This window comes from Centropristis striata, chromosome 8, assembly GCF_030273125.1.
Source record: "Centropristis striata isolate RG_2023a ecotype Rhode Island chromosome 8, C.striata_1.0, whole genome shotgun sequence".
Classification (NCBI taxonomy): Eukaryota; Metazoa; Chordata; class Actinopteri; order Perciformes; family Serranidae; genus Centropristis; species Centropristis striata.
In genome coordinates, this window is record NC_081524.1 from 39,334,702 (window position 1) to 39,613,806 (window position 279,105).

The following is a 279,105-nucleotide window of genomic DNA, read 5'->3' on the forward strand; positions in this document are numbered from 1 at the left end:
CAAAAAAATTGCACTGAGATAAATATTATGTATATGTATAATATTTTTTTATATTATAATTAACACATACACAGCGGGAATTGCTGCTTGGGAAATATAGTTTTTTTCAGGAATTCGTACTGCCTGTCAAACATTTGCAGCATTACTTTAAACACAACACAAAAAAAGCAGAAAAAGTCTGTGTTACGAGTGTCGTGGCTCCTCTTTTCCTTGCGAAAATGTTGATGGCTTATGTAACGCATGTAAACGACAAAATATGGAGTCCAGAAAAAAACTATCATGTCAATTTTATATATTGAATGATAAGTCGATATAGTAATTATGGTGACGGGCCTTATGGCTGTTCAATCCTCATTGAAACAAATGTTAAAATAATCAGCTTTACAGCAGAAACAAACAGATTTACAGCCCAGTGAGAAAACTGTTTGGTCACTTTGGTCTTTATAGCAAATTCACCCCTTCATGAGAACCGTGAGGGGGGTAAATCTTCATACAACTCACCCCTTTAATCTATTTTGAAGCTTAAATTTATTTATAATTAAAGGCAAAAGACCACTCTGTGTGACAGGCCGCTGGATATCATCAGCTTTCGTAACAAATCGTACAAACCAGTTCATGAGAATACATCAGTAGAAGTCATTAAATAAGCACAGACACAGTATTTTATGGGTCATTCATTTTTATTACACTATTATTTAGCTTGACCAGTTTTAATTTCTCAGATTGCTTGCAAATACAGTTACACAACAGAGAACATTTGCCAAATAGGAATATCTGTCTGCTTATTTGTGGAGCATGTCTTTGGTCAAAGGTCTGAATGAAAATGAAGATCAGCTCTCTGAACGATGCATTCAACATCCCTAGAATCAATGCGGTATAATTGAAATCAGACAGACAGAATCAATGTCTAACATTTAGCAAGCTGTACATAAATCGAGTAATTTGGTTCTACTTGTGCTTAGTGCCCCTCCTCGTCAATTAGGCAGAGGCTGTCTTTCTATATTTCACATTTCCGAACGTTATAAACTTGTCTTTTGTTTTCTCATACAAGCTTCTATAATTTACATTACAGGTGAAAAGCATGACCCTTGATCCAACTGATTATTACATAGAAATAAAAAATACAGAATAATTACATCCAAAACACAGCATTGTAAAAGGCAATAATGCAGCAATTAAAATCTCAATAACATTGTTTATATTTCGTCGGGGAAGTAAGGGGACAGACCAACAAAGAAGTCTAGAATTTGACAGAGGACGTACGTACAAATGTGATTTGAGTAACTACAGTATACACCATTCTAAGTCTGCTAAATGCTGGTAGGAAACCTTCAGTGGTTTGGGAAACACAGGCAAGCTTATTCTCATCTATGGTTTCAGTAGTATCATTACAAGATCAACTGACTTAAACTGTGAACATACAACGTTTTCATTCACTAACGTAGCTGTACAAATTATACAAGGGCTATGACTTCTCTTCACCTGTCATAACACAACCGCAACCTGCAATAAACCTGCCAAACGAGACAAACTGAAGATCAATGCTAGATCATAACTCTTTTTGCTTATTCCAAAGCAAACTTTACAAAAAAACAACAACAACTTAAATGACTTTTTTCCTCTGAATGAACAAATGCAGGTTTTAAAAGAAAACTTCCACCAGTAAAATAAATAAACTGATTTTGGTATGGGTTATCTCTACTATAGCATATATAGTAAAAAAAGACTGATGAACAAAAAGCAACATCCCACAATGCGACCTTCCTTAACCAAGATGGTCTAATAGAAGTGGCTAAAGGAAATTCAACCTGACACTAAGCAATTAACAATCAGCCAGAAAAAAGGGGCAATCCCTTTTTCACTTACCTATACAGGGTACTATGTTGATCATAAATATGACAAACTATGATGAGTCATTCAGTGAAAAGCTATTTAAGAAGAGAGTAACTTAAATAAAGCATCTATAGAGTACTAACATTCAAGGTTGTTGAGACCAAATTTGTCAAACGGGGAGATTTAAAGACACACAGCATGTTTTAGTGCTTTAATGCCTTTAAATGAGTGTGGTCTGTTTTTATGACACACACTGATACTTGACATTTCTGTAGCTGTGGCCTCATTACCCTCCGCTGCTCTGTACAGTAAAACCTGCTGCGCTTTAAGTTCCTCTGCTCTGTTACACACCTGCCAAATGTGAAAATGAACAGGCTGCTACAGGAAGTGATGAGAAGGGCACCAGACATGTCGTCTGTCTATTGGATGTGTTGATTCACTACTCCTATTACGGTCTACTAGGGGGGATGATGCAAAAGAAGATGGAATCTCAACGTCTACCTTAAATACATTCAGAAAGAAGTTACTGTGTCGTTGTCTTGTGCTGGTTTTTACAACAGTCCGTTTTCAATCAGCCATGTTAGGAAAATGTTTCTCCTTCTCGCAACAGCACAATGTACTATTTTTATGTATTATTCCATTACATCAATGCAAATTAATCATAGAAATGTCTACACCTAGTAGTATGTATTTCTTACGTTATTTACAGTGTCCTTTTTGAACGGTGACATTTCCGACTTTTCAAAAAGCAATGACGAGAACAACACAAATAAATACAGCAGTATCATACACCAAGTTGTCATGCTTTCATTAAAATAACGGACTTCTGATTATTCTGTTTTGCAGTTCTTTAGGTAGCAGTACAAATAAAATAAACTCATTCACTGACTAGGTTGGCTAAATGGAATATTTGTTATGTTTTGCCAAATAATTAGTAATAATATTGAGCGCAGATCCTCAAAAACATGGCATGGTTTTTCTTTTGTACCACCAGTTCTGTATCGACTAGTGTGGTCTGTTTGGCCTTGTATGTTTTAAAATGAAAGCCTAAATGTGTCACACATTCACAGTAAACACCTCCACATCCTCACTTAGTGTTCATGTCTTAATGTCAGAGCTAGTGTCCAATGTTACAGTAGCTCAGGGAGGTAAGGATAGTTTGACAATTAGCTTTGCCCTTTTTATCACTGAGTGGCTTTTAAATTGAGAATTACACTATAATTTAACTATAGGCTGTCACTCACACTCATCTACACAGATACATTATATCTAACTGTGGTACAACTTGAACCAAAGAGACTACTACTGAAAAATAAATACTATAAAGCATTATGCACCGTTCAACTTCAGTTTCTAGTGAGGAGCAAAAGGTCAAGTCATGCCACTGGGATGGTTTTCTGTCTATGGTGAGGTGAATGTTTCAGGATTATGAACATTATGTGGCATTGCTAATGGAAATCCTCAGACTCTAACCCCGAGGAGGTTTCTATAGGTGACGTGAGTTTGTTTTCTCATTATTCACATTCTGCTAATGATGATAGGTTGTTGGTCATTTACAATGGGTTTGGGTTGTACCCCGTACTTATTCAGTTACTTTATGTTTGCAACACATCATAAATCCGTCAAAGGGAGTGTAGCTGGGACACCACTTTAAGGAAGAGTTGGGTGGGGGTGGGGGTGGGGGTGGGTGGGGCAAAACGTGTGGTCAGGCATGACTTGTTGGCAGCCCCAGTACCTCAGTTCATCTGTTCAAAGAATTTGTAGGTGGGGTTTTCATAGCCGTGGTTCTGCATTTTGTTGAGCTGTCGTTCTTCTGGTGTCAGCATGGGGTCGACCTGCTGCGGGAAACACAAAAGCTAATTATTACACACTAGGGACACATTTAAATCAGGACTAAAACACTATAGTTTACTGCAGCGTACTCTTAAATTTAACACTTATCTGCTCTACTCTACTGCCCTTATGGCCTCCTGGAGGTCATGTGACAAATTAAAGCATTGCTATTGGTTCCCTATACTCTTCCTCTTTTTTAAGGTATTGCATCACTCAAAAATGTCTGCACTGTAGAAATTTGACAGGCCAAAAATGGGTGTGTTGCCTGAGGGCAACACCGTGACATAGAGGGTTAAGGCTGTTCAATCCTCATTGAAAACCATGTTAAAATAATCAACTTTACAGCAGAAACAAACAGATTTACAGCCCAGCGCAAAAACTTTTTGGTCACTTTGGTCTTTATAGCAAATTCACCCCTTCATGAGAACTGCGAGGAGGGTAAATTTTCATATAACTCACCCCTTTAATCTATTTTGAAGCTCAAATGTATTTATAATTAATTTATTTACTTTTTAACTACACAATGTTTGACTTTTGACTTGACTTTTTATTATTTTTTATTTCTATTTCCCTGTTTTAATTGACTGTTTTTACTGTTTTCAATTGTGTCTTGCTGTTTTTAATGTGTATGTAAAGCACTTTGAATTACCTCGTGTTGAATTGTGCTATACAAATAAACTTGCCTTGCCTTGCTGCTCTTTGTAGTCGACGACGGTCTTTGTATGCAATTAATCAGCCTTATTATTAAGCCTCTAACTAACATAGAAAGTTAGTAAATTTTCTTCAAAATGCAATTTAGATTTGTCTTGATGTCTATTCTGGTTCATGAGATGGTTGTATAATAAAGTCCAAATGGTAGTTGGGATTGTTGCCATGTGCCTTTTTTGCTGTTTTGAAGGTACAATTTTTATAATTTTCAAAAATTGACCAGATATACTACGTTTTTATGAAAAGGTTGGGAAAAACACTCCTAAATCTGAAAACTAGAGTGCTAAAACTCAATGTGTGATGTAATCAAGTATAAAGTTGCTCCAAAGACAACTTAGATCTTATAGATGGCACAAGACTTTTTATTATTTTTTATTTCTATTTCCCTGTTTTAATTGACTGTTTTTACTGTTTTCAATTGTGTCTTGCTGTTTTTAATGTGTATGTAAAGCACTTTGAATTACCTTGTGTTGAATTGTGCTATACAAATAAACTTGCCTTGCCTTGCCTTGCCGTATTTATTAATTATTTTCCTCAACCTGCGGAGCTGTTGTGTCGCCCCTCTGGCTGCGGCAGCAATTACACAAACATGTTGATGTGTCTGCAGTTTAGCTCACAAGCCTCAGGAGAGCTCAGCAAGTAACTCTGACTAGGCACGCTGTAAATGTATTCATCCCCTTTGGGTCACATGGCAGAAAAAAACAAAAGCTAATGTGTGTATCCATGCTAACACTTGTAAACAGTGCCCTCGTAACCAGATTCTTCTTGTTTGGGTCTTTTAAGGTAAAGTTATTTCTACCGGAGGCTGCTTTCTGTTTGTGCAGTAGCTGTAACTTCAGGCTACTAATGGTAGTACAATTCAGCACAAAAATGGAATAAACATGTATTAGAGCACATCAGATCAGTTTATTAAGTATGCAAATGTAGTTGCAAATGTGCAATAGCAATAAGTAAGTCACCAGAGACACCAAACACCACAACCCTGGTATAATGAATATGTAGAGGGGCTTAACCTGCACTGTGTGGACTCAAAAGAGCTTCAGTGTAGCGTATGTTTATGGAAAAGTCCAGCACTTCATCTTTAAATATGGAATAGTGGCTCAAGATGATGTGGCTGCGTGCTGGGAAGGCTTTAGGAAGGTTCTATGGCTTCTGAGCTGGGGAGAGCCCCAAAGGCCTTCCACGGTGCAGTATTTAATCACCAACTGCTTCTGAAAGGAACTGTCTTGCCTTTTGGGAAATATGCTCATTTATAGACTGGAAACATGGGGAAACAGCTACCCTGCTTCCGTCCACAGGGATCAGAATCTGCCTTCTAGCACCGCCACATCTCACTAAGAAACACGTTACATCTCGTTTGTTTCATCTGTAGAGAAATAAAGTGTAAAAACGACAATCTCCCTTTTTTTTATATAGTTTTGACAGAACCAGGCTAGTGTTTCCCCCCTATTTCAAGTATTTGTGCTAACCTATTGTAAGCTAACTGTTGGCTGTAGCTTCATTTTTACCAAGAGATTCTGAGAATATTAATAAAGATTGTTGAAATTAAATCAAACTGGTATATTTCTCAAAATGTCAAACCCGAAGGATTATACCCTGATCATACCAGTTGATTTTACATGCTGCAACACAGGGGAAGTGCTTTAATAATATATGTGAACGCTAGACTGCAGATTCATTCAAGCCCTTAATAACTACACAAAACCTTCATGGACCAAAAAAAACAGCAGTGGACGGCTCCTCTCTCTGCAGGACGGAGACATTTCAAAGATCCTTCTCTCCTTCAGCCATCAGGCTGTCTCATTCTTCAATAATCTACAGAAGAGCTAACAGACTAACTGAATTTCCCCTCTGGGATAAACAAAGTAATTTTGATTTGATTGATTATTGATTAACAAAGGAGTTCACACAATGCTGAAAAAGTTCAGAACTCCAGCCTTTTATTTTACACACTTGTCGCTACTTAGTTCACCGCAATATGAAATTAATGGAAGCCAAATGATACCTTTGTTATGCTTTAGACCAGTAGTTCTCAACCTTTTTGAGTCGCGACCCCCAATTTAATATGCATGTCGTCCGTGACACTGAACACAATCTCACACGCACAGTTCAGATCACCCAAAAAAGAACCAAAATGACTAAAAAAAGAGACAAAATGACTAAAAAAAGAGACAAAATGACCAAAAAAATGAAACAAAATGACCACAAAAGACACAAAATGACCAAAAAAGACACAAAATTACAAAAAAAAGACACAAAATTACCCAAAAAAGACATGAAATGACAAAAAAAAAATACAAAATGACCCAAAAAAAGACATTAAGTGACCAAAAAGACTAAAACACATGAACACTTTAACACAGTGGAGACAGAGCTGACTTCCTAAATGTTTTGGCGACCCCCAGAAATCATCTCGCGACCCCAATTGGGATCGGGACCCCAAGGTTGAGAATAGCTGCTTTAGTGTTATTATAGGTAGCTAAGTAATATATACACAGTTTACAGTTTAAGTCCCACACCTGTGATCCTTTGGCTCTAAAATAAGGCCTCAACCATCTGGAATCATACCTCTACGATGCCATGACTGATAGTGCCGTATGGCTTCCTGCGCACCAGCAGCAGGCTGATTACCATCACCATGGCGATCGCCACGGCCACCACCAGCAACCCCACCATGGCGCCACGGTTAAACGTCTCCAAGGCATCAGGTTGCTAAGGAAAGAAAGAAATATGCAGTGAGACAGTTTTTATCTATGAGAAATATTTATCAGGACAAAATATAATTTTAATATGAATTCACTGAATCTTTTATCATAAGAACATTGGGTAACGCTTTATAATAAGGTCCTTAATAACCATTATTTAACAAGTAATAAGGCATTGTTCTCACTTTGGATCCGGTAGTTGCAAAAAGCATAGTTAACTTATAATAGATGAGTAATAAAGTATATTTTAATATCAATTAGCAAACAAAATGAGATTAATAAAGGCATGGCAAAGACATAATGGGTGGGTCATGGGTGTTTGTAATGCCATTATTAACACTTATATAAGCTTATAAACACACAATAATGTTAATAAGCATCTTGTAAGGACTTACGAGGGCCTTATTACTTGTTAATTAATGGTTATTACAAGGACCTTAATATAAAGCGTTACCGAACATTGTGATGTTAATACTCAGCCCTTACCAGTTCATCTCTCTCGATCTCAGGAGGCTTATTGACGACCTGCTTGAGCTCCACAGAAGTGTTGATCTAAGAGGACAGGAAATGTGCCAGAATAAGGGAAATATTAGGACATAACAACATTAAAAAGATAACATACATACACATATCTCTCTGTCTAAGTACTTGAAGTGGAATGAAATATCGCAAGCCAGTTAGATCATCAGTTTACCTTTTCCTCATATTCATAAGTAGGGCCTCTCTCAGATGTGGTATAATCATATTCCTCAACTGCAGACACTAAGGGAGGAGACAAAGGTGGAAGATAACATTTAGTAAGAATAAGAACATTTCAATCATTATAAACAGGAAGAAATATGTGCATTAATGACACTAAATATCATTTCACCTTTCTTATCCGACTGCAGTTCTTTAGAGGAGGAAAAAAGGACAAAAAAAACAACATTATTACTTACAAATACAAAATCATGTATAACACACTCAAATGGCCCACACTCAATATAAGAAGACATATTCACTGGCTACAGTTTATTTTTAAATGTATACATTGCAATTATCCTGTCTATTTACAACAATTTTTGATTCCATATTCCTCAACATATCAATTACGACACTCATCTCAGTACTTCTTTTTCATTCCTACAGTGAACAAAACAATTGGTAAAAAGCATTTAAGTTCAAAGCGCCATCGGAGGAATAATCTTCCTTTAAACATACCATCATTGACGTCTCTTCATAGTTTTAAATATGCCCTGTCTTCTTATTTTGAGTTAAACTGCACATGTTTCAGATAATATTATGTCATATTTATTTATTTATTTATTTTTAAAATGCAATTTCAATTTACAATAATATTATGTTACTTCTTTCAGTTTTACTAGGCTAATGTTATGGCCAGCTTGTGGCCATTGAGAGGTTGTGATTATTCTTGTGTTCATTTTTTGTTTGTTATGTTTGTGTTGATGCCTGTTGTCTTTGCTGTTGTATGTCTGTAAATTGTTGAGTGTTTTGTTTTGTAATGTACTTTAGGACCTGCTCGCAAATGAGAGGATTCCTCTCAAGGGGTTTATCGTACTCAATAACATTTCTGATGATGATGATGATGAAATGCCTTAAAGGAACACTCCACCGTTTTTTCATATTAAAACATGTTATTCGGTCAAGTAAGACGAGTTGATACAGACCTCTTGCGTCTCAATGCGTGCACTAATCGCCCTGGCGCGCGGCGCCACTTGGCTAGCACTTAGCTAGCACTTAGCTTAGCCCAGTTCATTCATTAGGATCCAAACAGATGGACAGTTAGAAGCGACCAAACTCCTCCACGTTTTCCCTATTTAAATACAGCTACACGAGTAGTTAAACGACCAAGTATGGCGACACAAAATAAAACGTGGCGCTTTTCTAAGCGGATAAAAAAAAGGATAAAAAAAAAAAGGATAACTATAATGTATGGCGGAATAACACTTGGGAGCACTTCGACTCGGCGTAGTAATATCATCACTCCTGAGGGGAGAAGATTTTTCAGGAGTGATGATATTACTGCGCTGAGTCGAAGTGTAGCTGTATTTAAATAGGGAAAACCTGGAGGAGTTTGGTCGCTTCTAACTGTCCATCTGTTTGGATCCTAATGAATGAACTGGGCTAAGCTAAGTGCTAGCCAAGTAGCTCCGCGCGCCAGGGCGATTGAGTGCACGCATTGAGACGCAAGAGGTCTGTATCAACTCGTCTTACTTACCCGAATAACATGTTTTAATATGAAAAAACGGTGGAGTGTTCCTTTAAGGATGTTAAAACCTGTGTTTGTGTGTGAGTATTATGTAGATGTGCGTACCGATGCGGGGAGGATAAGGCCTGTTCTGGAAGGCTCTCTCCTCTTCCTCTTCATCATCCTTCTCCTCCTCGCTCTCAGCAGGCAGGAGCTCCTCAGTAGTGCGGGTCTCGGAGAAGGAGGTGGTCATGAGCTCACTGATGTCTCCTCTTTCTGCCTTGACCAGCTCCTCTACACGTGGCAGACAGAGAAAAAATACAAGTTACAAGATAAGTTATGATAGAAATACACAGAGGGATCTGCAGATGTGAAAAGTAGTGCTTACGGATATCATTGTGCAGCTCCTCAGCCAAGGTGGGATCCTTGTATAACAGTGCAAGACTCTGATTCATCCTCTCCTCAATTACATGGAGATGTGTGTACACCTGCAAAATATAAAAATCCATTTTGGCTCGGCTTTTTTCCAAGAAAAGGACCAACAGAGCTCAGACAATGAGTCTGTGTGAAAAGAGAAGCAGTGAATTGCTTCCTTAAATGAATGAAAAATGAAAACCTTGATAGATTTTCTATGGAGTCATGTGTCTAAGGCTGTGTTTGAAGTGAGCAAGGTCTGGGCTTTGATCTGGGTTTAATGAAAAGAAGATTGGTAACTGCACCTGAACTTCACCTCTGTGAGTTCACTATTTATTAACTTATCTGCAGAAACTCTTCAGCACACAATGTTCTGTACGTTTCACGGTCAGCACAAAGGAGCCTCGCATCTCAAAAAGCACAGGTGTGTGTGACAAAAACCACACACACTCTCAGACACACACCTGGAATTTCATCTGCTCAGCCTTCTGGGGGTCAACAGCCACAATATGCTGGTAATGCCTGAGTGTGTGTCTGCGGTCCTTCTGCTCCGCGGCCATGTAGCGCTTCAGAGCCTGCAGCACTCGCTCCGGCTGGAAGACGGATTGAAGGAAGGCAGAGTCAGGAAATGCCAGACAGTGATTTAAAAGGTACCACGGAGAAATAAGTTAAAGCAGATCTATCAGCTTTATAGTCTAGACGGAATTGTCCAAAAAGTGAAAGTGAGGAGCATTTATGGGTACAAGTCAGGAACCGGCCTACTTTACTTATTTCAAGGGTGCTGAATCAAAAAAAATGGTTTGACCTTCTCATTTGCATATCAATATGGCGGCCAAATTGCCCATCTTGCTCAGTTGTTGGACCATTTTCCCCTTTCCCCACCATTTTTTGTAAGTAGGCAATCAAAGATGAGGAAATTAAATTTCTGGATCTATAGTCTAGGGTCAGAGCAAGGATATAGTGGAGGCTCAGTGCCTTTTTTATGTATATTTATATATATGCAAAATACCAACTTTTAAGGTGAAATTAAGCATTATTTGTGTGTTTTTTTTAAGGCCGACATAAATATTCAATCAATATCACTTTTAAATGTTCCAGTTGGTATTTTGCATTCATATATATATATATATATATATATATATTTATATATATATAGTACAGGCCAAAAGTTTGGACACGCCTTCTCATTCAGTGTTTTTCCTTTATTTTCATGACTATTGACATTGTAAATTCATCAAAACTATGAATGAACACATGTGGAATTATGTACTTAACAAAAAAGTGTGAAATAACTGAAAACATGTCTTATATTCTAGTAAGCAAAGGGTGGTTACTTTGAGGAATCTAAAATACAAGACATGTTTTCAGTTATTTCACACTTTTTTTGTTAAGAACATAATTCCATATGTGTTCATTCATAGTTTTGATGCCTTCAGTGAGAATCTACAATGTAAATAGTCATGAAAATAAAGAAAAACGCATTGAATGAGATGGGTGTGTCCAAACTTTTGGCCTGTACTGTATATATATATATATATATATATATAAAAGACACTGAGCCTCCACTATATCCTTGCTCTGACTCTAGACTATAGATCCAGAAACTTAATTTCCTCATCTTGATTCCCTCCTTACAAAAAAACTAAGGAGAAATGGTCCAATGACTGTGCAAGATGGGCAATTTGGTGGCCATTTGATATACAAATTAGAAGGTCAAAAACTCAAAATTTCGCTTGGGAACCATTTTTTTTGGACTCAGCACCCTTGAGATATGTAAGGTAGGCCGGTTCCTGACTTGTACCCATAAATGCTCCTCACTCCTTATAGGAGGCCTTTATTCTGAAATCCCTCTAGACTATTAACTCTGTACTCTCTGCTCACCTGAGGGGGGTCAGACTGCACAGCAGTGAGGTAGTTCTCCAGAGCCAGGCGGCGGTTGTTATTGAGAATGGCCTCCACTCTGGCCAGATGAGTCTCCACCAGCCTCTGCCTCTCTCCAGCTACCTGCTCCTCCAGCGTCTGCAGCACAGACTGGAAGTGCTGGTGGAGGAAAGATTAGGGAGTCGAAGAAGAATGAGTGAAGTTGGTGCTACACTGCCACGGGAGAGTTTGAACTTGAGAATGAAGCCAATAAAGCAGGTTGAGTAATCTCTGCTTACCTCATTCAGGGCCTGTCGCTCTGACTTTGGCAGATTCTTTGACTGGTTATCTGCCTCTGCCCATTCCTTCATGATCTAGGGAATTAAAGAGACAAGATACCAGTTCATTTCTCTGAAAGTATCATATACCTTTTATATATAACGAGACTATAACGAGACATATAATATATATATATAATGAGACTTTTTTGTGATGAAAAAAAAATCAGATTTTGCACAGTTATGACAATGCAAATGTTCTCAGAAGGCTGTTTCATTGCAGAATATTTAAAATGATTATACATGATACATACAGTACAGTGTATTACAGTACATTGTCAACCGTTTCTAGAAATGATAACTGAGAAAATAAATGAATAAATAATAAATATACATTTCTAAACAGAAACCAGTACCGTAAGTTCAGTGTCAAATTTAAAAATGAATAAAAATGAAACTAAATGGCGAACACCACTTCTATAGCATCCTAATCATGCATAATATGATTATAATTGTTTTTGTTATAATTATAAAGGCTGTCCTTTTGTTGTGTTTTGAAGTACATAACATTACATAAAGGAGCAACAGTGCAGCTCTGCCTGTTAGCTGGTGAATGTGTTAACAGTCTAACCGATCTTCATTCTTCAAAGTTTTGACGCGGTTTGATTAAAAAAAAATGCAGATGTCTGGCTTAAAAGAGTATTCATTTGTCTTGCTGAGAGTAAGATGAGAATACTGATAACACTCTGTGTAACAGCTCATATCAATACGAGTCTGGCACGTAGCCTGGCTTTTATATTCAGTCTGTAGAAGAAGTTAAAAAATGACAGGTTGAGTTTTTCACTCGCTGAGTCTACAGAGAATGTTTAGATTAAAAAGAATAACCATGGTGCTGACATCACTGTCTTGCTGATCTTTTTCTATGGAACACTATCTATGAACAGTAGACACCTAACTGTGTAAAGAGGCAGAGTGCTCATCAAAACTGTTGAGTGAAAAGAAAACCTTTGTTATGCTTTAAAGCAGTAGTTCTCAACCTTTTTGAGTCGCGACCCCCAATTTAACATGCATGTTGTCCGTGACCCCCGCTCACTGAACACAATCTCACACGCACAGTTCAGATCACCCAAAAAAGAAACAAAATGACCAAAAAAAGACACAAAATGTCTAAAAAAAAGACACAAAAAGACCAAAAAAATGAAACAAAATGACCATAAAAGACACAAAATGACCAAAAAAGACACAAAATTACAAATAAAGACACAAAATGACCCAAAAATAGACACAAAATGACTAAAAAAATACAAAAAAAAGACATTAAATGACCAAAAAGACTAAAACACATGAACACTTTAACACAGTGAAGACAAAGAAAACATGGTATTTGTGGTAAAACTACAAATCAAAAGGACACATCCTGCAGTTGTAAAGCCGTCAGCTGTGTGTGTGTGTGTGTGTGTGTGTGGGAGTGTGTGTGTGTGTGTGTGTGTGGGTGTATTGTCGTCCCATATTCAGTGTGATAAAGTCTTTATGTCAATCATGTGCTATATGAAACTGCCCCCACAACCACAGCAAAGTCTGTTAATAGAATAGTATTTTGCTGCTCTGAAATCTATCTATTGAAATTAAATAGAGATTAATTATACTTTGGAATATACATTGGTCTGTCAAACTGATCCATAATATAAATGTAAGGTCATATGTGAAGTTTCTATAATTATTTTCTTTTCTGCTTCCCTGAATGCACATCTAACCCGTTCAGGCCGACGCCTCTGTCATTCTGAGAATTCAATCAGAAAATGAAACCGATGGAATAGTCTCAGTCCGTCCTGCCAGCCAACAGACTATTAGCCTGTTCTCAGCCCTGTGACAGTCACCTCATTGATGCGCTTCATCCTGCGCTCCTCCAGGTCTGTTTTGGCACGCAGGAAGTTGGCGTGCTCCGTGTCATCCACCGGCTTCTCAAAATAAACATCAACGCCATCTGTGGGCCGAGGTGTGTTCACTGGACGGGAGAGACAGGAAACAGAGGATGTTACTGTCATGCAGACGACGAGAGCCAGAGGGCAATTATCTGGTAATTAAAAGAACAGCCCTGCTCAAAATGAGACATTGACAAAGCAGCAAGAGCAAGAGAGAGGACAAGTTAGAGTTACGATCTGAAGAGGGTGGAAACATTCAACATCTACATTATGCTTTGGGAAAAATCACCTTCTACAACAGAGGTGTCAAACTCTGGCCAAGTTTGTCCCGCAGTATAATTATATTTGGCCTGCGAGGAAATACCAAATGACAACCAGAGCTGGCCCGCCGGTATTATACAGCGCAAATAATACTACAAATCCCAGAATGCTCTGCTGGTGTTTGGGCTTGAACACAGTAGATCAGTGTGGAGCAAACTGAGCAACAATTAAAGTGTCTTTATGCACTTTTTCTTGCTAGTCCAAGGCTTGAATGGCTGCACATTCATTGAAGGACATTATTATTAGTCATTTGGTTTATTATTATTTTATTCTTACATTTATTTTTAGCCTGTGGAAAAAGATTACTGTTAAATTGAAATTTAAAGAAGGCCGCGTATAAAATAAAGGGACATACGATTTTTATTTAAATTTTATTTAAGAAATGAATGCCATTGATGTGTTTGTTTTATTTGATATTCAATTTTGCATGTTTGCAATATTAAGTTATATCAAGCTTTGCTTGTTCCATTTCATTTGAACTTGTTTAGGTCCATTTTTTCAATAAATATCAATGTTGGCCCGCGACTTTGTCCAAGTTAAAAATTTTGGCCCACTGTGTATTTGAGTTTGACACCCCTGTTCTACAACATTATTAATTACTAAGATTAGACTAGATTAGATTCTCTTTGGAAGATTATCGGAAAAGTGTTGAAATCACAATATTTTATCTCTGTTTTGAAAATAAGCATGTATTCAATATAATTTAAATGCAAGTACAACAGCTCTTACTAGAAATTACTTAAATCAAAGATTCCAATATTTGAGGATTAGTTCAACATCATCAACTTGTTTTTGTGACGAAGAAACATTTGCTCTGAGACTCAGGACAAATGTGAAAGTTGCTGGACTGGACTGAGTATGTGACACAATACCAGATTTTTACTAAATGATTATCATGGCCACAATAATTCATGATAACAATATTATCCCTATATCTTAATATTAGAAAGAAAATGTTTTATTTCTTTTTTGGCAAATTAATTACAATCAAAAGATGAGCATAGGGAGGTTCAAAGACCTGTCTGTCAACCATAACTACAATACAAAGTGAGAACAAAAAATGGAAATGATTTAAGAGGTGCTGGATTACTTGCACAATAAATATTATATGTTCAAATGACATTATTTTAATATTACGTTATCGTCAATACCTGTATATCGCAACGTTCCTATATGGCTCGGTTTAAAGAAGACCTCAATAAAGTTAGTTACAGTTCATACATTTCACTTGTCTTAACTCCAATAAACATTATTTCTGGATATGTACATATAAATATGTCTTTGCAGCGGTCTTTCCTTGTTGATTACTACTTGCCATGTGTTTCTTACTTACATACATTTGACATTTCCCTCCACTTAAAATTAAAAGTTATCGTGAAAACATCAGAAAATATCAAAAAACAGAAAGCAGCACCAGTTTGCACTTGCACTGTTGGATTTAATAATACTCTGTGGCTTTTCTTTTAACTGCTTACACTGTTTCCCACTCAGACAGTGAGCACTGTCATGGTTTACCATCCTGAGTTCGTTCTGAGTCAAGTTCATGTGAATAGTGGTCAGCTGCTCCAGTTACTGTGCAGGCTGACTTTAGGCTGCTGAGGCCCGGGGTCGCTGTGGGAGACGATGTGTGACATGCACCAGATCTACAGGACATGCACGCGTGTCTGAGGTCAGGACAGACTGATGAGAGGCTGAACTGGAAATGAACAGAGCAGTAAATACAGCTACTGGTTATATTTAACACTTGTTTGCATGTCTGTAGCATGCATATGCTCTCATAGTATACCAGGACTGACACTGTGAAGTTATTTATTCCTGTGACTTTTTTGTTAACTAAGGCTACGTTTACACGAGGACGGTCTAAACAGAAGACGCAAAAGTGGCGTCCCGTCTTCACTTTTTATTCCTCGTTTAGACGAGCGTTTTCGGGAGGAAATCTGCTGCATACGGTGACGCTAAAGTGTGTGAAATGTGATTGTATGCAGCCAGGCGGCACCACTTAAAGCCATAAGAGCATCTTTGGGCATGCAGAAGTTTTCACGCCACACATTTTCATCAGCTACTCCTTCCACAAAGTTCTCCTCCATCACTAGATCTCCCAGGTCTCGTTCACAGCCGTCTGGCTCCTCCCACCAATCGCTGCATCCAGAATGTGATGGAGGTAATTCCAGATCCTTCTCTGTTCACTAATACTATCTGTACATATCCTGGACATTTGGTGGAAAGACTCCTGTAAGTTTATTAGAGCTGCCAGAGCAGCTTGAAGGTCCCACCATGGAAATAATCCCACGTTTCTTTATTTCCTGTCCTGGAGCATGTATGTGACGTAAACACATACGTGACGTGAGCAGATCAGATCAGAGTTTTGTGTCTTACGCTACGGAGGAGAGGATTTAACTTTTCCACTTTGGAAGGTGGTTTCAGATTTTTGCGTCTTTAAGCCCCAAAAACGCCGTCACCGTCTAAACGAAAGGCACTTCCGATAAAATATTTTGTTGTTTTTACCCCCAATGTCAGGCCGCCATTATAAATAAGAACTTGTTCTTAATGACCTGCCTGGTTAAATAAAGGTGAATGAAATGAAATGAGCGTCCTGGTGTAAACGGGGCCTAACTGCAGGACAAGACCTTTCACAAATAATGAAGGATTAGCAGGAGAACTTAAGGAGACTTACAGCTGTCCCCCCTCATCAGAGGAGCAGAGGTTGTTGGTTTCTGGCTTTTCTCGTTGTAGAAGGGCTCCAGGTAGTCTGGTGTCTGGTACGGATCAGAGTCAATGGGGTATTCATACTCCACTGGATCTTTCACAGCTATTGTCTCCTCTTCCTCCTCTTCTTCCGCCTCCTCCTCATCAACTTCCTCCTCCTCCTCTTCGTCCTCCTCCTCCTCCTCCACCACTTCATCATCCTCCTCTTCCATATCGGCCTCGTCCACGTCTGTGTCAGGAGAGGGGCTTGGATTGGGCGCCATCACTTTGGTGCTGTGGAGAAGTGGAACAGTTATTACACTGATGACCACTAACACTCATCTCATCCTCTGACCTTTCCGTCTGCTGACGGAAGTTCCCTCCACTTACATAGTGTTGAGTTTTCCATTGGTCTGGGCTGAGAGTGTCTGAGTACCAGCAGGGAGGTCTTTGTCCTCCGTCTCTCCTTTACCGCTGGAGCTCCCTCGGCCGGGGCAGCACACGTACTCCACCCCCCGGAAATGATCTCCACATGGCAGCAGCATCCCGTAGCTGTGGAGCTCCAGGTTGTCTGCAGTGCATTCCTGAGAAGAAAGGCAATTAACTCCTCAAAGTTAAGGACGAAATGTATAATAGGTAGAGCCGAGCAACTTATCAGCATCACACTGCCCTACAAAGCAAAAAGGCAGTACTGAGAAAAATGACTTTAAAGTTATCCTGTAATCCAGCCGTTTAGTTTCTGTACAAACGACTACCATTTTTCTCCAAAACGACACATTTGAGATAAGATGTTTTGTCACATAACAAAGGATGCCTTGAATGTCATGAAAATGATAATAACTAATTTTTGACCAAAAATGCAGTTACTGCCTTTTTGCTTTGTAGGGCAGCACAGGTATTCTGTCTCAGTGTCAATATGCACCAAGATGAAAACTTTTTTAGAGAAGAATATGCAGGAAATAAAAAGCTAATTTAGTAATGGTGTCATCTGATGCCATGTTTTGAAGTGTTATTGGAGTTCCATCCATTGAAATAATAGCTTGTAACAAAGCTGGAGCATGAATCTCATAGTTAGCTTGATAGAACAGAGAATATGTGGTTTAGTGGAGAGTACATTAGATTTTTCCCCAATGACTTCACTGATAAATTGCTGGAAGTATTATGATTATTATTATTATTATGTTAATAATGTTTCAAGGCATTGCTGCACTTTGGGCCCACTTCACCAAAGCTTGTTTATCTTTTAGATCTACACTCTTATTCCTTTATATATTTTTTTGCTACTATTATTTTAATGGTCTTTTTACTGTGTGCTTTCTTTTTCTTGGTTTTATTACTGCTACTACCTGCATCGGGACCTGAGAACCTCATTTCATTCCCTGTGACGATAAAAATATCCTTATCCTTATCATATTACGTTTTATATTAAGTTTTATAAATATATATATATATATATCACATATATCTCATATATATATATATATATACAGTACAGGCCAAAAGTTTGGACACACCTTCTCATTCAATGTGTTTCCTTTATTTTCATGACTATTTAGATTGTAAATAGTTGTTCATCAAAACTATTAATGAACACATGTGGAATTATGTACTTAACAAAAAAGTGTGAAATAACTGAAAACATGTCTTATATTCTAGTAAGCAAAGTTATTTTGTGGTTACTTAGTTAGTGGTTACTTTGAGGAATCTAAAATACAAGACATGTTTTCAGTTATTTCACACTTTTTTTGTTAAGTACATAATTCCATATGTGTTCATTCATAGTTTTGATGCATTCAGTGAGAACCTACAATGTAAATAGTCATGAAAATAAAGAAAAACGCATTGAATGAGAAGGTGTGTCCAAACTTTTGGCCTGTACTGTATATATATATATATATATATGTATATGTGAGAATATCTGCCTATTTTTTACTCACTAATTATCACTCTGTTTCTTCTCTGAGAATATAAAAGAGGAGTGAGGGAGTATACAGCTTGAACTCATTGCCACCATTCTGCTCTGTAAAAAACACCTCAGGTAGGCGTTCTGATAGAGAATGACGTAATACAGACTTGTCTGGTCTAGTCTGCTGCAGCAGTTAGGGCTGTCTACACTGGAAAAACTATTGTGTACGTGAAAATGCCACCAGTGGAAAGTCTCATAAACATGACCCTGCTGCTGCCCTGCTACCGTTTTGAATATCTTCAAATTACACATCTGCACATTATTTTTTCCCCTCACCTCCTTAGCAATGTTGTGCCAATACACGTAACTCTCGCAGGCATCCATCTGCTCCTGGTGGAGGAAACGGCATCGGTCCGGCACCAGCAGGGCTTCGCTCACATACTCGCCCTCTGCAGCAGGATTAAAGAAAGTGTGACGATGATTTCAAGTAGTGTGAGTATAATAAGTGTGCTTTATTAAGGCCAGGAAGAGATTAAATGAATGTACACAAAGAGAGAATGCATGAAACAGATATTCATACTAGTAGAATAGTTTGGGTGCATAAATTGGGAGTGACAGAAAGCATAAATGTGTAATGTATAAGCACTTTAAGCAGACAAACTGCAGCTACAGTATAAGGTTAATAAGGACATAAAGTGAAAATGTGCTTTGCTAAAAAATAAATATTAAACAGTTATTATGGAGATCATAAATGCAGATGACTACTTTGTTTTACACCATAAACCACATAGAAATGAAGAGGAAGTTTTAAAGTCTATATTTTATATGCACAATTACAACAGGCTGGGGCTCACACATAATAAAGGAGAGTGTTCACAGATAGAGCAGGTGGTACAGAAATCAAACAAGCTCCAGTCAGTTCTACAGCGCTGTTCATAAGAATCAAAGTGCTTCATGAATCCAGAGTGACTCACCGTTCATTACTCACTCATTCATCCACTCACTCACTCAGTGTTAGCCTATCTGCCCCCCTAGTGGCTTATATCAGCCTCTCTCTATCTCTGCAATATTGTTCAGCTGCACATCCTGCTTTGCATCACTTCCTATCTAGACTTCTAATAGTATTGAATTAGAAAGCTGTGGCACTGGCAGAGAGACAAAGTGAAACTGTTTGAATCAATGTCAAAGTCAGATGTGGCACTAAAATCATGCTTATTCTGTTAGCTTATACATTAGTTGCAAAATGGTAAAGTTACATTTTTTTTTCTGACTGTTTGTGCCACTCATTAATTCATTCAATATGCTAATAATTTAATGTTATTAAAAGATGGTGCTGCAGTATTTTAAAAGAGTCTCAAACATGATGTGTTGTGTTTTTGTTATGACCTGAACATAAAATAACTCAGGAAATATGCTCATTGGCTTTCTTACAAAGAGTTAGATTAAACAATGAATACAGATAAACAAACCAGGTTTAATTCTCGATTATCTGTTTAATTCCTGCATATGCATAAACTATGACTGAGTCCTTTTTGCATTCTTTGCTGCACGTCTTCCCCTCTGTCTCCCTCTTCCATTATCTCTGTCTACCAAATAAAGCATGAAAATACCAAAAAAAATAAAATTTATGAGAATACACATCCAAACTATTTATTGTTTCCTGAGAAATATAATAATACCAAAAAAATGCTTTATGTAATTTCCTTAGAGTGGCCTTGTTGTACCCTGAAAGCAAGTATATTTCCCTGGATTCCCAGAATTCTGGTCCCACAATAGAAAATGTCTAATTCTTGGGACAAAAATAATTACCTGTAAGCTGTAGAGGGTATGGTAGGTGGATTTTGTAACCTTTGGGCCGATCTCGGCTAGCTGTTTCCCCCTGTTTCCTGTCTTTATGCTAAGCTAAGCTAACCAGCTGCTGACTGTATTCATATTTAACAGACATACCTTGGAGTGCTTCTCATCTAACTCTCAACAAGAAAACAAATCTGCGTATTTTCCACAATAGTCGACTATTTCTAACGGCAGTCCTATTGGTCTAGTGCAGCTATTCTCAACCTTGGGGTCGGGACCCCAATTGGGGTCGTGAGATGATTTCTGGGGGTCGCCAAATCATTTTGGAAGTCAGCTCTGTCTCCACTGTGTTAAAGTGTTCATGTGTTCATGTGTTTTAGTCTTTTTGGTCACTAAATGTCTTTTTTTTGGGTAATTTTGTGTGTCATTTGGTCATTTTGTGTCTTTTATGTGTCTTTTTTTGATCATTTTTTGGTCCATTTGTGTCTTTTTTGGTCATTTTGTTTCCTTTTTGGTCATTTTGTTTCCTTTTTTTGGTCTTTTTGTGTTGTTTTTTTGGTCATTTTGTGTCTTTTTGGTAATTTTGTGTCTTTTTTTGGTCATTTTGAGTCTTTTTTGGCCATTTTGTGTCTTTTCTGGTCATTTTGTGTCTTTTTTGGTCATTTTGCGTGTTCAGTGAGCAGGGGTCGCGGACAACATGCATGTTAAATTGGGGGTCGCGACTCAAAAAGGTTGAGAACTACTGGTCTAGTGGTCAAAGAGGCATCATTGCAACGTCCCCGCTTTGAATCTGATTTGGGAATCTTTGCTGCATGACATGTTTTTTTATTACTTCTGTTCACTGTCTCATAAATGCCTCTTAAACTCTTAAAAAATATCTTAATTTAATGAGTCAAGTACGGCCTCAAGCACACAGTCAATATAAAGGAGGAAATCTCAACTTCTGTATTCATCTAAAGGCTGTAGATGATCTAACGGCAGTGGTATGTGTTGTTCTTACCTAGACAGCGGTAGGGCAGCACTATGAAGGGGTGTGTCTGGCAGTGGCCCCAACCTTTCTTACACCAGGCGGGGATGGTGACAGGTCTTTTAGACTCCTCTATATGGGAGATCGGAAGTGCTGGGTACACCTGGATGTACAGGTACATGTAGAGACGACGAGAAAAGACAAGATGGATGGACAGAACAGAGGGTTTAAAGACATGAGGAGAAGAGGGCGAGGGGGGAATAGGTCAGAGAAGAGGTGTGGGGAATGGTTGGGAGGGTAAAATAAAAGTAGCAGGGTCCGGGGAGAAGAGGAGGGAGAGCACAGTCAGTGGGGAGAAGACTAATACGGGAGAGAGTCATGCAACATATTCACTAACTACTCATACAGAACTGTTTGTCTGAAGCCATGTTAGACATGGCATCCGGAAGTTATCGTTTCAATTAGCATTTTTTTCTTTCTATATTTACAATTTCACATCCGACTACTTTCACTTTAAATCCAGGCCCATAATTAGAAACTCCTAACAAGATTTAATAGTGAGAGAGAAGAAGCTGGCACGGAGTCTGAATGCTCGCTAAAATGCTTTCATCACAAATGTCAAGGAAAACAGGGAGGCTTTTGTGTAAAAGCCATCACAGATGCATAATGTGTCCGCTAATCGCATTACAGTTCATTCAGGCTCATGCTGCTGCTCTCTGGAGCTGCTATGTGTACTTTGGCTTCCAGATGGCGCTTGGGTGCCTTTTACTGCTGCACCGCAAATAAATATTTCTGAAGGAGGAGTGTGTGGAGACTATGTGTACCATTAGTTACCGTACAAAGGGTGTTAAAGAGTACACATATGAAGTAACAAGAGGGGGGAAAATGGATGGTGCTACAAATGAAATATTGAAATATTCCAATAGGCCACCATCACTTTACTATATATGGTTAAATATATAGATATACAGGACAGGTGTTAGACAAACCAAATTAGAGAATAAGAATATGCAATTTTACTTCTTCTACAGTGTTATTTTACGTCTAAAACCAGCTCTTTGCCATTAAGAGTGTTTCTGGTTTTGATAATGCTGCCATTAGAAGTATTGATCCAGACTGGAGTTCATTACACTTGTTCAGGTTCATGTTATTTCCCTACCTCCTGACAGTAGGACAGGATATCTCCGGGCTCTTTGAAGCAGCCCTGGCGGCCCTGAGGGTCTGGCTCCCACTGGCCAGTCTGTAGGTTCATGTGCAGCAGCTGACGGCCGCAGTACATGGCGATCTGCGGCTCTGCCACCTGCAGGCCTGGCCCGTTCACCTCCGTCATGGCCAGAGCCTGGAAAAGATAGAGAGAGGGGAGAGAGAGAGAGAGAGAGAAGGGAGGTGAAGTGGAGTCGATACAAACACAGTGGCTGGTCATATTGTGTCTGAAGCTGATCCAGAGCGGGCAGACCACAGATAATTCCTAAATGCACTCCAGCAATATCCAACATTAGACTGAAGAGTGTAAGGTGAAAGAGTGAGTGCAAGATCGAAACAGAGAGGTGAGAATGTAGAGGAAGGAAGAGGGAAGCTAATGCACAGGAGAACTGAGTGCACACTGTGATCTTTAAGGGAGTATCGGAAAGCCTAAAAATTCAGTTAAGATCCATAGAATTCTCTGTATGACAAGAAGAGCCAATAAAAGGCCTGAGTTATCAGCTGGTGACTGCAAACACAGCTGACAAAAGAAAGAATGGGTAGTGGCATATAGCAAAAATATACAAGAGTATGTAAAAGATGCTTCCCCTCCTCCAGCGGCTTCTAGGATGTTGTTATTGATCGTGGGCTGTGTTGCCTCTGCCTGGGGAGGGCCCAGGGGAGCCCACATAGAGCAGAATACAGCAGCTAGGGCTCGGAGTCAGGTGTTAATACAAGCTCATTGACCGATGGGCCACTTCACTACATTAACACACAGCACAGAGACACAGAGAGCCCAGGGAGGAATCAAGCAGGGGAGGGGCTAGGTAGGAGTAGCAGAACAGCTCCATAAACAGCACAAACAAGGATTCATCTGCCTCGACAGACAAAACAGAATTTTTAGAAAAACGTGATAGCAGCAAGCTCTCAGGGATCATGAGAAAAGTATATCACGTTCCCTCGGATGTCTGAGTCATCTGCGGTGCAAAAAAAAGAGCTGTTTACCGAACACATGCACACAGTCTCCTGCAGGTCACTGAGCTCTAGTAAAAGGTGTGGGTTTCTCAGGTTTGACAGCAGTTTTTATGATAGAGAGCATGCGATAATGTTTACTGTCCAATGTCGAAACTCCTCAAAAACGGCCTCCCGCTGCCCCGGAGCCCATGTATAGCTCGTATCCTTTCATCTGCTCTGACAGACAGAGAGATAGACCTACTGACGACAGACGAGAAGACGAAAGATGAGCGACGCTGAGCCAATTAGAAGGAAGTTGCCCAAAGGGAAGAAACGGAGGAGATAAAATATGGGAGAGTGACGCCTGATCAAAGGGAAGCCCTGCTTTGGCCGAGTGGAGCTCAAGTGTTTGAAGTCCTAATTAAAATTCATACAGAATAAAATAAATATATAAAACCCTTTGAGTAAATGTACAATAAATATAAAAGGCCCTGAGCAGTCTACGCATTATAATTACGCTAAGAGGAGTTTGTGTTTCTGCATGTCCTAGCAGATTTCCTACAAATTACGGGTCTACTTTTCATTACTGCTGACCGTTTCCCAAAGCATGGCAGAGGGTTTTTTTTAGATTTATGAATGCTTTTCTCTACCTTATGGGCCATAGTTTCTTCAATTAATTTCAATATGTTTGAATATAAATTTCCACAGCACTACAAAGTTGCTTGAGACAGGTACTCCATCAGTTCAATATGCTACAGGACTTTGAACATAACTTTTCAAATGCTACAAAATGTACTTGTTTTTTTTATTATTGCGCATATTATCAAATTGTTTGTCTTCTGGGGTTTTTTGTTGTTGTTGGCAATATTGCTCTAAAAAATTCTGTTTTGCAGCCAGTTTTAAAATTCTGGCTGTCAGCACTTGCTGACAACTCCAGGGTGATGGATCACCCGTCTCAAGTTCCTGCAAGTAAATGATCACCTCATGGTTCAATGAATGGAAACAAAGGCTGCTTGGAAGTTATGAAAAAGAAGTAATACATTTTTTTTGTTTTTTTTGTTGGGTCGACAGGTGCATCAGACAAGACCGTAGGCTGCCAATAACAGAACAAAGAATTCTTCCACATTCTCTGCAGGACTTACAATCATAGGGAATTTATTGTGGACAATGTTTTGGTAAGGAAAGCTTCATCCAGTTATGATTTTATTACCTGACGAAGGTCTCTGTACACTGTAAAATTTTTTGTAGAAATAACAGTAAAACATTGCCAAATACATCAGAAATGGGGTGTAAAAGGAAAATTGTATATCACCGTATTAGACACTTTTAATTACCGTAAATCAAAGAACGGCACCAAACTTTTACTTTTTTCTGTCATAAACTGGAAGAAATGCCGTTTTGCTGTAAAAATACAACCTTTTCATGTAAAGTTAATAGAGAGATACCATGATGTATGAATGAATGACACAATTACCCTAAAACTAACAGGAATATTCACTCTAGATTACAGTTTTTGCTGATATTTACATCAGAAAACCCATTCACTTTATTTATTACGGTGAAGTTCTGGCAACCGGAGCTGCCGGTATTTTACCGTAAATTAAACAGATTATTTTTTACAGTGTACCAACATGTGATACCAATAAATCTACAAGAAGTGTCTCAGATCGCCAGCAGAGATAACTAAAATAACTAAAAGTGCTTTGGAAAATTGTTGATTTATGACTTGTATTAAGTTTACAGGCAGTTAATGTTTAACTTAAACTCTTATTTCTAGTTTTACCGTATGAAATGTTAAAGGGGTGACACCAAATACTCAACTATTCAGCAAATTTATCAAAGTAGGCTGAATCAACTGCCAAGACATCGCAGTGGCTGAAAATATTACGTTATGACCCAAAGTGTCATTCCTTTTTGGCATTATGGGGGAAGTGTATGTCTGATTTTACACAGAATCGCTTGGTTTCTATCAATAAATCATGGTATAGGGTATATTTTGGCATAAACATTCACACATTTAGAATTTGTGCATGAATAAAACACCATAATAGACTTCAGAAGTTGCAATATTTAAATATGCAGGAGCCTCAGAAGAGTTAAATACTAACAGGATAAGATGCCTGTTTCAGTTTCATGTATATCAACTCACAAAAAGCATCTAAAATATGATTTGACAATTTTACCACTGACTTCTTCCAGACATTTACTATGTGAAAATCAGTCTGAGCCTTTTATTAACAATAATAAATACATTTCTAAATAAAGGCATATCTTTAGGATGATGATACATATCCATATTTTGACTTTGCATCAACAATATTGAACTAATGATCACTGAGTAGATATATTGATACAGATCAATGTGTCATTAATAATAATAATAATAATAATAATAATAATACATTTTATTTGGAGGCGCCTTTCTTGGCACTCAAGGACACCGTACAAAAAAGATAGAAAAGATTCAGCAATAAAATACAATAAAATACACAGAATTAATAACAATTCAATACAAAAGATAGATTGGACAGGGTAATTGTGATCAGAGGGAATAAGCAGTTTTAAACAGATGTGCTAAATATTATTTGAATTTATGAATGTTTCTCTGTTAAAATCTGCAGGGGAGGCAAGTTGGAACAACTGATGGCTGCAACTGGCAAATGGTAGCTCTATCTCTCTCACCCAGTGAATTTCCCTTAAAAATAAAATTGATTTGACTTCAGACATCATAAATCTCTCGTCAGGGACGCCCCTAATTCTCCTAGAAAACTGAGAGACAGTGTGAGTTATTGACAGTGCTGAATTGGAGCTTTTTTGGTTAAGAGTATTATCGGATGAGCCAAGAAAACACTGCTGAAGCTGCTGAAACAGTCCGTCTAGTGTAGCTGCTGAGCTAATGTCTAAACAGATATATCTCTTTGACTCAGGGAAGGTCAGTGCCACAAAGAGAAAAAAATACTTCCGGATATTTGAGAAGATAACCTGGCAGCTCCCCCTGGTCCGGCTCTCTCATTCTGCCTGCTCTCCACTACTGCATTTGCAGAAAATCAATGCTGAGCGACTGCAACTGTATCGCCACGTTCCCCCAATCAATAGCAGTCCATCAGGAGCCTGAGGCCCTGACCTCCAGCACAGCCAGCCTCCAGCCTGATCTGGGACCAGATGAGATCTCCCTCTTGTGATAACCCCTAATAGGAAATACTGCTTTAAGATGTACACTTGTTTTAGTCTCCTATGATCACTCACAAAACATCAGTCAGAGACGTACGTCACATGGACCCACTCTGCTCTGCTGTGTAAATACCACACAGAGGCTCTGTAGGTGGTTCATTGTACTGTGTCATTGTATTCTCACAGCAATAACAGAAGCTGCTGTCAGCTTACGTCAGCTCTTTTTATTCTTCCCAAAAAATGGTGAGAAAACTTTCACAGAAGCACGGACAGAAATGTACACTGCAAAAAAAGAAAAGTTGGGTGAACTCAAAATTTCAAGGCAACAAACTTCGATAAAATTTTAAGTTGGACAATTAAACTAAATGTTTTAAGTTTTGTTTTTGAGTTTGCTCAACTCTGAATTCAGATTTTTGTCAACTCAATATAAGTTTACATTGTAATAACTTTTAATCCTTACTTCTGCTAACTTCTGCAATGTGCTGAATTGGCACGATTGTAACGCCGCTATGAAATGTCAGCTAATGTTGCGACCACAATTTTGAGTTAGCATTGATAAGCTAATGGCTACTCTTGTAGATGTAACAAGCAGCGCCGCTAGCATCAGTTAGCCGCTAGCATCAGTTAGCCGCTAGCATCAGTTAGCCGCGAGCATCAGTTAGCCACGAGCATCAGTTAGCCGCTAGCATCAGTTAGCCGCTAGCTTTCGCTTATGAATTTCACCGCTTTCCTGCGTTTCACAACAAAGAAATAAGAGTTATCAGAACTATTGTCCCTTGTTGTGAACCCCAACTTAAAGATATAAGTAACAACTCACCAACTTGTTTTTGAGCAGACAACTGGCTTAATTCCTTTGTTGTGCTAACTTACATTATTGCCCTAAATGTCATTAATTTATATTTCCATGTTTTACCAACTTAAATCACTGTTTTAGGCCAAAAAATACGAGTCTGCTTTTTTGCAGTGTATGTTGTTGACGGTTGTTGACAGCTTTCGTGCAAAAGACTGGTCAGATTGTGAAACTCTTTCTTGGGAAAAAATAAACACTGACTTGGGAAATCAGCAGTATTCTCTGGGTCTGAACCTGGGAAACATCTGGCAAGACTGAGCTTGAACCGGGGCATGACGACAGAAGCCTGATTTCATTCCAGTAAATGTTGTTGACTGTTTCAAGGACACACTCTTTTCATTTCCTTTTTTTTATTTGAACATGCTACGTCACATGGAACCTTAATTACTGCCTTTAAATGTACATAATGTCTGTTATTCTTATTCTTAAGTTCTAGTACATATATCATTGGTATCTCTGTAAAATCAACTCTGATATCTGATCTGAACCCCTGCCAGGAGAGAACTGATTTAGTAGATGGCTAATTAGATAGCTAGCTTGCTAATTGCTCCATGCTTTTCATGCTACAGTGGAAGACATGGAGCTCCAGGCTTCGTTCATCACTTGTACTGCTGGTGGTGGTCACACACCACCGGTTGAATATCAGCCACGTTTCAAGGCTTGTCTGTGTAAGCTAAATGCATATTTGACACATAGCATTGTAGCCTAGATCAGCTATTCTCAACCTTGGGGTCGGGACCCCAACTGGGGTCGCGAGATGATTTTTGGGGGTCGCCAAATCATTTTGGAAGTCAGCTCTGTCTCCACTGTGTGGCTTTTTGGTCATTTGTGGGTTTTTTTTGTCATTTTGTGTCTTTTATGGTCCTTTTGTGTCTGTTTTTGATAATTTTGTGGTCAATTTGTGTCATTTTTAGTCATTTTGTATCCTTTTTTTGGTCATTTTGTGTCTTTTTTTGATCATTTTGTGTCTTTTTTGGTCATTTTGTTTCTTTTTTTTGTCATTTTGTGTCTTTTCTGGTCATTTTGTTGTTGTTTTTTGGTCATTTTGTGTCTTTCTTTAGTCATTTTGTGTCTTTTTTGGTCATTTTATGTCTTTTCTGGTCATTTTGTTGTTGTTTTTTATCATTTTGTGGTCAATTTGTGTCTTTTTTGGTCATTTTGTTTCTTTTTTGGGTGATCTGTGCGTGTGAGATTGTGTTCAGTGAGCGGGGGTCACGGACAACATGCATGTTAAATTGGGGGTCGCGACTCAAAAAGGTTGAGAACTACTGGCCTAGACAATGTCATATATGCTACAATGACTTCCCCAGCTGATTAGCTTTATGTTTTTTTCGTTTGTTTGGTTTGTTTTTACACAGATACCATCATATCCTTCAGTGAAATGTCAGGAAGCTATGACAGTATGAAAAATTAGATATCACCATAATCTTGTTTAAGTGGAAAATTGCTCAGTCAACCAAGAGCAGGGTCTTGTTCTTTTAAATGTTCAATAAATTAGTTATTGTGTTAAAAACAAAAGTGATCTCACTATTTACAGAAATAATCGTTAATATGATTTTTTTCCCTGATCAAGCATCCCTAACAACATGTATTCAGCATTACTAAGCATTATTTGAAAATATTAAAAACAGTAGGGTATTTTTCTTACAAAATAGAGTTGAGTAAAAAGTGCTTTTCTTACAATGCCTTGAGGTGTTTAGTACACACACTGCTGTATTCACCAAATACAGATTAAATAGGCACACAACAGTCCTCTGTGGTGGAGGATTAGACTTTTATTCACAGCTAAAAATAACATTCTCGTGCCCTGATTAAGCTGTTTGGTCCATTTTTTAGACTTTACAGCTGTAATTACCTTTGGACTGAACAAACATGCAGACAAGGATTTCCAGTATTTTGGTTGTACATAAATTCAATTTTAGGTGCCAGTTTTAGACCATTTTAGAGTGTTAAGACTGTTGTGTTGTGAGCATGGCAGTTTAAGTCTCTCTGAACATTCCCAGTCTCCTCCAGGAGCTGAGGCACACTGATCCAGTTGGCTTCACAATAATGCTTCACAATCTGTCAACAATTATACGTCTTCTCCAGTAAAGGACAGGCTGCACAGCCGCTCTCCATGTCTCAGTGAGGAAACACTGTAGTGTACTGAAGCATCTCTGTTCAGCGGTACAGTCTGCAAGCGTGGAAGGGAAGGGGGGCGGTTCAGAGGTTGGTACGGCAACGCTGTTCAACCATCCTGAGTCCCACATATCATGTCCTAGTGCTGATGAGGCTGAACAGGCAGACAGCCCAGAAGCCTGACAGCTCCCCGCTGCAGAGAATGCTGCATCATTAAGAACAACCTGGTGATACAAAGCATCGATTGGCTTTCTGCTTTTTCACCAGGTTCTTGCCTCCGTTAGCTCCCTTGAAATTGTATTTTTCTCTGATCTGCTTCTCTATATCCTCTCCATACTGACTGTGCTGCTTCACTTTGTAATCACATGTACCTCCACAATCGCAGAAAGCATCACAAGGAAACTAAGTGATCCCACAGAGACGAGGACACACTGTACCAGAAGTTTTGGAAAAGCTAGTGCGGATATAATTATGGTTAATTATATTTTCCAGAAATATACCTCCCCTAAATGACACTCTAGTGTGGAACACCCAAAATAAAAGCCCCATGATCCTGCAACATGAATACTTCTGTCAGTCAGGCCTGGGTTTGGGCCAGGGCAGAACATTTACATGTTCCTCCAGCATCTTCCACCCTGTTCTAATTAAATTTTCAGCACCTGTTCCACCCTTATGTTGCAGGATGACTTCATCCTCTGTAATGATGCAATCTCCCAGTCCTGGCAGGCAAGCCAGAGCGGTAGAGGCGGAGGGGAGGAGCCCACCCAATCATTTGTCACCTTTTACAAGTTACTGCCAGACTGTACATTGGAGAGCCATGCCATAAATGCATCAGAGGTTTCAAAAAGATGCAGTCTTTTAAAATTGGTGCATGGAGCTGCATAACCACATTCACATGGGGGGCCTTTGATATCACTTGAAGCTTTTTTATTCCCTTGCATACTTGAATTGTGATTCACTGTGTTTTTGATCCTCTATCCTTTTATTTTTCTCCAATTTAATTTACCTATAATTTATTTATGGTATAATTCCTTTGTATGCACGTATTTCTTACTTCTTCTGTTAATACCAGATACATCTATGCATCTGCTTTTATGTTGGTGCAAACAAGAACTAGCTACAACATAAAAACAGACTCTGGCCAGAGATATATTGTAGAGAGCTTGCTTGACACCTGATAATTAACTAGAGACATCAGACCCCTGAGGCGCTAATCCCTACTAGCAACAGGGATCTGGGATATCCCATCTAACTGAAACACACCATGTAGTGACACTGAATCAAACAACTATACATCGTAAAGACAAAATAGCTCCCAGGGTCTTAAGATCTAGACAGCAACACTTGTACATTATGGATTTGCTCTAAATACTACAAGTGATGTAAGTACAGATCATTAACCTTAAATAAAACAAGGAGAGATAAAATAGACATTACAAGTAGATAAGACATTAAAACTTTTACACATATATCAGGACAGTCTCTCTGTATTGCAGTACCTATTGTAAAAAGAACATAGTTACAGTCTTCACAACATTTAGAGTGGGTTTTCCTTTGTTATTTTCATGGCGACTAGTGTGTTTTTAGCATTGGCATATACCATAGTGTGATCGGCATACATCAAGATTTCAATTTCATTGCATACACATAGGAGATCACTGATGTGTGAAAAGCAGCGGTCCTAAAATAAAGCCTTGTGGCACTCCCACACTGAAAAAAGAACCAACTTAATTGAATTGTTTCATTTGGTAACACCTAAATGAATTAAGATCTTTAAAATTAATTTAAAATCAATTGTGTTAATCCAATTTATTAAATTAATTTGAAAGAACTTAATTCATTTAGGTGTTACCAAATGAAACAATTCAATTAAGTTGGTTCAACTATTTTCTTTTTTCAGTGCATGGTGCAGGGTTTTTGGGGGGATCATTTAGGCTATTGGTAATCAACACGCACTGTTGTGTGTCAACCATTTAGGTATGATTTCATCAAGTTTTGTGTAGTTATGGAAATGTCCTTGTTAGCCACACTGTAAAAAATGTCTGTAGATTTTACAGTGAAAAACTGCTAAACCATGACAGTAAAAGACTGTAAAATGATAAATGGGTTCATTCAGTTTCAGTAACAATCAAACACTGTAAATGTATATATCAGCCAGAACAGTATTTTTACAAGTTTTAAATAAAATAAAAAAAAACATTACTCTATTACTGTAAAATACATTGGCACTGTGTTTGTAACAAAAAGCATCACTGTAATTTTTGCATTTATTTTTTGTAAAAATACTTTTTCTCACTGTTAAATGTACTAAACACCATATCTCTAACAGAAATATACTGTAATATTTAATGGTAAAATCTTTAATTTATGCAGCATTTATAAAGTATTTTCTTGTCAATTATATGTCAAATCTTTTGATGGAAAAACCTTTAATTCATACTGTAAAAAATGGAATAAATGCAATCTTAAACATGAAATCAACAGTGTCAATATTTTTTTACCGTAATATTAGAAAAAAGTTGCACCGTATTTATTACGGTAACGTTCTGGCAACCACAGCTGCCAGTTTTTTACCGTAAAAACAACGGGTTTTTTTTTTAGAGTGCAGTCTTTTGACTAGTAGATGGTTTACAGAGTCAAATGCCTTTTACTGGTTGATGAAGACTGATCCCATCATGCCAGCTATGAGCTTTGTTACTCCTACTGTGAAAAGCCTGGTTAGCTAGGATAGCTCCTGATTGGTATAACACTGTGAACTGGCCACTTTCCATCACTCGTGAAGAGAACACACCCACGTACAAATAGGCCTCGTCGATGCATGTATGAAACACACACACACACACACACACACACACACACACACACAGAAACAAGCCCTCCCGAGCATGTCTTTGTGCTTCTCTGCAGCACAGATGGCTGAATAGTGGGTGTCTTCCTGCTCTCCGGGCCCCTCCTTCACTCTTATATTCCCCTCTCTCCGCCTCCTCTCAAGGCTAAACTCGATCCACCCCAGCCGCCCTCTCCTTGATATCTCTCTTGTCTCCCCCTCCCTCCCTAACAGCTTTCACACAGTGCCTGACACTCTGCTGTTTGGCCTCCCTCCCTAGGCCAGTGCTAAATGGCCAGAGAGATTTGGGAGCATTCATCATTGTAATCAAGTTGGTTAATTATTCATAGACTCCATCAGGCCTCTTCCTGGTGTGGCATGTAGTTATTAGAGAGTAGCAACATTAGTCTGCCTGACTCTCATGGTGCAGAGGGGACAAAGGAGGATAGAGCAGGTTAGCTCAGCACATTGACACTCATTATTATACATCTCTAACTAATGGCTAATTGAGCCATTCATTTTCTATTCAGAAGAGACTGATGGGCAGAGGACAAAATATTGCATTTTCTTCTGTTCTGTTTTGTTCTATAGCTTCCTACACTGTAAAAAAACCTTTGTAGAAATTACAGTAAAACACTGTCAAATTGCATCAGAAATAGGTTGTCAAATTAAACATTGTACATCACCGTAGTGAATACTTTTAATTACTGTAAATCAAAGAATATCATAAAACTTTAAATTTAACTGCCATAAACTGTAGAAAACACACAGTTTTAGTGTAAAAATATAAAATTTTGATGTTAAATTAATGGAGAAATACCATGATGACACAATTATCCTAAAAGTAATAAAATTATTCAGTATAAATTACAGTTTTTGCTGATATTTACATTTACATACGCTCACTGTATTTTTTACAGTGAAGTTCTGGCAACCAAAGCTGCCGGTATTTTACCGTAAATTAAACAGATTTCTTTTTACAGTGTATTGTAAACCACATCATACGTGTAAAGTCACTTGCCTCATTTTCATACTTGATGCAACAGAGGATTTTGGTTGCAAGGATGTGCAAACATGGCATCCTTCCCTAAGTCAGCCTCCATCAGTCCAGATTACAGCGGTCCAGCCTCCAGCTGGGCACACTGGGAGCAGATGGCCCTATAATCACCAGGGTTCATCTAGGTCTGAAACAGCAGCCAAAACCAGCTCCCAATATTTGATTTAATTTCAAGTATAGCTTAAAATACAGGGCATGTAAGATGGCATCACTGCAGAAGACTCCACAGATCTGGAGGCTGGCGGTGCCAACCATTTCATGACTGTGTTATTTAGGAGTATGTTTACTCAGTGCTATGGCCTGTATGTATCCTTTCTCAAAGTTTTAGCCTATAGCAGGGGTGTCAAACTCTGGCCCGCGGGCCAAATTTGGTCCGCAGTGTAATTTTAATTGGCCCGCGAGGCAATACCAAATTATTATATTATAATTGTACTATAAAAGCTGACCCGCCGGTATTATACGGCGCATTTACCGCTAATACTACAAATCCCACAATGCCCTGCTGTTGTTTTGGCGCGTCAATCAGGACAGGACCCAGAAACGCTCCTCTGTGACAGTCGTCATAGCAACCTCAAGCTAGAGATGGCGAAAAGAAAGGCAGAATTTATTAACCTGTTGAAAAAGTTTATTTTGATATTTAAATCAGAAGGATGCAAATAGAAAAGAGGCATACGATTTTTATTTAATTTTTATTTAATAAATTAATGACATTGATGTGTTTTTTTTTTTTATTTGATTTTGCATGTCTGCACTATTTAGTTATATATTGTATGTTTATAAGCGTTGCTGGTTCCATATTTAATGTTAAAGCAAAACATGTTTGGTATATATTAAAAGGTTTATTTGTCCAATGTTGGCCCACGATTTTATTCAAGTTTTACATTTTGGCCCATTGTGTATTTGAGTTTGACACCCCTGGCCTATATCTTTCCAAACAGAACTCTACAGGCTGCTGCTGGGAAATAAGAAAGAGACTAGTTTCTCTTTTCTGTAAAGGTTGCTAACTCCTTCTGGAATCACATGACCTTAGTTTGATAGAGATTTCCCTGATGCACAACGGCACCATGGGACCCACAGGAGCACAGACTACACCTTTCCCAGCTGGGACTCACATGATTTATGATAAATATCATGTTCACACATCCTGCGTCTCTCTTCCCCCTCCTGTCTTTATAATATACTCACTATATAATACCAGCACCTGAATTGTACTCCCATTGTGCATGCAATATTGTTTCAGATTTGTTTCCTGTTTCCTGCCTTTCAGCAGCATCCGTGGTAAAACTTGTCAGAAATGTCTAATGCAATCAGCAGAACAAAACAGGAAATTCCCACTGATACAAAATTGATTTCATGTGTGGTGTTGGCAGTTCTGTGGAAAGGCTGCAATTACCAATATTTCGAATGAAATACGTGATTGTGAAACTTGTTTTTCACAGAGTAGGCTGAACTTATAAGCATGTCTTCCTCTCTATTCCACCCACATTTCAACAAATGCTTTTTGTGAGTCACACACCATAATGACGCGCCACACTATGCATGTTTTCTCTCCAGTAAGGACAAAAAACACAAAGCGTAGTTTGTCATCTTCCAGATTCTCACTATGCCACTGCCTCCTGCAGATATGTGGGAGATAAATAACTGCGTAATAATAATGTTTCATAAATAAATCTGGCCGGAAAAAGACAGAGAGTCCAGCGAGCTTCTTCCACATAGCCAAACTGAAATGATTTTGTCTTCTGGTAGCATTGTTGATAAAATTCTGCTGTTACATAACACTGCTGAACCTCCTTCACAGTTAAGCAACACAACATGGGAATGCCAACATGTTAATGCCAAACACTGTGAGCCTGCAGATATGATTTCAAGCTGAAGAGCTACCTCGGGGGATTGAAGGAATCAAAGGCTTAGTGGAGATTTGAGCACTGCAGGTCCGTCTGAAACATCCTAATGTCAACACAATTGCCACTGAATCAGGGATTTTCTGCAAGGCAGATTGAGATTGACACAATGCAAACAAGCTCTCCAAATCTGTATTATGTGGTAAATACATTCAAAAGGCTTGAGTCATATCTGGGACTTAAAGGTTCAAATTTCTATTAGAATGTGCATGTTTTTGAATCATCACAGCGAGAGTGTATCAAACACGAAGACTATTATTGTCTCCTACAAAGCCTCTCTTCTGTTAGAGCCAAACAGCGCATTTTAATCATTAAAATGCATAAATATATTAAATCATCATTATCCTGAGACCACAACAGGACAAAAGCAGCATGTACAATTTTTTTTTTGTGCTCTTTTTGACTGTTATGAAAAAGCATCCCTGATTTAAATGACTGACTGGCTTTGAGCTGGATCTCTGGAATTGCTAATCCACCCTGAAACCAAATCCTGAATTTAGCAGGTTAATGGAGATTAAGAAGTAACGCGATTTTCAATTTCGGACTGAGGACATATAAACAGATGATAACTTTATTTATAGTAGAGTAAGGTATCGGACAAGACTGCATTTTGTGCAAAGGGGAGACAAGACTGGATGTCTTAAAGTGATAAAATAATGCCCTTGAGCCTGTTTTAAGTAGATTAAGAGTATGTCAAAGTCTAAAGGAGGGCATGTTTAGGTTAAAAGACTGCTATAATTGATCCATTTAAATATAGACCGTGTTTCTACGGTCTCCCTGACAAACAGCAGGCAGCCAGCATCAATAAGATCTGATGCTTCTTGTTACTTCCTTCTTATCTCACACTCTGGGCCTCTGCTGCCTCTCAAGCCTCTCACTCTGCCTTTGACTCTGTTGTCTCTGCAACAGATCTGTACTGTGCCTTTCTTCCGGGGTATTCTCCTTTGGATCCGCGTGTCATCTCTAACCCAAGTTCTACTTTTACTTTCCTGTCACTTCAGGCACTTTTTGAGTATTGCGCATAGTTGGTACTCTCTACAGATCTGTCTAGACTGCATCTTGTGCTTGTTAAAACACGTAAAAGAATCTGCCAATAGTGTGAAAAGTTTAATGATCAGTTATAACTGTTTGGAGTGCAGTGAGGCAAATTACAACCCCTGACTCCCAAAAAGTTGGGAGGGTGTGAAAACGAGAATGCAATGATTTGCAACCTTGCAGAACACCCTTTTTTCCCGCCTATTTGGCATACCCAAACTGAGCTTTAAAAAGAAGAACTGTATGGCAAAATTGGATATACAAGGCCTCCTTTGAAAGCTAACATTTCATACTCTATGAAAATGTGCTTGGTAAGCATGTGGCTAAAAGTCAAACTAAATTACTTCGGTTCAATGTAGCTAAAAAAAAAAGTCTATAAGTCATGTTTGAATAACAATAACTTGGACATTTTTTACGACAGAACTATGCTGATGACCACACACCTCCTACATCTTATACAGCTGGTACACTTCCAGACCTCTAAGCCTTGTGGGAGTTTTTGGTTTTCATGGTGTTACTATGGAATGTGCATTAAAAAAAAGGACAATTCATATTCTTTTCAGGAAATTCTGAGTCCTTTAGGACATTAATGTATGTCATCCATATGACTAATGACCTCTTTGCACTTAAACAAAACAAATATCAAAACGAGGAACTGTTAATAGGTTTTGTTTGTGCTGTATAAGTATTAAGTAAGTATTTTTTTAATGTTTGCAATTAAAATGATTTGAAATTGAAGCATAAATAAATAAAACTGCTGCATGTATGTGTATAAAACCGAGACTTTCAGCAGAAGACAGGGTAAAAAACTGTAAAGGGGGAGAGATGGTGATGGAGGAATGGGAGAATGGAGAGGGGGGTAATACATTCATATATCTCTTTTTCCTGCTGTCTCTGATTTATGCACATATACAATTGTGAACACATTGTGCCAGCTCCCCTGGGAGCCTGTCTAGCAGATGCATCTTATGGAAATGAGGCTCTGAGGTTCTATATATATATATATATATATATATGTATATATATACTGTATGTTGTGTGAGCCTCACAAAGACAATGTGAGGGAGAGGCAGAGTGGTGTGTGGTTGTGTGTATTTATTACCATCATTATGTATTTGTTGAGGCAAGATGACCAGAAAGCTAATAGCAATGAACTTTTGAATTGTGGTCGAGACCCCAGTTCCATACCACATACATTATATGCCACATTAATTATATGTATGTATGTATGTATGTATGTACGTATGTATGTCAAATTTAACCAAGGGGGAACCTCCAAGCCTGAAAAGGGAAGCCAATGTGGAAGTGCCTTGAATCTGCATAATTTCTGGTTGCAGAAAGAAGTCAGATTATAAAGCAGTCTCTAATAAATTCACTTGATTCATTTTGTAAATGATGGTCCCATTTAGGGTAAAATAGAAAGCAGTGTATACTTTAGGGTGTGGTTACCTTATGATTGACAAGTCCAACCCTGCAATGCGTGTTAAATGCACACTTAAGTTGCCATCAACTTGTTTCTGGGAGTTAGGTTTTCATTTTAGGACTTTCACCCTTTCAAACTGTGTTTTCAGTTCATGAAAGGTATCTGTAACAGTTTTCTCACCTACAAATGTCTCATTCATTGTTCACTTGTACTAAAAGACAATCTATGTCGGCTGTTCATGTTTTCCCCATAGTACATTTTGTTTCAAGCCTGTTTCTTGCTAGCCAAAATTATCATCCCAATTAATATCACAGTTAATGTGAATTATGGATGCACCTTGCTTACCAAGCTAGAGCTAGCATTAGCTGGTGACTTAGCATTTGCTAAAACTCCCTAGCTCCACCCACTTTCCAAATATGGTCACTTCTGACCCCTAACAGCCAAGATGGCGACCCAAGGCTTAAAAACGATAGTCCACAAACCAATGGGTGAGTCATGGTGGCCATGTTCTTTCATCCAATCTATGCATTTAATTAATTTCACAACAAGCTGGCTCATGGTTACATTTCAGAGGCATGTGGTATCACCACAGCAGGAACAAACCAGTCTTTAACTTCCAGTGAGAGGTCAGAATGTACACCATGGCTGATAAAAGAGCCCAGCATGGCTAGCTTTAGCCCAACAAACTGTCTCTTTCCAGGTCTCTCAGAGAGCATCTTTGGCCTACTGTTCATGGTAATGAGGTGCTCTGTTACTGAACAGCGGGATGAACAGTTCATGCCGGGGCCCGCTGGGACCGGCTTGCCACTTGTACAAAGCAGAGCAAAAAATCAAAATCCAGATTGTCCTGCAGACAACCTTCATGAAAGAGTGCGTGGCGTGGCGTGGCGTGGCGTGGCGTGGCTGGCGTCGCTCTCCCACATTTACATTTAACGTCAGTCTCCGCTCACTCGATGTCCTCCTCATCTGTCTCGTTTGTTCCCATCAAACCCGTAAACACACATTTCTTTAGCCCTCTCCTCCACGTTCTCTCCCTCTCAGCATCACTTGGCCACTGAGGGTGGTTGCCATGGTAACACCACCCACAGGAGCCGGCTACCTTCCCTGTTACCGTAGCAACTGGTTCCCTACAGAATTTCAAGCGTGTCACTCAGTCCCTCTCTCGTTATCAGTCTGCCTCTCTCTCTCTTTCTTTCTCACATGAAGGAGTCCCCATATGTTTGGTTCGACTCTCTATACCCGGCAGGTTGCTGATCACTGGTTTAATGCTTGGTTAGCTCTTCATCCCTGTCTGTTGGTTGTTTACACACTACTTAAATTACTTATGCCATCCTGCGCTCTGCTCAGCTGGGCTTATTGGCTCTTATTGACCCTGAATATTGAAGAAATATTTCAAATATGCCAATAATATCTCTATTTATATAGCAGCAGAGGTGTAGTGGTAGAGGGGTCGGTTACTGAAGAAGAAAGTGGGTATACGCCCCGATAAATTTGGCTTTTTAGTCGATAGATGGGTAATTACCAGAAAAAGTGGTGGATATATACTGCACCACTGTATAGCTTAGTTAGCATAGTTTATAGTGTAAATGACAAATATTGGATTCATTATATTGGCAGAGATGATGAAGATGGCAGAAATTAGTTTCAGCTAATCACATGTAAGGATTTGATACTTTTTTAACTAAAGATCTTTGGGTTAGCTTTATGATTCGGGAAAACAACAAGTATTTAATCACTCCCTTAAGATTGGGGGATTGTGATTGGCATTTTTTATCTTACAGATTCTTTCACAAATTAGACAATTACCCAAATCATTGCAAAAACAATCAGCAGATTACTCTTTCTGAGAAATGATAGTTAGTCACAGTTATAAATGTAAAGTAATATAATACAATATAATATATTATACTGTAATACATGGTATTAATATGAATACAGTTAATACAATGTATTTAACAATACAGTCTTGATTACTATTACACCCGTGTCAGTGAAAGCATTGTGTTGTATTATTTTTCATGATCCCACTCTCAGTAAATCTCAATGTGGTGACTCAGTAGCTGACTTAATGATTCGTCACATGTGCCTCTGATTCTTCCTGCAGGGCCACACAGCCTGCGTGTTACAACACAACTCATTATCTTTCCATTTTTGCTTTAATCGACTTCACCAACTGTCTGTCCTTCCAAGACAAGCAGGCTTATACCCACTATTACAAATCATTCACATTTTTACATTCCAGTAGCACTAGGAAGCACAGTTTGACAAATCCACTGACAACAAATAATAACGATAACTCAGATCATGTCAGGCTGACATGTCCTGTCTTGCTTTAGCCCTCTAAGTGTTATTTTAGACCGGGCCACTCTGGTGAGATAATGCGTGCTGGCTGTGCAGTCTGCCAGTCTGTGCAGCAGAATCACTCAGTAGATTAAATATTAGTGTTATCTCATTTCCTACGGCTATAAAGTCTCCACAGAGTGTCCAACTGAAGGGGAAATGGTTTAATCATTGAGACAATCTGCACAAAAGACCCCTCACCGGGGCCTGGAACCTCCATTTGTGCTTTGTGCTTTTATTACATTTTTTTTTTTTCCAAACCACCAATAGACTCATGCGAAGTATCCAATTTGTCAGACGAGCTTGGGTGAGTATTGGCTGTTAACTGGCACAGCTTGGCCTTGGCAAGCACAATGACCCTGAGCTGAGAAAAGAATGGAGGACTATTTGTTTCTCGCCTTCACTGGCTGAATGGTATTGTTAATGATTAACAGCAGCCACAGCAGCACAGGAGTCTCTTTATCATCTAAAGCTGCTTGTACCACGAGCCTAGCTGTTTACGGTACACAAGCCGTCTGTGTACACTGGATAAAATACAGTCAGAATCTGATGTTGTGTTGTTGAATACTGAGCATTGAGTCAATAACTGTGGGAACATTGTGTCTCCGGGGAGATGGAAGGTATGTTTGAGACACTTTTGCCTCTAGAATAAATTCCATCCTTGAAAAACATTAACAATAGTTTTTTTTGCAGCCGATAGTGATAGTAGACTAATAAGTTAACCTTTCACACTTCTTTTTAAAAAAGAAGAAGTTTATAACCTGTAGTTTGTGCACACCTGAGGGTAAGACATAGCTGATTTAATATTCCATAAATCTGACCTGACTAAATCTATTAATATGTGTATTATTCTGACACCACTTCAATGTAGCACAAATGGCCTTTCTCGCATTGTTAACAAAAGTGAAAATTGATTCGTGTATCCGCTCCTAGATTCAGAACAAAATTGAATAGACTCTTCCTTGGCCCATGCTCCTACTTTCAAACAAGTTTCATGAAAATTGTGCCAGCAGTTTTTCTGTAATCCTGCTGACAGACAGACTAACAAATGGCCCAACAGACAGCACCGCAGGGAAAACACAACCTACTTAGTGGAGGTGTTTCATCTGAGTACTCATTGAATATCCTTTACTGCTTAAAGCTGAATGCAACAAGTTTGCACAACTTGTTTGGAGATTGTCAAAAGGCATTCTAGGAAATCACTAAAATATATTTTGATGGCATATATTTAAGGAAAATTAGTACAAACAGCAGAAAAAAATAACCTGAAATGTGCTGAACAAAATCCACATTGTACTGTTTTGGTTCATATTGTACAAACATCTAGTGGCAAAGCTTTCAAGTGCCTTAGTAAGGCTAGGCAACACTAGAGAACCAGCATGTGCAATTAAAGCAACGTGGTCTAACAGAAATCCGTGGAATAGCCACGGAATCACTCAAATTTCCGTGAAACTGACACGGATTTCGCTACAATGCAAGTTAATGCCAGTCATATCCCGTGGCTATTCCAACATACAAAGTGATTATGTACATTCACTGAGTGAATATTTAGAAAATAAAACATATATTTCTCGCTAGAAATGTAATCAAAATCCATTTTTATGCAGAAACTAAGTCAAAATATTGATTTTTTTCACTAAAAATGAGAATGAAATCCGTGTCAGTTTCAGAGAAATTTGCGTTATTCCGTGGCTATTCCACGGATTTTGAGTTAAGCGAATCCGTGGCTATTTCACGGATTCCTGTGAGACCAGCATGTTCAATTAAAGACAGGCAGAGTCTGAAAATACCAAGAATGAAGAAAAAATGCATGAGTAGCAAAGTGCAGAAAAAAATCAAATAAAACGAAGGATGAGTTTGGAGCATGAATTATTCAAGAACAATCAAAGTACACAGAAGGAAAGTGAAAAGATGTCACTGGCCACTGAAAGCTGCTGAGGCAGATGGAGGAGCAGTGTCTGGGAGAGCAGGAGGGGAGGGGCAAGGAGGAGTAAGGAGGAGAGCCTCTGGGAGGAGGCAGGGGAGGCTGGGGCCGAGACGGAGAGGGGGGAGGAAGAGGGGGCGAGGAGGAGACAGGCGTGGGGATTTTCTTTTGTGTCCTTTAAAGCGAGGGTGGGAGTGGACCTGGAGGGTGGGGAAGGGTGGAGGGTGTAGCAACAACAAAAACCAGGTAGCATGAAGAGAAGGATAGAGAGGCCTGGCGTCTGGGCGTTGTGAGGGTGCGTGACAAGTGCCAAAGCCCCGTCGACAAGCTAGAGCCAGACCTTTCCACGGCCTTCAATAATTGATGCAGCTTCTGCAGCGTGCCATCTTTATAAAGCAGCAAGTGTGTGATGTATGTGTGTGTCTGTGTGTGTATTTCTGCATTTTCTGTGTAAGAGAGTGACCTAATTGTCTGTTCTACCTGTCAATACCACTAAACCTTTGTAACATTTTCTTAGAAAATGAAGCTTTTAGTCCTGTGTTTTGTAGCTAATGCTGTGCAAATGATGGTGGAGCCAAAACGACCTGCCAAAAGTACATCCACTTCCCTTCATAACAGCTCCCAATGTTCCCTGTAGAATGTTAATACTGGCCTGATCAGTCTCAGCGGACCCAACCACCCCACACTCTCTCAAGGCCTGCAGCCACGGCTGTTAAGGAAATTAGATTTTTTGCAGTTCCACTTTCATGTAAGTCTGTGCTCCACTCTGGCCACAGGGTTTTTTTTTCCAGCCTCTGCCCCCCACAACTCCCCTCTCCTCATTTCAAGGCCACCTGTGAATACATGTACATGACAGAGATGGATCTCTCTGCTCTCCCGGATGCTCGGGCTAAGCAGCAACAGGGCTGGGCTGCTCCATTAGCATGCACTCCACCCTGCAACCCACATAAAATACATGCTCTACATCACTTACACTCTCTCCTCCCTCACCCTCTCTGTTTCTCAAATCATCCGCTATGCCAGGGCAACCCCCCCCCCCCTCCCTCCCCCCTTCCTCCACCAGCCCTCAATCTGTTTCACTGCGCTCTCTCTTTTTCCTCCTGAACATGGAGGACAAGTGTTATCACCACACTGCAGATGTTTTTTTTGGGGGGGGGGCTCCTCTGAAACCTCCCACTGGCTGCAGCAGGACTAAACATCTTGCTTCGCCCTGGCATTAAACTTTTCCGCGGAAATCCAACCCATTAGGCTTACTGAGGCAGTTATGCGGGATGTGAAGACCTTGGGCTGCAGTGATATCTCTGCCCTGCAAGACTCTGGAGAGGTGCCACAGCTGGATGTGATCAGGATGCTGGTATCTCCATCCCTCTAGGAGACACTGAGCAAACTCATGACATGTGTAAACACACACAGAAGACACCTGCACACATCTGAACCATCCGGGCCGCAGCTTTTACGCAACCAATCAGATTTTATCTGCAAGTACTCAAGGCCTGACATTTCCCCATAAATCTATATGCTATTGCAGACATCTCTGCATCTATCGTATCAGCATATATGTTTTCCGATATGTGCTGATATGAAAAATGATTTTGACAGAAATCAAATTATGCTTGGGGTGATTTAGAAATATTGTATAGCTTCTTTTTATTTCTTCTTTTATAGATTTGTCAGCAATTGACTGATACAGAACATACAGTACTGATGTTTAGCTATTTATTAAATTTTTTATTTATTCTTAAATGGCTGGCAATTGACTGAACATAAAGTGATGTTTTTTTTAGCAATTTATTTTCTTTTTATTTCTTCTTTTATACATTTGTCAGCAATTGACTGATACAGAACATACAGTACTGATGTTTATTTAGCTATTTATTACATTTTTTTATTTATTCTTAAATGGTTGGCAATTGACTGAACATAAAGTGATGTTTTTTTGGCAATTTATTTTCTTTTTATTTATTCTTTAATTAAATGGCAAACAGCAATCTGATACTGAACATACAGCACTGGTGTTTCTTTTAATATCTTTTCGTTTTTTTTTCTAGAAATGGGTGACAATGAAGAATGTTTGATGCATATAATATAAATAATAATAATATAAACAATATATAAATAATATAAAAATATTCCCTGTATGTGATGCCACATCAATAATAGATTACTTTTCCCCCTTAGAAATCAGTATCGGCCTCAAAAATGTCCTATTGGTCGGCCCTATATGTAAGTAGATGATGAAAGGTAAAGTAATCTTTGGGAAGTCACTGTGTGAAACCCAGAAATAGCCGTGCAGGCTGGGGAGCCAAAGAAATTAACTCATCAAATGCAGTGCATCAGGTTATGCATGACAGGTTATCGAAGTGACACGAAGTGATGAGCCTAGCAAACAAACATTATTAAAAACTGAATTGGGAATTACTCCCTTTCCGGCTGAGACACATAATTTAAAATATTTCAGAAAGGCTACAAGACAAGATTGAATCATCTAAACCAGGATTTGGCAGAGCTTCCCTAAACACATCAGGAGGATGCCGTGCAAATGTGCAATTAATGTCAATTTATTTTCTGCAGAAAAGCTGGATGAACTCCATGCCTGGAGACACAAACACAAATGTACACTTTCCTCATTCACATTCTGAACAACTAGCAGCCATAATAGAAATTAAACCCCCCAATAACCTTGTGGACCACACAGCACAAGGCACCGTGTCAATGATGTCGACTGCAAGAACAGCCAACACGGCACATTAATATCGTTCATTAGTTGTCACCTCTAGGAACAGTTCAACTGCTAGGGCACTTTCATAGAGCTGCTTTCTTCTGGTACAGTGTAGCTCTCGTTTCACAATGACTCTGCAGGATTTAATCCAGGTCCTGTGTGAGAGTGCTGCACTTCAAAAACCTTGGAAAGGAAGTCAGATAGAGAGAACAGGGGGAAACATGTGATACAACAAAATGGTGCGTTTTATGCCCACTGGCACACGGATATAGTAGAGAATAGCAAGCACACGGGAATCCATTAGTGGAACCCGATTATCTCCTGGCTCTAAAATTAATTAAGTGAGTGTAGGGCAGAGTGTGCATGTGTGTGTGTGTGTGACAGAGAGAGAGAGGGAAAGAGAGAGAGAGATCTGGTTGTCCTTATCTTTTTTTCTTGTTTTTTATTTCCCCAACAAATCCTCTTGTGTTCCTGCATGGAGAGGCAGATGGGGGTGGGAGGTGCATGGATCTGTGTGGCTGTATTCCAGCACAAGGCCTGAAATTGCTGTATGTGGGGATGTGGTGGTGTAAGAGGGAGGTGAGGGGGGCTTACACAGTGACTTTATGACTCACCATTTTTATTTTAATCTTTAGCCATACTAAACCCTGTATGCTTCCTGTCCTTCTGCTCTTTCCTTCCATTTCCTCTCCCTCCCATTCCTCCCTTTATCCTTCATGCTTTTTCAGACCTCGTGTATTTCCTGAAACCTGTAGATACCGAGGGTTTGTTTCTTCTTCTTCTTCTTCTGCAGCCTCTCTGGACTGGAGGTTCACACTGCAGTCATTTATCTTGATAAATACAGAGCTGGTTCACTAAAGCTGAGCATACCTGTAGTCCCTATAGCCGTCTTTTTTTCTTTTTTAAAATCAAATATGGCTTCACGCACAAACGCAATCTTTGTGTGATTGCTTTCATAAATCAGATTTTCCCATGTGGGGTTTTAATGCAGCAGAAGCTGAGCCCACTAGCTGCAGTCTGGCTTTATGTTTGGTTGATAAGTGAATAATGACGATGTCATCGTGATTCACTAATGTTTGTCATCTTAAAGAGTCGGCCTGTGTGCGATGATGAAATATACTGCAGGATGATAGGAATTTGGCAACAGTTTTTATCAAACCATTTCTGTAGGTGGAGCTGTTTTTTTAACAGACTGTACTGAACCTGCTGTAGCAGTGGGCCAATCACACCTGGCTATAAATCGAAGAATGCTTGCTATGATTGGCTGCCAGCAAAAACATACGACTAGTCCTTTTTCTATCAAGTTATGGGTACAATAATGATTAAATGCTTGTTTCACTAGACTGTAGAAGTTTCAATCCTACATGGTACTGGGTTATTTCAGTCAATACTTTAAGGGTATGGAGTCCTAATATCCAGCACTAGGTATATGTCATTTCAGATTACGAAAAAATGTGTTCATTAATCAATTGAACTATCAACAAAGAAATAATCAGCAACCATTTTGATGGTCAACTAGTCATTAAGTAATAAAAACATCAGCTTTTGCTGGGTTTCTTACTCTTAGGAAATTATGTTAGGCCTTTTTTACTATTTTCATAGATGTTGAAATTATTTTACCAATAAATTAAAAAAAAATAGTGGTGGTTAGATATAAATATTGACTGTAATGAAAAGTATTGCTAGTTGCAGTGCTAATCCCAAAACATACTGTGTATGCAGTTGAGAAATTTTATATGGATACAATAACTAGCCAGGACTGAAAATGAAATACATATGAATAATATGTTATGAGGTATAACAATTTATATTATAAGGTATTACAATCCCTGAAAAATGTATACCATCTCAAAGTATATATTGCCACATTACCCACCCCAATATTATATGTATGATAATGTAATTCCCTGTGATATGCTATCTATATTGTCTGCTCCTATTAAAACAGAGCACATGCAACCAATATAATGACGACTGCTGGCACACAAAACCCAACAAATGTAATTTAATTGAAACTTCCTCTGCTCCATGAATGTCAGGCTACATTAGTTTCCAGGCTGCCTGCCTATAAAAGTGTTTGTTTCTGTCGTGCTTTCATGAATGAGCTCTTGTATAACAACTGTTTAGCGTGTCAATCAGCTAAATGCTCTCGGTGCTGCGACAGGTACATTAAGTGTATGTGCTGCAGCCGAGACACCTGGGAAGCCGTTATTATTGGACTTGACATATGCGACAACCTGGCATCAACACAGGGTGATGCTGAATGTGTATTTTAGCACAATATGGTCATGGATTTACCAATACAGAACTCTATATGGATATTTAATTTGATTATATTGTGATTATCCCTGTGCAATAACACATTTAGATATTACTGTATAAAAGAGAGATCAAAACAAATTTATCCAATTTGCACATTTCAGCTGAATGAGTGTTGAGTAAATTAAGGGAAGCTGACAGTTTTATTAGGACTAATACCAGAGTGTAATCCAGCCAGCCAACCCTCTCACAGCGTAATCTTCAGTGTAAACCTTCATGGGCAGGTCTTCCTTGTATGAAGCTAAAGCCTGTTCCTCAGCATAGCAGTAATCCCACTAAGGCTCTTAGAGAAGTGAAATTATTTCAGAATGAAACGAGAGGCTTTATGACTGTTACAGACTCACGGTGGAAGATGGCTAATAAATAAACATCTCACAAATCCTCTTAAGAACTTGAGGAGACTCGACAGTCGAGATGCTCAGGAGTCTATATCAGACGCTGCTGCAGCTTCATTCACTCTTCATTTCCAGGTGGAAAAGTACGTTTGACCTGCTCCAGCTGGGACATCATGACTCATCCTCCCTCCTCCCCTCCACCTCCAGCACACTGTGCTCCTACACACTAATGCCCATGCTGCAACCTGAATTCATGCCTGAGGTCTATTACAGAGGGGTGATGACGGGTGACTGGGAGAGTTATTGAGAAATAAAGGCCGAGTCCATCAAAGTGTGTGTCTGCTGTGAGTCCTGATGAGGCCGGCGGCTGGTAGAAGCAGCTGGCGGCCCATTGATCCGTCGCTCCCTACCAGGGACTTTCACTACCTCCTCTACCTATCGAGGGAGACAGCTGCCAATAGGATGACCCCACATCTCTCATTTGGATACTCTGGTTGCACTCTATGTCCAATGATATACCAAAGTCACCCCCTCTAGGTTGGCCACATGCATTTTTATATAATCAGAAATAGAAAAGATGGTGTTTCCTCACTGTCAGATTAAAATAGGAGTTTCCTAATGTATTCACTCTCTGTCAAAAGGACCAAATGTAACACATAACAGCAATTGAATATGCATGACTCCATCCTGCTCTAGAGCTGGATGCACCACTCCTCTAAAAAGGACGGATGCAGGCTGATTTCTCCCTGTGACAGGGCCAGATGGGACGCAATGAGATCTGATCTCCATCCTTCCACTGAGCAAAAGGCCTGTGTGACATTTTTCATGTCTGATACAGAATACAGGCCCAGACTTGACGCAGCGAGCACGAACACACCGTGAAGCACATTTGTGTGAAGCCTCTTATATTTACATCCTGAATGTCAGCTTCCATTCATATGCCATTGCAGCATTTGCATATAAAATCCTCTCCCTATCACTGCGTTTTTGTGGACGTTGCGTGTCATTACTCTTGTTGACATAGGACGGAGCCCGAGGATGCATTTGCAAATGAAACCTGCCCTAGATAAGGGTGCGTGTCAGCAATATGAAGATAGAGGCAGCTGTATGCGTGGCATGTGTAATATCCACATGAAGTAAAACACAGCGTTTTGTCCAAAAGTCACATCGACATTCAGCTTTAACAGACAGCAGAATGTCAATGCGCCATCAATGGTACAAAAGGTTCAGATTGTCTTGCTCTTACCTCGACGTTTTCCCACACGCAGTAGGACAATACAGCCATCAATATTGGTATTGCGGTATGTCCCATTTTCTTGCCTTCTTTTGTCTCTTTTTTATCACGAAGTTTGTTAAATAACTGCCTCCAACAGACGCTGTCTGGTTACATGAGATGAAGTGATGGACACTGCGTTGGTCGGGCGCCTTCCTGCTGATATCTCCTGCGTCTGCGTCCTGTTCGCTCTTGCCAACGGGCTCTCCAATGGCAGCCTGGGATTTTATGTGGATGAAGGCTGACAGAACCAAGCCCTGTTTCTGCGGGTATTTATCACACGGTTTACTGGTGGAGTCCTCCGGTTGGCCTGGTGAACAGAGACCTCTGGTGGTGAGAGGCTGGGGATGCGCGGAGCGGTGGCCTGCTGACTTTCTGCGTCAGTTTAAAGGGAGAATCCGCCTGAAAGGAGGATTCTTTTTTTTTTTTTTAAATGTGTTTATTCATTTTTCCTTTTCAACACAGACAAGCAAACACAAAACTTCAACACAACAACGCTTAAGCAACAAACAGTGACTCAGTTACACACAAACAGTATTCATATTGACAAAGTACATAAATAAGAAAATAAAAGGAAATCCCATTATTATGACCTTCCAGGGAATCCCTGTAACAAAATGGAAGATACATCGTATTCCAAATAATTCAAATAAGGTTCCCAAACTTTATAAAATTGGTTTGAGTTTGAATGTAATGCACAAGTCAAGTATTCCAAAGGCATTAAATCAAACAGCACTTTATGCCATCCCCTAACATTTGGTTCCTTATTGCTAATCCACTGCAACAAAATATTCTTTCTAGCTGCAAATGTAAGAATACAGAACAGTCTTGGATTTGTTATCCTTACACCTCTAGCAGGTAAGCCTAATATAAGAGACAGTGGGTCCATCTCTGAAAGGAGGATTCTTATTACTGAGCATTTTTTTATAGTAGACAAAACAATTGGGTTGGAGATGACTATTACTGAGCATTTTTAATTGTGTTCTTCAGTAGTTTTCTCCTACTTTTTTACCCTTTTATTTGTCTTTTGTATCTCTAACTCTGTTTTGGATTGAGTTTTTATTACTATTTTATTCTATTTATTTTATTGTTTTTACTGGTTTTTTTGTATTTTATTCTTTTTATTGTTTTTGTTTATACCCAGTTGTGTATGATTTGTTCTATTTTGATAACTGTACAGCACTTTGGTCAACTGAGGTTGTTTTTAAATGTGCTCTATAAATAAACTTTGACTTGACTTGACTAAAGCTGAGCAGCAAAAAGAACCACTGTTTGATGATAAAATCGAGGTTTATTTGTTTATTTGTTTATTTGTTTATTTGTTTATTTGTTTATTGAATGGATCCCCATTAGCTGACGCCTTGGCGACTGCTAGTCTTCCTGAGGTCCATAAAAAGACATAGAAAATGACATACAAACAACATAAACAAAAACAGTACATACAAGAAAAACAATAACAAACTCAATTAATACATACATGCAATACTGTTAAAAAATTCTACATTCATATTTATCCGACAAATGTTATACTGCAAAAATCATTAATTCAGATGTCTATAGTGTCAATATCAGCTGTATACACTTATAATTTGTCATTTCATTAGAGGACATTTAAAAGGAAGAATCATCCGGCTACAGATATAGCAGAGAAAAATAAATAAAATAAGGTGAATTGTTTTTGTATATTTTTCAACAACAACAACAATAATACTAATAATTGTTATAATAATAATGATAATAATGATAATAATAATAATAATAGTAATAATAATAATAATAATAATAATAATAATAAGTATTAATAATAATACAATTAAAATAATATTATGAATAAAAATAGGATGGAAAATAAGATGTTAATAGAAATAATAAATAAATGCAAAATATAAGATGGAAAATAAATCCCACTGAATAAAAACAAAAATAAAAATAAAGTTCAAAATAATAAAATCATTAACAATATTTGTGGCATCAGCGGTGGAGATTTTTCTTACAAAAACAGGATATTAATTTTCCACAAAATGAAGAATCAAGTATCTAGGAATAAACAAACAATTATTTTATTTCGAAATTTTTACTGGTCGAATAAATAAATCTATTTTAATAAATAAAAATACATCTGAGTTGTCACCCAATGATTTCAGGGGAAAGAAAGAAAATAATATCTTACTCAAAATTACTCATTTGCCACAAACTGCCACTTATTAAAAAAGTTTTAAGATTAAACCAGACATTATGACCTACATGAAGGCAGAACATTTTGCTTTTTTTAATATTTTTATTTTTTTTTAGATATGTGCACCCAATAAATTGCTCTTCTACTGCACTGTAGCCTATATTTGTTCACTTTGACATTTCTCTTTTTTTTGTTCTTTTCTTTTATTTCTTAAAATACTTCCAATTAAACCATCTGAGATGGGAAATAAATAAATAAATAAATAAATAAATAAATAAATAAATGTATGTCCCTGTGATGAGGACTTATGTTGGTTCTCACCCATTTATAGTGTCCTTGGTTCACACAAACCATTTGCCTTGTAAGCCCCTTTGAGATTCATTTCATTACTTTGTGTTGTAGAATCTGGATGCTAATTTGTATAAATGGTGCATAAACGAATCTTGCTGTATAGTCAACATTTTGTAAGTGTCTTAATTTCCATATTTTCTAATGGCTGCTTACAATTAAAAGCAAAAACCGCAACATCTTATAACAGCATTTTCCATCCACTTTGCCTAAATGCTTTCAAGCCATATGATTTATATTTTATTTTATTTTTCATGGTCGTTGGCAGCAACACCCACAAATGGTCAGCAGGGGGAACACACGGTATGAAAATAAAGAAGAAAAAACAACAATCACTTCCTTTTACATGCCTCCCAAACGCAGGAGCAGCAGGTGTGTGAAACAAACGTCCCCCTGCAGCATTTTATTTGACGTTATTAGTACTCATGGGTAATTACATGGTGCCATAACAGCGCTGTGGTGCAGTTGATTTAAGGACAGTCTCAGCATGCAGCTGCAGCAGGTATTCTGGGCGTGGCTTGTCCCATAGGTGTGTGAGGAAGAGGACGGTTTCAGGTGTTTCAGCATTCCCTGCTCGCGACGATACAGGAAGACCCAGTGACATTTGAATTGAACTTTAACACCTTGCAAATATACTTTTCTTTACTGTAAGAACTAAAAAATTCCAGGTGCATAGTTCTTCTCTTGGGAAGAGGAACCGGATCCTGTTGGACTCCAGTTGGAGCGTTTTTGGAAGATGTATAACGCCAGATATGAATACGACGTAAGTTTGTCATAATTAACATTCTCTTTCGTTTCAGTGACAATGTAGGTTGTTTTTAACTTCACACAAAACGACACACTTTACCACATACACACGTTTGTTTGCTTTTGTCCGAGGCTACTATAGATCTGTTTGTGTGTCTGTGTGTTTACAGGTTTAGGCCTAAAGTAGCCTAAAACCATGATACATTGGCCTTTGACAGCTTTTCTGTCTGTGATCAACACTAGCCTGTGTTTCTAGGTTACTATACTATGAGTTTTCTCAATGGGATTAAACTAAAAAAAACACCTGAGTATGAGTCACCTGTTGTCATGCTGGCAAGTATCATCTGTTATTTGAAGATAGGATGAAACGTTATGAATGTGATGTTAGCATGAGTGTGGTAATTTAACTTTACAATGGACAAAATACATTTTGTTTATTTACATTATACCTTCACTAGTATCAGAAAGGACATGCACTCAATTCAGTATGAACAGTTGGAAATACTTAAATAATCCATCCTGCAGATTCTTTTCACCCTTTACAAACACTTTTTTTGATCACAAAGTCCATCATTTGTTGTCAGGTGGAGGAGAGACAAATGCTGTTTGCTGACACACATTTCTGTTTATAGAGTTATGAATGGGTGCTTAAAATCCTTTGAACAGTTGAATTTTAAAAAGTGCTTTGATTTTGAATAAAGCGCTTACATTTAAGTCACATAGGGTGCCAAGTTGACTTACAAACAGCTTCCACATTTTGAAACATGAAACGTTCTGATCAGTCAGTTTCCAGTATCTTCTATTTATATTATTTAATAATAATAATAATAATAATATTTTCTACAACCCCAATCCCAAAAAAGTTTGAACGCTGTAAAAACTTAAATGATTGCAACCACTTGCAAATCCATTCAAACCTAGATTTTATTGAAAACAGTACAATTCTGATTTTTACATTTTTTAAATTTTTGTTTATCACTGTCCACTTCTTTGGAATCTGGATTGTTTACGATAACTGTAACAGTAAAGTTTCCGTGTTGTGTGCATTACAGGTATATTATGTGGTGAAACACATTAAATATAAAGGCATGTGCTGTTAATAGACATAGATGCCATAAGCAAGTTGCCAGAATATTTTAGATCAACCAAACGGTTAAATCATGATTAAATAGAGGCTTTTGTATAGACTGGCTTTGTAATAGGATGTGAAAACTGCCAGAAGCCTATTTTGCCTAACCTATAGACCGAGTTCTTCTGGAGCATACATACATTATGTAAATATCCATACAGTTCTTGTTCCTACATAATTCAGTCTTGTTTGAGACGAATGAATTACTTGTAGAGGATGTGGGCAGAAAATAGTGTCCGACGGCTAAAGGTGAACTTCATTCTGCAAAGGGACTCATTAGTGGTTACAAGGCTTTGGTCAGTGCTGCTGAAATCCACCAGCGCTCCACCACCTTTATTTGACAGCTTCATGAAAACAGTGCCAGCCCCTGGGAAATACACACTGCAGTCTACCAGTGTGGTACTGCTGAGAACACGGGCAAACAATAACACAATTCAGGCACAAAGAAAGTGTTTTTCTTTCCTAATTTGGAGTGACATTAACAAGGAGCTCAGAAAAAGTAGCTTGTAACCAAAGCATCCTGGCTCAGGGTGGCCACACTTAAGGTAGTATGCATCACAAGAGAATTTATAAGCATGTCCTTGCATGACCCCCTACCTTCACCTTTTGAAGACTTAGCCAGTGGTGGTTCTTCACAGGGGCCTCCAGGGGCCACTGCCCCTGTGAAGAAGCCTTTGGCCCCTGCTGTGGCCCCTGTGTCAAATTAATAATAAAATGATCAATTTATAACAATAAATAATGGAACAATTCTAACCTTTTTTTTGTTCAAACAATATCTCATTGTACACAAAAGGAACCCAGAATGTTACATTGTATAATAGTTTAACTCTATGGAGTCTTAAAGGGCTATTTTGTCCATTTTTGAATAATTTTCATGTCTTTACATGTCTTTGTACGTCATTTTGTGTCTTTTTTTGGTAATTTTGTGTCTTTTTTGTGTCTTTTTTTGGTAATTTTGTGTCTGTTGTTGTGTCTTTTTTATTCATTTTGTGTCTTTTTTTGTTATTTTGTGTCTTTTTTGTCATTGGTGTCATTTATGTGTGTTTTTGTGTCTGTTTTAGTTATTTTGTGTCTTTTTTTGTCATTTTTATGTCTTCTGTGGGGTTCTTTTTGGTTATCCTGTCTTCTCATTTTGTATCTTTTTTGGTCATTTGTGTCTTTTTTGTGTCTTTTTTTGGTAATTTTGTGTCTGTTGTTGTGTCTTTTTTATTCATTTTGTGTCTTTTTATAGTCATTTTGTGTCTTTTTTTTGTCATTTTTATGTCTTCTGTGGGGTTCTTTTTGGTTATTCTGTCTTCTTATTTTGTGTCTTTTTTTTAGTAATTTTGTGTCTTTTTCAAGACATTCAAAGATTTTGAATGCTTAAATATCATCTTTGCCATTTCTTCATGTGCTAATGTGCCCCTCTGATTAAACACTGGCCCCTCCTTGGCCCCCACAGTAAAACTGGTCTAGAACCGCCACTAGACTTAGCCAAACAAAGAAACTAACAAAATAAGTTCTGCCATTTATCCTTTCAAAGACGATACAGGTTACTATTGGAAAAGTCATTTCTCGGGGAAACAATGATCTGAATATTGGCACAATTTAAGACCCAGTAAAAGTATTTTCCTGTTTTTAAAAGTTGTTGTCGGTGGCAGAATATAATTTAATAAAAGTCAACCTACAGTTGATTTTTTTATGATGTGACACTAATCTGCCTTCTTGATTGCAAAAGCTGTGAGAGATGCTTGTTTTAAACCACATAAGATGCACGAGTGAAACTGTTGGGAAATGAACATTTCTTCCTTTGTTAATATTTGATTAATCACAGACAATGAGGTCAGTCTCAGATTCTGGATCAAATGGGAATACGATGAATATTGCAGTCAGTCAGTTGTCTGTTTATGTGGTGACTCAGTGGAGTCTTTGGTAAATAATTCTTCAGGCGAGGCCATGCTGCTGTTCTCTCACATTTCAAGGGCAGGCTTGTTGAATATGAGCAACAGAAGTGAAGTGAATGTGATGTTAGTGTCACGTCTTTTATTATTGACTCCACTGACTGATACTTTCAAGAACTGGGGGAGTTTAATAAATAATTATTCATGTTTAGTTATATTCGCTCCCACACATGTTTTGTTTGCACTTTGTTCAGGCTTCCCAGCTTTGGTCACTGTCTAATATTCTGTGTGCACCTAATAGAGGCTGCTTCCTTGTTAAAGCCAGCAGTAGCATTGTATTTCATGCAGTCTTCCTCATTTCTGGAAAGATTTTGTCGATTTGCACCCAACCTTCTACACTGTGAAAAAAAATCTGTTTAATTTACGGTAAAATACCGGCAGCTGTGGTTGCCAGAACATCACCGTAAAAATCACAGTGAGCGTATGTAAATGTAAATATCAGTAAAAACTGTAATTTATACTGAATAATCCCATTACTTTGCATGAAAATTTTAGATTTTTACAGCAAAACTGTGTGTTTTCTACAGTTTATGGCGGTAGAATTTAAAGTTTTATACTATTCTTTGATTAACAGTAATTAAAAGTATCTACTACGGTGATCTACAATGTTTAATTTTACAACCTATTTCTGATGCAATTTGACAGTTTTTTTACTCTAATTTCTACAAACATCTTTTACAGTGTACTGAGCTCCACATTGAGCACAGCTAAACATGTCACATCAGTAGCCATTTTTAAAAACAGATTAAAAACCTATCTTTTCTCAGCATTTTCAGCATTTTTCTACAACATTTGGTTGAATTGTGCACATGTGTGAGTAAGTAAGTGTATATGTGGTGAATATGAACTAGCTTACCTGCACTCTTCAATTAATTTGTAATTGATTTTTGTTTGTTTTTCTGTGGTTTTTTTTGTTTTTTTAACTGTAATTATGTGTATACATTGTGAAGCACATTGAGTCTGCCTTGTGCATGAAATGCGCTCTATAAATAAAGTTGAATTGAATTGAATTGAGCAGCAAGGTGGTAGTAAGTCACAAGGCTCTACCACCACTCTCCTTACTGATGCAGCGGAGAGGCTAACTGCTAAATGTTTGCTTGGGGCTACTGTCAGTAAGAGATGTGTGTAGTTGTTTGTTCACTAAAAGTAAATATGAGGCCACTGAAGCCTAAAGTGCATTTATTGGTTGTTGTATTTGATTGTTCCGTTCTGGTTGCAGTCTCTGGGCTGGTTTCTTTGGATTCATCAGCACTGAAGCTTTTTAAAGGGAAAGTCTTGGGGCGGGGGGTACTTCTGCTAATGTGAAAAAGCCTTTTGTGACTCCAGATTGAGCTATGTGAAATATAATAAATTGCCTTAAGTGATGTCATTTGAGGCAACAATTCTCTCCCTGAGGTTCTGCTGGTCTGGGATTCTGCGAGGCAGCTGCTATTAGCTTACTCATTTGACACTTTAAACTGCATAAATTAGCCTACTGGCTTGCAGATTTTTCCTCCGCTCATAGCTTAATCACAACAGAACACCAGGGTTCAATTTCAGCGTGCATGCATGTTTTTTAAAGCCTCAAAACTACTATTTGTAGCCAGAATAACAAGTAAGCACACTGCCGGGACGCTGCAGCCGTTTCTCTCTGCTCTGTGCTAAACCCTGCCCTCTTAAAACTCAGAGATCAAAGAGAGGAGAGGAGGGTTTTCTTAGTAATTTAAAATACAGAAAAACGCCGTAAAGACTCTCACACTGAGCTGAAATGGAAATACTGTGCTGCAATACGTGTCTTTTGGTTTAATTACGGCCTACATGGTGGTGTAGTGGTTTTTACTCTTGCCTCACAGCCAGAGGGTCACTGGTTCGACTCCGGCCTGCAGCTCTCCTGTATGGAGTTTGCATGTTCTCCATGTGTCAGCGTGGGTTCTCACCGGGTTCTCAGGCTTCCTCCCACAGTCCAAAAACATGCACTTGTGTTTAATTGGTGACTCTAAATTGCCCGTAGGTGTGAATGAGAGCGTGATTGTCTGTATACAGTACAGGCCAAAAGTTTGGACACACCTTCTCATTCAATGCGTTTTCTTTATTTTCATGACTATTTACATTGTAGATTCTCACTGAAGGCATCAAAACTATGAATGAACACATATGGAATTATGTACTTAACAAAAAAGTGTGAAATAACTGAAAACATGTCTTGTATTTTAGATTCCTCAAAGTAACCACCCTTTGCTTACTAGAATATAAGACATGTTTTCAGTTATTTCACACTTTTTTGTTAAGTACATAATTCCACATGTGTTCATTAATAGTTTTGATGAATCTACAATGTAAATAGTCATGAAAATAAAGGAAACGCATTGAATGAGAAGGTGTGTCCAAACTTTTGGCCTTAAGGATAATGGATGTATGGTTTAATTATGGCATTTATTTGAAATGATTGTGTTATTCTGCAGTAGTGACAAAAAAATAATATATCTGAATCCTTAAAATTAAAAGTTACCCAACTAACACATTTTCTAACAGTCTAATATTTGGATCCAGCCCAAATAATAAGCCCGCCATTAGCTGCGTATTTCATGCAACATTCTTCCGCTATAAGAAGAAAATACAAACAAGTCCCAGTAGCGTGATGGAGGGGGCCAACACTTACACAGCCCTGTGGAGAAAGGTCAGGCTGTGCAAGACTATTCGAGCTGTGACAGGTTGTGCTGTGTGACAATATGAGCTCAAGTATGTGGACAAACCACTTGAGCAGGTGTAGCACTAGGAAACACACTGTGGGACCACAAATGCTGAGTGGAAAATAAGATGGCAGAAAAGTCGAGCTCCATGAAAACCACACAGTAAAATCAGCATACCCAAATTAACACTGTAAGAGTTGATTTTAACACTTTTAAAGTTAAATTTTAACTCCAAGAAGAGTCAAATTTACACTAACTCAGTGTAAAGGTACCAACACTCGAAAAAGTGTTAAATTAACACTCTGAGGTGTGGACCCATATAGACACTTTAAAAGTGTTAAAATCAACTCTTACAGTGTCTTACAGGGTATGCTGATTTTACTGTGCAATGTTAAAATATGTATAGTAAGCATTTTTACATCAAACTATTTGATTTGGCACATATAACATTACCAATTGTTTTGTTATATTCAAGTGTCCCAGTGAGTTGTGATGCACAACACCAGGATCCTGAAACTGAATTCATCATTCATCCGTCATTTATTTGATTATTTACACGAGTGCTTTTCATAATGTAACATGTCAATATGTGTTGTGTGCAGAAGGCCCATTAGAGGGCTCCGCCTGCACTCATTGTAACCATAATTAGAGTTTTAGTTTCACCAGCTCACTTGGACTGGGGGTAAACTGTCAACCGCTTCAGTCATGGTTAGGTTTAACAATGAGAGATGAGGCATGGTTGATTTCCTCTAAAGAAATTAGAGAGGAAACGGTTAAAACATGGAGTTAGAGGGTGCCGAGGCGGTTAAAGCAAGACCACCACCAGTCCGTGAGGAAGCTCCTGGGAGTCTATAGCCACCCGGCAACAACACAGGGAGACAGTTTGGTGAGATAATTGGGCAAAGGTAAAAATAAAGGGGGTTGGGATTCTGACTTACCCACAGAAGCAGATTTTATCCTGTGATAAAAACCAAACTCTTCCCTGTAGTTTCAGCTATGCTGCTTATTTATTGAGCAAATCTGTCTGACAGTCATTTGCCTTGTGTAGAGGATGTAAATTAGTAAAAATACTCTCATTGAGGCTCAAGGACTCTTAAACAGCACTTCGTAATATCCAATATTCCACGACTGAAGTACAGAATATAAAATATCTGTTGATGTGTTGGCCCAAATAAGATGTTTTAATCACTTTGATTTAAATTTAAATTTAATATCTTTTCCCTCCGCTCTCTGTTTATCTTTATTACTCCCAGTTTCCTTTTGTCTATTCATGTGCTCAGCTGAGAACTGAAACCAGAATAATCCACATGACTAATGTTGTTTGGGCTCCAGGCTTTCAGGTCTTTGCAGCTCTGTGCTATGTAGCATTACATATTGATGTTTGATTTATGGAGCACTGAAACTTAAGGTCAACATGGCAGATTTGGTGGCTCAATCTATTACCTGAGTTAATTTAAAACCACGATCGTAATGGTCTTGCATTTAGAATTTTACTTAAATATCCAGCAGAGTAATGTATAGTGAAGTCTCCAAAGGACACACTGAAAAATGGGCCCAATACTGATGCTTTAACCTTGTTCTTTGTAGCGTTTATTAATGAATATGATCATATAACAAATCAAGATTTATGCAGCCCGGTAAATGGAAATAATAGGTGCTAGTACCCTGAAAGTTTACAGTAGTTAAAGCAGGAGTGTCAAACTCAAATACACAATGGGCCAAAATGTAAAACTTGAATAAAATCGCGGGCCAACATTGAACAAATAAACCTTTTAATATATACCAAACATGTTTTGCTTTAACATTAAATATGGAACCAGCAACGCTTATAAACATACAATATATAACTAAATAGTGCAGACATGCAAAATCAAATTTCAAATAAAAAAACACATCAATGTCATTAATTTACAATAATAATATAATAATTTGGTATTGCCTCGCGGGCCAAATAAAATTACACTGCGGGCCAAATTTGGCCTGCGGGCCAGAGTTTGACACCCCTGAGTTAAAGGTACAGTTCACCCCAAAATCAGAAATACACATGACATACATATTGATCTCTGAGGTTTTATCAGTTAAGGTTGTTTTTGTGTGTCTAAAGGAACCAGGTGGCACTTTGCTTCTGGAGTTTTAAAGTGCCAAAAGAATAAAAAATAAAAAAAATGTGAAAATGAAAAAATGTCTCTTGCTCAAAATATTCCACAGAGCTTATTAGGAGCAGTTTCATGTAGGAACTATTTTCTTTCTACCAAACTAGACCTGCCAAATGTAACTCTGTGTAGAAGGAGAACACCATTTCTGTTTACACTGACACAAGCACAAACCCTCTTGTCAATGAGTGCATCACCCTTCCTTCTGCACGGTGATATAGTTGCTTTGTGTAGTTTGATATAAAGAAAATAGTTATCATGAGAAACCGGGTTTTTGAAAATAAAGTTTTATAATCGCATTGTATTCAAGAGAAGGGAAGAAATCTCACACCAACACAATCTACACTCAAAAAAATGATTGAAGCCCTTCTTAGATGTGACACATTAATGTATTGTTTGTCTAATGAAAATATATCAATTAAAATCAAATCAAAAGTAGTTTAAGAAGTGTAACCTAAAATGTATTAATTTACTCCCCTGTCCTTCCCTTCAACCCAAAAAGAATGACTTTCAGTTTTCCAATTCTATGTTTTTAGGTTGAACGAACACAATTTCTTTATTTTAGCTCTCCTTGACATAAATGAGTTGAGGTAACTCAATTTAAATACAACACATACATGTTTTTAATTTGAGTAATTAGACCAAATATAAAAAAGTGAGCTACATTAACTCAAATGCATTATATTGCATCAATGCACTTGTTTTGAGTTTGGGCTACATATATTTGTTGGATGGAAATTCTGCCCACAATTGAATTGAGTTCATCCAATGAGTTATTTTTTTGAGTGCAGATTGATAAGTAAGAGAGAAAAAAATACAATCAGTCTCTGTCTCTGCTGACAAGAGAGCTTGATTGCTATGAAAAGTAATTAATAAGTACCAGTGTTGACATGACATAGCCGTAACCCTGCTTGAGGTTTTTTTTTTTTTTAACCACACCTTACATCCCCACTTGTCATACTGGTTAGACTGCTAAGAAATACTGTAGCAACTGACTGACTGTTTAACCGCTTTCCTGTCAAACATTAACATTTAGTTGTTTGAATCAGCATTTTGTGGATTTTCTCCAGAAGTCAGTCAGTCACTACTTCCTGTTTAATAATGGCATAGCACACTGAGCTGGTATTTAAAAAAAAACGTTACACATAGTTCAAAAATGTGATAGTATCTCTTTCTAGGAGTGAAGAATGGCATAAGATGAAGAGCTTGTAATGGTTTTATTAGGCTGTGATCAGGGTGACTGATAGAGAGAGACCCTGGAGCACTTGCTGACCCCATCTCTAATGATTCCCCTCATTCTGGCCCATGATTGCTGTTAGAGATTCCAATTAGAAAGCATGTGTGGAAGCCTGGGCCGGGTAAGAATAGACCTTAATTGCCATGAGTTATCATCTAGACTCATGTAATTGAGCCCCCATCTTAAGGGGCAGCACATCTGACAAATTGATTTAATACCAAAGTGATTCTCCATCCCTAATGGCACTCGGGCTTCTTCACTCATGGGCTACAGGCACTGAATTCATTGTGTGTTGATTACTAACCGGCCAGAAACCTTTTCTCTCAGTCCTCCCACTTGAGAGAGCTCAACAACAGACACACACTAAGTATCGATGGACACACACACACACACACACACACACACACACAGCCTAAAGCAGAAAGCCCATAATCTCTGCAAGCTCTGCCTCAGTTATCATCTGTTTCTTAATGCACGGATGTGTACATGGAGGTGTGAGTGTGGGAGCTCGGTCACATTTTCCAAACAGGTTAGGCTGGTTTTGTTTGCCTACATATGCAGAGCTGCCTGTTTCAACTTGTCACTCTAAAAGTAGTTTAAGGCGTTTCGCATCACATTTTTTTCCAATATCTTGTCACGGTTGAGCAGTTAAAATATTGAGAAGCAAAATGACTTTGTTTTACACAATTCTGCGAATAATCTGTCCCTTTAGTACAAACTCCTCCAACCTCGATTACACTGATTGATTTCTTTGGAAGATGATAATGGCAACAGCTCAAAGATGTTTCCCTAAAAAAATATAGACATTGATCACATACTCAGCATGAGGGACAGCAATGCATAAATCATTTCTTTTATGGGGTTAGGGCCTGTACACTGCTGTTTCTCTCATTTCTCTTACAAAAAAATCCCATCAAAGATATAGATAGATAGATAGATAGATAGATAGATAGATAGATAGATAGATATACTTTATTTATCCCAAGCTGGGAAATTACAGTGTAGCAGCAGCATTACACACAGAGACAATGACAACACAATTAAATAAAAAGAACAACCTAGGCATACTTCAAGAAATAAAATATAAAAATACAATAAAATACAAGACATATGGCTGACATTAGTGTTGCACTACCTAAAACTAACCCATTCATGTGTGAGCTGTAGATGCATTCATAAATTTTAACAAATCTTTTGGTGGTTTACAACTAATGACCCAGCATTATTCATTTATCGATGAGAAAATGTGGTTTGTTTAGTCAGAAACTGCTGAAAAATACCTTATTGTGATCATTTTTTCTATATTTTTTTTATAGAAAATTATATTAAAATAATCATGGTGTGACCAGGAATTTTCTTCAACCTGTTGGAATATGTTTTGTAGGCGGTTCATCTCTGCAGCACCACGACTTAATTCAGGATGGTATTTTGCAGCGGTATGGACTTGTGTCACCTGACTTGGATTCAAGTCAAAAGTTTGATGATCTCAGACTTGATCAAATCAAAAAAGACTTGGGTAACGCTTTATATTAAGGTCCTTGTAATAACCATTAATTAACAAGTAATAAGGCCCCTGTAAGTCCTTACAAGATGCTTATTAACATTATTGTGTGTTTATAAGCTTATATAAGTGTTAATAATGGCATTACAAACACCCATGACCCACCCATTATGTCTTTGCCATGCCTTTATTAATCTTATTTTGTTTGCTTATTGATATTAAAATATACTTTATTGCTCATCTATTATAAGTTAACTATAAGCTAACTATGCTTTTTGCAACTATCGGATCTAAAGCAAGAACAATGCCTTATTACTTGTTAATTAATGGTTATTAAGGACCTTATTATAAAGCGCTACCAAGACTTGTAACTCAGTTCAGTTCAGTTCAGCTTTTATTTCGAACATGTGCGAGTAACACAACAAAGTAAACACAAAAACAAATACATCCGATGAGAATAATCAAAACAAAAAAAAATAGCAATAGTCAAAACAAACGCTGTAATGTGAACGCAACATGTCCGAAAAGGAGTAGGATGAAGCATATGCTTATTTAAACCTTCTCCACTACTCAATTAACACTTTTTTCCCCCCTAAACATACATATTTAAATAATACATATTTACAAAAAAAATTAAAAAAACTTGAAAATAAATAGATTACATAAACAAATACATGAATAATTGATCATTTATGAAAACACCCGGTTGTTAAAGCCCTTCTTCCTCCCTGTACCTTGTGAAAACCATGTGTTTGTACCGTTTTTTAAACTGGATTATGCTTGACTTGGACTCTAGCATCAATTGCTGCTAAATAGTGACTTGATAGGGACTCAAAGCTTTGGACTTGGGACTTGAGTGCAAAGAGTTGTGACTTGCAAAACAATGACCTAGTCCCTTATCTGGTCATTTGACACATTTATGCCTGTAACAACTTATTGCACCTCTTGTGATTTGGATATATACGGTCCATATTGTGATTTCAATTAAATATTCAGCCTTATTTATGACACTTATGCGCCTTCAGAACATACTTTCTGTATGCTTGCTGACTCTGGTTTCTCTTTTTCTGCATCAGGGTCACAATGGTCGTCAGGAGCGGATCGACTTCTTAAACAGCAAAGAGAAGTCTTCATCAAAGAAGAAGATCTGCATCGTGGTCGGGGTCCTCGTGGGGCTCCTCATCCTCGCTGCCGTCGCAGCGTTCCTCATCTGGCTGTTTGTTTGTGAGTAGAGTTGAAAGTTTTCCTCTTCTGTATCATCCACAGTAGATATCTGGAGTATAATTTTATGTTTCACATTAGTGGGTAAATTAACCCATAAGAACCTATGGTGACACAGGTGTAACAAACACTTTAAATCTTCTAGAATCTCCCATATTCAGCTTCATTTTTCAGCTTAACTCATTAAATCCCTAAGTGACTGGAAATAGAAATGGGAAAAAGTAGCTAATTTCAAAAAGCTTATTTTTTTGTTATAATTATAACCAATTTAACAATTCTATCCTGTTAACATGGTGCACTTTATTGCATTTAACCCATTTAACAGCACTATTAATGTCACAATTTTAATATATGTTGTGGAGATGCAGAGAAAAAGGCAAATTTGTGTCTCTGTAAGCAGAAAAGGTGTTGAGTTTATTTATATTAAAATAAAAAATATCATAAACATAAATACCATAAATGCCCAATGTGACATATATGTCACATCACAGATCTTTGACATTTAAGGGTAGTATTTTAAAAAAACATCATAAATTGGTCCACTTGTTCTGTGGTAGATTTTCCCATAATTTTCTTTTAAGGGTAAATGGGTCTGGGTTCTTATGGGTTAAAGATGATGACAATCATGAGATGTTGGACATTTTAGTAAAAAAAAAATCAAGGTTTATCTTAATAGAATTAAATGAGAAATGGTGAATATGTAAATTTCTACCATCAGTTACTCCCAAGACAAGCATAACATCATAAACAGAAAGTGGATCATTCCCACTGGCTGTGAAGGCACAGCTCTTTGATATCAGAGTGAAAGAGTGACTTGTTTGGACTTTGTAATTTCCCATTAGTGTTAGCCTGTTTGACAGCTCTGACTTTCTCCTTTTAATAATGCAAAGGAGAAAAATGTCACAGAGTCCGTGGCACAGCTTCCTTGTCATTTACACATACAGGGCCTGATAAAAAGGCCTCTGAAGTCTTGATAAACAGCCTCTTGATTCAACTGGCTGTTTTAATTGCTCCGAGAGCCGAACTGTCTGCTCGATATGAGATCACGTCGTACAACTTTGAAATGCTGCTTCAGGGTCTGTTCAAAACCACAAGTCTCCTCTTTCATCAGAGGCAGCTATCTTATAGCATTTTGTTGATCAAACACTTAACTCTCGTCTGCCTCTCTCCTCCAAGTTAAAAATGCTGAAGAAGGCAGTTTCAGTAAGCACCTCAAGCCGTCAGCGCAGGTCTTCAGCGGACATATGAAGCTGGAGGGAGTTCCCTATGACCAGAAGCTGGAGGACACCAAGAGCAAGACGTTTGACACTTTGGCAACCAAGCTGGAGGCAACTGTGAGTTTGACACAATTATAATAGTTTTGGATTTTTCTTTTTTTTTTGTAATTTACTTTTTTTTTTTTGTAATCAAATTTTTATTATTTTCTTCTCCTTTCAAACCACACACAGCCACATCCCACCCCACATCCAACTGTACAGCATATCAAAAACCACTGTGGGCAGCATGTGATAAGAACAACAAACAAGAATCTGAACTACCTGCCCACCCCCCTTCCCCCCATACCTCCCTCACCCCTCTGGCTTACTCCCTCCCCCTCCCTTTGCTGGACTCAGTCATATATAAAAAAAAATAATAATAATAATAATATTAAAAAATAAAAATAAATAAATAAATAAAAACATAATAATAATAAATAAATAATAATAATAATAATAATAATAATAATAATAGTAATATATATTTTTTTTAAATATAACGAATATAAATAAATAGTAAAAATAACAGTAATTACACAAGCAATTTAGTTAATTACTACAGATAAGAAATATGTGGGGAAAAAAATAAAAAATAAAGAAAAAATAATTTACTTTTTATTGGTTTTTGAAATGGACAAACAAACAATCAACATGAAGACCTCTAGACAAATACAGAAAATATCAAAGAAAAAAGTCAAAGTGTACAAAAGGGGATTGGAAAACACCCAAAATTAAATGAATAAATAAAATAAAATAAAAAGGGGAAAGGTACAAAGAAATGAAAGTATTCTGATCGTCCAATCTGAGATTACCTGAAATCCGGTTTTATGGTAGAGACATATGTAATCCATTTTTGCCAATTTTCAATAAATACCTCTTTTTGTGTTCTTAAATTGAAAGTAATTCTTTCCATTACAAAGATACTGTACACAATATCAATCATTCATCCCTCTTCAGCCATTTCTTTATCGATTTCTTACAGGCCACCAATAATATTCTAAGTAAATATTTATCTTTATTCCTCCACTCCAGTTCCTCTAGATCCACTAAATATAATAAATTGAAACAAAAAGTTATTTTTGTTGAAAACACAGTCTCTAGAATTTGATGTACGCTCAACCAAAATGGGGTCCCAACAGGGCAACACCAGAATATGTGATAGTGATTAGTTTTGGATTTTTCATTAGTTTTAGTTTTAATTTTGTTGTGAATTTTTGTTTTCAAATTCAGTTAGTTTTAGTTAGTTTTTAGAGTGAGTTTTCTAGTTTTAGTTTAGTTTTTAGTTTTTGAAAATGCTTAGTTTTAGTTTAGTTTTTATTAGTTTTGGTGTTAGTTTTAGTTTTTTTTGTAGCGGGCTATGTGTTGGGTGCGTGATTCAAAGAGGTCATAATAAATGTTTCCTTTGTTTCCTTTGGTTTATCATCTCAGCCCCAATAAGGTTATTAACTCTTACAGTTCTGGGTGTTTTGAATTTTGGTTCTAGTGTAAACATCCCAGTCTCAGTAAACATATTCACCATGTGTTGCATGTTCAAATAGAAACACTGAATTATGAATGAAAAAAGTTGGCAAAAACGAAAACTAAGGACATTTTCACTATGATTTTAGTTCGTTTTAGTTAGTTTTGTAACCACACAATACACTTTCAGTTAGTTATCGTTTTTAAAAAAAACCTGTTTTTTCAATTCTAGTTTCCGTTATTTCGTTAGTTTTCGTTAACTATAATAACCTTGGTTTGACACCCAAAGAATATGACTTTCCTATTTTTATTCTCTTTCTATCAACTGTATTATTACCTATTTTAGCTAAATGTTCCACCCATTCCCTTCTCTCACTGAGTATTAGTTGTTTGGCATCATGGAAACGGTTTTTAAAGGCCCCTCCCAATGCACAGAAAGTGCTGAAGGCACAGCTGCGTGGGTGGAATAAAACGCTGTACATCCTCTTTAGTAATTCCCTCAACAGCATCTCCTATTATTGGAGGCAGTGGAGATGTTTGTAGTACCACTTTAGGAGCATGTTGATAGCAAAAAAAAAACCTCGCTCAAACCCCGTTAAGCGCACACTTTATCAGTGAAAAGCTCCAGAAGTGAGGGTGTTGGGTGGGGATTAGAGTGGAGCCTGAATATTAGATGACTAGATGATTGGGGGAGATAAGCTGCATGGTGCACTAGGTTTCACTTGCATACAACAAAAAAGGACAGCCTTTGAGGAAAAGTTTAAGATCTAGGCTACTGTTTACATGACAGTTACAACTTGTGGAATATGGCTTTATTGTTGGGCTAAAGCCTTGGAGATAGACACAAATGTACCCAGCAGCTCTAGCACCACCTGTCTGTGGACTCCTTCAACAGCTGGGCTTTATCTTCTTTATTTTCTTTTTGCTCCTGTCGCATTTTACTCACTGTGACCTCGTTTTTCACTGCAAAATAAGTCCTGCACCTCCATGGAAACAGAACAACCACGGCTAGAAAATGATCTTTTGTGCAGGATAACTAAGTTTGAATGTCATAAATTATATATTTTTTAAAACCATGCTAATTAAAACTTCTGCTTTCTTTTTTCTTTTAATACAAAAAAAATCAAATCTACAAATAAAACATTTTTTCATTTTACCAATATTGAAAAAAGTGGGGCTCCACACGTATATGGGTGATTTCAGAATTGCGGGTACATTTTGCGTCTCCCAGAAAAACCTTTGATTATTTCCCCCCAAATAAGTATTTACTGGATCTGTTTTAAATGATATTCCAAATTATATTGAATTTTCACCAATAATAATGTTTGGTGTGTATTTTAGGCACAATTTATATGTAAAATATTCATTAAATGATTCCTACCCACCAATTATTGGCTGTCTTCAGCTTGTGATTCACATGTTCATATTGAATTAACATAAAATAATTCATTAAAATTAGCATTTTTTTTTTGCTAATTCTATAAATACTTATACTTACAGTTGCACAGAGTATTTATTTTCTGTAATACATTGGATTTCAACATTAAAAAAATATATTTTTTATCTGTCCCTATGATCTGGTCAACTCTGTTATCGCCGTTATAAAACCATATAAAAAACCCTACAGCATATATGCGTATATATATATATATATACATATACATATACATATACATATATATATATATATATATATATATATATATATATATATATATATATATATATATATACATACACATTATAACTTCTACATTTCTACATACAACCTTTCTTGTCCTCTCCCCTCTACTCTGTGTAAATAGTCTGCAGTTCAATGAAGTTTCATAATTTTTGAAATATCACAATGTCAAGTTAGATTTGGTGGCTTTGTTGGCACAAATCATTTGTTCAAGGACTGTTAGGAAATTGAAAATCTGATAATAATTAATAATTTCTGTTTCTACAGTTTATGACTGCTATGAAACATGTTGTAATTTTAGTGATTTAAAAAAATAAAATAAAACATGTCTTTCATACCTACTGGCAGGTTGTAGGGTTCATTGGGTTCAATGGTTTTATTGGGTTCATGTCTGATGTTGCTGACTTATAATTTAGAAATGGCCATCTTTTCCCACTTTGTCCGATGAACCCTTTTCCTCTCACCCCATTTTCTGCTTTTAACACCAACCATACAAATGAAAGTGGCTCATCTTCTGCAGCTGGTTCTTTCCCTCTTTCACAACATGCCCCTAAAGGTAAATAACACTTTACATGCATAATAAATGGTGGGGACCTGCATTTAAGACCACAAAGTAGTGACTGCAGTCTTGTCTAATACAGTTCGCAGCTCACTGCAGCTGAAGGCAAAACAGTTAATTGGAGAATCCCGTTGTTGTGTGCTTTTCATGGAAGGCGGTTTTTATGTTAACATGCTAATTTGTACTTTTGTCTTTAGGCAGACAAGCAGAACTCTTGTACATGCTCTGTTAAAATACATCCTCTCTACACAGCTAAAGGAACTCTACAAGAAAGATCCACTCCTTGAAAAATACTACACTAGATCTACGGTCACTGCATTCAGGTACTGGCAGCTCTTCAGCTCCTCTATTTTTTGTTTTATTCTGCTGAACAGATGGTGAAAACTAAATGTGAAAACAACACACTTAACACTAAATTTTGTATGAAGGAAAAGCTTTGTTGCACAGTCCTCTGTGGGTTCAAAGTTTCAAGTTTGTTGCATTTCTTAGAACAAATAAAATCAGGGTTAGATGAGGTCTGTTGACTTGTGACCACACAGTTTTTATATGTAGCTTTGCACTGCAGTGGATTGTGAAGTTCTGTACTAACAGTAGCTGTAAATCATGCAGTAGGGCAGTAGTTCTCAACCTTTTTGAGTCGCGACCCCCAATTTAACATGCATGTTGTCCGCGACCCCCTCTCACTGAACAGAATCTCACACACACAGTTCGGATCACTCAAAAAAGGAAACAAAATGACCAAAAAAGACACAAATTGACCACAAAATGATAAAAAAGACACAAAATGATAAAAAAAAGACACAAAATGGCCTAAAAAGGCACAAAATGACCAAAAAAGACACAAAATGACCAGAAAAGACAGAAAATGAACAAAAAAGGAAACAAAATGCCCAAAAAAGACACAAATTGACCACAAAATGACCAAAAAAGACACAAAATGACCAGAAAAGACAGAAAATGACCAAAAAAGGAAACAAAATTACCAAAAAAAGACAGAAAATGACAAAAAAAAGACAGAAAATGACCAAAAAAGGAAACAAAATGACCAAAAAAGACACAAATTGACCACAAAATGACCAAAAAAGACACAAAATGACCAAAAAAGACACAAAATGACCAGAAAAGACAGAAAATGACCAAAAAAGGAAACAAAATTACCAAAAAAAGACAGAAAATGACAAAAAAAAGACAGAAAATGACCAAAAAAGGAAACAAAATGACCAAAAAAGACACAAATTGACCACAAAATGACCAAAAAAGACACAAAATGACCAAAAAAGACACAAAATGACCAGAAAAGACAGAAAATGACCAAAAAAGGAAACAAAATTACCAAAAAAAGACACAAAATGACAAAAAAACAAACACAAAATGACCAAAAAAAGACATTAAGTGACCAAAAACACATTAACACATGAACACTTTAACACAGTGGAGACAGAGCTGACTTCCAAAATGATTTGGCGACCCCCAGAAATCATGTCACGACCCCAATTGGGGTCCCGACCCCAAGGTTGAGAATAGCTGCAGTAGGGCAATACATCCATTGGATCAATTTATTTAAATTCATGGTTTAGGACAATGTGTCAAATGAAAATTTGTGATGATTTTCACACAAAAAATTGATAGATTACAAGCACCTCATGTATGATTTTCTTACTTTTTTGTTACATGCATGAAAAAAAAAGCATGTTTATTTTGTGTACAAAACTGTTTTCACCCAGGGATGCAATACATTTTTTCAAGAGGCACCTTTTATTTACTTTAAAAAAGTGAAGTTGGTGAAATTGAGGTTTACACATTCCCAATAGAGAAATTGATCTGATAACACTTTACAATAACCATCATTTATAAATGGCAAATAGATGGTATATTAATGTAAGTTAATAGTTACTTTACCATTAACAAACAATTCAATTATAATTAATAATGTTTAGTAATGGACTATTTATTAACGGTTTGCACTCATAACATTTTTAACACTATATGAAGCAATTGTTTGATTTCCAAATGATTTATATAGCTTTAAGAAATTGGTTGTAAAACATCTATAAAGATTAAATATGAAGACCTATTTGTAGAATCGTAAATATTTGGTTTATAAACCATCTATAAACATAACTTAGATGGTTATTGTAAAGTGTTACCATTGATCTTTGTGTGAATCATTGTTATTGTTATAAATACAACCAGAGATATAGTGAAAAATTGAATTCTATTTTCAGGCCTTAGCATGCTGCTACTGCTAGATTAGTTTTCTGCTTCTTCTTGAATGTTGAAGCTTGTTACTTAACGGTCTCTTTTTATTCTTCCTCCCCACTCTCCATCCATGTCTCTCTCCTCTCTGCCTGCACCAGTGAGGGTGTGGTCGCCTACTTTTGGACCCAGTTTGATATTCCAGTCGACGACCTGGAGATCCTGCCCGAGTTCTCCGAGGACCGGGTGTTGGAGGCTCTGGAGTCGGGCATAAAGGCGAAGAGGAGATCTGGGAGCAGCAACGACATCAGTATTAGTGAAATCACTGCTTCACGTAGGTACCACCCGGGCCGCGTGGGGGAGGGGGGGTCATATTAAGGGGCATAAAAGATGGGAGTTTGCTCCAGCTGGCTCCAGATTATGACATTTAACAATAAGTAAAGATAAACCTCAGTGAATACAGATCTAAATGAGGTCATTGTCATCTCCTATCAGCATTGGCATTCTGTATGCTGTCTATTTGTATTAAAGGAGCTCTCTGTGAGTTGTGCTGATAAGATGATAACAGATAAGCCAGACCTCTCTGCTGCTGCTGCATCTGAGATTGCACATTTTATGCTGTTTGGATCCTCTAATGATATTAGCTGGGCTCTGGCCTGGCTTGAGACAGCCATTTTTCTTCCTTCTGTCCTCTCAGCATTCACATTGCATTTGTCCACATCCTGGCCACCAGCCAAGCACCGGCCCTGTGACTCAGTGGTTTTGGTCCTCTTTAAAATGATTTCTGTGGGTATGATTTGATGTTGCTGTCCCAGATAGTTAGACATAGATGTATGGGTTGCTGCTGTAGGGCAAGGTGAGATGGAGCAGAAAGAGCTGCACACCATCACCGGTTCCCTTAACCGCAGGGAAATTGAACAGAAAATGTGCAACCCAAATATTTTAGGCTCATGCATCAAATTCTATCAGCCTCCCAACATTAGCGACCCATTCTTACCTTTTCCTCCTGTTTCCCTGCCACTCTCTCTCTCTCCCACCTCTTTCTGTCTCCAGTCACAGATTCTCGCATGGCCAGGAACCCCAGAGCCAGTGAGTACAGCGTGTCCCATTTCAATCACTCGCAGTTGTAATTTTCCAGCTGGCTAGATGCTCACTCTCCTGCCAGTCTGTAACGAATGGCTGCTCTGGCCTGTACTGTACATGTGCTGCTCTAGTCAGAGATTGAGAACCCTGTATCAGTCAGTCACCATGCACAACACTTTTCTTTGACACTGTCTGCTGATTTATTGCCTTAGGATGATTAGACTACATTACATTGCATTACATTACCATAGTAGCCCTACTATCCTCACATGAATCTGTCTTTACATACATCTATAACATCAAGGATGGAAGCACTTTTGATTAAATGGTGTTCTGATGTGTAATTTGTAATGCAAAGTCATTGCTTTGTCTAATTAAAAATTGATTGCAAGGGAAACAGAAAAGAAACAATATTTACTGTCTATTTCTTAAAGGGACAGTTCACACCCAAACCAAGAATACATATTTTCCCACTTACCTGCTTATCAATCTAGATACTATTTAAAAAAATAAAACGCACATTTCAAATAAAAGATAAAGGCCTGGTTACTCAAGATAATCCACAGGCGTTATTTTTCTTTCTACCTTTCTTGGAAAAAAATAGCCATTGCTGCTACAAGCTAGCAATGTCAGACTACGCTTCCATGTGTGTAGTTTGGTAGAAAGAATATGATTCCTCCATAAAGCTGCTCACACCAAAGTCTGTAAACACCAAAACAGATTGATAAAAAGCACTTCAGGTAAGAGCAAAAATATCTATTTTTGAATTTGAACTGTCCCCTTTAAGAGAACAGTCAGTTGAAAAAGGCAGAAGCAGATCCAGAACTTCATGAAGTTACTTGTTTCTGGTTACTTAAGTTACTCATAGCTATGCTCACTGTGTGATAAAACCAATGTTGTTGTTCCCAGAGGAGTGTTTCCACCGTCTGGAGGCTGAAGAAACGGAAAAAAGCTTTACATCCCCAGGGTACCCCAGACGCTACCCCGCCAAGTCTCGGTGTCAGTGGCAAATCCGAGCTGCAGAGAACCACGCCATATTTGTCTCTTTCCCTTTTTTCCATGTGGAGGATGACTGCTCTGATGACTTTGTCTCCATCTATGACTCTTTGAGTCCAGATGATTCTCAGGCCATCACTGAGTAAGTTTGGGAAACATGTTGGTATACAAAGTCATGCTGGTGCTTTTTAAAGTGAAATCTCTCTGGATGGATCAGGTTTTTTCATCATATATTTACTTGCAGTAAGCCTCTCCCCTGAGAGGAAAAGAAAACCAGTAAATAGACTCATTTTTGCTCCCACAGTACATCAAGTTGTGACGCAAATCATTTTCCCATTTTGCCTAAACCTTAGTAGCAGGGTTTGTTTGATAGTGCTCAACCAACATTTGTCTCATTTATTTAGCCTAGACGATCAGAGAGAGGGGAAATATAGTTCTGCATGATTCCCAGAGGACCACCACAAGGAATCACTTGACTGAAATGTTGCAGAGGGATTTAGGAGTAAAAGCTCTTTTGATGTGGGTGGAAAACATGTTCCACTTCATTCCTTTCACTGGATTTGTGATTACAACTTTTATTTTTTATTTTTGGGCCCAGAAGCCTTTAGCGCTGCATGTCTCATTTTATTGTTAACTTTTGAGACCTTGGTGAGATTGAGTTGGCTCAAAAAGACCTCTGCTTTCAAATCTGTGAAGGGTGCCAACCTGAATCCTGCTACACCACTGTGTGTAATTGCACTTTGTCTATGGGGGAGGGCTATGATTCTGAAACTACAGGCTCCTGAATGCAACATCAGTTGTAGCTGCAGGCAATTTCAAACTCAGAAACCATTGCCAAACAAATATGCGTTACCAAGCGATGCATAAAATTTTTATAAAGCTATTGAGCGATCAGCTTTATCCAAGGTGACATGAGGTTTATGAGAGCCATAATATAATACTCTATAATGACATTATTCTACTAGAGGTAGATGTATTGCTGCTCTTGCAGCGTCATTCACACCTCCATTGCTCTGCCGCCAGCAGTGCTGAAACTTTTTGCTAATGTACCTAATGTTTGACTTTGAAACTCCGCCTAAGCAATTTCTATCTAGTGCTGGCACATCTCTCCTTATTTATCTCTTTCTCTATCCCTCTCTGCTTATCTATTGATTTCTTTTCAAATTATTTTTTTCTTTAAGCATTTTAAACTTGTTTGCTGAATTGATGTTTTAGTGCTTGTGACTAAAGAGAATTACAGCTGTATTTGAGTTTCCTAAGTGTTGGGCATCCTAAGGAAGAGAGAAACACCATTCAGTAAATGCATTTTTCTTTCTGATGCTGTAATCTACCTGGTTTGTGTGCCATCTTGTTTGACTGCTCATCTTCTCTCACAGAAAATGTGGTCAGAGGCCTCCCTCCAACCCTCTGGAGGTGGTGTCATCCGGCAACATCATGTTGATTAATTTGATTACCGACACTGAAGTCCAGAGGCCTGGCTTCCAGGCTGTGTATAAAGCCATCCCGAAGTCGAAAGGTAATTAAGACATTCACAGCATTTGTTTTGCCAGCTACATTTTAACTGTTCACTTCAATTCGTTTAAACTAAGGGGAGACACTGCAGGCAAAAACATTTTTTTTTCATGCACTGTTCAATTTTGTGATATGGGGGTATTTTTGCTTCCATAACGTAAAAGAAAACATCCAAAAAACACATTAAGGTGTTTACTAGATGTTTAAATATTTTATATTTACTAGACTTTTTTATTAGGATACATTTTTTTATTGCAGTTGACAGTATTCTGAATTATGGAGTAATAAATGATATGTAATACGTCACCCCAGTCATACGGCACTCTTAATACGTCACCGTGATGAAGCGAGCTTTATCCAGTGTTCGGATTTATTTTCAGGAAATGTATGCAAATGAGCACACATTTAACCCATTGAAGCCTGGAAAGCGGATACGTCGTTTTGTAGTATTTGTATAAGCTCTTAAATACTTTTTGAATTTCATTACTATCTGCTACAGAGGCTGAAAAATCTATTATTTAGTAGAAGCGTTGGCACTTCTGTTGAATTTCCAGAAAAACTTCAGGTTTTAGGGGCTTATTTTAAAATCGCCCAGAGGTTTTACAGGCGTTTTTAGGCGTCAATGGGTTAATTAGGCAACACCTTATTTGCATATTTAACTATAACATTTCATTAAAAAATGTTTTTAATGTTAATTATGAGCCGGGGATGTTTTATGGGGACATCTATTATTTTAGCCTATTCATCTTTAGTGTTTCCCCTTCAACCCCTTTAAATAATGATGGTGAGTTATGCTCAAATGTGAGTTTATGACTTCTTCTCTCCAGTTAAAACCTGCGGTGGCGTCCTCACTGCTGACCACGGAGTCTTCACCTCCCCTCTTCACCCCAGCTTCTATCCTCCTGCTGTGGACTGCAAGTGGACCATCAAGGTTTGCAACACTGCTCCTCTCCCTGGCCCCCTCCTCTACCTGAAACCCCTCTACCCACCACCACCTCCTCCTCCTCCTCCTCCTCCTCCATCCTTAGCCTGCCATGAGAGGAATGCTGAGGCAGCACTATAGAAGCCAAGCTGTTCAGTACCTCTTCTATCTTCATCTGTCAGACCGCTGTTGCTGCCGCAGCTCAAGCTGAGCTGCAGTGCTTTGTGTGTTGGTTTTGTTTGCTGGTGTGGACGTAGTCAGTTTGTGCGTGTGTGTGTACACGTGTGTGTGTGTGTACACGTGTGTGTGTGTATCTGTTTGTCTTGAAAACTTGTCTGCTTGCATTTACATGGGATCCAGATACATGTCTTGGTGTGTTGGAGGGACATGCATGGTAAATAAGGTTGTTATGAGCCCATCAGCTCTTCCTCTGTGCTGCAGGTCCCTGCTGGGAAGAAAGTGAGGGTGAAGTTCATCATGTTCCGCATGAAAGAGCCTGGAGTGGACACCCGTCAGTGTAACAAAGACTATGTGGAGTTTATGGGCACCAAGTAAGACTTAAACTCATTTCTGTAACACCCTAAATTACACTCTGTATACTGCGTTTCGGAAGCATCCATCACAGTTTGGAGGCCAGCTCAGGACAACTATCTTAGCTCAACTCACTATACTTGCTGTAGGCACTATGCTTGTGCAGGCAACAGTTTTCCTGTGCATTTAGTCATATTTAAAGGTATATTATGCAGCTTTAAAAAACAATCTCATCATCACTTATGACCCACTGAAAGGGTGTTGTGGTGTCTGAATCTGCAGACTCATCTCTTTTCTTTTGTGTTCGGGATGTTTTTGGCACAAAGCTGCCAAAACAGAGGACCCAGTGCTAAAAAGATGCAAATGCAGCAAAGGCAAAACGCCAAGTGGACAAAGGTCATTCCAAAATGATAGTGAATCTACAAGAATTCACAAAAATTATTAACAATTATTAACAATTCCTGCATAGTATGCCTTTAAGTTGCTGTCTTACCAACATTTTCAGATGATTTAACTAAACTATTGGCTGTTTACAACTTGTCTGATTGCTCATGTTTCATGCCCCATTGGATATTGTTGTATTGATGTTACCCTTTTTTTCTAATGTCAGCAATTACTTTAGTGAGCACATTGTCATCGTAACCACCAAAAATACAAAGATATAAACCCAATAAACATGCATTTTTCTAAAACATTGCTCTTGTTCCCCAGGTATTGTGGAGAATTGTCCTCTTTGGCTCTGACCAGCAGGACCAACACCGTAGATGTGATCTTCCACTCTGACGAGTCCTACACTGACAAAGGCTTCAGTGCCGAGTACAACGCTTATGATCCTGCTAACCGTGAGTTAAAAGCCTCATCAAAACCAACATTTACTTGGCGAGATGGGTGAAATGTTGCAACATGACACTGACACTCACAGCCTGCCATTACGAAGCCAGACAGAGAGAGTAACTATGTAGTCTGAGAGACTACGAGACCGACAGAGACTGACAGTCAAATGGAGCGGTTTAGTGATAGAGGCTTAGAATCTGCAGCAGAGAAACTCAAGAGCTAGACTAATCACCAGAGAGCTTGTTTATTGGGTCCATTTTATTTGCCACTGTCAGTCAGGAGCACTCCACTTTCAATACCCTCCGCTCTTTATGTTGTCTCCCTGTTGGACCAAAATGGATTTATAATTGCTCTGATCAACAGGGACAAGCATTGGCAACATGATTGATGTTGCGAACATACACTGTCACTCCCTCTTGTTCAATTTGTCATCATCGTCTTTCTCTCCTTTTTTTCGTCTGCTCCCTCTCTCTTCTCTCTGTTTTTCCACCAGCTTGCCCCAACCAGTTCGCCTGTCTCTCTGGCATCTGCATCTCCAAAGACCTGCAGTGCGATGGCTGGAACGACTGCGGTGACATGAGCGACGAGATGAAGTGTAGTAAGTCCTCCCTAGACCCAAATACACCCTTTCTGTCTTTCCTCCCCTTCTTATTTCTTATTCCCTTCTCTATATCCTCCCCTCTGTCCCTTAAAGAAATAGATTTAAACTTTGGAAAATACTCATCTTGCCTTCTTGAGAGAGGTGAATGATGTGGAGATCAATACCACTCTCATAACTGCCAGTTGAATATACAGTCAGGTTTCGGCTAGCAGACAGTTAGCTTAGCATAAAGACTGGAATCAGGGGGGAATGACTAGCCTGGCAAACGTAACAACATATAAAGAGTAGTTGTGTTTTTATGGGCGGTTATGTACAACAGTATTGGCTCAGTGCACAGTGATTTCGTGGAGTTTTATCTTCATTGTAAAGTTTCCATGTCAAGAAGTTACCTGTGAATGGCCAAGAAGGTCTCGCACATAGAACCAGAGCCTGTTACTGTTACACTTCAGTTTTACTACAAATTAAATAAACTATGTAAAACATATTAATTAGTGAGATTTGTTATTTTACGACAGAGGGCGGCTGTTTCTAGTCTATGTGCTAGGCTAAGCTAACTTGCAGCTGGCTTTGGCTTAATATTTATCAAAGAAGCAACCTCCAGGTCTGAAAAGTGAAGCCAATGCAGAAGTGCCCTAAACCTGCATCCTTTTATTGGCCAGCAGAGGGCGACTCCAACACTTACAAAAAGAAGTCTGATCTTCTTCTCTCTTGATTTATAACCTCATTAACTAGTTGAGTGAGTTTACAGTCTCAATTACTTACTCAACTACTTTCAGGTGTTCTTTCAGCATGAGGTTGATTTGGTAAATTATGGTCCCATTCAGAGTAAAAGTCACTACCATGTTGGATTTCTTCCTAAAACTTTGATCCTTTCACAATGTGTTATTAGCTTATGGAAGTTAACTATAACATTTTGGTCACCTAAAATGTCTTGTTCAGTGTGAAGTTGTACTAAAATACATCCTAAGAAGTTGGCTTCTTCGTTTTTAATTACGGATGCATCGTGTCAACTAAGCTAGCTACGTAGCGTTAGCTGGAAACTTAGGATACTCCCCAGCTCCCCAGCCCCTCCCATCCATATATGGTCACTTCTGGCTCCAAAAAACAACATCATGGTGATAGCCAAAATGGCAAACTTGAAGCTTGAAAACCATATTCCACTAACCAACCTGCTGACACAGTGATACAGTTATTTGTATTTATCCTACAAACAGAGAGTGATATATATCTTCTCATTTAGCTCTTGGCAAGAAAGCAAATGAGCATTTTTCCTAAAATGTCAAACTTTTTCATTATGGCTCCAGCCATTACCTTTCTCTAATTACCTTTTGACCTACGTGTATGAAGTGTATCCACTCATTTGGCCTGGTGAACGTGCCCTTTTCGAAATTGCTCATATGTACATCTTTCTCAGTTGCACTGTTTACTGAAAGGCACTTTTATACCCTCAGAGTGTGAGAAGGACCAGTTTGCTTGTGACAATGGCATTTGCAAACCAAAACTCTGGGTTTGCGATCGCGTCAACGACTGTGGAGACGGGAGCGATGAGAAAAGTTGCAGTAAGTATTGCTAAACTGCTCAAAGCTTATCTAATGCTATGCTAATTGTGCTAACATTAAAGGCACATCACTGCTAATGCTTTGGTCACTGACTCCTGGGCTGTGTGCAGTCATTATTTTATCTGTAATGGAGTTTGTTTGAAGCCTTGCCCAATTTGCTCCAGACGCTTAATCATGTGTAATACACACAAGAAGAATGGAGACAGATGCTAATGTCCACCGTGGCTGCACCGCTAATGTCTTTCTGGGACTTATTGGCTTGTCTTCTCCTTATTTGAGTTTTCATCTTTATTTTATTATAATTTCCTCATCATTGTGTTTCATTGCCCCTAGGTTGTGAGGAGAATGAGTGGCGCTGTGGTAACGGGGTTTGTATGCCTCAGGACGTTGTGTGTGACAAGAACCAGGACTGTGAAGATGGAAGTGATGAGGCCTCTTGTAAAGTCTGTAAGTGGCAGCACTTATTCTCTTCTCAGGCATTCATGCTTTAAAAGAAGAAAAAAAACGAAGCACCACCAGAGTGATTTATAAGTGTGTTACACAAACCATTAAGCAATTAACCTTCGTCAGTAAAGATTTAGAATTTTACAAAGATGCAGCGCTGAAGACTTAATTCTTAATTTGAAGTATTTTTCACTGTTTCTCTGAGCTTTTTCTCCCATTTCCTCCTACTCTCTACTTCACTCTTTATCAATTTCCCTTTCGCTCACTCACTCGGTCAAACCCACACACACACACAGTTCTCTTGCATTTCCTTTTGATTTTCACTTCTGTGAATAAAGAGGGGATATTAGACCTCAACCCCAATCAATACCCCCAATCAATGCAATCTGCTCCTCAATCACTATGCATTGTGCATTCAAGCCTAACTTTGAAGCCTCGCTGATTGCATAGTATTTTACTGGTTAAACTTAGCAATGCTCTAACGCTTTGATTGAAATGACACATGTGTTTTGATTTTGAGACCTGTCTCCACCCTGCTATAGCTCCGGGCATCTGCTCCGACTTCAGCTTCAAGTGTAAGAACACAGAATGTGTCAACAAGGTGAATGCCGAATGTGACCGCATCAACGACTGCTCCGATAACTCTGACGAGGCCGGCTGTGGTAAGAAACCTTTTCATCTATTTCCGCTTATAAAATTTACCTTTTTTTAAACAATTTTTAAAACAGCTGAAAGTGGATCTAATCTCTTCAGTGTCATTCAGAGTAGATTATAGAAGAGCTGGGTTGAGCTGCGCGTTGGGCTGTCTGTTAGAAAAGAGCCCCAGGCCTTGACGGCTTTATTTATTTCATTCGTCTTTGAAAGCAGCTCTCGTCATCTCTGAAGTTTTTGTTTTTTCCTCCATTTAAGCCTCAGGGTGTGTCTGTGTTTTTTCAGTTTTTTTGATCAGCTAATATGTCAGCGTGCCTTATTAGGAATCCAAAGAGTCATGGTAGCGTTTGCAGCCAAGACCGGCATCATGATAGCTTTCTGTCAACATAATCTCATTTTCTGATTTTTTTTCCTTCTGATCGCGCATGTCAGTCTCACATACTCCACCATCCACTGCCCCTCCCCTCTCATTATATTCTCTGTTGAATGTTAGCTTGTGGCACCAGGCCCTATAAGCTGAACCGCATCGTAGGAGGGCAGAACGCGGAGCTGGGGGAGTGGCCCTGGCAGGTCAGCCTTCACTTCAAGACCAATGGGCATGTTTGTGGCGCCTCCATCATAAATGAGAAGTGGATGCTTTCAGCTGCCCACTGCTTTGTCACCAGCAGCCCAGAGTGAGTCAAATGTTCAGAGCCAGACTATATAATATGTAACACATTCACTTTCATATGCATTGGTGTAAAAGCTGTTATTGTTTCCCTTTATATTTTATTATTCATCGCATTATTCAACATTTTATTACACCTCATTATGCAATATTCTCAGCCACATTCTGCTGGAAAAAAGTAGAACTGTGCACAACAGAGGACCATTTATATACAAATTGCAAAGTCTGAAAATTAGCCCCTGATGATAACAGTTAATTCAGAAAAACCTTGGGGGGGCTAAATTTACATCTCATCCATGAAAGCATGGAGGTGTATTCATCAGAGTGGCCTGTAGGTGGAGCACTAACCATGCTGTTCGACCTGAGCCACTTCTATTGTTGCTGAGGAGAGAATGTGTTCATTTTCACAGATTCACAGTTGTTGTTAGCTCGACAAAATGATATTTAATTTGCAAGCATTTTCGAGAGTACTTTATCGAAGGCACAATGGTTTTCTTTACAGTCATATATCATCATAAGAAGTATACAGTTTTGCTTATTTTTATACAGGGCATGCGGCACTATAATGAAAATTTAATGCAATGCAATAAAAGAATCAAATCAAAAAATACCTTTTGTAGTTCATAATGTTTAGTTTTGCTGACTGTTAAAGAGCATGTTGAATGACTTTATTTTGAAAGTTCTTATCATTTTGTCTCAATGGAAAAACTGTAATCTTACAGTACAATATGTTGCATTGCTGTTGTGTTATATTATATTAAATTACACACACGTTGATGATATTGCCTCCATCCATCCTGGCTCACACGTGTTCAGAAAGCTAACCTGTGCCCCATGATGCTACCACAGCAACCATGTTGCAACCAACTGGCAAACCTACAGTGGCATGCAGGACCAGTACAAGCACGATGGGGTGGAGCGCCGAGCAGTGAAGAGGATCATCTCCCACCCGGATTACAACCAGATGACCTTTGACTATGACATCGTACTGCTGGAGCTCGTTGAGCCGCTGAAGTTCACCAACACCATCCAACCCATCTGCCTACCCGCCGCCTCCCACGTCTTCCCTGCAGGCCTGGCCTGCTGGGTCACAGGCTGGGGCTTGCTCCGAGAAGGAGGTATTATGCATGAGTTGGTGATTCTGGGTAGAACTGTCGTCATTTGTTATTTTTCGCTGTATTATTATACTAATTTTCGAATGTTTATACTGTTATTCCTCGATTATGGGTGACCCACTCTACAGTTGTGTTTTTCCTTTTTGCATATCCAACTCTCATCAAAATTAAGACATCCCACTCCTCCCCCATCCTTCTCACAATGAGCTATTCATCTCTGTCCTTCATCTTCCTTCCCTGCCTGCCTGCTTCCTCTTCTTCCCTTCATCTCTTTCTCATTTCATCCTTTATTCTTCCTTTCCTTTAATGTCCCTCCCATTTCTTTATCTTTCCCATCATGACATACTTCTCTTCCGCTCAACCCTCCCTCCCTTTCCTCTCATCTTTTTCTAATCTGCTCTATTCCATTAAGCCTTCTTCCATATCCATATATCAAGACGGACGTCTGCTCTCCTGGGAAGCCCCTTAAACCTTCATTAGCTAACACTAATCCAGCCCATTAACACCTTTGATGTTGTCGACGAACGTACAGGTCACGTGACCCCTTTGTCCTGTTTCCTTGCAGGTCAGAAGGCACAAGTGCTGCAGAAGGCACAAGTGAAAATCATCAATGACACGGTGTGCAATGTGGTGACGGAGGGCCAAGTCACCTCCAGGATGCTCTGCAGCGGATTCCTAGCTGGAGGAGTTGATGCATGCCAGGTAAGACCCAACATGTTCTCCAGAGTAGAATAGAAGGACCACGGCTGACGGAGATAGGTTTTCACACCAAAATAATTATCATGCTTGCACATCAAGACTCAATCTAATAACCGCTCTGCCCTCGCTGTCGTCACCAGGGAGACTCCGGAGGCCCCCTGGTGTGTTTCGAGGAGAGTGGGAAGTGGTTCCAGGCCGGCATCGTGAGCTGGGGCGAGGGTTGCGCCCGTCGTAACAAGCCTGGTGTCTACACGCGCGTCACCAAGCTGAGAGAGTGGATCAAGAAGGAGACAGGGATTTAATCATGTTGGTAGGAACAGGGAGGGATGCAACAACAACATGGTAGTGCTAACCATCATGGAGACGGAACATTTGAGCCTGATTCAGGACTTCAAGTCTCTCCAAGATTTCTTCATTTAGCAGCAGACTGAGCAGGATACTGTTGCACAGAACCAACTACTCACATGAATGACTTAAAGCGCTTTATTTCGTTGCCAACCCCCATTTTCCCACTCCTCCCACACACACACACACACACACACGTACACATAAACCACAATAACTCATATTTTGTATTGTTTTTAAAGGCCTAAATCAGCACAATGTCTTTCAACCCCCCAACAATATTGTCATGTTCCACCGGTGGATATACCTTGATTATAAATAATGCAATATGCAAATTCTGGGAATTATTTTCCAAATATTTCCAATTTAACCCTTTAAGATTGATGCAAAATCTGGACATTTTACATAGTTAAAAAAAACAAAGAGGTTTATGCCTTAGTATTGAGTATTTCTAAACAGGTGAGATGTCTTCATCCTTTTGGGATCATGCTGTAGATAGTTATACATTTGGTGTTTTATTATGAAGTATCTTAAAGGACCATAGCTCTCATTTTAACCTGTTTGCTATAAAAGACTCATACAGATACATTACCGACATTCCAAAGCACAGCATAGGCTTTAAGATTGACTCAACTATTTTTATCTACCTATTGTCCAGGCAGCCATTACTCTCAGTTTTTATCGGTTAAGTATAAACATTAGCTTGTAGAGACATCTTCATTACTGTGGGATGATCACAGAAGTTAAGAGAAAAACAAAAGGACAAAAAAAAAACCCACAGCAGTGAGGATAAGTCTAACACATTTGGTTAGACATGGTCCCTGAAGAATGTTGATCTGAAGTGACGCTTTACTTGTTTAAAGTTGTTGCTGATCTGAACCATAGACTATAACCAGTGGCTGAGATCACGGTGATTATGTACATTTTTACAGTGAACTAGCTGCTGTTTGCTTGCAACCAGCATAATGCACAGAGCTGGATGGACTCTCTGTTAGCAGCTAATGCTATCGCTAGCTAGCTAGGAAAAGGGGCTGGGTAAGGGTTAAAGATCTAAGATAAAAACACAATACACCATGGTTGCAACCTGTTGATCACAAGGTAGCCACACCCTAAAGCATACCTGCTTTATTTCACTCTAAATGGGACCATGAGTTACAAAGTTAACCTCATGCTGTACTGAAGAGCTTACAATTAGTGATTGAAACCATCAACTTGTCAGGATAATGTTTGAGGTAAAAAAAAAAAAAATCAAATGACAAGTACTGTCGTTTTCTCATAGTCTTCTTTACAATCTGACTTCTTTTTGTAACCAGTCACCCCCTGCTGGTCATTAGAAAGAATACAACTTCTGCATTGCCTTCAATTTTTAGGTTGGTACTTGGTCTAAACAGAGGCCCTAAATCAGTATTTCTATCACATATTTACAGATGCCTACTTGCCTTGTCTGGTCTGTGAATAAGTTGCCAAAATGTGATATTCGATATTGGAGGGGGCAGAGGATGAGGATTAGATCCATTTGGTTTTTGCACGTCTCAAGTTAAGCTCAGGATGATTGGGGTCTCCAGTCACACACTCCTGAGAGCCAAAGTAAACCAATGAGGTTTCCACCAGTTTGCCAGAGCAATGCAATGAGTTCTTATCCCTGTGAGAGTTTCCTCTCTTTGGTCACGACCAACCCAGTCAACTTTTAAATCTTAAGATATGATTGGATGGATTCGTTTACTCTTTTTGCCTTCGTCTCTGACTTATCCTGGAGATGTTGCATCCTGGATGAGCACACCAAAGATTTGCATAAGTATTATTTATTGAAGGGGAAAAAATTAAGAAGAAAAATTTGTTACGGATATTGCTCAGTGTGCCTCTTTTATTAATTCCATAGAGCCTTACAGTGAAACTATGCAAGCGTAATGTGCTTTTTTTTTTTTCAGAAAGTAGGAAGAAGCCACAACTTTTAGATATTTTTTTAATTATATTGTCATGAGAATTGTACAGTGTGATTTGGAATGTGGACATACTTAAGAACTTTTCTTTGTTTGTGTGTGTTTTTTTTATATGAAAGAGTCATAGAAATAAAAGCCTTTTATCCAATTCATCAGTACCTAATTGCATTACCTGTATTATTTGTCTTTGACAAGGTCCCGTTTTGTGTTATGTTGTGCATAATAAATGTCTTGTGAGACCTTGTCCCTTCTCACGGTAGAATTGTAATGAGCATGTAGCTCTCCTCCCCGTCGTGAGCAGCGTGCCTACCTGGGGAACAGAGGTGACAAGACGAACTCATATTGTCAAATAATACCTGCCTTTGTCACAGCTCTATCCTATTACCCTAGGAGACGGGCATGTCGACTTCGGGAGGTGGATACACATGCAGTGGGGGGTTCCACTATCTCATCTGTCTTCATTAAAAGCAGCGCACCACTGGGGGAATAGGAAAATCAACATAGACAGTGCTGCTAATTTATGTATTCATCATTGTTGCTACATGGGAAGCTTTGTTTGTCGCTGTTCCCCATGCCCAATGAAGCTCCTCACCAGGCTGATTAACTCTCAGGATTCACACCAGCCAGTTCTTTATCGGAAATGGTTTTATTTAAATATAAATATGTGTACAAAGGTACAAGCAACGATAGCTCATTTTTAGCAAATAAAATTCTTAATACATTATTAAAAGAATGAACAAACAAATGGCAATTAGTTGTGTTCCAAAAAAGCATAGTAACTGCATTCAATGATTGATGAACAACTTAGAGAAGAAAATCTGTGGACCCAAATAAATCAACCAAGATAGATACATATGTATATAAAGATACTTTACAATAGAGCAGCTTACACGCTGTACATTAAGGCTTATATAAAATATAAAAATAAAGACAAGCGATGATGTTTGCCTCCTCACTTTAAGTGACATTTGTTCTCTCGTCAGGCTGCCTGGGAACAGCTTTTTAGACAAATGGCAGTACAGGCGTCCATACTGAAACATCCAGGAAGTGGAATGCAACTGGTCCAGGTGCAGAAACCAACGTCTCAAACATGAAATGGACATGGATATAAACGCTGAAGATTTTCACTAGACACATCATTTGCATGCAACAGAGAGAAAGTATGGGCTCAGCCATTTGTACAGATACTTAGTGTTTCAGGGTAGTACTGTTTCTTGTAAACATATTGAGACAATTTGATTGAGTTGTAAAACTTGAGTGTATGGTCCACGTTAGGACTGCCTTACACGTCTTTCCCCACCTGAGCCTGCTGAAGATGACGCTGCATTCAAGTTTATTTCAAGTTCAAGATTGCCACCATTTTCCAAACCGCCACTTTTCTTTTGATTGTTCTGGTAATCGACTCCTCTTCATTTTACAATCAGGAAACAGTACCAGGGGCAGGATAGCAGTAATTAGCCTCAGCCCCCTTTTCCCCCTATACAGTTCTCACCATCTTTGGGTTTTCATGGCCTTACCTTGTCCATCTTAGTACAACACACAGGTAACTAATAGCCCTCCATTACAATGATGGCTAAAATACACATTCTCTTCATATCTCCTTCTTTTATCCAGCGGTAAGCAACACTGCTACGTCCAATGTGTTAGGGCTATTATCAAAAGAAGCTCCAGGAATACAGCAGAAGTATTCCACCACTGATTAAACTCTTCATACAGTACAGTGCCTGTAGTACTTGTTGGTCAGTAGAGCTAAGCTGTTGTGCAGAATAGTTTGTCTGTCTCTGGAAGTGGATAGCTCAGTCTTTGTGGATGATAGAGACACAAATGTGCTTAGAATTCCTTTCGCATGCCAACAAAACACCAAATGACAGACAGCAATAGGTTGTTCATATCTGTTTTTTTCCTCAAATATGTCTTAGCTTGTAATATGTTCGTTCAAAGTATTTTCGAGGTCATGTTTGACATTTAGTGTTGACACAAAGTAAACTCTGAAAGGCAGGTAAACGGCTACCAGTCATTTTGGCCACCCAAGTTCAGGAGATGCATTTGATTTGTTTTCTAGTTGGCCCTTGCACTGACAGAATATCTCCACAGGTTTGGGTGGTCATCATGTAGAGATAACCTGGTGAGGTATCACACTGTAATCATAACTTGAACATCACAATCTGCTGAATTCTCCAGCTCAGGAGCTCTACAGTTAGCGTTGTTGTAGATCCCGCCATCCATCACAACAAATAAAGGTTGGTTATCCCATAACCCCCCAAAATCACATGGCTCCCTCCAAATACTGTCCAAACATGTCCTTGAAGGACCGTCCGAGTAAAGTAAGTCTCTGTTCATGTTAGTCCAGCCACACGTGTATGTGGAGGTGACAATGTTATCTACTCACTGCTCCTGTACTCTTCTTTTTTCCAGTTATTTTGTCCAATCAGACATGAGTCTGCATACGTTGTGAAGGCCGGCCGTAGTCGGACTGCTGAGAGGAGACTTGTGAGGAGGCATAAGAAAAGCGGGAAGAGCTGGACACCTTGCTGGCCTGATCTGATTGGTCGTACGCATCCACTTTCTCATAAGAAGCGGGCTTAACGTAGCTGGTGAAGGCGCGGCCATAGGTTGCAGGTAGGTAAGCGGAGCCACTGTAGAGGGGGTCAGTGGGGTAAATGCTGGCTGGCTGGGCCGGCTGCTGCTGGGCAGCCTGCTGCTGTTCATAAGCGGTCCTGCCCGCCGTGGTGGTTGCATAGCGTTGGGAGAAGTCATAGACTCGTGGCTGGGTGCCATGCTGACCGTACATGGGGCTGGGGGAGGGCAGCTGGGACGGGGTGTAAACTGGCCGAGAGTTGGGCACATATTCAGAGAATCCACTGCTGCGGATGTGGCGGTCCTCATGGCCACGGACGTTGTAGTAACCGTTGGTGGGGTCCTGTGAGGAAGACGAAGGAAAATGATGAACTTTGCATGGTTCAGTATCATGTATAATGGATGGAAATAATGTATTCTTGCTATTCTGCAGAGTTTCTTCAAGTGAGTATTTTCAGTTTTACCTTGATGTCCGATCTCTCATCCTCCTCCTCTTCTAGGAGGTCGCTGTGTTCTGTGCGCGATGTCCCAGGAGACTCGCTGCTGTTCGGTGCCTGAGGGAAGACCAAGCATTTTTTGAAGAATTACTAGGATGAGGCAGACCTCACTTGAATAAGAACAAAACAAATCTGAGCATTACATTACAGTGTTAATGTGAATTTCCCCAACCATCAATAGAGATATCTACATGGCGGACAGAGAAAATGAACAAAGAAATGTACCATGGGCTCTTTGACATCCTCCTCGTCATCATTGCCACGTGTAGCGTTGTGATCACTGTGAACAATCTGAACTCTGATATCACTCTTGGAAAGACGAGTACACCTTTTTCCTTTGGGGATTGAAAAGAAGAAGAAGAAGAAGAAGAAGAAGTTTTACTTGACATCAAGTAGCAGACCTGTACATCAAAATTGACATCAAGAATTCCATTTAATCACAGGGTGAAATGGCACAAAAACTGAACAAAACCTGTTCAATTTTAAGCTCACAAATGAAAAAGACTTTAATCTGTTTGATCTGAGGAATTGGCTGTTGACCCTCTCGCCCATACTAACCGTTGAGCTCACCTTTTCCTGTGTGCCTGCAGCAGAGGGATACCAGAGTGATGACACAGATGAGCAGGACACAGCCTCCGCCTACCGCTCCCCCAACAATTATCAACATAGGCAGGGCTTCTGGAAGGAGAACAGTGAGAGAGGAGAAGTGTTGCGAAGGGGAGGTGGGGGTAGATGGTTGTCAGGAGAATGGGAGGGATGAAATGAGAGATAGTAGAACATAAGTGTCAGTGTCAAGAACGTGCAGATCAAATCTGAGCAAAAGAAAGAAAGAGATCCATTCATTTGTCTTGCTAATCCTAGAAACGTCAGCGCTTGTATAAATTCATCTGCGGTAAGCCTCCGCTTGCTCTCAGCTAGCGTATGCTCATGCGGGCGATCCAGCATCCCACAGCCTGGCTATTGTCTCTAATCTCTCTGAAAGAAGGGTAACAAGGCCTGACATGCAATGAAGCAACAGACAGTAATCTAATTAGAGATTCCAGGAGATACCGCTGCCCATTTCTCTGGAGACCCCACTCTGCTACATTGATGTAAATTACTGGCGAGGACCTTATTTTTGGTGTCTGCTGCAACAAAGGCTTCCACTAGCATCAGCGCTGTAGTACTACTGCTTAATTTTAAGATCACTTAAAGGGGCTGCAGCCTCAGAACTTAGCTCGGAGACAGTGATAGAGAATATGAGTCCAAATGCATGTGGCTTCCTCTAATTGACTTTTGTCCCCAATCAATATCTATGTTATGGGGCAAACATATTCATTAAAGGAACCATCTGCTGATTAAATCATATCGATTAGAAGAGTATAATTAAGATAAGCGCTAGACAGGAGTGCTGCTTTCACCTAATCTGGCCCCCTTCACAGCCAGGATTGAGAGCATCACTATAACTTCTGCAGAGGGCTCTGCTGGGGATTATTACTTGTGTCAGTATGTACCTTGCTCCTTCAGTGTGACCAGGGCGGTGCCGGTGCCGAAGCGGTTCCAAGCGGTGCAGTTGTAGCGCAGCTGGAAATCTGGAGCCAGAGTCTCAGACAGCACCAGGGAGGACAGGACGCCATGGTCGCTGGTAACTGTCTGCACTGAGTAACGACCAGAGGAACCAGAGGACAGGCTCATGTCTCCAAAGGTCCACACCTGTTGAGAGGAGCAGGCAAAAGACAACAGGGTGTAAGTCACTTTTCTATGAAGAATTCCTCACCGGTGAGCAAAGCAGAGGCCTGCCCGGCTGTTTATCCTTAGATCCCGGCCTGCCGCTGACTGAACATCACTTTCTTTCTCTGTTCTGCTTTCTCTCTGCCGACCTCTAACGTGCTCCGTGGCTGACACAGCTCACAGGCTCATGTTTAAGCTGCCTCCCACGTCTGCCCTGCAGGTGAGGCCTAAGGAGGGTTAGGTAGCTGTACTATAAAATAAGGCTCCTCTCTGCTGTCTCTAGCGCAGGGCCAGCAGGGCACCTGTCTCTCACTCCTCCTCACACCCTAATTATCCTCTCTCAGCCCAGCGTACGTTCAGCAGTTCAACAGGGTCAGTCGAGTGATGCCTCTTGGGCCGCTAATTGAATGCGGTTTGGCTGAAACCTGCAGGAAGCCGGTCTCCCACAGCTCCCCCAACTCCACCGTCTCTCCAGTCAATGTCGGTGCAATTACAGTTGTGAATAAGAGCGCGCTGGCGTGCGAGGTGGAGAAAAGGTGTGAAGGTGAGGTCGGGGGTAAAGCTACACTGACTGATCGCTCTCTGGTGGGTGTGGCTAGGGGGTTTGTGGAGTATAAACTCCCAAAGTATAAGTGAGTGATGCGAAACACAAATAAGAGGCTCACTTACAATCTTATCAGGCGGGGGGCTGCTTCCGACCCGGCACTCCAGCTTGCCCTTGGAGTGCTTGACAGCGTGCTGCGTGGCTTCCGCTGTGATGATCGGTGGCCCTGGTGAGAGGAAGAAAGAGAGACGGTGTGAGCCGGGCAGAGACATGAATAAAAAAGTCTGGAAGTATTGACCATTGCCAAAATTTAAGATATCAATTTTTATATCTTCTGCAAAGTTGAAACATTACAAGCAGCCCTGAATACAGTAAAAAGAAACCACTCACCATTTACAGTCAGTGTGACATCTCTTTCTGCAACTCCAATCCGGGGTACGATAGCTTTGCAGGTGTATGTTCCAGCATCCTCTTGGGTAACAGCCTTCAGCTGCAAGGTGTTGCCATTACTGAGCACCTAGTGAAGAATCCAGAGAGACAAGTGAGAAGTGTGTTCGAGAGAGTGAAGGAGTGAAAAAGAGCGAGGCGGCGGGGGGAAGAGGCAGACAAAAGAAAAGCGGGACCTTTATCAGTGGCCCACTCATTGTGGAGGCAGCACAGAGGTGGGCTGACCATTGTAACAAATGCCGGTGGTTTGAGTTTAATTTCATTGTGAAGAGCTTTAATCACAGCATTAAGCACTCCAGCCACCGCTGAGTGACCGTGCTGCTGGGGAGATTGTTGTAATTAAACAGTGGGGACAGAACGCAGCGCTCGGTGGTGTGAGTGGGCCTTAGCCTTTGGAGCTGCTACACTCACTCACTCCTCAGCTCATTGATCCTGTCATTCCATCAAGCTGTGATTAATCCATTTACCCCCACTCCGTCCTCCTCCCTCCCTCTCTACACCCCCTCTCACTCTCTCCAATTTTTTTTATTTCAACACACTTATGGAGTAACCCAATTAATCCATTACTCGTGGCTGTGTTTCCCTCAGAGGGGCTGAAAGCGTTCCCTCTTTGAGATGACAGCATCGCTTACGCCGTCCTGCAGCATTCTTTACTGGGGGTGTTTTCTCCAGCATTGCCTCAGAAATTATATTAGTCGCCAGGAGAGAGGCTCCTATGGGATGTCCCCACTGATGGCGTGTGCGCGCTGAAAGACTTTTACCAGGATGATGTAAAGTGAAGGTGGAAATGTCCCATTTGTTCCACCCAGGAAATTGACTTTGAGGAAATGGATACTCAAGTGCAGTCGGGCCTTTTTAATGTCTAAAAGGCAGAAATGCTGCTCTAAAAGTTGTGGCACGTGTTGTAATTCTGTTGGTTCGAACCAGCGCTCGGTGCACTGCTTGACTGATTGATTGATCGATTGATTAGAGTTCTGACAGCATGTCATGTGCCTTGATGATGCTGTATGATTCTGTCAGTGGACAGACAGTTTTCTGCCAGAGGCTTTAGCCCTCCGGGAGCATGCAGAGAGGAGGTGTTGAAGATATCGCTGAAAAAGAATGTGTGGGGGAAATGTGTGAGGGATTCATGCCTCAAGGCCATGTGTGAATGTTTCTCTCTGGAGGGATGGTGTTGAGGGGTGATGTTTAAGCTTTACCACCAAGTTATGGTGGCGATGAGTGTTTTGTTGCCTTACCACACTGGAGCCCTGCTTGGTCCAAGCCAGGGTCAGAGGAGGGTTTCCAGTCCATGCACAAGTAAAGGCTGCATCCATCCCGATATCCACCGTCATTGGCTTTGGCTCCGACAGCAGTCTGGGGCCAACTAGGGTGAAGAGACAGCCAGTTAGAATCAATAAGAGGCTGTTTTTACAACAATATATACCTCCAGAAAAGCAGTTAAAACAAACCCATCCCCCCCTCTACACAATTGATTTGGTATCAAAAAGCTTTTGACATTTTAGAGATTTATGCAACAATTGCATTTTTCGGAGACTGAAGGGTGAGCACATGTGTTCAGGAAGCTGCTGAGGAACCCTCTTATTATCAATATACATTGATAAGCCATACATCCAGGATGCCCCAGGTCTCTGGTTTGTGGTTGTAAAGATTCATGAGGCTGTGATTATCCTCCAGGTATCAGCATGCCATTTTATACAGTGATGTTAAAAGTAAAAAACAAAACAATTAAAAAACATAATACAATAAAATGGCTACTATGGGGACTAACATCTTCACATGAATCAAATTGGGCTCAGTGATTCATATAAGACTGTTTCAGAACCCCAATTTGTGCAAATATTCAAATACACCATTTCTAAAACAGGCTGATAAAAGCACATTTATATTGCAAGCCAAAACAACCACACCCTCCCTAAGAGCAGCTGTTGTTAGCCCCGATGTAAACAGCGTATTGAACTCACATTGGACATCGACCAGGGTGCTGACATTGGTGCTGCCCACAGAGTTGGACACCTCACAAGAGACAGGGTCTGTGAAGTAAGAGTAGTCCACCGTCACCTCCAGGCTGTCCCCGTTTGCCTCTGAGATGGGAACTCCTCCTTTGGACCACCTGGGACGGATGAATAATCACATTATACAGTCGCATTAGTTCAGGAAAGGTACTTAGCCATGCGCGTCAAAGTGGTTATTAGCCGATTCATGGCTTGTGCCAATCACAATCAAACGCTGCCAATCAAGCAGCCCTTTTAACCCAACAAATCTACTACACTAGGATGCTTGTACTGCATTTTTTTCTGGATGACGTCTTTACTCTGGCTGGCATGATGACAGCATTTAATGTCTTGGAGTAGCTGTGTGATTGTGCTGTATCATCACTTTGGCCCTCTGGCTCTGTGCGTGTGTAGTGGCAGGATCGGAGTGAAATATTGAGATTAAAATGCAGGATAGATACCTGTATCCAGTGATTTCAGGATTGGCTGATGCAGAGCAGATGAAGAGGACCTTGGCTCCCTCCGTCACAGTCTGAGGCTGGACTGATAGAGTCACTGAAGGAGGGTCTGTGGGAGGGAAAACCTTTGTTACTGACACGAATTGGATTCAGTAATCTTATTGGCACCATTCACCTTTTAGCAGCAGAATCAAAGTGCTTTACAGATTACTGTACATAGCATGCCCTCTGCTACAACGTTTGGTGTTCTCTATAAGAAAGCTGGTGCTGGGACACTCACGCTGGACATTGATCGTGACCGATGTCTGTCGTCCAGCCGGGGCAGCTGGGTTCAGAACCCTGCAGGTGTAGGTGCGTCCAGAGTCGCTATCCTCGGGGACAATAGGAAGCATACTGACAGCCGTCTCCCTCTTTCCATCCTCCATCTGTGACTGTGGAGTTGCACAACAACTGTTAGATTCTGCCGAAAGACACTTTACGAACTTTTAAAGAGAGACTCCATTACAATCAGGCAGAGCTGAGCATCAGCTCACAAGCAAGTCACTTGCCATTTGTGATCGCACCACTTAGGAATATCTCTATGACACTGCAGGTCTTATTTTTTCATGTGTAAGGCGTTAAAATTGCCATCCCATTCTTTGGCATGGCAGTTAAATCATATATTTTATGATGCAGCAGGGGATGTTGTGCTGTTCCCACATTTCTGAGAGTGTTCCCCGTCAGCGCTCCTTGTTTGTCATCATCTTTTAAATCTATTTACTGCTCACAGAAATCAATACGCCTAAGTGAGGAAAGGTGTAGATTCTGAGGATATGGCTCACAGCTCTCTCACTTTCTCCCTCTCTTTCTCACACACACACACATAAGGGAAAAAAAGTGTGATGGCCGAGGTGGCTGCGTGTCGGTTTTTTGGGTGGTGACAGTGAGGAAAAAGTGTCACACATCTTAGGAAGAGAGCAAGGGCAAGCTGAGCCTTTTCCCCGGACAGCCAAATCAATGGACACAGACTTTCACTTCCTCAGCCAGACACACAAAAAGCACTTTTATGCTAGATCAAATCACATCACTCCCTGTCACTACCCCTCACTGGGACAAAGCTTTCTCTGCCCCCGGTCTCATTTCTTAATGTTGGAAATGCTCTGTTTTTCACAAAGCTATCTCACTAGTTAACTCTATATTCTCTCCTCCGTGTGTTCTTCTTCTCCTCTCCTCCCTCCCCCTTCCAATCCTCTTCTCCCCCTTCTCACTGCAGGCTCTCGCCTCCTTAAATGTTGCGTTTAGCGTCGTTTAGCGTGGTCAGAGAGCATGAAAAATGTGACACTTTCCCAGCCGTGGCTGGCTTACGCTCCGGCGCATCTCCATTGTGTTTCTGCATTGTTGTGGGTGATTTCTTCTCTGCAGAAACTCTACTGTATGAAACACTCATGCCTGTCTGAGCTTTGGCATGCTCCAGTTATGCTGTAGTGTCGCTGCATTAGCGAGCAAAGGGGGGTGGAGGGGGGTTAGCGAGGGGTGGGGGGTGCAGAGGAGGAGGACGAGGAGGAGGTGGGGTGGGAAGGGGGGGTCAGGCATGAGTGAAAATGGGAGGGGGACTGCAGAGAGTGAGCGAACAAATTGTGCGAGAGAAGGGTGGTGATAGAAAAAAAAGTGAGACCATGGAAGAAGGACCAGAAAAATAAAGAGAAATGGAAGAAAAAGTGAAGGAGTATCATACCCTAAGAGAAAGTATTTTCTTTTTTGAATAGCTTAGCATTTATTTCTGCCCGCTGTTACACATTGTAATATTGTGTGGGTGTTAGTGATTGCATGATAATGCTGGGTATAGATGTGTTCTCCCTGTACCTTGGAATAAATTGCAGTCTCCATGACCTCTCCGTCTCTGTACCAGGTGATCTCAGCAGCAGGTTTGGCTCCTGAGGCTCTGCAGGTGAGATTGTGTGGTGTGTGGGCCTTAAGACGTACAACAGGGCCACCCTCCACCACAGGGTCTGAAGGAGGAACTGTAAAACAGAACAAACATACCACTCAAAACAAACAAAAAAAAAAAACTCATTACAGCTCCAGGCCAGCACAGAGCCGCAAAGAAATCACAGTGTTATTGAGCTTGCTGTTGCTCTTAGCTCAGCATCAATATATCGCAACAGCAAAAGAGGCAAACAATATCTTCTTATGGCCATGTGTCTGTTTAACAAGGTGTAGTTTCAGACAGGAGGAAAGCCTAAGAACAGTTGTCATTTGGAAGAAAAACAGACTAAACCATATTTATTTCCTTTCTTGGGACTAGCATTATTACTCTATTTGCTCTTACTGTTGCAGAGTGATGTTTCAACTGAATTGCTTATTTGTTCATTTATTTGCATGGTTTCGCACGCACCACTGGCAAGCCAAGCGTGCCACCCCTGATGAAGGCGTCTATCTCCCCAACCAATATGAGAAGGCGTAAACATGGGGTTTGTGCTGGCCTTTCTCGCTCCCTCCACCGAACCAATTTCACTGTGTGTATCTGAATTGTCAGAGGTCCTTCCGCTGCCGCGGCACGGACACTAATGGAATCCGAGTGCTAGGTGATTTTAATTTCCATGCCGATTCCCCTGACTGCACTCCCGCCGTTGACTCCTTTGACTGTGCAGGATTGCTTTGGTCTCATCTGGCCACATTGATTTACACACACACACACACACACACACACACACACACACATATATACAGGCATGTGCACACACATGCACAAACTGCCCACTTCTCTCTTTAACACACTTATGTCCGCACATGAACATAAACCACCGGTTTCTGATAAATTCACCTGCTCTCTTTTATATATATTTATGAAATGCATACAGTGCTCATGAGCCAGCAGCCTTGGTCTTTCAGAGTGCATTAAATGTAAAAGTGGCCGTTTCATCAACTTTCTTTGCTGCCTCCACATGCATCTGTAGTTTACGGCTGTGTGTGGGCATGTGGTGAGGGCAGTGCTTTGTGCTGCTCGGTGCAGCTTTGACAGTGACACTACACAGAAAGGTGGGCTGATGAACACGGGTGAGCTTTCTGAATCTATTCATTTAGTTGAAATGTTCCTACACACCGCTTGTGATCTCAATCCGCTTGCCTTTCCATGGCAACCCTGTCTATATGGCTTGTCACCCTCATGAACCTTAATGGCAGCAGATAGATTCAAGGACAACAGGCTCTGCACTGGCAGCTTTGCATTGTGTTGCAGCGTAGGCTGCTGCAGCATCATGCCTCTATAACTGCTCCCTCTGCAAGTGCAACACTTGGATTTGTGAATATATGGACAATTGACAGTACAAATTAATAGAGTGATATTCCTTTGCATGCCACCAGATGCCAGCAGTGCTTTGCCGATTCCCACAAGACTTGGCCCTCACACCCCCACCCTCCTCCACCTCTGAACGTCTGTGTGAAGAAGTAGATCACTCACATCATGTTAATGTAAAAACCGCCTTGCGGTTGACAAATGTTGTGGCTCACTGTAAAATGTGCTAACTGTGCAGACCCTGACTTTCAAGCGACTACGCAAGTCATTTGTGACTGCAGCAATCACATTATCCTAGACGTCCACAGTCTTGATTATCGCTACTGAGAGCAGAGGGGTTTCCTTTTTTTTTTTCTAGATAAATCTCTCGGCTGAGCCTCGCTTGGTTTGAATTATACTTTCAGGACATGATTTAAACCAGAAAACTAGATTTTAAATGGGGTTATCTTAGAGTGGTGATAAGAGGTTGTTTTGTGAACTGCATATAAAAGAGTATTTTGATGTATCTTTATTTGTCCATGTTGTCTTCTAAATGTGATTATCTTTTGTGTGTTGCACATGTGTTACTTGTAGATTTGTCTACATGTTTCTGTGTTTTGTGATGAAGACACTCCCCTGATTGTTCCCCAGCGCTGCCAGCCTTGGCACGGGGCTGGCTGTGAGGATCATGGATGAGCTGTGTATCTTACCTAGTACAGTGAGCTTGGCACGGTGGGAGCGCAGAGCCGCCTGTGTAGCCTGACACTCATACACCGCGTCATCCTCCAACTCTGCCGAATCGATCAGCAAGCTGTGCTCTCCTGATAGCGGGTCGCCCATTAAGGAATAGCGCGTCCAGCCTGCGTGAAGCCAGCGCAGAGAATAGTGTCAGAGACAAACAAACCACCCAACAACAAACACATAATGAAAGGACTATAAAATGAACAGACTTGTGCGTTGAACAAAGGCAGGAGAAACGTGGCAAGGCTCTTTAAGACACAAATGAAAGCAAGCAGCACCTCACTGAGCCAGGCATTGAGCCGTTGTGTTAGCAGAGCAGCGTGAGCCTGGGAAGGCAGCACGTGAGAGGGCTGCAGCCCGAGGAATCTGTCCTTTAAAGACAGACACAATAAAGATGGGGTGCCTAAGGTCAAGAGGAAGCCTCTCCACCTTCTCTCTACTCTGCCACACATTTAAATGTCAGCGCGTGACAAAAGCCAATTGATTATCTACCTTCCTACAAGACCCTTAAAATGCTAAACAACAAATTAAAGTTCGGTGTGTGCAGCAGAGGCCGACCTGTCTGCAGTACATTGTTCTCTAAACATTCATTTGCGTAAAACTCCAGTAGTTGACACAGAGAGACTTGGTTTCTAATGAGACCTGGCATTGATCGCTGCAAGACGGACAGAGACAGAGAGAGCAATAAACACAGAAAGCAGCAGAGAAGAGAGAGACAGAAATAAGAGGTCAGGGATAATACCTGGTAGGTCTCTCTCTCCACCCAGAGCCAGGCCGTCTTTGGTCCATTGTACCATTCCCCGATAACCCACAATGACACAGGGGAGGGTCACCGACTGGCCGGAGACCACTACCTGGTCCTGCGGCTGCTGGGAGAAGTAGGCTGCTTGAGTGGCTGCTGTGAGAGAAAAGAGAAAGCATGGTGTGAATAAAATGTCTCCTATAATTCATATTTTCATCATGGTAGATGGACAATTCATACTTAAATTCGCAGAATTCTGCTAATGGCATTTCAGAGAACGTAATGGCAGTGTGTTTCTGCAGCGCCAGCAGAGATGTAGCATAAGAAAAGTGAAACTTGCACTGTAAGGGGTGTGAAAAAAGTAAAGAGGGCAGACTCTTCTGAACTGGCCTGCTCGCTCTCTTGTTTTCGTTAGCGCTCGCTGGGAGAAAGAAGCCTGGCATGTGTGAAAATATTATTTTTTTCTCCTCATAAATGTTGCTTCTAAGAGGAAGAGTCAGCTGCGCCTCATAACTTATTTAACTCTTTCTCAAGACCATATGGTTATATGCTCGCTGACATGAAGCAAACACACTTCTGGGGAGAAAAATCTGCCACTCTTTCAGTGTGCTTTTTGTAAAAATGGATGTTAAACAATCAAAACTCCATTAAAGTTCCCGGGGGACCCATCCGTTTGAGCCTGCTGAAAGTCAGCGGAGACACCTGCCGCCGTTCTGCTGATGTGTTTAAGTACGGCTCACGGTCTCACTGGATTGGCTGGCCCGCCTTCACACGCATACAGAGACGCAGCGTGAATACGGATCCCCGTTCCAACTGTTTGTGGCACTATGCTAAAGATTGAGTATTACAAACCCTACTGGCAGGGGAAGGTGGCAAGACTCCAGAGGTAACTAATCCGTAGGGAAGGTAGGAGGCGAGGGAGAGAGGCAGTTGGTTGGTTATCTAAGTGGGGTGTCTGTTTGAGTCGGGAAGAGGACTTAAAAAAACCTTCCCTCATTCTCCTTCTCTCTTTCTTTGTTGCTCAGTGGAGAATGGAAGGGAAGGGGGACAGAGGAAGATAAAGAGGGTTCTATTCAGGCTCTGCTAAGCCCCCCCTGAACTGCTTCTCTTGGTGGGAGCGCTTAAACAGACAGGGTTGCTCCCCCCCCCAAGCAAAGAAAGCTGCTGAAAGGAGGGCAACATACGGCGGCCAGAGACGCGCTATTGTCCCCTTGTCCCTCTCTTTTAATAGGCCTCTTCATTTCCAATCAATCCTGCTAAATGCAAGTTTAATAGCTTTTCAATAGCAGCTTTTCCCCCCAGAGGGTAGCTGGGATTTTCTCTCTCTCACACCCTTTTCTCTCCTCCCTCTCTCCACTCCATTCTCTCTAGTTTTTCTTTCTTTTTTTAAAAAGAGGGGGGCTTCCGAGGTTGTTGGCAGTGTTTATTCCGCACTCAATTATCCACTTCATCTAGGGGTGCACCATGGACTGAACCCTGCCCCTCTCCCTTTGCACCCTCCTGTCTCTGTCACCCAACAGCACAATTAGAGCCGCCAAACAGTGAGTTCATCAGGAACGTGAGCTCTCCACGGCTCAGACCGTTGCTGGCGCTCGCAACATCAAAAATCCCATTTTCGCATATTCTTTCCTACTTTCCATCTGGGCCAAGAGAGATGTTAATAGATAGCTGAACAGAGAGAAAAAGGATCAGAGAACAATGCATGTTAGTTCACCAATAATGCCTCCCTGTACATCATTTTACCAAAGTGTCTGAAAAGCCTATTGAGCTGTGGGTGCAAACAGGTAGGCTGTATGTGTGTCACGCACTGTGGATCAAAAGAGGCCAATTTGAGAGCGTCAACGAGAAGTGAAACGTCTTCTAGCTCAGGCTATTAGGCGTTTAGCGAAGGCTGGCATTTTCCCATCATACCTTCAAAAATGCTGTTTTCACAGTCTGCCTGCCTGTCCCTAACATTCTGCCTTTATGAGCTATTGAGCGTTTTCATATGCCTCCTCTTGCAGAGCGAGTTAGGGATTTTCCTCTATGTACTTGCAACAGTACAAACATTGATTGCAATTAAGTATCTTGCCCAGAGTATCTAAATGTTTACAATGGGTAATAAGTCTGTGCATTGGCTGATTGTTTGGATGGATTACATGCACTGAATTGTTTCTCTTTACCTCACCCACATACAATTTCTCATGCTCACATATGGCAATTAACGTCACACGTGCACACACATACAAATGTACGCGTACAAATATAGTACAGCGTATGTGCTGTAGCGAATGTCTTCACACCATATGAGTGATTCATTGCTCTCCAGATCCCTTATTGAAAATGCTCAACAGAACATCTCGACTGGCTAATGACTCATGCCAGATTCCTTTAATTCCTCCTTGCTGAATTAGACAATTCTTTGACGGTGTATTAGCAGCTTAATTACATGAATACATTTCTGACGGGGAGAGAGGGAGGAACAGAACCAGACAAAGAAACAGTGGAGGAGAGGCAGTCAGAAGAAGTATGGAGCTGTGGGTGTGAGGAGGCTTGTTCTTGGTGTGCTGCAGTGCCACGTACACACATGCATGAAGGCAAACAACCACCATCGCATTTCACTGTTTTGACTCAAAATGAGGAGCCTGAGAGTCTGTTGGCTGCCATTGAATCACACTAGAAAAGAAAGATTTGAATCCCCTTGAAATCCGAACATTTCTGCAGTAGATGTGAGTTCATTTACCGTGTCGCCTTGAATGCTACGCAGGTAAATATGTGCAGTGTAGATTAGTTGTACCACATGCGGTGTGCTTAATTTTTCTTTAAGGCAGTTAAATTTTAGATTCACGAGTCCTCGTTGCAAGAAAAATGCAACTCTGTTTCTTACCTTTTCCTCTGTGTGTGTGTGTGTGTGCTTTTCCATCCCCCAATAACAAGGTCAAAACACATTTGGCCTGATACATTTTAATCCGGATTTCTCAAAATGGAATATCATTTCACGCTGCTGGATGCACATGGGGCTAAGTTTATGTGTGTGTGTGCATTTCTGCCCGACTCTGTGAGCTCAGTCTGTGTGTCTAAAAATGGCTATGTATGTTTATGTGTGTGTGTGTATGTGTGAATGAGTGTGGAGGGTGGGGCAGTGTTAATAGGGAAAGCGACTTGTCAGGCACCGGAGGGCACATTTAGCAGTTACTTTGACACAGTGACTTTGCTGTCTCTGTCACATGGTCAGAGTTAAGTGCAAAACAGCCTCTCCGACTTGGACACAACCTATTAAAGAGCTTTGCGTGGAGCCCCGAGCTGCCTGCACTCTCTCTCCTTCATCTGAGCTGATAGGGATACATTCACATCAGGAAGGATCAGGAAGAGATGGACAGATGTCAGCAATGATCCGTCCACCACTGGACATCTGCCTTGATAGAATTAGATTGAACCAGTCACTGTGTTTGTGTGTGTGTGTGTTTGCTGAAAATGCGTATGTGTAAGCGCCGGCCATGATGCTAAAGACTGAGAAAGATAATGGCACTGCAGATGACCTTTAGATAAAATGGGGATCTAACACACACAGTACAGAGCATTTACTACCAAGTCACCACAGTCATAATCTCTTATGCTATTTTGGTAATCTGACACACAAAAAACAGGCTGTACTACATTTAAAACTACAATATGTAACATTTCTGCAAATGTCTAAAAACAAGTAGACTAAAAATGTTCAAACATGAGAAATCAATGACATCATTTCCCTGTTGCACATGCATCATTGCTGTGGTTGCCAGAAGATGTCATGCATTTACTTTTTATTGAGTTCTAAACCACTTTTTTATATTACACTTTTAGATTTTGGTCGTTTTTTTTTTAATGATTTTCGAGTACGCATAAGTTAGGAGCAGCGAGCCAAATAGCATTGGGGAAAAACTGTTTTTTTAGTGTGAAACTTCATTATTCAGTGTTTCTGCTGGTTTGAATCCCCCCGTCTGTTTGTTTTGGAGCTGAGAAGACCTCTGCAGATAATTCAGCAATGAGTCAAAACCTTCTGAACGTCTGGATCTTAAGTTATCAGAGAAACATGATGAGCAAAAGTTAGCACCTGCTGCTACAGCACCTCTGCTAACTTTTGCTCATCAGGGTCGGAGAAACTTTGACTTTTAAAGAAAACTGCTTCATTCAGTGTTTTTACACATTCTAACAACCTGGTACGTTTGTTTTGGAGAGGGGGAGCATTCTGCGGATCATTTGGCTCCTTTTAAAAAACCTCCTGAACAATGAACAGGAGGAATTCTAACCAGGAGGAACTGACTGCATGGTGGCATTGCTTTCATACATTTGTTTGTTTTGACTGAGAGACCCCTAGCAGCAGAAAATTACATATTGCATGTTTAACGGCCATTCAAAAAGTGGTGTCCTTCAAATAAAACATCAAATAACGCCAGACTCTCTTGTTTGTAACAGCTCAGGCGATGCACTCTGTCCATTTGCCGTGTTGTTACAATGACACTCAACTGCATATGTTCATTCACTCTAAGAGGCTCCGAGCCGCGTTCGCAGAGAGTCCCTATTTTAGTCCTGATTTTATTCCATGTCCTCATTCCCATCCAGAGCAAAAAGTGCAACATCCAGTCCTGTGGGGTCTATAAATATAAGTGCTCTCAACTTGACTGGACAATTTGCTCTGTGCAGTAATAATTCAAAATGTTAAAAAATAGCATCTGATATCTACTTTTGCCCCAATGGTGGTGGAGGCAGTATCCTGCGCCCAGCTGGTGTGAGTTTTCCACAATAAGAGCCAGAGAGGAGAAAATGAGGAGGAAAACAGGCCCCCCGAAAAAAAGCCCCAGCACAAAACAAGGCAATTGGCAAAAAAGTGTCAAGCTTGGAATAAACAACCCCTTTCCCCAAATGCCATCCATTGTGCCTTGTCTAGATAAGGCTTCTAAATCGGGCTGGAAAATGCAAGCTCCATTTCTCTCTGTATGGAATTATTATCCCTTTGTTTTGAGTCAGGCTCTTTTGTCTTCCCCTTCCTGTGTGTGTGTGTATGTGTATGTGTGTATGTGTATGTGTATGTGTGTGTGTGTGTGTGTGTACAAACAGATAGTAGTGCTGAGGTAGCTGAACCAAAGACTATGTCCCAAAGGGGACCCTGCACCCATCTCATGTTTGATCTGGCTACTAAGCTCATTACCATGACTCCTGCAAAAACTTCAGAGGGCTTGAAGGGGACAAACAACAGATACCACCCACCAACTTGTGGCAGCGTGACACCCAACACATGCACTGCATGTGTGGAACCTCAGAGTTTTTCTTTGACTTGGACCGTTACGAACTGCTTGTGCCTCTGCAGATGGCCTCTTCTCTCTCATAGCTCCGTGTGTCCCGGCTGCTCTTCAATCCTTTCTCTCCCACGTTGCATTCCAGCTGCACTCCCACCCACCCACTCTCACTATCTTTTCTCCCATTCTGCGTTTTTTGTGCCCAAATTGCAGTCTAACAGCTTTTTAAGAGCTGTTTTGCTGGAGTTTAATCCTCCTAGCCTCCCCTTTCAGCCTTTATTCCATTGTGAAAATCTTGGCTCAGACCTAGACCCTTTTTAGAGAGTGGACCCGCTCATCCAGCCGGCCCCTCCTGCTGCTCTGCTGATACCCCCACCCGGGGTATTCCCATCCATTCCTCCACAATCCAGCCGTCCTCTCATTCCCCTGTTTATCACTCATACGTCTACAGTCAGTGAGCCGTGATCCCTGAAATCAATGCCTAGCAGGCCCCCTTTGAGAGTTATGTAAGGTGTTACTAATTGTTGATTTGCTTTCTCCATGGCTCTTTCTGCCATCACTCTGCTTTCCCGTGTCAGCTGTCATCTCTTGCCAGCCTCTCCGTTGCACTTTCTCTCCCCATCTCTTCCTCTCCTCCACCCTGTATCCCCTGTCCCTTTTTCTCCCGCTCTCTGCATCCCTGGTGTGAAAATCACAGGGGTTTGTGTCAGCTTGTCAACACAACACTCAAGAAAGCAGGGTAGGGGGAACAACAGAAAAAAAAGCCACTACATGTTAGAAAGACCGGAAAAACTGAGGTAAGGTAAAAATGGAAAAAGTGGGCGCCTGTCAGCTTCCAATTGCAAAGGAGCGGGCCATGAGAGGGGATTGATGGAACGCTGTAATCAGTCTGTCTCCAAGGCTGTCACCACCAGGTTTTTCTCTGCTGGAATAGGGCACTGCACACATCAGGGCAGCAGTGAGGCTGATCGCATGGGCGAGCAGCGGCAGAGTTTCTCCCCGGGTACCTGCTACAGCAGATGCAGTGGATAGAGTAATAGAGTGGTATGCATACAAGGAGGGGAAAAAGGGAGGGAAAAAAGGAGGAGGCTGTGGGGGGGAGAGCAAGAGTGCTGATGTGACATAGTCAGTGTGAGCGAATGTGAATGGTTGCTGCAGTGCCCGACAATGTGCCATAAATACACTCATTCTTATACTGTCTTCTCACACACACACACACACACACATAGATGCACACTCACTGTCACACTCCCATATCTTTAGGGTTTCTAGTGGGCAGAAGCATCTCTGAGTATAATTCTAGCACAGCTTTTAAACACCCCCCCCCCCCCCTCTCCTCTTTCCTCACATCCCCACTCTGAAGCCAACAGCCAAAGAGCTGAGAGCTGACTCCATGTAGACAGATAGCAAGTGACTGGCTGGCTGGCAGGAGGACAGGAAATAAAAAGCCATATAAAAAAAGAGAGAAAAGGGGAGGGAGCCAGTGGTGGCGGTATGAAATTGTCTGTACACATCAGCCAGCAGTGTTGACAAGATGTTGATTGAGCTAGTCTTGTCATTTCGTGTCATTCCTGCTTACCCCCTGGTGTTTTTACTGCAAGACAGCTGCTGGCTGGATCTGTGTCACAGTTCCAGCCCTTTTCTGTCCCCCCTGCTTCTCTCTCTCTCTCTCTCTCTCTCTCTCTCTCTTTTTCTTTCTGTCTCTGTATCCCAATTTCCCTCTCTGGCTCCCTCCCCCTCTTTCCCCAGTGTTTGTATGGAAGGGCTTTCAGTATAATTTACTGTGCTTTTAAATCATTAACTTCTTGTGCTGTTTGCAAAAGCCCTGGTTTAGTGTGTGCACAACAGCTGACATGGTGGATAAAACAGCAATGGTGCGCAACATGTGACGGAAAGGCTTCTCAGAGAGATGGGGCAGGGATGAAAAATTAAAAAAAAAAGCAAACCTTTTCATTCCCAGCTGCAGACATGACAGTAAACAAAACAAATATGAATAAATAATAGATTAAAAATCCATAAAACAATGAAGCGATCATGTTAAAATCGCCTCCATCTCTTGCTTTTTCTAAAAGGCGGTAGAAATGAAAACAAAGGAATTCTCTACATAGATTCTGTACTGGGACTCTGGGCCTAATGCCCTGGGGTGTCAATTAATTTAGTCTAGGGATTTGCGGCCTACTCTTCCTAATTGAGCCCAGTGGAGACCCCCTTGGCTCTTCACGATAGGAAGTAGTGCGTTTCATAATTAATACTTTTTTTCCCCTTTATTATTATTATTTTTTAATGAGGGCGGTAATGTTGTAAATGTATGCATCTCATTAGAGTAAAAGGGCCATCTACGCTATTGTTCACTTCTGCAGTGTTTGCTGCTGGTGAGATGAATAAGAGAGACAACCTCATTCACAAGCTGCAGTGGCACATTGAAGTCAAAGCCGTGCTTTTGTGTGTGTTTGAATATAAAACACAGCTCGCTCAATGAGAGTCTCATTAGTGTTGCTTAATATGTGTGCTTTTTAAAGCTTAGAGGTTAATGCCCGACTTGCCTCCATTTCACTGGAGCTCTCTTTAATTTGATGCATAATTCTTTTTTGTCAGCAGCTGACAAGAGCCCCTTCAGAGAAAGCAGCTGAGCTGTGTTGTGAACTCTGCATCCAACAGGAACACAAAAGGCACAAAAACACTTCTAATTAAACCTGTTTAAAATGTGTCTCTTCTGCTGCTCGCTCCACATTGCAGAAGATATTTCTGAACTGTCCTATCTTCCCATCTCTCTGTCCTGAGAACATAACTCCTGGCGATTAAACAAATTACCTCCTCTCCCAGGAGAGCCATGGATCCAGTGAAAACAATAAGTGTGTGATTCACAATGCTGCCGCCTCTCTCTTCTTACAAACGGTCTTCAAATTGCCATTTATTAATCAATGTCTGTGGTTAGTCTGTGACCAGAATTTCTCTTCCCTTTTCATCTAGTGGTGGAGGAAACAGCGAGTTTTAATTTAACATCAAATTTTCATTCTGCTCATCAGATTGCCTGTAACTTGAATCATTCCTTTAAAATTACTGATGACTAAGAGCTTCCAGAACACAAGAAAGGGAGGGAAAGAAGAACGTTACCTGCCGACCTCAATACATCCTGCTTTGTGTTGAGAAAAAGAAGGAAAAGGGGGAAACTAATTTCCTGAAACTCCATTTCTTAAGCGTTGATTAGTAAAGGAGCATAATTAGAGTGAAATGTGAAGTCAGGGTTTTTTCAGATTGCGCCGCTTCCTCTAGAAAAATCAGGCCATGATTAATGAATAAATGATTAATGAGCGAACTAATTAATCAATTAATTATTAAGCAAGCACTCTGAACAAGAAACGGGTAGGATGACGGAGAACAGTGGATATAAGAGATGGTTAGGTTGTGTGTTAGAGAAAAAAGGATTTAGGATAATCTGCCTGTTTGTTCTGTCAGTTTGTTTTGTCTTTCGTTACAGGGAGGATGAGGAAGAGGGCGGATGGGAGGAGATGAAGGCTCAGTCTTCTGTCTTGAAGCTTCCTGAGTCAGCCGCCGTCATCTTGTGTGAGAGCGCTGACCTCAAAAAGCTGCATTAGCATTAGCATGTCCTGGCGTGTATCTGGGGGTCAGGTCTGGAGGTCACGCAGCAGCCAAGGAAGCCTGGCACAACGTTTGCCAACTATGCTCATGATGTTTGCATTGGGCTGCAAAAGGCCACGCGACCCAGTCAACACCTCTAAAAGTTCCCTCCTATAACCAGTCCCCCCCCCCTCCCCCCTCCCCCCCTGTCTTTAACTAGGACACCCCATCAATCTTTGATAATGTGCAGTGTGGGTCTCTCCTGTGTGACCAGGCTGATGAGACATCACAGCAGGGATTGATGTATGAAATGCAGCCTCCGAATGTAACTGTGATATACTGGACCGTTTCAAGTCAAGTTTGACCTTTTTTTCCCAGATATTAATCGCTGCAGTGAAAGAATATATGTGTGATATATCCCTCCCCCAGGAGCTCCGCACACTTTATTCTTTGGCTTTTTCTATACCTTTAGCTTAGTGGAGGTGGGGGCTTTTCTTTTTTTTTTTCTTCTTGTCTGCGAAAAAAAAGTCCCCAGAGCTGCAACACAACAGGATATGGGACACAAAATATTATTTTATAAGCAGATGAGTTTATTGTTTCCATTAAAATGCAGCATTACTCTATAAAGCTGCACCCCCCCGACACCCGGAAACACATCCTCAAAGAGAGAACATGAGAGAAGGATCTTTCATCCCTGCATATCTTTCCTGGCGTTTACTGCTGGCCTTATTAACAGAGCTGTGAGTGACGGAGGCAGAGTGTGCTGGGAGAATCTCAAGGGGCTTTGATGGAGGCAAGAGATGGAGCTGCAGCAAGCTGAGGGCAAGATCATGCTTGCGTTTATCCGCTCAAAATGCTTTGTAAAGTTCTTTGTGTACGCACTCTTTTCCCCTCCCTCTCCTTTTACTCCTCCGTACGTTCTCCTTTATTGTTTTTCTCAAACGGCCACTGGTTGGACTAGTGCTGCATTCTGTCCTAATCATACCATGGCATTGCAGATTACCTTAGAGTCAACTGGGTGTGAATGGCTCTTTGTCATGCTGGGTGGGTTGGCTCTTTGACTGTGAAACCTTGGACATATGGTGGCTGTGTGTCAGGATGTGTGATGCCAGAGAATGCGGTGGGTTGGGCTCTCGACCCTTGCCTGGCCTTTAACACCTTACCGGCTGCAGAGAAGTCTGTGGCTTGATGAAGTTAAACACTTCATTGTATACTGTGTTTTTGGGGTGTGCTTTTACTCCGGATGAAGAATGTATGCTTTGCAGCGAGGGCAGATGTGTGCGATGTGACTGTTTTACTAAACACCAAGCACGCGCCCTTTCCTCATGCTGCAGTGACACACAGATGGACTTTGTCTTTGACGCATTGTTTGTAAGTAAAGTAGAGCTATGCTGGACGATAACGCCGCCTGTATCTTTGATGGCCACATTTCTACAGAGGAATCTCCTTTTGTCCTGGTGCGATAACGCTGTTAATTAAGGGAATGTCTAGCGCGTCCACTACGGTGACATTACCACCCACATAGAGCCACATTACACAGGGAGAGGACTTCAGTTACTGTCTTAATGTCTGGACACACTACAAAGCAGACTTTTAAAAGTCCTCTCTTCTCTTTTCTTTCTTTTCTCTCTTTCGTGCATTCTGTCTGTCTGCAAAACAAGACTTTCTGTGCAGGTCACATCTACGGAGAGGCCTCAGGTTTGGGGCACTGATAAACAAGTGGAGCGTTACAGGCTCTTAAGCCCATCTGGTGAGATGATCGATCATTAGACAGAGTGTGGAGATAACTCCCTCAGCTTGCCTGCTGGCTACCACTGATCCCATATCACCCTCGCAGGATATGGTATGAATCACAGGAAGTTGAGATCAATCTATATAGATTGTGCCGCTTGATTACAAATGAAAAAAAATCCCATTTGGCTTAGCCACTCCAATGCCTCAGAGTCTGGCTGTGAATGTGTGTGGGACGTGCGCATCTGCGTGTGTAAAATAATAGCTTTTTAACTTTCTCCTTTTACCGATTTCTGATATTTGTTGAGCCCTCTCTACAATCTGTCCTACCTTCATTCATTTACTTTGCCCAGTCCATCCTGCTCTTAAATCTCCCTTCTTGAGGGAGTCGTCTTTTAAATCTTAATTAAAACAGACTCCAAAACCCCCCACCCTCCCAGGGGCTGGCTGAAAGCAGCTTAGAACAATCAAGAGGACGGATTAGAAGTGAGAAGAAAAGAAGAGGAGAGGAGACGCAAGAGGGAGGGAGGAGGGTAAAAAAAACACAACAACGAGAATGGAACAGCAGAGGAAAATATTGAGAGGAGAGAGAGAGAGAGAGGAATGACCCCTTTCCTTCATCCCCCTGATCCTCTCCTCTTCGCCCTTCACTCTGTCTCTCCCTCTCTCTCAGGGCTCTGGAGTCTTGGCCTGACCTATTGACATTCAGCTTCTCGGCAGATTAAGCAGCGAATGGAGCCTCTGGAAAGGGTAAACACACTGGAGGAACAATGACCAACAGGCGGCAACCTTATTGGATTCTAATTAACTGCCAGGAGAGATGGCTGGGGGCATGTTAAGTGCTGTGGGACACAAGTTAGAGCCCCAGACCTTAAGTACCACAACTCACATCACCTACACATCCCTTCTTTCTTGTAGATTGTCTTCCTTTATCTTCCTCTCTATCTCTCTATCCTTACTATTCTTCTCTCTTTCAATCTGTCTGGCCGCTGTTTCACATATGGCTCACGAGAGCGAAAAAACAGAAGCTTTTAAAAGCACTCCTCTGAGAGCTATCTGCCATCCCTCTTTCCTGGGCTACCTCTCCCTTTCTCCCTGCCCCTTTTTTTTTTTTAACAAGGTGGAACGAGGCTCATACCCCCAGAGGTAGCTGGTTGAGCGATAACGTTAAAATAGGCTGAAAAATTGGGAGAGATTATTTGATATTGAACAGATTGAATTATCTGGAGTGAAGGAGAGGGATGAAGGGGAGCAAAATCATTTTTCTGCATCGCCCTCAGGAGGATTGCAACCGGAGGGAGTGAGGGAGCTAAACGGGAAGGAGCCGAACCTCAGTGGTCACATTTTTGGAAAAAAAAACGTCTGGTGCTTTTTTTATACCCCTAACCCAATTAACCAGAACGCTAATTTGAGTGTGAGTCCAAACAGTTCCCCCTATATGTGTGAACTTTCTCACTGGTGCAGCAGGTCTTTGAGTGGTCCCCTGATAAGGCCAACTCACAATGGTGCTGTGGTTTCCGGGGGTCCCCTATAAGGAACCACAGGCACTAATTAGACTGGTCTGGTTTGTGTTAGTGTGAGAGAGAGGGCCCTGGCCATGATGGCTGCTGACACAGAGGAGAAAAAAGTAAAGCCCTGGCAGAGACAGGCCATCGTCACCTCAGCAGGCATATAAAGCAATTCATTAATTGGTGTGAAAACACACATGAAGCCACACATGCGCAAACACACACTCTGACACCTCAGTGTGAATACACATACTAATGTTATGGGTATTCCATGAACCCGTTGCTTGTTAACACATTACCTGGGATCAAAGAGGCAAAGGCTGCAAGGAGAGAGGACTAGAGGAGTCATTATTTGTCGAGGAAAATTGCAGCCCAGTGTTATGTTTGTCCCTCGGCAAAACTGGCAGAATGGAGGTTTCATCCGCTTCACAAAACGGAAGGATCTCTTCTCTCGTCACCATCATGTGAGAGTCTTTGAAATCCTCAGAGTACTTTTTTTTTAATCAAAGCTGGGAGGAAATGAATCGGAGCTTCAGTTGTGATCCAAGCCTGGAGGTATAAAAGGGATCCACATGACCACTGTCCATTTCCACACCATTACAGCAACAGTCATGGCTGTAATAGTTTGAATTGGGCCATTGATTTCTCTCATGCACCCTCTCTTTCACCCAAAAAACTAGTCTGTGCCAGTTCTGAGATACACCCAGTTCTTTTTAACAAAACATCACATGCTCAAAGACAGCTCACACAAAACTTAAACCCTGGCCCAATAAAAGACACACACACACACACACACACACACACACACACAGCCAACACAATATGTCCCAGCTAGAGTTCCTGGGGAGTTAAACAAAGGACTGAGTTTAAATTGGCTTTTAAAGAACTCCCCAGCACAATCAAGGAGTTGACTCCAGCTATACTATAGCGTGTCACAGGACTGTTAAGAGAAAGAAGAGTAGTTAGGCCAGAGGTCTATAGTGCAGTGAATGGCTAATCTAAAGTGTGACGGCTCAAGAGCTTCCCTCCACCGGCTTCAATAGGCCTCCAATCAGGCCTGACTGCCCCTCAATCTCTGGTCAGCTGCTTTAACTGGCTTGTGATTGAGTGGCTTCATTAAGGGCCTATTTATCTTTTGCTGTATCACAGAGCAGAAAGACTGGTGACACGCTCAACACACCCACGCACCGCCTACACATGGACCTGAGCAGATGCACAAATGCGTTAGGACACAGAACATCCAGCAACACATCACTGACTAGTTAGGAACATGGTCCTGTTCAGTTCTTTGAAATTATGTACAATCTCTGTACTGGTTTTAAAGGGATAGTGTGGATTTTTTAAAGTGGGGTTTGTCTGAGGTACTTATCCATAGTTTATGTATTTCCTCAGTAGATAGCATTCTGCATGCCTCCAGTCTGAAGAAGCAGTGAGGAGAAGCAGCATGGAGGCTAAGCAATGTACTGCTGTGGATGGGGGCAGCAGCAAAATGCATTTTAGCCAGATAAAAACAGTTAAAGTATACACGATATTTAGAATATTTTCACCACTGAAGCTGTTCCATACTCTTGCCAAAGCCAGATTCCATTTACAAAAACAGTAATTTTATCTTGCAAAACAGGTTTTGCAAGTGTACTGCTGGCTCGATCGCTGCAAGGTTAAATTACTGCTCTGTCAATGGAGTCTGTTGGCTCGGACAAAAGCATTACACTTCTTCAGTTCCCCCTGATTTTCTTTAAATAGCTAAAATATGTGTTGCTGCTGCCCCAGTTCAAATCAGTATTGTTTAGTCTCCCCAAACTGGTGACATTTCAACCCACATCTATAGGTAACACACTGACTATGGATAAGTACTCATACAAACTATCCTTAAACTAACTTTTAACTTCTCTTTTCCTTTCTCTCCAGACAATCTACATCTTCCTGTCAGCTTTCCTGCAGTTTTGCTGCCCCAGACATCTCCAGTTCTATCTAGAAAATCGTCCCGGACCCTCTAGCTTGTGATGCCTTCGAGGGTTTGGCATGTGTCTGTGTTGAAGTGTAATCCCGCCTGAACAAAATAGCAGGCCAGGTCAAACCATGACCTCACATAGACAGAGACCCTCCCAAACAAGCCACAACAAACAGCTTTCTGTAGCCACTCTCTGCCTTTGATCTGAAGAAGCACAGATGAGATCTGTCTCCTCTTTCCTCTCTCTTCTTTTGCCCTTTTCTCTTTTTCTTTACGACATCTCCTTATATCTCTCTATCCCCTCCCGCTGAGCAGGTGTATTAAATGAGGTGACTATTCCAGCAGCATTGGGCCGCACCTCAAAGTGCAGTCTGTGAAGAGGGCTTTTCTCTCCTTCCCTCTTATCTTTTATCCCTTCCATCGGCCCATCTCCTTTACTCTCCCTTTTCCTTTCCCTTTATCCGTCTCCATCCCTTTTACTTCTTTTAACGTGTTCTCTCACACTCTTGAATGTGAAATAGAGAGGGCCATGCCTGTCATCTATTTGAATTCATGTACACCTCCCTGTCTATCTCCCTGTGTGCATCTTTCTCTCAGCCTATTGTCTATTTAGCTATACGTCTAATTATGCTGTCTCACTTATGTAATTAGCGCAAAAATAAATGGCTGCCGTAGCTTTGTCTCTCCCCTTCACCCCTCCCCATGCAGGCTCTGAGAAAACAAATTATGGAGAACAATAGGTACAAATGGCTTCTGCACCAAACCACATGATGGATGCAGCCTGGGTTCCCTGCATCTCATCCCTTCCTTTTTTCCCCCTTCCTCGCTTACTCTCTTTACTCTCCCTCCCTTCTCCATTATCTCCAGCTCTATATGTCTCTGTTTGGAAACAGGGGAGGACTTGAGCACTCTCTCGCCCAACTACCCTATCATTGTATGGCTGTATCATCTGTCTTCCCTTCTTGGCACTGACACTATATTCACACTGACATCATATTAGGCAAGGTCCTTTTTCTATCCCTTTTCTTTTTCTTTCTCTCTGCTCTCTCTTTCCCTTCCCCTGCTGTTGTCTCCACTGGCGCTCTCCTCTCCTCTCCCCTATCCCCCAGAGCATTCTATACACCACGACTGCAAAGCAAACGCCTGGGACTTTCTAAAGCAAACAGCCAGCATCCTGTGCCGTAGCCCCATCTGTGGATAGTCTGAGCAGGGAACAATCAGTCCCTCTCCTCCACTGCCTCGTTCTCTTTCCAGCCCCCTGGGATCTGCACAGCACTAGGATGCCTCAGTCAGACGGGTGCAATGTGCTGGAACAATGCTTGGGCTGCTTCCTCCAGGAGGGGTGTTAGGTTCACCTCAGCCAGCTTGGGAAGCACTTAGCCATGGGTTCTTGCCCTCCTTGCTGCAGCTTCACAGGAATGTGGAAGAAGCAGAAAAGCCTCCCACTATACACCGTCATACCCCCCCCCCCCCCCCCCCCCCCCCCCCCCCCCCCCTCCACAACTCTACACTCACACTGTGACACATGCACGCACACAACCACCGCTTTCTATGTGTCCAAGTGTACACCTGAGATCTAATGTTTAGCCCGAGGTGTTGGAATATCAACTTTCTATTAATCCCCCTAAGACTTGCAGTCAGTTACACCTTTGTTGTTTTTTTCACCTCAGCCATGCTGGAAGAAAAACAGCAGGTTTGGTTTACACCAATACAAGCATATCCATTACCTGAAATGCAAGGCTCTTGGCAGTAAATCCCTTTGACCCCTCTGCCTTCCTTTTCTTTCTTTCTCTTTCCCTCCCCCTACTCTCATGCCGTTTCTGCATCAGCTTCCATTGGCCAACAGACAGCAGGAGAGAGCCACACCTTGGTCCAACCGCCACCCACCTCACCCACCCACGCTCTTATCTCTTCCTCACGTCTCCATACAGCTCAATAACATTAACATGTTTTGCCATTGAGGGAGCTGCAGTTAAAAGCTGGATCGATGAGCTTTGACTGACACCCCTCAGTTGATAGCAAATTGGCTGCCTTCTCTAATAGACCTCCCAGGGCGAGTTTCTCAGCCCCGTCCAGAATGGAAAAATGGAAATAAAAGACATTTCTCCAACGCTTCACCCAGCCTCCCACAACAACAACACTGCTGCAGTATTTCATTGTGCAGAGGAAGAAGAGACTGAGCCACAGACAACCCACTATTTTGGTTAATGGTTGAGTCACTAACACAATATTAGCCCTGGCGTTCCAGGCAGTTTGAACTGTCAGGAAGGAGAGATGAAAAGAAGAATAAGAAGGGGGGGCTGGACTTCAACTTACAAGTAGTTGGTGCACTTAGTCCCACAAGTGTAGCCACTGCTTCCCTCACTAATAAAGTGAGCAGCAAGCAGGCGATCTCTTGTTTCCTTGAATGTGTTTTTACCCCTCGTTGGTTAAGGAGATGACATGTCTTGATTGCTGGAGCATCATTAATTAGACAGTTGGACTTTGACTAATCGTTCCAGAAAGGGCACACAGCCCTGAAGATGCCAAACACTCATCTCAGCTTATCATCCTCTGCCCCAGTGTGTGCCCTTGACCTCTGTGTGTGCGTGTGTGTTCAGGATGTGAGTCATTTCTGGATGATGTGCACATGCCACAAGCCCCGAGTACACCCAGCGAGATTTTTTCTGAGCTACGATTTAGTAAGTGCCACTGCATGACAATCTAATTTCATAAAAGAAGAGTGAAAAGAGGAGTTAAGTCAATCTAGTGTTAAATAAACGTTGTCTGATGGTATTCTGAACTGAACTTTTCTTTTTCCTGAGCCCCTTCTCAGCTGCCAGAATCCTTCTCCAACAGAGCTATCTTTAATACAAGGTTAAGGAACACGGCTGGTGAAGATAACACAGGAACAGATATTGCTGCACGCAGAAGATAAATTTCAATTTGCTGTTGGTTTCTGTGTCTCGGCAGGAGATATGAAATTCTTGTCTTGCAGGGCAGGAATTGATTGGAAAATAAAAATGAATGTGTGGTCTAGTATGTCTGCAATTTTTCTCTTGTATGTTGGTTTCCTGGCTTAGGGTCTTTTGAAATGGTGATACATCTCTCTAGAAGGAAGTGACACTTGCATTTTAGGGGGAGATAAATGCAATCCAAGTCTTTCTTAAAATAGCTGCTACTGTATAAACGTGACTGTTTCCCTTGGGGGGCTGTTTTAATGACATGCACAGAATTCATGTTTTTCTCTCTTGCTATATATATATTCTTTTCATTACTGTGTTTGTACAGAAAAATAAACAAGTTTGTGCTTTCCCCACCAGTCTGTATGCTGATGATACCGCCTGAAGTGCTCTAACTGGGGAAGAAGACTCCAGGCAATGGCAGGAAGCTGACACGGCCCCTCCATTGTCCCGTTCCCTGTCATTTCCTCCCCGGATCCTCCGAGTGCCCCAGAGGAAGACAAGGTGAGGATGTGCAGAGACAGACACAAGGAGAAAGCAAAGACAAAAAGAGGATGGGCGGCTAGGGGTAAAAATAATACTAGAAGAGGCCAAGTGCCATCCACAGTTTGCTACCTGGCTACTTTGGTTTCCTGTGTTGAGCCATAGCAGCGTACACATTCAGTTAAGTTGCTAACAGCTGATAACAAAGCCTCAGGACACACTGCCAAGTTCTTTATCTGTGTTTACCCGCATGGCAAAGCTGATTAGAGACAGGCAACATTATGAAGCCCCATTGTTTCCTTTCTCCTTCCAGTTTTTCCTTCCGTACACGTAGCGAGTGCGTGTGCCGGAAGGGGGAATGGGAGGATATCTGTTTATGAAGAGGGGCAGAAAGACAATGGCATGTGTGCAAGACACGTCTCCGGGATGAGAAGAAACAGCAGACCATTGTTTAAGATCTTGATCATTCATTACTGTCTGTTTGGGCGTGCTTGTATGTGCGTGTGTGTCTGTGTGTGTGTGTGTGTGTGTGTCTGCATATTCAAGTGAATTGTAAATTTCGAGGCTTTATACTAGAAAAACTAACAATAACTTTTTAATTAAGAAAAACTGTAATACTTTAATTGGATAAAATAATAGTTTGAATCTTTCCTTTGATCTAAACTTAAACAGGGCTGTCTGACAGAATGGTTAAGGTTAGCAGTGGAAATATTCATATTAATATAGCATACACTTAAACTGATATTGTTTTCTGTTTTTTTTTTTACATTGGCCTTGCTATAGGTGGAAAAAATACATGTTGCTGCTTCCCCTCACCCTCTGCATTACATCTCTTAGCTGATATGCCGGTACTCCTGCCCACTTCTTGAAACTGGGGCGGTGCCAACCATCGACTGTTGGCACTGATACGGACCGGTAAGTACCTCATACAACCCAACTTAAAAACTATCCCTTAAAGATAGAGCTACAACAACAGTATAGATGTTTACATTTGCTTTGTGGCCACAAGTGAATCTAGGAATTCCAGATCCAATGTTCAATGCAACAGCAAAACCATTACACCAAGCTCACATAGGCAGGAAATCAAAGTAGGCCAAAATTCATCCATATCTTAGCCATGACGATGTCTCCTAAATAATGCAAGACACTTCTGTTCAAGACTCAGCTGTGTTGAGATTCTGCTGCGTGTGCACTATTGTGCACCTCGTATCTTAGACTCCTCATCAGCTGGCTGGGGCTCTTAAACTTTCTACAACTTATCTACTGTATCCTCCATCTCTTTGTATCAGGGAGGATTGAAATTGATAGAGGGGGAGAAAAACTGGAGAAAATGGAGAGATTTTCAGCATGATAATGTTTGTGTTTGTGTGACAGAGAGAGAGAGAGACAAGAGTAACAAGATGGAGAAAAGGTTAACGATGCTCAGCAGTGTTTCCCTGCTGCTTGTCAGCTTAATCATTAAGACACTGGCGACACATCCGAGTCTCATCCCTGCAACTAGACTCCCCTCCTCCTCCCCCTCCTCATCTTAAACTCTGCTTCCCTCTGCCCAATCCTCTCTCCCTCCACAAGAATTCAAAGAGCGGCAGAGCGGCAGAGCGGCAGTTCATAAAATATGCACAGTTCCCTAAACCAACCTCTTGGGCCGTGCTGCCACTGCGTCCACAAACATATCGGCACGGCGTGAGAAAAAGACAAATCTCTGGTAATAGGAAAGGGAAGGATGATGGGCTGGGGAGGAGAGGAGGAGAGGAGAGGAGAGGAGAGGGCTCGGTCAGGGCTTATCACTTCCCCGGCTAGATATCACTTCTCTGTTTGTGGCAGTGTGTGCTTGCATTAAATATGTGTGTGAACAGGCTTTCAACCTTTGGGTGAAAGTCTGCCAGCCGCCTCCAGCCCATTAAGCAGATCCGCTCTCATGTCCTCCTGTCCCATAGTCACACATTCTGCAGCCAGGCAAAAGAGTTGTGAGAAGAAGCAAGGTGGAAAATTTCCACGGCGTTACACTATAGTGAGACATGAGTGGCGACACGACTTAAGAGGAAGGGAGAGAAACTTGTAATCTCGGCTCACAGCCTTTGAACTTGGCCCGATGAGACGCAGGCGACCCAAAGCAAAAGGTTCCAAAGGAGAGCTCACTGAAGATTACTCAGAATACTGATGCAGTGTGGAATCCAATTCCTCTGAGAGCTTAGGGGACTTTCTGAGAAAGTAAATTATCTGTGTTGTACAAGGCTACATACATACAAATGTATGCTACACGCCATACAGACATTTCAAAGTGAAGTCATGAGCTGTGGCCAAATTTTGTCTGTGTAAGAGAGGCTCAATAAATGAGGTCTAGGGTCTCTTAGGTTCTAATTAGGGCAGCTGTTACATTTTCATTATTTGTGTGTGTGTGTGTGAGAGAGAGCAGGAGTTGTGTGTGCATGTGTGTGTGTTGAGGTTGGGGGGAAATATGCCTCTGTCTGGCTGCCGCCCCTTCTCATCCAGCTGTTGCTAGTCTGTCAGGGAGCAGAGGTCTTCTGGTGTCATGTCCCTCCCCCGAGCTTTGAATAATGACAAAACCATGCGGAACCGAGGCTGAAGGTAAAGATGTACTCACAACAAATGGCCATTAAGCACGCTTTGCCATTTGTGATCTTGAAAGCTGGTTAAACCGCCATGCGATTCAGTCTGGAAGCTGCTTCTGGCTGAGGCAGAGAAGTAAAAAAAAAAAAACCCCTAAAGGGATTTTTGAGTTCATTACTCCAAGCGTTGTCCCTCCAAGAGACGCTCTGTGTCTGTGTGCTTCTGTTGTGTATTGCCTCCCAATTAAATCTAATTATTTTCTCTCAAAGTGTTAATACTATTAACTAGTTTATCAAGGACTCTGAAAAATGCTGATAAGTCAACATTTGCTCAGTGTTAATTGCATTAAGACATTAACAGCACTTCATTATGAGAGTACATTTTCCCAGCTGCTCAGAGAGCCTGCTTGTTCACAATGATTATCTTTATAGTGGAAAAGCATAAATGTCACATCTATTATAAGATCACTTTGGACACGGAGATGCATAGTATATAAATACAGTATAATAAGAACCCTACTTTAAACGCTATACATGCATGGAATTAAACAATAACTTATTGTTTTAACTTCCAAAAAAACACTTAATTTGTGCTATTTTTTCCATAAAACACTCATAATCCGATTTATGTTCATACTGGGTAGTTTGAGCATGAGATATGTATTTTGTTATATTGATTCATAAACTGTTGGCAACTCGATTGTGCAAACACAAGGCAGCAGGGGGTGTTGGAGTTGGAGGGGGGCAGACAGGTGCGTTATGTCTCTGCCTGTCTCCGAAAAACAAATGCTCCCCCTCTGCGTGCCTCTCTCTCTCTCACTCACTCTCTCTCTCTATCTATCCCTCTCTTACTCACTCTCTCTATCTGTCTTGCTCCATCACAAACGCATATACCCGCGAGACCGTGCTCCCCCTCATGATAGACCGTGCACCCTTTTATCTGTTTACGCACCGCTTATAGTGACCGCGATTGTGATGGATTACGACTCAAAGAGAAAAAAACTTCAGACCCGGCCATAACGGCTCAGTAGCAAAGATCATTTCCACATCGCTCCGTCGGGATAAACCTCTTTTTGTTTCATGGGAATCAATCTGGGCACCACTGACTAACTTCAGGGGGATGCGGAGCTCTGCACGGCGCTGTCTCATCTCTCATCCTCATCGGCTTACATATCCATTCTCATTTTAAAAACACCATATAATGCATTGTGAATGGACACGCGTGCACACAATTTGCAGTCCGGAAGGAAGAAATCCCCCGGGTTGAAAAAATAATAATCTTAAACTTTCCGTTCGTGCGCCCTGCATCCGCAACCTCGTGCCTAAACACATACATAGTCGCCTCACACATCCCGAATCTGAACCAGAGCAGAAACAATCTCAGCTACCCTGATTTACGCAGTGCCATTAGTCACCGGGGCTCCGGCTCGGCTCACAGACACTCAAACCTCCTGTTGTAATCACTCTTTCAAAACTAATTAAACATTTACCAGCAATTAACAGCAGTGAATTGTAGCACTGCAGCATATCGGCTGCCCCTCTCTCTGTGTAACGGCGCACTGGATGGCTTGACGCAGCGCACCAGTGTGCAGAAGCGCGGACTATCCTCTCCATCACTACAGACCTGCATTCTGGGAATGATACCAAACAAAAAGCATGTCTTACCTGTGGCCATAAGGCAAAAGATGAGGTATAACGCCGTCATTTTAGTCGCTGTGGCCGCTGATTGTGCTGAGTGGAAGGATTCACTTGGCTCCGTCTATGCGACTGAGCTGGTTATGGTCCACCGCGGCACCGGGAGATCTCCGAATGGGGAAAAAAAAAGCTCACTGGGACTCGTCTACAATAGCATCCAGTTTAAAGAAGCGACTCTGAATGGTCCGAACAGTTTGTAAACTCTCAGTTAACAAAGCATCTCCATAGTTGGTAACTTTCCCCGCTGCTGCATCAGCTTCTTCTCCGGTGTCCGTTCCCTGTCACGCCGGCACAGCGCTGTCTCGCCTCTCACTGCGCTCTCTAACAGTCCATTAGAGGAGTCGCTGCTTTCAATCAGTAGCTCCGTCCACAGTCCACTTTTTCAACCTGCTTGGGCATGCTGCGCTCGAAAGCGATCTCTCCTCTTCGACTGTGCGCAGTGATGAACCCCGGTGAAGTTGCCTCTCGCCCCCTCCGTTGGAGTCTCTCACTCTGTTCCCACTGTAACACACTCACTGCTTCTCTCTCTCACACACTCTTCCCCTGTCGGTCTCCTCTGTTTACTTCTCACTCCCTCTTGCCAATAGGAAATGCGCACTGACAGTCATCTGGTAGGGAGGGGGGGTACACCAAATCTGGCAGGAGCTGAGTCGGAGGAGCCCCTCTGCCTCAGATGCTTGCCAGGGGGGTCCAGCGGCCCCCGCCTCCAGGGCCCCGCTATTGGCTGAGCGGGCGTCACGGGGAGGGTATTTAAAACACTTATTCAGAGTTAAATGACTGCCCTAACATTTTGGGGTGGAGTAGTCCTAATGGAGACTTCAATCATATTAATGATGGACAGGCAATGTGCTCCGTGTTTAGCAGGGAATTGCACATGCGGTTGTAATCTAGAGGCATTTTTTAAAATGCCACTCCAAATCACCTATGGGATTATTCAAACAAAAAACAATTAATGCATGCACAAAAATGTCATTTTTAACATATTCCACTTCATTAATCAAATGAACTAACATATTCTAAATACTTGGATTCAGTGGCGGTTCTAGACCAATTTTACTGTGGGGGCCAAGTAGGGGCCAGTGTTTAATCAGAGGCACATTAAAAATCGTCAAGAATGATATTTAAGCATTCAAAACCTTTATTTTAGCTAAAAGTCTCATATTTGGAAGAACTACATTGATTGAAGCAATGAGACTTACCAACATTAACAATTATTTTTGTACGACAATGACATTTCTCATTTTTGTGCACAATTACTTTTTTTTTATTTTGAAAGTGCAGTACAGTGAGAATGATCTTTATATTTAGCTTTTATTGCACAATTAAACTATTATACAATGGACACATTCTGGGTTCCTTTTGTGCACAATGAGATATTGTTTGAACAAAAAAATAGGTGAGAATTGTTCTGTCGTTCATCGTTATAAATTGATCATTTTATTATTATTAATTTGACACAGGGGCCACAGCAGGGGCCAAGGGCTTCTACACAGGGGCAGTGGCCCCTGGAGGCCCCTGTGTAGAACCGCCACTGCTTGGATTGCTTACCTCTGAGCCACTAATTTTACTGAGGTTATTTTTACTCTTGGTGTGATATTTTCATGCAAAAAAAAAAAAAAAAGACCCAACACTTTCCTGACAGTGTCCCAGCTGTGTGTCTCCTCTATTGTCATGTGACAGGTGCACTGCACATGCACAAATTGTTACACTTAAAAAAAAAAGTTTCTGGGAAATGTATGCATCTCATATGAGTTCCAGAGAAAACACAGCAAAACTCGAAGATGCATGCTAATGTTCACATGTGAAAACAGTCATTTATGAATCGGTCCCTGTGATTAGGATCCACTCCAAGATGTAATGAGTTCTTTTTTGGCTCATGCAGCATCCTTCAAACAAGTTTTATGGAAATTTAGCCAGAAGTTTTTCTGTTTTCCTGCTGACAAACTGACAAACTGACAAACCAACACGTTATCCCTTCAAGTAATCTATTTTTAGACAGTAACTGTATTAAAATACCACCAATTTAAACTGTAACCGGAATGAAATACAGTATTTTGTATTTTTAATATATAACCCCATTACTTGTATTCAGTTCCTGAGACTATTCATGGTAACTAGGTCATGATCAGAATGTTTCATCGTTAACCCAAATCCATGTATCTTATTTCCACCTTGTAATTGCAGCTTTGTGATTTAATCATGTTGAGAATTAACAATAGAGGCTGAAGTAAAGTTCAGTCACTAAACCACATGCTGAGATTAAAGAAATATTATTTCCTGGTATACTTCTGTCATAACTGCACAGAAACTTTACCTTTTTCTGTATAAAGTTACAGAAAAAACCCTTAACTTTTGTCAATCATGGGTCAATATCTGATTAAAAGGAACTTTAACTGTTGAAAATTAGTACCCAGCTCAATCCCTTCCATCCATTACCCCACAGATTTGGAAATTAATTAAGGTAAATTATGTGTAAGTAGATGCATTAGAGCAGAATCGGCTGCAGATGTTTTGCCAAATGGTGAAATGATCACTTGACTCTGAAACCTCAACACTTGAAAGAATAAATCATCAATCACTGGATTAAACCAGTCAAACTGTCAGCATTAACTCCATTTGGTGATGTCTTTTGTTTACTCAGCTTTCCCCGAACAACTAATGATATTTAGCCTAACTATGTATTGCTATTTCAGTTAACTTACAAATGAGACTTTTTAAATACCTAAACAGTTCATGCAATGTAAATTCATAGGTCTTTTGAGTATTTTTGCAAATTAGTTTCTTTGAAGTTGACTCAAAAACATACTTTTTCAGGTGCAGTTTGATCTCAAATGAGCCTATTGTTCATTGTCATACAGTGGGCGCAAAAAATGAACAGAGAACAGAATCATTATCATATTTCAACAAAAGCTAAGGCTTTTATAAAGAGATGAAAACAGTGCAGTCTATCACTTGCCCGTGGCTGTTTATAGGCTTGTTCTTTGAAGTTATTCATTAGTTATTCAAGGATCTATTGATTAACCAAAATAATAGGCCTTGCAGTCATCTGGTTAATCAGTCTTTCACTTGTATGTGTATTCTACCAAGCAACGGCTTAATTTAATGTTAACACACCACCCCCCTTCACACACACACACAAACAAGCACACATGCGCCTTCAACCAGGTGGTTAGAGCTCCACAAGACTGTGAAAAATTCATCAAAGTGTTTAGATTTGGACACTGAGGACTTCAGCATGTGCGGATTCCACCAAAATAAGAGTCTTTCTGACATTTCGCGCTGCATTTAATTAAAGGCTGACGCTTACGATTATTAGGGCTCACTCCTCATGAGGGTTCCCCCCCAAACAGTAGTTTCCAAACCCCGGGGCTGGCCTTCCTGTTTATTGCCTCCCTGTAATGCAAACATAAGGGTCCCCTGCCAGTAAACACATGTTGATGGAAGAAACAGCTTGCACAGCTGGGAAGCCAACCCAGGTTAGTGTGAGTGAGCACATGGGCAAATGAGCGTGTCTGAATGTGTGAGTGCGTGCATGTCAGTGTGTGTGTGTGTGTGTGTGTGTGTGCATGTGTGTGTGCAGGGAGAGATTCCTGTTTGTTGTTTCTACATATGTCAGAGTGCGGTTTAGCTTGCGAGTCGGCGCTTGAATGTGAGAGATAGAGAGTCATAAAATGAAATTGTGCTTTCTGTTGTTGTTGTTTTTGTGTGTGTGTTTGTCGGCCGTAGCGTGCACGTGTGAAACCGTCAATGAGTGAGTGACAGCGGGGGCTTGGGTGTGCTGTAAAACAGCGGGGTGCCTCCCACTAGTTGTGCTGTGATAATAAAATCAACATCCATTGTGTGAAGTCTGTCAGCGGCATGATGCTGTGATTGAAATGCATGATGTCCTATGGCTCACACAGATGGACACATAGATGAGGGCAAAACAGATGATACATGCAGGCATCGGTTTGAGCCAATAGTCTTAATTATGCTGGCCTCTGTGGCATCAAATGGAGGGCGCCCATACTCCCCAAGCTTTTGAGTGTGTGAATAATGTATGAATAAAAAGGGGGTTTTCAGCTGTGGGTTTATTAATAATAAATATGGTTTGATATTTACTAAACTGTTCAGAGGGAGAAAGGGGTGACAGTTAAGACGTCGTTTGCATGGTAATTGTAAGGAGGTAATAAATAAGGCATGAAGTGGAGATATATGGAAATGTGATTCATAGGGAAATGAGAATAATTTAACAAAAATATTATCCCAGTCCCTATTTGACCCGGGGTCAATTAAAAAAAGAGATGTCAGTCGTGGTGAACGGCATGCTGGGCCCTAAAATTACAATAGCTTGCTTTCTCTTTTGTCTAGCTGGAAAGCGGATCTAACGTTCAAGTGGAGGGAAATGTAGCCGACACAAACCATGTGTTTAGTTTGAATGAATATTAAACTGAATAAAATCAACCTCATTATCCAGCACAGGAAAAAGAAGACATCTCTCTCTCAAAAGTAAACTCAGTATAACATGATATAGCTAGAAGTTGAGGAATGTGAGCTTTGTTTTGTTTAAAAACCTTGTACAGCCATGCAAGAACTCCAATGAAAATACACATTGCACATACATTATAAAACATTTTATATAAGCATATGAAATAATCATCTCGTCATCATGTATTGTTAAAACACACACTAATCATACCGCCCTTAATTGAATCTCCATCATAATTAATAAGCTTTGTCTTGGGATTTGAAATATAGCCTACCAGATTGATGAATATTAACATCCCACTCTGTATGGTATGTCTATGTTGCAGTGTTTGGGTTCCTCTAGGGGTCTAAGGTTTATGCTGCTATCCATATGAGAAACATTACACCAGCTTTTACTGTAATTGTGATATTGAATGTTGAGCTGATCTGTGTCAACCATAACTCTAAATGCTGCTACAAGCTCGTAACTCATAAGGACATATACCTTTGCGAGGCAGTGGTATCCATCTGCCCGGCTCGCGAGCAATTCAAAACCTGTCTCCTCTCCCCCATTACAATAATATGACGTCAGTGCACTGCACTGGTTTGAAATTTGCAATTAAGCATTTTCTTTATGTGTGATTGACGAGCAGGAGGAGGGCCATTAAAGCTGAACATGGACCTGGGGCTCACTCTGCAGTCTATAGGACTATTTCCAGCCTCATATCAAATCCATGTCCTCTGCCCTAATATCAGAATATGACTCTGGCCACCCATGGATTTTGTTTTTGTCTGTAATGAAAGTCTCTCTGGGGATCTGGTTGAGGGATTCTTTTCCTCAGGGGTCAAGGAGAGGTTGAGGCTTCTGGTTCAAGCTGCGCTAAGAAAAGGGTGTGGATTACAGGAATGCGGCTGTTGAACTCATTTCTACAGTTATACGGAAAAGATCTGCAGTCTGACATTACAGTAGACACGAGTATAGTGACTCCAAGGTATAGAGGCTCACATGGTGATAGAGTCATGGCAGCTAAAAGGAGGTAAAACGGCATATTCTGTGGCCAACAGCAACCGGTTTGTGTGATTTCTTACAATAACATTTGCAACACGATTTTTTTATGACATCCTATGAAACATGACACATGACGAGTGCTGTTTTCAAAATGTTGGAGACACACTGGCACAACACAATTCCAACACATGATGATCACTGTCTGGGAAACATCACAATTGCTGTTTAAAACAAAGACTGGTCTCCCCTCAAAAACAACCAACCTGGTCTCACAGGAATCCGTGGAATAGCCACGGAATCACTCAAATTTCCGTGAAACTGACACGGATTTGGCTACAATGCAAGTTAATGACATAGTCAATGTCATATCCCGTGGCTATTCCAACATACAAAGTGATTATGTACATTCACTGAGTGAATATTTAGAAAATAAAACATATATTTCTCGCTAGAAATGTGATCAAAATCCATTTTTATGCAGAAACTAAGTCAAATATTGATTTTTTTCACTAAAAATGAGAGAACTGTCCGCCATGTTTTTTGTTCTGACCGCCGGGACCTTGAAAGTCACGTGACTTGAAACAAACCAATAGGAACAAATATCCATGGAATAGCCACGGGATATGACTGTCATTAACTTGCATTGTAGCGAAATCCGTGTCAGTTTCACGGAAATTTGAGTTAAGCAAATCCGTGGCTATTTCACGGATTCCTGTGAGACCAGGTTCAAAACAACAATATAGGACATTTGTACAGGCAGTAAAATACGACTTTCAATTACATTTTGACTAAACCTGCCGCCAGAGTTTAAATGGCGGATGTCACACTAGATGGGTCAAACAAATGGTGGCCTTTCACCCAGGAGAATGGGCTTCATGTCCCGTGTGTAAACAAAAGTAAACTACTTTTTATGTAACTTCCATTTTTTTACGCAACTTCAGTGGCTTCAGTTGTATATTATGTTTTTTATGCAACTTAAGTTTTTTTTTTAACGTAACTTCTGTGGCTCAGGTCACTCTCGTAACTACTTCACTTCCCGCATTTACATACATTTAATTACCTTTTAAACAGTCTTTTATAACGTCTAACCAGGAATTTTTTTGCCTTAAACCTCGGTCAGTGGTTTTGTAGCCCAAATTCTTAGAAACGGCATCTTTTTTTCATCTTTTTTTGCTGTACGTGTATGTATAATGACATGTGTACGATTTTTAGAGCGCTCCGCTCTGCTCCGCGAGCTGCAAAATGCTCATATGGGTCATTTTGTATCATTATTGGCGTTATTGACATGATAATTGATGATTTCTGGGGGTCGCCCAATCATTTTGGAAGTCAGCTCTGTCTCCACTGTGTTAAAGTGTTCATGTGTTAATGTGTTTTAGTTTCTTTGGTCGTTTCATGTCTTTTTTGGTCATTTCGTGTGTTTTTTGTCATTTTGTGTCTTTTTTGGTCATTTTGTGGTCAATTTGTGTCTTTTTTGGTCATTTTGTTTCCTTTTTTGGTCATTTTGTTTCCTTTTTTTTAGTCATTTTGTGTCTTTTTTGGTCATTTTGTGTCTTTTTTTTTACATTTTCTGTCTTTTCTGGTCATTTTCTGGCTTTTTCGGTCATTTTATGTCTTTTTTGATCATTTTGTGGTCAATTTGTGTCTTTTTTGGTCATTTTGTTTCCGTTTTTTTTTGTCATTTTGTTTCTTTTTTGGGTGATCTGAACTGTGCGTGATTCTGTTCAGTGAACGGGGCTCGCGGACAACATGCATGTTAAATTGGGGGTTGCGACTCAAAAAGGTTGAGAACTACTGCCCTAGAAGACTGCTGTTCATGTCCTATGTGAAACCAAAAGTCAATGATGACTTATTCACATAGCATACATATTTTAGCCAAAACTACTTGGTTGGGTTTAATGAAGATCATGATCTTTAATTAAACCCAACCAAGTAGTTTTGCCTTTTTCTGGGAATATAATTGAGAGTGCAGTTTTGCAGCACTGGAACATGATTTTATCAGACAGGGTTGCTGATACATATTTATTAGGATAAAGGCCAATGTTTTTTTGAGGATTTTAGCCCAGATGAAGATAGTTTTATCATCATCTAATAAAAGGGCATCTAAAAAAAAAGCCACTTCCTCTCTCTTCTTTTTGCAAGCTAGCACTTCATCAACCTGGTGTGCATTTTCACCCACTTCTTCAATAAAGTGATTACAGCATCCCCCAAAATTTAAGATCAGATTGATTGGGTCCTTGGCCAGCCCAGCCGTGTCTCCACTGATAAGTACAGCAGTAAGCTGTCTAAAATATTCATGCACTGATGCAGAGTTGTTGTCCCTTGATGGGCCTCACCATGTGCAACATCTGTTCCTGATGTCATGCTGTGTGCCAGAAATGCCCTGATGGCGTCCGCGGCATCTCTGCTGTAGCAAGCCATGTCCAGACACACAGCGCTCCACTCAGCCACGATAAATATCTGAGACAACGATAGTGATCCAGTCGCCTGGACAGAACTATTGAACACTTCTGCTAATCCATACACATAGATTAGCCACTGCAGTCTCTCTCCGAGATCAGCAGTTCTGCCACTCACTGATGGATGTGTCAGTTGATTGTTGGCTCTATCAACAGTTCATGATTATTCTGGTAATATTCCACTATGACATGCTGCACAGCACAGTGCACTCTTATATAAACTGCCAACACAATAATAATATGATGAATATAAGTATATTGCAACCTTGTGCTTTTATCAGAGCATCAGTCAGAGCCTCGTAATGGCATCAAAAATACACGTTCACCGCAAAAAATGTTTTGTATCTGTATATGCATTACTCATCCAATGTTACCGTGGCTGTTGAAGAAAACTTTCTTTTTATCACGAGTGAATGAAGAATCTGCAAACTTGTGTGAATCGGGTTGACGTTTAATTATTGCATTTGTGTAAGTGTGAGACTGTTGATATGAAAGTGTTTTAAATAGTACGGTTTTTGCAAAAATGCACGTGTTTGTAAAGTAATGAGCATATGACTGGTTACATGATTATAATGCATTAGTTGTGTGATAATTTGCCTCTTTCTCACATGCAGTCTCTCCTTGCAATGCTCCAGCATGGGTTCATGTGTGATTGGGAGCACAGATCGACATTTAGGACATCTGTACCGCCCATTTGGTTTGATATTTACTAAAGACGTAGAAACATTGCTAGGCAACCACTTACAGAAGACACTTTCACGTTGATGTGCAAGTCAATCACAAGTCTTCATTGATGACATATATCAATCTGCAGCATTTGACTTAATGTTCCTTTTAATGTATAAAATGTATTTTTCTGATTTAAGTAGATGATAAAAATATATTACTTGTTTTGCAAACTTGTTGAACATTAAATACATAACAAGAACATCCATGGCTCTGGACAAAAATAGTTCCTCGCCATGTTCCTGAAAACAATATGTGACATCTTCCGCTGTGCACATATACATTCGACCATCTCCTTCTTCTTCTGTTGAGTTTTAAGGCAGTTGGCATCCATTAGTGTTTCATTACCACCATCTGCCAGACGGTGTCTTGCCATCTTTTCCACCATTGCCCTGGCATGTGTAAAAGTGCACAAGACAGAAATATTCCTGGATGTTAGTGTGTGTGTGTGTGTGTGTGTGTAACTGAAAGGTTAACCCAGTAATTTACTGGGAACTATGTGTGAAAGAGGATACAAATTTGATGTTGTTAAATATGACCTCCATTTACTTTAATTTCATCAAGAATTATCTCTGTTCACTGTGGAGGGCTGCAGCTAGCGAGAAAAACATTTTCTTCAAGAATTAAAGATAACACAGGTTGGGTAATTGATAGAGATGGTCTACCACCTTTGGATCCGGAGTGTAAATCACACCATAACAAACACTTGTAAAGCACATGTATGTATAATGCGATCGGATCAGGCTGCAATCTCCGTGTCTGAGCATGGAGGCCAACCAGGAAGTGCCTTAAGCCTGCAATCTACTTGCACTATCTTCTAGAAAATAGAAGATAAAGAATTGTATGATTTGGGGGCGGGGCTAGCTTTGATTGACAGGTCACTGACAAGGCGAGCCGTCACCAGGAGAGAAGCAGAACAATGCGTATCCACGGCAACGTGTCAATAAAGTTATATATAACGTTATATAGATAGAAAAGAGGACGTTTACCGGTTTGGTCTCATAACTTTGACCCTTTCACTGTATTTTCACTTAATGACAGTTTATTTGAAGGTTTTGTTCAGTAAAAATGTCTTGTTCAGTGTTTGGTTGGACTAACAGACACTCCAAGGAGTCGCTGCTCAGTTTTCTGAGGTCAGTAACAAACATTTTGTTTAACATCCCAGTTAATGCTAACATGAATTAGCAGCAGCTTCTCTCAGTCAGGTTGAGGTGTAGAGAGGCTGTAGTCAGTGATCAGATCCCTCTCCTCCTCCACAGTCCAGATATGGTCTGCTTCCTGTATCAGAAACAAGATGGCGACGAGTATAACACTGAACTCGAGGCTTCCAACGGGCCACAAACCAATGGGTGACGTCACGGTGACTACGTCCATTATTTATATACAGTCTATGGATCGGATCGGTGATTTTAACCTTTGATCAGATTTTTCAATCGATCGTTTTTTTATCATATCGGGCCAATCCAATCAGTTGCCGATCGATCGGCATCATCCCTAGTCATTGATATACAAATCATCATTTTGGGTGGTGAAGTATTCCTTTAAAGGTTAGCAGTCATGTTGTTTAAAACAGTAGTTCTCAACCTTTTTGATTCGCGACCCCAATTTAACATGCATGTTGTCCGCGACCCCCGCCCACTGAACACAATCTCACAGGCACAGTTCAGATCACCCAAAAAAGAAACAAAATGACCAAAAAAAGGATACAAAATGACCAAAAAAGACACAAAATTACCAAAAAAAGACACAAAATGACAAAAAAGAGAGACAAAATGACCAAAAAAAGACACAAAATGACCAAAAAAAGACACAAAATGACCCCAAAAAGAAACAAAATTACCAAAAAGACACAAAATGACAAAAAAAGACACACAATTACCAAAAAAAGGAAACAAAATGACCAAAAAAAGACACAAAATGACAAAAAAGACACAAAATGACCAAAAAAGAAACAAAATGACCAAAAATAAGACACAAAATTACCAAAAAAAGACACTAAATTACCAAAAAAATACACAAAATTATCAAAAAAGGAAACAAAATGACCAAAAAGACACAAATTGACCACAAAATAATCAAAGAAGACACAAAATGATCACAAAATGATAAAAAAAAAAACACACAAAATGACAAAAAAAAGAAATTAAGTGACCAAAAAGACTAAAACACATTAACACATGAACACTTTAACACAGTGGAGACAGAGCTGACTTCCAAAATGATTTGGCGACCCCCAGAAATCATCTCCCAACCCCAATTGGGGTCCCGACCCAAAGGTTGAGAATAGCTGATTTAAACCACCCAACACTTGAGACTTGAGACTCTCATGTCTATGACATAAAAGAGAGATGATGAGCGGGACAGAGGAGGAGGTGAATCCTGTGGTGGGTCGGAGCGAGTGGGACCCTCCTCCTCCTCCTACAGTCACAGCTTCCTCCACCACTGGGCTCCTCGCTGTCTGCTGACAATCACATGAATAGGCCACGACTGGCTGCTTGTTTTGTGCCATGATCCCTTGCTGCTCATGCTGCTGAAAAAATAAATAACCCAGCTCTGCACTGCTATAAATAATGGATGACTCGTCCACTGTCACTTTTCATAGCATGTCAAGCCACGGCCTGGCCATTATTAGGGTCTGTCCTCTTCCCCTTTCTGCCTCTGACTCCAGTTTTGTTATTGTTCTGGTCGACTTGCCTGCACACCTCCTCAGTGGGTCGGCTGTCAGTCTTCCTCTGGGTTAGTGCAGTTGATGGTTGCCACAGAGAAGAAAGAGATGCAACTGAAACAAGATGGGTGATACGGCCAGCTTCTGCAGCAGGAAAGCTGCCTTGACCTGGAACAGGTAGCTAAGCACCTTCAGCTAAGATGTCATCCGTCTGCTTGTGTTAGATAACCTGTGCTAAGGTGCTGCCAGAGCTGTGGGAAGGGATTGACCTCATCATCTTGAGACAGACTTTCTGTCGCCCTCGGACTCGATGAAAAACTAACAGTGTTGCTTTAAAGTCAGATCTACACCCCTGGCGAAAAAACAGGAGACGGCTTACTTAAACAGACACACAATATGCCCAGATCCACCCATCCAGCAAGAGAAATCATGGATTATTTACATATGCAGCTGCGTTGAAGGAAAATGAATGAGGAACATCTGGCTGAAGGAGAGAAAGATATGAGAAAGATTTAGTTATTTGGCCCCTGAAACACAAACACGAGGCTGTGTTGAGGAATCAGAGGAGGATGTTGTTTTTGGGGGGAGACACTAAGAAAGTAAAAAAAAAAAAACATTTTCAACCCTTATCGGTTTCAGCTCTCTGTTTGTTCAAAATGTGCTTGGGTGCCACCAGGCCAAGCCCGAGGCAAGTGTTGTCCACCAGCAGCTCTCGGCTCCCACAGCCGGAGCCAGTCTCTCCATCTGCAGAGTAATAGCATCAAATCAAGGCCTGCAGCAAACAAACCCTGACAGATACTCTCATTTGGGATTCACTTTGGGACAGCTGTGGTGCCATCCAAAAGGGGGGACGGAGAGGGGGAAGCCAGCAGTCAGTAATGTATGCAGAGTGTCTGCACGTCCTGGATGACAGCAACACGAGCGCTTGTCACAGGAGACATCAGTTCTACTTAGTCACAGCGCTGCGGGGCAATCCATATGACTGCAGTGCTGTGCGAACTCTATTAATAGTTATCCACCTTTCAGGAGTTATTATGCTGAGTAGGGGATGACAGAGGAATATAATGGAAGAAGTCCCAAATGAGGGAAGGAAACAGGGTCCGCGGAGCATCTTTTGTGGCCCTTTACAACTTAAGAATCCTCCTCCAATCTCCTCTAAACCCTGCTCCTGTTAGCCTGTGTGGCTGGGCAGCCTGGTGCCAGACCCACAGTTTATGTGAGAGGCATAATAAGGATTAGTTATGGGGCAGGAAAGGGGGGTGGGGGGCTGGAGAGAGAGATCAGCAGAGGAGGAACTGAGAGCGAGCAAATAAGATAGATGGTAGAGAGAGGAAAAGGAGGGTGGGAGACATAGGCGGGCTGCTGGAGACTTGTTTAAAAATCAAGGTCCTGAGTTGGCCACGGTTAATTTTTCATCATACTTCTAAATTAAAAATGTGAGCGGTCATCACTTATTTGTCAAATTGTCTCAGCTCAAAAGGTGGATGTCACATTGGGTTTGCAAAAGGTCAGGGGAGCCAAGCGGCAGGAGGAAGAGAGTGGATCAAAGACTGCTGATCCCACCAAATGCCCTGCAAAACTACCTTGTTTAAGGGGCATTTACTCCAAATGGAGTTCCTGGACTGTTACACTAAGTGGAGATGACATGATTTAAAATGTAACATCTGGAATGGCTTTGGCATACTTATTCAACATACCTTCACGGTCCTACATGAATATAGCAGATATAAACAAAATATACCACAGCATACTTATATCCCCTACTTAAGCCTAAAAAAGCCTGTAAGTTAATACCCATATGCTCTAAATCAATACCACATTCCCTTTAAAGCAAGCATAAATATGTATCTTACTTTTCCTGTGATTATCATAGCCACTCACATTTGCAGTAATCACCTCATGATGCTTCTCCGTAAGCATGAATATTTATACGTACGATAATGTAAAGTGAATCCATTAGTTTTCTGCGGATTATTTGAGGGACTGTTACTGTCCGTCATTCCACGACATTCTGTCTTCTTTTCATTTCGGTGCTCTTTGGGAAAGAAAAGCAGCATGTCTGGAGGAAGAAACCATGCAAACACACAGCTAGAATAATCAACCTCCCCTGGCGGTGCTCAGCGTGCCTCATTTCCAAGATTTCCAAGATTAGAAAGCAGGAGAAGGAAAAAAATGATAGACTGGTGTTGCTCCTACCTCTTCAAAATTGCAAATGTGTAGATCTATGGATGAGTGCTTAGCCCACAGCTGCCAGCCAAAGGAGAGAGAGACACAAAGGTCCCTTGTGTTCAGAGCTAAGACTGGCCAAGAAAGGGAGCTAAAGATCAACTAGTGTACCTCAGCTGTCTTTAGGGTCAATAGATCCTTTCCATGCCACTAAATGAGCCTACAGCCCCCACTGTTTCTGCCATAGACAGGTCAGCATTGGTAAATCAATGTTATGAAAGACAACACTGTCAAGTAAAATAAAAAATTCACTCCAGCTTCATCTCTTTGAATCGGAACTTCAACCATTCGACAGCAGACACCAGCTCAGATTTTTGCTGCTTCCTGTTTGAATAGGAAAGGCTAAAAAAAGACATAGTGAGGGTGTGGAGAGAACCGGTTCCTCGCCATTGAAAACATGGCCCTTGTTTTGTTTTTGCTCATCTGGAGATCCAGCTCCTTTAGCCTCATTCCCTCATCTCTTCTCGATAGGCTCAGGATAAACATCTGTTACGGGGACATCTTGGGAGATAGGGCAGCCTAACAGATTGTGTTTGTGGATGAGGAAAAGGTTGTTTTGATTCAAAAAGGAGGTGTGATTCACCACATAGGCTTCCTGTTAGTCTCCTGACCTCGCCAAGTGGAAGAGATAACAAATTATGTTTTTCAGGAGAGACTATGTTGAGGGATTGATATGATATTGGAAAACTGTAAAATACCTATTTGTTTTTTATTCCAAACATGGCATATATATTTGTAACGGTATTTAAATCAACCAATTCACATTTGTTGTATCTCTTTCTCTTATTTATGCAGAGAATCCTCTGCCCAAAAAGACCTCATAGGTCTTTGTACAAACAGCTTATTATTAGAGGTGCACCGATCGATCGGCCGGCCGTTCAATCTGCACCGATTTCCTTAATTTTGCGGGATCGGTGATCGGCCGATTCTTTTACGTCAAACCGATCTTATCTAGCGATCTTATCTACCTCCACAAAGGTCTATTTGCTATTTATTTTAACATTTGAATAGCCACAAAGCTGCTGCATTTGGGCATTTGTTCTTGTTGTACTAAACAAAACCAAAAACTCAGGACACTTTATTTATGGTTGCAGTTCTTTTATTAGTTTGTCCTGTAAATTGCTGCTATTTATTTTAAGTTCAATATTTTATGAACTACCTCAGACATTGGGATTTCCTTTATTTGTTAAAGAAAAAAATACTTATGTGTTATTGTTTTCCAAATAAAATAAGATTCAAACATTGAAGGTGTATGCTGTGAGTTATAAAAAAAACGGTATCGGCCAAAATAGGAATCGGCAGGTCAGGCTTTTTAAAAATCGGTGATCGGCCAGAAAATTGCAATCGGTGCACCCCTACTTATTACAACCCATATTTACGTTTATTAAATATGACAGAAAGTCGGGGTGGAGACCGTTGTTCATCTCTTGTGTGAAACCAAAAATCTAAATGAAAATCTAAACTTTTGACGAAGATTTCAAACAGTCTGTATGTGTCACCGACCTTAGTTGATCTGATCAGTGTATGCCTATGTTAGCAATATATGCTAAATGAATTATGAATGAGCAAATTAGGTTACAGGTGCTTGACTATGTCGCAGTCAGATTGTGTCATAGTTTAATTAAAAACAAACTAATTTGGCTGATTTAACACACTGTGAATTTGAGTGATGTTATTATGCAAAAATACTTGATTAGCACAGGCTATATGAAGGTAAAATAATAGTGACTGATGTCATTATTACCATGGTAGCATTTCTATTTATTTGTAAAGAAAAGCATTTCCTTGTTCTACACTGACACAAAAGACACGAAACAAAATTGTGTCATGAGGTCATTACCGTAAGAACGTTAATTTATGTAATGTACTTAACTGTATTTAACTTACGGCACGTACGTAACATAATTTAACTTACATGAGTACCTTAAGTTATGTAACAAAAAATCTTATTTTAAGCATCTTCTCCCAAAACTAACCATATGTGACCATTTCACAATATTAACCAGGTGTTAAAACTGTGACCATCACGTCTCTAAAGACGTGGTGACCTCCTGCCTACGCTAGTGTTGCTAATTTAGGAAATGCTCCTCTGACTCATATTAGAAGGTATAGGAACAAACAAACTGTGTGATTGTAAGGGCTGGAGAACTGAATTAGTCGTAATGTGAATCTTCTAATCTAGTAGGCTATTTAAATTAGAGGAAAACAAATCTACAAAATGTAATAATATGGGTAATATTTCATCCGCATCTGCACATCCAGCTCGTGGGGACTGCTGGAGTCATTCAAATGATGAACTCATTTTCCTGCAAGGCCAGATTTAAAGCAGTTAGTCTGCGTATTGTTTGGGTTACACTGCTCTCTTATCAGCTGTTATTAGCTGGCCACTCGCTCTCTGCGCTTGCCTTCCTTCCAGTATTTCCTGATTGCATTTTTCATCCCTGTCTCAACTGCGTCCCCGGCTCTAGTGTGCTGTGTACTTTCTCTGGCAGTTCCTGTATGAGGCCACGTCCTCACTATGATTAGAACTGTTTTTAGAAAATAGGATCTGAGAGGAAGTTTATCATGCCCTTGCCACACCAAAGAAACATGTCTAGACCCTGCGTCGAGACACGCCCCCAACTTCCTCTGTGACTAAATTATATTTCACACTGGAGGTTTTAAGCCAAAGTTTTTCCTGTCAAAAGCAAGCCAACAACACACGGATTACTTGATGCGTCGATCAGTGCTCCCAAATCATTATACGTGGTAGAGAATGAAAGAGGTAGGAGGAATTGAGACCTTATGTAAATATTAGTGTTATTATTTCATGGCTTGGCACAGACTTTCATCCCAAGTGACTCACAAATTCTGGAACCCATTTGCAAAGCTGAGCTTTGCACCAGAGAAATGCAGGTAAAGTACATTGCTCAAGGGTACAACCGTTCCACATAATACGTGTTGTATTAAAACAGGTTGTGCTCAAATTAAGTGGACCCATGAATGAAAATGAAAAAGGGCCCCTTTTGAGAGGAAAATAGATTAGCTTTGCTGATAGATGATCGCTTGAAAGCTCTGTGATGTGAATAAGTAAATTTTGACCAGTTGCAGTAAAGCTGATTTATATCAGTTAAGATGTTGTCCTGAGGGCCACTGAAGGGGGAGGGGGATATGGCAATTTATCCATGAATACATCAAAGCCTTCTAAAGTGGCTTATTGCTACAGATATGCTTGTTCATTGTTTACATTGTGTAACCTAATTTACTTTCCTGAGAGGAATTCCTAAACAGAGTTGAAGCTTTATGTTCTTAAGACTCTTAACGTCAAGTTAGTAACATAAAATGTAATATGCATTTGCCAAACACTCCTCCCAGTGTAAGTCTGGTGCAGTACTGACCTTTTAATAGGACTATATTTAACAGAGATCCCTGTGGTACTATTCATTACTGTTGTAACACTAGCTCAAGTACCTTAGTGGAAACCAGAAATTGTGGTTCCCCTCAACCAAAACCTGCTCATTATTGTCCATGTGAACAGCTTGTCTGATTCATTAAGTGTTTCCCGCACTATGTGCTCAAGAGACACAGAGAAAGCAAAGGATGAAGGAGCTGTAGGAGGGAGGGATGATGATGGTAGGTTGTGGTTTAGCCCGAGCGTGCTGGAAGTGAAATATGATTGATTAGTACATTCTTGGGTTGACATGCCCTCACTACAGCTGAAACCTGTTAACTCAATGTGCACGGACTGGGCCGAATGAGGAGTCAAACCTGTTGTGACTGCCACATACTATGGTTGGCTGGCCAGGCCACAGCTCAAGTAGGCGAGGAGAGATATAAAAAAACACTTCACTACAGGATTTAGCATGTGTGTCACACGGCACGTCCATGTTTGGCAGCATGCATGCATACATGTGCGTGTGTTTGCATGCATGAAATGATGGGCTGTATTCTTTCTTGGTTGACATGAAACATAATACAACATGACAGAAGCTGAGTGGTCCTTAACATCTGTTTGCACGTTTTAAACAAACATGGTATTGTGCAAATGTTCCCAGAGACAGACACAGCTACATCCGCTGGATTACTGAAGGAAGTGGACAGTGGTGGAAAAAGAATTCAGATCCCTTACTTCAGTAAAAGTACTAATACAACACTGTGAAATAACTCCACTACAAGTAAAAGTCCTGCATTCAAAACTTACCTCAGTAAAAGTACAAAAGTATCAGAATCAAAATGTACTTAAAGTATCAAAAGTAAAAGTACTCTTCATGCAGAATGGACCCACTCAGATTGTCCAAACATATTCCAAATACTGTTTATTATTGGATTGATATAATGATGCATATATTTAAGCAGCATTTAATTTGATCAATATAGGGCTAATTTTAACTACTTAATTTACTGTTTTGAGGTTTAATAAAAAAAAAAAAAAACAAGTTTAATCACTTTAAATGTATTTTTATGTTAAATCTCAACCTGAAAAGTAACTAAAGCTGGCAGCTAAATGTAGTAGAACAAGAACAAAGAACAATATTTTGCTCAAAATGTAAAGTAGAAGTATGAAGTTACATAAAATGGAAATACTCAAGTAAAGTAAGTACCACAAAATTGTACTTAAGTACAGTACTTGAGTAAATGTACTTAGTTACTTTCCACCACTGGAAGTGGACTAGGGGAATGCAATAGTACATGGAGTATCACATTCACAGTTAATGTCACCAGCTTGAGTCATCTTTGTTGGATCACTATAACAAATAGGTTCTTTTCCACTCTCTTCATTAATCCTCGATGGGTTAATGTGGTTTTAACACGACTCTGGCAAAGGTCAGATTAAATCAATTCTTGGTAAAGCCAGAGCTCGGTCCTTGTGAGGCTGGGGAAATACAATAAGAAGCAGCGTGATGAGCGAGGTGTGAGCTATCTGTCAGCAGCCATTAGCGGTCACATCAAAGCCTCAATGAAATCAGAGTCTTGCTGAGAGCCGTCATTATATGGCTGTTTTAGAGTCTGCGGGGCCAGGTTTCCAGATCTCCCACAATCCCACAGTGCTCTATGGGGACCGGTGCCTCGGCAGCAGCAACCACCCATCAGTATTCGTTCAACTGGGCCAAGTTCACACTGGTTTCTGCTACTAATTAGCGAACAATAAGGTGAGGAAGGGAGGCGTTTTGAATCCATGATGGTATCAAAGATGTATTTAAATCACTGCTCCACAGGTGTCTTTATCTCTATAATGAAACTGGCATTAGCACATTTTCCTCTCCTCAGCAGGACACTGGAGTTATTTCTCACACAGAAAGACAAGTGAAACATAGCCTTCCCATAAAGGTGTTAGATAAACTTTGCTGGAAACGTGAGCCCAGGTGATATGGGACTTCTGAGATAGAGACCGATACTGATTTCACATGGTAAAAATTCACTGATTACCAATTTACTTGGCTGATATATTGATTTTCTAAAAACTGGAATGAAAACAGACCTTTTCTATGATAGTGCACCAATTTTGAGACCTGAGAAAATAGAGAATGAATAAAAATAAATAGCTAGATAAACATCAGTACTGTATGCTTAGTATAATTTAAAGAGTTCAACAGTGATCGCCCACTTTTTTATTTGAAGTGAATTTCCCTAAAACAACTAAGCCATCCCACCACAGGGTGATTCTTTACCATAAAACATACAATTTTTAAGAAAAAATACGCCAATAAACCATTCCAAACGATACACCATCCAAGCTAACAACAGTTTAGCGCACTTCTTGTTGAATTGAACCTTTATTGTGATTTCCATGTCTTTGTCCTCATCTATAAAAACATTTAGCATGTCAGAAAGAAAAAGAAAATAGCTTGCACAATTTTTAAATCATCCCAAGCCTTTTTTTCCTGAATTGTATCTTTAAAATATCTGCCCATATCATACTCCGGTATTGATGGACGCCGATTTGCATGTGATTGGCCACTATTGGCTGAAAAAACTGGACAAGCGATAAATGTGTCGGGCTCTACTTTATGCTGAAGTGGAAGTTTTCAGGTGAACTATAACTCTCTGCACTCCCAAAGCCCTGATCATGGTTGAATGGGCTTGAAATGTTAATTCATAAATACATGCCTGCACAAGTCACCACAGGAGAGTCGGGTGTCACACAGCTTCAGATGCTGATTTCACAGAGTTCCTGTCCACATTATACCTCCACAGAAACTGGAGTTTCAGCCGTACCCGGCCAGTCTGTCCAAACATCTGTGTCTGCAGCTTTATGGGTGGCCTGTGCAGTGAGGACAATCATTGTAATCTTGACCATGCTAAGGGAAATAGTAGCTCACCAGGAGTTTAGTGTGGCTGTCACAGGAGTCCATGCTTGACAGCCTCGCACTTGAAAAGTCCCTGTGCTGTGAGCGACTGTCCTCTCTCTCCTTTCTCCCCCTTATCTGCTCCCCTCAGCCCCTGACACACACATGCACACACACACACACTACTTTTCTTCACCCATCACACAATAGTGTGCTGCAACAACTGTCTCCCTCGGCCACCTCTGTTCCCTGCCCACTCAGGGAAGATGACATGTGTTTGATGGCCAAAATCACTGCATGGTCTACCTTCTCTGTCTCGTCAGCAGCAAGCACACCATGGCCTCGGGGGGAGGGGGTGAGGGGGTGAGGGGGGGAGGGGGTGTGGGGAGGTTGAGTGAGTGGCATGTTTGTACCGCTCAGCGCCTTCAGAAGAGATTTAATGTAGCTGATATGTTGTTTTGTTTGTTGCTTTGTACGTCTCTCTTAATTAGCTCCATGGACAAACAGTAACAGTAAGAATGTGCCCCCTCAAAGCCACTACAGCTAATCAGGAATGCTGAGGAGCCAGAGACGAGGAGCAGAATGACGCTGACCTCAAAATGTCAGCTGGTGTTGCATTTCTTATTGTTTACTCTCACTATTCCATGCACTGGTGTGCATGATCATGCTTAAGGCTCTTTGCATATTTGAACTCTTGCTTTTTGTCCATAGTTATTTCTTACAGAATTAGTTGGGGTGGGGAAGAAATTAAAAAGTCTAAAAAGCCTTGTGGCTTTTTTTGTTGAAAGGATGGAAGCTCATTATGAGGAAGCAGAATGAACCTTGGCTGCCCACGCCATTCATTTAGGGAGCCATGAGGCTCATTATCCTTTTGGAGAGACTACAGGTCAGGGCACCACAACCTGCCCTCTGCAATCGCCACAGCAACAAGAGTCAGTGGATTCAGAGGTGACGCTGGGCAACATATTACCGTCTTTTGCTGTTATCTTATTTACTAGTCGACCAATGAGTGACGGCAAGATGAGAAGGACGAGATAAGAAGAGGCGACAGCCGCCATTCACTGTGAGCTTGTTGGTGATTGATGGTGGTAATGCATGTCTGTTTAGGGACATCAGCATCACTGGTCCTAGTGTTACATCCATCAAGGAGGTCATGTTGTCGGCTCAGTCTGTTTGTCAGCAGGATTACGGAAAAACTACTTCCCCGAATTTTGTGTTATTTGGTGGAAGGATGTAGCATGGCCCAAGGAAGAACCCATTACAGCTCTGAATGACTCAAATACTCAAATTATTGCTCACTTTTGTTGGGATTGTTACAAATACTGCTGTATTATTTCAACTTTTGCACAGCCCTCAAAATATAAACTGAGGGTCAAAACAAATAAAGTTTAAAAAGTATTATTTTAATGATGGACTCTTGTGCAGGGTTGGGTGGTCCCTGATTCTAAAAAAGTTGGAACACAGTGTAAAATATAAATAAAGCAAAGTGCATCAAAACCAAATGTTTCGATGCTTCTTTGTACAGTTTTCAGTTGAATGTACACTACTGGTCAAAAGTTTTAGAACACACCAACTTTTCCAGAATTTAATTGAAAATGATGCAGTTTAATGTCTCAGTGTACTCTGAAATTAATGCACATTTGCAACATTTAAAATTCTTTATTGAGCATGATAGTGTTTTGAAAGTAAAAAAAAAATTCAAAATCACATTTTATGTTGGACTAAAGGACTAAAAAAAGACACAAAATGACCAAAAAGACACCAAAAGACACAAAATGACTAAAAAAAGACACAAAATTACCAAAAAAGACACAAAATTACCAAAAAAGACATGAAAAAAAATTCAAAATAGCCCAAGACTCCATAGAGTTAAGTTGTTAACCCACTTCTTGTTCCCTGAAAAAGGCCTACCGGTACTTGTATAATTCTGAAATGTACATTATTTTCCAGTTTTGGTTAAGCTTACCTTTTTTTATTTACCTCTGGCAGTTCACCACTTACCTTTGTACCCTTTCAAGCTGTTCATTTGACTTGAACTGCTTGAATTTCAATAAAAAACTGGAAAAATTGGGGTGTTCTAAAACTTTTGATAAGCAAATGATCGCATTCTGTTCTACTTATGTTTTTAAATAAAGGAATTGGGGTTGTTTGATCAGAATGTTTGCAGGTTGCGAGTGAGAGCAGAAACACACACTGGGGACGGGAGTCAGTCTAGTTCTTGAAGATTTTGCCGTTGCAGGTCCTGACTTGTTGTAATGTCCCATAGCAACACTGACATGGGTAAGAAATTAATATTACTATGTATTTAAACATATATTTAATGTACTATAATGTGGCAGTGGGTGAGCGGGCCTAAACCAGACACAGGCACACCTGTATCAGTCCATATTTGGTCATTTTATTTCAAGGGGCACACAGCTATCATTTTGTTTGGTTCACAGAAGACATTTTTTGCTGTTGATTGTCCCTGGGTGTGTTATTTACTTCAAATCTTCTGGAACAACAACAAAATGAAAGTGAAATTAATGTGGAAAAAAAAGCCAAAATAGCTCTTTGGTCCTCATACTTTAACCGGTATGCCAGTGCAGAGATTTCATAAAAGAAATAGTTTTTCGAAATTCTCTCTGTTTACATGATCCTTTTAGTCAGATAGTCTATTCACTGAGTATGGACCAAAGAGCCCAAGCAGAGTTGCTTACAAGAAGCACATAAAAGGGCCCAGACTGCAGCGTACTTCAGGGTTCTTGCCTCTATGGAGCTCTACTTTGTGAGTATGTTTATGACTGTAATGGGTGTGAGAGGCCTGATAATGCTCCCAAGAGTCTCGCCCACACACTGAAGAACTTAATAGTATCGCCATACAGACAATGAAGAGGAAGGATGTAATGGAGAGGCTGCAAGATCTTTATAATTTACCTGCCAAAGCACATTCTGAGTCTTTAGACTCATCGGGCTCCTCCTCCTCCTCTGGTGTCCATGTGCTCCCTGCACCATGCAGTCAGAGTTCAATGCTGCATGCTATGTGTCATGCTATGTGAGGAGGAAGCAGCTAGCTTGTAGGTCCTCTCATGTCCACCATCTCCTTCCTAAACTGACAGCTGACTGTTGCCAACTTTGCCCGTTACTCATGTTCTGTCTGCCCATGAGCACAAAGCTCTTAAATGGCTCTTTGATCCACACACTTTCCACAAATATGCTAATGCACAAGCTCTTTTGAACACCAGCAAATTTTCAGTTTTTTTTGCAATACAAGTTTTTCCTTTTTTAAAAACATGCAATTAACACTGAGGCTGCATTTTACAAGACTGAACAGCTTAATTTGCAAGTTACTCACCCATGTCTTTTACCACAATGTGACCACAATCTTTAACAAAACAGAAAAAAATGATTTTCAATAAGGGAAAAAGAGCACCAACTGTTACTCTGGCAACAAGGGTTTCTTTTTTGTATTTCACCTGTTATGTGTCCTTGGGTTAAACAAATCAGTTGCAGAGTTCTGCCACGGGCACCAGCTGTTTTTATCAGTCGTTGCTATTGGCAATGATGGCACTTAAACTCAAGGGCCCTTTCTTAGCCTTGATAGAGCTAGCTATCTATTCTGAGCCTCTTGGCTTTTTCTATACCCTTGCTAACAGTATGGCCCCAATCTGCCCTTATCACCAACCCAAACATGGTCCCTTCTCTGAGTCTGGCTCAAGGGCAAAGGAAGGGAGGCAAATGGTGGTTTGGATGTTTATGATTCCCGCTCTTGCTGGCCTTCCCTGCTCCCCACCCTCCCGCTCCCTGAATCCCATGGCTGACTGATAATGGAACAAAGCTGCTGTCCACTCATCTGTGTGTGTGTCACATGTCCTGCTCGGAGCCCCCCTCAGTTATGGTGAATCATCTGCGGCAGAGTAACTGGAGCACATGGTCACTCTGCCCCGTGGCTCCGCCTCGCCAGTGCCAGTGCTGAATCCATCGCCTGCCCAGGGAGAGTGAAGACAGGGCAGGCAAGACTTTGCGGAGATCTCCCCTCCCACTCCCCTGAAGCCCGGAGAGATCAAGCCTACATGGGTGGCCCTGTCTGAGGCAGTTTGCTCTTAATTGAGTTGCTCACTCAGCCACTGGCCCTGGGGGACACCTCCGTGTCACTTCCTATGATTAACCTAAATTTCATCCATCGTCCGAGACTGCTGCCAGATCTGGTAAGGCCAAGAAGTATGTGTTGAGACATCCACAATAAAAGAGCAAGGAGAGGAAGGAGGTGGGCAGAGGGCCGTGGTGAGATTTGATGATGGTGGCAGAATAAATCCAGCCATTAGTGCGCACGTCTATACATAAAACAGAGCGGTGAGGATGAAGATAATTAGGATAGCAGGTAAAAGGTCCAACTTTCCTGCCTCAGCGAAAGATATACGGTATTGATGTCACACAGTCTGCATTGAGCTGGTCAAGTGGATTTAAAAATGGCCTCTTGTCATACCCAGTTCCATTAAATAGCATTGGTGCAGACCAATTTGGGCTTTTTAGCTCTGGCCTAGCTCCAGGGGATAGGATGGTAATGTATGGGGCTTTGGGTGAGTTTGTCTCAGGTTAGCTTGCTCATTTCCCCCAGTAAGTAGCAGGAGATCAAAGGCAGTGAGTGAAGAGCCATTCTGTCCAGTTCTACACTGGGCCAATCAGACCTTTCATTTATTGGCACACCAAGAAGCCGTATAAATCACGTCAACCAGCATCGACCAGAGCCTTAGTCATGAACAGTAGCTCACAACAACACATGGATTTGCTGCTGTCTTTGATAAATGTGAAGTTATTTAACAGCTTTGATGGGCGACCATCGGCGAGTACCATTGTTTTCCTTTTTGGTTTTCACAGCTTTTTCCCTCTCACTTGTTTTCTTTCTCACTTGCTTCCTTTTTCATGCCTATTTTGTTTTCCAAACACTTGTGTGCGTCGGCAGCACTCTCCCTGCCAAGGCACTCATGGAGAAGTGATAGGCATGGGGAGTCTGTGGGCCAGCAACCATGAAATAAATATGGATGGTCATGAGTGAGATGAGCGAGGATCATCTGTTTTGCCATCTGCTTGTGCGAGAGCGTGGATGTAATGACTGTAGTCCTGCCTAGCCCAGTGAGCCCTCCGTTGCTGGGAAGGCGCCTGACAGAAACGCACACTTACCGGGCCCACAAAGTCACACACAAACACACACACCATGCATGTACATGTACACACTCATTCATGCATGCACACACAATTGCACAAAGAAATACCACTTATACTGTACACAGTCAGTTGTTCCTCCTTTAGGATACAGTACACACTGGTGCCTACACACAGAGCCACATAGACACAACATCACAGCAGTGGCTTCCTGCTAGGCTCAGGTACAAAGCCCAGGCTGCTGTGTGTGCTCAACTGCCCTGCCTATTCTCTAAGCATCTGGCCCACCGTGGCCATTAGAAATGACAGGTTGACAATTGCCAGGCAGGATTGGTGTTGGTGATTGTTCAGCTGGCAGTGTCCTACCACAAGACAGTCTGTTAGTGTCTCTGCATGAGGAACAACATGGGACTTGTGTTCGCAGCACTCTGGGCATTGAGGGGAATAAAAAGCTGCACCAATTCACCAACTCCCCCACCAACCCCTCTCCGCTGTGTCCCCCAAGCAGACAATCCTCTTTTTTCCTTGGATGGCGTTGTCGCTGAGGCCTGGTAATAGTATGAGTGTATGTTTATAAAAAAAAGAAAGGAAAAAAAACAGGCTGATGAATTATACATATTCCTTATGGAGGGTGACACAGTAGGAGCTCTCAGAATCAATCTTGACGCTTGGATGGAATCATAGAGCGCAGAGAAAATGGCAAACATTGCTGTGGCTCAATGGCCTGATGCTCTCATAAATATGTTTTTATGGCCCTGAATGAGTTGGGGCACAGAGATGTTTGGTGCTCATAAAGGTGTGTGTGTGTTAGGCTGTACAGTATAATGCTTCGTACTGGAGGTTATAAAACATTCCTAATTTAATTAGCTTATACAATATGAAAATCAATAGCACGCCAATCATAGCTTAGCACGTTATACATCATAAATCAGGTGTTGGGTGTAAGAATGGACTTGATTGCTGATATTGTTTCTCAGTCTGTCTCACTGGGGATGCTACTACACACTGTATTGACCATTTGCACAACAAAGTTACAAATGCATCTAATGCAACACAACACTCCCAAATCAAATCCCATCTCATTTACTGCATCCTCTGTGGAGAAATTGAACATTCTGCTGCCTCTGATTTTTCATCCATCCTTTGGGTTAAGCGTTGTCTTGGGAACTCAGAGAAAAGCAGGCGGCTGGGGGTGGAGTGGGGTGAGGGAGACTGTTAATAGGCTCTTGAACTATAGTCTACTGTCAGTGGAGAGTGCTGAATGAGAAAACTGTCCAAGAGGAGAAAAGAGAAGCAGAAGAAGCAACAGATTCATGGCTAGGATGATTTGTTTTGCTTGTCTACACCCCCTCAAGCTACCAGCCTCCAATATCAATGAAATACACTTGAGCAAAACCAAGCGTAGCTCCATGCCATGAACAAAGTCAGGGGATAGGAGAGTTAAAGCTGCTTCACCAGTAGCAATGTAGCTTGTTTTTGTTTTCTGTGTTGTTTGCAGTCTCTGTTCAAGTTCCCTGTTTCTTTTTGTCTGATTAGGAATTTCACAATGTTCTCTTTGGTGAAAAATTTCTGTGTACAGAGAAACAACGAAGCAGCCATCCCTATTGAGCTGTGATGTTTTCTCCCTCATTCAGTTTGAAGCTCCACCAACTGGCACACTCTACTGCTTTTTTTCATGTTGCCCTGGCATTTAAGCTACAGCGAAAGCACTCTTTGAAATCTGTGGCTCAAAAAAAAATAAATAAAAAAAGTTATAGCCGTCCCCACTGATGTGTGGCGGCCACAGGACACGCCGCTATGTTTTGAACCTGTGTAATTTGGTGATTAATGTTGACCCTGTCTGGCCTATACCTTATTTATCTCCTGTTTTATTGAACCGTGGGGAATCGCAAAGACTGCAGAAACTCTGGATGCCAGTAGTGCGTGAGCATGATGCAAAGGGAGTCCCGAGCCTCTTCCCAGGCTTCTTTTGTGCCCTTTAGCTCTCTGATGATTCACCTGCCAATAATCAAACGTGCCTCACTTTCATGTCTCGTATGCTCCAATAAAGCTTAATAACAAGTTGTGGATTTAAATAGCACAGGCCAAACTCTGGCACCAGCTCTATCCCTCTATCCACACAGGGCTCGAAATAGCCAAGATCTGGCCCAAAACGTCACAGGGAAATTGGGATTAAGTTCAGCTTGATGTCGCCCGTCTCTCCACTGCCCAGATTTCCACAAGCACTTTCCCAGCAGCACTCTCACATCTTTGTGGGTCACATCACAGAATTCCTGTCATCAAGGGCGGCGGGTTTTAACGTCAGGGACTGTGATATCTCCTCCCCAAACCCTTCCCTCTCCCTCTTCCCTTCCACCGATAACAGCTAATCCTTGCCTCACATTAAACTGTGACCAAGATCAATTAAAACCCTGCCTCACCCCGATAGCAATCTCCCTCCGCAGCAGCCAGTGGTGAGAGAAGTTTGTGTGTCTGTGTGTGTGTGTGTACAGTACAGTATATGAGTACACATGTGGATGAGGCTGGCTGTGTGTGTGTGTGTGTGTGTTGAAGGAGAGAGCTATAACAGAGAGCCATCTCCATCCTCTTCAATGGGTTGCAGTCAGTTGCCAAGCCGCAGGGAGAGCCTGCCATTGATTTTCATCGCCTCTTAACAGAGATGAAAGACAATAAAAAACAATAACAGTGATGATCACAACACTGCTGGCCATGTATGCATATAATGATTATCCATATCGTAATTAGTATTCTTTCCTTTGTTGTAATTATTTTTTATTTGGCGCCGGCCTTATCATTGTTATGAATTCTGTAATGAAAATGAATAATGCTTAGTGTGTTTGCATGTGTGTTTGTGTGCAGCTGTGCCAATAGAATAGTGCTGAATGTGGGTCTGCACCCCACATTGTTCCTCCTCTCATTTCTCATTTTTGGATCAGTCCAATGGAGATCTCTCACACAAAGAGGATTCTCCCCGCCTATCGTTTTTATTTAGAAAGTTGAGTGTAAGTGGGCAGTATTTTCTGCTGCGTACAGCGTGCCAGTTTCATGGTGCGGAGTTTGTTTCCAAAACCATTGGCATCATGGAGAGACTGGCTGGCAGAAATGGAAGGCTTGGTCCTGGGGTGCCAAATGTGCTTTGGCATGTGAGATGGAGGTTGGGTAGTGGGAAGTGGGGAGCGCCATGAAAGTAGAAGGATAGGGAGGGGATGGCGGTGAGCACGGCAGGACAGGGCGGGAATCGAGGCGGAGTGGAGTCTCGAGCGTGCAGAGTGGCTGCCAAGCCGACTGTCATGTTAGCCACTGGGACTGGCTGCTGTGGGCCTCAGGTTGTTTTGGTGTGTACATCAAAAGGACAGGCTGCGAACATGAAAACACAACTCATTTTCCCCCCATCTATCCCATCTTTCGCTTCTCCTACACTACTTTTTTCTCTTGCTCTTAGGCTCTCTTTTCGTCTCCTTTCCCACGAGATGCACATCCAAGGTGGTGCAGAATCTTTGAGCTCAGGAGGAGAGACAGCATGCCTGCAGGGTTGCCACGACAAAGTGCAGGAAAAACCCGGGAGAGGAGAGGAAGGGATAGAAGTTGGGAAAGTGAGATGGCCAGCAGTCTGGAGAAGACACCAGCCTAACTATTGTGTTATCAGAGATGACAGAGGAAATGTGTCCGCCGTATTTTTAACAAAACAGATGACCCGAGAAAACTAAACACAAGCTTCTCACTGCATCACAAACTGCAGGAAAAGTACCATCTGCTGCCATTTTCACCCTCCTTCAATTGTGTCTGTGTTTCGTCTTTTACACTGCTGTCAGCATTGTTTCAATTACATCCTGCAGCTTATGTCTATAGTCGATTACACCAGCTTGCTGTTCATGTGTGAGGCTGTGGGTTGACTCGTGTTTGTAGGCTATGCAGGGCTTTCTTCTTTTTATTGTCAAGTCCAAAGACAATGGCGTTCTTGGCCTGCGAGCAGTTTCCTTCCCTCCGCACCGCACCGCAGAGCAAGAATTAAGTTGTGAATGATCCAAATTGAGAACAAAGAGATCCAATTCTGATCCCATAATGTTGTTGTTTTTGTTTTCTTCCCTTTTTGTACATCATTTTTTATTTTTAGTTGGTGGGGCTTTTTCTTCTCCTAGATTGGCTCTGCTTAGTTGTGACCTAGTTTATTAAAAGGGGGGAGTTTGGCCAAGCCACGGGAATCAGGGGCAGATTAACTTTCTGTTAGTTCTCCTCTAGAACAGCTCCATATGTCAGAGCTGCTGCTGTAAAACACACACACACACACACACACACACACACACACACAAAACGGAAGTCACTAAAAGAGTAAAATAAGTTGTAGGGGTGGAGTGCTCACTGCCAACTGAGCAGCTGCAGCCCTAACATAAACAAACTAAAGGCTGAATTATGCTTCTATTGACTGACTTACAGTCTCTCACTCACATATTGATAGAAAACAACAAATGCAGCAAGGAGGAGGTCTGGGCAGGAGATTGCTAAGTTAGATAAGAAAATAGGAATTTGTTTAGCATTGCTGCAGAAGATAAAATTACTTAGCCTTTCTTCAACCTGCTGCATCTTGTCTCCACTGTCAGCTAACACCACTAGCACTGAAATCGTTTTGGGGGGAAACACAAAGCAGTTCGAGAGGGTCAATCGCAATTCTTTCCATCTCCACACACCCCTGTAGCCCTGATGTGTACTGTAATTACATTTCTGAGGAGGTGCACACCACATCACGTAGGTAGCTCAACTCCTCGATGCGGAAACATCCTTCAGCCTTGAGAGTTTGGGTTTGCTGCTTAGTTTAGAAGTGAGCGGAGAGCAGAAGGAAACCAAAATGGGTTGCATTGCTTTATTAGTATTTCCAGCTGGAAGCCTTTGAGAGGGCTGCACTACAAAACAAGTTGGACAGAGCCAGGCTTTCTTTGCGTTGGCAAAGCCTAAAACTACAATCAGAGAAAACAGGTAGCACAAAGGTGGTTATCAGGTTTCTTTGTTAACCCAGGCTTTATTCCTCAGGTTCTGTGCGCATTCCCATTAAAGTGATGCTTGGAGTTTCATTCGACCGCTCCAAAAAATGGACCAATCGCGTGGCACATACTTCTGTTTTTGGGCCAAATCAAAGTGAAATGAATTGTATTGATTGATTATGATAAATTCCAATGGACTAAGACATTTTTAAATTGGTGTTAGCTGCAATACACCTGCAGTGTGAAAGGGAAATTCATCAAATTAGGAAAAGCATTAAAACATAATCCAAATTGGTAAAGTTATGATATAGTTTTATGTCGCACAGATTTTTTTTTTGCAGCATTAGTTGATGGAGCCAGGTAAAGAGAGAGTGACCTTCATGGCACTGAAAGCCCTGGTCTTGCTTCATAGTACGGTAAATATTAAACATAAACAGCGTTTGCCAGCAAACACAACAACACAAGTGCGATCCATCCATTATTGGTTAAAATTACATCCATTAGTGGTTTTAAGGTCATTCCTGTTTTTGAATGATGGACTGAAAACATCTTAACAACATCTTGAGTCATCTGTCGTTCGCCCTATATCTCCATTGTTGATCTGTCCTTGTGTTAGTGTAAACACCTCCACTTATCCGCTGCCTCGCTTGTAATTAAGCATATTCAGGAATGATAACCTCATTGAATCTCAAAGCATTTACAGGGTTATCCAGCTAAAGACGGCTTACAAAAGAAATCAGGGATCAGGAGTAAATGACAAGAGGATAAAGGGATAGAAGATAGGAGAGCACTGGGGAAGGGTGCTCTGCTTCTTGTCTTACTTTGCTGCAGTCAGAGGGCGGAGGCTAGTTATTTATGAGGCAAAGTGTTGCAAAAGATCTTGGGGCTGTTACTTTGAATTCTTTCTTTCTTCGGTTCCTGTGTGGTTTCTATAGAAAGTTCTACGGAGTACGTCAGTAAATGCTGCCTCCAACAATGTCACATGCTCACACTCATGACTCAGTAGCCTCTTGATCTGGGCCCATCCCAAGTTAGAAATCCTTCTGAGCCACACACTGGACCCTGGGGCACACCAAAATCAGTTTAGGAATTGCGGCAGTCACACTACTTGTATCTGGTATCAAAGCAGCATTATGTATACATAACATGCACTCATTTATTGTCACACTACTACACTCATGCTCGTGATAAACAACTACAGTAATAACCAGAGGCAGGATGATAAAAACCATTCCACTGGATGTCTCAGGGAATATATAAATGAATCCTACCTCTACTGATTTGTTCAATGGCAGTGTTATGCTACGTTCAAAGAAGATCCATATTAGTTTCCTGGCTATGCAAACACGTGTTCACATTTGCATGGTGACACAGGATGCATAAGTGGTCACATCATGCATACAAGTCACAAAATAATCCCTAACCAAATGGTCACAGCTCGGGAACATTTTGAGCAAATGCTATGAATGTAATGTGGAGTGAGCGATTTAATGACTGCAGAAACAAATGGTTCACTCGCAGTCAGAACACACAGAAGCACACAAGCACTAATCAAGACCGGTGAGTCCTGCAGGAAGATCCCTCATCTATGTCTCTGCCTTTCATTACCTGCCCTTCTTCATGCGAGGCTAGTTGGATTGAGCTGCCTACTCCCTCTGCAGAGCATCTCTGCAGGGCCCCCTCATGGTGGTCCCTCCTCCCCAACGCTGAAAAAGTACCCATGGCTACTTTTAAACTTGTATCGGATGATTAGACTTGGGTTGCATCCCAGAACACCGCTCAGCCCCAGCAGGGATTCAGCAGGGAGCATCGCAGCCAATGCATAATTTCTCAAGATGGGGGGACTCACACTGAGCCAGTGAGTCCCAATCCTGCTATGTTGACATGTGAAAAGCTTATTGAAGAACTAAATAAGACAGTATTGAGCAGATGAGGGGGAAAAACAAAGATTGGACCTTTTTTCTCACACCTTCAGCTGCAGTGGCCAGTTTAGTAAAATTCCAAGTTAACGCTCATTATTGGATAAAGAGGAGCAGGATATTTCCTTTTTTCCTTTTTATCCAAGAGGAGAAAGCTCACCTTTCAACTTCTGGTCACGGGTGACGTCACTCAAACAGAAACGTACAAACAAGTAAGAAATGACCAGCCAAGAAAACAAAAAAACAAACATAAAATGATTATAAATAATAATCTAAATTTTTGAGATACAAAAAGGGACCATCAAAGTTACAAAGATATATAAAACAGCAGCAAAGAGAAAAAATAAGAGATTCACAACAACTATAAAAAGGGGTAATACAATGAGAAAGAGACAGAAAGCAACTACAAAGACACAAAAAAAGAACACAAAGAGTCAATAAATGACTAAAAAGAGACCCCTCAAAGAGACAATTGTTTGAAAGGGTGAAAAAACAACCACAAAGAGACACAATGCGACTACAAACGGACTCAATATCTCTACAAAGAGACTTCAAAAACAGGCAAAACAACCACAGATGAAATGTACTACAAAAAAAGACCAAAACAGTTACAAAGTGACAACAAAAAAACCAACACAGAGGCACTAAATGACTAAAAGGAGACCAAAAAACTACAAAGAAATACAAAACAGCTGCTTAGAGACACAGAGAGACCACAGAGAGATCAGCAATGGTTCTGAAAGAGGGAAAAACAACCACAAAGACATTCACCAGAACTACAAAAAGACTCAAAATCACTACAGAGACTCAAAGCAGCTACAAAGAGACAAAAAAAACACAAAATACAAAGAGGCACTATAGTGTGTATTTTTTATTTTTAATAAAGGTCCGTATTGAATTGTCTTCTCAGCTATTTTTTCCATGTATTAATATTGAAGTTTGACTGGCTAATTCTCATGTAGATTCTTTGCTTAAACTCAAGTAACTTGGCAATAGAGGTTGAGAAAAAATATATATGTTGCGCTAACTTGATAAAATAAGTTCAACCAACATCTTTTTTAAGTGATCTTAAGTAATGTTTTCAAGTCCACATAACTTGATAAAGAAAGTAGAGTCAACAAACTGCTTGTTGTATCAATTATGTATTTCGTTATTTATTATGTTGAGCCAACTTGATTCACATTTGTAGGAACTTGATAAAATACATTCAACCAACATCTCTTACAGTTAGCTCAAATACTATTTTGTAGTCCAACTAACTTGATAAAGGAAGTTCAGTCAACAGACTACATGTTGCATCAACTCATATTTTGTAGTGTAATAAACTTGAAACTATAAATTGACTCAAATTAACTCAGTCAAAGCAACAAGATGACTTGACTTAGTTAACCCTATAAAGCCTGAACCATTAAATAATTGCCAGAAAATTCTTCTTTTTTTTAAACTAGAGTGTTTATTGAACCTGCTGACAGATCATTTTAAAAAAAATCCATAAACAATAGGGATATATGATTCTAATTTGTATCATATTTGATACATCAGTTCTTTTTGTGCAATTTGTTGCTCACAGTTTGTTTTTCTTGAACAAACAAAAACATATAAAACCCAAAATGTTTAACCTTTTAAGGCTTTACTTTCTTTTAACATCTTCCTCAAACATGCAAAGTATTTTTTTCCATATAACACAACATCATACATCTGCTGATATGAAGTTTTCATGCAGCAATGACTGATCCACCAGTGGAACCTGCATATAAATTTTGCTATATCTTGTATTTTTGTGCAATTTGTTGCTCTTTTTTTTTTCTTCAACACATGTATACATCAGGTTTTTCAGGAAAATATATCACACTGATGATGTATAGGTCTCAAAAACTTGTGTATCAAATATGATACACTTGGCTTTATAGGGTTAAGTTGAGTCAACTAATCTTTTTTTTTTTTACAGTGTAAACGACTAAAAAGACACCAAAAAGCAGATATAAACAGATATTAAACAGCTGCCTAGAGACAGAGTTCTTGTGTCTTGTTGGAGAGGTGCTGGGACCTTTTGCCCAGAGCTTTATTGTCTCATAATACTCATGTGTCCCGCTTTCCTCATCCTACAGTCTTCTCCTTCATCTCCTTCACTCTCCATAATAGGATGCTCAAGAGTGCACTATGCAAAACTCTGGTCATAAACTTATCCACGTCTTAATTAAAGGTTTTACGGCTTTCCTAAGTTTCATTTTGTATTCCTGTTCAGTTATCTTATCTAAACGGTATAATGCAAGGCAATTTCCTCAATCTGAGTAGAAAAACTGCATTTTTTGGAACAACAACAGCTACGGCATAATGTTATGAAGATATTTGTGGGCCTCTCTATCTGCCAAATGAGGAGATTGCATTCTCTTTCATCCAGTTCTAATCAACGCTGAACATGTGGGAAACTAATGGTGTTTTTCTGTTTGCAAAACAGTGCTCGCTTCACCTCTGAGTGGGACAGTATACCGGATTGAACAGATTATAGACTGTGCTGTACATAACAACGGGTCAAACGTACAAAATGTGCATCTTTTATTTTTAATGGCTTATGAATATTTAACTGCCAGGGTCACTCTGCAAAAAATTCCACAGTTGAAATCAATAAATTGGTTTTTTAAATGGAAACCTGGGTGAAGCGTTTAGTCTCACCAAAAAATATATATGAATTACCCTGAGCTTAATCTCTTGAGCACTCTGCCAGGGTGAAAAAGCAGCAGCTCCTGACAGCACTGAGTGTGTGTGAGAGAGAGTTTTAATGCATGTGGGCATGGCTGCAAATGTGCATTCTTGATTTTCTGTCGCGAGCCCTTTGTTGCACTGTTGACTGTACTTTTTTTGGGTGTGGGTGTGTGTGTACAGTGTATGACTTGACTCCTGGAGGTTTTATGTGTACAGTATGTGTTTCTTCAACTATAAAGGCATCTTTCATTCTGTCATGCTCATAAATTTAATTTCTAAGTCAAGAAACATGAAACAGGAATTAAAAAACAGACTTCCACTGTGGCTGGATGTGTGCCAGCACACTTTCAGCCAATTTTTTTTCTACTCAGCTTTTTTCTTTATCCAACAGTAAAACGTTTTAACTGGGGGTGATTGTGCAGACCTATCTGCCAAGGGTTTTAGGGAGAGCAATGGTGTTACCATGGTGCTTGCACCCCTCTCGGTGTTGTAAACAGCAGCCACTGATTCCCCATTGGGATGATTTTGCATGCAGGTTGGAGAGAGAAAGCTGCTGGCCCCCCAAATGCATTCCATCACCATCACCCTAAGGGTCCACTGCTGGAGCCTTATTTCGACACATAGAGGGAAGGAGGGACAGAGGTTTGGGGGCAAAGAAGGGAATGGGGATATTAGAAAGGGAGAAAGGTTTTCAGGAGAATGGGTTGACGTGGATGAGAGGAAGGAATGTATCAAAGAGATACAGAAGAAAACAGATGCAGAGAATGGCGAGGAAGGGAAATAGAGACCTGAGTGTATGGGAACCATATAAAAGAATTGGGGGGGAAAAGGTACAGTGGGAATAAAAGCTTTGAAGGTATAGCTGTCTGAATTTACATACCAGTAAAATGTTACCCATGATGATTGCTCTACTGTAGCCATGGGGGAAAAACTCTTTTGCATGAGACTTCAAAAAACAGCCCAAGACAACTATAAGCAGCACAATCTAACATCAGTGGCTTCTCCAGGAAAATGTTATCAGAACCGTCCTCGGCGGTCTTAGTGAGCCCCCATACGGAGCTCTGGGTTAGTGATATGGGCCATACTGATGAGCAGCCACGATCCAGTGAGTCTGAAGCAAGCTGCTATAGCTTAGAAGCTGCTGTCTTATCTCAGGCTTGATTTTTTTTATTTACTTTTTGGAGTCCAATCCTTTTATCTGTGATCTAACCTGCAATGACGAGATAAAGCTGTGCTGACTTTTCCATAAATGCACTTATCAGAGCTGTACAAGCTCTCCAATGCCAATGAGATGGGCAGGATGATCACTTAGCATTCAGTATGCATGCCTTCACCTGCACTGCCCACACATACACACGCACACAAACAAGCACACACATACAACTACAGTACATGCACAAAGCACAGACGCACACGCACTTTTCCACTTGTGTTGCTGTGTCTACAGGCTATTCACAGTAATAGCTTGGGCTTTCAGCCCTAAGTGTGCGTTTTTTTTCTGTTTCAATCATACAATAGTGCCTGCTGAGCTGGCAAGTAAGAATATCAAACAGCAAATGAAATTCCTGAGAGCCGTCTGCATCAACACCAACTCGTAACATGAATTTTTCATCATTTGGTGTGGTAATATTACCTCATTAGAGTACTCAGACAGCCATTCAATAAGCGTGGTCATTCTCCCTGCCAAGACTGGATCAGTGGTTGTATCAAAACAGCTCAATTCATTCGCCCCCCTGCACACAGATATCTATACGCAGAAACACTCATGCTATATTGCTGTCCATGCATTACAATGATATATAATGAGGGCATACGGTCACGGAGGAGACTGGTAACACATTGGGTATATCTAGGACGGTTCTCATGCACAATCAAATATGTAAAATGAATGCATAATACCCACACAAACAATCTTTCTCCCTGACACGCAGTCTTTCCATCTATTTCTATCTTCCTGCCGATCTCAGCCTGTCTCCTCCTTCTACTCCTACAGGGATCAAAAGGTATCAGACACGGAGCGAGGTGTGTGAAGGCTGTGGGGGGAATCGACTAAGAATTACCAGCACAATTGCAATTTCTATACACAAATATTCTAAGCAGGTCTTAGAAAGTCAAAGTCACTCCGATGTGGTGTATTCATTACTCCACCGGCTCTCCAGCCTTATGCTCACCTGCAGCCGACAGCTGCTCGCTTTTTTGGTGGGTTGAGCTTGGTCTCCTGGTGGAGTCAGGAGAAAACATGGCTTTCACCTGGCTGATATTTATTTGCGGGATGAAAACATCACAGGTTGCAGATCTTCAGCATCTAGCAGGAGCTCAGCACATTAGTAAGGAAGGGCTAGCTGGGTTATTTATTCATTTTTCTGACGAGGAAATTCATTTCAATAAGAGAGGAAATTGCTGTGTGACAGTGAGACTTAGTGAATCATGGAATAGCTGCATCTCTTTTTAATATTAAGCTAAAAAGAAGAGGATTTGGTGGCGCGTTGGGGAAAAAAAAGCTTGCCCTAATGGACAGTGGGTGATGCAGGCTGCACAGAATGGGGATTAAGTGGCATCATAGATGTCCGTGTGTGTGTGTGTGTGTGTGTGTGTGTGTGTGTGTGTGTGTGTGTCCACACTTGAATCCTGACTGCATGTCCCACAGTCCTGTTTCCTTACCTTTAATTGCAGTAAATTAGGAATGGGTATGATGGTTGAATTCTAATAACATGGTTTATGTAATTGACATATAATCAATTTTGTGGAAAATCTATTAAGAAATATTTAATAGATAAAAATAACCCAACAGGAATGTGTGATTGGACGGTCATTGACATTGACAAATCACAGCATCTTATCTCATTGATTACAAAAGTGATATAAAAATCCAATATTGCCCAAAAAACAATCCTGATCATTAATTGCCCAAAGATATTAAAGGGATAGCTGCCACAATATCTACACAGCATGACAAATGTTTATTATCTGATGATATGTACTTTCATATTGCCCTATCACCCATCTGCATCAGTGATGTTTTCCTTTTTTTTCAGGGCAAACAAGTAAGGATTTGGCAAAGAAGTCCAACCCAATCTGTTCCTGTGATATAACTATATATATACTGTATGTTTCAACAGGTCTTAATCCACATTACACGGATTTAACATGAGATACACAGGGATTTGAGAAGATCAGCGTCTGCTCAGAGACAGAAAAAGAGGAAACTCTTTCCCCCTCTTTTTGTCATCCCTATATCAAGTGAGGCCGTGTGTGTGTGTGTGAGTGTGTGTGTGTAGGGGTGCTGCAGACATTTATAAATTCCCCTAATCTTTTTTTTGCATGTTCATGTCAAATATATTGTAGTAACAAGTCCCACATCTTTCTGCTCTCATAAGCCCCAAATCCTTTATCACTGTTGTTGTCATGTATGCTTAGCACAGTGATGTGTCTTGCCCAGCCCTCTAGCCCACATTATGTTTGCTGCTGTAATCATCTTATTTACAGGTTATGGTCCCATAAAAACTGCCTCTGATGATCTCAGTCACAGGAATTCATTGTGATGAGGCATGACGTCTCTCCCTGGCTAACCGGTCTGTGGCTCGGCTCCACCGGCTGCCTCTGCGTCTGGTGGAGCCGAGAGCTTTCTGACTTCCCCCCCGACCTCCATCGGGCCCGGCCCTACCGCGCTGCACAGCTTCTGTTTGCCTCATGCTAAGTACCAAATCTGGCACAGGGCCGCTTAGCAACAAGAGGCGTCTGCGCTGTATTGCCTTACTTTAAAAAAAGACAATTAAGCTAGAATCTGAGCATATAGAAACTTCCCCTTTTTATCTTCACCAAATCCGATTCCAATCCAATTTAAAGTGATGAGCGCATCCCCAAGTACAATGGTTCAACCTCTTTCTGAGAAGACATTGTTTCCTCGCAGCAACATTCAGAGAGTTTAATTCGCTAAGATTTTATGTTTTTCAGTATAAAATGAAATGAGAGAGAGAGGGGGAGAAAGAAAAATGGCTGGTTGTATAATGAAGCCTCTCTGCAAATCCAGTGGTGATTAATATCTGACAGAGAATAATATTTGATACAGTACATGCTTCGTGCCTATGAGGAGTGATCATTTTTGCTGCCACAACATATGAAACATCACTGTCTCTCCGCAACCGGAGAACAAAATCTACAGTAAGTCACAAAAGGAAATAGAAAGATTTGTTTGAGGGAGGAATTGTGTTCAGCAACCATGGCTGCCTGCGTCTTGGCCTCTGTCAACCTTATTGCTTTGGTCCTGTTTCCCAGCTCCTCTCCCTGCTCCAATATGATAAGATTTACTGGCATGTCCAAATGGGTAATCTTGTTTATTCACTGTAGCTGTTTGGATCCCAACATCACCAGGAGAATTAAAGCCTCTGAATCTCAGCAGGAGGTCAAGCGGAAAAAAAAGGAAATGTAGTTTTCTATCTCTATTCTGCCTCAGTGTTGCTGTTCATTAGCGCTGTAACAGCTGATATTATTTTCACTGCAGCTTGGTCTTATATTCCCTCCCCTGTTGTTGATCTCACTCTATATATTTTTCTTTTGCGTGAGCTCTTCAACCCTGCACCTCCCAGTGTGTGTGCATGTGTGTGTGTGAGTGAGAGGAGATGCAGAGAAACTCCTCCAGGAGTACAAGTGCTATATACTGGATGTTGCTGCTGTTTCTAAACGGCACTGGTTCGACAGCCACGTATCTGATGCAACTCTGACTTCAGGAATCCATACCATTGATCCAACATCTAACCGGCGAATTTCTAAATTGCCACTAAATTATTTAATTGATCAGTTGGAAGAGCCCTGCAGTATTTGGGCCAAAAGGGGCAATAGAGCTGACAGCCTGCAGGTTAAGCAGGGAGGTGCGGTCTGTCACATCTCTCTCTGCAAGAGATCTTCAATTATAAGAGGCTTGTGCTGCTTTTGCATCCACCCCCATCAATCCTTTGCCTCCATTCAGATAAGCCCAGGCCTTTACCACTTGGTTTTATGAGGAAAGTCTACACTGAGAGTTGATCTCATGCTTTTTCGCCACAAATCCTCTTTGCTGATCTTTCTTTCAGAGACATTTGACATACTGCATTACAATCTGTGTTACTTTATGAACACTGTCCTGCTCTCACCCCCAAGACCTTAGAAGGTAAAGATCGACCCACATCTTAGCTCATCTTAGCTCATCATCGCTGGCCGGAATATTGTAAAATAGGTTGAGCTTTATCTGTGATACACTTTTGCCATCCTTCCATGAGAGCAGCATGAAAACAATCCCAGCTGAGCAGATGTAATCTCGGGATTCAGATAGCAGCAATATGTAGCGACCACGAACGCTGGCACCACATAGCTCTGACATGGCAACGTGCACGTCACGCCGCAAACAGAGCGCGCTTCTGTCCTCTTGGGGCCGACAATCTCTCCATCAGTGAAGCGGTTGACTCGCCAAATCAATTCAGTAGCAAGGAAGAAACAAACCGCATGGACAAGACATCTTAGGTGACAGAGAGCTTTTATTTGCTCTCTTTCTCACTTTCACTTCCTAATAGATAAGACATCAAGATACCCGCAGGGAATTGTTTGTGGTAGTGTGTGTGTGTGTGTGTGCGAGTGTGTGTGAGTGGATGAGATAGAGGGTTGGGAGGGGGATGCAGGTTGTATGTGATTGCATCAGCCATAGTGCTGAATGTGGATTCCTGGATTTCACTCACGTATAGTGGGGCCATTGAAAGGAAACAGGTGGCGGAGTACGGCGGGGGTGAGGGAGGGGGGCTATTGTAATTAATGCTGCAGATGCTGCTTTCTGCAGCGCATCTGGGCAGCGCTCTCATTTCCAGAAATCTCCTCCAAATTCTCTGCAAATCCCTGCAGGCCTTCAGAATCCTTTTAAATCTCTATGCAACTTCTTCTTTTTCCCCTTGTTTCTTAACCATCGCCTCCTCTTAACTCCCGGAACGGTTTTTTTCCCACTGCAACTGATACAGCATTATTTCCTCCTTTCTTCTCTGATTAGCTTTCTTCATTTTTTTTTGCAGCCACTAGGGGTGCACCGATTGCAATTTTCTGGCCGATCACCGATTTTTAAAAAGCCTGACCTGCCGATTCCGATTCTGGCCGATACAGATTTTTTTATAACTCACAGCATACACCTTCAATGTTTGAATCTTATTTTATTGAAAAACAATAACACATAAGTATTTTTCTTTAACAAACAAAGGAAATCCCAATGTCTGAGGTAGTTCATAAAATATTGAACTTAAAATAAATAGCAACAATTTACAGGACAAACTAATAAAAGAACTGCAACCATAAATAAAGTGTCCTGAGTTTTTGGTTTTGTTTAGTGCAACAAGAACAAATGCCCAAATGCAGCAGCTTTGTGGCTATTCAAATGTTAAAATAAATAGCAAATAGACCTTTGTGGAGGTAGATAAGATCGCTAGATAAGATCGGTTTGACGTAAAAGAATCGGCCGATCACCGATCCTGCAAAATTAAGGAAATCGGTGCCGATTGAAGGGCCGGCCGATCGATCGGTGCACCTCTAGCAGCCACCTTAAAAAAGTCTTTCAGTTCATCCTGGTACTGCCTTGTCATAACCAAGCAGAAACCTCTGGGACTGGAAAGTAAAGCCAATGCGGCCTTAAACCTGCATTTTTTCTATTGGCCCACAGGGGGCAAATCGATTAGATGCAGAAAGAGGTCTGGTTGTATAAAAGTTTATGAGAAAATTATCCTACTTCTCACTTGATTTATTACCTCAGGAACCATTTTCCTACTATGTTTTTGGTCTCAATCACTCTAGTCACTTCTTCTACAATGCAGCCTGATGTTCATTTTGTAAATTATGGTTCCATTTAGAGTAAAATAGCATAAAGCACGGTATGCTTTAGGGCAGAACTACCTTGTGATTGACAGGTCACGACTACGACGCACAGTGTGTTTTCCTCTTAGAACAGGGGTCTGCAACCTTTACGAACAAAAGAGCCATTGTTAGCCAAAAGACGATAAAAAATGTTGGAATGGAGCCGCGAACCTTATTTTGAGCCATACAATGAAGATAAAACAGCCTACAAAGTCTAAATTAGCCTATCAACATTACTAATAGGCCATAATAAGCATTTATCAATATGATTTTGTAAGAAATATCTCAGGAATCGTAAGCTTGCCTAGCTAGAAAAACTCAAAACTAGACTTGAAGTTGACAAAATTTAGAGGTTAGGGTGCCGGACTGTCGACTTTCGTAAGTTTCGAAAAGCTCTGATGCACATTTTAGTTGACTTTTTGATGGAATTTGAATACAAATTCCAACAGGCTGACGCCAATGATGAATAAAAATAAAAATGTAAAGAAAACAGTAATTCATTTGGTATAATTATTTTGTCACAGACACAGGGAGCCACTGCAGACAGCCTGAAGAGCCACATGTGGCTCCGGAGCCTCAGGTTGCCTACGCCTGTCTTAGAATGTCAATATTAACTGTTGCAAAAGTTAATGATACTCATGTTGAATGAATGCACATTAGCACATTCATGCATAACACAGCCTAGCTATCTTGCTAGCCCTATCGTCAGATGATGACTTGTCCTTATTGGCAAAAACCAACATTACGTTGGCCATAATGCCAAACTTCAGGCTTCAAAACCAGTCCACAAAACAATGAGTGGCGTCACGGTGTCTATGTCCATCATTTTTACACAGTCTATGCTCCTTACACACCTAGGCACCTTTAAGCAGACCAATGGCATGTGTTTGTGCAGTCACAGTGGTAGGAAGCCTAGTCTCTTCTCTGATTACAGTGTGCTTAGGATTAGAGGGAATATGCTCTAACATATTCGCTCTGGTATTATGCTGATATCCCCTGATGCTGCTTCACAGGAATACCACAGCCGGGCCAGGACGCTGTCTCACCGCAAACGACATGCAGAGCACCAGGTGGAATATGGCATCAAAACTGGCCAAATGGGACAACAGGGGGTTCAGATCTGAGGCAGAGGAATAAAGGGAATGCACGGAGTTTGTATGGATTAAAGTGAAAGTGTTGGAACCTTTTAAATAAAACATAGGGCAATTTAGAGGACCAGAGAAATAACGGAAATGATATACTGTATGCAATATCATCTGCTCTATTCCACTCCACTGTCATTTTGTAAAATTGCAACATGCGATACTTTCAGGAGAGAAAAAAAAAAGTAGACATATTTTGATTTGCATCCATTCACACATCAAGGGCACATTAAAATAAGGGCAAAGAATTCAACAATATTCTGAATTTTCTCCTCTCTTATCTCCCTCAGCTTGGCAAGCGCTGTGCCAACGGAGGGCTGGGGAAAAAAGCATCTTTGCATAAAATAGCAAGCGAGCAAAATCTAAAACAGTTGGTGAGGAACTCTAAATAATCACGGTGCTTTTGGAGATGAATGCATTAGCATAACTTAGTCCCAGCGAAGTAATCACTCGTCTCAGGGTGAGAAGATCCCCTCCAGGCTCATCTCGCTCCTGCTGCTTCTATCCCCCCGAGTTCAGCCTCGGCAGAATGACTGACCCCCTGAGACTGAGGGGAAGATAGGACACGTGGAAGAGAGGAACAAGTTCGAGACCCCCATTGGTTTGTAGCAAAGTGCCTAAGGCAAGTGATAAGATCATACACAAAGAAGGATAAATCCACTACAAAGCATCGTTTGGTCTGTCTTTATCCCCATATCACTGTGGGAGTGACCACATGTACAGAAGAGACAGAGTGTACAAATGAAGCTGTGACCAAGTCAGCGTGTGGTCATTGTAGGGAGTCTACCAATGAAGAGAGGAGAATCAGATGAAAGTGGAAAAAATGCTTCACATCTAAATTGAAAGCAGAGTTCAATGTATAATTTGTGCTATTTTAGATGGATCATAGTTGTGGTAAAACTCTGCATTTTAACACATGGTTTAATTTCAATTGAAAGGTTTTAAAGTGAATTTCTTTTTTCTTCCATTTTCACATGTCCGTAAAATTCAGTTACAAAAAAAATGGAATATGCAATAAAAGGTTAAAGCATCAAAAATGACACCGCGGCCCTGTTACCCAATTTGGGAACAAATACAACATTGTGTTTCTCCATCTAGAAGGCAAAGTTCTTCATAAAAAGGTTAGCTAATAATGAAGGAGGGGATCAGATCAGAAGTCAATTATTAGTGTAAAACAAAGACAATAAAACATTGTGACAGTTGCATGATCAGCACCATGGACAGCACTATCAAACAAACAAATGATGCAGATGCAAGGGTCTAACTAGGGATCAAGACAAAACAATGAAGCTAAGAAACAATAAATTGTAAATTCGGAAAATTTGTAATTTTACCAATAATGTTTAAATGGTTCATGTTCTCATTCACAACGTGTGAGTTCTAAAAAAGCTCCAAAACAAGAATAAGGGCATTCTCGGGCCTTCTGCGCAGGCGCATCAACAACTCACACCAACAGGTGACTAAACGACCAATAAAGTTGAGGAAATGACTTATTATTCAGAGCACTGCTTGTCCTGACAGACAATAACAACTAACAACATCAGAGAGCAGGCAAAAAAATATGTGTAATACTTCCATAAGGTCAACAAGACAAGCAAAGAGTTATATATAGACAGCAACGTAGACACATGCAAGCGGGAAAAAAAGAGGAACAATAAGCATCAGGTACATACATAAACAGAAGTAGACAGACACACACAGTTGTTTTGACTCACGTTATTAACTCTGTCGACCTCTCTGTCATGGATATGAAGTATCCATTATCCAACTGCACTTTTGTTTGGGTTGTAAAGAAAACTAATTTACTCATGTGTCCATCGCTGCTAGCTAAGGAGCTTTATACATTAGCTGGGCATCATTAGCGGTGCTGTAAAACAAGCTAACTCTCCCGGTTGTTGGGTTAAAGTGATGTTGTTAACTTTCTGTTGGTTTCCCTGAAGCTAGATAACGTAACTGTTGTAGTTTCACACGTCATTTTAGAGTTTTGTTCTCCATGGAGCTGTCTATTAGTAGTGACATGAGTCACCGCTAGCCATTCTTCCATTCGATATAAAGGGTGCAATACCAACTTGGACCACACAGAGTGCATTACATCCCAGAGGGGCGCTGTTTCACTCATTTGAAGAAAGTCAATAAAGAGTAGGGAAGTCAAAGCACAAACAGGGAAATATTAAGTCTCTATTAACCGACAGAATATGAAATCTGTTTGTTAAAATATACATTGAAAGTCACTGTATTGTAGCCTTTTTGTTTCAGGCTCCACCTTGGTCCCAAAATCTTATGGTAGCAAGAACTAGCTAGCTTTTACAAGAGTTCAAGATGATGATGCTATTAATTTTAATCGCAATTACTACTTATTATAATTACATTTGATGCTAGCTGTTCAGATAAATGACTTGCTATATAAATATTGTTTGTATGTAGATGTTAGCCATGCTTGCTAACCAACATCCATTAAAAAGTCACTTGATACTTAATATGTTGCTTTTCCCACATTAAAATGTCCAAAACTAGCACTTATTGATGCACTAATAGCTCTTATTGCACTATACCTTGATTGTTTGCTTTTACTCTTCCTGTAAGTCGCTTTGGATAAAAGCGTCTGCTAAATGACTAAATGTAAATGTAAGTGTAAAAAACAAGGTTTGAACTATGTTATATATTTTGTTGAGTTGTTAACCAGCATTATCCTAAATGTTTCCAAAGATTTCCAAAGCTATAGAGTTGTATCCCTTTTTTTTCCAGTTGTAAGCTGCATTTTAACAACATACTTTTTAGATTTTCATTACATATTTCAAGTGGAGGGATGTTATTAGCCACCTCGAAGCCACCAAATCCCACACTACTTCACAACTTTACCAAAATCGTCTTTTGTTATTGCTCTGATTGAGAGACCTTAGCTGCAGAAAATTACATATAATGCATTTGATAAAATGCCTCATTACAGAAGCCGCTGTCCTGCAGTTAAGTTATACTGTACATATAAGCCTTTAACCAGTGAGACTGTTTTATTATGTGTGAAAGGATAAAGTAAATTGTACAAGTAATAGGACTACATCTTTCATGTAAATTTGCTAAATTGTGGGGAAAAGGCAACAAACCTTTGATGCTTTTCCATTTTAGAGCTGGACTAGAACTTATGGATTGCAGCTCCATTAATCAATATTTTATTACCCTTGATGAAAATGGCACCATTGAATCAACAGCTATCAACAACTTTCAGGCGCTTTGCAGCTTTTTTTTTGATCACAGACTACTAGGTTTCACAAGGTTCACCAGGTGGATAAAAGACTGAGATGTATTTCTCATGAGCTGACAGACTGAACAAAAGAAAAGAATTACCACATACAAGGTCAATATTCAATTATGTAGCATATTCAACTGGTTGAAAAAGTCTCACCGTAGTATGTCAAGGGTCATGGTTGACTGTATTTTTCTGCCTTCCTTCATTTTCCTTGGTAAAAAAATCAGCTTTTAATTACAAATATGTATAAAAAAGTGTCTTAGTGTAACTGTTGGCACTTCACTAAAAGCCGAAGTTGCAAAAACAGTGACATTGTTGCTCATGATAACCCACAGACCATGTTATTGCAAGTTTTGTGCTACTGCATAAAGATGAACTGTTGGTAGACAGTGGTTTGATGTGTTATAATAACTGTGAAATTGTTATTTATTAAGAAATGTTGCTGTTGAGCTTTTCAAATTTCCTTCATGCTTTGAGCACCACAACCAAAGTGCACTGTACTGGGGTGATCAACAGGAAATATGGATGGATAGTAGGCTGAGAATAGAAAAGGTTTTATTGTCACTGTTTTTTGTACCTCTGTGTTCAAATGGGTGATGCTAACAAAGGGTATCCCCATTGAAAGTGCCTTCATTTAGATTCAGAAGAATAAGAAGGAGGCCAAAAGTGAACATTTCCGCTGGAGCTCCAGTCTCGGGGAAAACAAAGCTCATTCACAACTGACAGAGAGCCTTGTGTATTTCGGTATCAGAGAAAAAAGTAAGAATTAGCATATTCTTCCTGAAGTTCCCTAAAGTCGCACATATGGTTGATTTCATGAAATGCTGCCTGTTCTATCAGCATTGTGGCGAATGTTGCATGACTTGCATTGTGACATATTGTGATATATTCCATTTTCTTTCTCTGCCTCTTGTGGGTTGTTCGCTAACTGATGCATTAAGGGAAAAAACACTGTGTGTTTACTGTAAATGTAGCAGTATTGTACTCCAGCTTATCTTTTATACCCACATCACATCAGTCATTTCCTTCATACCTCTATTTCCTTGCTTGTATTTGCTGCTAGGGCTGCCTGTTGTCTCCTTTAATCAGAAGCAGACAGTGTTTGAACAGCTTTTGATAAAACAGAAAAGTGTTTTCGACTTGCTGTGGGTTCTCAAGCGTCACCGGCTTTTTCAGCACGGACGTCTTTAAGGTTGACCTGTTGATGGATCAGAAACCTTCACACCTTGAATCATACACACAAGGTCATGGCTGCCTGAGCACTGGAGCATGCACACACACATACCATATGATAACTGATATAAAGGGATCTGCTCAATTGCAATTCCAGTGCTGAAACTTGACACAAAAGCTGTTTTCATTGCTGTATTCACTGGAATATCCAGCTTATGATTGCTGTTTTGATTGCAGAACTTGTTGGCATAGTTGATAGTTGGCCTTTCAGGAAGATGGTCATGGTTATGTGTGTGTCTGTGCATTGGTTCTTATTGAATGCTTTATTTCGGTTACAAAAAACAACAAAAAACAACACCAAAAAAAAACAAAGACAACAAAATAAAATCATGTTTTTGACAGCAACCGAAAAAGGAATAGGCTGAAGCCCCACTAAAGGCTTATTTTTGCCTCTCCTGTACCATCTACATGCATAAACATTACATTATATACATTACATTAACTGAGTAATTCACATTGTTACAAAACACATGATACCTTAAACTGAAAAATCAAATTCAATCAAATTTCATTGTAACCCTTGATAATTTTAGATTTTAAAGTCTTCTTGAAAACTAACATAGAATTACACATCTTTATTTAATCATTTAGTCCATTAATCCATAATTTTACACCCAAAACTGACACACATTTGTATTTGAGATTAGTTGAGGTTCTATGCATGAGTTTGGCTGTGGATATGATAAGGATGGGAATATGTTGTTGGTTTACTGACTTGCTGGCAGAACCTAATGAGAGCAAATGAAAAAAGGAGTCCAGGAATAGAAGTTGGGGATGAATGGCCACTAAGAAGAAGATAAAAGGTTTAGATAAAGGCAGTGGCAGCCAATTCTCCATGTGTGTGTCAACCCTGTGATGTTACAGGTGTTATCATCTTATCCATCCACTTTCTTCAACCGGCGGTTGTTAACACGTCTCTCTGCTCGCTGCATGTGTGTCTGTGTGGCTCTCCTCTATCGTCTCTGTTTCCTCCAGCCTGAGTAAATGTCAGAGCAAGCTGCTGCTCTTCCCAGACCACGCCGTGGGAGACAGACCAACCTCATCGCCGTGGCAACCCTCTGTTCTGGCTCAAAGAAAGAGGCAAGGGCGGAGAAGAAAGGAACTTTTATGCCTCTGAACCCCCACTAGTTTCCTCATCCCCCCTCGTCCTTGTGCATTGTAGCCCAGCCCTGAACCATGTGGCCAAGCTCCCAGGCTTTACTGAGACTAGAGAGGAGGAAGAGAGGAGGTCTGCAATTACTAAGTAGGTGACGAGGGATTTCTAAAAGTCAGTCAGAAAATGAAAATACAACGTTGTAGAAGTATTGGCAGGGAGTCTATAGGACATTGTTCTTTGATAGACACTTTTATAAATTAATTGTATTGAAGTAAAAAAAACATGTTCTTCTATTCCGAAAGAAAAAATCCTGCCAGAGACATTTCTCATACGAGGTAAAGAAAGCTTACCAGCAAGCCAAGGAAATGGCCATATTAGATTTCCCAGAATACTTCCTTGGCTCCAAGCCATTGTATTTGGTTTCAATTTACACCAGCAGGAGGCTGCCTGATACCTTTCTTCTCTGGTAATGGCTTTCTTCTCCAAGATGACTTGTCACCTCTAACAAGAAGGGTACCTTAAGGGATTTCAGTGGTCGTAGGGAGTAGTGGTAGGAGCCTGGCCAAAGACTGTCACTCATATCCACAGTAAAGACTATTTTTTTGTGACAGCACAATTGGTTGTGGCACTAAGTTGAGTTGCTGAAATGACAGCATTTAGCTATTAGCCTCCCTGAGGGAGAGGTAGGAGAGTGTTGGAGAGACAAAAATTGAGAGAGGGAGAGAGAGAGACTGGATGTGTGGCGGTCAGAAGTGAGGAACCATCTGGTTGTAGGTGAGGGACCATATTTATCACTGGCGGAAGCCCAATATTGTGTCTCCGGTGCATCCAGGTTTCTGCCTGTAAATTTGCCCATTTCCCACTGTAAATCTGTCCATTCTGCTCCTGCTATTTTTCTCTAAATCTGTTCACACCTGATATTTGCTGTTTGCTCATTCACTGGGAGTATCGACAAGGAAACACACAAAGACTTTTGTCTTTAACTTGTTTGTCTGCTGCATCTTGTCTGCTCTAATAATTTCTTTCTCTCTTGTTCTTACAGAATGCCTTTGGCACACAGCTATACTCACCTTTGTCCTTTTGTGAGACCCATTTCATTTCTCCCACGCCAACTTCAGTGCTGGCTGTTATATCACAGTAAGGCTGTATCTAAGGAGCGGAAAGATTACAATCGTTCTCCTTCACCTTTACCATGCTTACAGCAAAACTTGTTCACATTCTGTGAAAGCATGTGCTTGTATAACTGAAAAATGCCATGAATGCAGAGCTGCTATATGTACTTGAATGCATGTGTGAATGGAAGCAGTACTGGCTTAAAGTGAATATTTTTAACAACCACTGATTACACATATGTGATTACATATTCCTGCTTTAGAAGTAATATGCTGTGTGCATTTGCATTTGGGGGGGGGGGGGGGCTTGTCGTGAGAGCTGTGGCAGGTGTGTCTGACAGAATTTCCATTCCCCCTTTTGGGTGATCTTGATCATGTGAATTTTTTTGAAGGTGTGCATGCATGCATTTTTTGCGAGCATGTGCGCTATGTGTGTCTGCATGGACTCTGTGTATGCATAATAGTGTTTTCTGCTCGGCTGGCTGTGCCGGTGTGCGCCTGTGTTCAGGTTGCACATGACCCCAGCTCCGCTGGGAGGTCCGTGTCTTTCATGTCCCCTGTTCAGTTCTCCCTCAAATCTGGGTCAAAGGATAAAAGAATAACCCCTATCCGCTATGATTCACACACACAGACATACACTGACACACACCGGCCTCTCTGAAAAATGACTTCCTGGAGATTTGAGTGGTAACAAGGTGGCATTGTGGAGGACACTGAAGCAGACAACTTTTAAAATTCACCTTATGTAGCAGCAGACACTCTGTCCTAAATCTAGACCCTGTCACCTCTCTCTATTAATAACAGTTATTCAATGCACCGGTTACTCATCTCCCACTGTCTCACCTGGTTTGTTTCAGTACATCTCACAGTTGACCTTGCACAGACCAGATGAGAATGCTGGATTTGCAAGTCGGCAGCATGTCGATTAGCAATGCGCTGTGGCTCAGTGTCTCCTGGCATCTCTGCGTCTGTCTCTCCATTTCTCTCCATCTTTTCTTCCTCTTGAACACTTTCCTTCTCTCCCTCACTAAGCCTCTCCAACAATGCTGATGCTCTGGACCAGCTTCAACTCTCAGTGGAGGAAGAAGCCATGCTGGGGCGTTTGTGCGTGTCAATGTGTGCGAAGGCATACATGGGTATGTGTGTGTGTGTGGTAGGAAAGATAGACCTTGCCAAAGAACAGAGTGAGCATCCTCAGTCCCTTGCGTTTCAGAGCAGGGGCTGTCATTGAGGTCTTTTCTTTCTTTAGTAAAAAAACACAAAAAGACTAAGGGGAAGCAGGGAATTGTTAGTGCGCTGGGACACCCTGCCTCTCTTCTAACTTCTGCCCTGTGGGCCTCCGGCGTGGAGCAGGGCAGTGTGTGTGGAGGATGTTAAGACCTACTGCCTGTCGTAGATAAAAGCTGCAGACCTCCTACTACCAGTGGGACACAACCATCTGGGAGGACCACTTGCAGTGCCTTGTATCCATGCAACCCCCTGCTGTGCACCCTTGTATTCACTCATACACAGCATGCTTAGAAATCCATGCTAGCCAATGATGGACGCTGTCAGAATGATGGAGATGTCCCCTCGGCACACTTTTTGTCTCCAAAAACATTGTTTAACACAGACCCTCCCCAACAGTCTGTCTGTCTGTTCTTTCTCTACCACCTTCTTGTCTCCGTCCTGCACAGCCAGAGCAGCACATTGTATCTTGACCGTTCCATTAATGGAGAACTCATGTGTCATCATTGTCTGACAGGGGTCTATAATGACAGAAGACCCTGGTGTGAGCTCAAGTCACACGGCTTGGACTCAACTCAGACTTGAATCACAAATTTTGATGACTTTACCCTCAACTGGACAAATTTTAAAAAGAATTGCCACTTAACCCATTGAAGCCTAGAAAGCGGATACGTCGTTTTGTAGTATTTGTATAAGCTCTCAAATACTTTTTGAATTTCATTTCTATCTGCTACAGAGGCTGAAAAATCTATTATTTAGTAGAAGCGTTGACACTTCTGTTGAATTTTCAGAAAAACTTCAGGTTTTAGGGGCTGATTTTAAAATCACCCAGAGGTTTTACAGGCGTTTCAGGCGTCAATGGGTTAATTGGACTTCCACTTTAACACTAATGACTCTTGACTTCACTTGGACTTGAGCCTTTTAATGTGAAAATACTTGATTCCTTCCCCTAAGTCAAAAAATTTAAAGTACAGTGTGTACAATCAATGACATTTCCTTTATTTCCTGAATGATTGTTTGAACCTGTCCAACAGCATTCAATCAAGTCGCATTAAAGAACCATGAAGAACTAACATTATTTATTTATTACTATATTTCTATAGCACCTTTCAAAACCAGGGTTACAAGGTGCTTTACAAAGTACATTATCATGGAGGCAATACAACAGTTCAAACAAAAATAACAGAACATCATCAAAAACAGTGAACAAGCAAAAATAATAGGATACAAAATTAAAATATGTGTAAGAACGTTAGAAATCATTGCACAAATGCCAGATTATGTCACTGAGCACCAATTGGTATATAATTGGTCGTTTGATTTGCGTACAAAAACTGTGGTGGTCTAACCGTAACGCTTTTTTTATGAAGTTCAGTCTGTTTTAACACAAATATTTTAACAAATAAATACAAATTTGACAAAGCATTCATGATATTTGTACATTTAATCTATTATTATTATGTTAAAATGGCATTGTGTTTGGTAAAGAGCACATTATGAGTTGTTCCAGACTTGAAACTCAAAGTTTAGTATTTGGGACTTGAAATCGAATGATTTGGGTCCACCTCTGACAGATGGAGGTTTTGTCTGTCAGTGAGGACTTTACAGTGTGTATTGTCCTTGCACTGGTTGATATAATGGCAAACATCATTGTGGCTTTTATTTGAACAAAAGCTTAATAAGTTAAGCAGCATCAAACTATCAACAAAGAATTGCAATCCTAAAAGGTGCAGTCAGCCATTTTTAATCCAATACACTTTTTGTTAATTCCAGCAAATATCTCACCGACCTCCCTTACCCTCTGTCTGCAAGAAATTCATTCTTGGTTCTCCTCCAACTTCCTCCAACTTAATAGCTGTAAAACTGAAGTCCTCCTGGTAGGCACCTCTTCCACTCTTCAAAGAATTTACCATAAATATCACAATACATTATAGGGACGGCTGGTTTGACTACGGAGAACTGAATGACGGCTCAATTGACCACAGTCAAACTTTCGGGTGACGTAAATCTTACCAATTAAATATTAAAATCAAATTCAGTCCTTGTGCCCATTTTTCCATTTTGTCATTTTTGATTTGAGCCTAATAACATGAAAAAACGAGCATTTTTTTTCCATTTATTGTGTTTTTTAAGTCAATTTTTCATTATTTGATTTTTGATTGCCAATTGAAAATGGAAAGAACAAATGATACATCGATTGTTGCATCATAATAATATCGATACTACATATAGAATCGCTCCCTCCACCTTTTAAGAAACCATTCCCTCTTTGAACAAGAACATATCTCTTACATCTCTACAGCATTGCCCAAAAACCAACCACATTAGTAGAAAATATGAATATTAAATTCACATTTTTCAATTATTTAACAGCTGCATAAAAGACTTGACATTGATAGGCTCTCCCGCACATGCTGTCCTGTATTTTAAGCAGAAAGATGTACTTAATTATGTAGGTTTCTAATGCACAGTATATTATATATGTGGTTTACCAGTGACTGTAAAAGAATATTGCTCTGGAATAGTGATAGTTAATGTGTGGCAGTTAAATGAACACTCTTTTAAAAGATGCGCTGTCCAACTGAATACTGTATAGAACATCTTTATCTTGTCTTTAATTATTCTTAGTAACTGTTGAACAGGCGGACAAAGGAGTGTGTTGGTAGACCTGGATTACTTCCATTGTGCAGCACATTGAGACCTTGAGAGAGGACAGTGGTTGAAGTCTCCACTGATTTGGTTTCTCCTCTCCAGTGACTCAGGTGCTGATCTTCTATCTTTACCAACACAACCATAAGAAGTGAGAACACAGAGCTATCCAGGGAAATTATCCTGTCGACAGACGGCACATTGAGACTTCGTTAGCACAACCAGCCAACCTAGAGACTCTCCAGCCTGATCGAACGGAGCAACTCTCCATGACAGAGTAAACAAAGCAAAATCACAGGCATGATGAGGGAAAAAAGGGTTTTTTTCATGTGATTCAATCGCTGCAAATCCCTGAATCCCCCTGTGGTGTTGTGTGTTCATGTGTTTGCACCTACAAACGTGAAAAAAAAAAGAGGAAATGTCTAAGTGAGTCTCTTTGCTTTAATTATGCATGTATGTTTGTTCTGTGTGTGTTTGTTAATGAGGCTATTTTATATGTTAATGTGACTGCATGTGTACAGTGTGTCCATATCGATATATACCATATGATTTGTTGCTTTTTTCAGTTTGTATTCATGCAAATATTTGTGTGTTTGTGTGTGTTTCTATGTGTGTGTGCCTTTCTGTCTCTCTGCCTGTGTGTGTGTTTCTTTGTGCGCTTCAGGCAGCAAAGAATGTCTGTGTTGAGGAGAAAGAAGAGGCAAAGGAGAGGTGTAAGTCGGAGACTGCGAGTAAACAACCTGCAGTAGCTACAGCAAGTGTCAGTCTTCCTGCCTCTCTTCCACTGCTTCCGTGCCTCCCTCCTTTACTTTTCACTTCTGCGCTTAAACAAACACACACAGCGAATTGTGGTGCCAAGTTGCTGAAGAACTCGTTCAGCAAACTTCCGGGCTTTGCATCTCTGCTCAGCTTTTTGTGTCTAAATTGATAATTGAATCGACTATCGCCATGTAATCAATTAGGGTGTTCATCCCCAGCTCCAAATCAAACAGTTAATTGGCTTGTGCCATAGAGAGGTTGAGACGGAGAGCAGCCTGGAGCAGGAGGGACTGCTGGATTACTACAGATGGGCTCTCAGACCTATTTGCATTGTGTCTGACTTTAAGTCTGTGATTGCCTTTCTGGTTACTTAGATTGCTTGGGTGCAAGCAGCACACAGGTTGGGATAGCACCTCAGTGACAAATCCTGCCTGTTTTAGTGAAGAGGGCACGAATACATATAGAGTGCACACAGCGGGTTATCTCTCTGCTTTGATCCCAATCTTTCAGACAGATGCATGCAGGTTTCTCTTCCATTAAACACCCTTTGTTACTTTTTACCCAATGTCCGGAAAAATTCTTTGCCACCTGCAGTCAGCACTGCTTTGTCTGAGCACACAGAGAGCAAAGCATTTCGAGTCCAAACAACCCTGCAGTATTGATCCACCCCACACCTTATTCCATTTTGTCCTCTAAAACATGCCTTTTCAGTCGGTTGACTTCTATTCAAAGCTATCCAGTGAGACCTGTGTCAATGGGGAAGCTTGACTTCATTCCATAGCTGTGGAAGCCCCCTGGGGGCTAAGCATAGGCTGCTAGACCATGACAGGCAGGGGGCTAATAGGCCGGATAGGATTGGATAAAAGAAGAGGGGGGTGTTGTTGCAAAAAAAGTTTTAAGACCAGGACACCGCCATCTGCTTTTGTGGTGATGAGCATCAAAGCCTGAAGGAACCCTGTTGGGTCCCTCTTTCAGATGGCCGTCCTACATATGGGCTTCATATTTCACCGGGACAGACAGTCAGCAAGGCCCATTGGGCCACAGCCGAGGCCGCTATTCTGTCTCCCCGCATGGTTCCCAGCCTTTGAGAAGAGCAGCAAGATTACTTTTATTTCTCCTGAGAAATGTGGCTAATAAATGACCAGGCTTGACCCAGAGGATTTGGGCCCGCACCCCCCACCTCACTAAATGAAGGTATGGAAGAAGAGTGGCTCTGTGGGAATGTTACTGTTGAGAAAAATGTAAGAGAAATGGGTCAGTGCATGGCTGCAACGACATGCTCCCAGGGTGATTAATTATTGAAGTGACTAATACTACATTTGCCTGGCAGCACTGGGGGCTTCAGTCCACATTGGCGACACCATAACAATAATCAGCCCTGCTGTATCTTTTATATCTTTCTACACTTCTCCCCGTCTCCCCAACTTCCCTTTCATTCCCGCTCTTTCTGTTATTTTGCCCTCACAGACTTCTGTTTTCTCCCTCTTGATGAACACAGACCTCATTATCTAATTATGCCTTTTCACTCATCCTCCCTATCTCTGTCCCTCTCTTCCTTTGCCTCTTTCAGCCCCTTCTCTTGTTTCCCCTGTCAGTGGCATAGCCTCTATCTATAAGTGTGCTCCTTGATGAGAAATGTGAAGGCCAGACACATATAATATCAGTGCTGATGGAAACCAGCCACTCTTGTCTAACTCTGCTTCTCCTTCGCCTTTTGCTAGACTTTGCCTGCCTCAAGGTAGCATATGGCATTCTCTCAGACTGCAGGCCTCGTTGGCCTCCCACACAACACTGTGCATCCATCTCTCCCTCACTCACAGCTCCTTTATGGGCTCTCCAACAGTTATTTTCTCCCGTACCCCTCTCCCCTGATACTGTGCAGAGCCCCATCCCTCCACATTCTATTTCACACAGCCACACTTCACTGCAGAGATGGCTCAGGTCTGGCAGTTGGTGAGAGGAGGGCGGTCGAGTCTGGAAGGCACAGTCATTAGTTAAATATTAGCCAGACTGTGCTCTATTCCCCCAACATCCAGGGGAGGGGTGCAAGAGTCATACCCTTCCAAAACAATGGGCCATAAGGGGACGGCTTTGTGCCCTCGTGCTCACATATACGCACACAAACACACACACAACTCTCCCTGCCTTCCAAAGCCATACAGATGGCCATCTCTTTGTTATATTGTGTACATAAGGTGCAGTACATCATACCCCTTGAGAGATGTGTTAACCTTACCAAGGTACAAGCAGAAGGTGTAACAACAATGAAGGTGGGGTCACAAACAACAATACACAATGCCCTACAATTAAACAGTTGGACTAAAGAAAAAAATGGCCAGACATGGTGGATATGTTTTGTGCCTGCGGATATAGAAATACAGAGGTGAGGACAGAAGGTCGGTCCCACAGCAAAGTTGAACAGATGGTTGTGGAAGTTGTAGAGGAACATATTAACACACGTTTTTAAAAATATATTTTGGCAAGGGTGAAAGTGAAGCGTTATTTCCTTCCCGATAAAAGTCACAGTCGAGTTACATCGAGATAAATGTTGCTTGCTTGGATATTTTCTGACATCATGTTGTGGTGTTTTTGAAGGTCCCATCTGCATTCTTTCCCTGGTTTTTCAAATGAAAACGCCCACTCAGCTTTAGTCGGGTTATGGATAATGTGAACGCTAGCACTGGCTGGGTCAACATTAGATGTACTGCTGTAGATTCCACGTCATTTCTTATCCTTTAGTCACACAATATCATAAACTAACCAGAACGAAGCAGTGATAAACCAGAAACTCCCGTGTTCTGCAAGGTAGAATTACTGTTTTTGCCAAATTAGTCTGGTGGCTTTTGGAAGAGAGCCTAGAACAGCTTCAGTTCCCTGTGAGAAAGGGCTCTGCAGTGGCAGGGTAGAGTGGTGAACATATTGTAACCATATCTTACACTTAAACTGATAATAATGGCCTTTTAAGGTGAACAAAACACTTTGCTGCTGTCTCTGTAGCTTGTGTTTCTTTACCTTGCCTCTCCAAACTGGGACTGTGGGACTAGAGGTGGGACTAATTAATCGATGATCAATTAATGGTCGATCATGTGGAATTTTTAATCGATCTGTGTGTTTTCTCATTTTAATATTATCTATGACTACTGAAACATGGCCGATCGTTCAGTTTTGCAGCCATACCTGAATAAACCAATGAGCTGAGAATTAAGTTGGATAAAGCCACAGTTTGCAAACTGAAAGTTGCAATAACATTTATAAAACACAGAAATATATAATGAGTATTCATTTGGGCAAAACTAGCTTACTATATAAAACCTTGCTAATAGAATTATAGGTTTAATTTTATCCAAAGTTACTCAAAACACATTTGAATATGCAAGATTACTGTGAAAACTAACCTCATGTCTCTTTGGGAGCTAAAACATAAAACATTGAACTCCTTGACGTTATCGTTACAGTATCACCTCAATTGTGTTAATGTTAGTTTTACAATGGACAGGAAGTCTCTTTTCCTCCTTTCAAAATAAAATCTTCCGTTATCAAAACAGGCTTTTGCATAGTACAGTATATATTTTATTTTGCCCATGTATTAGGGGTGCACCGATTGCAATTTTCTGTCCGATCACCGATTTTTAAAAAGCCTGACCTGCCGATTCCGATTTTGTCCGATACCGATTTTTTTATAACTCACAGCACACACCTTCAATGTTTGAATCTTATTTTATTGAAAAACAATAACACATAAGTATTTTTCTTTAACAAATAAAGGAAATCCCAATGTCTGAGGTAGTTAATAAAATATTGAACTTAAAATAAATAGCAACAATTTACAGGACAAACTAATAAAAGAACTGCAACCATAAATAAAGTGTCCTGAGTTTTTGGTTTTGTTTAGTACAACAAGAACAAATGGCCAAATGCAGCAGCTTTGTGGCTATTCAAATGTTAAAATAAATAGCAAATAGACCTTTGTGGAGGTAGATAAGATCGCTAGATAAGATCGGTTTGACGTAAAAGAATCGGCCGATCACCGATCCCACAAAATTAAGGAAATCGGTGCCGATTGATCGATCGGCGCACCTCTAGCATGCATGCATGTTTTTTCATGGCAATTAAACGATTAATTGATCGTCAACGTTGGCAGGTTTCTTCCAAACACCCATCCCTAGTGTGAACCTCTGTCTCTAATACCTAACACACACTGGCTGTGGATAAGGAAATATGTAACAACCTCATCATCCAGAAACCATCAGGTCAAATTGGAAAAAGCTTTTATAAGGACCAAAAAATGTGAATGTTTGGATCTGAATACATAAGGAAAAGTAGTGGCAAGCTACATAATGATATAGAAAATAATGGACCCGACCTTTAAATTACTGTCACACAGCCGTTTTATGTTTCTGATTTGACATTTTTGTGCAGACCATAAAGAACAGCATCATCCCTGAAATGGAAAAACTTTTAAAGGGATTGTTGTGTTTCATTCGTCTTGCCTCCGGACTGAGACAAATTCTTTGGTGATTATAATGAGACCGTTGTAGCCTCGTATTGGTTGGAGTCTGTGGTCTTGCTAGAAGTGATGTTTTGTCTATATGTTTCACTCTTTGTGTTTGTGTGTGTTTGTTTCTCAAGGCATGGTATCTGTTGTGTGGGAGCCACAAGGCGCACGAATGCGATGAACTGGGTTCATGCTGTTTGTGTGGTGAAGGGTGTGTAGAATTCATGCTGTGAGACTCAGAGATCATCTCTGCTCTGCCCAGGAAGCCTCTGGTCAGACAACAGCTATCTCAGCACACTCCCTCTCTTCTCATTTTCCTTCTGCTCACTGTCTTTTCCTATTCTCTATTTGCTTACCTCCTCTCTGTTGTCTTCACTTACAGACAGCATTCAACAAGTGGAAGGGTTCAATTAATCATGAGCTTGGAATCTTAAGCATGTAATACACAATATAACGTGACAATATACACTACCGGTCAACAGTTTTAGAACGCCCCAATTTTTCCAGTTTTTTATTGAAATTCAAGCAGTTCAAGTCAAATGAACAGCTTGAAAGGGTCCAAAGGTAAGTGGTGAACTGCCAGAGGTAAATAAAAAAAGGTAAGCTTAACCAAAACTGAAAAATAATGTACATTTCAGAATTATACAAGTAGGCCTTTTTCAGGGAACAAGAAATGGATTAACAACTTAACTCTATGGAGTCTTGGGCTATTTTGTCCATTTTTGAATTCTTTTCATGTCTTTGTAAGTCATTTTGTGTCTTTTTTTGGTCATTTTGTGTCTTTTTTTAGTCATTTTGTGTCTTTTGGTGTCTTTTTTTGTCATTTTGTGTCTTTTTTTAGTCATTTTGTGTATTTTATTAGTCCTTTAGTCCAACATAAAATGTGATTTTGAATCTTTTTTTTACTTTCAAAACACTATCATGCTCAATAAAGAATTTTAAATGTTGCAAATGTGCATTCATTTCAGAGTACACTGAGACATTAAACTGCATCATTTTCAATTAAATTCTGGAAAAGTTGATGTGTTCTAAAACTTTTGACCAGTAGTGTAAATTCTAACATTTACACAGAAATTATGAAGCTGTAAAAGTAGCTTTTGTCCCTTTTATGGAAAAGGTATGTCAGCCTTAAGTCACAGAGCTCTATTCCAAAAGGATTTCCATCTGAGCTGTTTTTTATTTATGTACTGTAACTTCTATATAATGGCCATCATGTGTTACTCCACTCTTCAGGTAACTGAAAGCAGGCGGTGCTGAAATTGGAAACAGTCTGATTCATAGCTTAGTCGTCTAAAGTGAATTCTTTCTGTCTGGCTGCACCTAAGCAGTCACCTCGTGTCTCTTTGAATCTTTCTCGGGTCTTTTTTTACAGCAGAGAGGTTGTTGAGGTCGGATATTTGAGCTTGTGACAAAACAGGCCACTTATATTTGCCAATATCAGAACCACAGTGAGCGCTATGTACATATATATACTCCCACCTCCTGTCACCGAATGAACCAGACACTAAATCCACAGCACAGTGTTCAATCCACTTCCAATATAAGGCCCCGTTTACACGAGGACGCTCGCGGGTAAAAACGACAAAATATTTTATCAGAAGTGCCTTTCGTTTAGACGGTGACGGCGTTTTTGGGGGCTTAAAGACGCAAAAATCTGAAACCACCCTCCAAAGTGGAAAAGTGTAATCCTCTCCTCCGTAGCGTGTCGTCTACACCAGCTATTCTCAACCTTGGGGTCGGGACCCCAATTGGGGTCGCGAGATGATTTCTGGGGGTCGCCAAATCATTTAGGAAGTCAGCTCTGTCTCCACTGTGTTAAAGTGTTCATGTGTTAATGTGTTTTAGTCTTTTTGGTAATTTAATGTCTTTTTTTTTTTTTTTTTTTATCATTTTGTGTTTTTTTTTGTCATTTTGTGTCTTTTTGATAATTTTCTGGTCAATTTGTGTCTTTTTTGGTAATTTTGTGTCTTTTTTTTAGTCATTTTGTGTCTTTTTTGGGGGTCATTTTGTGTCTTTTTGTCATTTTGTCTCTCTTTTTTGGTCATTTTGTGTCTTTTTTTTTGGTCATTTTGTGTTTTTTCTTGGTCGTGTTGTGTCTTTTTTGGTCATTTTGTGTCTTTTTTTGATAATTTTGTGTCTTTTTTTGGTCATTTTGTGTCTATTTTGGTAATTTTGTGTCTTTCTGGTAATTTTTTGTCTTTTTTTCGTCATGTGTGTTTTTTGGTCATTTTGTGGTCATTTTGTGTCATTTTTTGGTCATTTTTTGGTCATTTTGTTTCCTTTTTTTGTTCATTTTGTTTCTTTTTTGTATGATCTGAACTGTGCGTGTGAGATTGTGTTCAGTGAGCGGGGGTCGTGGAAAACATGGATGTTAAATTGGGGGTCGCGACTCAAAAAGGTTGAGAACTACTGCTCTACACTGACAAGACACAAAACTCTGATCTGATCTGCTCACGTCACGTATGTGTTTACGTCACATACATGCTCCAGGACAGGAAATAAAGAAACGTGGGATTATTTCCATGGTGGGACCTTCAAGCTGCTCTGGCAGCTCTAATAAACTTACAGGAGTCTTTCCACCAAATGTCCAGGATATGTACAGATAGTATTAGTGAACAGAGAAGGATCTGGAATTACCTCCATCACATTCTGGATGCAGCGATTGGTGGGAGGAGCCAGACGGCTGTGAACGAGACCTGGGAGATCTAGTGATGGAGGAGAACTTTGTGGAAGGAGTAGCTGATGAAAATGTGTGGCGTGAAAACTTCTGCATGCCCAAAGATGCTCTTATGGCTTTAAGTCAGGGGTCTCAAACTGAAATTACCTGGGGGCCGCTGGAGGCAGTATCACAATGACCAAAAAAAGACACAAAATGACAAAAAAAAAAGACGCAAAATGACCAAAAAGACACAAAATTACTATAAAAAAGACACAAAATGACCAAAAAAAAGCACAAAATTACTAAAAACAAGACTTAAATGACTAAAAAAGACAAAATTACAAAAAAAACACAAAAAGACACAAAATTACTACAAACAAAAAAAACACAAAATGACAGAAAAAACCCTAAATTACTTAAAAAAGACACAAAATGACCAAAAAAGACAGAAAATTACAAAAAAGACACAAAATGACAGAAAAAAACTAAATTACTTTAAAAAGACATAAAATGACCAAATTACAAAAAAAAATACTAAAAAAAAGACACAAAATGACCAAAAAAGACACAAAATTACTTAAAAAAAGACACAAAATGACGAAAAAAACCAAAGAATTACCAAAAAAGACACAAAATTATTTTAAAAAGACACAAAATGACCAAAAAAAGACTCAAAATTACCAAAAAAAGACTCAAAATTATCAAAAAAAGTCATCAAAGGCACCTTCCACACACAACACGCTAAAGTGCCATTCATATAAAACTCACATTAAACTTTCATATCAAGGTGGGGGCCACAAAATATCATCACGAGGGCCACAATTGGCCCGCGTGCCGCGAGTTCGAGACCCATGCTTTAAGTGATGTCGCCTGGCTGCATACAATCCAATTTCACACACTTTTGCATCACCGTATGCAGCAGATTTCCTCCCAAAAACGCTCGTCTAAACGAGGAATAAAAAGTGAAGACGAGACGCCACTTTTGCGTCTTCTGTTCAGACCGTCCTGGTGTAAACGTAGCCTAAATGTACAGATAGATAATGGTCTGTAAACTTTAACTCCTGCTGCCACACCCATATGTTTCCCGCTTTGCTCTTTATCACTCCCTAGAATCCCCAGCAGAGTCAAGCGGGCAGGCACAGGTGTGAGCAATTAGTGGGTTTCAGTAATGTACTCGCCTGCTCTCAGCTCTTTGCTCTCCTGAGTCCCAGACGGGTCCATTGGGCAGGCAACAGTGCAATTAGTTCAATTTGGTAGCGTCGATTCATCCAGCAGCAGCCCCCGATGCACATTCTCACTACAATAAAACAGCAACAGCACTATGAAATAGGACTAATACTGACTTTGGCACAGAAGTTTTGCATTGAGTGAATCCACAGTGTCAGCCTGAAACACTCTCAGTCTGCAGGCCACACTGTAAAAAATGTCTGTAGATTTTACAGTGAAAAATTGTTAAACCATAACAGTAAAAGACTGTAAAATGATAAATGGGTTAATTCAGTAACAATGAAACACCGTAAATGTATATATCAGCCAAAACAGTATGTTTTACTTCTTTTTTTTAAAAAATACATTACTCTACTGTAATATTCACTGGCACTGTGTTTGTGTCAAAAATATACTGTTATATATAAACAAACTTGAATATCATGAATAAAGATGAAAGTGGCAAAAGACAAAAACTCAAATTTCTGAGAAAAATAAATCAGATATTCTTTAAGATTAAAACCAGTACATTTACGAGTAAAAAATAAAAATATTTTCTGAGATTTTAGATGCAAATTTAAGTGACAGCAACTGATATTCTGAGATAAAGTTTTAATGTGTAAGCCATCACTGTAATTTTTGCATTTATCTTTTGTAAAAAAAAAAATATTTTTTCTAACTGTTAAATGTTCTAAACACAATATCTCTAACAAAAATATACTGTCATATTTAATAGTAAAATCTTATGAAGTATTTTCTTGTCAATTATTTGGCAGAACAGAGTTTCTTTTGATGGAAAAACTCTTTATTTATACTGTAAAAAATGGAATAAAATGGCAATCTTAAACCTAGCCAATATCTTTTTACCGTAATATTAAAAAAAGTTGCACTGTATTTATTACGGTAAAGTTCTGGCAACCACAGCTGCTGTTTTTTTACCGTAAAAACAACCACAAAGCACTTTTTTACAGTGCAGGGTTGTGTTTTTTGTTTTGAGACATTTGTAATTGCTACAATTACAAATCAATTTTTCTTATTCATTTTACCTGAAGACTTGCCTGATGAAATAATTGTTAACTCATTACACAGCTGATCCATCTTCAGTCTGACGCTGCCTCCACTCTAAAGGGCACGGCTTCATATCTTTGCATGCATGCAGGTTACCACGGCGATATTCACTTGTCAAAGTTCACTCAAGCTGAACTTCTACCACTTTGCTTGCACATAATGAAAGTTAAGTTGGGATGTTTTAATGCAGCACAAATACCAGATGACTGTTTCTGTTAGTTTGACATTTGGAGAAATATACAGTACTGTGCACAAGCCTTAGGCGTGGAAAAAATGCAAAAAATGAAATAATTGATGCTGGTTTGAAGGCAAATGGTGGTCTCACCAAATATTAATTTGATATAGATTTTTCTTCTGTTCTATGACTTTGCATTTTGTTAATTGATAAATCTAAACAATTAACATTTCTATTTTTTTTATAGCATTCTTATTTTTCAGCATTTTTCACCGAAAACTTTTACTGTAGTTTAGGTTTTAGGTTTTATTTTATTTGCACAGTTAGAATTACATAAAATGACAAAGATAACATATAATGTAAAGTGCAGGGAGAGGCAGAAAACCCAGATGGGCTTATTTATTAAAAGCCTCCACCTAAAATGTCATAGTTATTCGAAAGTAATTAACTGATAATAGAAAAAACACATGTATAACATCAACAAGTTATAATGGCAATAACAAAAACAATTAAAAACAAAAATGAACATGTTAAAAAAGTGTATTTGTGTGTGAATTAGAATTTCAAAACAGCAGTTAAATGAGCTTTTAGACATCTTTTGAAGCATTTTACAGAGATGGAGTCCTTTGCCAGATGGGAAAAGGTATTCCATAATTTGGTCCCCCTAAATTGAACAATAAATTGAGTTATTTACTTTCTTGTCGAGAGTTAGATGAGATGATTGATTAAGTACAGGAGATGCTAGCTTAGCTTAGCATAATACCAAGAAACAGGTGGTAAACAGATAGCTTGGCTCTGTACAAAGACCTGCTAGCCTTACTAATGCTAACTCATTCATATATTACTGTATATCTCAATTCTTTCATCCATACAAAAACAGAAGTGTAAGAATGTAGATTTGTGGTTTTTAAAGAAGGTAATTAATCTTTCTACTTCTGGGATAGTAACTTCCACTGACTCCTTGGAGTCTCTGTCGGTTGACAAGAAAACCTTTTTTACATTTAACACACTGAATATGTGTACAGATTAAACCAACAAGACAGAATGTTGTAATTGCTGAGCAAAATATTATTTTTAATACTTCTGTGTCCGCTTGCTGTACTTGTGATTAACAACATATCCATTATGCCTGTCGTGCTTATAGAGTTCTTCAGTTTTTTGTTTTATTTTTTAGCCCATTTATGGATTTTTATACTTTTTCCTATATGATCTGATAATATACAGTATTTTAGCTATGGGTTTAAAACAATTATCTAGCAATGGGTGAATAGAAATCACAGAGTTTCCACATTTTTAAAATCAATACTACACTGTAAAAAAGGTTTGTAGAAATAACAGTAAAACTCTGTCAAATACATCAGAAATAGGGCATAAAAAAAAGGAAAAATGAAAAATTGTATCACCGTATTAGACACTTTTAATTACCGTAAATCAAAGAATAGTACAAAACTTTTACCTTTTTCTGTCAAAATTCTGTAAAATATAACATTTTCATGCAAAATTTATGGAGAAATACCATAATGTGTGAATGAATGACACAATTACCCTAAAAATAACAGGATTATTCAGACTAAATTACAGTTTTTGCTGATATTTACATTTAAATTTAGAATTTAGAATAGAAAATCCACTCACTGTAAGTTTTACGGTGAAGTTCTGGCAACCACAGCTGCCGTTTTTTTACCGTAAATTAAACAGATTATTTTATTACAGTGTAAGGTCAATAGCCTCCGTTTTTACGTATCTTTAAATATTTGGCTCTGTTTGGGACTCTACAAAATCCCACAAAAACGCCTGATTTCAGGCATATAACATGTGAGTCACAGAGGCGGAGCTGATACATAGCACACGTCCCCCATTCACAGTAATTGAGGTGCAATCCCTCGCCCATATGGCGTGTATTTGCCATGCACACATGCACCCTCAATAGCATCACCATACACACATGTTCATAACCCTTTAATCAATTAGTGTTTGGATTGCATGGGAATGTCAGCTGGTAGCACTCAGGAGCCTCCAGTTCATCTCACACACACACACACACACACATGGGCAGATCACACGAAATCCCCAATCCCACCCCCGACAGCCCTGAAACACTCTTCTGCTTCAGTCTGTGAGAAATATTTACATTGATCCTAACTCTGCTGCAAAAATAAATATATAAATTGAAGCAGGCATATTGCACAGAATAAGCACACTGTGAAAATGTTTGTAGAAATAACAGTAAAACACTGTCAAATTACATCAGAAATAGGGTGTAAAATTCAAAATTTGTGTCAAAATAGACACTTTTATTACCATAAATCAAAGAATAGCACAAAACTTTAACTTTTACTGCCATTAACTGTAGGAAACACACAGTTTTGCTGTAAAAATATAACATTTTCATGTAAAATTAATGGAGAACTACCATGATGTGTGAATGAATGACACAATTACCCTAAAAATAACGGGAATATTCAGTCTAAATGACAGTTTTTGCTGAAATTTACATTTTAATTTATAGTAGAAATTACAGAAAAACTGTCAAATTACCTCAGAAATAGGGCGTAAAATTTAAAATGATATACCACCATAGTCAGACACTTAATTACCGTAAATCAAACAATAGTAACTTTTACTGTCATAAACTGTAGGAAACACAAAGTTTTGCTGTAAAAATATAACATTTTCATATAAAATTAGTGGAGAAATACAATGATGTCAAAATTACACAATTATCCTAAAAATAACGGGTTTATTCAGTCTAAATTACAGATATTTACATTTAAATTTACAGTAGAAAACCCACTCACTGTCATTTTTACGGTGAAGTTATAGCAACCACAGCTGTCGGTATTTTACCGTAAATTAAACAGATTCATTTTTCAGATTTGCAGATTGAATGAAACACTTGTAGGGCATGTAGCTGGTGTAGTTTATTCAGACAGTGGAGTGTAGGAATCTGCATATTTCTTGCTATGTGTGGTCCTGTAACATGCGTATACTCCACTTGAGGTCACAACTGTCTGTAAATGAACCCTAACCACCCACCCTGCACCACCGCGCTCACCACCTTGAGACATCAGGAATGCATAGCCGGTAATTTTCTTTACCGTTTGCACTGTTTATGCAGCCTGCACACTCATTTAAATAACCTTGATTACTTTATTTCAATGTGTGTGTGTGTGTGTGGGAGAAAGAGAGAGAGAGACAGGTTACAGTGGTAATATAGTGTTCCACAGCACTTTTAATTTCTGTCGATTATGACAGTATGTGCAGACTGGCTTATTTGTTATTATATCATCAAGTCTGTGTTTATTTTAATAAGGCTTATAATGAATGGCACTATTAGAGTGCTGAATTCAGGAATGTGCACAGGCGGAACAGTACTGATTGCCCATTCAGGTTTTCCACTCTGTTTTCTCAAAGGGGGAGGAGTGGTGGAGGGGTCTTAGGACCGATTCACATTATAATTAAAAAAGTCCAGCCATCCATGTGCAGTTTGTTTCTTTATATGTTTGCCGCTGGAAGGGACCCATTGCATGTTTGTCCGTGCTTGTTATACTAACTTCACAGTGCTGCGCCTCAACAGTTCACAGCAGCAAAGATAAAAAAACAACAACAACAAAAATGGTTATTCACTCTACAAACTGTTTTTTAGTCCGTTTTCAGCCTCGACAGAATTCACGCTCTCTGTCTAAGACCCGTCGAGATGCAATCACGAATGGAAAATAGACTTTAAATCAAAAAGTCTGATAATTGTTTCTAAATCAAATGTTATTCATAACACTTCACCCAAGGATATTAACTGCACCTTAAAAAATAAGATAACACAACATTATTGTGTACGATTGCGAACACTGTTCAGTGCAACTTTAATCAGCACATTCTGCTTTGTCTTTGTCTGTTTTCTCACACTTTTGCAATTAAGCAAGATTTTCTTTTGAAGTTGATTGCCCCCTTCCTTCTCGTTGCTTTTGTCTGTAGTTATTCAAATGAGAGCATAGCGACCTGGCATAGCACCCTGCATTGTGCCTGCTGAGTTTATACCACTGCTATAGAGCATAAACAAAGACTGTTTAATTAGGTGCCTTGCACTTTATTAGTCCTTAACTCATACTTAACACACATGCATGCATACGCACATTACACACACACACCAGCATCCCTCTTGAATACACACAACACTGCCTGCGTTACAGTCTTAACTTATTGAATAATGAGGCTCTTGCTTGGCTTGAACAAAGAATAGTTAAACTGCAATGAGGGCCAAGTTGTGTGTGTGCCTGCACTTGTGTGTGTGTGTGTGTATGTGTGTGTTTTTATGTATCTTTTTTGGATGCTGACAAGGGGGAAGAGCTTGTTAGGAAAAATGTTTTCTTGGCCAGGAAACAGCAGCTTTTTGCTAACTGGCCTTTTTTGTCAGGATAACAAAGAGAAGCGGAAATATGCAACATTTAAAACCTTAAAGTGGTGAAACCACCTCCATCTTTAAACATATGCAGGCACATGTGCTGACGTTCTTTGTCTTAACTGCTTGCTTTTCTCCAACTTAGCAACCTCCTTTGTCCCTTTGACAACTTTAGCCCAGTAGACTCTTTAGGCCGGTCACCATGGAGACCCACCCTCAAGTGGCGTGGGAGTGGTGCGGGTCAGGGGAGGTCAAGCCGAGGGACTGTTTTGGCAAACGGAGCACGCTTCATTAGGCCTTTTGGCTTGGGGTTCATTAAAACTGCAGGAGAGGACATTCCAGGAGACTCTATTAACCAAGCAGTCTTGTGACACGCTGTCAGGCCAACAGATTTCAAACATCTTGTGTTAAACCGCCATGCCCCCCCCCCACCCCCCCCCCCCCCCCCCCCCTCCCCCCCCCCCCTCCCCCCCAAACACACAAACACAAAGGGCACAAACCCACAAAAACAAGTGTAGACTTCTTATACACACACACACTAAAAACCACACACGCGCACACGCACACCCTCACGACTCCCTACGTCTTCTACCGCACTGCTGCCACACTCCACCACACACACACACACACACACACCCTCACACACACAATAGCTTCCATCTGTTGGCCCGTTCAACTTTCCCTGGCGGTCCTCTGGGGGTTGTGTGTCTGCAGGTGGAGGAAACCACAGTCACCCAGCCAATACTCCTGTGACACCTTCAGATCAAAATAGATGGCCAGACTGAGGGAGTGAGAGAATGTTTTGGGAGTAAAAGAAGGAAAACGAATACATTTTTATGAAGGATGAAGTGTTTTGGAGGTTAGATGATTAGGGGAGAATGACAGGGTGGGAGGAAATTGTGTGGAAGGGAGTAAAGTGGTAAGGGAAGAAAAGAAAAGGATATGCTCTGCAACCCGCCAGCAGCCCATATATATTTAATCTTATTGTTCCAGTGGAACACATGCCAGATAATGCAGCTAAAATGACTTAGAGAATCCTATCAGATTGAGCCACATGATATAAGTAAATCAAAACACTTTGGTTAGATCAAAATGCAAGCTATGGCACTTCAGAGGGAGGCTGTCAGATCAGTGCTTTTAGCTGTCCGCTGTATAAGCAGGTATAACTGGATTATCCTTGTGTTTCGGTTGGCAAGCCTTATCATGTAGGCTCTACGGTTGGTCAGTTCAAACTGGGCAGATTACAGTTTGCAGAGAAGAGGTTTAGCCTCGTTTGGAGCCCTGATATGTTAATTAAAGTGGATTTTCTGAAAATGGGACGGGCAGAATGGCAAACTCCACCTCAACAAAGCCATAAGCCCATCTGTTGGCAGAGGTGTATTTGGGCCTGATTGTGTGTGTGTGTGTGTGTGTGTGTGTGTGTGTGTGTGTGTGTGTGTTTTAATGTCTGTGTGGTCTTGTACTTCTATCCCTGTGAGAACCAGTTTGAGCCTTTCAGAATGAGGACATATTCAAGAAGTGAGGTCATTTTTGGCCTCTGATCAGTTTAGCAAGAGGCGAGTTTAAAACAGTAAAAGGATCCATAGTATTATGATTTAAGACAGTGGCAACACTTTCTATGGAGCCTATGTCTATAATGCATCACAAACTTACGTATTATTGCAACATGGTCTCACAGAAATCCGTGAAATAGCCACGGATTTCGCTTAACTCAAAATCCGTGGAATAGCCACGGAATCACTCAAATTTCTGTGAAACTGACACGGATTTCGCTACAATGCAAGTTAATGACAGTCATATCCCGTGGCTATTCCAACATACAAAGTGATTATGTACATTCACTGAGTGAATATTTAGAAAATAAAACATATATTTCTCGCTAGAAATGTGATCAAAATCCATTTTTATGCAGAAACTAAGTCAAAATATTGATTTTTTTCACTAAAAATGAGAGAACTGTCCGCCATGTTTTTTGTTCTGACCGCCGGAACCTTGAAAGTCACGTGACTTGGAACAAACCAATAGGAACAAATATCCATGGAATAACCACGGGATATGACTGTCATTAACTTGCATTGTAGCGAAATCCGTGTCAGTTTCACGGAAATTTGAGCGATTCCGTGGCTATTCCACGGATTTTGAGTTAAGCGAATCCGTGGCTATTTCACGGATTCCTGTGAGACCAGGTTCGATTTAAGACAGTGGCAACACTTTCTATGGAGCCTATGTCTACAATGCATCACAAACTTACGTATTATTGTTATAATCTGTTTAAAGCACTGTGTAAATGTAATTATAAGCACTCATAAATGTAATCATATCACATTATAACACATTTTTATAATGATTTTAAAGGTCAAGTATTTTTTTCATAGGGCATTATAATTCTCATAGCTTTAAACATAATGATTGCATTATAGTTGCTTCTATATTGTATTATAATGTGATTATAAGTTCATCTAAATGGTATTTGGCTGCTAAAGTGATTTATAGATTATTAGGCATTATAAGTGGTATTTGTTTGCTTTAAGTGAACTGAAATAATATTAAATACATGCAGTTACTTTGCAGTTGTATTTAAGCATTATTAGTATGTTATTAATGTATGATATACATGGGCTTCCAAAAAAAGTCAGTGATTGGCCACCAACTGAGAGTAAAGTCATAAAAAAAGCTTTATAATGTGTTATTTATTGTTATAAAGCGATTTCTGATCACTGATTATAAAGTGCTATAAGCAGACTGTAATGCATGTAAGTATGTTTTTAATGTATTATTAACATGGGTGTTACCAGACATTTCCTGTACCACAAAAAAAGGAAAGAAAAAATGGCATTTCATAAAAAGTATAACATTTGAGACTAGGAGGTGATTCATTAAGTTTAAACAGGTATTTTTGCAGCATGTCCTGTTCTGTCACACCATTATTCTGAGATTGTGGCACCACAGCTGGTTACCTGCACTGCATTATGCTTTTGGCCATGTTATGTTATGAAATGGCTCAGTCTGCAGCAGGTAATGTGTATGGGTCAATCTGCAGTTGCTTATTGACTTTTTTGCCTTGTAGCTTTCAGCCAGCGCAGCTAAAATAAAAGTTGGTCAGTTTGTGTGACGGTTAAAATCGATAAAATATGAGACACACTTGCAGGTGGCCAGTTGTTTTCTCTTGCAGCTGCAGGGATACAGATGGACCATTTCTTAGCATACGCTTTACTTCTTTTGGCACATTTGGCCAATAAAGTAATAAATCAAGTTTCATTTATTTCAGATTCTTTCCTTTGTGCTGCTGCCCAAGGCTCACATTGCACAAAGCAGAATTACTTTACAATAACAAACAGTCACACTTTTTTGATAAAAACAGCAAATATATTCTCACCTCAGCAGCCACACCTCTGAATTTTGCAGGAACTACTTCACTGAGTGCTAGACTACAATTTGCAATTGTGGCTTTCAATTCAACACCTATTGTCCGTTCAATACATAATGTGTACTGAGTTGTACTGTTGAGTCTTTACCTTTGGTGTCAGGTTGAGGTGACAGAAATTCTCCAGCAGGAATTATAATTCTGTAATCATCACAAATAAGGTAGATAGAATTGAATCATCGAAACACTCCTTTGAAAACTGCATTGCCTGACCTCCTTGAATAATAATAAGAATCTCATTCTCCTCGGATAAAACTGCGAATCTTCACCTCTCCGGCAACAGTAAAGTGAGGGAGAGGTGGAGAGGAACATTACTGCTGACCTCTTCTCGCTGTAGTTAAAGCTTTAGTGCTGAGAGTTATTGGTAATGGCTGCGAGAAGAATGAATCCAGTCATTGGAGGTTCTTTCATACAAGATGTAGAAGTAAAAAGATATTTGTGCGTATATGTGTGTGTGGGTGTATTTGTGGACAGCAGCATATAAATAATAGAACACAGGGGTTTTGTTATTAAAGTGGCCCTTTATTGCTTAATAGCTTTTGTTAAAGGCTTGCCTTGGATCCATTCAATATTGTTTCTTCCCTTGCCTTGTTTTTGCCCCCATTTTTAGCTGGGCCAGATTTAGCTCAGTTTCATCCTCTAATCCTTCTGTTTTGTTACTGACACTGGGAGAACAGGCTGGGCTGTGTGGCTCAGCCCCGCCTGTCAAAGCCTATAACATCTCTCACCGGGATCAGGTTATTGCCTGAGCTCTGTGTATCTTTATATTGAATTGCTTGTGATAGGACGCCCTGGTGTTGTGTGTGCGCGTGTGTGTGCGTTTTATATGTGTGTGCCTCCATGCACATATGTTTGTTCATGTATTTATTGTACATGGATGAGGTGGCTCGGAATGAGTGAATGGGACACACAAGAGTGGATACAACAATTGTCTTTTCTGACCTCAAATTTCAATATTGTCCCCTCATGTCTGTCCCTCCCTCCCTCCCCATCCACCGCCATGTTCTCCGCCTCGCTCCCCGTTCGTCCATCACCGCGGCGTGGTGATAGATGGGGCGGTGGAGACGGCGAACGTTAAAGTTTGTGGGCCGTGGACGGACAGCTCGGCATGAATATCAGTGGCACGGGGTAAAGCGCTGGGAATTGGATGAGCGGGAGCGAGGGAGGCGTCAGCACTTTCCCTCCCGTGCATTTTCACTCAGCCGGATTGAGTCTTATTATCTGACCCTCCACCTCTTCCCTCAGTGACCTAATAATATTGTTTCAGCGATCCTGTCCAGCCTCTGACCTCGTGACTTCACACAGGAATCTGTTAGATGAAGAGTTTCCCAAAGAAGCCTGGTACTTTTTAGCTTTTGCTTCTTCCCTGGCCCTGGTGTCATCCTATACACGAGGAGCAATTTATTGTATTTCTATGGCATAAAGACAGACAGTAAAAAATAAATACCAGCAAGACTAAAATGGATATTATTGCTGTGGTTATTTGGCTGATACATAACAAAGTGGCTATTTTTTTGTGCAACGTGACAGCGAGGGGGAACTGTTTTATGCAACCTGGTCTCACAGGAATCTGTGAAATAGCCACGGATTCGCTTAACTCAAAATCCGTGGAATAGCCACGGAATCGCTCAAATTTCCGTGAAAATGACACGGATTTCGCTACAATGCAAGTTAATGACAGTCATATCCCGTGGCTATTCCAACATACAAAGTGATTATGTACATTCACTGAGTGAATATTTAGAAAATAAAACATAAATTTCTCGCTACAAATGTGATCAAAATCCATTTTTATGCAGAAACTAAGTCAAAATATTGATTTTTCACTAAAAATGAGAGAACTGTCCGCCATGTTTTTTATTCTGACCCCTGGGACCTTGAAAGTCACGTGACTTGGAACAAACCAATAGGAACAAATATCCATGGAATAGCCACGGGATATGACTGTCATTAACTTGCATTGTAGCGAAATCCGTGTCAGTTTCACGGAAATTTGAGCGATTCCGTGGCTATTCCACGGATTTTGAGTTAAGCGAAATCCGTGGCTATTTCACGGATTTCTGTGAGACCAGGTTGGTTTTATGGTCAGTCATATATAGTTTAAAGTCTTTCAACATGTTCTCACCAATTATTTTGTACCTTGTAAAATATGTTTTCATACATATCTCTTATTTTACTTTACTCGGACAAATGTATAGCCCCTGCACTTTCAGAGTGCAATTCATTCTACACAGATGTTGTAAATATGAACAGCTGTACATGTGCATTTGTTATAAATACATTACTAATGATCAAAGGCTAGTGTGTCGACCACCTTGTGGCTATGCTGATATGAATGGGAATGTCCATTCTAGTCTATTTCTATTTCTATAATTACTGCAATTGAATTAGCCTCAAACAGCCATCAGTTAGCCCAATCTAATGTTGTTTATTAGTCTGATGAAGATTTTATCTGATAAACAGCCTCTCACACTCACTCAGTAAGCCTCCTCATGTTGTACTTCACCTAGACAAAGATCTGTGTAAAACCTCATCAACAAGATCTCCTGTGATTGGTCCACAGTGTTTGTTTGTTATTAACAGCGGAATCAAAGTCGCAATATCAGTGAATTAACATGGTTATGTAGGAGCTTGTTAGGCAGCTGAGGTAAATGGGGGAGATTTGGGAAATAATCCCTCCCCAATCTGGACACCACAGCTGGTTGTCTCAAACCCTCCATCCATCCTGACAAACACACACACACACACACACACACACACACACACGCCCAGTTTTGAACTCCATGCTGCTGCCAACATGCATAGGGACACAGGGGTGGGGATTGAAAGGGAACAGCAAAGAGTGTGTCGGTGTGTTTAATTGGGTTTTTCCAAATCCGTCTTAACCCCGATACATGTCCTTCCACATGCTCCTGCATCACTCGGTCTGCAGGTCACCCACAGCACAGCAACTTGAGAATCTCTTGCTTGCAAACTTGCCAGCAGCGGGACAAGGTTCACGTCCCTATTCAGACTTCACCACTATAGCAGACTTTTGAAGAAAGTGCCGCCGAAGGGGATTAAACAACTATCTATGCTGTCACACTTTAGAAAGTCCTCTTATCTCTGTTTGCTACTGTTATTTTAGTGATGCCTGTAATTGTCATTTCTGGTTTCTGGTGATGCATGCTCTCAGTCAGCGGCTGCCTGTTAAATCTCCTTCTCCTGTGGTCGACTGGGAGCCAGATTGGCCGGGGGGGGGGGGTAAAAAAAAAAAACATGTTGACCTTGTCTACAGATTTAGAACACAGAAGCATCACTGATATGGCAGCTGTACTGTGGCAGGCAACAGAAGCCGGGGCTCCAATCAGATCATCAGGTCAGATGGCTGTAGTTAATGCCCAGGCTCAGAGTGTGGATGTAATACTCTCCAGCTCAATGCACAAAGATCATTTTGCAGGCCTTTGTCGAGAGCCCTTGGTAGTCTTGAAAAGTTACGAAGGCCCTTCTTGATTAAATTAACCACTTCTTTAGAAGTGTGGGCAGTGAACTAGTTAAATTCTCTTCTTGGTGTGGACTGTATATTGGGCGTTAAATATCTCTGCCTGTCTAAACTGTTGGCTACTGACTCCAAGCTGTCATATTCATTTTGTAATTAAGCTTTTTTTCTTCTTCTTTATTGTGACAAGTGACTGAATGTGAGCTGTAACATTGCTAATGGCGATCCGAATTATTTTAGCACGCCTCCCACACATATACTGCACACACACACCCATAGGCATTCACAGGAACTCAAAAAATATGGCATGCAGTCTCACTCCTACTCCACTTTTCTGAATCAATCTCCTGGACATGACCCTATCTTTCCTTCTTCCACATATTGTGTTGCTTTCCACCGTAGTGCTTATTGCTTTCTTTGATTAATCTTCCTCCTTGCTTTCCCTGCCGCACTGGTCTGAGTCAGTAGACTTCCTGTTGGTTTTCAAAACAACTCTTCATGTCAGCCTTCCTTCCTCCCGTCTCACCCCCTTCCCCCTGTTCCTCCCTCGTCTTCTATTCATCACTCCACAGCCCATTTTACAGTATCTTTCTGTCTCCTTCCTCCATCCGTTTCTTTCGCTCCATTACCTTGCTCGTTGCTGTCCCCTTCATCTCACCCTCTGCCTGTCCAACCTCCTGACATGAATTCTTTTTACCCTCTTACTGTATTTCCCTCCTCTTCCCTGCTTTTCCCCTCTCGCCATTCATCTTCAGGTCCTTGTCCATCTCTCTCTCTCCCTCCCTCTCCACTCCTCTGTCAGCCCCCAGCTCTCTCCCTCCTCTACCTTCGTCTGGCAGTGGAGCGGCTCCACTCTTGCTGACAGTGCTGTTTGTGTGAACTGAGTGCTGAGCTTCACAGCCCCCTCGCCTCCCATTCCCCCCCTCCGCTGCCTCTCCTCCTCATCCTCCACCTCCCTCCCTCCTCTCCTCCTGCCTCCCACCTACATACCCCTCCAGGCGGGGGAATTAACCTTCCAGCCCTGGGCTGCTGAGCTTAATGACTGTCTGTGGGGCCGGCTCCGACTACACAACCCAGCTGCTAACATCTGGGCCACACACACACACACACACACACACACACACATACACCATACACACAGAACTAAACTGGACAGTGGCACTGCGCAGCATGCACAACATACAGTCCTTGAATTTGTGCCACTATGCTGTGTGTCATTATCATTCGTCTTTTGTTGCCTGCTGCACAAATGTAGGAGTTTCTTAGCTCTCCTCTCACAAACAGCAGTTGGTCTATCATTACTGCATGGCTGACCCATAGCGGAACAACAACAAATGCAGCAGTATAACTGCTTTTGTGTTTATACAGAGCAAATAGCTTGTACATATAGTCAACACAGAGGCACAGCACCAGCGTGGACTATCAGCAGATCAAATGAAAAATACATGCACGTGGAAAATAAACATGACCTTTAAGTTGTCTTGCTGGAAAGAGCTTTCAGTATGTTCCACTGAGCAAATGGTGGTATTCTCCAGCCACCATTCAGTTGGAAGTATATAATTGACAAAAAGGGGAGGGGGGCAATATTCAGGATAAAAAAAAATCAAATATCCCACCGCTGAAAGTGAATTCTTTGGCCCGTCTCTGTCTCCATCTCTGCAGCAAAGCAGATCACCCCTGGAGTATTCCATATAGGAAATACAGTAATGTGGATACTCTCTATTCCATTCATAATGTATGAGCATAAATGTTACAAACTAGCAGCTGTGAAGACATCCATGTTGCATCTGTATCTTTGACGGCTGCACTGCTCCTTCCAACCCGGCACAGTGAAATGCTAAATAATGGGATCCATGAATACTCCGCAGAGAGGCAGAATAGAAAGAAACTACAGGCATGTTCCTCTGCTCTTATTACCGGCTCACTGCAGCTTTATTACATTTTTATAGTTATTTATTCAATTCTGCTGAAACAAGAACAACAACAACTTTTTAAATGGTCATTTTGTTTCCGCGTGGCCTTAAAAGATTGAAATATTCTCTGAATCCTGAGGGTAGCTATGACATTGTTGTTGTTTTCCTGACTGTTTGGGTGACCCCCTTGTAACCGCCGCCACCAACACTTCTCATAAGCACACCTTTCCTTCATTCTTCAGTCTCCGCTACTGCCTCTCTCCCTCTCTTTATCTGCTGCCTGTGTCTTAGACTAAGGAGCGAGAGAAGGGGGAGTCCCATTGGCATTCTTTAACATCTCGTTGCTCACTTGTGTTCAGAGAGCCATCTGTAGATCAGGAAGACAAAAAGACGCTCCTGAGCCTTGGCGTCACTCAACAGGTAAGCACAGCTCTCTTTCTCTCATGCAAATCCGCACACCTATTCAAAGATTCCTGGCTTTTTAAAGAAGGAGGTACCCCCTCTCTCTGTGAGTCTGTCTGCCTGCCTCACTCTCTTTCTCTCTGTGCACCCTAGGCAGGCAGATGTGCTTGAGTTGGTGGAGGTTGAAAGAAGGTTTTGCCTCTCTGTCTCTCAACTTTTTTTCCTGGGGAGAGCAGGTGTGTGAGTGTGTGTAGCGAAGTCAGAGTAATCCAGTAAACTTGAACACTTTGAGCTGAAGGGAGTGGAGACAAAGCACTCAAACACCTAACTCTGGTTTTTTATTTTTTATTGAGTGTCTTGAATTTGCACCGGACATGTCAGGCTGCTCACTGGCTGGACCGAGTGAATACTGTATGATTTAGCCTGTCTGTCCTCATGGCTGAAGGCTTTTCTGTCTGTGTTCAGCACTAAGGTCTTAATTGTGCTGCTTAAAGAATGCCGTCTTTTAATGCACAATCAGTGATTCGGATGCGATTAGATTCTGTTGATAATCTAATCTGAATCTTTTAGAAACCCTCTTTATCAGCACTTCAGTGTTAAAGCAGTAATAGTTCACAATGCAGATTCTTTAAGCTACAATAATTGGAGCCACAGGCAACTGGTGAGATTGGTAAGAAGTTAGGTTGGTATTAAGATGTTGGACCACGTCTGAATTGGATGGCTGCACGGGGGTTGAAACTTCATTTTCTGCACATTGACTGATTTCATGGGGTTTCACGTTAAATTGGTCTAGGATTGAGTGTATTGAGTCGTTTGATGATGTTATGAAAGACGCCATTAAAAATCTACCTGTCGGGGTCACGCTGAATGGTTCAGCTACTTCTAATGCCCTTGCGGGGAGAGTGGCAGCCCTGTCTCTGAAAGCGAATCAAATTTCAAATCAAACTTTCTAATTTGCATTTGTAAGAAGCTGGTGAAGAACAAGGTCAAAAAAAAACTGTAGCAATGAGAGCTGCTGTAGTCAAATATGGGTCTTTCTTATATTTGAAGTCAAATTAAATTGCCATTCAGTCTGGTATTTATCTAATGTTACATTTAAGCAATGACAAATCACAGTTATTTCCCAAGTGCTGCACCATCAAAGATCTTTCATTCAAATGAAAACAAATTTGTATCAGCGATTAACATTCTTGTAACATGCTGTATTTTTAAACTAATTAAGGAGGTTGTTTGACTAGGTAAAAGGAATGTGGAGGGGTTGAGGAAGGCTGTGTCTGAGTCCCAATGGAAATAAAGACATAACCTTTCTGTGCTGTCCAAACACTTCTCTCCCTTACAGGCCAATACCTGCAGTATCTCAGCTCCAAATCCCAAAGGATGAGATGAAGTTCTGGCTGTTTTCATTGCACTGTAGACGTATGAAAGAAATCCAGTTCTTCTTATCAAGAGACGGAGAACTGTAAATTACCATGCATATGAGAAGAAATGTCAACATTAGGCAGGGTATAATGATTGTGTTTGTGTTTACCTCCATGAGGCGTTAAAAGAGACAAAGAAATGGAGAAGATGGGCACTTTTAACCTCTGAAAAGAATTTTTATTCATTGAAGAAGGAAGTAATTACCCCTGTGTGTTCAAAGAGTATACTGGGGCCTCTGAAATACACAAATGTTTTGAGAGCGAAAAAAATAATTGAGTGTGAGTTAATTCTTATCAAAGCCTGTTGGAGTGCAACTAATCGACTGAGGGGAGATGCGTCAAAGAGCTGTTGCCTTCAATTCATTTTGTCTATTCAGATGAGAAAATATTTAGTTTTCAATTAAGTAAATCACTATTATTTGTTCCACTCCTGCAGCAGATAAATTGAAGTGATTACCAACTGACTTAAAAATCCACAGAGGGCTCCTTCAGGTCAAATAAGGAAGAGTATTGGATGCAATGGGTACAGACCCACAGCAGCACACGGCCTGCACACTTAATGCCAAACTGTCCCCGGGATCAATTCACACCAAGAGCAGCGATCCTGACTCTACTTACATGAATCTATGGTAAAAGAGCTGCCAACAACAAATACAAAGCATTGGACAGAAATTTAACCGATTTACTTTACAAGTTATCATGCCTAAACAACAAAATATGACCCCTCCCAATGTTAAAGGGATAGTTTGGTTTTTTTGAGATGTGGCTGTGAGGTTCTTATCCACAGTCAGTGTGTTACCTCCAGTAAATGTCTGTCAGCACGCTCTCACTCTGGAGAAGCAGGCAGGAGAACTGAAACAGAAGCAATGTAATGTACTATTGTGGATGGGGGCTGCACTGCAACAATACTATATTATATCCATAAAAGAAGTCCACCTAAAAACAATCAGTAATCATGTAAGTGTATTCTATATGTAGGATATTTTCACAACACAACTCTGTACAGTTAACATTGGCTGTTCTATGCTATTTCTATATTTTTGTCAATGGAGTGATTTTGTGAAATAGCCACGGATTCGCTTAACTCAAAATCCGTGGAATAGCCACGGAATAACGCAAATTTCCGTGAAACTGACACGGATTTCGCTACAATCATATCCCGTGGCTATTCCATGGATATTTGTTCCTATTGGTTTGTTCCAAGTCACGTGACTTTCAAGGTCCCGGCGGTCAGAACAAAAAACATGGCGGACAGTTCTCTCATTTTTAGTGAAAAAATCTATATTTTGACTTAGTTTCTGCATACAAATGGATTTTATTCACATTTCTAGCGAGAAATATATGTTTTATTTTCTAAATATTCACTCAGTGAATGTACATAATCACTTTGTATGTTGGAATAGCCACGGGATATGACTGGCATTAACTTGCATTGTAGCGAAATCCGTGTCAGTTTCACGGAAATTTGAGTGATTCCGTGGCTATTCCACGGATTTTGAGTTAAGCGAATCCGTGGCTATTTCACGGATTTCTGTGAGACCAGGTTGGATATCAAACATTATGCATTATGAATGCATTTTGTTGTTTTCCATGTAGCCATTAATTTCCTTTGAACCCTTAATAGGACACTCATTGAAATACTTGCAGATTCCAAATTTCAACCCTAGAGAATATTGGAGGATATTACATACTGCCAGAATGTATAAAAAAAACCTACGGACCCGCGGGAGGGGGGTAATATTTGAGAAAAAAAGTTTACGAGATTAAGGTGTCAATTCTACGAGAAAAAAATTGCAGATTTATGAGATATAAAGTGGTGAATCTGCGAGAAAAAAGTAGTTTTTTTCCCCCACTTTTGTATCGTAAATCTGCGACTAAATCTCTTAAATTTGCACTTCACTTCTGCATTTTTTTCTTGTAGATTTGGCACTTTAATCTAGTAAATTTGCAACTATTCATACTTATTATTCATACTTGGCCTAGGCCAAGTTCTCCTCGTACAAGTCCATGTGGTTCTACGACCAAACAGAGAGACATGTTTCATTTTGCTATTCACTGAAGTTACCAAATATAGTTCTAGAAATAAGTAAATTGTGTTCTCCTTGTGACTCATCAAGGGACTAAAACTAGCTGAACAAACTGAGCCACTCAAACACAGAAAGGTCTTCATTTACTCCCCCTCTTAGACACAAATTACCAACACCATGCTGGAGAAACTGATTTCATAAGTGCCACTGAAATCGTGATTAGGATGTCATAAAGACCTTTAACCTGCCTTCTGACTTTTTTTTAGAGTTGTTTATGTTGTCATTGCAAGCTAATGCAGGATTGATAGACTGATTGGTTGATTGATTGGTTGCTAAGTCTGCTGTAATGATGTTGTCATCATGTGCTCCTCAGACGATTGTGAGACTGAATCAGAATCCTGTCTCCTAAAAATAACTGTGTCATCGTGTTACATACAACACAATTACATTCTCAATTGGCTTTCAAGGCAAGGCAAGTTTATTTGTATAGCACCTTTCAACAACAAGGCGATTCAAAGTGCTTTACACAACAGATTAAAAGCATTGGAAAGAGACATACACTACCGGTCAAAAGTTTTAGAGCACCCCAATTTTTCCAGTTTTTTATTGAAATTCAAGCAGTTCAAGTCAAATGAACAGCTTGAAAGGGTCCAAAGGTAAGTGGTGAACTGCCAGAGGTAAATAAAAAAAGGTAAGCTTAACCAAAACTGGAAAATAATGTACATTTCAGAATTATACAAGTAGGCCTTTTTCAGGGAACAAGAAATGGGTTAACAACTTAACTCTATGGAGTCTTGGGCTATTTTGTGTCTTTAGGTGTCTTTTTTGTCATTTTGTGTCTTTTTTTGGCCATTTTGTGTCTTTTTTTAGTCATTTAGTCCAACATAAAATGTGATTTTGAATCTTTTTTTTTACTTTCAAAACACTATCATGCTCAATAAAGAATTTTAAATGTTGCAAATGTGCATTAATTTCAGAGTACACTGAGACATTAAACTGCATCATTTTCAATTAAATTCTGGAAAAGTTGGTGTGTTCTAAAACTTTTGACCAGTAGTGTATATAAAATGACATTCAAATATACCATTTTAAAATGATCTCTACCGCTAAACAGGAGATTCTCTCTTCTACTGTTTATTTAGGAAAATATTAGTTCATCGCCTCATTGTGGCATCGCCCTATCCGACACAGCCGGATTTAAAAGCATTGGAGAGAGATGTAAAAAGATATACAGTCATTTTGTAAAGCCTCCTGCTATATTACATGACACAGGGTTCGTCCAAAATCCCTTTTTCCAATATCCCTTTTTCAAGAGAAATGTATTTTCTATATGACAATACTGTTTTTTGGTTTCACACAGGGCACAGACAGCTGTCTTCTTATTTGAAGCCCTGTGTTTGTTTGTTTGTTTGTTTGTCTGTTTGTTTCCTGTCTTGTTGTTCTGTGTTTAGTGTGGTGCTTTTCAGTTATCGTCACTTATTGGCTACAGTGAGTGCTACACTTTGATTAGAAACGTATTTATGATTTTTGAAAAACAAACATGGTATAAAATATGTTTCCCTTGAAATGAATTGAGAATGCATTTTCTGAAAATAAAGGTAACACTTTATAATAACCATCATTTATAAATGGTAAACAGATAGTTTATTAATGTTTAATCAGCATTTATAAACTGTATATAGACCATTTAGAATGGTAAATACGTAATTTATTAATGTTTAACTAACTACATCATTCATAAATGACAAATAGATGGTATATTAATGTAATTTTATAAACACTTTACCATTAAGAAACCAATAAATTATAATTAATAGTTTATCAATAGTCTTAGCTGCACTCATTTTAACATTTTTAACACCATATTAAGTATGTTAATGATTTTGAAATAATTCATATACCTTTAAGAAATTGGTTGAAAACATTTAAAGATTTGTAAATGGTTAATAATTGGTTTATAAACCATCTATAAACAATACTTAGTTGGTTATTGTAAAGTGTTACCAAAATAAATTGTATATCAATTCCATACAAATGCCTCTTAAATGCCTACTGTATCCATCCTGTATGGATTGTATGTCTCATACTGTAGGGTTCATGTTATGTATATCTCATGCAGTTTTTTTCATGGTTCCAGGATTGTTGAAGGTCAGGTGTCAGTGGAGAAATGGACTTCTTGTCAGCATGGATTGTGTCTCCTTCGGCTCTACCCTTTCTCTGTCTCATCTGGGGTAAGAGCATCAAATGTCACCATGGAGCTACCATTACAGTAACTGTGGCCTTTTCAAGTCCCAACCGCGTTCAGGTCATTCCACTGAGCAGTGGGAACCTTCACTTTATTGAGGCCTTAGTTTTTTTTTTTTCTTTACTGTAACATAATAGCTCTTGTATGTTTATGTGCATTGGCCTCTCAAGCCACACAGGTTTACAGCGATGCATGCACTGCAAAAAAAGAAAAGTTGGGTGAACTCGAACTTCGATAAAATTTTAAGTTGGACAATTAAACTAAATATTTTAAGTTTTGTTTTTGAGTTTGCTCAACTCTGAATTCAGATTTTTGTCAACTCAACTGTAAGTTGTACTAACTTATGATTTTACATGGTAATCACTTTTAATCCTTACTTCTGCTATTACCACAATTTTGAGTTAGCATTGATACGCTAATGGCTACTCTTGTAGCTGTAACAAGCAGTGCCGCTAGCATCAGTTAGCCGCTAGCATCAGTTAACTGCTGGCTTTTGCTAATGACCAAATTTCACGGCTTTCCCGCATTTCACAACAAATCCAATCCAATCCAATCCCCTTTATTTGTATAGCACAATTTTAGCAAACACAAGGTTTCCAAAGTGCTGCACAAACAATAAATACATAACACAATACAAAGAGATGTAAACAAGATTGTAAACAATAGATCAGTAAGATGCAATAAGATAAAATAAATTAAAAATGGGATAAAAATAAATAAAATAAAATGTAAAATGTACTGCCCGCACAAAATAAAATATGCAACAAAGAAAAAAGAGTTATCAGAACTATTGTCCCTTGTTTTGAACCCCAACTTAAAGATATAAGTAACAACAACTCACTAACTTGTTTTTGAGCAGACAACTGGCTTCTTTGTTGTGCTAAAATCAATCATTTATATTTCCAAGTTTTACCAACTTAAATCACTGTTTTAGGCCAAAAAATACAAGTTGGCTTTTTTGCAGTGTGCACTGTGAATGTAAGTCATTTAGAACTAATGGCTTATCCCTTAATCTTATTCACACATTTACTTCAGTATCAATTAATTTATTGTGGCATCTATATATATTTGTCCAAATTAAGGCACTGAACAAAAACAGCTATTAACATCATTGATACCTTTAGTCAAATAGGAAACAGCAGCTGCATCTTTTTTATTCTCTCTGCTGGGGGACAGTTCTCCCTATGAGCAGGACCTCAGGTAAGAAAACACCATTTTTTAACCGATTTATTCTTGGTAACAGGGGAACTCAGTCTCAGGGTATTAGTGTTTTATGCAAATTGCTTAATCCGAATACTGCCTAAACTGTAGTACAGCTGATAGTGTTACTCCATGTGACCATAGTGACTTTTGTACCACGGTTGTTGTTTAGCTCAAGGTAAATCTGTCCAATGTGAGCGGTTTGAAGCTGTGCATGTTATTCTTGGCAGCCTTTATACACAGTGTACGTCCCTTCTAATCTTACCTCCAGCATTGACTCGTTAATACAGAAAATAAATAGCACTAGCACCATTTCACTTCTGGGATTGGATATTATATGCGTTGTATAGTCTAAGTGGTTTCCATGGTGATTAGTACAATAGCTTTCAGTTCATGGGCTAAACATAACCCTAATTAATCTCACAATATAATGGACAACATTAGCTTAATCATATCCCGGAACTTTATGATGAGAGAGAAATATTTAGCTTCAAACAAACATTTTCATAACCAGAAACATTTAATGATATATATTTATATACTTATATGTATATTAGGTGCATGCTTTAGCTAGAGAAGATGTGAAATATTCTCTGAAATGAATTTGCCACCCTAAGGCAATATCTAGACAATATCTTTTATCTTAAAGAGGAAAAATGAATGTAAAGATCAGAGTTGAGAAATTGCATGCATGTGTAATTGTGGACCTCCACTCTTGAATAAAGAATGGAAATCAATATTTCACGGCGGACATTCTGACAGGTCGTAGTAGAAAAGCAAAGGTGTAATTAATAACGTTAATTAATGATGACTGCGTTCAATTTAGGTGCTGCAGTTCCCACTCTGGTGGTATTGTGCATGCTTTCCTATTGCCATGACTTACTGTTCTTCACTTGAAACACCTGCAAATGTGTATCAGTCAGTCCCTTCAAATAGATCAATATGTAGTAATTTGTATATCAACAATGGGTCGAATACTTGTAATACAAAAGCGGATGCTTGCAGTGACAAACTCACAGCAAATTACCACCTGTCTCTGAAATTCCCCTGAATAATTAATACTGAAACTTAAGCTCAGCACTGTGGTCACAAGTGGCAAAATGCAGCATAATGGCCGTTGATGGTAATGGAACATTGAATTCCTCTTCATTTCAACTGACTCAGTTGGTTTAAAGACACAGACATCATCATTAGGCAGCTTGACTGGGAGAAAATAGTTGTGGAGCGGGACCACAAGCAGGGAACAATAAACATGGAGTCGTTTTATTGTGTGAGAAAAGTGTATTTGAAAGAAAACTGTGTTTTTATTATGTGAGAACAGTGTATTGTTTTTTTCTTTTACCTCCTAAAATTTGGGATTGCAGTAGCACAAGCAGAAAATAGCCATTAACTCAGTAATCTGACACAGTAATACCAGTTACACAGCAATATTTAAAGCTAGCTAACACTAGCGACCATACTGTAACACACCAGCATTTAATATTTCTTTCCTCTTCATCTTCTGTTAAGTATATGTAGGCCCACAGATTACCACAGGAGTTGAAGTAAGTATAGCCTATATGCTATTTACTTAACTTTATTTAGCATTTGTCTCATTTACATGCAGCTTAACAGCTATTTTTACAGTCTATGCTTAACAGGCTAGCAACAGCAACAGGCTTAATACGAATACGAAAACTTTATTATCCACTGAGTGGAAATTCCTCTTTGGTTTCACCATAGACATGTCTCAAAACAAACAGAATAAATAGTAAAACAATAAAGAAAAACATTTCAAGAATAGAAAAATATAAAATAGCCTACAGCAATAACTACTTCACACATCACCCATTCAAGTACAAAATTTCATAATCTTCATTTTCCCACTCAAAATCCACGTCCACTCATTAAAAAACAAAGGAAAACACAAATAAAATAGACATTCATAGACAGAACAGGTGAAACACAGGGTCAGCAGCAGCGCCGCGCCCCCGGAAATCGAATACGGAGCAATTTCATCTGTTTCAGTCAAAGACTGGACCAGTCAGCTCCAAACACAACTGCAGCCTTGCAACAAAAGATAGGAAATATAAATATCTGCCAGCTGTGATTGATTGTTTCCTTGTCACATGACATGCCGTGCGTTGCTTTCAAAAGTTAAACTATATTCATGTTGGATTGCGGCCATTGCACCTTGAAAAATAATAACTAGTGAACGCTTGCATGCTTCATTGGTGTAAGTCTCTTTTGAGAATGCCCTTTGCACGTCTCCATTGACAACCATGGACTTGAGGGCATAAAACGAGGCAAATGTGTCGGCCCTGACACTACTTAGTACTGTAGGATGAAGCTTTAGTGGCAAAACTCCTGAACTCAATCTATTTCTCATGAATTCATCTTGTCAGAGGGAGATTGTGCTATTTCTTCTTTACATGCTCTCACTTTAGGACATGAGAAGTCATTTTGATCTGGCATTTAGTATTTCTCAGAATACTACAGTAAGTATTTCAGAAGCCAGTGTAGATCGCTGTTGAGTATTCATTTATGTAAACTGTATGCAAATGTGCTCCTGTGTTTGGTTGTTTGTATGCATCCTCTGTAATGGCCAATCTTGCCCTTCATATTTGACGTGAGGTGACTGGTTCAGCCTTGATCTGAGAGCTCTGCCTCTCACTCATGTTGTCAGACGCAACAGAGCATGCACTTCACAAACAACTTGGTCATTGCTTCAATGAAGGTCAAGATTCAAACAGCCGAGCGGAATCAGGCTGGCTTCTCTGTGGGGCATTGTTTAAACGAGAGTCAAGCTTAGATATTAGGCATTAATTGGAGTATGCAGTTCCGTTTGGCTCCTTGAACTGAATATATTCATAAACCTCTATGTATAATAATCATATAATCCTAGCCCCAGTGTTCGAGGCTCATGGGTGGCCTGTTTTAAGGTTACCTTCCTGACTCAAGTGCACTGCACCACAGAATGTCACCTAAGAGCCTGGCTGAAGGATGGCCCACCCCACCTATGACAAACAAGGGGGATTAAAGTGATAATCATTACTCTTCCCAGGAGGAATTAGCTGGTAGGACATCGACATTGAAGAAAAACCGCAGGTGAACAAGGTCTCTGATACCCCATGCTTTCTCCCTCCTCCCAATACCCTATCTGCATGGCCGAGGGGGGATTTAATTCGCAGTAATTACTTTATTGACTCATTTTCAGGGCCGTATCACTGCAGTTTCCCATCAATAAAACATATGCCAGGATGAATAATGTGGCCAGACACAATGGGGTGCCTTCTCAGACAAAAGACCACAAGACTGCATCCCTGTGGTGTATGTTTATGTCATGCCTTACTCCCTCCATAACACTCCTAGCCCTTGATCTTCTCCACCTCTTTACATTATATCCCATCACATCATTCCTCCTCCTCCTCCTCTTCCTCCCTTCATGTCTCTAGGCGCTCAGGCCCAGCAGGCCTTCAGGTCTGAGCCCAGGAACGTCACCGTGCGGATGGGAGCCACAGCTGTGTTGAGGTGTGAGGTGCTGCGGGCCTCAGGGACTGTGCAGTGGGTGAAAGATGGCCTCCTCCTGGGACCACAGAGAAGCCTGCCAGGCTTTCCACGCTACAGCATGATTGGAAACCCCAAGAGAGGTAAAAAGGGGATACTCACGGAATAAGGTCTACGGCCTATTGGGCTTTGATGTACCTATCCAAGCTAAATAAATGAATTTGTTTGATAAAAGTGTTCCTAAATAAATGCCACAGTTAGTGATCATAAACTGCCTATGGTTGAATGATGCTTGCAGCCAGTGGCGGTTCTACACAGGGGCCTACAGCAGCTGTTCTCAACCTTGGGGTCGGAACCCCAATTGGGGTCGCGAGATGATTTCTGGGGGTCGCCAAATCGTTTTGGAAGTCAGCGTGTGTTAATGTGTTTTAGTCTTTTTGGTCACTTAATGTCTTTTTTTGGTCATTTTGTGTGTTTTTTGGTTATTTTGTGTCTTTTCTAGTGATTTTGTGTTTTGTTTTTTTTAGTCATTTTGTGTCTTTTGGCCATTTTGTGTCTTTTTTTGGTCATTTTGTGCCTTTTTTGGTCATTTTGTTTCCTTATTTTGGTCATTTTGACTTTTTTAGTCATTTTGTTTCTTTTTTGGTCATTTTGTTTCTTTTTTGGGTGATCTGAACTGTGCGTGAGATTCTGTTCAGTGAGTGGGGGTCGCAGACAACATGCATGTTAAATTGGGGGTCGCGACTCAAAAAGGTTGAGAACTACTGGCCTACAGGGGCCACTGCCCCTGTGAAGAAGCCCTCGGCCCCTGCTGTGGCCCCTGCGTCAAATTAATAATAAAATGATCAATTTATAACGATGAACGACTGAACAATTCTTACCTTTTTTTTGTTCAAACAATATCTCATTGTACACAAAATGTATAATAGTTTAATTGTGCAATAAAAGCTTAAAAAGATCATTTTCACTGGACTGCACTTTCAAAAAAAATAAAATAATAATTGTGCACAAAAATTAGAAATGTCATTGTCGTACAAAAATAATAGTTGGGAAGTCTCATTGTTTCAATCAATGTATTTGTATCTTCCAAATATATTTAAATTAGATTTTTAAATAAGCTAAAATTAGGGTTTTGAATGCTTAAACATCTTTGCCGTTTTTTAATGGGCCCCTCTGATTAAACACTGGCCCCTGCTTGGCCCCCACAGTAAAACTGGTCTAGAACCGCCACTGCTTGCAGCTACTGGGTTTGTAATCTGGTCAGATAACAGTGTTCAAGGTAAAAGTAAGCTACTGTGTGGGCTGGATCATAAAGTCATCATGTGTCAAAACATAACATGCTAAAAGCGTCAGATTGATTCTTTACACGTTGTTATGTTCTTGTGTCAAATAGTTGATGAAGTTTTAATTATGAAGTGCTGCTGTCAGCTCGGGAAACAGTGCAGCTTGATGTTGGCGACTCTAAAAGTAAATGAGATGATGTTGTTGCTATGGCTTCAAAGTGCTGCCATAAAGCAACACAGACATTACGGGGACCTTATGGCACACTGGCGCTCTATACAGGGAGCATCTGGGAGTGAAGAGGTGAGATGATTGTCAACAGGCTCTCACACATCCTCTTCACTGTCACTCACATGTTAAGACAACAACAAAAAATTAATCAACAGAGCGTCAGCAAATCAGTGAAATGTGGCAGGGAATAAAAATGTGTTGCAGAATCTGCAACACAGTCTATAAAAAGTAATAGCCAATTAGAAGGCAATCCAGAGTAAGAGAAGAGCATCTGTTCCTGATCAAGCCGCAACTAGGAAAGCCGCACTTCACTGTTGCACAGTGTGGGAGTCCGCCAGCAACACATAAACACTGTGTTGATGCCCATCCACACGTTGCCTATGCTTATTAAAGCCTATAGTTAACAGCAAAACAAGCATATAAAACATTAAAATGTTGCATGTCAGCTGATTAGTTGTCAGCGAGCAAATTACAGGAAGCATTACAGCAGGTACAGGGTTAGGAGAAAAAAAAAGTCTTGCTTCTGTTTACTTTGACGTCAACAAAATAGGCATGTTTACAAATGAACACAAGACAACAAATGCACAAAGCCTGTCAAACACTCAACCGTACACTCATGAATAAACTAGCCATCATCACAGGTACATTTTACCAGGAAAAGAAACTGCAGACTGATGTATGCAATCACTTTACACCACGCTGAAAGAGCGAAATCATTTAAGATGGCACTTGACTGCACTTGACACTCCACCAGTTTTCACTGATTGTCACCATCACTGATGTTTATTGACGCTTAAAAAAAAAAAAGCCTGAAATCACATATTCACAAAAACAGGAGAGGCCAGCGTTGATTCCAACATATACTTAGTAGATGTAGCACCCTTAGTTTCTCTAAGCGCAGGCAATAATGTAAATGTGTGTATGGACACAAGCCTTTAGGATTTCACGCATCTGTGCCCAGCAATGTACACTGTGAAGACAAACACAAAGAAGAGCAGATAAAACAGCTTGCACTCAAAAAAATAACTTGTTCCCAGACTAAATACAATTATGGCAATAATTCCCACCTAAAAATGCTTTAATTTAGCGAGAAACAGTTTTGTTGAGTGAACAAAATGTAAATATGTCGAGTCAACATGATGTATTTGCGTTACTGTTAATTTATTACCAGGGGTCGGTCCAACTAGATTTGTAAGGGTAATTGTAACATACTAACATAATTTTCTTGGGCCATTTAAAAGTGTATGACATTATTAAGAGTTAAATTATTTAATAGGGTAGTTACAACTGCTTTTTAAAATAGTGCAGGACATGAATTAAATGCGCTGAGCCAACAAAACAAAGTTAGGTTGAAGTGATATCATATGAAAATGAACATAATAGTAATTATTCAGGAAATAAATCATTTTTAAACAGATTATATTCAGCAATTTCATTAGGTTGTTTTAACATAAAGTATTCTAGTACATTTTAATGTGTTGCATTTTATGATAAAACTACATGTTTTAAAACTGTTCAACCACAAAACATCATTTTATTTAGTAGAAGCTACATGTTAGACTAAGGAGAAGGTAACAGACACCCAGTTTGCTTTTTTTGAGTGTGTTCAAGGCATCAAAGCATTAAGTTAATTTTTATTTATTTACTTTCAATGATTGGCCACAGGTGTAATTTGATTATCGTACATGGCATGCAGCCAGTCAATCATAATTCAAAATTGAATTATGAATGAACACTCATGTTCACATGACATCTCATGTCTTTCTTTATAAAGTGGTGAACCAAGTGAACAATAACACGTCTGGTTAGCAACAAAGTTAGCAAATAAAGTTGTTTAATCAAGTTTAATAAATGTTGTCGGCGTGTTAACACAAATGTGCACAAATATCCTGGAAAATAATCAACAGCTTAAGAAAAAGACCCTTCAGCTGGTTAACACCTGTCAAATTGTGCAAATTGTGCAGATAATTTATAGTACAGTACAGCTTCGCACATCCTTTATATTATATATCCTTTATATCAGTTTGTACCAGAGTTGCACTAAACACTAGATGATGTATGAGCTTCCTGAAAGGATAAATGACCTTGTGAAATTGTGGTATATTTTCTGTAACTTATTGCCTCATTTTCAAATAACAAAACAGCAAGTGAGTGGAGCTATATTCTTCGTACTTGGCTGACTGAATTATGCAAAAATGTTGAATTAAGATCAACAATTGAAACTAGTTAGTTTTCTCCTTTCCTTTCCCTTTCCATTGGGAGCGTCCAGCTTTAGGGCCAATTCAGAAATGCAGATTTACAGAGGAGAGAATATACTCTGCTGCTGACATTACGGCTATGTAGATATGCTGTATCCCCAAATGTTGAAGGCCTAGCTGAAATAAATACAGAGTAATGGACAAATAAGCAAATCACGTTGCAGCCAACCACCATATCCCCTACCATAAATACACCCTCTCTGCAACTTGATTGCACTATTTGTGAGTAATTCCAGGAAAGAGGAATATGATTAATAACTTCAATGTCTCTCTCACTCTGCACTCAATGATAACTTAGATGTGAAAATTGCTTCTGGTTGGTGTTAATTATCTTGCCAGCTTACTTGACACATGCATTTTTAGGCCTGGGTGGTTGTCAGACCAAGATACTATTTTGCACATGTTAGTAGGCTGTGAGCCAGAGAATCAGGAGCTGGAAAACCAACACTGAACATCATCTAATCCCCACAGGTTATGGCAATGCATCAAACAAATCAAGCCCTGTTGGCATGCCAGACTATCAGAAGAGAGATACAGAGAGAAGGACTCTGCCTGGCAGTTTATTCGGGCGGGCGTTGTGAATCTGGGATTGGATTTCATTTACCATGCTGAAAAGTCATTCTGAAACAAAATGCCTCTGCTATGAGTATAGACAACCACTTGCATGTCAATGGAAACGCCTGCAGCGGGAGGTTCTCAGCAAGTGAGATGTTTCCATTTTACAGAAATACATAAATAGTCTATTTATAATCAAATCAAATACCAAAACGTCAGTAGTAGAGCATATTACCGTATTGAATTGAAATGCCAGACTGTCATTGTACAAATTTCTTTTATTGTTAATTTTCCCATTTCCCGTGTTGAAAATTGCCTATAATTCAGACACTCTGAAATCAACACAGAAGAAACGAGGCCTGCAGGAGGTACTTATCGATACACGCGCAACAACTCAGCGAGTGTTATATTCAGTAGAGAGAAGACAAGAAAACTAAATGAGCTTTCCTCTTTTGTCCTTATTTACATGTTTTTATTGAGCACATCCTTATCACAGCATAACGTGTCTTATTAATCTCTCCCTCTCTTCCCTAGGCCAGTATCACCTTCAGATTGAGAAAACCCAACTGGAAGATGACGCCTCCTATGAATGTCAAGCGGGCCGTTCTGAGAGCAGTGGAGCAATCATTTCCACTACAGTCTGGGTCAACATGCTAAGTGAGCACAACCATGCAGAGTGTGAACAGAGGGGATGTGGAGGCTTATAAAAATGTATTTTTTGTCAGAGTAACAAAATGATGTGTAATAAGGCACAGTGAGCATCCTCAGTACTCCAGAAACATACACAACCTCCTGACCGCTAATCAGCATATAAAGAGCTGTTAAATATTCATTTCTATTGATAAAGAGCTTTAATTTGCTTGAGAAGAGGCATTTGAAGCAGTGCACACTTGAATTAGAGACTAAATTCTCCTCCTTTTCTGACATGTATATTGTTACAATGTCAGAGGTTCAGATTAAACATGGTCAAATTTGTCAAATAATGCCATAAATGTATGTAAAAGTAATCACTTTGAGGCAAAACCTCAAGTTTCTGACCGTTGTGGACCCCCCATTTCCATCAGTTTTTCTAATGCTTGGCTTGTGATGGTGTAATCTTGTGATGGGTTTCCATATATGGTCATCTGCTCCATGTACGGTAGCTCTACATGTAGCTACATGCTAATGCTAGGGAAACCTGTAATCTTGGTTTCCAATGCTGATAATTCCAGATCACAATCCTGCATGAATATATTAGATTGTATTATTTATTATTAATAATAATTATAATAATACATTCAATTTTTATAGCGCTTTTGAAGGTACTCAAAGTCTCTTAACATAACAGGAATTAGACACACACAAACACAAAATGCAAATAAAAACAGAACTAAACAGAGATTGAGAGATTCGAGTTCAGGTGTTGTAAGCTATTTTGAAAAGGTTTTGAGTTACTTTTTGAAGGCGTGGAGGGAGTCTGAATGGTGGATGTGAGTAGGGAAGAGGTCCAGAGGGTCGGGGCAGCAGTGGAGAAGCTCTGTCGCCAACGGTGCGGTGCTTGGTCCTGGTGAAGGGGGTCAGTAGGTTGGGGGGGGGGGTTATTGAGGCTTTGTAGGTGATGAGCAGGATCTTGAAGTGGATTCTGTGCTGATAGGGAGCCAGTGAAGGAGCTTAAGGATGGTGTGATGTTCTCTGGAGTGGGAGTGGGTGAGCAGACGGGCAGCTGAGTTTAGTTTTGGACATATTGTCGTTTTTGACGGTTGGTGGAGGTGGAGGCCGTAGAGCAGCTGTTCTCAACCTTGGGGTCTGGACCCCAATTGGGGTCTTGAGATGATTTCTGGGGGTCGCCAAATCATTTTGGAAATCAGCTCTGTCTCCACTGTGTTAAAGTGTTCATGTGTTAATGTGTTTTAGTCTTTTTGGTCACTTAATGTCCTTTTTTGATAATTTTTTGTCTTTTGGTCATTTTGTGTCTTTTTTGGTCATTCTGTGTCTTTATTTTGTGGTTAATTTGTGTCTTTTTGGTAATTTTGTTTCTTTTTGGGGTCATTTTGTGTCTTTTTTGGTAATTTTGTGTCTTTTTTTGGTCATTTTGTGTCTTTTTTGGTAATTTTGTGTCTTTTTTTGGTCATTTTGTGTCTTTCTTGGTCATTTTGTGGCTTTTTTGGGTGATCTGAACTGTGTGTGTGAGATTGTCTTCAGTGAGCGGGGGTCGCGGACAACATGCATGTTAAATTGGGGGTCGCGTCTCAAAAAGGTTGAGAACTACTGCCGTAGAGATGCTGCTGCAGTAGTCCAGTCTGGAGGTTATGAAAGCATGAATTAGTGTTTCTGCAGCGGAGGGGGAGAGGATTGGACGGAGACATGAGATGTTGCAGAGGTGGAAGAAGGATGTTTTGGTGATGTTCTTGATGTGATTTGAAGGAGAGAGTTGGATCCATGGTGGCGCCGAGGTTTCTGACAGAGGGGGAGGGGCTAACTGTGTGTTCATCAATGTTTAGTGAGAAGTCCTGGGAAGAGGGGAGGTGGGGTTTGCTTGACGTAGCCCTGAAGCGCAAATCACAACGGCAGATCATTGTCATTGATCGGACTGGTGGTCCGTAGTCACCAGTCCAATCATTGATGACTCATGTCGCCAGAGGGTACCTACCTTTTGCGGTTTGGTTAATTTCGTTGTCGTTTCTGATTTGCTGTTTGTTTGGGGCCAATGACGATGATTTCTGATTTGTTGCAGTTGAGTTTGAGATAGTTGCTGTTGTGTCAGTGAGGCAGTTTGTGATGGTGAGCAGAGTGGCGGGAGTGATGGTTTATTTATTTTGGGTTTATTGCTGTTTTTTCATGGTAGAAAGTGCTGCTATACGTTACAGTCATTCCACTGCTACATGTAGCTACATGCTAACGTCAAGCAAACCTTTTAATCTTGGTTAACCTCAGTTTTGGATCACATTCCTGCTGGAAAATGAAGTGAAAGTGAAAGTGAAATGGTGGAGAAGCTTATATTGGTGAGATACTGGAATACAGAAACTGCCACTACCCCGATTTCCAAAAAGGTTGGGATATTGTGAAAAAGGTAATAAAAACAGAATTTGATGATTTACAAATCCTTTACAACGATGTTCAAACCGGGAGACTTTTGTTTTTTTAATTTGATGCATTATGTTTTATTTATGGTTTACTCAGACCTTTTTGGAATTAGGGTTGAAGTTAGAAGTTTTTGCAAGAAAATCTTGATAGCGATAGCTTGATATTTTACTGCTAAATGCTGTATATCTAATTGCACTTAATATTTACTTAGATGTGGGCTGCATGAATTTTTTATTACCAACATTATCTGTCAATGCATGGAAAAAGGGCTGCTTTGCATAGATATTATCACAGTCATGATAATCACAGATCACAAATAGAAATGTCTAAACCAGAAACTCATACAGCTAATACCAACCCTCATTAAAATGAGTCTGCATGTATTTCTTCTTTATCTGTAAAAGAACAGTAGTATTTATAATAAAGTTTATTTACATTTAGTCATTTAGCAGATGCTTTGATCCAAAGCGACTTACAGAAAAGGGGAAACGATCAAGTTATGGTGCAATAATTAGAGGAGCAAAATGTGCTAGTGACGATTATTTAAGGAGTAAACCCACATGGGCTTATTTAAAGCCTCCACCTAAAATTTCATTAGAAAGTAATAAACTAATAATAGAAAAAACAAATGTATAACATCAACAAGTTATAATGACAATAACAAAAACAATTAAAAACAAAAATGAACATGTTAAAAAAGTGTATTTGTGTGTGAACTAGAATTTCAAAACAGCAGTTAAATGAGCTTTCAGACATCTTTTGAAGCATTTTACAGAGATGGAGTCCTTTGCCAGATGGGAAAAGTTTTTTATCCATAATTTGGAAGAGTGCAATGGTCGTTGAAGTAGATGGGAGCAGTACTGGATACCGGAAAATGTATTTCTATAGTACCTTTCATACAAGAAAGGTAGCACAAAGTGCTTTATGGTAAGGACATAAATAGACATAAATAGACATATAATTAACATAAAAACAGGGATAATCGAGTGATGTATGCTGTTAAAAACCAAGGACTGAGGATAAGTGGAGCTCCTAATCAAACACAGCAAAAGAGATCACATGTGAAAGACCTGGAAACACTGACCAGTTAGCAGAATGGGCTTTTTTTTTCAGGAGAGGGGCTAAAAGAGACCGTTGAGTGCCTCAGACAACGGGATGAATTAAAGCACATAAACATGTTCAAGTACAAACCTAAAAATACTAATATGAACCTGAAAACGAGCATAATAGGTCCTGAAAATGAGCATAATAGTGTCCTTGGCCCAGTAGAACTAAGCGGTTTCCTTCGAGCACAAATGTTTTTTGAAGCATCCATGAACCGTGAAGCAAGTCACAATTTTTCCAACTTTTTTCTAACGGTATTTATTTCTTCAACAAGCAGTATGCCATCCCCACATTTTCCACTAGGTCTATGGCTTTAACCAGCAGTTACACAATATAAAGCATTACAACAGCCTGGATTCCCTGGCAAGCCTCGGGGCGATTCATGTCTCTCCCTTGCACAGGAATAAATTATAAGAGAAGTGATTGAAAAGTTCCTACTCAGACATGGGCTGGAATAGATGTAATTGTGCGACTACATTAGACCACCTGTTGTCACTCTATAACAACTGGTTTCTCTCTCTCCCTATCCCTTTTGCTTGTGGGAGCGAGCCCATATGCAGGCAAGGAAAGGACTCAAAAAGAACCTTTCTTCTCCAGGCGCAGTTCATTTACTTACATCCCCCTCCCCATTCTGCACAATTTCTCCCTCTCTCCCCTCGCTTTCCTTCCGCTTTCTCTTTGGTGACCATGGAGAGGGGTTTTTTTTCCAGAGAGGGGAGGGGTTGCTGTGGCGATTCTCACTCTCCTCTGGGAAGAAAGCAGGTTTTTCTGACATCAATGGGCCGGTGGGAGGGATGGCGGGTGGTGTGGGATAGCAAGAGGCCTAGACCGCAGACGTCTCCTTTCAATGGCTACGTCCTGTTCTACCCCGCAGCAGTCCTGTGTCCTACCGCAGGCCTACACCTGCAGCCACAGCAGGCTGGACTCCCACGTTTATTACCTCTGAGATGGCTAGTGCCTGTGCGCCCACATATACAAAGTCAACACAATTGCCTTGGGCTTTGTCAGAAAGGTCAGAATGTGTGGGAATCATCATGTTGCATCAGGGATCGCTGGTAGTCCTATTTACCGTGACTGGAACCTACTGCTGCCCCGCGTGCCGGACATGCTCAGATCTGGATCTCAGCTGGTGTTTTTGTTCCACGTCTTGGGAACACTTTCCAGCTGTTGACCGTTTGAGATGGACAGTTGCAGCTGTACTGTTGCAAAGGGCAAAGAGTGAAGCAACTGACTTAAAAAGCACTCTGCAGCCGTGGTCCTAAAGGGTCATTTGTTCCAGCCCGGCAACTCAACTGATTCAAAATACGTGACTAATCTGAGGCTTGATAATGAGCTGATGAATTCAATCTCCTGTTAGTGCTGAACTGGGACTGGAAACTGTGCATCCTTTTGAAGAGCACTGTCTCTGATGAGTTCCCCACGGACTTCTCCATCACTGAACTACAGCTCCCAAGGCCCCACACCCCTGGCCAGTCAACCATGGCCATATCCCATCAAGCCCTGCATCAAATCAAAACACTATAAACTCTTTATGAGGAGATACAGTGGGGGAGAGGGCAGGAATGTGAAAACAAAACAGAGATTGCTCGTCGTATAATTGGATTCTTGGGTCAGAGGGAGTGCTATCATGACTGGCTAATTCAAGATGGATCACTCCAGGCGGTGAATAGCGGGGACAGAGGCAAAAATGTCAATAAGCCCCATCCATGAGCTTACAAAGAGATGTTTTCAAGACATTTCCATTGGTGCAACATAACTCCTGTGTGTTTTTGCCTTCCTGCGGAGCTTAGATAGGGGATTACTGCAATAGGCAGATCAAGTGGCAGTGAGTAATCCATGACAATAACAACCTCTACCCCCTCCACCGAACCCCCTCCTCTTCTCAACTCACCCCGCACTGTGCCCGTCACATACCTGACACATCCTGTGTCTCGGTTTATACCATTAGCCTTAGCATTTAATCCTATTAATGAACAACTCTCTCCCTCACCGCGTTGCATGCCTGTACAGATGCCTCCTGCAAATGTTCAAACCAGTTATTTGATGTGTTCTGGTTTTAGACTGTGTTACTCATTCAGTTGCCATAGTTGGGTCTTACAGAGATATGTCTGTGTGTGTGTGTGTGTGTGAGTGTGCCCATGTGTGTAAGCTTATTATCAGTGTTGGTTGGAGGTTAGAGGACATTTTAGGAACCAGGGCTATAGCGAGGTTTTTGCGGTAGCTAATGAGTTTAGCACTTGAAGAGTATATAATGAGCCTTCATTTTATGATTCCCTGTTATGAATAATGGAACAACTTATAAATGGGGGCACAAGCAACACAGAACATGGTGACTTTATTCATCTTCGTTCACGGAAAGTTCTGACAGTTGCCCAAGATATAACCCCATCAGACGACGGTGTGATGCTCTGGTGTGACGGTGTGCATATTACACTGCCACACTGATGTTACCATGTCAGGGGCTGTACGATTAGGAAACAAGGCTCTGCTAAATAGTCAAATGAGACATTAAAGGGACATCTGAAATGGTTTGTCTCGCTCCTTGTTATGCCTTTCATGCCAGTGACAGCCGTAGCCAGAGGCATTATGTTATCAGGTTGTCTCTCTGTCCACAAATACATATCTACCTTCCCACAGATGTCATATTCTAATGATAACTCAGAAACCCCTTGAGGGAATTTCTTCAAATTTGGTGCAATATGTGATAAAATGATGAGCTGATGTCATTTTATAATGTCCAAAAGGTCAAATGTCAACTTCACTGTGACATTTCTGGTCATTATTCAACTCAGAAAGAGAAGAGATTGTGATTGTGGAACCTGGTCTCACAGAAATCCGTGAAATAGCCACGGATTTCGCTTAACTCAAAATCCGTGGAATAGCCATGGAATCGCTCAAATTTCTGTGAAACTGACACGGATTTCGCTACAATGCAAGTTAATGACAGTCATATCCCGTGGCTATTGGTTTGTTCCAAGTCACGTGACTTTCAAGGTCCCGGCGGTCAGAACAAAAAACATGGCGGACAGTTTTCTCATTTTTAGTGAAAAATCAATATTTTTACTTAATTTCTGCATAAAAATGGATTTTGATCACATTTCTAGTGAGAAATATATGTTTTATTTTCTAAATATTCACTCAGTGAATGTACATAATCACTTTGTATGTTGGAATAGCCACGGGATATGACTGTCATTAACTTGCATTGTAGCGAAATCCGTGTCAGTTTCACGGAAATTTGAGCGATTCCGTGGCTATTCCACGGATTTCTGTGAGACCAGGTTGGATTGTGATGTGGACAAATATGGATTGGACCCATAACAATAACAGAGAGAGACAGTGGTAGTGGGTCAGGGAGGAGTGGGTGAGGGGAGAGGAGGCTGCTGCTCCACTTCTCCCCCAGAACAGAGCAGACGGGAAGGGGGAAACCAAGAGGAAGGGAAAGCTGAAAAAAAGGAGAAGTGTTTCAGAGGCTTTTTATTGCCAGAGATCACACACCTGAGACCAACAATGTGTGTGTATGTGTGTGTGAATGAGTCAATGTGTGTGTTTTTATGCATAAAAATACATCCTTGTGTGTGAGGATGTGTGGCTTTAGCCAATCTGTGTCTCCCAGAGATAAAACCAATGAGTTGTGTCTGTGTGGTATTGAGAAGTCTGATCTTCTGGTCTCTGTTATTTTCTTAATTCGACATAATAAGCTTTTTTAGAAACTGTTTTATCCTCTGGGCCTTCTCCAATATTTTCTCGAGAATCATCTTGGTATCACATGTTAGACTGTGCACACACACTGGCGCCTGTTTTTAGATTGAAGCGAGATGAATGTAGCTTGTCTGCACACTCACTCGCCTGTGTCTGTGTGTTTGTGCATGCAAATCTGCATGCACTGTAGACTTGAGTTTATCTTTGGGTGTTTGTGTGCAAAGGAGGAAGGAGAGTGTGTGCATCTGTATGTGAATGAAAGAGAAAGATAGGTGGATATGCATATTGATGTGTGTCTGCTAATCTGCTTCTTATCTGCCTTATCCATCCATCCGTCTGTATTTGTCTAATGAATCGAATTTTGCGCCTCACTGTTCCTCGTCTGAACGGCAACAGCAAGTCTTTGCGTGCCTATCTATTATTGTGTTCATATATGTACCTTAATAAGAGAGATACGGTGAGAAAGCAGAGAGGAGGAGAGAGAAACAGGGAGACAAAATATAGCAAAGCAGACAGGCAAGTAGACAAAGAAGGAGCAGAAAGAGTTAATTAAGAGACGGCTTGTTTGCTGTCTGTTCTCTGCTCTGAGTGCATGTCTAGTAAATTGAACAGAGTGTGTTTTGTTGTTTTCCACATGTGCTATTACATTTGTGCAAATGTTCATCCAGGCTGGGCTGATTGGGTCACATGGCTTGCAGATGTGATGGATGGCAGCCTTTAATTCCCAGTGCAAGTAGGAACACACCTTCCCCCGCACTTCTGCAGTTTAACTGCAGTGGTCAAGAAGGATAGCGTGGGGAGAGGGGGGGTGGGCTCGGGCTGCTAGAGAGGCATGATGGAGTGAATGAGAGATAAGAAGGCCGGGGCCAGCGTGAGTGAGCGAGGAAAAAATTAGATACCTGCCTGCCTCATTTGCGAACATATCATTATTCTTATTTTAGGATTTGTTAGGCTGCCAGACGCTCTTCGGGCACAACAAGTGATGCGCGTATGTTGAATGGTGCGGGCCGGAGTAGATTGAGAGTGCAGGGGCTGTCAATAGATGCATGGCCCAGTCATCTTCTCTGGGAAGAGGGGGGAAAAACAAACAAATGCATCTCATTATTGCAGCGCGCGCCTCTGCAGTGCTCTGGGTAACCCATCACAGTCCACACAGATTCAATTGCTTCTTTTAAATCAGTTTGAAGCTGCAGCCACATCTCATCTGTCTCAATAGCAGACTGGAGCCAATGGGCGACTCTGCACACAGCAACAGCTCCTCCTAGTGGTCGGGAATCGATTATATGTGCCAAAGAGATGGAGGAGAGCTGAGTTGCTGGATGGTTTGGTGGCTTGTGGTCCAGCTGTTTAGCCACACATTAGCAGTGGATTTATCTGTGGATTCAGCAGCAGCTCTCCTCCTGCCCTGCTCTGCTCTGCAGCTTGTCTTCCACTCACTTTTCATTCTTGCTGTATCTCTTTACTCTACTGCCAGACTCTTTCATGTCTCTCACACACACATGTATCCTTCCTGTACCTTCCAACTGCCTGTTCTGTCTCAGGCAGCCTTTGCACTTGATCTGTGATGAAAGAGAAACAACCTTAACAGTAACCATAGTTTGTAATTCTACAGGCTCACCCACTCGCTAAAAGCTGGCACAATAGACAATCAGGTTTCCGTAGCGTTTGCATGATTGAACTGATAGTCTTGGTAAAGAGTGGCCCACAGATCCACAGACAGCTCTTTGATGGTTAGTTGGTGACAGATTTCTCAATTTACTGCCAAACAATTTCCAGTCCCTTGTGTTAAAAGCTATGTTTTTTTCTGGAATTCCTATTTATGGTCAGATAAAAGGATTGTAGAGTAGAACAGTGGAGAAGTGAAGGCTGCTTTGATCAGTCCAGAAAGCACATATTTAGCTTGGGGGTGATCTGAGAAGAGAAGTGTTTGGTGTTTGCTATGATAGATTAGCACTGGATCGGTTTCATCACTATTTCATCTCTGTATTCTCTTCTTGTCCACAATTTGTATTCTAACTCAACAGAACATCAAACCTCGCTGTAGTAAATCACTCAAACGCTGACAGCGTGACATTCCAGTCACTCCCAAATGTTGCGCACGTTCATTATCATATCATTGCATAAGCTAATATCCATCTGTGATAGCGCCTGTTTCCTCTAGCCAAAGATTGCTGTGATGGATATTTTATTTAATGAAGTGATAAATGTGAAACTTGAGCTGTTGTTTCTTCCATGCAGTCCCCCCTTCCAAGCCATACTTTGTGGTGGACGTGGCAACACCTTGGGTAGCAGGAGAGAAATACGTCATCACCTGTATTGCCCCTGATGCAAAGCCTGTGGCTGAAATCACACTTTACAAAGGTGAGTCACCCCTTTCAGCTGCACTAAATGTGATAGAAATGGTCAGCTTGACAGGATAGAACAAAGAGCAACAGCCTTCTCGATACTCTACATTGTGGGATCTCTATAGGTCGCAACCTGAATATTTTAACATAAAAACATTGCAGAAGATAAAAGTTCAAGTTCAGTAAAGATCTCTCATTTCATAGACTGAGAAAGGCAGAGTTGAAAGGAGCAGACTCTGTGTGGGAGGAAATAGCCTGAACATTTGAATTTCCAATTTCCACAGACTTTATGATTGCATGTACACTGAATGTATCACAAGTTTGTGGTTGTTTACAAAAACAGCTGCAATTCTTCCATCTTCCGTTTTTGCTTTTGCTCCCCTGTCACACCTATTATACTTCATATTGCTGAAACAGAGAGCGAGAGATGTTCTGTTGTTTTCTCTTGGTGTGAATTTGTCTCCAGGGTTGTGTTCTAGGTCCAACATATATTCTCTTTTTTTACCTGTTAAAATGTACATTTTATTGTGTTCAATGTAATTTTGTTCAAGTCATATTAAAATCTCAACATTTTGATTTGTGGTATTTTTGCATAAAGCTTCATAGTTCAATTAATTTGATTTAAATGTTTTCATCTAAAAGTGTTGATAGATGATGTTCTAATTTAACACATTGTGTATTATTTAGAATGATAAGAAAATGTTTTTTTTTCCTGTCTCTACACAAAGAGTGAAATGAAGTTGCAGCCAAAGCGAAAGCGCCTTAAACCTACAATCTTTCTAAAGGCCAGCAGGGGGCGACTCCCCTGATTCCCAAAAGAATTCCTGTTATATGAAAGTCAAAAGGAAAATGACCCAAATACTTACTTGATTATTAGTTTTACCAGTTAACATTTTCCTAGTTTATGGTCTCAATCGCTCGTCTCAAATCTTTTTCAATGAAAAATCATGATGTTCATTTTCAACTTTGGTCCTATTTAGAGTAAAAGAGACAATAAAACAGGGTATGCTTGGGGTCGCTACCACACAACACTGTCTGTTTTGATGCAGATGTTGGAAAAAGAGGTTGATGCATTTAGTTGGCTTTAGTCGGTTTGATAAATAATGTCTTCTGTGATCCCCAGTCTTTCTTTTTCTTTAAAAAACCTGCTGAAACTAGTCGTGTACAAGTCAGGGACTGGCCTACTTTATTTATTTCAAGGGTGCTGAATCCCAAAAAAATGGTTCCCAAGCAAAATTTTGAGTTTTTGACCTTCTCATTTGCATATCAAAATGGCGGCCGTTGGTCGTTGGACCATTTTCCCCTTATTTTTTTGTAAGTAGGCAATCAAAGATGAGGAAATTAAGTTTCTGGATCTATAGTCTAGGGTCAGAGCAAGGATATAGTGGAGGCTCAGTGTCTTTTTTATGTATGTATATATATATGCAAAATACCAACTTTTAAGGTGAAATTAAGCATTATTTGTGTCATTTTTTTAAGGCCGACATAAATATTCAATCAATATCACTTTTAAATGTTCCAGTTGGTATTTTGCATATATATACACATAAAAAAGGCACTGAGCCTCCACTATATCCTTGCTCTGACCCTAGACTATAGATCCAGAAACTTAATTTCCTCATCTTGATTGCCTACTTACAAAAAAACTAAGGGGAAATGGTCCAATCACTGTGCAAGATGGGCAATTTGGTGGCCATTTGATACAAATTAGAAGGTCAAAAACTCAAAATTTCGCTTGGGAACCATTTTTTTGGACTCAGCACCCTTGAGATATGTAAGGTAGGCTGGTTCCTGACTTGTACCCATAAATGCTCCTCACTTCTTATCGAAGGCCTTTTTTCTGAAATCCATCTAGACTATTAGACCTTTGACCCTTTCACGGTTTGTGTTCACTTCATTAAAGTTAACTGTAACATTTTAGTTGTTTGAAAATCAGCGGTCACTTGTTACGGTAAGGAGCTGGCTGTTCATATTGAATATTGAAAGCCCTTTGCTAGTTTAAGTTGATATTAAGCTTCCTCCTGATCCATTCTGCAAATATGTTAGGTACAAAAAACAAGTTGGCAGCAGCTGAAGACCAAGAAGGCAAGAGCCAAAATGCCTGTCTACGGCTTCAAAACTCTACAAACTAATGGCATCACAGAGACCACGTCCATTATTTTATGAGGGAAACATTTCTCTTCACATGTTTTATGCGTGTATCTGCTGAAATTATTTTCAATTAGCCCCATTTTCTTGATTTGCTTTTGATGTTTGTCTAGGTTCAGATACTCACAGTTAACTAAATTAATGTCAGTTGGCTTTTTTTCTGTGTTGAGTTGGTGAAAATGTGCTTAAAACCTGTCTAATATCTCTCCAAAACATTTTTCATTCTGTTGGTCTTAAATGTAATGTAGACCAGTAGTTCTCAACCTTTTTGAGTCGCGACCCCCAATTTAACATGCATGTTGTCCGCGACCCCCGCTAACTGAACACAATCTCACATGCACAGTTTGGATCACCCAAAAAAGAAACAAGATGACCAAAAAAAGGAAACAAAATGACCAGAAAAGACAGAAAATTACCAAAAAAGGAAACAAAATGACCAAAAAAGACACAAATTGACCACAAAATGATTAAAAAAAAGACACAAAATGATCAAAAAAAGACACAAAATGGCCTAAAAAGACACAAAATGGCCTAAAAAGACACAAAATGACCAAAAAAGACACAAAATGACCAAAAAAAGACACAAAATGACAAAAAAACCAACACAAAATGACCAAAAAAGACAGAAAATGACCAGAAAAGACAGAAAATGACCAAAAAAGGAAACAAAATGACCAAAAAAAGACACAAAATGACCAAAAAAGACACAAATTGACCACAAAATAATAAAAAAGACACAAAATAATAAAAAAAGACACAAAATGACCAAAAAAGACACAAATTGACCACAAAATAATAATAAAAAAAGACACAAAATAATTTAAAAAAAAGACACAAAATGACCAAAAAAAGACACAAAATTACCCAAAAAAGACACAAAATTACAAAAAAAAGACACAAAATTACCAAAAAAATAATAAAAAAAGACACAAAATAATAAAAAAAAGACACAAAATGACCAAAAAAAGACACAAATTGACCACAAAATAATAAAAAAAGACACAAAATAATAAAAAAAGACACAAAATGACCAAAAAAAGACACAAATTGACTAAAAAAAGACACAAAATGACCCAAAAAAGACACAAAATTACCAAAAAAAGACACAAATTGACCACAAAATAATAAAAAAAAGACACAAAATGACCCAAAAAAGACACAAATTGACCAAAAAAGACTAAAACACATGAACACTTTAACACAGTGGAGACAGAGCTGACTTCCAAAATGATTTGGCGACCCCCAGAAATCATCTCGCGACCCCAGTTGGGGTCCCGACCCCAAGGTTGAGAACATCTGATGTAGACCATAGAAGTGTCCTTGACTAAATAAAAGATTGAACACTTTCATTTACTGCTACTGAACACACATAAAATACACATGTTCATCGTATTCCAAAACAGAATAACAGTGATGTTTCTGTCTCACATCAACATATTTACATGCAGTATTCTCCCTTTGCCTCCATTGTGTGTCTCTAGATGGAGTGGAGCTGACAGGAGCAGAGTCCTCCACCATGTCTGGCTCAGAGGATAAGCTGCTGAACACGCATGCTGAAGTAACGTATGTGTTCTCCTGCCTGCCACACTCATTCTCCTCACCAACCTGCTCAATCTCCACCAGTCTGCCTTTCTTTCTTGTTTCCCTTGTTTTCACCCCGCTCTTATTTTCTCCCTCTGTCTTATTGAGTACAATGAATTTCTACACACAGCGAACTGTTACTTGGCACTGTGCGATTGAATTAGCTTCTGTCAAATGCACAAAATTACATTCCTGCAGCGAGACAGATCCGATCCTCGCCGGTTCGCCAGGTGCCTATACATTAAACAGGGGCATAGATTACTTTAATCCTGCTTGTCTCCTCTGTGTCAAAGATAATAACCTCTTGTCATATCCTGAGATAACATTGGTACTGAGGAGCGGCAACGTTGTTCAGCTCTATTGCAGAACAGCCAAGGTCTTAAGCAATATTGATGCTCCTTCCTCATATTCACACTGAGCGTACGCAGCAGTGGGCCATGTGTGATTGTTACGGTTGACATTGTACTGTAATTTGATATAGAAGACATAAACAGAGAAAGTAAACTAGGCTCAGAATAAATCCACTGCACTGAAGGGACTAGTGGATCTTTCAATGTACATCACAGAGTGCATTTTGTAGTGGAAAGTCACTTAGTATATTTATATATACTCAAGTTCTATACAACTTGGAGGTGATTTTACTTTAGTATTTCCAATGGAAGCTACTTAACCCATTGACTTACTATATTTCAGAGGTATTTTTTTCACCTTCATTCTACCTGACACCTATAGTTACATGATGCTTTTCAAATTAAGAAACTTTATTTAATAATAATAATAATAATAATACATTTTATTTATAGAGCGCTTTTCAGAGTACACAAAGACGCTTTACAGTTAAAACAGTTAAAAGCAGTTAAAGATAAAACAAACAATTACAATTAACAACAAAGTTCAAGCAGTTCTGAAAAGGTGAGTTTTGAGGAGTTTTTTTGAATGTGGGTGGATCTGATTTAATTATATTTAATTATTTTAGCGCATTTTTAAACACAGCTGTTTGCAGGGTGCATTATGTATGCATTTGTGGCTATGTAAGATTAATAACTGTAATATGAAAACTGTAAAACAAAGTAAACTTTGTTGTAGCCACCACAATAAATTAGACATATAACATACTTGTGTAGGAGAAAGAGGGCCTGCTCTATCACGGTCCCTATGAGGTTTTTTTTGGTAATGTTCTTCAGTTGACACCTATAGTTACATGATACTTTTCAAATTAAGAAACTTTATTTAATTATTTTAGCGCATTTTTAAACACAGCTGTTTGCAGGGTGCATTATGTATGTATTTGTGGCTATGTAAGATTAACCCTTTATCAGGCAAAGAACTATATTTGGTAACTTCAGGTAATATTTTGAGAAAAAAGTGGCAAATTTACTAGATTAAAGTGGCAAATCTACAAGAAAAAAAGTTGCAGATTTAAGAGATTTAAAGTGGCAAATCCGCGCGAAAAAAGTTGCAGATTTACGAGAAAAAAATGGGAAAAAGCAATTTTTTTCTCCCAGATTCACCACTTTAAATCTCATAAATCTGCACATTTTTTTCTCGTAGATTTGCCGACTTTTTTCGCACAGATTTGCCACTTTAAATCTCTTAAATCTGCGACTTTTTTTCTTGTAGATTTGCCACTTTAATCTAGTAAATTTGCAACTTTTTTCTTCTTTTTTCAAAATATTACCTGAAGTTACCAAATCACGGTCCCGATGAGGTTTTTTTTGTTCATGTTCTTCATTTGAGTGTTTTCTTTTTCTCTTTGCCTTAGCAACAAAATAAAACATAAAAAATAAAAATCTCTATAGAAAATCTACTCCTGTTTCATTTTAATTGGATAGTGTTCTACCCTCTGACAAACTTTGCCTGTGAAAATGTAAACAAAGGCCTTCTGGTCTGCATGCTGTGAACTGTGTTGTCAGATATTGTGGTATGGACCCAGAGACGGTTTAAAGAACAAATAAATAGCCTTCTTATTATAGTCTTCTTCCTGATGGTCACGTTTGCTTATGTAGACCATAAAAAGGCATCAGTATTACATTGAGACTGATCAATAACCAGTTAAAATTGCTTTGGGAGGAAAAAAAAGACACATACGTAAATTGAATATAACAAAAAGTTAATGGTTAAGTAAGTGGTTCCCAACCTTTTTGATTGTCAACACTTTGAACAAAATGAGTGTAAAGGTGGAGCTTTTTGTTTCAGATGTCTGTGACTTCTAGACATTTCACCTCTAAACTCCTCAGATGGTTTAGTTTAAATAACATTTCCCCCCAAAACTAGCTAATGTTTCACAAAAAGCAAAGACTACAGAAAAAGTCAGAAAAATGACCTCAGATTTGTGCACAGAACCTCGAGCACCAGGCATTTTTTCCTTCTTTCTTACCCCATTAATCATCTTATGACCCCTCACACTTATCTTGTGACTCCTAGATTAGGAACCACTGGACTAAACTACTGAACTGTATATAAAGTAGTGAAAACAACCTGTAAAATGCTGCTTATACAGTGATGCACCAGTATTAACCTACTATATAATAATATATCAGTTACAGGGGCATTGGGCTACAGAACAAGTACTTATACTTTCAGAACATTTATATACATTAATAAGTACAAGTAATTTCATTTCTCGATAAAGATATACACTACTGGTCAAAAGTTTTAGAACACACCAATTTTTCCAGTTTTTTATTGAAAATCAAGCAGTTCAAGTCAAATCAACAGCTTGGAAGGGTACAAAGGTAAGTGGTGAACTGCCAGAGGTAAATAAAAAAGGTAAAATATAACGTACATTTCAGAATTATACAAGTAGGCCTTTTTCAGGGAACAAGAAGTGGGTTAACAACTTAACTCTATGGAGTCTTCGGCTATTTTGTCCATTTTTGAATTCTTTTCATGTCTTTGTAAGTCATTTTGTGTCTTTTTTTGGTCATTTTGTGTCTTTTTTTTGGTCATTTTGTGTCTTTTTTAGTCATTTTGTGTCTTTTTGTGTCTTTTTGTGTCTTTTTTGTTATTTTGTGTCTTTTTTTGGTCATTTTGTGTCTTTTTTTAGTCATTTTGTCATTTTGTGTCTTTTTTTGGTCATTTTGTGTCTTTTTTTAGTCATTTTGTGTCATTTTGTGTCTTTTTTGTCATTTTGTGTCTTTTTTTGGTCATTTTGTGTCTTTTTTTAGTCATTTTGTGTCTTTTGGTGTCTTTTTTGTCATTTTGTGTCTTTTTTTCGTCCTTTAGTCCAACATAAAATGTGATTTTGAATCTTTTTTTACTTTCAAAACACTATCATGCTCAATAAAGAATTTTAAATTTTGCAAATGTGCATTAATTTCAGAGTACACAGAGACATTAAACTCCATCATTTTCAATTAAATTCTGGAAAACTTGGTGTGTTCTAAAACTTTTGACCGGTAGTGTATATCACGAAATAGCATGTTTTCTGCTAATTCTATCATTCTTGGGGGTAAAAAACACATGGTAAAGCCTATTTTTGTCGACTCCAGAATGAGACATAACCTTGATGTCATGTTTTGAGCCGGAGCACTTTGTGTGGCTCGATTTAAACTTTTATCCTTCCCACTTTGTGTCTTTCTGTTGCCTCCCGAAGGGTCACAGCCCTGAGCTCTGACAACGGGAGGCAGCTGGCATGTCAGGCCAGGAACCCCGCCCTCTTCCGGCCTGTGGAGACCACAATGACCATGAGCGTGTACTGTGAGTGTCTCAACCTGTCTTTGAACTGACAGTCAACACCCCCTCTCTTTAAAAAAAAGAAAAAAGAAAAACACCCTTGCGTACAAACACACTGAACAACACAGGAACCCAACCTCGGGGAGGCCCAAGGGTATCCGGCCTGGTGCTCTCAGTCTGAGTTAGCGGTCCAAGGAGAAACATTCAACCTGAAGGCAAACTCACACCTGCTTCAAGACAACATGAGTGTTCCTGTCTCCAGTTCACAAGGCTGCCTCTGCTGGGCTCACATTGATATGACCAAAGCAGGAAGTCTATGCTGCTTTCTGACTGTGTCCACACACACTGTAAAAAATAATCTGTTTAATTTACGGTAAAATACCGGCAGCTGTGGTTGCCAGAATTTCACCGTAAAAATTACAGTGATTGGGTTTTCTACTGTAAATTTAAATGTAAATATCAGCAAAAACTGTAATTTAGACTGAGTAGTCCCTTTATTTCAAGGTAATTGTGTCCTTGAGACAATATGGTATTTCTCCATTCATTTTACATGATTTTTTAAAAATATTTTTACAGTAAAACTGTGTGTTTTTCAAAAGTTTTGTTCTATTCTGTGATTTACAGTAATTAAAAGTGTCTATTATGGTGATATGCAATTTTTTATTTTAGGCCATATTTCTCATGCAATTTCAACAAAACACTTTTTACAGTGTACACTGGTAAAAATCTTTGTAGAAATAACAGTAAAACACTGTCAAATACATCAGAAATAGGGCGTAAAATAAAAAGTTGTATATCACCATATTAGACACTTTTAATTAATCAAAATCAAATCAAATCAAAAGAATAGCACAAAACTTTTACTTTTTTTCTGCCATAAAGTAGAAGAAACACACAGTTTTGCTGTAAAAATATAACATTTTCACGCAAAATTTATGGAGAAATACCATGATGTGTGAATGAATGACACAATTACCCTAAAAATAACAGGAATATTCAGTCTAAATTACAGTTTTTGCTGATATTTACATTTAAATTAAGAATAGAAAATCCACTCACTGTAATTTTTACGGTGAAGTTCTGGCAACCATTAGAAAATCAAATCAGAATAGTTCATAAATCAGTATTTCCCTTTTCTTCTCATATTTCCCCATTTCCCTTCCATTGACATTCATATTCAGGATAAATCTTCATAAAATGTAGACATGTCTAACTAATATGATATCTCATTTTCACTTTAAACACATTTAACACACAAATTATGTAATTATGTACACTGTAATTTTTACGGTGAAGTTCTGGCAACCACAGCTGCCGTTTTTTTACCGTAAATTAAACAGATTTTTTTTACAGTGTGGTTGCCAGAACTTCACCGTAAAAAATACAGTGAGGGGGTTTTCTACTGTAAATTTAAATATCAGCAAAAACTAATTTAGACTGAATATTCTCGTTATTTTTAATGGCAAATCTCCATTAACTTTACATGAAAATGTTATATTTTTACAGCAAAACAGTTCATGACAGTAAAAGTAAAAATTGTGCTATTCCTTGATTTACGGTAATTAAAAGTGTCTACTATGGTGATAGACAATTTTTTATTTTATGCCCCATTCCTGATGCAATTTGACAGTGTTTTACTGTAATTTAACATTTTTTACAGTGCAGGTGGCTTAGCAAATACACCAAGCCTGCAATTAAATATGATTTACTTAAGATTTTCTATCCAGTTATCTTTAAATCAGATACACCCCTAGTCTTATTTCCCCAATGTCAACCAAAACACATAAACCAATTATTAGCCCAGCTGAGATGGATTATATCAGTGAGGCTTCAAGTGCTGAATTTTTTAACAGTATAATAACTAATATGGGAAACCGAGGCCACCACAGTTAATAATAATGAATTCTACAAAACTAACCCAGCAACTTTCTTGCTCATCAGCTCAAATTAAATTTAGACTCCACTGAGGCAGGAGGGGAGGCACTTTCTGTTGTTTTTTCTTTCATGTTATTATCACAAACCGCGTGACATTATATAATAAAACTGTTACCGCTGCACAGAAAAGGTGAGTTGACACACATGCTGTCTCTGCTTTTCATTTCATCCGTCGTTTCTTTTTCCTCTTATTTTGGCGAGGCAACAATGAAAGCCATTGTTGCTGAATGCACAGACAGTGTGACTACTGTTTACTACAGTTGGTTTAGTGTTTTCTACTCTGTTGATCAGGTGAAGTAATTGATTGTTTAGGCCTCAGAGTCTACCCACCTGCTTCTCCCAGGCCTAAATCATGTTGTTGATTAAAGTGGAGCAGGGCTGCTGACACCTTCAGCTCCCTCCACAGGCTGACTAGACACCTTAATGTTGTCTCTATCTATACTCCTCCACATTAGAAGCTGCTGCTGCTGCTTTAACAACCACCAATAACCACGAGCATTGCTCTCTTCCTCTCTGCGTCTCTGCTCTGTATTAAACAACATGGGCTCTGTGCTAAGTGCTAATGTTGCAGAACTTGGGACCACCGCTGCAGTCTTACTCAGCACGCCAGCCCATCAAAGCCAGCGCGGTGGCCATTTTCAGCCAGCCAGATTGTTAGCAAGGTGGCAATTTGTCACACTGGCCCAGGGTCTGCAGCCTGCTCTCTGAAACTGATTGCAGCAATAACAAAGGCCCGTCCTCCTCTATTTACTGCATATATTTTATTCAAGGGAGCAGTAATTTATTCATATTTCACGTTGCCTTATTACTGTTTGAACATCTGTTATTTTGCTTTATGGACTGGATCCAGCTCACTGCTCCCTTAATACTTAATGCTTTCATCAGATCTGGACCTCTTATCCCACAGTCATGTTGAATGTGCCCAATTTATTGTCCCTGTCTCAACAAATAGGGCGCTCCCTACTCAATTGCCAAGAGTGTTCTCATCGCAGTGCACTTTCTTTTTTATGTTATCCTATTGATGGTCACTCCATCCCCGTTTCCCTGAGTTAGTACATTCCTTCTCTCTCCTCACCGTTTTTCTCTTCCGTTTTCTGTCACCCTCTTTGCCATTCCCCTTCGTCAAGTCCATTTTTATTTTTGTCTCTCGTTTCCTGGCAGTCCCACCTCAGCCTCCAGTTATTGTAGGTCTGGAGAGAGAGGAAGTCAAAGCGGGGAGAATGCTCGTGTTGGAGTGTGTGTCTCATAGTGGAAACCCCCTAGCCACTCTCCACTGGACCAAGGTAAATCTTCGGCACCATCTGTTAAGGAGGCTTTGCACCACACTGTCACACTGGCAAAATGAGCTATTTTAGTTTAACAACTTGCAGTGTAAGTATCCCAACGTTAGGAGCTTCTGTACTTTATTGAGTGCGCCATATGGGACCATTTGAATATAATCTTGTTGATGTTACTTTTTTTGGATTTCACGTGTTCATCTGTGTGAATGGAGAAGTTTTTTCTGGCAACCATTAGAAAATCAAATCAGAATAGTTCATAAATCAGTATTTCCCTTTTCTTCTCACATTTCCCCATTTCCCTTCCATTGACATTCATATTCAGGATAAATCTTTATAATATTTAGACATGTCTAACTAATATGATATCTCATTTTCACTTTCAACACATTTAACACACAAATTATGTAATTATGTACACTGTAATTTTTACGGTGAAGTTCTGGCAACCACAGCTGCCGGTATTTTACCGTAATTAAACAGATTTTTTTTTACAGTGTAGTTGCCAGAACTTCACCGTAAAAAATACAGTGAGGGGGTTTTCTACTGTAAATTTAAATATCAGCAAAAACTAATTTAGACTGAATATTCTCGTTATTTTTAATGGCAAATCTCCATTAACTTTACATGAAAATGTTATATTTTTACAGCAAAACTGTGCGTTTCCTACATTCCTATTCCTATTTTAGTTTAACAACTTGCAGTGTAAGTATCCCAACGTTAGGAGCTTCTGTATTTTATTGAGTGCGCCATATGGGACCATTTGAATATCATCTTGTTGATGTTGCTTTTTTTGGATTTCATGTGTTCATCTGTGTGTCAGAATGGAGAAGTTATGTCAACGACTTGGGAAGTGGACGTGGCGGTGCAGAAGTCCAGCAGCGCTCTTATTTTGAAGATCACCCCCGCAGACAACCAGGCAGTGGTGTGCTGTGAGAGTGTCAATCTGGTGTCCCTGTCACCTCTGTCTGTCAGCCGCAAAATCACTGTCCTCTGTGAGTGAGAATAATGCTCAATATAGTGCACGGTGCTGCAACACACACACACACACTTGCACACACTTGCACACACTTGCACACAAAGCCCTGGCAGGATTCGCAGCAATGGATTATTTAGGATATGGACATGAGGCAGAGGAATATAATAAGAGTCTTACCTACAAAACCAATTCTTTTGCTGTCCCAGCATAAATTCTAATGTTAATATCATTAATGAAACTAATGGTTATTATGGCTGCGGCCCATATTTCCAATTGCCTCCAGATTAGTATCACTGCGTGCTCTTTTCATAGCTGCTACACTAATTCAGCTGAATTGCTTCAATGCACAATCCCGAGGCGGTAAAGCCTACACTTTGTGCGATAGTAACGCCCATGGTTAATAGATTATACTTTTCTCTCTGAATATAAAATGTTTGTTTCAGCAACAATAAAATAAATACTGAATTAATATTCAGCCGCCTTGGTGCATTGAGTCTAACAATAGCCTGATTTCCACTACAGAGCCAGACGATGTAAGTCAGAGCTTTAAATGCCGTGTGATTGATGCACCTATTTTGTGTAAATATGCTTTGAATTAGGATTAGAATTACGTCCTTGCAGGAGTCTCTTACTCATGCTATGTGGAGGTGGCTGAAGTTACTCCAGTGCCCCTCCTTTTCCCCACAAAGCCCCCAACAGACCCTGGTGCCATGCCTCACAGTCATCCATTCAGGGATGTTGAAAATGAGCTGCTGACTGCCTGACTGCGCTCTAGGCTCTAACAGAAGCTGCAGGGCACAGAATACGCCTCACTGGAGTATTACGAATATGCCTCTTTTACCTCACGGCGTCTGCTTAATTTCAACAGTCTTTGTGCGTGGCATGCACAAATGCATCCCATTCTACATCTCATGTGGGATAGACACAAATACTTATAAAGATTTACATACATGACCCCTCCTTCTCCATGTCTGCCAGCTCAGTCCCCAGTCTTTTATTCCCCCAGAAGGCTTTCTGCAGCTGCATCACTTTGCCTGCAGCTATTGTACCCTGTCTCCCCCTGTGGTTAAAACCAAGCAGACTTTAGAAACCACATTGAAAACCTCCTGAGAAAACAAGTTGCCACTCAAAGTGATTTTTCCTTCTCACCCTTGATACAGCTCTTCGTTTCACATCCAAAAATAGTTGTGCTGCCACTGTGATCAGAATAGATAGCTGTTGAATGAGCTATTCATGGCTGATATGTTTTCTGACTTGTCTTTGTATGTTGCCGATGCATGTGTGCCTGTACGGTAGTCGAGCCTGCAGAGGTGACACTGGTGGGTTCGTCCACGGCCGTCGACGGGCAGGACTTGAATCTGAGCTGCTACGCCACCTCCAGTAATCCGCCTGTTCAGATCCGCTGGTGGCTGGGCTACAAAGAGCTCAACACGACTCTGGAAACTATGGAAGAGGTGCGACGACACAACACACAATTAGCTTGAAATCTGTCCCTCCGAGCAGGAAGACATGAACAATGTTGGCAGGAGAGGCTGCACACAAGCCGTTATAATTGGTGATCACACTGGTCAGTTTAAACAGAATACTGAAAACTGTTTTTTTTTTGTTTCCTTTGTTAACACAAGGCAAAAAGCATAAAAGATAAAGGGCAAAAGCTTTGCCCTTGAGCCAAGCTTGCCTTGAGGGTACCAACAAAAAACTTTTAAAATGCCGCCTATTGGATTAAAAGAATCTTCAAAATGAAATATGACCTCATGTGAACCTTTATATATAAAAGAAAATGGTTTGACCATGAGCAGTGTGTGTGAATAGACCTGCTGCAGCTCTGCAAATGAATCAGCAGCCGAATCCAAAAAGAGTATTCTGCTGCTCTTCTCCTCTTTTGTGTATGTTAATAAGATCAAAGTGAATAAAAGCTGACACAGAAGATGAGCGTTATTAAACAAGCTCTTTATTCATCTGGCAGCAGCATTTTCATTTGATCTTACACAAGGCACTCAGTGTGCTGTGTGTGAGCTTTAATGCATCTGAAACAGTGTGAGGTTAATGAAGACTGACGCTCCTGTCCACTGGCTTTGTTAGTCTTTCTGACTGTGGCTTTTACAGTAATCACCACAATAATGGCTTTAATAACCAGATGTGCTGCACAGGCATGACCACTATCAGGCAGGTGCAAAATCACGCTTTGCTCAATTTATAACAGTGTGCAAAGCAGGAGAGTCAGATGAATATGCTTATTTATCACAGTCCATGCACAACATCAGTCATTACAGCAGCTAATTTGCCATCTGTATTCGCCAAGACAAACCAGTGTGGCTTGTTTTTCCCCCTGATTTTTTCCTCTCTCTCTCTCTCTCCAGTGATTGAGGACGCCACAGACCAAGGCTGCCTGTCCCCTGACTGAACTGTCATGTGTATGTTGTGTCTGCAGGGAGACAATGGTGGGATGACAACCATGTCCAACATGACCCACAGGGTCTCCCGGGAGGAGGATGGACTGAAACTCACCTGTGAGGCTTTCAACAAGGGCACACACTTCTCCAAGACCCAGATCACCACACTCAATGTCTACTGTGAGTAGGCTCAAGTGTTGTTTATTTAGTAGACTAAGGCTACGTTTACATGATGACGGTCTGAACAGAAGACGCAAAAGTGGCGTTGCGTCTTCACTTTTTATTCCTCGTTTAGACGAGCGTTTTCAAGAGGAAATCTGCTGCATACGGTGACGCAAAAGTGTGTGAAATTGGATTGTATGCAGCCAGGCGGCATCACTTAAAGCCATAAGAGCATCTTTGGGCATGCAGAAGTTTTCACGCCACACATTTTCATCAGCTACTCCTTCCACAAAGTTCTCCTCCATCACTAGATCTCCCAGGTCTCGTTCACAGCCGTCTGGCTCCTCCCACCAATCGCTGCATCCAGAATGTGATGGAGGTAATTCCAGATCCTTCTCTGTTCACTAATACTATCTGTACATATCCTGGACATTTGGTGGAAAGACTCCTGTAAGTTTATTAGAGCTGCCAGAGCAGCTTGAAGGTCCCACTATGGAAATAATCCCACGTTTCTTTATTTCCTGTCCTGGAGCATGTATGTGACGTAAACACATACGTGACGTGAGCAGATCAGATCAGAGTTTTGTGTCTTGTCAGTGTAGACGACACGCTACGGAGGAGCGGATTTAATTTTTCCACTTTAGAGGGTGGTTTCAGATTTTTGCGTCTTTAAGCCCCAAAAACGCCGTCACCATCTAAACGAAAGGCACTTCCGATCAAATATTTTGTCGTTTTTACCCGCGAGCGTCCTCGTGTAAACGGGGCCATAATCAGCATAAAAACACCAAGGAGATTTCATTTTTTATTTGGAACACTTGTTGCTGATCAAAAGCACATCCAACATGGAGCAGGAGGGGTCATTTATATGCACAACCCTGAAAATTCAAAAGGGCAAATAAAGCTCTTAGAAGATGCTGTTCTTAATCAAGCATGTGCAACAATTGTCCATGCATGCTTTCATTCAATTCACTTTATTTATAGAGCGCATTTCATGCACAAGGCAGACTCAATGTGCTTCACAATGGATATACATAAGTTCAGTTAAAAAACAAAAAACAACAGAAAACAAACAAACAAAAACAAACAAAATTAGAAAAAATCAATTACAAAGGCTTAAGAGTTGTTTATTTAGTAGACAGAATCAGCATAAAAACACCAAGGAGATTTAATTTTTTATTTGGAACACTTGTTTCTGATCAAAAGCACATCCAACATGGAGCAGGAGGTCATTTATATGCACAACCCTGAAAATCCAAAAGGGCAAATAAAGATCATGCTATTCTTTTTTTTTTTCTTTTTATTTAACCATTTTAATAATTTTACATAACATTTCCTGACAGAATTTGAAGCAAGAGACATCACAATAAACATCCTGAGCATCATACAAGAAAAAAAGTGTTAAGACATTACAATAAATAAATTAAATACAGAAATAAGTAGTTCTGACATAACATAGTCATAAAGTTAGTGTTAATCTTGTAAATAAATAAAAAGAAATAGTTGAATATTTAGACAATCAAAGAAATAAAATGTCAGAAGTATTGATAATTTGACAATTTTTTGGTCATTTTGTGTCTTTATTTTGGTCATTTTGTGTCTTTTTTATTATTTTGTGGTCATTTTGTGTCTTTTTTTGGTCATTTTGTGTCTTTTTTTTGTCATTTGTGTCTTTTTTTGGTCATTTTGTGTCTTTTTTTGGTCATTTTGTGTAATTGTTTTATTATTTTGTGGTCATTTTGTGTCTTTTTTTGGTCATTTGTGTCTTTTTTTGGTCGGAAATAGTTGAATAATTAGACAATCAAAGAAATAAAATGTCAGAAGTATTGATAATTATGACAACAGGCAGAGTAGACAATATATATAATCTGTGGCTAAGTGAGGGTTTTTCAAATAGGCATCTCTTTCCGGCAACATTTCATCCCATTATCCTCTCCATCAGACACCCAGATATTGTGAAATGCAAGACCATCTTTGTATAAAAGTGTCCATATTTATATTCTCTAAGTTATATTCGCTCCATGGTGTAGACATGTTTCAGTCTTGACCTATAGTTGGTGGTTTTACATCTCTCCAGTGCACAAGATCATGCTATTCTTAATCAAGAATGTGCAACAATTGTCCATGCCTGCTTTATCATATTTGTGTTATAGATTTTTTTATTTAGAAATATTCTCTATAACTGGTATTGAGTTCAGCTCTTTTAAGAGGCCAGTGATGGTCTCTAAATCGAGTATAATCAACTAGAAAGGTACTTAGAGAGCGCAGACCTCTGCCAAGGTCTGTGGTGCATTTGTTCAGTTTGTAATTCGGGAACAACAAAGACAACACAAAGAAGATGTATTGTAGTTTCTTGCTTAGAGCACTTAAACAACACTTTAATAGCTGTTTGCAGTGTTTTCATGGCAACAAATAGCAAAGTGAATGGATCAGGTGAGGCATTAAATGCGTACCCCAAAATCTTGCCAACTTGCATTGTTGTTATCTGCATGAATTTTCCCAGTTGGGAACTCATTTTTCTGCCAAATAAATGCAACACTAAAACCCTATCTCACAATATTAATAAAAGCAAATAACTATTTATTTATCTGCCCTCTAATTCGGATCTGCTCCAAATTTGAATGTGTTCTTTCTTGACCCATGCTTCAGCCTTCCACCAAGTTTCATTACTATCAGGATAATTTTCACATAATCCTGCTGATTAAGTGTAGTAACTGGTCTGCTAAACATTTCTGGTGACCAAAATTAACTAACATTTAAAAAAATATTCTACTAACTGTCTCTTGTTTTTTTAACAGACCCCCCTCAAAAGGTCTGGATCGATGCCCCCCCTCAGGATGTCCCCCTGCGCTCAGGGACCACAGTCCGTCTCACCTGCTTCTCCACCGGAGGGAATCCCACCGGGACTCTGATCTGGTTCAAGGTTGGAGTGTTCTCTATATCCCGTCTGTCTATATGTGTGTGTTGTACTGTTGGTCTACAGCAGCTGTTCTCAACCTTGGGGTTGCGAATAGCGAGATGATTTCTGGGGGTCGCCAAATCATTTTGGAAGTTAGCTCCGTCTCCACTGTGTTAATGTGTTCATGTGTTTTAGTCTTTTTTGGTCATTTTGTGTCTTTTTTTGGTCATTTTGTGTCTTTTTTGGGTCATTTGTGTCTTTTTTTGGTCATTTTGTGTCTTTTTTGGGTCATTTTGTGTCTTTTTTTTATTATTTTGTTGTCATTTTGTGTCTTTTTTTGGTCATTTGGGTCTTTTTTTATTATTTTGTGGTCAATTTGTATCTTTTTTTGGTAATTTTGTGTCTTTTTTTATTATTTTGTGTCACTTTTTATTATTTTGTGGTCAATTTGTGTCTATTTTGGTCATTTTGTGTCTTTTTTGGTCATTTTGTGTCTTTTTTTGGTCATTTTTGGTCATTTTGTGTCATTTTTGGTCATTTTGTGTCTTTTTTTAGTCAATTTGTGTCTTTTTTGGGTCATTTTGTGTCTTTTTTTGGTAATTTGTGTCTTTTTTTGGTCATTTGTGTCTTTTTTTGGTCATTTTGTGTTTTTTTTGTCATTTTGTGTCTTTTTTTGGTCATTTTGTGTCTTTTTTTGGTCATTTTGTGTCATTTTTGGTCATTTTGTGTCATTTTTGGTCATTTTGTATCTTTTTTTTGGTCATTTGCGTCTTTTTTTGGTCATTTTGTGTCTTTTTTTAGTCATTTTGTGTCTTTTTTTTGGTCATTTTGTTTCTTTTTTGGGTGATCTGAACTGTGCGTGTGAGATTGTGTTCAGTGAGCGGGGGTCGCGGACAACATGCATGTTAAATTGGGGGTCTACTACTGGTCTACAGTACATACACTTCTCCTCTCCTGCTTCAGAATGGAAAGGCTGTCCCTGACGCCCTGAAGCAGACGTCCTTTGATCGGGGCGTGGCTCGAGAACTGCTCCTTGTCCTCACGGCGAGTGACAACATGGCCACCTACCGCTGTGATGCCACGAATAAAGCAAAGAAGACCATCTCTGCCTCCACTAAGCTCTCGGTCCACTGTGAGTTAGACTGCAGCTCCAACACATAGAACACAGACTGAGCTTTATTTCAGTCCAACTCAGCTGAGGGAAAAGCACAATAACAGATAAATGGATTCGATATAAATCCATTCGCACAGATTTTCAGCTACATCATTTTGTACTTTTCATCTTGATATTGTCAGTGAGTAAAGATTGTGTTTTTTCTTGTTTACTCCACGGTTCTCCAGTTCCAGCAGTAAGTATGAGGATCTCAACCAAACAGAAGGAGCTACGTCGGGGCCAGATGCTAACTTTGGAGTGCCAGTCGGGGAGTAGTAACCCAAAGGCCAGCATCTCCTGGAGCCTGGGGGCACTCAGGTTTGGCAGGGCAGTGGGTGAAAGGGCCCAAAGCAGATAATAGCACACTACATAGGGACATTTTCCTGCAAAATGATGCTGGTGGTTAATTTTGTGTCAGAAATGTGAAAATATTCATGATTGTTAACTTAAACAGCCCCTGTTGATTGGATGCATTTGTGTGCGACATGGTCTCACAGGAATCCGTGGAATAGCCACGGAATCACTCAAATTTCCGTGAAACTGACACGGATTTCGCTACAATGCAAGTTAATGACAGTCATATCCCGTGGCTATTCCAACATACAAAGTGATTATGTACATTCACTGAGTGAATATTTAGAAAATAAAACATATATTTCTCGCTAGAAATTTGATCAAAATCCATTTTTATGCAGAAACTAAGTCAAAATATTGATTTTTTTCACTAAAAATGAGAGAACTGTCCGCCATGTTTTTTGTTCTGATCGCTGGGACCTTGAAAGTCACGTGACTTGGAACAAACCAATAGGAACAAATATCCATGGAATAGCCACGGGCTATGACTGTCATTAACTTGCATTGTAGCGAAATCCGTGTCAGTTTCACAGAAATTTGAGTGATTCCGTGGCTATTCCACAGATTTTGAGTTAAGCAAATCCGTGGCTATTTCACGGATTCCTGTAAGACCAGGTTCTTGTGTGCTAGGTTCCAGGGAGTGGAGCAGCCAGCCAGGAGGGCTCAGTTTGGTGGCGTATCTGTGCAAAGTTCTCTATCCTTGAATCTGAGTTCACAGCATCACAACCGGAGGGTCGTTTGCCAGGCGTACAGTCCCGTGCTAGCAGAGGGAGCTAACACATTCTACAAACTCAATGTGATTTGTAAGTAGAGGGTGAATGGTTTCTTTTTTCTTCCTTTTTGGGTCATTTTTTGTGTCTTTTTTTTATTATTTTGTGGTCATTTTGTGTCTTTTTTTTTTGTAATTTGTGTCTTTTTTTGGTCATTTTGTGTCTTTTTTGGTCATTTGTGTCTTTTTTTTGGTCATTTTGTGGGGTTTTTTTGGTCATTTTGTGGTCATTTTGTGTCTTTTTTTGGTCATTTGTGTCTTTTTGTGTCATTTTGTGTCTTTTTTTCGGTCATTTTGTGTCTTTTGTTGGTCATTTTGTGTCTTTTTTTGGTAATTTGTGTCTTTTTTTGGTAATTTGTGTCTTTTTTTTGGTCATTTTGTGTCATTTTGGTCATTTTGTGTCTTTTTTTGGTCATTTTGTGTCTTTTTTTGCCATTTTGTGTCTTTTTTTGGTCATTTGTGTCTTTTTGGTCATTTTGTGTCATTTTTGGTCATTTTGTGTCTTTTTTTGGTCATTTTGTGTCTTTTTTTATTATTTTGTGGTCATTGTGTGTCTTTTTTTGGTCATTTTGTGTCTTTTTTGGGTCATTTGTGTCTTTTTTGGTCATTTTGTTTGATTAGAGAGGGTGTAGAGTAGAGGGTGAATGGTTTCTTTTGTCTTCCTTGATTTTTTTTCTTTTCTTTATAACAATTGACCAAGCCATGTGGTTTGCATGCATCTTAAACGCTGTATAATGATGATGTGTGACGGTGCAGATGTTAAGTTGCTTTACTGGTGTACTTTTGCACAGAAATGTCAGCGTATAGCATGTGTTTGTTTTTTGTTTACTGGAAACCTTTGTTGCGATTTGTGGGTCTGTTGAGCTCTGCGGCAGTGTGTCCTAATTGTGCATTTGCTTTGCTGCATGGCCATGTTTGTCTTTGATGCCATTTCACAGGCAGCAGCCAGCCGCTGCTTCAAAGCTCGCTGCTGTGTATGAGCATGAAGGAATGTCACTGTGTGTTTGTGCGGAGCTGCAGTTGGACAACAGTACTGTCACTCGTCGTTTTAATGCCTGTCCCTCTCCCACCCGCGTTGCTTTACTCCCCCGTCGTCTAAGTATGTGAAGTTGGTTAGATCTGGAATTATTGGTGGGATGTCGACTTTCTACTGGTTTGACTCTCATTAGTGTCTCTTCCTGCTTTCATGCTCAACATGTTTTTGTGTGTCTTTGTTTTCTCTCTTGCTGGTTCTTGTCATTCTGTGTGCCGGAGTTTGCATTCATGCCTCCGCTCGTGTATTTTTTGGTGTAAATCCAACTTACTGTAGCTGAGTTTGTGTTGCCGTTTCTGTGTCAGACCCACCAGAGTTCAGCTCGGAGCAGCCAGCGCAGGTCCAGGTGGTGGAGGATGACATGGCAACCATCCCACTGCTGGTCTCAGCGAACCCAGAGGAGGTCTCCTGCATTTGGCTGCACCGCAGAGAAAAGCTGGTCAAAGGTGATCCGGGGCTGTGTGATGGCTCTATAAACCAGGTCCTAGTTGAGCTGAGCCAGCAAGTAAGCACTCAGCTCTGCCATTCAGGGTCTGAATAAAACATGGCAGGTTAGCCAGCATGGGACCCTGCCAAATGTGATTCTCATTATGGCTCTAATGTATGCAGTCTAAATGAGGTTTGCTGTCTCCCTGAATACAACACAACGGTTCTAAACCTGGCTTCTCCTCCAGGCCGGTGTCATCAGGGCCCTGCTGCACCCACTCGCTTTCTCTGTTAACTCTGTTAGCTCCATCAGACGCAGCCCCCGCCATGAAATGACTGTATCCTGAATGCGGAAACCCACCTATTACATTTTGACTGCTGTGGTACAGGAGGTGTCTCTCACGCAGCCTATTGTTGGCTTGATGTGGGAATCCAGCCAAGCCAATCAATAATGCAGGATTAGATGTCACTTAGAGACCAGTGGCCAGAGGACATGTGGTTGATGAGCGTGTAATGAATACTTAATTTACCTTTGTTTTGCATGTGTGTGTGTGTGTGTGTGTGTGTGTGTGTCCATGTTTTTGGAAAGAGGGGGATTTTCGCTACAAACAGTTTGACGATAATTCTCTGGAAATCAAGAACGTGACGAGGAAAGATGCCGGAGTTTACACGGTCACATGTTCAAATGATGAGGGCTCCAACCAAACCTCCGTCATGCTGGATGTTCAGTGTAAGGACCTACATGCATCGTTTGGACCACACACATGTTCAGTTTTTGCATTTTATATTAAAGGATGTGTATGCCGGTGCATTGCTGCTCATCATTTTCTCTCATTTCCATCTCTTTTTCTGTTTTGTCCATTTTTTTACTCTCTCTGGGGCACTTTAATTAATCCCCAGGAATTATTTTAACTGATTAAACCTGCTGTAATGAATTCTCAAAACACACTTGGAGAAAATTACAGTTATGGTGCAACTGCCCCCTATGTCATCTTTAAATACTTGACCCGTCTAAATTTATTTTGTTTCCATGGTCACATAGATGCTCATTACTGCCCCTGAAGAAAAACAAAAACTGATTGAAAAACTTTTCATGTTTCCCACATTTAAGTTATTTTCATAGCATATTAAACAGATAATGAGAAAATATCTTGTGAGGACATGATAAACAGTTTTTTATTATTATATATCATTAGATGACATGGGTGGCAGCTGCACCATAACTGTAATTTTCCCCATGTGTTTTAAGCATTTCTTAGTTACCTTTTGAAAGCAAGTTTAATCATTTACATTTACTCCTAGGGATTAATTAAAGTGCCCCAGAGCACCAACCAGAGGAAAAATGAACAAAACATAAAAAGGGTTGAAAATGAAAGAAAAGGATGGGAGAAAAAATATAGAAACGGTACTTTTTAAAAATCATTATTTTTTTATCTTCCCGCGATCCATTTATAATTAATCACTCTCTTTTTTTTATTCTAACGTGCCAGATTCACAGACATACCTGTGGGCCCTGTGGGTCACGAGTCAGCCACATCATTTATCCCTGTTGAATAGTCTCCTTTTTTTTAAATATGGAGATTTGAGCATGCAATAATCCATTTTTAGTGCATTGGATTTGAATCTGCAGGCTTCTAACATGTTTTTGAACTTGTCTAGAGCTGCTAAGTATCTGAAACATCAGTGCATCTGCACTCACTGACACACCCAGACATCAACATTGACTTTCAGCAAACATTCCACATTCATTAGGCCTCCATGCAAGGACCAGTGCTGCCCCAGGCCCAGCCTCCAGCTCCAGGCCCTCTGCCCCGATACTGATGATTTAATAATGGAAGTGTTGAAAATGTAGGTCTGCCCGTTTCACCAAAGCCCATGGTACGCGCCTAATGGATTCTGCCATCCTCATCTGACTGGGCTTGACAGTTGTAGATATTCATTATGTATGTAGGATTGTAGTAGCTTTTATGGGTGGCGGTGTAGCCCACTTAACAATGTCGGTCTTGGTTAGCAGGCCAACATGGGTGGATCCACCAACCCAAAGGTCCCTGTCTCTCTAGTGTTTCCCACCACTGTTCTTCAAGTGCTAACATAGGTTTAGACAAGCAGGCACTAATGGCCTTATTGTTGCGAGTACATGGCACTCATGGGAAGTATAAAAAGCTTGTGAGGTAGGGGAGAATAACGGCAAGAAGACGATTTATGAAGAAGAACAGAGGACTTAATGAAGAGATGGAACTGGTCAGTCTGTCACAGTCCACAGGGGAGAGTGCTAACAGTGGATTCTCTTCTTTTTTTATTTTTTTTAAGTTGAAAATACTGTTTTGGCTGATATATACATTTACGGTGTTTCATTGTTATTGAAACTGAATTAATCCATTTATCGGTAACACTTTACAATAACCATCTAAGTGATGTTTATAGATGGTTTATAAACCAATTATTATTAACCATTTACAAAATTCTATACATATTTAATCTTTAAATGGTTTCAAGCAATTTTCTTAAAGGTATAAGAATAATTTTGAAATAATTTACATACTTAATATGGTGTTAAAAATGTTATAATGAGTGTAAAGCTATTAATAAACTAATAATTATGTTTGTTTATGGTAAAGTAATCTATTTGGCATTTATAAATTATAGTTCAACCGTATTACATTAATATAAACATTAATAAACTATCTGTTTACCATTTATAAATGATGGTTATTGTAAAGTGTTACCCCTTTATCCTTTTACGGTATACTAGATATACTATATATATATACATACAAAATACTGTTTTGGCTGATATATACATTTACGGTGTTTCATTGTTATTGAAACTGAATTAATCCATTTATCGGTAACACTTTACAATAACCATCTAAGTGATGTTTATAGATGTTTTATAAACCAATTATTATTAACCATTTACAAAATTCTATACATATTTAATCTTTAAATGGTTTCAAGCAATTTTCTTAAAGGTATAAGAATAATTTTGAAATAATTTACATACTTAATATGGTGTTAAAAATGTTATAATGAGTGTAAAGCTATTAATAAACTAATAATTATGTTTGTTTATGGTAAAGTAATCTATTTGGCATTTATAAATTATAGTTCAACCGTATTACATTAATATAAACATTAATAAACTATCTGTTTACCATTTATAAATGATGGTTATTGTAAAGTGTTACCCCTTTATCCTTTTACGGTATACTAGATATACTATACATATATACATACAAAATACTGTTTTGGCTGAGATATACATTTACGGTGTTTCATTGTTATTGAAACTGAATTAATCCATTTATCCTTTTACGGCCTTTTACTGTCATGGTTTAGCAGTTTTTCACCGTAAAAAAAATCTACAGACATTTTTTACAGTGTATAGAGGTTAATGGCATTGTTTCTGAGGCCAATTAGGACGAGGTTATGACCAAGTTCAAAGGCAAACAAGTGTACGAGTAATTATAACAATACGGTATGCCTGTTTAATGGGTTGGCAAATGATTTGTCCCAAGTTGGCATGTTAACCTTTGCTCCTGCCTTAGCCTTGTCCCTGTTTCTTACTCTCAGATGCTCCTGGCGTCAAGGCGGAGAAGGACCCTGTGTTTGTGAAGCTGGGGGACACAGCAGACCTGATATGTGTGGCAGATGCCAACCCCATTATATCTGGCATGTTCTCCTGGAAATGGCTGGTGAGAGCTCTGATTCACAACACACATAGGCAGAAACCAACCTGGTCTCACAGAAATCCGTGAAATAGCCACGGAATCGCTCGAATTTCCGTGAAACTGACACGGATTTCGCTACAATGCAAGTTAATGACAGTCATATCCCGTGGCTATTCCATTGATATTTGTTCCTATTGGTTTGTTCCAAGTCACGTGACTTTCAAGGTTCCGGCAGTCAGAACAAAAAACATGGCGGACAGTTCTCTCATTTTTAGTGAAAAAAATCAATATTTTGACTTAGTTTCTGCATAAAAATGGATTTTGATCACATTTCTAGCGAGAAATATATGTTTTATTTTCTAAATATTCACTCACTGAATGTACATAATCACTTTGTATGTTGGAATAGCCACGGGATATGACTGTCATTAACTTGCATTGTAGCGAAATCCATGTCAGTTTCACGAAAATTTGAGCGATTCCGTGGCTATTTCACGGATTTTGAGTTAAGCAAATCCGTGGCTATTTCACGGATTTTGAGTTAAGCAAATCCGTGGCTATTAGAACCTTGGCGTGACTCTTGACAACCAACTGTCCCTCTCCACAAACATCACCGCCACCACCAGATCTTGCAGATTCTTGCTGCATAACATCAGGAGAATCCGCCCGTTTCTCACTCAGAAGGCAGCTCAGGTCCTGGTCCAGGCACTGGTCATCTCACGCCTGGACTACTGCAACTCCCTCATGGCAGGTCTGCCTGCCAAAGCCATCCGACCTCTGCAACTCATCCAGAATGCAGCTGCTCGATTGGTCTTCAATCTTCCCAAATTTTCACACACAACACCCCTCCTCCGCTCCCTCCACTGGCTACCAGTGGCTGATACGCTTCAAGACTCTAGCTCTGGCGTACTCTGCTGCTAACGGTTGAGGTCCTACTTACATCCAGGACCTTGTCAAACTCTACACCCCTGCCCGTCCTCTCCGCTCTGCATCAGCCAAACAGCTGGCGACTCCCACCCTCCGTGGGTCAACTCGCCTCAAAACCTCTTCCAGACTTTTCTCTGTCTTGGCTCCCAAATGGTGGAACGAGCTCCCCACCGACATCAGGACCTCAGACAGCCTGGACATCTTCCACCAGGCTGAAGACCTATCTCTTCCAACAATACCTCGGTTAAGCCATGGTCACCTAACACATATATATATTAAAAAAAAAAAAAAAAAATTGCTCTTCTTCTTCTTCTTTTCTATTCTTTTCTTCTTTAACATATAGCACTCCTGTAGCAATGACAGTTAGCTCTTAAAGTTATGTACTTACTCGATTCCTATGGTCTATGTCTAGTACCATCAGGTTGAATGCACTTATTGTAAGTCGCTTTGGACAAAAGCGTCTGCTAAATGACATGTAATGTAATGTAATGTAATTTCACGGATTTCTGTGAGACCATGTTGGTTTCTGCCTATTATGTCATATCCCGTGGCTATTCCAACATACAAAGTGATTATGTACATTCACTGAGTGAAGATTTAGAAAATAAAACATATATTTCTCGCTAGAAATGTGATCAAAATCCATTTTTATGCAGAAACTAAGTCAAAATATTGATTTTTTCACTAAAAATGAGAGAACTGTCCACCATGTTTTTTGTTCTGACCACCGGGACCTTGAAAGTCATGTGACTTGGAACAAACCAATAGGAACAAATATCAATGGGATGGCCACGGGATATGACTGTCATTAACTTGCATTGTAGTGAAATCCGTGTCAGTTTCACGGAAATTTGAGCGATTCCGTGGCTATTCCACGGATTCCTGTGAGACCAGGTTCGCAGAAACACAGTCATCCCGCAAATTATTTTTCCTTTATCTGGCTTGCTTTCTATTATTTTATCTGTTCGTACCGTTTATCACCGGCCTTTCTAAATGCACAGATGCACCATATTTCACCGGCTCTAACTATCCTTCCACCCCACCTCTTCCTGCTGCACACACACACCAAATCCAGAAAAATAGCTTTCATTACTGCTGCGTGACTAAAGGGCACATTCGTCAATGTGGCGTGGTCTCTGTATCTACTGATGCCTTCTCCGGTCTAACCCACCCCCCGGCAGTACCGCGTGTCCCGCTTTCAACCTGCACAGCCCCTCCTTCCTCTCTTTCCCTGTGGCGCTCCAACCCTTGGCATTATCTTTCTCTGTCCTCAGAGCTCGTTCCCCCAACGCCCTTCCCATCCCCACCTCAAGCCCTGATGGTTTCCTGCTCCCTCACTGTCTACCTGCCTGCACAGCTCCCCCCCACCTCCTCCTCCTCTCCCCCTCCCCCAGGAGGAGGAGGGGAGTGTGTTTTGAGGGATAGCTGCTGTCTGCCGCTTATTCCCCCTCACTTTGTCTTCCACAGGGAGAAGGGGAGGTGGAGATGGGACAGCAAATCCAGGAAGACGAATCTGGCCTTCTGACCATCCATGATGTGACTCGGACTCATGCTGGTGTTTACCAGTGCACGGCCAATAATGGCTTAGCACCTCCTGCCACTGTGGATGTGGAGCTGGTGGTGCAATGTGAGTGTTTTATGTTTTATGTTTTTATTAAAGGATCCGGTAACACTTTACAATAACCATCTAAGTCAGCTATTCTCAACCTTGGGGTCGGGACCCCAATCGGGGTCGCGAGATGATTTCTGGGGGTCGCACTCCACTGTGTTAAAGTGTTCATGTGTTTTAGTCTTTTTAGTCACTTAATTTTTTGGGTCAATTTGTGTCTTTTTGTTTTGGGTCAATTTGTGTCTTTTTTGGTCATTTTGTTTACTTTTTTAGTCATTTTGTGTCTTTTTTTGGTCATTTTTTTCCCTTTTTGGGTCATTTTGTGTCTTTTTTTGGTCATTTTGTGTCTTTTTTTGGTCATTTTGTGTCTTTTTTTGGTAATTTTTTTTCTTTTTTGGGTCATTTTGTGTCTTTTTTGGGTCATTTTGAGTCTTTTTTGGTCATTTTGTGTCTTTTTTTAGTCATTTTGTGTATTTTCTGGTCATTTTGTGTCTTTTGGTCATTTTCTTTCCTTTTTTTGGTCATTTTCTTTCCTTTTTGGGTGATCTGAACTGTGCGTGTGAGATTGTGTTCAGTGAGTGGGGGTCGCGGACAACATTCATGTTAAATTGGGGGTCGCGACTCAAAAAGGTTGAGAACTACTGATCTAAGTGATGTTTATAGATGGTTTATAAACCAATTATTATTAACCATTTATAAAATTCTATGCATATTTAATCTTTAAATGTTTTCAAGCAATTTCTTAAAGGTATAAGAATCATTTTGAAATCATTTACATACTTAATATGGTGTTAAAAATGTTATACTGAGTGTAAAGCTATTAATAAACTGATAATTATGTTTGTTAATGGTAAAGTAATCGATTTGGCATTTATAAATTATAGTTCAACATTATTACATTTTCTATTCACCATTCTAAATGGCCTATATATGGTTTATAAATGATGATTAAACATTAATTAACTATCTGTTTACCATTTATACATGGTCTATTTACCATCTATAAATGATGGTTATTGTAAAGTGTTACCAAGGATCCCCATTAGCTTGTGCCGTGGCAGTTGGCTAGTCTTCCTGGGGTCAAAACATTCCAACAAGTAATACTCAACAGTCCTACAACAACTTTAACAGTAAAAATACATTCCAAAATACATTAGAAAAGTGCAGCACAAAAGTTCATTACAAAATGCAGCACAAATTTAACCCATTGAAGCCTGGAAAGTGGATACATCGTTTTGTAGTATTTGTATAAGCTCTCAAATACCTTTTTGAATTTCATTTCTATCTGCTACAGAGGCTGAAAAATCTATTATTTAGTAGAAGAGTTGACCCTTTTTTTCCCAGAATTTTTCCAGAATTTCCAGAAAATTAGAGGCTTATTTTAAAATCGCCCAGCGATTTTTCAGGCCTCAATGGGTTAAAAGACAGTTTGTAGAATCAAACCATTGAATTATAGCCATTTGGATTAAATGTTTAGGAATAATTGGTCAAATGCATTTGATCAGAAAACAAATAAAATACAAAAAAAAACAAAAAACAATACAGCTTTAACCAGTATCATTGATTGTAATCCTGGACATCATGAATTCAGGCAAACATCGCTTCTATAAAGAGTAGTCAACCAAAATAAACAAAAACAATTTAAATAAACCCCCCCCAAAAAATATAATAAGCCCAACACCTAACATTAACAGTGTGTAGCATTTAATCCCAGTGTCAGAGGGAACAGAACATCCATGGAGACTGTGTTGTTTGTGAGAACATGCACATGTTTTTGCACCCTTCAGAAAAGAACATGTGTACATTCACTCCTGTATTGTGTCTGGTTTCTGCATGAATAACCTCCATCTTGTCTGGTGAAGTCAAACCAGAGCTGCAGAAAGGAGCCCAGTGGAGGAAGGTGGGGAGCAGAGGGGACGGCACCACCACAGCTGAAGTCGTGTGTCATGCAGAAGGAATTCCTCGTGTCGACTTCTCGTGGGAAAAAAATGGTATACGCATGGACTTTGCCAACCCCAGGTCAGAGAGTAGGCATTACTCTTTTTTTAATGCTTTTCTTGCCATTCTTTTCACTATTAAAGGAACACTCCACCGTTTTTTCATATTAAAACATGTTATTCGGGTAAGTAAGACGAGTTGATACAGACCTCTTGCGTCTCAATGCGTGCACTCAATCGCCCTGGCGCGCGGCGCCACTTGGCTAGCACTTAGCTTAGCCCAGTTCATTCATTAGGATCCAAACAGATGGACAGTTAGAAGCGACCAAACTCCTCCACGTTTTCCCTATTTAAATACAGCTACACGCAGTAATATCATCACTCCTGAGGGGAGAAGATTTTTCAGGAGTGATGATATTACTGCGCCGAGTCGAAGTGCTCCCAAGTGCTATTCCGCCATACATTATAGTTCTCCTTTTTATCCGCTTAGAAAAGCGCCACGTTTTATTTTGTGTCGCCATACTTGGTCGTTTAACTACTCGTGTAGCTGTATTTAAATAGGGAAAACGTGGAGGAGTTTGGTCGCTTCTAACTGTCCATCTGTTTGGATCCTAATGAATGAACTGGGCTAAGCTAAGTGCTAGCCAAGTAGCTCCGCGCGCCAGGGCGATTGAGTGCACGCATTGAGACGCAAGAGGTCTGTATCAACTCGTCTTACTTGACCGAATAACATGTTTTCATATGAAAAAACGGTGGAGTGTTCCTTTAACTTCAGTGCTACTGTCAGCATTTGGTTACATATTGATGAATACCCACAATTAGATTAAGGTTTTACCCAGTGTAATATATTCTTTTGCTATTTCTTGCCATTTCACCACTAAATCCAGATTTAGTGCGTTTTATACTTTGCTTTTCACTATGCAAATACCTGTTTAATGCTTCTTTGATGTGTGAAATTGGGTGACTTAGTGCAATCTGCAGGACATCACAATCCCTGCTGTCTGCCTGCTCAGGATTTATCTCCCTTTCAGTGTGTGTTTGTGTGTGTGTGCTGCAGGTATGAGGAGCGGACTGTGAGGGAGGGCTCCTTCCACACCAGCACCGTCAGAGTTGTAAATGTGAGCGCGGCTCTGGACTACGCTGTCTTCAGCTGCACCGCTCGAAACTCACTCGGGGAGGACACACTCGACATCCAACTTGTCAGCACAAGTACTGTATCGGTGTGCATTTGTGCTTCCTGTGTGTGTGGCTGTGTGTCTCTGAATGACTGAGGTTGTCTATGTACCCCTAAAGTTTCAACTTTTCATGAGCTGGGAAGAAGAACACTGTCTCAGGGTTGTAGCCATGTATTTTTCAGATACTAATTCAATGGTCCTTCAATGGTTTATATGGCTTCTGATGTGGGAGGATGTTCTTATATTTCATAAAGCAACACTTGATCATCACCAAGTTTGGAGATACACCAGCGGTCAAAAGTTTTAGAACACACCAACTTTTCCAGAATTTAATAGAAAATGATGCAGTTTAATGTCTCAGTGTACTCTGAAATTAATGCACATTTGCAACATTTAAAATTCTTTATTGAGCATGATAGTGTTTTGAAAGTAAAAAAAAAAGATTCAAAATCACATTTTATGTTGGACTAAAGGACTAAAAAAAGACACAAAATGACCAAAAAAAGACACAAAATGACAAAAAAGACACCTAAAGACACAAAATGACCAAAAAAAGACACAAAATGACTAAAAAAAGACACAAAAAGACACAAAATGACTTACAAAGACATGAAAAGAATTCAAAAATGGACAAAATAGCCCAAGACTCCATAGAGTTAAGTTGTTAACCCATTTCTTGTTCCCTGAAAAAAGGCCTACTTGTATAATTCTGAAATGTACATTATTTTCCAGTTTTGGTTCAGCTTACCTTTTTTTATTTACCTCTGGCAGTTCACCACTTACCTTTGGACCCTTTCAAGCTGTTCATTTGACTTGAACTGCTTGAATTTCAATAAAAAACTGGAAAAATTGGGGTGTTCTAAAACTTTTGAACGGTACTGTACATTGTTTTCGAGATGTTAAAAATGCATCAGGTTAAGTCAAGTCAAGTCAAAGTTTATTTATAGAGCACATTTAAAAACAACCTCAGTTGACCAAAGTGTTGTACAGTTATTGAAATAGAATAAATCATACACAAATAGGTATAAATAAAAACAATGAAAACAATAAAATACTAAAAACAGTAAAAACAATAAAATAAAATAGAATAAAATAGTAATAAAAACTCAATCCAAAACAGTGTTAGAGATAAAAAGACAAATAAACATCAAGTTTATTTTAGCTTTCATTCCAATTAAGTCAAATGATTCTGTTTAGTGTGGAAGGGCCACTTGTAACACTGAGCCACTGAGAAATAACACCCAACTCTTCAGGTCCAGAGCACTTTTAGCCACTTTTTTCTAATTGTTTTGGTGATCTGGCCTGCACGAGGCAGTGCAGTGTTGGAGCTAAGAGCACGCTTATTGAGCATGCTCATGTTGTTAGTGAAGGGAATGCATCAGTTTGCAACTAATGAATGTGAACATGAGCGTTGTTAACTTTGGCAGCAGTTAATGATGCTCATGTAGCCGAGGATTGACAGCACCCAGCATGCTGCTGTTGTGTTGAATTCTGTCCCCCCGTTGATTAGTGTTTCCTCCTGTTAAAATGACGACCGGTGTTATGGATTAATGAGTGACCATGTTTACTTCCTCTCAGCTGAATATGTGGTTGCTTATGTTGACAGCAGCTGTAGAAAATACAAACAGAACATGTAGGTGTCATTGTAAAAACGTTAAATACTGATCTGTGTTCATGTTCCCTACACTGCAAAAAAAGAAAAGTTGGGTGAACTCAAAATTTCAAGGCAACAAACTTCGATAAAATTTTAAGTTGGACAATTAAACTAAATATTTTAAGTTTTGTTTTTGAGTTTGCTCAACTCTGAATTTCTCTGGCACGATTGTAACGCCGCTATGAAATGTCAGCTAATGTTGGGACCACAATTTTGAGTTAGCATTGATACGCTAATGGCTACTCTTGTAGCTGTAACAAGCAGCGCCGCTAGCATCAGTTAGCCGCTAGCATCAGTTAGCCGCTAGCATCAGTTTGCCGCTAGCTTTTGCTAATGACCGAATTTCACCGCTTTCCCGCATTTCCCAACAAAGAAATAAGAGTTATCAGAACTATTGTCCCTTGTTGTGAACCCCAACTTAAAGATATAAGTAACAACAACTAACCAACTTGTTTTTGAGCAGACAACTGGCTTCCTTTGTTGTGCTAACTTACATTATTGCCCTAAATGTCAGTAATTTATATTTCCAAGTTTTACCAACTTAAGTCACTGTTTTAGGCCAAAAAATACAAGTTGGCTTTTTTGCAGTGTATCAACGCCAAATATTTATGTACATTATTGATACATCATTTTTTTATGTAACACAGACCACGGCTATTACAACTGTAAATTCAGACAGCGTGCTAGCGGTCCTGCTGAAGCCAGTTCATATGAATATTTGAAGGAGTTTTATAAACAAACCAGTACAGAGTCAAATGGAAAAAAAATCCAATTTTTATGCAAATAGTGCCCACCGGGTCTAAAAAAAACCCAAATCAGACAAATATGAAATGACACATTGAGTTGAGGCATTAAAAAACAACACCAACAGAAATGAACTAGTTTATTTGTTGGGACTGAAATTAACTCAGAAATCGAAACTGTGAACTGTGAACTATGAACACGAACAAGTTTATTTTAATCTGTGTCAGCTGAACTTGAGCTAGGTCTTGTGAAGTGTGAACTTGCACTGGCAACACTGGCAGATAGACTATATGGTTCAGTCTTACCCTTTTCATCAACACTCTCCCTCAATCTAAAAACAGTTGGCAGCTATTCTCACCAAGTGTACACAACCTGCCAAGCATGAAATGGCAAAGAGTCTAATTCAAGGAGTGGATTGTGTAGAGAGTCAAGTGTCTAGTTTAGACCCAGATAGAGTTAGCGGACTAGCCCAGAGCTGGAAAACAAGTGTATGTTGCACAGAGTAGATGTGTAAATAATAGTTTGCTCCAGCTACCTGATAAAGTAGAGTACTGTGCATCAGGCTTGTGCTGCAGTCAGTTTCGTCGGGAGTCTTCCTGCTCCCTGGTGGCCATAAATCACCTAATGCATCTTTAAATGAATGGCAAATGATCAAAGTCGGTGGTTAGGGCACACACCATGTAGGGATTATGCATATCACGTACTTGGCAGTGGAGCACAAACTATTCCTTTGGTTCTAATTTGGCAGCATCTCAAAATAATTGTGTCTGCGCTGCTTTGTCCAAGGTTTATCAGCCTTTTCCAGCAACATTACAATAGTGTGGGAGGGCCATTGAACATGCAGTTTTCTGTAAACTGCAGAGAGCTGTTGCTCCTGAGTGTCAGCCCTTTAAGGAACTTATTCCACTGCTCTATCTCTGCCTTATCATTTAGCCTATAGCAGTACTTCACTTCTCCCTCAGATAATGCTGCATGCGATATGCTTCTGCTCTCCCGGCGTGCTTGGACTTTTCTGCCTTCAAGCGACCAGTGTATCCTCCACCAGCACCATTATTATCAACACAGTCCTGCTCTCAGCAAAGGCCCGCAGCCATCATTGGACACATTTAATGTTTACTATAAAACCATAAAATACAATCCAATATTGGGCCTGTTTTTTCCCCAGCCAGTTTGTTAGTGCTGTGTTCAAATATTCATAATTAATCTGACGCAGTGATAATAAATTTTATATGCTTCCTTATCATTTGAGAGCTAGAGAGGAAGAGAGAGGATTTTTTTTTCTTAGCATGGCGCTTTTTGGATTTGAAGGAGACGAGATCCAAATAAGGCTGACCTCTTTGCCCTGGAATCTTATGAGTGGAGCTGATAGTGGGAATTATTTACTCTGCAAACTGGGCTGCAGCCTGGAGCCAGAGACGAGTAGAGCAAGCCCTTCTTATGTTGCTGCTCAACTATCTCTCCTCCTTCTCTCCTTCACTATCTCTCCCTCTGCCCCCAAAACCACCCGTCTTTTTTTTTTCCATGCTCCAAATGCAAAATAATCCACTTTCCCTACACTACCCTGACTGAAGCAGTGCCTCATGTCAGGCTGAAGGCCTGGTTAGCCTCCTTTGATCTTTGTGCACAATATTGATAATAATCAAGAGGCTTCATCCGTCATTGCATGACTTTGGTTGGATAAATTGGACAAATCAGCCACTTTGTTCTAGGAGGGATCAGCCGGGGCTCTGCCCATGTTTCCTGATCATTCATACAACAAAGCACAACCTTAAGAAGCAGCAGACGAGGAGCGGAGCGCTGTTAAAAATGCAAAGCTGTTGCTGTCAAATAGATGTTCTTTGGAAGCCAGTGGAATAAACTGTGATTAAGAAGAGATAAAGTGTTAAAAAACAAAGAGGCTCACTGACAAGTTTGGACCCTGGTGATCATCTCCCCTCCTTGATTACATTATATTCACTCTTTTTATGTCTAATTTATCATCAGTTATCAATTTTCTTCACTGAATCTGCCAGGCTTAAAATACTGCTGAACTTAAAAATCAAGCCCGATAATACACTGTAAAAAACATCTGTTTGATTTACGGTAAAATACCAGCAGCTGTGGTTGCCAGAACTTCACCGTAAAAATTACAGTGAGTGGATTTTCTATTCTTAATTTAAATGTAAATATCAGCAAAAACTGTAATTTAGACTGAGTGTTCCTGTTATTTTTAGGGTAATTGTGTCATTCATTCACACATCATGGTATTTCTCCATAAATTTTGCATGAAAATGTTATATTTTTACAGCAAAACTGTGTGTTTCTTCCACTTTATGGCAGAAAAAAAGTAAAAGTTTTGTGCTATTCTTTGATTTGATTTTGATTAATTAAAAGTGTCTAATATGGTGATATACAATTTTTTATTTTATGCCCTATTTCTGATGTATTTGACAGTGTTTTTACTGTTATTTCTACAAAGATTTTAACAGTGTACTAAGTCCATTCACGAATCAGATATTTTGCTTTGAGGAAAACAGTTATTACTTCTGATTCACATATCTAATAATAACAATAAATGTGTTTTTGAACACAATTGTATGACCAATGGGAAAACCGAGAATATCTGAAATCGTTATTCCTCCTCTTCCTTTTCTGTCAGGGAGAACATCAGCTCTGCTCTCTTTTAGTAATATCAATTTGTCTATTTATAACCGCTCCAAAGAAGAAGAGCGGGAGCTGTAGGGAGCCGGGCTCCTATAGGCCAGCAGGCCTCAGGTGCTGTTTCTGCTGAAATAATCACTTGACTATCTCATGGCACACATCTCCATCTCTTAACACCTAAAGCCTTTTCAAATAGCCACCTGTCGAGAGAAGGTGCTCTGCTCTTCAGTATTCTCACAAAATCAACTGCTTTTCATCCCACATCTCTTCTTCTCTGTCGCTCTCAGATCATCCAGATCCTCCTTCATCGTTCCGCCAAGTCGCTGTCAGCCACGACTCGCTCACTCTGGAGTGGATCCCCGGCTTCAACGGTGGTTTGCGGCAAAGATTTCGTGTAAGGTGAGATGTCAAGAAAGGATGTTGGCTTCAGAATGTATGGATGGACAGAAACAAACTCAAAGAGTCTCTTTCTAGTCATTTTGCATCTTTTTGTAATCGTTTTGCATCTATTTTTTGTCATTTTTTGGTCACTTTGTGGTTATTTATTGTTGCTTTGCATATATTTTTCTTCATTTTGCATCTTTTCATTGTGGTTTTGCATGTAAATTTCTGATTTGCTGTCTCTTTGTGGTTGTTTTGGTTCCCCTTGTAGTTGTTTTACATCTATTTTAAGTAATTTTATGTTTTTATGTAGCCATTTTCTGTTTCTTTGCAGTCATTTTTATTGTTTTGCGCCTCTTAGTTATTTTGCGTATCTGTAATTGTTGCATCTATTTTTTGTCACTTTGTGGTTATTTATTGTTGCTTTGCATATATTTTTCTTCATTTTGCATCTTTTCATTGTGGTTTTCTAATTTGCTGTCTCTTTGTAGTAATTTGGGATATTTTTGTGGTTGTTTTGGTTCCCCTTGTAGTTGTTTTGCATCTATTTGAAGTATTTTTCTGTTTCTTTTCAAGTCATTTTGTGTTATTTTTAGTTGTTTTGTGTCTCAGTGGTCATTACACTTCCAAATTTAGTTGATTTGCACCTCTATTGCATCTATTTTTAGCCATTTTGCATCCTTTTGTAATCGTTTTGCATCTATTTTTTGTCATTTTTTTGTCACTTTGTGGTTATTTGTTGTTGCTTTGCATATATTTTTCTTCATTTTGCATCTTTTCATTGTGGTTTTGCATCTAAATTTGTGATTTGCTGTCTCTTTGTGGTAATTTGGGATATTTTTGTGGTTGTTTTGGTTCCCCTTGTAGTTGTTTTGCATTTTTTTAAAGTATTTTTCTGTTTCTTTTATAGTCATTTTGTGTTATTTTTAGTTGTTTTGTGTCTCAGTGGTCATTATACTTCCATTTAGTTGATTTGCACCTCTATTGCATCTATTTTTAGCCATTTGCATCCTTTATGGTGGTTTTGCTCCTTTTTTTTTGTCATTTTGTGCCTCTTTGTGGTGATTTTGGATCTTTTTGTGGCCATTTTGTAGTTGTTTTACATCTATTTTAAGTAATTTTATGTTTTTATGTAGCCATTTTCTGTTTCTTTGCAGTCATTTTGCTCTGTTTTTAGTTGTTTTGTGTCTCTGTGGTCATTTTACATCTAAATTTATTGTTCTTTATTGTCATCTCTTCTAAATGTTTTTACATGTATTTTCTTGTCTCTTTGTAGTCATAATATGTTGTTCAGTTGTTTTGTGTGCATTAGTCATAGTCATATTAAGTCATCATCACTTATAGTCATATTAGTCATCATTAGTCATAGTCATATTAGACGTCTTTTTCTGTTTGTTTGTTTGTTCCATCGTTTCTTTGTTTGTTTAGTGAGTCAGTGACCCCTGAGGGCCCCGGGGCCATGTGAGAGTGACACCCTGTCATAAAACAATTGTACTTGACAGTTTCTTTTGGTCTTATCTGTTATTAAGAACTTAATGTATGCAATAAAAAATGTGCCATTGTGTGCTGACTGTTTTGCATTTCTTCATATTGGAGATTAAAGGGGTAGTTTGGATTTTATGAACTAGGGTTGTATGAGGCAAATATCCATATATTTAGTGGAATTACCAACACTAGATGCTGGTTGACACGCCCAGGTTAGAGAAACAAGGCAGGAAGACTGTAATGGAAGCTGAGCAATGTACTGCTGTGGATGGGGTCAGCAGCAAAATGTTTGCTTTTGGACACCTAAAATAAAGAATTATGTTAAGACATACGCTATATTTAGAATATTGTATATGTGGGGGAACTGAAGCTGTTCTCGGCTCTTGTAAAATTCTACCAGATTCCATTGATAAAAACAGTCCTTGAAAACCATAGAAATTGCTGGTCTACCGCAGCCTGCGAGATGATTTCTGGGGGTCGCCAAATCATTTTGGAAGTCAGCTCTGTCTCCACTGTATTAAAGTTTTAATGTGTTTTAGTCTTTTTGGTCATTTAATGTCTTTTTTGGGTCATTTTGTTTCTCTTTTGTGTCATTTTGTGTCTTTTTTGGGTCATTTTGTCTTTTTTGGGTCATTTTTTGTCTTTTTTGGGTCATTTTGTGTCTTTTTTGGTCATTTCGTGTCTTTTTTTGACAGATACCGTTGGGCTCAGTCAGCCAGTTTCCTCTACATGGACGTCTTTCCTCCCGGAGCAACAACCTTCACTGTCTCCGGCCTTCAGCCCGCCACCACCTACAACCTCTCTGTCAATGCACTCAATGCAATGGGAGAGAGTGGCTACGCTGACAACAATGCAGTACTGACCATCACCACCAAGGGTCAGTTTGGAGTCACCCCAGCTTGACACTGAGAGGACTCTACTGTTGAACCATCTGATAATCTATACTCCGTTTAACATGTGCTTTGGAGTGTGACATGTAAGTTTCAGTCTCTTTCTCTTTCTCTGCAGAGAGGCCAGAGGAAGAGGAAGTCCCAGCAGATGATGACTCAGTCTCACAGAGTGAGTCTTTTATCACAACTCCCTGAAAAAGCTCTTAAGGGGCAGTTGGAAATTGCTGTTTGCACAGCAGCTAGCTTCATTTGGCTAAATCATGTTAATGTATGCACCTCCAAGGCTGTTAATGTTTGCTCTACCAGAGTAGTGGTTGTCATGGCGCCCACCCATGCTTTTCCCCCCTCTGCTAGTCTTTAATCAGTAAAGACAATTGAGAGAGTGGTTGGGTCTGTCCCTGTTAGTTTTATCATCCCAAATTTCCATAAAACGTCCTCTTTAACTTTCATTGTTATGCATTGAGCTCATGTTTCTCATGTTTTGTGAACTAGGTGCAGGTGGACTGCCGGCCTATCTGACGGTAGTTTTCACCGTGGTGTTTGGAGTCCTGCTGGTGTTTAATTCACTGGGTTGCTTCTTTGGATTGAGGTGGAAAAAGAGGCGAGGCCAGACAGGTAATGATCTTTTCATCTATGGACGTGAGAGTCTTCCCTCCATCACTTTCTGGCATTATAATGTCCCGATTCCTCAATACAACTCTAAAGAGATCAATCCAGGACCATGATGCAATTGTCAGCTCAGCCTCTCTCTCTCTTCTCATCTCTCCGTGTCCTTCTTTCTATCCGTCTATCCTGTCTCCTCTCCTTCTGCTTATTCTCTAAGCCTCTACCTCCTGCCACATTCATCCTTCAAAGCTGTCACTTCTGTGTTTCGTCCATATCTTTTATCTCATTTGCTAGCGTTATGTCCTCTCTCCATCTCTCCTTCTGTCTCTTTCTATTTGTTCTCCGGTCTAACTGTCAGGTTCTCCCCTCTCCATCTTTTATTTTTCATTCCTCACCTTCCTCTGCCCTCTGGTTTTTACATAGATTTTTCGCAGCTTACTTGACTTTCACTCACTCTCACTCTCCGGCACTTTTATTGCTCTGATCAATTTCAGTGCTTATGAGATGATGCTCCTCTCTTCAAGTTCTAATTTCCTAACACTAAGCCTCTTTCCTCCAGTTTCTGTTCGCCCTGCAGGGGGGTAGAGCAGGCAGCGTGCTGGATGGAAAGAAGAATGAAGAGGAGGGGTAAGTTAAAGCCCTGCAGTCCAAGTAATAAAGAGACACACATCCAATCCACTCTGAAAAGTCTCAGGCCTGGTCTGTTGGCTGACCCAGCTACTAAAACAGCCAGGCAGGCAAAACAACAAGCCTCTGTCAATATCCATTCATATTAGTGTCATCAAACTTGCACCACAATCCAGCAATAAATGTGCACATGCACCACATGATACATTGTTATTAAGAACTTAATGTATGCAATAAAAAATGTGCCATTTGTGCTGACTGTTTTGCATTTCTTCATATTGGAGATTAAAGGGGTAGTTGGGATTTTATGAACTAGGGTTGTATGAGGCAAATATCCACAGTCAGTGCTTTTGGACACCTAAAATAAAGAATTAGTTAAGACATACGCTATATTTAGAATATTTTATATGTGGGGGAACTGAAGATGTTCACGGTTCTTGTAAATTCTACCAGATTCCTTTGATAAAAACAGTCATTTTACCTTGAAAACCTTAGAAATTGCTGGTCTACCGCAGCCTCCGTCGTTTAGTTCAGCTATTCTCAACCTTGGGGTCCCGACCCCAATTGGGGTCGCGAGATGATTTCTGGGAAGTCAGCTCTGTCTCCACTGTGTTAAAGTGATCATGTGTTAATGTGTTTTAGTCTTTCTGGTCATTTAATGTCTTTTTTTTGTCATTTTGTTTCTTTTTTGTGTCTTTTTTTGGTCATTTTGTGTCTTTTTTGGCTCATTTTGTGTCTTTTTTGGCTCATTTTATTTCTTTTTTGGCTCATTTTGTGTCTTTTTTTGGTCATTTTGTTTCTTTTTTGGCTCATTTTGTGTCTTTTTTTGGTCATTTTGTGTCTTTTTTGGTCATTTTGTGGTCATTTTGAGTCTTTTTTTGGTCATTTTGTTTCCTTTTTTTGGTCATTTTGTTTATTTTTTTGGGTGATCTGATGTGCGCGTGAGATCCTGTTCAGCAACATGCATGTTAAATTGGGGGTCGCGACTCAAAAGGGTTGAGAACTACTGCTTTAGTTTGTTTGTGTAATTGTGTGATGTGTGAAGTCACGCAATAACACAAAAAAACTAAATGATTGAGACAGCAATACTCCAGCAATTTCTTTGGTCTGCAAGGTAAAATTGTTATTTTTGTCAAGGAAGTCTGGTGGCTTTGACGAGAGCCTACACTGTAAAAAAAACAAAACGTTGTTTTTACGGTAAAAAACTGGCAGCTGTGGTTGCCAGAACGTTACCGTAATATATACGGTGCAACTTCTTTTTAATATTACGGTAAAAAGATATTGACACTGTTGATTTCACGTTTAAGATTGCATTTATTCCATTTTTTACCGTATAATTAAAGGTTTTTCCATTCAAAAGATTTTACATATAATTGACAAGAAAATACTTTATAAATGCCGCATAAATTAAAGATTTTACCATTAAATATTACAGTATATTTCTGTTAGAGATATGGTGTTTAGTACATTTAACAGTAAGAAAAAGTATTTTTACAAAAAATAAATGCAAAAATTACAGTGATGCTTTTTGTTACAAACACAGTGCCAATGTATTTTACAGTAATAGAGTAATGTTGTTGTTGTTGTTTTTTTATTTAAAACCTGTAAAAATACTGTTCTGGCTGATATTTACATATACAGTGTTTAATTGTTACTGAAACTGAATTAACCCATTTATCATTTTACAGTCTTTTACTGTCATGGTTTAATAGTTTTTCACCGTAAAATCTACAGACATTTTTTACAGTGTAGATTACAGCTTCAGTTCATCTACTGTAGGTTATACAATGATCGCTTCATAAAAACCCAACTTAAATAATTCTGAAACCATTCATTTAACAGTTAAAGCAGTTAGCAAATATATATATAAAGAATTAGACAGAATGTGATTTCTCCTTGCAGGTCCAGTCAGTCAGCTGTGAGCAGCTCCAATAAGTACGAGAGCAGAGAAAAGATCAACGCGGCGGCCCAGCGAACCCTCCTCATCGACTCTGGATCTGAAACAGACAGCAACGTCTACGAGAGCTATGCAGCGGTACGGAGGGAGGGGGGAGGAGGAAGAAAGGGAAGAGCTGGATGAGAGGAAGAGAAAGCGGTTGAGAAAATATGCAGGGACACAGAGAAGGCTGAGTAAACAGATGAGGGGAGGAAAGAGGTTAGGCAGGGGGTGATGGGAACTGGCAGAGAAGGAAGTGGAGAATTCAGCCATAACAAGGAAAATGGATAGATAAACTAATGAAACCTTTAGCTGTGCATAGAGATGGAACACAGATCAATACCTCACAATTAGCATTCAAAATGCACATCGATCTCGGAGAAATTATCATTTTGTACTTTAAAAAGGCCAACAAGGATTTGAACCTTGAAGAAAACTGTTGAGTGAGGTAGAAGAAAACACACAGTGGTGTCAGGACGGAGTATAATGAAACCTCTAATGTTAATGTGTTTTAGTCTTTTTGGTCATTTAATGTCTTTTTTGGTCATTTTGTGTCTTTTTTTGTGTCATTTTGTGTCTTTTTTTTGGTCATTTTGTGTCTTTTTTGTGTCATTTTGTCTTTTTTTGGTCATTTTGTGTCTTTTTTGTGTCATTTTGTGTCTTTTTTTGGTCATTTTGAGTCTTTTGGTAATTTTGAGTCTTTTTTTGGTCATTTTGTGTCTTTTTTTGGTCATTTTGTTTCTTTTTTGGGTCATTTTGTGTCTTTTTTGGGTCATTTTGTTTCTTTTTTGGGTCATTTTGTGTCTTTTTTGGGTCATTTTGAGTCTTTTTTGGTCATTTTGTGGTCATTTTGTGGTCATTTTGAGTCTAGAAGAAAACACACAGTGGTGTCAGGATGGAGTATAATGAAACCTCTAATGTTAATGTGTTTTAGTCTTTTTGGTCATTTAATGTCTTTTTTTGGTCATTTTGTGTCTTTTTTTGGTCATTTTGTGTCTTTTTTTGTGTCATTTTGTGTCTTTTTTTGGTCATTTTGTGTCTTTTTTTGGTCATTTTGAGTCTTTTGGTCATTTTGAGTCTTTTTTTGGTCATTTTGAGTCTTTTTTGGTCATTTTGTGGTCATTTTGAGTCTAGAAGAAAACACACAGTGGTGTCAGGACGGAGTATAATGAAACCTCTAATCCCCACGGAGACAGGCTTCATCTCTCCCCAAATAAAAAACAGAATATTCCTGTAAGGGTTGCTTCAGCCACATTACCTAAACATCTCCCATCTCCCTATAGTGGTGTCTTGCTGTGGCTGGAGGCCATATTATATATTATATTATATTATAATATTATATTATATTATCAGGCTGTCCATCCATCCTTCTGTCCCTTTCTCCACACCGCACTATCTTAAGAACGTCTTGAGAGAATTTCTTCAAATTTGGCACAAAAGTCCACTTGGTCTCAAAGACAGATTTATAATGATTTGGTCACTGTTGTTGCTTTGCATATATTTTTCTTCATTTTGCATCTTTTCATTGTGGTTTTGCATCTAAATTTGTGATTTGCTGTCTCTTTGTGGTAATTTGGGATATTTTTGTGGTTGTTTTGGTTCCCCTTGTAGTTGTTTTGCATCTATTTGAAGTATTTTTCTGTTTCTTTTATAGTCATTTTGTGTTATTTTTAGTTCTTTTGTGTCTCAATGGTCATTACACTTCCAAATTTAGTTGATTTGCACCTCTATTGCATCTATTTTTAGCCATTTTGCATCCTTTATGGTGGTTTTGCTCCTTTTTTTGTCATTTTGTGCCTCTTTGTGGTAATTTTGTGGTAGTTTTTCATATAATTTTGTTTATTTTGCATTTTTCCATGGTGGTTTCCTCTAATCCCCACGGAGGCAGGCTTCATCTCTCCCCAAATTGGAGGCCATATTATATATTATATTATATTATAATATTATATTATCAGGCTGTCCATCCATCCTTCTGTCCCATTCTCCAGACCGCACTATCTTAAGAACACCTTGAGAGAATTTCTTCAAATTTGGCACAAAAGTCCACTTGGACTCAAAGACAAACTTATAATAATTTGGTCACTGAGGCCTAAAAAAATACATTTGTGGCCATAACTCAAGAATTCATGTGCAAATTATTACAAAATTTCACACAAATGTCTAATAGGATAAAATGATGAAGTGATGACATTTTTATATCCAAAAGGTCAAAGGTCAATTTAACTGTGATGTCAAAATATTCTGTAAAAATCATTTTCTGGCCAATAATTCAGTAACAGAAGGGGAGATTGTGATATTTCACATTTGGATTCTGAATTTGTGACACTAATCTTGAACAGGGTTGAAAACAGCAACGTCTCACTCTATAAAGTCCTATAAGTCACTGTCAGCTGTTTGTATCTGGACTAAATCGTCCGTCCTCTTTGGTATTCACAGCAACTCTATTCAGCTGGGTTGTATTGGAAAAGAGGCAAACATACAGACCAGAAATCTGAAATGTAAAGGAAGGCAATGTCCCATTTTACCATTATCAACTTGTACTTTATTGATTGGATTTATTTCTTTGGGATTTTATTATTTTATTGTTTTTGCTCCCGGTACCTGTGTTATTGATCGTTTTTATTGTCAAGAGCTTTGAGCTGCATTTTATGTTATAAATACAGCGTATTATTATTTTTAAGAAAATCGTTTGGATGAATGAACCAACATGATCTCACAGAAATCCGTGAAATAGCCACGGATTTCGCTTAACTCAAAATCCGTGGAATAGCCACGGAATTGCTCAAATTTCCGTGAAACTGACACGGATTTCGCTACAATGCAAGTTAATGACCTGTGTAATGATCCCGTGGCTATTCCAACATACAAAGTGATTATGTACATTCACTGAGTGAATATTTAGAAAATAAAACATATATTTCTCGCTAGAAATGTGATCAAAATCCATTTTTATGCAGAAACTAAGTCAAAATATTGATTTTTCACTAAAAATGAGAGAACTGTCCGCCATGTTTTTTCTTGAAAGTCATGTGACTTGGAACAAACCAATAGGAACAAATATCCATGGAATAGCCACGGGATATGACAAATCCGAAAACCGTGTCAGTTTCACGGAAATTTGAGTGATTCCGTGGCTATTTCACGGATTTCTGTGAGACCAGGTTGGAATGAACCCTCCAAGAATGCTCTGCAACACATCTGGCTTTGTCATTTACCTTGAAGTTATTCAAGGCCGAGCTGATTTGATGCTATCTCACCTGTTTCTCTGATTTCAGGAAAGTTCCCATTATTATTACCCCACCGGTGACTTCGTGCCGCCCCTCAGTCCCCTGCCTGAGGAAACACTTCGGCGGGGTGAGACACAAATATGCCTCGGAGTAAACAAAGCATCAGTAAACAAAGCATCATTTCCAAAATGTGATGCGCTCCGAGCCAATCAGGAGTTAGACATGTCGTTGAACTTGAACAGCTTGGGCCAACTGCACTGTAAAAAAAAACCCGTTGTTTTTACGGTAAAAAACTGGCAGCTGCGGTTGCCAGAACGTTACCGTAATAAATACGGTGAAACTTTTTTCTAATATTACGGTAAAAAGATATTGACACTGTTGATTTCACGTTTAAGATTGCATTTATTCCATTTTTTACCGTATGAATAAAAGGTTTTTCCATCAAAAGATTTGACATATAATTGACAAGAAAATACTTTATAAATGCTGCATAAATTAAAGATTTTACCATTAAATATTACAGTATATTTCTGTTAGAGATATGGTGTTTAGTACATTTAACAGTGAGAAAAAGTATTTTTACAAAAAATAAATGCAAAAATTACAGTGATGCTTTTTGTTACAAACACAGTGCCAATGTATTTTACAGTAATAGAGTAATGTTTTTGTTTTTTTAATTTAAAACCTGTAAAAAATACTGTTCTGGCTGATATATACATTTACAGTATTTAATTGTAACTAAAACTGAATTAACCCATTTATCATTTTACAGTCTTTTACTGTCATGGTTTAATAGTTTTTCTCTAAAAAAATCTACAGACATTTTTGAAAGTGTGGAGTTATGTCAGCTTTAGATTAATGTTCGCCTCTGGCAATTATACATGTTTTGAGTATTCATTTCCATGTGCTCTTCAAGATGTGACCCACCTCCCTGTGGACTCACACAGCCATCTGTACGAAGACGTAAGAGACGGGGGTCTGTACCGGGACATCCTGGCTTCCTCTCTTCCTTCCCCTCCGTCCTTGTTTGACCACAGATTGCCTCATCAAAGGGACGAGTGGAGATCACCAACCCAGCCTCAGGTCTGTAAACAAAACCTCTGATGAGACTTCTTTGTGATGCATTATTTACAATGTTCATATTACAGTTTAAAATTAAACATAAAGGTAGATGATGCAGTGCAGCTTTATGGTAACTGAGATGCAATCTGTCTCTCAGCAGGCTGCAGAGAGACGGAGAGATGTTGGACAGCTTCCCTTTGAACTACGAGGAGAATTAGTTTAGAAGGTCAGAGCAAACAAATACGCCATGACGGGGCTCGTACAGTGTTGTATAGCAGATATTCAATGCTTTTTTAAAATTCTTTTTTTGAATGATATCTCAGAAGTCTATTCTGAACCAGCCAAAAGAGAGGAATGGAGCTGGAATGCTTGATGTAAAATGTCATATAATTGAGTATTTCACTTAAAATGTTTCTGTGTATTATTAACATTGAGTGCTTTTCTCAGAGTGAGTTTGTCTAGAACAGCAATATATATATATATATATATATATATATAGACAATATATATGGAACAGTGGAAACGCTGAAGCAAATTAAAATGGCAGATTTGAAAAACAACATTTGAAAACCAGCCAACAGCTTGTTTTCTTCTTCTTCTTCTTCTTCTTCTTCTTCTTCTTCTTCCTCTTCTTCTTCTTCTTCTTCGCCTTCTTCTTCTTCGCCTTCTTCTTCTTCTTCTTCGCCTTCTTCTTCATCTTCGCCGCCTTCTTCTTCTTCTTCTTCGCCTTCTTCTTCTTCTCCTTCTTCTCCTTCTTCTTCTTCTCCTTCTTCTTCTCCCTGTGCCTTGCAGTCTCCTTCTTCTTCTTCTTCTTCTTCTTCTTCTTTTTCTTCTTCTCCTTCTTCTTCTTCTTCTGCTTCTTCTTCTTCTCCTTCTTCTTCTTCTCCTTCTTCTTCTTCTTCTCCTTCTTCTTCTTCTTCTTCTCCTCCTTCTTCTTCTTCTCCTCCTTCTTCTTCTTCTTCTTCTTCTTCTCCTTCTTCAAATCAAATCAAATCAAACTTTATTTATATAGCGCTTTTCTTACATAGAAATGTAACACAAAGTGCTTTACAAAAAATAAGGATAAAAACAGACAATAAAAATGACAAAACCCACCCCTCCCATCCCCACATACACATCTGTATGTACACACACACGCACATAGACACGCACGCACACAAACACACACTCAGACTCACACACAGCACATATTGATTGATTCTTCTTCTTCTTCTTCTTCTTCTTCTTCTTCTTCTTCTTCTTCTTCTTCTTCTTCTTCTTCTTCTTCTACAAAGCACTGAATGGTCTCGGACCAAATCTACTGCCCTTACTTTTTAACTACACAATGTTTGACTTGTGCTTTTTATTATTTTATCTCTTCTTTTATCCTGCTGTATCTTATTTTATCCTATTTATATTTTATTTCTATTTCCCTGTTTTAATTGACTGTTTTTACTGTTTTCAATTGTGTCTTTCTGTTTTTAATGTGTATGTAAAGCACTTTGAATTACCTTGTGTTGAATTGTGCTATACAAATAAACTGGCCTTAGTAGTTTTATCAGATGTTGGTACTTTATGGTCCAAATACACAAGTAAACAGAGTAGATGTAGAAATTCACAAAGGCAGAAACCACCTCAAGCTACCATTAAAATATTTTTGCCGAGCTGAGGAAGTTGAATTCTTCCATTTTCCTGATGCGATATTTCAAAATGCATACAATCCACAAAGCAATGCTGCCAATGTGGATAAAATGAATGAATAAATAAAGGAGTTGGTAGTAAAATGAGGACATGCTTTCTGATAAAAAGCATGCTTTTAAATCATCTGTCTGACAGATGATGGTCATTTATACCTATTTGTTTTTAGTGTGCACATTTGTTTGTTGTACAGTTGTTTTCAGATAGTTTGTTATGTTGTATTGCCTTCTTCTTCTTCTTCTTCTTCTTCATCTTCTTCTTCTTCTTCTTCTTCTTCTTCTGTCAACTTATTTCCTCCCTCGACCTGGCTTTGTTCCTTCACCTTTCCCCTCTTTCTCTCTTGGAGCCGAGTCCTGGTCACTACCCACAGTGCCGCGCTGCGTCTCTGGCCTGCAGGTAGACATGAATCAGTCAGTTAGAGACAGAAATGGAGTGACAACGCTGCGTCTGGCACTGGGGCAGAAGCAGCACAGACTCACAGTGCCACCCAAGCAGACAACATCCTTTTTGACTCATTCAATGTCAACATTTTCAAACATGTGTCCGAGATGAGAACCTGAGGACGGCGGCCCGCCCCTCCCCCGTACAGAGAGTTTCACAGTTGGTACATGGGAATCCCCACAATGGGATCGTACTGAGTGGTTCTTAGCATGGTTATGTCTTCAGGAGGTAAAGCCATATCTAGGGCCAGACTCTAATCCTGTTTTCTCACGGATTGAAGTTCAGCTCACAGCATCAGTGAGAGAGAGAGAGACCGTGAAGGGAATTTGTCTCAGTGAGAGTCAGAGAGAGATAGAGTCAGGACCAGATGCTAAGGCTAAGCTGCTGCTGTGGCTACTCCTTCAAAAAAAAAAAAAAAAAAATCCTCTTCCTTTGGTTTCAAATGTAGTTTAAAGAAAACCAGTTCACTGCAGTAATTGTTACTCCTCAGCCAGAACAATAATCATAATCTTTATTTATAGAACCTTTTCAAAAAGATGCCCTACACAGGACAGCAAATTAAAATCAATAAATTATAATATCCAATATAGAATCTAATAAAAATAGGCTCAATTTTACAACAAGATGAAATCGATTCCATATGAATAACATAAAAAAATACAAGAAGACCAGTTTATATCCACACAAGCAGCCCTGGGAAGCTGTTCTTAAACACAGCTTTGCTTGGAGCTAAATGCTAATATCAGTGTGCTAACAGTCAATGCAAATATGCTGATGTTTAGCAGGTTTATTTATCCTCTTCAGCATCTTTGTTTAGCATGTTAGAATGCTAACATTTGCTAATTAGCAGTAAACACAAATATAGCAGAGGCATAAACTGACAGTATAACCATTAGTTTTGCTGATATATTTAAAAAATAAATAAATAAATAAACATTTATTTTGAGAATGAAGCTAGGGGAAAAGTCAGGGAAAGATGGAAGGGTTCATCCGGAGAGGTAAATTAATGTTTGGACAACCTTTCATGGCGATCCATTAAATACTGGTGGAGATATTCAGTCCTTAGTCATGGTTCCATTAAATAGTGAAGCAAATTTTAATCAAACTTTTCAAATATCATGGAAAAGAAAAGCAAATGAAGGCTGGTTTCCATCAACTGTCTTGTATCATATAAACCAGGCTCCAGGATAGTTTTATCAGATGTTTGGTCCAAATAAACAAGTAAACAGAGTAGATGTAGACATTTACAAAGGCAGAAACCACCTCAAGCTACCATTAAAATATTTTTGCCGAGCTGAAGAAGTTGAATTCTTCCATTTTCCTGATGCGATATTTCAAAATGCATACAATCCACAAAGCAATGCTGCCAATGTGGATAAAATGAATAAATAAATTCTAAAGTAAAATAAGGACACGCTTTCTGATAAAAAGCATGCTTTTAAATCATCTGTCTGACAGATGATGGTCATTTATACCTTTTTGTTTTTAGTGTGCACATTTGTTTGTTGTACAGTTGTTTTCGGATCGTTTGTTTTGTTGTATGATATTTATATTATGATATACTTTTCAATATTCTGTATGGTTTGTTTGGTGTTTTTATTTTTAGCTGCTGCTCTAAAACAGTAATTTCCCAGTTTGCTTCTTCCATCTCCATCTATTATTATATATTTGTCTACCAATAACCTGTATATTTATTGAGGATTTATATTTTAAGATGCAGAGAGATTCCGTCATTAACACGCAGCGTGAGAATGTACAGAAGACATGCAGGAATAGATTCCTTCCTGTATTACAATAACAAGTTGGAGTGCTCTGTGTATTTGGGTACATTTATCTTTAATGTTCCCTGTGCAGAGATCAGAAACTTCCTCAAAGTTTCCATGGTTCTTTTAGCTTCCCTCTGCCAAGTGAAATACGCAAATAGTGACTGGGCTCTTATTATATCTGTACACAGAGCCGTTATGCACGCATCCCGTTTCTGCTTCCAGCTTCTGCTTTTCCCTCAAGCACAATTCGTCACATCAGTCTCATGAGTTCACACACGAAGAAACACAGAGACAGCACGAGCAACACATACAGTTCAATGAGACAAACATGAGGAAAAGGTTATAATCTTCATTTGTTTATAAATAGAAATGTCGGTAACACTTTACAATAACCATCTAAGTGATGTTTATAGATGGTTTATAGACCAATTATTAATCATTTACAAAATTCTATACATATTTAATCTTTAAATGTTTTCAAACAATTTCTTAAAGGTATAAGAATAATTTTGAAATAATTTACATACTTAATATGGTGTTAAAAATGTTATAATGAGTGCAAAACTATTAATAAACTAAGAATTATAATGCTACTGTTTGTTTATGGTAAAGAAACTATCAATTTACATTATTATACCTTCTATTTGGCATTTATAAATTATAGTTCAACATTAATACATTTTCTATTTACCATTCTAAATGGCCTATATACGGTTTATAAATGATGATTAAACATTAATAAACTATCTGTTAACCATTTATAAATGATGGTTATTGTAAAGTGTTACCGAAATGTCCTTTTTTATGTGGTCAACTACATGATTTGTTCTCTAGCTGCACCAAGCTTGACACAGCATAACTATTTTCTGTGTTATTACTGTAAAATACAAGAAATATTTAGTGGGGGAGGTGATATTTAAATCCTGGTGAGGCTGTTGTCGTCCACAAATTTGTCCAATCTACAAAATTCTGTTTCCTCAATGGAGCCTGACTGCCTGGAGATAAATCTCAATGTTTCACAGAGCTGCGTTCCCTCAATTAGGCTCACTATTCTCCATCATGAGCTGTCAAGGTATGTTTGTCTCATTACTGAACAATTGTTTAAGTTCCTGTCAAGATGACTGCTGTGTTCATACCAAAGCCTGTTCATGAAGCATCATTTTGGCTCAGGCAGAAACGGTAATCTGCTAAACTGAAGGCTTGACAGCTCAATACTGTATGTCAACTCCTATTTTTCCTCAATTGCCTCGTGAACGTTTTGATATGATGCGTTCAGAAGAATCTCGAGGGAGCAACAGCATTCAGGCTGCACAAGAGCACAATTAAGTCAAAAGAGAAACAAATAAGAGACTTTAATTACCTAAGCTCTAGGAGTGTTTCCGCGTCCTTTTTACCCCACTCCTTAATGTTTTCTTGGAAAACAAATATGAGATTGAATAACACTCCTTTATCATTTTAACAGGTTGTGCTACCAGTGGGAGCTAACTCAATTTTAACTCAAATTTCTGCAAACCCAGTCATTGCTCCCATTATTTAGATTTTTCAATTTGAACCAAACAGAAATCAAATCAAAAGCAACCACAGGCTTTACAAATTAAAACATGATTTTACTGGCAGTTATTAAGACTCACTTTGTGGCTGTGCTCTCCTGTTGTCAGTAATGAGCACACAATGCCCTTCAATGTGGATGAAAAAGTATGACTGAATAAATACTACAACAATAGTCCAACAAAGATAACTAGGAAATGAAAACACAATTAATTGGTAATTTTGATAAGGGCAGATATGAAAGAATTCTGAAACTAAAAGAGCATCTTTACCGAGAGATGTCTTGTTTGCAGGCTCAGTTTGTTCATTTGTCTGTTTGTTAGCAGAATTATGGAAAAACTACAGGCCAGATTTTCATAAAAGCATAAATTCTGTGGCTCACATCGACCAGGAAAAGCCTGAAACTGGTCACAGAGAAACATGAAATAACTACAAAAAACAAAAGAGCTTCGAAGACACAAACAGAGACTCACAATGACTATAAAAAGGACACAAAGAGACACAAAGCAACACAAAGAGACACAAAGAGACACAAAATCAACACAAAGAGATGTGTAATGACTACAACGAGATACAAAACAACAACAAAAAGAGTCCATCAACAAATTTCAAAAAGCTTGATGGAAACACAGGTAAATTCAATGAAACTTTCGAAAAAAGCTCAAAAACATTTTTTGTTTTTTTGTCTTTTTCGGAAAGTAGTTAATGTGCTAAATGGGGGGAGGAACTGTTTGTCTGATTGCGATAATTTGACTCACATGATTGATCAGCTGTTTCTGAGCTGACAGGAAATAACAATTATAAGTTGCACAATTGAATCCAGTTCCTGAAGAGTTGTCTCCATTTTCTCTCATGGGTGGCCAAGTTGTCCGATTAGCAACTTCTTTTTCTGTTATTGGTTTACTGACACGTTACACTGCCACCTCCTGGCAAAAGTACATTTTTGCAGCTTTGTTTATTCGCTCTAAACCAGTTGATGGAAATGTCCCTACACTGCAAAAAAAGAAAAGTTGGGTGAACTCAAAATTTCAAGGCAACAAACTTCGATAAAATTTTAAGTTGGACAATTAAACTAAATATTTTAAGTTTTGTTTTTGAGTTTGCTCAACTCTTAATTCAGATTTTTGTCAACTCAACTGTAAATTGTACTAACTTATAATTTACATTGTAATAACTTTTAATCCTTACTTCTGCTAACTTCTGCAATGTGCTGAATTGGCACGATTGTAACGCCGCTATGAAATGTCAGCTAATGTTGCGACCACAATGTTGAGTTAGCATTGATACGCTAATGGCTACTCTTGTAGCTGTAACAAGCAGCGCCGCTAGCATCAGTTAGCCGCGAGCATCAGTTAGCCGCTAGCGTCAGTTAGCCGCTAGCATCAGTTAGCTGCGAGCATCAGGTAGCCGCTAGCTTTCGTTAATGACCGAATTTCACCGCTTTCCAGCATTTCCCAACAAAGAAATAAGAGTTATCAGAACTATTGTCCCTTGTTGTGAACCCCAACTTAAAGATATAAGTAACAACAACTCACCAACTTGTTTTTGAGCAGACAACTGGCTTCCTTTGTTGTGCTAACTTACATTATTGCCCTAAATGTCAATAATTTATATTTCCAAGTTTTACCAACTCAAATCATTGTTTTAGGCCAAAAAATACAAGTTGGCTTTTTTTGCAGTGTAATTCACATTTTCTTTAATGCGACATTTAAAAATTTTGCTTCAAAATTTGCTTTGTCTTTAATGGAAACGCAGCTTGTGTGTCTTGCTCCTCTGTAGAAAAGATGTCGTGTCCTTTTGCATGTCTGAGCCCAGCGGCCTATTGTCTCATAATTCATCCATGGAGAAATGGGACAATCCAAGGAGCATGAATGCACCTTAAGCCTTGGCAGAGATCTGTGCATCGTCACTGTCAATCTAGTTAATGAAAGCTGAGTTTAATGAATCAGGCTGTAGTGTATGTTCTGTACCAAACAACATGGAAAGGCAAGAGTCAAAATAAAACCATACCACAGAAAAGTAGATACGCTTATAGAGCCCAGAGAGATTGCAAGTGAAGCAATGTTTTGGATTTTTATCATTATTAAAATGCAAACTGCACACTTACAGTCCACATTTGTCTCTATTTGAAATAGTGCAGGCTTCATTAAACAAAATTCAAATCCAGACAAGCATTACTCTCCTGGTATTTCCCCCCAAAGGTATACAGTATATTCAACAAAAGAAAAATATCTTTCTTTTCAAGTCCCATTTAGACCTTGGTGTATTTTTTTGTTTTTCATATGTAAGCACATTTAAATTCACACGTCTCTCTCTGCATCTCATTCATTTAAATGCACACATACTCCCACGCTAACACAACAATATAAAGATGACAAGAGGAGTGTGATACGACACGCTACATCACATTTTCACATTCATAAATCACTGTCTCAAATGTGTTTTTAAATGGTTATCACATATGTATATGTGTAAACCTCCACACGTACATGGAATAAATATTTTCTGAAGGGAACAATAAACAGCAGAGATGAATCCTGTGATAAACAAGAGCAAGAGTGATTTTAAAAATGAGGAAAAGGATTCTGGAAGTAAGTGTTATATTACAGACCGTCCTCGTAAAAACCCCAGAGGTATTCGTCTGTGCAAGCGGCTTTTTACGACCTTTATTTACTCTCGTTTTTGGGTTCTGACCTCTTGTGGCAATTGTAATTATAACAAGATCAAAGGAGGAAGTCAAACAGTCTCAGTTCATGTCCGTGTGGAACCAGAACCTCATTATTAGTTGTTTTACCAACTAGATTTGTAGGAAACCACGTCACATACAGAATTATGCCACGTAATGTAACTACATCACATCCTATTTTAAATCCAAACTGCATGTGAGTTCCAATATCCAAACTAGTTAGTATGCTGGAAAAAGATTCAGTTTGTCTCAGTACATTGTATATTAACATAGAATGAGATAAGATCTGACTTTATTTCTCCCGCAGTAAATGAAATATTTACTGGGAAATGAAGGTTGCCACAGCAGCTCAACGTACAGATATATAAACATATACTATATATATATATACTGTGTATATATATATATATATATATATATATATATATATATATATATAGTACTGTGCACAAGTCTTAGGCAGGTGTGGAAAAAATGCTTCAGAGAATTGCTGCTGGTTTGAAGGCTGGCCTCACCAAATATTGATTTGATTTAGATTTTACTTCTGTTCACTCACTTTCTAATTTCAATTTCTATTTTTGAAAGCATTCTCATTTTTTCACACCTGCCTAAAACTTTTGCAAAGTACATATACAAACATTATATGCACATCATATGCAGTCATGGAAACAAATTAGACCACCATCGTTTTCTTCAATTCTTGTTCATTTTAATGCCTGGTACAACTCAAGGCACATTTGTTTGGAAAATAATAATGATTTTGGTTTTTATCAAGAAAACCATGAAAAATGCCAAGATATCAGCTCTTTTATTATTTTATTTTGATTTTATTTTGTTGTTATCATTATATTTGTCGAAACAAATGTAGCTTTAGTTGTACCAGGCATTAAAATAAACAAGAAATGTAAGAAAACAATAGTCTAATATTTTTTTCCATGACTGTACATAAAATACTAGTATGTCAGATGTCCAAATGCATCCCGTCACATTTTGCAGTATGTGAGCCAGCTGGCTTTATTCTATTCTGACCTACAATCCTCTTGGGGGGTTTTTGTCTTGCATATGCATATACTTTTTTCCGATTTGCACACTCTTGGACCCTTTTCTTTAACCTAACCAAGTAGTTCTATTGATAACGACATCTTTAATAATGGCCGTTTCACAATGTTAAATAAAGTGTTAAATTGTTTCGGTGTTACGACAATTGATGTTCTTTATCATCATGTATTTGTGATTGCTTACCTATAGCTTAAGTGTTAACAATTGATTTAGAGGAACCATAGAAATGTGACAGAGAACAAGCTGATCCAAACGCTTCGCCGGCTCTCTGGACAAAGGCCGTCCTCTGCTAGTGGATGAATTGCAGCCTTTGTCTGCTGCAACAGTCTAGATTTGTGCTTCTCACTTAGGTCACAATGCTGCTGGTCACTGCTTGAAGCAATAGTAAAACCCACAAATCTAACAGGTTGGCTGTGTCTAACTGCTGTTTAACTGCAATTCAACATGATAGACGTGCAGCAGATGATTTTCTGTGGTAATATATAATATTAAGTGTTTGTTTTTAAATATATTCAAGAAACTGAACTACTTCTTCAGATTCTTGATGAAAAAGAAATTAAACTAGAGGATATATATTCATTTGCAGCTACTCATTTCAAAACATCCTCAGAGTCTCTGTGTTCAAGGCAGGATATTTAAAACTCTTCATCAATAAAGGAAAGATATGAGTAAAAACTTCAATATGTACTGTTGTTTTTTTAGTATATCAACAGGCTCTCATTACAACAAGGTCATTCATTTCTTGTTTGTGAGACAGAAACATGGATGCAGATGACAGATGGACTTGTGGAGAGAGAGAAGATAAACACATGGGAAAAGACAGAAGGCTAGGCAGAGTGACAGATAGGCAAACACACACAGGTGTAATAAAAGACAGTATGGAAAACAGAAACAAAGTAGGAAGAGAAGCTGCCGGCTGAACTGCAGGCAGAAATCATAGCAGAGTGAGTGAGTGGAAGAACAAGAAGGAGGAGGCCATGTCATGAGACAGAGTGGGTGAGCGAGAGACTGAAAGACTGAAAGACTGAGCCACAGTTCAGACAATTGGAAGAGGAAGTGGTGTTGGTGAGTGCATGGGTGTGGTTGGTTAGCAGTTAGCCGCCAGCCTCAGTGACGGAGGAGAGAAGCTCGGAGGATGCTGCTGCTGTGGATGAATCTCTGGAGCCGGGCGCCTCGCAGGATGGATACTAAGGTGAGCATAATATCCTGGGAGGATGACTAAATATCAGAGGGCTGAGGGGTGTTTCTGGTGAGGCGCACTGAGAGGAGATTGATGGAGGATGACTGACAAACGGATGAACAGACAGACGGAGAGTGAGTGAGAGTGCTAGATGTGACAAACAGGCAGGCAGGTCAGGCCAGGGGAAGGCAGAGACGCTGTACCGCCCAGGGGAAACAGGCCTCATCTTGACATATGCTCTGGAGTGAAATGAAGATTGGCATGACCTGCTAATCTGAGCTGTCACAGCTCATGACGGCAGCGGACGCTCACCTGTCACGCCGCTCCGAGCCCCGAGGACGAGCTGCCACCACGATAGGTCAAAGATCGAGATTCATTTTGTGCTGCGGGTGGATTCAAACTGAGCCAGTGGCCTCGACTTCCCTCCGTCACTCTACCTGCTTGGCAGCTGTTGTTCTCTGTAGCTTTTAGCCTCCTTCACTTCTCCTATAGTGTTTTATTCCAAGCGAGGGGCGATGTTCCAATGTGAGGGGGAGGAGAGTGTATGTTTCTCCACTGATTCGGAGAATCCTGCTCACCAGTACAGGATTTCCATTATGTTAAAAGGGAGTTGTTTTGTGACACATCCTCCAATGTCGTTTTTTAATTGGTGACAGTAGCAAACTTACAGAAAGCGATGAAGTTTGATCAGCAGTGCCACAAAGTTCAACGCCGACACGTGTGGGAGGATTGCATACACACTGCGCGGCTTCGATCACTCATTTTTGACAAATGAATGTAAAAGAAAATGTGGTTATGATATGCCTTACAAAGTTTGACACACAAAATAAAGATCTGTTTTTTGTCAGGCCGCGTGAGGCGTGTGGGAGGTGTAGCCTGCGTGCTGAAGGAGGAAGGAGAAGTGGCCATGTGGTGCAACTTCCTGTCTGCTAGATTAGTACAAAATGTTTTAAAACGAATGCTCTCACGTCAGGTCTTTAATTTACCGTTGAGAGTTTGTTCCCCTTGAACTCATGGCTTGCTTCAACACTTCATAACCATGGCTAAAGACACACTAACAGGGTGTTTTTGTGTGATAATGGGCACATTTTGTCTGCTGGATGTTTTGTATCTGCAGCAGATCCAAGGTCTGCATTTATATGATATTTCATTTCTGAAGTCACCTGTAACATCTGAGTGGCTCTCAGTTACTTTATAGATCCTAAATAAAGTGGTTAGGGTCATTTAATAAGTGATGAAACTGCACATTCTGAAGTACAATTTTGTAAGACACCAGTCAAGATACTTTCTGCATCAATTCTTTGACCTCCTCTGCCAATAATGTTTTTGTTTCTTTCAGATTTATTTGACTTCATTGACCTTCTTCCTGTTTGTCACATTAAAAGGTGAGTCTTTAGTGAAGTGAGGTACTAGTGAGTCTATGCAACTTTTGCAGAACAGCAGCCACTTAGGTTGCAAATCACAACAACAGATTAATGCTATGCTAAAATGTAAACACTAAAATGTAGCTTTATGAATAGAATAGAATAGAATAGAATAGAATATATCTTTATTGTCTGTTCAACAGAGCAGAAATTTGTCTTTTGACACGGCTATAAAAATTCATGCAAAACACACAAAAATTACATGAAGTGAGATAAAACAACAACACTTCAGTAAAAACACTATTCTATAGTAGAATAGGCGAGCCTGGTCTCCTTAAAACAATGTTCATGT

General features: G+C 39.9%; 5 protein-coding genes across 8 annotated transcripts in view; 3 read left to right on the plus strand and 2 right to left on the minus strand.

Moving 5' to 3' along the window:
• Window positions 1-661: 661 nt before the first annotated feature.
• Window positions 662-49,078, minus strand: aplp1 (amyloid beta (A4) precursor-like protein 1). 2 transcript variants are annotated; one of them, XM_059338471.1, is made up of 17 exons: window positions 48,816-49,078; window positions 22,574-22,753; window positions 21,448-21,577; window positions 18,990-19,102; window positions 17,138-17,331; window positions 16,737-17,041; window positions 13,697-13,824; window positions 11,841-11,915; window positions 11,563-11,721; window positions 10,146-10,274; window positions 9,656-9,755; window positions 9,394-9,561; window positions 7,951-7,971; window positions 7,774-7,841; window positions 7,566-7,631; window positions 6,943-7,086; window positions 662-3,671 (listed from the first exon to the last, which is right to left on the minus strand). In XM_059338471.1, the coding sequence occupies exons 1-17, from the start codon at window positions 48,879-48,881 to the stop codon at window positions 3,570-3,572; spliced, it is 2,148 nt and encodes a 715-aa protein (XP_059194454.1). In that variant the 5' UTR covers window positions 48,882-49,078; the 3' UTR covers window positions 662-3,569. The 2 variants fall into 2 exon arrangements, with proteins under 2 accessions (XP_059194454.1, XP_059194455.1); XM_059338472.1 differs by having other exon boundaries at window positions 662-3,668; window positions 48,816-49,077.
• A 2,661-nt stretch (window positions 49,079-51,739) lies between these two features.
• On the plus strand, window positions 51,740-84,381 carry st14 (ST14 transmembrane serine protease matriptase). Its single transcript, XM_059338465.1, has 19 exons — window positions 51,740-52,129; window positions 63,819-63,966; window positions 65,140-65,297; window positions 69,170-69,240; window positions 71,275-71,447; window positions 72,167-72,202; window positions 73,106-73,334; window positions 74,569-74,708; window positions 75,532-75,635; window positions 76,068-76,177; window positions 76,869-76,999; window positions 77,485-77,589; window positions 79,044-79,151; window positions 79,485-79,598; window positions 80,138-80,257; window positions 80,740-80,920; window positions 81,763-82,031; window positions 82,594-82,730; window positions 82,868-84,381. The coding sequence occupies exons 1-19, from the start codon at window positions 52,103-52,105 to the stop codon at window positions 83,027-83,029; spliced, it is 2,523 nt and encodes an 840-aa protein (XP_059194448.1). The 5' UTR covers window positions 51,740-52,102; the 3' UTR covers window positions 83,030-84,381.
• A 1,258-nt stretch (window positions 84,382-85,639) lies between these two features.
• Window positions 85,640-120,188, minus strand: kirrel3l (kirre like nephrin family adhesion molecule 3, like). 3 transcript variants are annotated; one of them, XM_059338467.1, is made up of 15 exons: window positions 119,660-120,188; window positions 97,976-98,128; window positions 97,203-97,352; window positions 95,082-95,239; window positions 93,520-93,670; window positions 93,243-93,348; window positions 92,752-92,900; window positions 92,026-92,153; window positions 90,731-90,857; window positions 90,466-90,566; window positions 89,580-89,778; window positions 88,645-88,764; window positions 88,312-88,421; window positions 88,054-88,143; window positions 85,640-87,932 (listed from the first exon to the last, which is right to left on the minus strand). In XM_059338467.1, the coding sequence occupies exons 1-15, from the start codon at window positions 119,697-119,699 to the stop codon at window positions 87,441-87,443; spliced, it is 2,274 nt and encodes a 757-aa protein (XP_059194450.1). In that variant the 5' UTR covers window positions 119,700-120,188; the 3' UTR covers window positions 85,640-87,440. The 3 variants fall into 3 exon arrangements, with proteins under 3 accessions (XP_059194450.1, XP_059194451.1, XP_059194449.1); XM_059338468.1 differs by having other exon boundaries at window positions 88,657-88,764; window positions 97,976-98,131; XM_059338466.1 differs by having other exon boundaries at window positions 97,976-98,131.
• Window positions 120,189-196,715: 76,527 nt separating this feature from the next.
• Window positions 196,716-267,516, plus strand: nphs1 (NPHS1 adhesion molecule, nephrin). Its single transcript, XM_059338735.1, has 30 exons — window positions 196,716-196,783; window positions 202,348-202,441; window positions 207,090-207,284; window positions 212,001-212,123; window positions 221,574-221,696; window positions 225,310-225,391; window positions 229,005-229,108; window positions 232,181-232,302; window positions 233,120-233,291; window positions 234,572-234,729; window positions 235,707-235,848; window positions 238,626-238,750; window positions 239,690-239,858; window positions 240,068-240,197; window positions 240,864-241,036; window positions 242,341-242,481; window positions 243,051-243,191; window positions 246,035-246,156; window positions 248,527-248,686; window positions 250,531-250,687; window positions 251,663-251,814; window positions 257,106-257,217; window positions 259,380-259,561; window positions 259,693-259,743; window positions 260,067-260,187; window positions 260,757-260,807; window positions 262,710-262,842; window positions 266,019-266,097; window positions 266,887-267,053; window positions 267,193-267,516. The coding sequence occupies exons 2-30, from the start codon at window positions 202,378-202,380 to the stop codon at window positions 267,253-267,255; spliced, it is 3,714 nt and encodes a 1,237-aa protein (XP_059194718.1). The 5' UTR covers window positions 196,716-196,783; window positions 202,348-202,377; the 3' UTR covers window positions 267,256-267,516.
• A 9,715-nt stretch (window positions 267,517-277,231) lies between these two features.
• The window catches only part of fxyd5 (FXYD domain containing ion transport regulator 5), a 9,829-nt gene continuing 7,955 nt past the window's right edge, over window positions 277,232-279,105 (plus strand). The window contains exons 1-2 of the mRNA XM_059338748.1: window positions 277,232-277,401; window positions 278,729-278,774. Of these exons, the coding sequence (XP_059194731.1) occupies window positions 277,345-277,401; window positions 278,729-278,774 (103 nt within the window). The 5' untranslated portion in view covers window positions 277,232-277,344. The remainder of the gene's footprint in view (window positions 277,402-278,728; window positions 278,775-279,105) is intronic.

Coding starts and splice junctions, on each gene's coding strand:
- aplp1 (XM_059338471.1), bottom strand. CDS start 48,881: ATGGGACATACCGCAATACCAATATTGATGGCTGTATTGTCCTACTGC. Junction 11,722..11,840: donor AGCGACAGGCCCTGAATGAG/GTAAGCAGAGAT, acceptor TTCCTCCACCAG/CACTTCCAGTCTGTGCTGCA. Junction 9,562..9,655: donor GGAGCTGCACAATGATATCC/GTAAGCACTACT, acceptor TGCCACGTGTAG/AGGAGCTGGTCAAGGCAGAA.
- st14 (XM_059338465.1), top strand. CDS start 52,103: ATGTATAACGCCAGATATGAATACGAC. Junction 73,335..74,568: donor GATTCTCAGGCCATCACTGA/GTAAGTTTGGGA, acceptor CTTCTCTCACAG/AAAATGTGGTCAGAGGCCTC. Junction 77,000..77,484: donor CGCTTATGATCCTGCTAACC/GTGAGTTAAAAG, acceptor TTTTTCCACCAG/CTTGCCCCAACCAGTTCGCC.
- kirrel3l (XM_059338466.1), bottom strand. CDS start 119,699: ATGACGGCGTTATACCTCATCTTTTGCCTTATGGCCACAG. Junction 90,858..92,025: donor CCAAGCAGGGCTCCAGTGTG/GTAAGGCAACAA, acceptor ATTCTTCACTAG/GTGCTCAGTAATGGCAACAC. Junction 88,765..89,579: donor GGTCACACTGAAGGAGCAAG/GTACATACTGAC, acceptor TTCTCCTTCCAG/AAGCCCTGCCTATGTTGATA.
- nphs1 (XM_059338735.1), top strand. CDS start 202,378: ATGGACTTCTTGTCAGCATGGATTGTGTCTCCTTCGGCTCTACCCTTT. Junction 232,303..233,119: donor CCACTCTCCACTGGACCAAG/GTAAATCTTCGG, acceptor TCTGTGTGTCAG/AATGGAGAAGTTATGTCAAC. Junction 240,198..240,863: donor TGGAGCCTGGGGGCACTCAG/GTTTGGCAGGGC, acceptor CTTGTGTGCTAG/GTTCCAGGGAGTGGAGCAGC.